We start from the raw sequence: 288,358 nt of genomic DNA on the forward strand, positions 1-288,358 counted from the left end.
TAATATTCCAGTGTAATTTAAATTAATAAAGCTTTTTTGCTTAATACAAAAAGTTCTGCAGTGATTCAGCATGTCAGATTAAGCGTTTTTTTGTCTGTGATATAAATAATGCACTATTATGCAGAATTGATGTTGATTATTTTACATTTCTTACTAGTTATATTTTGTGTTTATTTTTGCATTATAAACAAAAGCTCATTTATTATTTACATTATTATAGAAACTAAATATTTTAAATAATATTAGCTATTATTAAACATTAATAAGTGTTGTTGTTCAATTATATTTTAAAATAAGGCACTCTTCTTTCGTCAATACTAACAGTTCTGCAGTGATTCAGCATGTGAGAGGATGTTTTTCTGTGTGTTTGTGCTCAGTCATGCTGGAGCGGATGCAGTTCAGTGTTTGTGCGTCAGGCGTCAGTGATGAACATGAATCTCCTGCTGATGTTCAGAGGGTGTGAGAGTCAACAGCCAATCAGAATCTGCTATTCCGGCTCCTCCCTCTGCTAAAACCAGTTAAACTGCAGCATCCACCTATTAAACGCTCGCAGGAAGTGCTTTTATGGTCGTATGGTAAACAAAAGCCCCTCAGCGCTCACCTGCACCTCATGTCTGTTCCGCTTATTCGCTTACTTATCCAGAATATGGCTTTATCTTTAACCTCGTATCTCTTGAACTGCGTCCAAGTGTTGTGCCATAGATTAGCAACACAAACACTCAATCCTGTACATTTGACGCTTATGAATTAACTAATAAAATCAAAGTCTACTTGAAGAGTGCGCAGTTGACAGAGCGTGTGGAGCAATGAGTGTTGCATTAATGCACAGGGTCTAAAACACACAGAAATCAAGAGTGTGTGTTCAATTGATTGTGTGTTTACACGTGTTTCAGGACTTGATTATGTAATGGTGAGAATAGCCGAGTCTTCCTTCAGCTCAGGAGGTCAACAGCAGGTCAATATCCTACATCTGCTTTTAGTTTTCAACTTTCTCTCTTGTTTGCTTTCTTGATTTCTTAGTTTAACTTTTTTTTTTATGAAATTATGACAATTGATATTATAAATTATAGTGGTTATAATTTTTTTTTATTAACATTCAAATATTCTTATTTACTGCCTTAATCCTTTGAGGTATAGATTCAACAAGGTACTGGAAATATTCCTCTCTCCTGTTCCACCACATCCCAAAGGTGCTCTATTGGATTGAGATCCGGTAACTGTGGAGGCCATTTGAGTACAGTGAACTCATTCTCATGTTCAAGAAACCAGTCTGAGATGATTCACACTTTGACATGGTGCGCTATTCTGCTGGAAGTAGCCATCACAGGATGGGTACACTGGTCATAAAGGGATGGACATGGTCAGCAACAATACTCAGGTAGACTGTGGTGTTGACACGATGCTCAATTGGTACTAATAGACCCAAAGTGTGCCAAGAGAAATCTCCCGCACCATTACACCACCACCACCAGTCTAAACCGTTGATACAAGGCTGGATGGATCCAAGCTTTCATGTTGTTGCCTAATTCTGACCCGACCATCCAAATGTTGCAGCCGAAATCGAGACTGTCAGACCAGGCAACGTTTTTCCAATTGTCTATTGTCCAATTTTGGTGAGCCTGTGTGAATTGTAGCCTCAGTTTCCTGTTCTTAGCTGACAGGAGTGGCACCCGGTGTGGTCTTCTGTTGCTGTAGCCCATCTGCCTCAAGGTTGGACATGTTGTTTGTTCAGAGATGCTTTTCTGCAGACCTCGGTTGTAACGAGTGGTTAGTTGAGTTCCTGTTGTCTTTCTATCAGCTACGCCAGTCTGGCCATTCTCCTCTGACCTCTGGCATCAACAAGGCATTTGCGCACACAGAACTGCCGCTCACTGGAAATTTTCTCTTTTTCTGATCATTCTCTATAAACCCTAGAGATGGTTGTGCGTGGAAATCCCAGTAGATCAGCAGTTTCTGAAATACTTAGACCAGCCCGTCTGGCACCAACAACCACACCACGTTCAAAGTCACTTAAATCACCTTTCTTTCCCATTCTGATGCTCGGTTTGAACTGCAGCAGATCTTGATCATGTCTACATGCCTAAATGCACTGAGTTGCTGATGTGATTGGCTGATTAGAAATTTGTGTTAAAGAGGAGTTGGATAGGTGTACCTAATAAAGTGGCCGATAGATAGATAGATAGATAGATAGATAGATAGATAGATAGATAGATAGATAGATAGATAGATAGATAGATAGATAGATAGATAGATAGATAGATAGATGGATAGATGGATAGATAGATAGATAGATAGATAGATAGATAGATAGATAGATAGATGTTTTTACTATTACAGTATTCCTATTTTGAGTTTTATTGGTTGTAGTAAGAAATGTTATTAATTAATCAATAGTGTATTATATTATTATTATTAGTAATAATTTAATGGTGCGGTGAGATTGTTAAGGCTCATGAGTACTAAATGTGCTGAACTCTGGGTCAGATGATGATTCAGCAGATGAAGATCATGATCAGTTGTAGTTTTGGTTTATTACACAAGGTGTAAATCATCAGCATTTAGAGCTGATCTGAGTTCAGTCTGAGCGTCAGCAACGGTTCCTGTGTTTTCACTACTGTAAAAAGACAGTATAGCATGAATGAAGCAGCGGCTGCTCTGTGATCTTGTGTTTGGTCTTGTCAGAGCAGTAATTTCAGCCGCTCAGCTTCACTTCAGCACATGTGTTGTGTGTTTGTGTTCTGATTGTACACAGGGAAACCTTTCAAGCAATGTTACCAGGAAATATTGCAGAACAGTTGTGCTTGGCTGCTTTCCTATTGAGAAGGGTCAACAAACCTTTACCTGTATTACATCATTTCCCAAAGCTGCCCAGCAGAATTGCTCAAAGTTGCTCAGTGCATCATCAGCATTACTCTTGCTGCTGTGCAGTCAAATATCTGCTCATCTTAATCTGTAAGGAAAGGTCTGGAGCACTCAACCACTATACAAGGTGTGTGCACAAAATGCAAATATAATGAACTCCAGCAACACTTGTAATAAAAATCACAATCAAGCATTACGGTGGATTTTTAATTGTAAATTTGGATTAAATTTGAACTCTGCCTCTCTAATTGAGATCTTTGTTGTTTTGGTGTCATAATCATACTTATCTGTTTTTTGAAAATTATATAATATGGCTCATTATCTAACAGATATGGATGTCTGAAGCAGCTTTGCATGCTGTGATTTCAATGTTGCTCTGTATTTTTTTCTGCCGTCCTGACGCAGCAGCTTTAACTCAGCCAATGGTGTGGGTTTAGGGCTGAGGCAAACCTTTTTTTCTGACCAATAGTGGATGGAGGAGTGTTTCTGGAAAAAAAAAACATGTTTGAAAAAAAGACTCTACAGATCAGTTTAGAAATTAGTGCTGAAGAAATCACGCTGTAAAACAAAACAACATAGAGCATGATTGGTGACAGAGTGGTTTGATGAACATGAAAGTGAAGTTGAACATCCCCCATGGCCTGCACAGTCACCAGACACTAACATTATTGAGCACTTTGTTTTTTAGATGTGAGTCAGGAAATGTTTTCCTCCACCAGCATCACAAAGTGCCACTATAGCTACTATTCTGCATGAAGAATGGCTCTAAATCTCTCAGGCCACTATGCAGGACTTGTGTCTGTCATTCTTAAAACAAACTGATGCTGTATTGGTTGCAAAAGATGGACCTATACCATACTAATGAGTTATTGAACTCTAAAACCAGGAGTTTCAGATTCATTGCCCAAGCCCTGACAAAGTCTTGTCGCCTATCCAAGTTTTAGGAACAACAAATAATAACTTGACTTCTAGTTGATCATTTGGTATCAGAAGTGGTTTATATAAAAGGTAAAGGCCTCTAGATTACGCTTATTTTAGCGAAATAAAATATGATCATGCCTTGATTTTTAATTATTTCATTAGGACAGTAAGGTCTGACTTTGCTTAGACAAAAGTCTTGTCACTCAACAGAAATTGTTTCCTGTATAGAATATAAAGTCCTGCTGCAGTGGAAACAGAATGAATATTGTGTCTGACTCCATCATGAGCTTGGAGGACTGCATCCATACATCTCTGACATGACTCAAATCACTGATTAATAAACTCATCTGGAATGGCAGAGAAAGCGTACTTGCAGGACTTCCAGAGTTTACCAAGATTCTTTGGCTTCATCTTCAATGCCTCCTCCTCCATCTTACCCCAGACATGCTCAATAATGTTCATGTCTGGTGACTGGGCGGGCCAATCCTGGAGCACCTTGACCTTCTTTGCTTTCAGGAACTTTGATGTGGAGGCTGACGTGTGAGAAGGAGCGCTATCCTGCTGAAGAATTTGCCCTCTCCTGTGGTTTGTAATGTAATGGGCAGCACAAATGTCTTGATATCTCAGGCTGTTGATGTTGCCATCCAAACCATGATTTTTCCTTCACCAAACTTGACTGATTTCTGTGAGAATCTTGGGTCCATGCTGGTTCCAGTAGACTTTCTGCAGTATTTGTGATGATTGGGATGCTGTTCAACAGATGATTCATCAGAAAAATCCACCTTCTCCCACTTTTCCAAATGATCAACTAGAAGTCATTATTAGTTGCTCTTACAACTGGGACAGATGACAAGACTTTTGTCAGGTAGTGTGTATGCTGTAAATCAGTCTGTTTGTTGAAGGATGTACAGATGGTCTGGTTGTGATGAACTGAACTCCTGCATGTTTTCCTCCATCTGTTAAACATTCCTCCTGGTTTGTTATTTGTCTTGTGTTTTTCTCTTTTCCCACCCTGCTTTCAGCCAATCAGCTGACAGGCTGAGTACTGTCCTGTGCTCCCATTGGCTGAGAGCTTCACTGTAACGACTCATTCATTAGAATCTGCTGTAAAACTAACATCAGCAGGTTTTTTCAGTTACCAGATGCGCTGGTACATACATTGCTTAAAGGGACAGTTCAGCCATTAAATCAATATTTACAGCTGGTTTGCTAAACGTCAGGCCATCTAAGATGTACTGCACTAGTGCCAGCTCTGTTGTTTCAGAGCCTGTAATGTAGAACTGAATTTATTGAGACGGTATCTTTCACTCATTATTGTCATAATAAAACCGCAGGCAATAATCTGACCTTTTTACATTTGACATTTATAGACCACAGAAATTAGTTTTCCATTGCTTATGATTGAAAGAGCAGATACACTGAAAAAAGATTCATAGATGATTCCTTGGATTTAATTTTTTTAAGTTAAGTGGCTGTAAATTTGTTTAGGCTGAATTTAAACAAACAAATTAAGTAGAACATTATTTATTTGTTTAAATTCAACATCTATAAATTGTTTGCCGGCATTTTGCAGACATAATTTGTTAGTGTGAGACAAAATACCGATATTTGAAAATCTGCAATCCCAGGGTTCAAAATAAATTAAAATATCGAAAATTCACCTCTAAAATTGAACAAATTAGGTTCTTTGGAATTACTCATCAAAAATGTAGTTTTAATGTATTTAATGTAGGAAATTTACAAAATTCTTCATGAAACATGATCTTTACTTAATATTCCAATGATTTTAGCAAGTAATTAAAGTTTTGACCAATAAAATATATTTGTGGCTATTGAGAAAAATAAACTGACTGAATAAGACTCCAGTGTCACAGAGTTATGATTTGTATGTAGTTGTGATAAATTACAGTAACTTCCACAAGTTACAGCATCTGTGTTTTTATTTATTTATTTGTTTTATATATCTTATTATTAATCTTCAATAACCCCAGTTTCAACTAAAGATCTTGGTCACACGTTATTTTAATATAAAGTTATGCCATCAACAAATCATTAACTACACTGTGAAAATGTTTCTGTTTGCTGCCTTAAATATTTTAGTTAAATCAAAGGAATTTTTCATCATTTTCATGTCAGCTTAAATCGATCAAAGTAACTAAAACTGTTAAGTTGAACTTTGTATAACCTAAAAAACATAGTTAAAACCTGATTAATGTGATCAAATAAAGTAAAGTAACATACAAAAACATTTGTTTTTATGACTTTTTGTCATAGAACTTTATTCAGTGCAGGTAGTCGTTTAGTTTTGCAAGTGTGTGAGTGTCATTCATTCATTTTCTTGTCGGCTTAGTCCCTTTATTATTCTGGGGTCGCCACAGCGGAATGAACCGCCAACTTATCCAGCACATTTTTACTCAGCGGATGCCCTTCCAGCCACAATCCATCTCTGGGAAACAACCACACACACATTCACACACACACTTATACACTATGGCCAATTTAGCCTACCCAAATCACCTGTACCGCATGTCTTTGGACTGTGGGGGAAACCGGAGCACCCGGAGGAAACCCATGCAGGAAAATGTGTGTGTGTGTTTGTGTGTGTGTGTTTACCAAATATTAAATATTAGGAATCATATTTAATATGTATAATATAATAATATTTAAATATTAGGAATCACCATGAACCCAATTTCAACAAATAACATGTGGTTGAACCTTATTTTACAGTACAATTCACACAATTAGCAAACCATTAACTAAGACTTTCAGCTCAATCAACTGCAAATGAGCTGCTTATTAATAGTCAGAAAGGTAGTAGTTGGCTTTAGGTATGTAAAATAAAGGATGATACTTTATGTGCTAATAAACAGTTCACATCTTATAGTAATAAATCCAGTAATAAATCCGATGCATTGTTACCTAACCTAAAGTGCTACCAGAAATCTTCTTTAGTGACCTGCAGCTTTGAAAACACTCCTCTGCCTGAGTGAATGAGTTTTAATTTATTCCTGTAGTGTGTTGACGAGCGCAGCATCTCGATCAGCTGTGTGTTTTTGTCTTCAGTGTATTATCTAAGCGCTTGTTTATCAGGCTGTTTTGGAGCTGGACTCTGTGCTGAGGGTGGACTTTGTGTGGACCAGTGGTGTGTCCCGCAGAGACGCCTCTTGAATGGAGTCCTGCTTGTGCTCGTATATAAAGAGGGACAGAGAGAGTCCTCGTCCCTCCAGAGCTCCAGGCTTCATCCCTGCCGGCCGGCCCGTCCCGTCCCGTCCCTCCAGCACACACAGATTACTGCCAGGTCAGAGGATTTTTATTCAGGATCGCACTGCGTTACTAATAATTGGACCGTGTTAGTGTGTGTTTAAGAAAAAAGAAACAATATGCAATATGGTTATTTTGATTGTTTAGTAAATGAGGGTTTTAAATGTGACATTTTAAATATTGTTTCACATTTTGCAAACTCATTTTTTAAATCTTTTTTAATTAAATGTTTAAGTTTTAACATTTAAATGTTTTAAGTTTTTAATTGTTAAATAGATTATGATTTTAAACTTTACATTTTGAAATTAGTTAAAAGAAATTAAAAATGCAAACTTTTGTTAAAAAATGAATTAATTATAAATTAATTATACATTTAAATAATTATATTTTTTTAGGATTTTAAACTGTGATATGTATATATATATATATACACACACACACACACACACACATATATATATATATATATATATATATATATATATATATTTATATATATATATATATATATATATATATATATATATATATATATATATATATATATATATATATATATATATGGATTTAATGGTTTAATACATTTTTTCACATTTTCTAAACTCATGTAAAATTGAATGTAGTACTGTATATTATTTTAATATTATGTTTTGCTTATATATTTATATATATATATATATATATATATATATATATATATATATATATATATATGTATATATATATATATATATATGCAAAACATAATATTATAGTCAGTTATATAATATATATATAGTCAGTGTTTTTTTTAATGATTTTTTTTTCATGTTTTTTTTTTTGCAGAAGAAAATTATTGTTCATTAGGTGGCATTTATTAAATCTAAAAAAATTTAAATTGTTAAATATTTATTAAAATAAAAAAACACTTTCTTACTGTATGTAGTTTCACATGAAAATTATTACTCCAGTCATTATTGCTTTTATTACTATTACATTAATAATAATAATTATCTATCTATCTATCTGTCTGTCTATCTATCTATCTATCTATCTATCTATCTATCTATCTATCTATCTATCTATCTATCTATCTATCTATCTATCTATCTATCTATCTATCTATCTATCTATCTATCTATCTATCTATCTATCTATCTGTCTGTCTACAGTATATGTGTAACATCTTAAAATGTGCAAATATATGTAAAAGATCTTAATCTTATAGATTTATACATTTTCCATTAAAATAAATGCTATGTAATATAATCTTCAATTGTATGCAAACTATATACAATATTTTAAATGAATGAAATCTATTATTTTCTCTTCATTTCTATCTACTTTTTAGTTACGATTAACATTCTCATGGGAAAAAAAATATTTATATACAGAATATTTACAGAACACTTTGAAGAATGTAAATGTAAAATAATTTTTCATTTTACTACATAAATTTGTAATATTTACATTGTGTAGAAACATTTTCTTTTTAAAGTGTCCACGATCAAGCTGACCATTAGCCAAAAGCTTCAGTAATCTTAATTTCATCATTTTGAAAGCATGTGTTTATTAAAATGTGTCGACTGTGTGTACTTATGCATTTCAATACAAACACAACTGTTCAATACATTTAATAACTGATAGGCAGTGTACTGTATGCATGTGCAACAAGTGTGCGGCATGAAATAATACTGATTTATTAAATGATAGAGTTTAATTAAAAAATGTAAACCATTTAGAATGCAACTTCTGCATGGAAAAAAAGTGTTTATTAACATATTTGTGTGGAAACATTGTAGACATTTATATGTAATTCAGTAGAGTATTAGAGACTATGGAGACTTTAATTAATAATAAGCCGGCTCAGTTGCTTCCTGTGAACTGTCGTTCCATTATAAACTCACCACATTTAAGATCTGATTTCTTTAAAAATGATCATCTTCACTGCCTGATTGAGATACGATTTAAAGGGGGTCTCAGACCAGACAAGAAGCACTGCATTACATTACAATGACCTCTTTAAAATATGGAAATGAATTTTACCAGTATTTACCATAGAGTTTCTGCTCTCGCCTGCTGCTCCTGACGTCTTTACCTTGTTTTACACTTGAACAACTAGACAATGCAAAAGTCTATTTAATGGACTATATTTTTATTAAATTACATTATTGATGCTCTAAAAGGAACCTCATGTAATTGAAAATAGTCAAACTAAAGGTTTTTGCACACTGAATCCAAAATGTTTGGCCTTAACTTTAACACCTTAAAATTAAATTTGACCTGTTGTCAAGTATATTGACACACCGCCTCCAAAACTTTCATTTATCTTTAAAAAATTAAAACTGGGTGAGAGTTTTTGCATCTGGGAAATCATTTGTGAGGTGTTTAGACTGTTCAGAGCCACCACACAAGCGAAAGCCAAAATACAAAATGCCATTACTTGACCAGCACAGATCACTGTATGACAAACACAGGGCAAACATTCATATAAAGACAGAATGTGGCAGGAGAAAAAAAATAAAAAACGCATAAGAAAATTCTGGACTTCATTGTGCAAAGACCTGTTCACCATCAGTTTCTGTTTATCAGAGACCGAAAACCCCTTGCCCTGCATACAGTATATAACCCAATACTCTTTAATGGGTGAAAAAGAGAGTATGCACATGCAACAAGTGTGCAGCATTTAACAAAACAACTCAGCCATTTACAAGCATCCCAGAATGCACCTCAGCACAAGTCAAACATGAGAGCAGTGAGCTTCATCTGTCATGTTGTATATGTTGTTAGTGTATACTGTAAGTGTAATGCAGTAGTGTGCTGTACTCACTGAAATTGTGTGTGTGTGTGTGTGTGTGTGTGTGTGTGTGTGTGTGTGTGTGTGTGTGTGTGTGTGTGTGTGTGTGTTTGTGTGTGTGTTAGTATGGTGGGTCTGAAGCCGTCAGATGTTCCTCCTCCTCTGACTGTGAAGGTGTTGAGTGCAGGAACGGCCGCCTGCATCGCTGACCTCGTCACCTTCCCGCTGGACACGGCCAAAGTCCGCCTGCAGGTACACAAGCAGTGATGTGGAGTAACTAATTACAGATACTCAAACTCCTGTAATTGAGTAGTTTATGTCAGGAGTTGTACTTTACCAAGTAGTTATAAAAATGTGTACTTTCACTTTCCCTTTTTGCCTACATTTCTAGTGCTGTATCGGTACTTTTACTCCATTTTTTTCCTTCAACCTGCAGTCACTACTTTATTTTCTCTTGTGTATGGAGATTAGAGTCCTTAGATTCCCATCCAATCAAATTGCACGTCGAAAGTAAATCGCATCACACTGAACACATCAAGACATGGCCGATTTATAGATGCAGCAAACCATTTGCAAGTGTCCAAGGAGATGATAAATAAATAAATATAAATTAATATAAGATACCCTAACATTTAATCAGTTAATTCACATTTAAAAACTGTAGTGTGTGTTATGTGTAATATTGTCATACATGATTCATTTCTATTAAATACAGTTTTTAGTTTAAAGTTATACAAATTTTGCCATTGTAGTAGTTTCCTTTAGATATATAATCCTGTGGCGAGGCAGTGGCGCAGTAGGTAGTGCTGTCGCCTCACAGCAAGAGGGTCGCTGGGTCCTGGTTCGAACCTCGGCTCAGTTGGCGTTTCTGTGTGGAGTTTGCATGTTCTCCCTGTCTTCGTGTGGGTTTCCTCCGGGTGCGCTGGGTTCCCCCACAGTCCAAAGACGTACAGTACAGGTGAATAAATTGTCCGTAGCATATGAGTGTGTGTGTGGATGTTTCCCAGAGATGGGTTGCGGCTGGAAGGGCATCCGCTGTGTAAAAACTTGCTGGATAGGTTGGTGGTTCATTCCGCTGTGGCAACCGCGGTTTAATAAAGGGACTAAGCCGACAAGAAAATGAATGAATGAATATAATCCTGCCCAAAGCAGTCTAACGGTGATCTTTATAAAGTAGTATTCACTAAGCTATCATTTCATGTATTGTTTGTGTGTGTGTTAGATCCAGGGGGAGAAAGCGGTGACAGGAGCCGCTAAAGGCATCCGCTACAAAGGTGTTTTCGGGACCATCAGCACCATGATGAGGACGGAGGGTCCGCGCTCGCTCTACAACGGCCTGGTCGCCGGCCTACAGAGACAGATGGCCTTCGCCTCCATCCGCATTGGCCTCTACGACAACGTCAAGAGCTTCTACACGCGTGGAAAAGACAGTCAGTCAAAAAGTCTCCTTCAGCAAACCGAAAGCCTTTTCTTAAAGCTATTTTGTTCATTTCAGAAGAACTTTTTCATTAGATTTAACATTAGGTAACATTCAAAGATTAATCACATGTGTGTGTGTGTGTGTGTGTGTGTGTGTCTGTTTGTGTGTGTGTGTGTTTGTGTGTGTGTGTGTGTGTGTGTGTGTGTGTGTGTGTGTGTGTGTGTGTGTGTGTGTGTTATATACAGAGGCTGGACAATGAATGTGAAACTCCTGGTTTTAGGGCTCAGTAATTTATCAGTATGGTGTAGGCAGGGCCTCCTTTTGCGACCAATACAGCATCAGTTCATCTCGGGAGTGACCGAGTGACAGATACAAGTCCTGCACAGTGGCCCGAGAGATTTTAAGCCTTTCTTATTGCAGAATAGTGGCCAGGTCACTACATGGTGCTACAAGTTTCCTGACTCACTCCTCCAAAACACCTCAAAGTGGCTTAGTAATATTTAGATCTGGTCTCTGTGCAGGCCGTGGGAGATGTTCAACTTCACTTTCATCTTTGTTAAAGCACTCTGTCAGCAGTCTTACTCTGTGTATTGGTGCACTATCATTCTGATACATGGCACTGCCTTCCGGATACAATGTTTGACCCATTGGGTGCACATGCTTCTCCAGAATGGTACAGTAGTCCTTGCCAGTAACCAACCATCTAGCACAAGTACTGGGTCTGAGGAATGACAACCATCATTGATCCCCCCATGCTTCACTCTGGGCATGCAACACATTTCTGGGGCTTCTCCACACCGTAACTCTCCCAGATGTGGTAAAGACAGTCAAGGTGGACTCATCAGAGAACAATAGATGTTTCACAATGAAGATTTCCGCTGCTTGCGCTATTGAAACCAATGTTTATCATTGGCACGAGTGACCAAAGGTTTGGCTATAGCAGCCCGGCCATGTATACTGACTCTTTGAAGTCATTGGAAATTTAGTCATGAAACCTCCATCCCTAAATTGGCCAGTGTTTCAGTTTCATCCTCCAACCCTTATACAGATTTTATCTAAAAGTATTTTCTCAATTATATACATGCATGTGTGTATTATATATCTAATAAATATACACAGTGCACACACATTATGTCAAAACACATTTTTTGGCCAGCCATAATTAATAGTGAAATAAACAATAAAATTTTCTTAATTATTTACTGCAATCTGTGACCCTGAATCACAAAATGCACATGTATGAATGTAAAAAAAAAAAGCTCATATCTGTCTTGTCCTGATGTTTCTCTGCAGACCCTAATGTGGCGGTGCGAATCCTGGCGGGCTGTACTACCGGAGCGATGGCCGTGTCCATGGCTCAGCCCACAGACGTGGTAAAGGTGCGTTTCCAGGCCCAAATGAACCTCCAGGGTGTGGGCAGACGATACAACGGCACCATGCAGGCCTACAGGCAGATCTTCCAGCTTGAGGGACTCCGTGGTCTCTGGAAAGGTACAGGCAGACGTACTGAATCTATGGGGTCATTTACTTGTACACTACATAGGGAGCGAGTGATCAGTGACTCAAAGAATATTCCAAAAGTTTGCAAGTAAAATGATGTACAGAAAAATCCACCAATCAGAGAGTCACATTCTGCAATGGATGCTGAAATATGCAAATTTAACAAAAATGTCAAATATGTTGATTCTGTAGTTGATTATGAAATTATTTTTGTATTATTATAGAATATTGTGTGTGTGTGTGTGTGTGTGTGTGTGTGTGTGTGTGTATATATATATAAAAAAAAAATACATATATATATATATATATATATATATATATATATATATATATATATATATATATATATATATATAGTTGAAGTCACAATTATTAGCCCCATTTATTTTTTCCCCAATTTCTGTTTGATGTTGAGCAGATTTCTTCAACACATTTCTAAACAATAGTTTTAATAACTCATCTCTAATAACTTATTTATTTTATATTTGTCATGATGACATTAAATAATATTTTACTAGATATTTTAAGACACTTCTATACAGCTTAACTAGGTTAATTAAGTTAAATAGGCAGGTTAGGGTAATTAGGCAAGTTATTGTATAACGATGGTTTGTTTTTAGACGATTGGGGGAAAAATATAGCCTAAAGGGAATTATAATATTGACCTTAAAATGGTGTTTAAAAATTTTTAAACTGCTTTTATTCTAGCTGACATAAAACAATTAAGATTTTCTCCAGAAGAAAAAAATATTATCAGACATACTATGAAAATTTCCTTGCTCTGTGAAACATCATTTGGGAAATATATATAAAAAAAAAAAAAAAAAAAAAATTCAAAGGGGGGCTAATAATTCTGACTTCAACTGTGTATATTTATATATATAATTGAATCAAAAATTGTGTTATTGTGTAATAAATATTACATAAATCTTAAATATATTATAATTATGACCAATGAAAACAATAACATTTTAATCATAATTACTTTTAAATAAATGTATTAATTTTAATCATTCCAATTAACATAATATTGAAATTATTTGTTTCTGTAAAAATTATTCAATACACATTTTTGGTTTTCAACATTGATGATTTCAAATGTTGACTGCTGTATGTATTTTGATGTAGCTGTATTCAGTGTACTGTAAAAATGATTTATATATGTATAATTATTAACGAAATGTTGATTTTGCATGATGTACTTTATGTAATATAGTTTAGCATTTGGAGGTTGATCAACTAAATATAAAATAAGTAATAAGTAAAAAATTATTATTATTATTAATAAAAATAGTAATAAAAGCAATAATGACTGGACTAATAATTTCATTTGAAAATACATACAATAACTATTAATAACTAAATATTTAATAAATAAGTATTTAACAATTCAATAATTTATTTTACATTAAATAAATGCCGCCTTGATGAGCAGAATAATTTTATTTAAAAAAAAATAGAGAAAAAAAAAACCTGACCCCAAACTTTAACTGGTAGTTTATAAATTTAGCTTCTGCTCAAGAAACAGCATCTAATGAATGTCTGCTTTGTTTTTTGCATCAGGAACTCTGCCGAACATCACGAGGAACGCTCTGGTCAACTGCACAGAACTGGTGTCTTACGATCTGATCAAAGAGGCTATCCTTAAACACAGACTCCTGTCAGGTAGACAGCGCACTCAAACACTCCTTCATGATCAGTTACTCTTTTAGATCATTGCTTATTATTAATAAAGAGCAGAGAAGGGGATGTAGGATTAAATAAACATATGCCTCTTCCTATTACTTTTCATACATAAAGTGCTCAGCATAAATAGGTACAGCCCTCACAGACCTCTCTTTTAACTAAATATTTTTATAGGAAGGGTATATTTATGTTCATAATTAAAAAAAAGAAAAGTGTGAGTGCGTGAATAAAGGGTTATTTACATGTGCTTCCTAAATAAAGTAAGGGTAACACTTTAGTTTAAGTAACAATTTACGCCATTTATTACTGGCTTATTACCTGCCTATTACTAAGATATGAGCTTCTTGCTAGCATTTACAAAGCATCATCTCATTTTACATCTCTAATCCTGAACCTAAAGCCAACGACTACATTACTAACTATTAATGAGCAGCTTATTAGTAATTTAATGAGCTAAAAAAGTCTGTTAATGATTCGTTAATATTATGAATTGTACATATAAATAAAGTGACCAAAATTATAAGTAAATTATTAATTAAAAAAGTGAGATAATAATAATAATAATAATAATAAATAATAATAATAATAGTAATAGTAATAATAATAATAATAGTAATAATGGTAATAATAATAATAGTAATAATAGTAATAATGGTAATAATAATAATAATAATATTAATAATAATGATAGTAATAATGGTAATAATAATAATAATAGTAATAATAGTAGTAATAATAATAATAATAATAATATAAATAATATTAATAGTAATAATGGTAATAATAATAATAATAATAATAATAATAATAATAATAATAATAATAATAATAATAGTAATAATTGTAATAATAATAATAATAATAATAATAATAATAGTAATAATAGTAATAATAATAATAATAATAATATAAAATAAAGTTTTTCTTTTATTATCTGAGCTAATAGGACTGCATTAAAAGCTCCATTAAAATAACTGGACAAGTGCATTAATACATCCCACCCTAACCTTTCCATAATGAAAAGGATTTCAATCAATAGTTTAGTCATAAAATACAGTCATTAAAAACATGAGCAGACAGTGTTTCTCAAACCTACACACACACACACACACACAACCACACACGCATGCCAGTGTGTGTTGGTAAATCAGGCAATAAGGAGATGCAGCTGAGGCCTCTGTGATTGGACACACACACACAAACACATTTCTGACGTCCTCCAGTGATCAGAGTGAAGAGTGTGTGAGATTGAAGCAGAGCACAGCGCTTTCTCCAGATAAGATAATGTTGTAATCAGGGTCAGGCTTCTGCATCAGCACTTCTCTGAGAAACCTTTAAAAGAGCAAGGGCAAAGTGTGATGATGATGACGATGATGCACACACACACACACTGTACAGAACAAACTGTCTCTGGCACAGCTAACACATCAGCTATATTATTAACTTTACGACTGTTCTCATTGGATGTTTATTGAGCAAGAATATTAGTTAATTATTAATATGGACGGCACGTGGCTCAGTTGTTAGCAGCAAGAAGGTCGCTGGTTCGAGTCTCAGCTGGGCCAGTTTGCATTTCTGTGTGGAGTTTGCATGTTCTCCCTGTGTTGGCGTGGGTTTCCTCCGGGTGCTCCGGTTTCCCCCACAAGTCCAAACACATGAGCTATAGGTGAACTGGATGAACTAAATTGGCTGTAATAGTGTATGAGTGTGTGTGTGAAAGTGAGAGTGTATGGGTGTTTCCCAGTGCTGGGTTGTGGCTGGAAGGGCACCCGCTGCGTAAAACATATACAAGAATAGCTGATAGTTCATTCCACTGTGAAGACCTCTGATAATCAGGGACTAAGCCAGGGGTGTTTAAACTTGGTCCTGGAGGGCCGGTGTCCTGAAGAGTTTAGCTCCTACTCTAATCAAACCTTGTGGAAACGTAGTCCCGCGGACGTTTCTGGAGACCACGGAATACGTCCCGGTGGGTACGTACGGCTGCAGTTTTTGTTTTCGTGAATCCGCGAGAGGCCGCTGTTGTGCGCTTTTTCGCGTCTCAGACGCCTCAGCGCCCACGCTGTTCTCGCGTGAACCCGCCTGAGGCCACTGTCCCACTGGCCGGATGATTGACTGCGCGACCGGCCAATCGGCCGACCCACCCTCCTCCTTCCACGAACCCAACCAATCTTACCGATCGACCCGCCCGCCCGCTCGCTTCCCTAAACCCAAGCGACAGTTTACAAAAAAAAATAAAAGCCCTGATTTTTTTTTTTTTTTCTACCGCGTTTCGGATTTCGCAGTCATGAAACTCGTTCACTTAATTTTTGGGATTCTGTTTTTGTCTTACCTGATTGCTGGAACCGCTCTTCCCCGCGGTGGACTCCTCTCCGCATCTCGAGCCTGCCGACGTACACGATGAGCTGAGTGGACAAACGGGTTGCAGCGGGGAAGCCCTCCACAAGGAAGTAAGCGGTCGGCCAGCAAGCGCAAAAGGGAACGGCGTCACACCGCCCCGCAGCGTTCACTTGAAAAAAAATAAACGCGGCCGTGTGTACCTCCCGGGACGTATTCCGCTGTCTCCAGAAACGTCCGCGGGACTACGTTTTCAGAATGAGCTTGGGTTGAATCAAACACACCTGAAGCAGCTAATCAAGCTCTTACTAGATGTACTAGAAACTTCCTGGCAGGTGTGTTGAAGCAAGTTGGAACTAAACTCAGCAGGACACCGGCCCTCCAGGACCAAGTTTGGACACCCCTGGACTAAGCCAAAGGAATATGAATGAATGTTAAGTTATTATAAATAAACATGAAGAACCTGCAGTTATATAGCCTATAGGTGATGTCTATGTGTCCATATTCAATGAAGAGTATTAAGTGTTTGTGTTGTCCTTTAAGTCTTCCATGGTTGGCAGAATTAGTTTTTCCTACTATGGAAGGAAATGGTTGCAGGTTTTGTTGTACAGAATAAAGAAACTCAGAGATTTATAACTTGAGGGAGAGCAATAAATAGCTGAACTATCCCTATAACCGATTGCAATAGTAATGTATTGTCCCGTTTCTGCATGCAGACAATCTCCCGTGTCACTTTGTGTCTGCGTTCGGCGCGGGCTTCATCACGACGGTGATCGCGTCTCCTGTGGATGTGGTAAAAACACGGTACATGAACTCTCCACCGGGACAGTACAGCAGCTCCACCAACTGCGCCTGGACCATGCTCACTAAAGAGGGACCCACAGCTTTCTACAAAGGGTGAGCGAGCATTTACACCAACTATAATTACTCGACTCATTTTCTTGTTGTGATTAATTGCTGAAGCTTTCATCGCGATATTGAGACAAGCTCCAGAGACTGTAGCCCCTTCTGTATATACAGTTGAACTCAGAATTATTAGCCCCCCTGTATTTTTCACCCCCCTGTATATTTTTTTCCTAATTTCTGTTTAACAGAGAGAAGATTTTTATCAACACGTTTCTAATCAATATAGTAATAACACAAAAAAATGTACTGTATTACTGTATAGTGTACAGTTAAAATCAAAATTATTAAACTATTAGTTCTGTTTTTATTTTTTTAATATTTCCCAAATTATATTTAACAGAGCAAGGAAATTTTCACAGTATGTCTGATAATATTTTTTCTTCTGGAGAAAGTCTTAGTGGTTTTGTTTCAGCTAGAATAAAAGCAGTTTTTAATTTTTTAAAAACAATTTTAAGGTCAATATTATTAGCCTCTTTAAGCTATATTTTTACCTGATTGTCTACAGATCAAACTTCTGTTATACAATGACTTGCCTAATTACCCTAGTTGAGCCTTTAAATGTAACTTTAAGCTGTATAGAAGTGTCTTGAAAAATATCTAGTCTAATATTATGTGCTGTCATCAGCAGTTTAATCTTTAGGTAATTGTCAAATGTAGAAAACTTTTAATGTCAACTGTTAGAATTGTATTGTATTGATATACACCTGATTAATGATAATAGTTGATGCACTTTATCTCTGTAGAGTGAGGTCGTAAATGGGAAGATTGTTTATTGACATTGCTGTGAAGATTATAAGTTATTGTGTGATTAATGGATAATGAAATGAAAGTGACAGTTTAACTAATTGCACATTGTGATTGACTATGGGATAAAAGGGTGGAGTTAAAGAATTGTGTCACACACTGAGGAAGGCTTTGTGCCGAAACGTCTGTCTGTCTGTTATCACCCGTAAAATGTAAGAAAAAGTAAAAATAAAAACAGTACGAAGCAACTGAGTGCGAATCATTACCTTCTTTTGAATAATAGTAATGATCAGATTAACGCACCAAACCAAAGATGTAACTAAAAAAAACCGCAAGCCCGCAGAACAAACTTCAGTAACTCTGTCATCAGCAGTGAAAACAGAAATCAGTTATTAGAAATTGGTTATGAGAACTATTATGTTTAGAAATGTGTTAATTTGTATTTCTATTAAACAGAAATGGGGGAAAATGTACAAGAATTAAAATTGAACAGGTGGCTACTAATTCTGACATCAACTTTCATTTGTTCAATGTGAATTTCAACTAAATGAAACGGCAAAAAGATGATCAAGTACAACAGGTCACACTTTACAGTAAAGTCTCATTAGTGAACACTGGTTAATGGATCAGCAGTGAGAAAAAGCCAGATCATGTTAAGTTAAAAAAACAACAACAACTGAATTTTGTGTTATTAAGTGAAATATTTTAACATTTAATGAAACAACTTCTGATTTGAACCCCCCTTTACATTTGCACCAGACACATTCTTAAAATCAGTCTCTATCTCAAAATAAAAAATAAATGTAATTTAAAAAAAAAACATTGTTTTATGTGCATTTATGTAGCTGTTTATGTAAATAAGTGAGCTTCAACACATTTCTAAACATGATAGTTTTAATAACTCATTTCTAGTAACTGATTTATTTTATGTTTGCCATGATGACAGTAAATAATATTTTACTAGATAGTTTTCAAGACACTTCTATACAGCTTAAAGTGACATTTAAAGGCTTAACTAGGTTAATTAGACAAGTAAGAGTAAATAGACATTGTATAATGATGGTTTGTTCTGTAGACTACCATAAAAAATATATAGCTTAAAGGGGCTAATAATTTTGACCTGAAAATGGTGTTTAAAAAATGTAAAAATGCTTAAAATAAAAATAAGACTTTCTCCAGAAGAAAAAATATTATAGGAAACACTGTGAAAAATCCTGTGCTTTTTCAAATAGTTGAAAAAGAATTGACATGAAGGTGAATCATGATGTCAACTGAACGTTTAATCTCCTCCTGAAGAGAAAACAGAACCAAACACCTTCTGTACTTTTTGAATGAGCAATTTACCAGGATGTTTCCATCTCTCAGGATGAACCACTTCTTGAACGATTCTAAATGCATTTCTGTTGTTTTCTCTCCTTCAGTTTTGTCCCGTCATTCCTGCGGCTGGGCTCCTGGAACGTGGTGATGTTCGTGTCGTTTGAGCAGCTCAAACGGGCCATGATGGTGTCCAGAAACAGAATCGAAGCCGCTGCGTAGATGTTAAATACCATGCTAAACACACAAACGGACTCAGACGAGCGGCTAATTCAACATCTGACAGAGCGACGAAGACCACAGCATGTGAATTATTTGTGGACAGGAAAACAGTATTGATGAGTTCAGCGTAGCATTTCATAGAAACAAACCTTTTCTCCTTCAGTTCTTCATCACTACAGTTGAAGGCAAATATTTTCTTTATGTTTTTGTAATATTTCCAAAGTGCTGTTTTTTTCCAACACATTTAATAACTCAAAACTGATTTCTTTGATCTTTGCCATAATGACAGTATGTCATATTTTACAAGATATTTTACAAGACACTAGTATCCACAGCCATCTTACTCTGCAGCCCAAGACTGGTTACTCACTCAAGCTAAGCAGGCCTGAACCTGGCCAGTACATGGATGGGAGACCACATGGGAAAACTAGGTTGCTGTTGGCAGTGGTATTAGAGAGGCCTAGTCCTAGAGTCCTAATGCCCCAGTATAGTGAAGGAGACATCATACTGTCAGTGAGCGCCGTCTTTCGGATGAGACGTTAAACTGAGGTCTTGACTCTATGCGGTTATTAAAAATCCCATGGGACTTCTCGTAAAGAGCGGAGATGTAACCCCGGTGTCTTGGCCAAATTCCCTCCACCGGCTGTTATCCCTAATCTGCCCCATGCACCGAATTGGCTCTATGACTGTCTCTCCAATCGATCTGCAGCTGGTGTGTGGTGTCCTGTGGCCGCCGTTGCATCATCAAAGTGGATGCTGCACACTGGTGGTGGTGTGGAGAGACCCCCCCTTCCCCCCTCCCCTCATGATTGTGAAGTGCTTTGGGTGTATGGCTATACATGACGAATGTGCTATATAAATACACACATTAGATTCAGCTTAAAGAGACATGTAAAAAGTTCAATAGTTTTGGTAATTAGGCAAGTCATTAAACAGCACTGGTTTGTGCTGTAGTTAATCAAAGAAAAAAAAAATTCTCAAGGGGGCTAATAATTTTGACCTTAACAAAAATGTAACTGTTTTATTTCAGTCAAACTAAAATAAACTTTCTCCAGAAGAAAAAGCTTGACAGAAAATACTGTGAGAAATGTCCTGGCCCTGCTAAACAGCACTTGTGAAATATTTTGAAGTGAATTAAAAGTGTTAAAGGAGTGTGAATACGTTTGTCTTCAACTGTAAACACTTCTGAAAACCGTGGTGAAGTACAGCGAGTGACCGTGTAAGTGCACAGATTGACGGATGTTCAGAAAGGCGCCCCTCCATATGTTAATGTACATAATGTTTATGTGATATTTATGTTTCCTCTTTTTATTTCTAAAAGCAGTTTGTGCAACTGTTTTATCTTATAAAGATCTATTTAACCATAAATGTTCTCCGACACGTAACCCTGGAATGATCTAGAAAGTGAGATCGCCTCATTGCTAGAAGCTCATAAACACCTGAAGATAAGCTTCAATAAAACACCTTTATGGAACATTCTGATGTCTTGTGTTGACTGTGGAGGACTGATAACCGTGTGCAGATTTATTAAAAAAAACCTTAATATGGGCACATTTTAAACATATTTATTGATGGTTACGTTGATGCGAATCTCAATTTGGAGTTCAATTGAGAACAAAAAAAATTGTTATTATGCATGAATCGATCAGATTGTGTCTTTATTCCTTTTTTTAATGCTAAGAAAATATTTTATTTTACCTTAAGGTTCAGGTTTTAATGTATATATAATTTGACTTAGTCCCTTACTTATCAAAGGTCACCAAAGCAGAATGAACCGCCAAATATTCCAGCATGTTTTACGCAGCGTATGCCCTTCCAGCTGCAACCCAGTACTGGGAAACACCCAATATAATTCATTCAATTCCCCTATAGCACGTGTTTGGACTGGGGGGAAACCCACACCAACGCAGGGAGAACATGCAAACTCCACACAGAAACACCAACTGACCCAGCCGAGGCTCAAACCAGCGACTTTCTTGCTGTAAGGCAACAGCACTTCCTACTGCACCAATGCGTCACTGCTGTCTGAAACTTCCATTGAAAATGAACATTTTTCCTTTACTATTTGCCATGAAAGTGATGTTACTTAACACTCAGAGGAGCCTGAAATATATGCTCATTTTAGAGGAATATTTAAGACAGTATTTAGAGGTTTTTGCATCTGACCTCTTCATATATATATATATATATATATATATATATATATATATATATATATATATGTGTGTGTGTGTGTGTGTGTGTGTGTGTGTGTGTGTGTGTGTGTGTGTATGTGTGTGTATATATACACACACACACACACAAACACACACATATATATATATATATATATATATATATATATATATATATATATATATATATATCACATGAGCAGCAGTGTGCTATGGCTGTATATCAGCACTGGTGGGAGGCGTGCGCGGCCTCGTGCCTTAGTGCCCCACCAGTGCTGATATACAGCCATAGCACACTGCTACGAGTGTGATATTGCATTTATACAACAGTTTGACGGCACAATCTTGTACATAAAAAAAGATCAAACACAGTCTAAAACCCTCTTGTATTAGGAACTACTTTCTTCCGCCATTCATTCACATCTGCAGCTGACCTCAGAACAGCAGAAGCCGATACTAATTCACCAACGTCACTTTAGAGCTGGTGTTTGAATGATTCTCTATAGCGTTATGTGAAGCGGTGCTTCTGGTGTGTGAACCCCTTAAGGTGATGACAAAACAGCAAATTTTGCTCACATTTTAAGATGATAAGGCTGAACATGACATGAAATGCCATCCGTCACAGAGATTTCTCACCAGACTGCTGTTGTGTTTGCGATAAGAAGGGACAAGGCTGAATCCAGCTTCTTATTCGCAGCTTCTTATTGACTATCCGCTCCACCTTAAAAACCACAAGGTTTCCGTTTTTTAGCTTTTTATTCGCGCAAGAGAACACACTGAGCAAGGGCTTATTATGCGGTTCTGGCGCCATCTTGTGGATAGACAACAGCAACTGTCTTTGGCCGCCGACGAGCTGTGTAGATATACAGATATATATATATATATACACACAAGTTTAGTTAATTTTGACTGACATAAGCAAATGATAATGTTATAAACAGCAGAGAGTTGTATGAAAGCGATTGAAGCATGTCCAAAAGTGTTTGAAATTTGTTGGAAGGTATGAGAAAATGCTACTAGGATGTGCATAAAATGACTAATTGTTTAGAGAAATGTATTAACTGTTGTGCAAATGTAAAGTGTTGTAAGAAATGCACCAAAGCCACTGAGAAAAACTGTAATAATAAGTGTAAATTCCAAATACAAAAATAATCAGCGTAAAAGAAGGAAGATGAGTTGAAATGATGTGGTAAAAATGAAAAATAATAGATTTATATTCTATTTTATATTCTAAATTCTTGCTTTTCCAAAGAGGATAACCTACAAACTGAAGCTAAGCAGGGCTGAGCCTGATCGGTACCTGGATGGGAGACCACATGGGAAAATTAGTTTGCTGTCGGAAATGGTATTAATAAGACCAGCAGGGGGCGCTCAACCTGCGGTCTGTGTGGGTCCTTATGCCCCAGTATATTGATGGGGACTCTTTACTGCACAGTGGGCGCTGTCTTTCAGCGGTCCTGACTCTGTGGTTGCTAAAAATCCCAGGATGTCCTTCGAAAAACAGTAGAGGTTTAACCCCGGCATTCTTGCCAAATTTGCCCACTGGCTTCCTAACCATCCCCACATGATAATTAGCTTCATCTCTCCACCAATCGGCTGGTGTGTGTGGTGTGCTGTCTGGCGCGATACGGCTGTCGTCGCATCAACTAGATGGATGCTGCACACTGGTAAAGGATGAGGAGATTCCACCCCAAAAAAGTGCTTTGGGTGTCTATATAAATGTAAGGAATTATTTTTATTAAGATAAAAGTCTTTCATTTATTCATGTCAATTTTTACCAATAAATAAATAAATTTTACTGAACACAATAACAAAAATAAATCATATAAACTCAATATTTTATGTAAACAATTCAAACCTCTAAAGAAAACTACCAGACGCGGCACATTAATATTCAGTCACTGATTTATTAATCTTCAACATTAGGAATGACCTCTATAAAATGAATCGGGTCGTCAGGAATAAAAAGTTACATCTTGAACACGGTTTATAAATAAGACGTCACACGTCAACATCAGCTTGTGCACACAAATGCTGTACTTTGGAATCGAGTTGAGGTCTGAAGAACAATATTCACACTTATAACACACACACAGTTATTAAATATCATTGGATATAGGCCACGGGAAGGATCTGTGCAGGGTTTAATACAACTTAAACACACTTTATCATGCAAAGAGGTCAAATCATCATCTGCATATTCAAGAAAACAACATCTTCCTAAAGGTCTTATGAACATGAACGTAAACGTCAGCTTCCTGAGATGAACAATGTGACCATGAGCAAACATTCAAGTGTGAAGGGAGTTTAGATTGATTTAAACATGTTTAAGGCCAGACACTGCAGGCAAAAATCGGTAATTTCTAATGCATTTTAGAAGTTTTTGGGCTTTTAAAGTGTTTGTCTAAAAAAATGCTCTTCATACATTTTTTGTTTGTAGACTTCAAGAAGTCTTTTTCCTGCACAAAATCAAAAATGTCCCTTAAAAAGTTTTCCCCACATTTCAGTTTATTGAAATATTTATTTGTGGCTGTTCACAGTATTATCTGAATGATGTAGTGATAAAAAGAGATTCTCGTAATCCCCTCTGAAAAAACTGACACTAATGTCTCAAAACTATAAGAGCCGCGAGAGATCATGCATCATATTTCTTTTTCTTGTTTTCTCGTCATGATCACAATAAAACCACTTTTGTCAAAATCGTATTAAAATTAAGTTGTGATCACAATAAAACAACTTTTGCCAAAATCGCATCAAAATGACGTTGTGATACCAATAAATCAACTTTTGTCGAAATCGCATTAAAATTAGTTTGTGATCACAATAAATAAAATTTTGTCGAAATCGCATTAATATTAGTTTGTGATCACAATAAATCAACTTTTGTCGAAATCGCATTAAAATTAGTTTCTGATCACAATAAAACAAATTTTGTCAATCGCATTAAAATTAGTTTGTGATCACAATCAACTTTTGTCGAAATCGCATTAAAATTAGTTTGTGATCACAATAAAACAACTTTTGTCGAAATCGCATCAAAATAAAGTTGTGATACCAATAAATCAACTTTTGTTGAAATCGCATCAAAATTAAGTTGTGATCACAATAAAACAACTTTTGTCGAAATCGCATTAAAATTAGTTTGTGATCACAATCAACTTTTGTCGAAATCGCATTAAAATTAGTTTGTGATCACAATAAAACAACTTTTGTCGAAATCGCATCAAAATAAAGTTGTGATACCAATAAATCAACTTTTGTTGAAATCGCATCAAAATTAAGTTGTGATCACAATAAAACAACTTTTGTCGAAATCGCATTAAAATTAGTTTGTGATCACAATAAATCAACTTTTGTCGAAATCGCATTAAAATTAGTTTGTGATCACAATCAACTTTTGTCGAAATCGCATTAAAATTAGTTTGTGATCACAATAAAACAACTTTTGTCGAAATCGCATCAAAATTAAGTTGTGATACCAATAAATCAACTTTTGTTGAAATTGCATTAAAATTAAGTTGTGATCACAATAAATCAATTTTTGTTGAAATCGCATTAAAAGTAGTTTGTGATCACAATAAATCAATTTTTGTCGAAATCGCATTAAAAGTAGTTTGTTAAGTTTGTTTAAAATTAAGTTGTAATTACAATAAAACCTTTTGTCAAAATACTGTGGATTTCTATGTGATTTTAACAAAAGTTGATTTTCTTGTGATCATGAATTAATTTTCATGTGATTTTGACAAAAGTTGTTTTTCTTGTGATAATGACTTATGATAACTTATACTGAAATCGCATGAAGATTGTCAAAACGTTAACTTAAACATTGACTCGACAAAAGTTTTATTTTGTGATCAAGACGTCACTTGATTGTAATCACAAAATACAAGTTCAGTCGAGATTGCATAAAAATTAAGTCATGACCACAATAAAACAACTTTTGTTGAAATCACGCGAAAATGAAGGTGCGACCACAATAAAACAACTTTGTATAGTGAAACAGTGTGAATTTCTGCATGATACTAGTGATCACAAATTAAAACAAATGATCACGTGACTTTGACAAAAGTTGTTTTCTTATGACCACAACTTAATTTTCATGCTATTTTGAAAAAGACTGTATTTTGTGATCGTAACTTTTCGAAAGATTTTGACAAAAGTTGTTTTTTTTGTGATTACGACTTAATATTTATGTGATATTAATACAAGTTATCTTAAGTTGTTTGTAATCATAAGAAAACTACTGTTGTTGAAATTTCATGAAAATTAAGTCATGATTATAATAAAACAACTTTTGCCGAAATACTGTGAATTTTCATGTGATTTCGAGAAAAGTTTTGTCTTGTGACTAAATTTTTTTGTGTTTTTGAAAAAGGTTTTCTAAAGACCATGACTTAATAAAACAACTTTTGTTGAAATTGCATAAAAAAAATAATTCGCGACCCTAAGAAAAAATTGTTTGTTGAAATCTTGTGAAAATGTAATTGTGATCACAAGAAAACTTTTGAGCTCTTTTCAAAATTGCATAAACATTAGGTTGTGGAAATTACATTTAAAATTCACACAATTTCAAGAAAAGTTGTATTCTTGTAGTTAAAACATAGTTTTTTATGCAATTTCGAAAACATATGTATTTTGCTATCATAACTTTTTGCATGAATTGGACAAAAGTTGTTTTCTTGTGATCACGACTTAATTTTCATACGATCTCAGCAAAAGCTGTATTTTGTGATCACGACTTTTAGCTTGATTGTGATCACACAAAACAACTTGTTGTTAACATAGTTAACAAAAATTGTCAAAATCATGCAAAAATTAATTTGTGGTCACAATAAAACAGTTTTTTTTAAAATAGTGTGAATTATTGTCTTTGACTCGACAAAATCTGTATTTTGTGATCTTGACTCTTCACTTGATTGTGATCACAATACAGCTTTTGCCGAGTCAATGTATAAGTTAAAGTTTCTACTAAATTTTAATGCAATTTCGACATAAATTGCTATGTTGTCATGATCACAATAAATCAGCATTTGTCAAAATAGTGTAAATTTTCACATGATTTGAACAAAAGTTGTTTTACATGTGATTTCGACAATATTTTCATGTGATCACCACTTAAGAAAACAACTTTTGTTTAAATTGCATGAAAACTAAGTGATCATAAGAAAATAACTTTTGTCGAACTCATGCGAAAAGTTATGATCACATTGAAAAGTCCCTTGAAAATTCAGTTGTGATCACATATGTCCAATTGATTTCAACAAAAGTTATTTTCTTGTGATCAGGGTTCAATTTTTTGCATGATTTCGAAAAAAGTTTTCTAGCAATTACGACTTAGGAAAACAACTTGTCGGAATCGCATGAAAAATAAGTCATGATCACAAGAAAATAGCGTTTGTCGAAAATTCACAATATTTTGCCAAAAGTTGTTTTCTTATGATCACAAATTAATTTTCATGCAATCCCAACAAAATCTGTATTTTGTGTTCACGACTTAATTTTTGTCGAAATCGTGTGAAAATTAAGTTTCAATCACAAGAAAACAATTTTGGTTGAAATTGTCTGTCTAGTGATGATGACCTAATTTTCATGTGATTTCATCAACAAAAATATTTTTCTTGTGATGTTGACAATGTTCTTGTAATCTCAACATAACATAGATATGTTTTTTTTTGTGATTTAGGCATAAGTTGTTTTCTTGAATCTATGACGTCTATATAAGATGATGTTCTAGATTAGGAACAGTTTTTATAGATATATAAAACATGTTGAGTTAAATTAAGTTGTGATAAGTAAAAAGAAAATTCTACTAATGCATGGCCTCAAACGACTTTCGAACAAAACAAATAAAACAATTTCTAACTCAATTTCATCCAGATTTCAGATGTTTCTGCTTGAAATGAGATCATATTTAATTAGATAAAGCCTCAATTGGACGTCTAAACATCATTTTTAAAACATTAATAATACAAAAAACATTTCGCAATTGCTTAATCAGTCAATTAACTGGAGACGTATGGTTGTAAATATTAGCTCATTTTTAGTTATTCAGTTTTTTCACCAGCAGTGTCTTGCTTTAATTTATTATGAGTAATACTTAACAGTGTGAGTCTGTTCCCTGACCAGGTAAACGCAGCTAAACCACCAGCTATGTACACTTGATGTACCGTTTACACCGCAGTTTAATTATTATTCAAATAAGGTTTCATGCACGTTGAACTAAACTAAAAGTCAGCCAAAACAAACAGAACGGCTGTGGTTTGTCTTGTCTCTGAATTGATCTGGAATGCATTGGGAATCAGTTTTCTGGATTTGGGGTCAAGGTGAGTGTGACCTCTGGCTCCTGAAGGTGACCTTTGACCTTGTCGTGGAACTTTTCTCTGTAGCGATTAAACTCCATGATGCTCTCCGGCTCCTCCTGCAACCAGAACTTATCGAACTCGTACGCCAGGTAACCTACAGACAGGGAAATAGAGGAGTCAAATGTATTATTCTTATTATCTTTAAGCTTGATTTATTATGATAATTATATTATACAGTTGACGTCTGAATTATTAGAGCCCCTGTAATTTTTTCCTGAGAGACTTTTTCAACACATTTCTAAACATAATAGTTTTAATAACTCATCTCTAATAACTGATTTATTTTATCTTTGCCATGACAGTAAATAATATTTTACTAGATATTTTTCAAGATCATAGATTTAAAAGCTTAACTAGGTTAATTAGGTTAACTAGGCAGGTCAGGGTAATTAGTCAAGTCATTGTATAATGATGGTTTGTTCTGTAGACTATCGAAAACAAATATTACGTAAGGGGGCTAATAATATTGACCTTAAAATGGTTTTAACATTTTTTAAACTGCTTTTATTCTTGCAGAAATAAAACAAATAAGACTTTCTCCAGAAGAACAAATATTATCAGACATACTGTGAAAAATTCATGAGGGCGAATCATTTTGAATCAACTGTATACACTCATATACAAATAAAAATTATATGTAAATATACATATAAAAATTGTGATTATGCACTTTTAAAGACATCAAGGAAATACAAAAAAATATATACTAAAGAATATTTTCAAATACATTAAATAATATGATATTTTTTCCAATATATTAGGCACATACTGTAAAGAATTAACTTATTTATATATTTTAATAATTTAATTAGTGCGCACAATAGTGTTCTATCACAATTATACATACCTTTCTTCCTGTTTTTCCTGGGATTCTCCTGTATTTTACAATTTTATCCCAATATCATCCAGTAGAGCTATTTTTCCATATTTGTAATCTTTCTATGAAGGGTGGCAATAAACATCAAAGAGCCGAACCACCAGGGGGCATCTCTTGCTTTAAAATGTTAATCTGTTTTGTGCTTTCTGTTCATTTAGGCATGAAAACACTTTGAAATAAATATAAAAGTGATGAGATTTCCTTCCTTTCCATTACAGGTGCTGTTGCCCCTTCTATGCAATCCTAAAAACAGTCAGTTGATGTAGCAGTAGGTGACTGTCAGATGCGCTCCACAATGATCAACAGACGCTGTTTCTCAAAAGCATTCTGTATACATGATTTAAAGCAAAGGGAAAATGCATGCTCTGGGTTTTGGGTGCGTGTTTGAACAGACATGTACACATAATAATAATACTACTAATATTATATAACATAAATAATATAATGATATAAATAATATAATAACTATTATTTTTAACACAACTAATTTTGTCTTAAAATGTGCATAACCGGTTAGCAATCAATCAAAGTCTTTCACTATGGATTTGCGCATTTTTAAAGTGACACTTCTGTTATTTAATGTAATCAAATGAAAAGTCTAAATGTGAGATCCATTCGTTGCTCTATAATCAGAATGTTTAAATTATACAGTGAAGAAAAGGTTCAAGAGATTAGATTTTTTTAATAATAGCTATTAACTTTAATAGGCTTAACTTTAATTTATTTGCATGTCTACTATTTATTCTATCCTTAGTATTAATAATATTAATAATCATAAAAATTATAATAATAAACATATTATACCGTTTTAACTGTTTACAATGAAATGGCTCCAGATGAACAGATTTAGTAATTTGGGGAATTTATTTATTTTTTTTGTGTGTTTTTGGGAGGGGATCCCTTCCTTTCAAATCCCAATGTTGACAGGTATGCAATTATACTGTCACAATAATTGCAATAATAAGTCATTAGAAAATAAAAAATGCATCTCTACTGATTTTAAAACGTATCTACACAAGCACTTTTTTCCACACCATTTCTGTTTTTTTAAATTAGTTGTCATAATAGTTTCACAGTTTCCTATTTCTTCTTTATTTGTATTTCTTCATTAGAAAATAAAACATAATTTAGATGTGTGCTCCATTTAGATGTATTTACAGTATTTTCTAAAGTAAAAAAGTGTTTTCTCTACAGTATTTTTATATACATTTTTTAAACTGAATATTTAGTGCTTCCCACAGGTCAGAAATGTACTTGCGGTGGTAGCCGGATTGAAACACACCATTAACCTACAGCACATAAAGAGTTAACTATATGCGACAAACTAAACATAATTTGATTTTTAACACTATTTTTTATTATTATCTGTTTAAAATTTCTTTCTTCTCTTAACTTTCTTTTAAATTGGGTTAAATTAAAAAAAAAAGACTGTTGAAATAAATTTCTCTTCTGCTATTCAGGAGCCATGAGCACCCACTGACAGGTCAAATCTGCCTCTCTCCATCTCTTATTCAAGTTCATGTTGCTTTATTGGCATGACACTTTGTTCAGTATTGCCAAAGCATTTTAGATGTATAAAACATGTAATATATTGACATTATCAAATTAATAAAATATACAGCAAATGAGAAAAAAATGACAGAACAAAAATTATATAACCAGACAATATCTCAGAAGTGGAGACGCAGTGGCACAGAAGGCAGTGCTGTCACCTCACAGCAAGAGGGTCGCTGGTTCGAGCCTTGGCTCGGTCAGCTGGCATTTCTATGTGGAGTTTGCAAGTTCTCCCCAAGTTTGCGTGGGTTTCCTCCATGTGCTCAGGTTTCCCCCACTTGTCCAAAGACATGCGCTACAGGTGAATTGGGTAAGCTAAATTGTTAGCAGTGTGTGTGTGAGTGTGAGAATGAGAGTGTATGGATGTTTCCCAGTGATGGATTGCAGCTGGAAGGGCATACGCTGCGTAAAATATGTTGAACAAGTTGGCGGTTCATTCCGCTGTGGCGACCCCAGATTAATAAAGGGACTAAGCCGACAAGAAAATGAATAAATGTCTAAAAATTATAATAATTATAAGATAGAAACGTGTAGATTATTTAAATGAGACCATTTTTAAAGGTGTACAAATATTCTGCAGCCAATTTAGATGTCATTTTGTCCTCTCCAGTGTTTGGTAAATTTTTTGTCGATTAGAGTAAATAATTAATTATTTAATGTCTCTCACTCTCGCGGCTGTGCACATTAAATTAACGTGCGTCTCTGTGGGTCTGCAGAGCACATGAGACTGTCTGTGGGAGTGTTGACAGTTCTCGTGCACACAGATGGAGCAGTACGAAATGGGTAAAGGAGAGAAGATTTTCCACTACTTAATCACTGGTGGATGTTTTGTTATAGTGGGCGGATACAAAAAAAAAAAAAAAGTGTGAGAGGATGATAATATTAGTAAAAAAACAACAACCTGTCACTAAATATAGTTGTGCGGCTGTTATTATGCCTGGACGGCCCACCCAAGTAAAGTCTATGTGTGGGAAGCACTGCTATTATTAGTCTATCACAATAATTCTATGCTGATTTTTTACTCCATTCCACATTTTTTTAAATAGAACATTTAAATTTTATTAACATTGAAACCCTTTTTTGCTCTTTAATTGATATGCATTTATAAATGAAAAAGTTTTTAATAATATTTTTGGTCACACTTTAAATTAAGGGTTCATTAGTTAATGCATTTACTAATGTGAACTAATCATCAACAACAGCACAGTATTTACTGTAATACATGTATTGTTCAGTGTTTGTTCATGTTAGTAAATGCATTAACTAATACAACCTTATTGTAAAGTGTTAACATTTGTTTAAAAAGGTTTTTATACTGCATTTCATTTGAATGATGATATTATTACACAGAAGTTTCTCACTCAATTTAAGCTTAGTTTAATTTTTCACTTAATTGACATTTTGTGAGGTTCACTCAAACAACATTGACTTTTTAATCGAGCCATTTTAAACACAAAGTGTTTCCACATTTGTATAAAAGAGAGGTCATCTAGAGCTCACTCACAGTAGAACTGATGGAAGTGCTGCATTTCTGCTTTTCCAGACACACTGTTATAGAAATGAAGCTTCAGAGCATCCGACTTCATTAAACTGTAGGCCATCTCTGTCAGATTGATGCCCACGATGGCATATGAATACCTGCACGCACACACGCACACACAAAAAAACACAAACAAATACACACACATGAGTTATGAATAATAAAAAGAGCAGATTGATAGTGCTGATATGATGTTTCTGATCGAGGACTGACCCGAGTGTGGGGTGATTTGCATGTGACAGAACCTGCCGGGCTGCGTCTGTGTGTTTCTCACTGAAAAAACTGTGGACAAAAACAATAAATGTTAACACTGGTGTGAAAGAATGACAGCTTTAAGTTGTTATTTATTCAATTCAGCTTTTTGTCATCAACTTTGTCATCAATTTTTCATCCAGAGACAGAATAACACCATTAAAACAAATGTTCAAAGAAGAAGGTGTAACAGATTATCGCTACCTAGACAGTCGAATGGGGAAAAGTAATAATATTTTTTGTTGTTGTTGTATTATTTTATTTATTATTTTTAGACATTTTTTCTGATCAACTTTTTTTCAGACATTGAACATTTGTTTGATCGATGTTTTGTTCAGAAGAAAGTGTAGCATATTATTGATACCTTGACAGTCAAATGGGGGGAAAATAAATAATAAAACATCTTTTTTATTGTTATTTTTTAGAATTTTTTTGTAATCAACTTTTCATTATATTTCAGACAAAATAACATTATTTTTCTTTTTGGACCATTTTTTAAATGATGTTATTTTGTCTGTCTGAAAAGGTGATTACACCTTAGTTAGTTATTAAGTTAGAATTCTGAGTTATAAAGTCGCAATTCTCTAGTTTAAGTCAGAATTGCAAGTTATTAAGTTAGAATTGTGACTATAACTCAGAAGTCTGACTATATAACTCCCAAAAGTGACTTTATTACTCAGAATTCTGATCTAATAACTCGCAATTCTGACTTAATAACTCAGAATTCGGACTTTATAACTTGCAATTCTGACTTAATAACTCCGAATTCTGACTCAAACTCAGATTTCTGACTTTTTAACTCAGAATTTAGATTTAATTACTCAGAATTCTGACTTTATAACTTAAAATTGCGACTTCATAATTTTTTTTCATTGTTTTTGATATTTTTTTATTCAGTGGCAGGAATGGGCTTCCGTAGTTTTCAGCACTTTGAGTCAAAAGAATCACATACAAGCAATACAAAAGGAAAACGTCTGGCTCCTGATGACACACTGAGGTCTTATGAAGTTAAATGATCAGTCCGTGCAAGATACTGAATCTGATTTATAACATCATCACTTATAACATTATAATCTGCTGCTATGCTGACACACAGGCATTTGTAGCTCCACCTTCTTCTGAAAAAAAGAGCACAATCTCATTAGAATTTAAAGCGACGATTACCAAAACAGCACAATTAGGATCAAAGTCTAAACGGGTCAGTTATAAAACAATAATTTGGGAATATTTTGATTTGAAACTTCATACACGCACTCAAGGGACATCGGAGAATTATTTTACATCTTATAAAAGGGGCATAAAAGATCTGCTTTAATGCCTTACTAAAGAAACAAGTCACCTACATCTTCGATGACCTTAGAATGAGCAAATCAGCAGTACATTTTCAATTTTGATGAACTCTCCTCAAGCAATGAGAACAAACATGACCTACAGCAGGTTTGTGAGTCCCAGCATCCCCATGCCTCTGAAATCCGTCTTGGGATCGTCGCCCTGAAAGCCGATGTTTCCCCACTGCTTGGTGATCCTGGATTCCAGCTTTACTGACGGCATCAGCAAATCCCAAAGCTGGAAAACGAACACACACTATTCCAATACTCAAATTAAATCCAGATAAAAAAAAAAACTGACTTTATAATCAACAAATCCATCACCTTCAGAAGCATGTTCTCATGTTGTTCATTTTCAGAGTCAAACACCTTCTTCCTCAGCTCTTCCACCTCCTCAAACAGCTCATTATATCCGTTTATTTGTAACAAGCACTGACGAAGATTGACCTTAAACCTGTAAGTGACGTGTAACCCAGGTTACTAGTGGGTAGTACACAGCGATTGAGCAAATAGAAATAACCTTATAAATATGAGAAAAAACATCGGCTAAACACTCGATTAAATAATATATTATAATTATTTAATTATATATATAATTTATAATAGAGTGTTATACAGCATCCAAGGAAGTAGTGCTTTGGAATGACATCATCGTACCTTCCACTATCCGCTTGTTAAGTGGTGTCGTATGTAATATTGTTTGCGGGTCCAAGCCGCCATTTATTTGAGTGGAGAAATCACTTGTTTATGGTCATGTTTTATTCCTATCACACATTAAAGTTAATTTTACATAAAGTCATAGTGTACACAACAATCTCTGGGCTTGCTGCATAACAAATACCAAATATTTTACAATTTATAAAACAATAAATCACTTTCTGGCCATCGGATATTAGGCATGGACATATCGGGCTATCGGGATTTTCGAAAGTATTAAATCGCTTTGTAAATGTTGATTATTACCATTTCATGAGTCTCCCCATTCAGTTTAATAGAGCGCTTGGACCCGGACGCCGCTTCGCGTGACATCACACTTAACAAGCAGATAGCAGCAGATCAGCTTTACAAACAATAACAAATCTCTCTTGTCTGTTAGCTTGTGTTTACCGTTGCTATGGTGATTCAGTGTTTGCAAAGAAATGCAGAGTTGTTATATTATTAACAGTAGAAAAGTATTAGATTTATATTTTTTAATGTTTTAAATGCGTATTTACTGTGAAATTTTACCGTTAATAAGATGTTGAAATGATTTACATTATATATTTTTAATTAAGGATTGAGAGAAAAACAAGATTTGTATCTTAAGAGTGAAATCTGCACACGAGTGCTTTTGATTTTGAATGATTTCCTTGGTGAGTTTGTGTGTTTTTACATTGTTTTCATTATAACTTGATTTAAACTAGTAGTAATTCTTGTGAAATACAATGTTTGTGTGTTACACAGTATTATACAAGTGATTGTGTAAAGTATATTTGTGTGTGTGTGTGTGGCTGTGAATTTAAGTAAAATGCTGTCATTTGCAAAAAAAAAAAAGCCAAATAAGAAAGAGAAATATAGAGACACCGAAATTCAGCATAGAGTAGCATATACATGATTATTTATTGTTGCTGTTTAATTATAAATGTGTTGAGCTGAGATAATACATACATTGTAAAGGCTAATGGTTTCTTTGGCTTTGTGTTTTCAAGGCCAGGTTTTTTTTTTCTTTGTTTTTTTTTGTTTGTAGATCTTCTTCTGGCTTTTCATATTATTATTTTTGCTTGTAAAACTGGTATTAAATCCTGATATAATTATTATATACATTTACTTGTAACAAACACAGACAAAGCAACAAATAAAAAAACTCTAATAGCGGATGACTGCTTCTCACTCAGGGCTAGTTATGCTAATCCGCTTGTTAAGTGTGACGTCACAGGGAGCGGCTTCCGGGTCCAAGTGCTCTATTCAACTGAATGGGGAGACTCATGATATGGTAATAATCAACGTTTACAAAGCAATTTAATACTTTCGAAAGTCAAGATTGCAATATATATGTCCATGCCTAATATCCGATGGCCAGAAAGTAATTCATTGTTTTATATATTGTTAAATTTTTGGTATTTTTTATGCAGCAAGCCCAGAGATTGTTGTGTACACTATGACTTTATGTAAAATTAACTATAATGTGTGATAGGAATAAAAAGTGATCATAAACGAATGATTTCTCCACTCAAATGAATGGCGGCTTGGACCCGGAAACAGTATTACATACGTCACAAACACGTCACCACTTAACAAGCCAATTAGGGAGAGATGGTCACTAGTGGGCGGGCCTTTCCCCCTCTTACGACACGTAAATGTCAAATCAAAAAGTTTTTAATCAAGTGTGATTATTTAGAAAATACAAGCGCTTGGATATTTTCACACTTTGCAGCCAGACAACTGTGTTTAAAACTCTTAAAAAAGTGATTTTTGCATAATAGGGGCCCTTACGTGGGGTCTTTCTGCTCCTTGATTCTCTTCTCCTGTATTATTTGAGCCAGGCGGTCCTCCAATTCATTCTGCTTCACAGATAAAGCTGTTTGCAAAACCTAAACAAACATAGTGTAAAGAGTTCATGCACAGATAATGAAGTGCTGAATTTAACAGTCTGACTGCAAAATCAATGCCACACATACCTTGCTTTTGGAGGATTTCAGAGAATACTCTACAAACAAATAAAACACACACACACACACACACACACACACACACACACACACACACACACACACACACACACACACACACACACGTTAATACAACACTGATACATTTAAACCAAAAATTATAAATATCACTTTAGATTGGTCACTATATGATCCGAACTTTCATTTTTAGGTAAACAATATTTGCTTCTCTTCTCCTATCCATCTTTTTTCTACACAACATCATAATGCTTTGTGTTAAACTGTAAATATTCAGCAAAAAAATAGTACAATAAGGTCATTATTCTCCTCACAGTTCATCCATCCAATATTAAACACGACTTAGAATAAACAAATGACTTTTAGCAGAACAATTCTTTCTGCAGCAATACTACAGATGTATATTGAACATGACCATGCTGTGGGGAATTCAAAGAGAAAATAATGCGGAGGAACAAAACACAGTGAGCTCAAAATAGCTCTGAACACAAATGTGCTTAAGAAACTAACGTCACGTTAAAGTATTAACAGGTAACGTTATTTTCATGATGATAAATCTAAAGCAAAAAGCCAAATGTAGCTCTCACTCACTTTTCACTATGGATATGAATTAATCTACACATTAAAAAACACTGCTGTGATTTAGAGCAAATACTAGTGTTTTGAACCATACTGTAGAATATTTTACTGCATTTCTAAAAGTATTTACAACACTTATTGAAAGCTATACTCTGTTATTAACTCTAGTAAACTGATAAACTGTAAAAAAATGTAATTATTTGCTACAGTAAGCTGTGGTGTTTTGTAGAATAATATACACTATAGTTGTGGAAAACCATAGTAGTGGGTCGTTTGTTTATATTATAGTTGATGTGTTACTATAGCAACTATAATATTATGACAACGTATTAAAGTACTTTACTATATTATGATTCAAAAGCACTATAGTATTTACAGGGAAAAATACAATATTATTTTATCATCTAAGTTGTAGCACAATCTTTTTAAAAATGACTTGTTTTAAAGTTAAGTTACATTCGTCAAACCGGAAGTGCGACCCATAATTTAAAACGCAGTTGTCGTAAGTTGCTGCTAGATCAAATACCGTTGCGGCTGCAAGTTAACAAGACTTATTAAAATTATTTATTGGTCACACTTTACAATAAGGTTCATTAGTTAATGTTAATTAATGCATTTACTAAGATGAACAAACAATGAACAATACATTTACTACTGTATTTGTTCATGTTGGTTAACGTTAGGTAATGAAAATACAGTAGTTCAATGTTAGTTCATGTTAACTCATGGTGCATTAACTAATGTTAACAAGCATGGACTTGGATGTTAATAATGCATTAGTGAATGTTTAATTATGATTAATAAATGCTGTACATGTGTTGTTCATGATTAGTTCATGTTAGTAAATGCAATAACTAATGAACCTTATTGTAAAGTGTTACCTATTTATTATATTTCTCATTTATTGTATTTTATTAACGTCTTCCCCTACCCCAAGCCAACCGTCACAATAATGTAAAAACAGTAGTTGTACCGAGTATTATGTTATTAAATTACCCAATAAATTGTATGTTTTAACATCTAACCCTACCATAAACCCCAAACACAACGTCACTATACTTAAATTTGTTTTAATTACTATTATATAGAGTGTTACAAAAATGCTGCTATATTGATGTGCGTATCCACAGCTGTATCCTATCTAGACTTTACCATCATTGTGGGCGGAAGAAAATGGTAAAGTCTAGATGGGATACAGCTGCGGATACTCGCATCAGTGTAGCACAACTTTTGTGACACTGTATAACAATAATTAATGTTTTTATGTTTTTGTGAGGGTTGGGTTTGTTAGGGCTGAGGTAGATGTTAATAACACAGAATTCACTGGGCGATTAAATAAATAATGTGAATAATACTCTGTATAATTACTGTTTTTACACTACTGAAAGGTTGGGATAGGGGTAGACATTAATAAAATACAGTGTAAATTGATAAATAAAACTCGTTAACTTCCGGCCGCAGCTGTACTCTTTCTCAGCCCCATAGCCAGGGTGGGTTCGGGTGGTTTAAAAGACCCACCCCCTTATGATAAAACCCAGAATTTGGCCCATATATAAGCTCATTTATCTCATTTTTGATAGTATGCCATCATAAATTGTGAAATAACCAAGAGAAGATGGCTTTAAGAAGAAAAACTAATAAAATAACCTTTAAAAGAAGGCTTTTATTATTTAAAATGGACAAATTCTGACTGAGGAAATGAGCTGGCAAGTTTGTTAATTGCATATAGGCTACAGTTTTTACAGATTGCCAATTTTTTTTTGTTTTTGTTAGTTTTTTTAAGATGGATGATAATAAATTAGCATTTAAAAAATAAATATTTTTTTCGTATTTCTATAATTCCAATCTCATTACATCGTATATAAAACTGTAATAGCTTAAAGTTTAACTGCACATTGGTAAATAAACATACATATTTGTAAAGAAACTTTTTTGTGCAGAAATGTAGGATGTATTTTTGTTGCATCAAAAAGTATGGCAATGATAACCATCTGACAAACTAATCTAGCACAAATTATTAGTGCTTAAAATGTCACTAAAATGTAGTATTTGAACATCATATTATTTGAACATCATAGTTTTAAAGATAAATCGATCATCATCATAATCACCTATCTGTGAAGTCCTCAGAGCTCCAGCTTTGCATCGGGCACAAATGCGCTGAAGTTCACATCTTCCCGTGACCAGCCGAAGGAACCACTTCAACCAGAAGCGCAGACAGGAGGAATAGAAACACTGCCAGATATATCCCAGCATCCTCTGAAACACAAGCACCCCCAGATAAGCGTCATTCAGCAAACGTACGTTCCTCCTAATGCATGCATCTGATCATTTAGACATGTATAACATACACAGGATGGACAGTTCGTATGGCGTTTCTCATAATAAACAGCACACAGCTCATGCAAGCGGTCCACGCTGTCTCTGGAGCTACACATCACTGATGTACACTTGATTCAGTGCGAATGATCCTTGTACTCTGTGAAGACATTCTGATATTTTTCTGAGAACTGCCATTAGTTGTATCTCTGACCAATAAGACGTGTGCATGACCCTTGTTTGCGCAATTCAGCATCAAATCGGACAAAGTGTCGGATAAAGCTTCGGAAAATAAGCTGGACAGCACAACAGGTTGCTCGTGCACGAGACAGACGTAAACAAAACAATTAACAAGCAGCGTGAATTCAACTGAAGACGCGGTTCACTTGACGCTTATATTGTTTGTATCGATTCAAGCCATGTTTTTCTGGCATTTAACGACAAATGGGAAAGATTTTATTGAGTCCGATAACTGTATGGATCACACTTACCAGCAGTGTCCTCTCCCGGAAATGATTCGTATTGGTGCGCATGCGCAGAACTGAACCGTTGACCATCTCAGAGGGCGCAAGTAGGGGTGTTCAGTTTCCAAATCCAAAATTAGGATTCGATAATCAGAGTCGACTCTAACTCAATCGAATTGACTCCAATCACATTCACTTAAAAATAGCGCAAGGATTAAACATATATTGCATTGTATACAGCGCTATTGAGTCATTTGCAGATTTACATTGTGCAGTTCTCATCTGGTCAGACAAAACCAAAAGTTTAAGCCGGCTGCAGTCCAAAATAAAATAGTCTACATTTTTTACAGCATGTTTTAATTGTCTTGTTAAACAATTGCAATGCAATCTGGGAGACAGAAAATTAAAACATCAATTAATTATCGATTTATTATCAAAACATTTAACGAAAAGAAGTTTAGTAAATCAACAAAGAAAATAACGCCGCAATTTAGGGATTAAAGTAGCTAAGCCTTCCATGTCTCTAATCTCTTATATTACAGTACATTCCAATGCACAATAAATAGGTTATGTTTAACAAAATACTTTGTGTAAAGACGTGATAGCGTAATCACAACTCAGAACTACATCCTTATATAGTATACAAAACAATTAATGTTTTCTCAGATTGCCATATCAGCAAAAACATTATTTGAAATATGCGCATTTAGATTTGTAGGAAAAATAGAGTTGACTATTTGTAAAAGTAATACAAACACTTTTTGATAAGATTTTTTTTCTTTTTAATTATCACACTGATAATGAACAGTTACGTTCTTTTAACCAAACACAGCTTGTATACTTATTCTTTTTAACTTGTGAAATTAACACATTCGCGAAAGTGACAACAATTAATAGCTCTATTGGAATTTATTGCTACCTAAATTACCAACAATTATACACACTAAAAATATCAGTAAATTACCAGTTTACTGCAATTTACTCTACTGAGTGAAGCCTGCAGCCACTGCCCTTTTGAGTCACTTCTTAAATATTGCTAAAAGTAGCCAAATGAATGTTAAAAACTGCTAAATTTGTTGCTGGGTGCTTTTTGAAAAATTGCTAGGGTAGTATAAACAGTTGCTAAATCTAGCAACAAAATAGCTAAGTTGGCAACACTGATTACCAAACTATTCTTGCTCAATGTGGAGGGCGTATGTTATGACGTCAGCGCGCTGGGGCGGGGCAGGCTGTGGATTCTGGTATAAAAATGCGCGTCCGCAATTAGCGCAGTTTGCCCGTTCGCTCTCTGTTGTTAACAACAGGTTAATAAACAATCAAACAAACAAACAAACGCCCATAAACACTCGACGGGTTTCACGCCATTTACCACCTAAATCACTTTTTGGCAGAATTCCGACACATTATCCACAAAATCTCACCCGGAGTTTGAGGCCCATTTGGAAAGCAGCTTGCAAAAGGTATGTTCGTTTGTGTTATTAGTCAACTTAGCAGTGATGCTAACCTGCAGCCCAGTTTAAATTGAGCAAAGTTCTGTTTGTAAAAACAATAGCTTCGTATTTGAATTTAATTGTGCCCAATATTTAGCCTAAATGAGAAACTGTTAACGTTATACTAGTTAGTTTAGACCGTTTAAAAAGTTTTTGTTGACATTCATTCAGTCGTTTTTAATCGTCATCCAGACAGTGATGGTGGAGTGAATGTTGAATTAAATATTTATTTATTTGTATATACGATAATGTGCCGCGTTTTGTATACATTAGATTCCGTGTTCGTTTGTTGATAAATTGGGATGGGTTTATTGAAAGCAGGGGCTTCTAAGTTGTGCAGGATGAGTGATGTTGTATTGAGGTAAAGTTGGTTGTATATTTTCGCATTCATTAAATTTTATACAGTAACGTTAACAACTGACAGTATATATGACTTTTGCCAAAGACGATAGAATATAAATGGGGTTTGCTATTTCTTACCACTATATTGAATATTTGGTCTGAAATAGCATATAAGTGTTGACTTGCATTAAAACAAGCACATCACTATTTGACTGTAAACCATGTGGTACCAAGATGGACATTAGCTATGTTTCCATCCAAAAATGCGAAATAACTTTATGCGCAAAACTGGATTATCGCATAGAAGACGTGCGAATAAAGCAGCATTTTCTCGCAACAGCGAACAAAATCGTCACTTCCTTATTAACTGGCACCAAATATAAACAGTAAAAATTAAATTTACAGCGGTAGGAGAAACTACCTCAATATTTTCTTCATTTAATAAATGACTTGCCTCACCAGAAGGCAATCCTGACACACAGTGAACGCGCGGGGGCGTTTGAAGGCGTGAGACGCGGAGCACCGACGCTCTTGATTCAGGGGGGCCATTAATAATATAATACACAATACTGAAACGGTACAACATTTCAGATGGTTTACAGTTTGCTCAGGCTAATTGGTTTGTCCATTCAAACGCATTTTTATCATCACACTATCTCTTATAACAAAATCACAGGACCTTTTTTAATGTGCATACTGGAATTTGTACGGTGAAAGTGTTTCTATCGTAGTTTATGTGCATTTTTCTTATTGAATAAAAAGTTTATCCTACTAAGTTATGCACATAAGCTTTCTTTGCGTTTCCATAAACCGTTTTTTATGCTCAAAATAGGTGGATGGAAACGTAGCTATTGCTGATGATGTAATTCCTATTTAGAGTTTGCAAACAATACTTTTCTGAAATTATATTATTTAGGGGAAAGTCTGAATGTGCAAAAATAAAACTAACTTTTCCCCAATTGACGTTGTGGTGATGTTGCAGGTCATCTTGATGGATTTTTCCAGATTCCTCCTGATTTTTCAAGGTTGCTGTTAGTAACTGTGGAGTCTGGATTGATAGCATGAAGGCTTGTGGCCTAAAGGCTTATTGTGTAGTAGACTACACAGACTTAAACCTTTGTGTGCTAACGTTTCCATCCACTCTGTGGTGATTTGTACAATTGATTTGGCCACAACTTTCTCTGTTTTAGCAAATGCAATGATTTTAGTGACAAATCTTATTTTGACTCATATTTTAGAAAAATACTTTTGAATTTTTCAAACTCAACAGTGTAGTCTGGCAAATTGACTAACATTTAGTTATGTTGGTGGCTTTTTCATTTTTTTATTTTTTTATTTTAATTTGTCGTCAGTTACAGTGCAAAAAAGCTTACTTTCTGGCTTTTATATGGAGCATGTCTGTGTGTATTTATACAGTTGATCTAAACAGGGGGGCTAATAACTGTACAATATAATTATCATAATAAATCATATTTAAAGGTAATATTAATACATTTTACTCTTATATTTCCCTGTCTGTAGGTTACCTGGCTTATTATGATGTAGAATATACATAGACTTAAACCTTGTGTGCTGATGTTTTATCCAGTCTGGGGTGATTTTTAGGGTTTATTTGACCACAAATTTGTGTTTTAACAAATGCAATGATGCTAGTAACAAATCTTATACTGACACATATTTTATGAAAATGCTTTGGAATTATTAAAAAACTCAACAACATAGTCTGGGCAAATTGACTACCATTTTCTTTTGTTGGTGGCTTTTTATGTTGGTGTTTTTTTTGCCCCATTGACTTCCATTATAAAAACATTTTTTGATTGTAAAGCCATGCCACCATATAATCATTATTTTTTGGTGGTGGTTTTCCCTGCTGAGAACAGGTAAAATTTGTCATCAGTTACAGTGCATAAAAGATTTTTATGGAGTGTGTATTTATGCAATAGATATAAACATGGGGACTAATAACTGTATAATATAATTATCTTATTAAATCATACTTAGATAATATTAATACATTTTTCTCTTATATTTCCCTGTCTGTAGGTTACCTGGCGTACGAGTTCGATAAGTTCTGGTTGCAGGAGGAGCTGGAAAGCATCATGGAGTTTAATCGCTACAGAGAAAAGTTCCATGACAAGGTCAAGGGTCACCCATTGCATTATTTTTTGATAGTGGTTTTCCCTGCTGAGAACAGGTGAAATTTGTCATCAGTTACAGTGCAAAAAATCCTGGTTTCTGGCTTTTATATGGAGTTTGTGTGTGTGCATTTATACAGTTGATCTAAAATGATTTGCCCTCTTATGAATTTTTCACAGTATGCCTGATAATATTTTTTCTTCTGGAGAAAGAAAGTCTTATTTGTTTTATTTCAGCTAGAATAAAAGCATTTTTTTTTATTTTTTAAAACACAGTTTTTAGGTCAATATTATTAGCCCCTTTAAGTAATAGTTTTCAATAGTCTACAGAACAAACCATCATTACACAATAACTTGCCTAATTAACCTAACCTGCGTAGTTAACCTAATTAACCTAGTTAAGCCTTTAAATGTCACATTAAGCTGTATAGAAGTGTCTTGAAAAATATCTAGAAAAATATTATTTAATGTCATCATGGCAAAGATCAATTAAATCAGTTATTAGCGATAGTTATTAAAGCTATTATGTTTAGAAACGGGTTGAAAAAAATCTGCTTTTTGTTAAACAGAAATTGGGGGGAAAAAATAAACAGGGGGGCGAATAACTGTATAATATAGTTATCATAATAAATCATTCTTAAAGCTAATAATAATACATTTGACTCCTCTATTTCCTTGTCTGTAGGTTACCTGGCGTACGAGTTCGATAAGTTCTGGTTGCAGGAGGAGCCGGAGAGCATCATGGAGTTTAATCGCTACAAAGAAAAGTTCCATCACAAGGTCAAAGGTCACCTTCAGGAGCCAGAGGTCACACTCACCCTGACCCCAAATCCAGAAAACTGATTCCCAATGCATTCCAGATCAATTCAGAGACAAGACAAACCAATTAAACTGCGGTGTAAGCGGTACATCAAGTGTACATAACTGGTCGTTTAGCTGCATTTACCTGGTCAGGGAACAGACTCACACTATTACTCATAATAAATAAAACCAAGACACTGCTGGTGAATAAGCTAAATAACTAAAAATTAGCTAATATTTACAACCATACGTCTCCAGTTAATTAACTGATTATGCAATTGCTAAATGTTTTTTGTATTAATAATGTTTTTAATGTTTAGACGTGCAATTTAGTTGTAATATGGTTTATTATATTTTATGCAGATGCACTTCTCTACAGAATCATCACAATCAGTTTAAAATGATTAATTCTTTCAAAGTAGAGATATTTATTTCATCTGGTGAAATGTTTTGTGAATATTTATTGAAGAATAACAAAATATCGCATTGGTTGATTATTCCAATAGACTTTGTATGGCTGCAAAATATTGGAAAAAACTGACATTGCAACATTTTTTTCTGCGATACATATAGCGATATTGAGTATAGTTTTACAGATGCAATGAATAGCTTTATTTGGAAAAAAAATCATAAGGATAATTTCTGATGACAATAGGATGATTTTGTACTGGATAATATGTAATAAACCAAATCACATGATAAATACATTAAAGCAAAGTTACTAATGAAATAAATGCTTTGTTTTTCTGCGAGTAATCTAGTAAACAAATTAAATAATTAAATTTAAAATAAATAACACAAATTAATATTCTTTGTATGTATATATATATATATATGTATATATATATATATATATATATATATATATATATATATATATATATATATATATATATATATATATATATATATATACTGTTCTTAAGTACAATTAATCTTTCCTAAAGTTACTAAAACATACGTTTTTCTGTGCCTGAATGTTTTGAAATGGGTATAACCTCACAGTCCTTAAAACAAGTTATACTTTTTTGATAACTTTATAGTTACCCTTTGCAATAACTGCACAGGCATGTATGTTTTTAACTCCTCAACTATAATCCTGATTTGACATTGTAGATCCTGCCATGTGACTATTGCGGATGTGCACGTTGCATTATCGAAGGCTGAAACCGTTTATAGTGCAACCCTACTACACAGAACATTTGGATTATCATATATCATATCATATATAACATTTGGAATATATCATATACACACTGCAAATTTGAAATACACATTAGTGTTGCTGACGTGTCTAATGTTGGATTCACACCAAATGCCTAGCAGCATGTCACTATTTAGTTTACTCGCTAAATGTTTTACACCTAAATGCATTTTTCTGCTCAAGTTGAAAGACACAAAGTTTAACATTTGTTGCCTTGTATTTTACTGAATTATTTATGCAGTACAGGCTTGCGGTGTTATTTTACATTAGATTTTTCTAAAACCCTACCTGAATACTATTTGACTGCCGTGAAATCCATAAAACACTGTTTATCACACTTATCTATCACTTAGTTAACTTATCTTTGCTCTTTTCTATATCTGTGCTTGTAATTTGTTTTGCAATTTAACTATAATTAACTTCCCTACAGGATTATCCCAATCAATTTAATTTAATAAATTCCTTCCAAATAGTAATTTTCAAGTTTTGTAACAAACATATTGCAATATCTATCGAAATGAAAATACAGTCATCATTTACTCATCCTCATCCATTTTTTTTTAAAAAACTTATTAAGGTTTTATTATGTTAAAGTAGTTCAGTTCATATATGGTGAGCTCTGTAAGATGGCATGATGCTGATGGGCTTTTTTTTTTTTTTAACAGGTGTGTGTGTTTCAGTGATGTCCACCATGGCTTACCCTCATGACGAGGCTCTAGAGTGGATGATGCAGGATGATATCATGCTGACTACAACACTAAAGAGGTGACGCAGTGTTTGGAGACGCTGCGAGGGGAACACGCTCAACTCCTCAACAACATTCTGGACTGCAGTCAACCAAGCGGAGTGCAGGAGAAATCCAGACTGCTGCTGGAGGACCTGGAGGATATTGAGCTGGGCCTGGGAGAAGCACAGGGGAAACAGGAGGGTAGGAGAAATCCAGACTGCTGCTGGAGACCCTGGAGGACATTGAGCTCAGCCAGGGAGAAACACAGGTGAAATGCGCACACACACACACGCGCATACACTAGGGCTGCTCGATTATGGGGAAAAATAATAATTATGATTATTTTGTTCATAATTGTAATCACGATTGTTCAAAACGATTATCAGTTTAAGTCAAAATTATTCACCCTTTTCTGAATTTTTTTATATATACATATTTCACTAATTATGTTTAACAGAGGAATTTTTCACAGTATTTCCTATAATATTTTTTCTTCTGAAGAAAGGCTTATATTTTATTTCAGCTTGAATAAAAGCAGGTTGAAATATTTTGAAACCTATTTTAATAACTAAATATTAATAGCCCCTTAAGCAATATATATTTTTGATTGTCTGCTGAAGCCTTTAAATGTCACTTTAAGCTGACTAGTATCTTGAAAAATATCTAGTAAAACAATGTACTGTCATTATAGCAAAGATAAGGAGAAATAAGTTAATAAATCTGTTATGTTTGAACTGTGCTTTAAGCATTTTCACTGTAAGAAAAAAACTTTACCTACAAAAGTCCTTCACTCAAGAGCAGCGAGGGATTTTCTCTTTTTGTTGTTTGACACTTTAAGAATAGTGAGGCTCTGGTATGGTTTCTTTTTCGCGTGTCTTTTGAGTCTCAACTTGTTTGTTTATTACACAAATGAGGGTTAATATTAATAATCCCTAAACAGCGCACTCTGACAAAAATGTGCATGCATTTGACCATTAAAGCGTTTGCATAAAGATGGCGTTAGATGTGTGTGCTCTGCTCGTCTATTTATGGACCTAGCTGTATAGGTATGTATGTGTCGTATGTATGTACATTTAAAGTCAGAATTTTTAATCCTCCTGTATATTTTCCCCCCAGTTTCTATTTAAAGGAAATCATTTTTATTTTTAACACATTTCTTAACATAATTAATTTTAACAGCTCATTTCCAATAATTAATTTTCATTTATATTAGTCATCATGAAAGTACATAATATTTGACTAGATATTTTTGAAGATACTAGTATTCAGCTTAGTGACATTTAAAAGCTTAACTACATTAGTTAGGCGAGTTTGGGTAATTAGGCGAGTCAAAGTATAACAGTGGTTTGTTCTGTAGATAACCAAAAAATATTGCTTAAGTGGGCTATAAATATTGACCTTTTAAATGGTTTTAAAAAAAAATGTAAAACCGCTTTTATTCTAGTCTAAATTAAACAGAATTACTTTCTCCAGAAGAAAAAATATCATAGGAAACACTGATAAATTCCTTGTGCCATTAAATATCACTTGAGAAATGTTTGAAAAATAATAAATATTTCACTGAAGCCGAATAGTTTTCCCCTTAATTATATATGTATATGTGTGTATGTTAATTTATTAATTAGTTGATACATTATAGTAATTGGCCTTTTTTCATTTTTAGGTTTCTCAATAGCTGAAGTTGCCTTTTATAAATAAACATAAGGCACACAGAATAGGAATAATTCACCTCTTTACAATCCTGTTTGCCAAAATAAAAAAAATAAAAACATCTTCACGATGGTGTTGTGAAGATTTTCAGAAAAAAGAAAAAAATTGTGAGAGAGAACACCATCAAATTTGCACGACCTGCCCACTCTATTACAAAGCCTTACACAATCAGTAATTTGTTTTTTGTAACATAATGCAAACATAATAGAATGCATACGTTAATGCATACAAGTGTAAAACAATCAATTTTAGAAACTAAAGGATTTAGGATTCTGATGACCGTTTTATAACGTTCTTAATAATAATAATAATAATAGTAATAATAATAATACATTTTGTTTATAATTCACTTCTCTAAAACCCAAACCGCTACAAAAACAGAGAAATCAATCATATAAAAAGAATCCATTATACTGGAAATCTAGTTATTATCCATATATAATGTGAATTTTTGTGTGTTGTCAGGTGATCATCACTTTGTATGGTGAACCAGTTGCTGCGGTAAAAGCTGGACAACACCCAACACAAACTGCAGAAGAGCAAACAGAACATCGCTCGGCTTTAAAAGGAGAAGCACCTGGAGTTCATGAACCAGATTGCGCTGATTTATCGGGTAAATGACATCACGTCTAAAAATAGAAATGTCATGCATCGCGATGCTTAGCGCAAAAACCCCTTTTAACTCCGAAAAAAAGGTCGCTTTTACTGCGTTCCGCGGCGCCGTATCGTGCAAATTTACTGGTCAGTTGGACCCAAAGCAGGTGATGCAACTTAACCATGCGCCCTGCTGCGTTGTTGCCGAAATAGAAGCTGCGTCTAAAAATAGAAATGTCACGCATGGCGTCAAGACGATGCTTAGCGCGAAAACCCCTTTTAACTCCGAAAAAATATCGCTTTTATGGCGTGCCGCGGCGCCGTATCGTGCAAATTTACTGGTCAGTTGGACCCAAAGCAGGTGATGCAACCTAACCATGCGCCCTGCTGCGTTGTCGCCGAAAAAGTTAGGACGCAGTGCCAGGGTGCTCTGATCGGTCAGGTTGCCTTGTGTGCTCTGACTGGTCAGTTGGACCCTGGGTCCTCTGGCTGGTCAGGTGGCCGTACGTGCGCTGATTAATCTGATAGCTGATGTGCTCTTTATGGGCCGTACGTGCGCTTATTAATCTGAAAGCTGATGTGCTGTCCTGATCGGCTGGTTGGCCTGGGGTGCTCTGATTGGTCAGGAGGCAGCTGTGTGCACTGGCTGGTCAAGTGCCTCAAACCGTGCCCTTGCAACGCAGGTGACGCAACCTAACCATGCGCCCTGCTGCCTTGTTGCAGAAATAGAAACGATGTCTAAAATCGAAATGTCATGCATGGCGTCATCGCGATGCTTAGCGCAAAAACCCCTTTTAACTCCGAAAAAAAGGTCGCTTTTACTGCGTTCCGCGGCGCCGTATCGTGCAAATTTACTGGTCAGTTGGACCCAAAGCAGGTGATGCAACTTAACCATGCGCCCTGCTGCGTTGTTGCCGAAATAGAAGCTGCGTCTAAAAATAGAAATGTCACGCATGGCGTCAAGACGATGCTTAGCGCGAAAACCCCTTTTAACTCCGAAAAAATATCGCTTTTATGGCGTGCCGCGGCGCCGTATCGTGCAAATTTACTGGTCAGTTGGACCCAAAGCAGGTGATGCAACCTAACCATGCGCCCTGCTGCGTTGTCGCCGAAAAAGTTAGGACGCAGTGCCAGGGTGCTCTGATCGGTCAGGTTGCCTTGTGTGCTCTGACTGGTCAGTTGGACCCTGGGTCCTCTGGCTGGTCAGGTGGCCGTACGTGCGCTGATTAATCTGATAGCTGATGTGCTCTTTATGGGCCGTACGTGCGCTTATTAATCTGAAAGCTGATGTGCTGTCCTGATCGGCTGGTTGGCCTGGGGTGCTCTGATTGGTCAGGAGGCAGCTGTGTGCACTGGCTGGTCAAGTGCCTCAAACCGTGCCCTTGCAACGCAGGTGACGCAACCTAACCATGCGCCCTGCTGCCTTGTTGCAGAAATAGAAACGATGTCTAAAATCGAAATGTCATGCATGGCGTCATCGCGATGCTTAGCGCAAAAACCCCTTTTAACTCCGAAAAAAAGGTCGCTTTTACTGCGTTCCGCGGCGCCGTATCGTGCAAATTTACTGGTCAGTTGGACCCAAAGCAGGTGATGCAACCTAACCATGCGCCCTGCTGCGTTGTTGCCGAAATAGAATCTGCGTCTAAAAATAGAAATGTCACGCATGGCGTCAAGACGATGCTTAGCGCGAAAACCCCTTTTAACTCCGAAAAAATATCGCTTTTATGGCGTGCCGCGGCGCCGTATCGTGCAAATTTACTGGTCAGTTGGACCCAAAGCAGGTGATGCAACCTAACCATGCGCCCTGCTGCGTTGTCGCCGAAAAAGTTAGGACGCAGTGCCAGGGTGCTCTGATCGGTCAGGTTGCCTTGTGTGCTCTGACTGGTCAGTTGGACCCTGGGTCCTCTGGCTGGTCAGGTGGCCGTACGTGCGCTGATTAATCTGATAGCTGATGTGCTCTTTATGGGCCGTACGTGCGCTTATTAATCTGAAAGCTGATGTGCTGTCCTGATCGGCTGGTTGGCCTGGGGTGCTCTGATTGGTCAGGAGGCAGCTGTGTGCACTGGCTGGTCAAGTGCCTCAAACCGTGCCCTTGCAACGCAGGTGACGCAACCTAACCATGCGCCCTGCTGCCTTGTTGCAGAAATAGAAACGATGTCTAAAATCGAAATGTCATGCATGGCGTCATCGCGATGCTTAGCGCAAAAACCCCTTTTAACTCCGAAAAAAAGGTCGCTTTTACTGCGTTCCGCGGCGCCGTATCGTGCAAATTTACTGGTCAGTTGGACCCAAAGCAGGTGATGCAACCTAACCATGCGCCCTGCTGCGTTGTTGCCGAAATAGAAGCTGCGTCTAAAAATAGAAATGTCACGCATGGCGTCAAGACGATGCTTAGCGCGAAAACCCCTTTTAACTCCGAAAAAATATCGCTTTTATGGCGTGCCGCGGCGCCGTATCGTGCAAATTTACTGGTCAGTTGGACCCAAAGCAGGTGATGCAACCTAACCATGCGCCCTGCTGCGTTGTCGCCGAAAAAGTTAGGACGCAGTGCCAGGGTGCTCTGATCGGTCAGGTTGCCTTGTGTGCTCTGACTGGTCAGTTGGACCCTGGGTCCTCTGGCTGGTCAGGTGGCCGTACGTGCGCTGATTAATCTGATAGCTGATGTGCTCTTTATGGGCCGTACGTGCGCTTATTAATCTGAAAGCTGATGTGCTGTCCTGATCGGCTGGTTGGCCTGGGGTGCTCTGATTGGTCAGGAGGCAGCTGTGTGCACTGGCTGGTCAAGTGCCTCAAACCGTGCCCTTGCAACGCAGGTGACGCAACCTAACCATGCGCCCTGCTGCCTTGTTGCAGAAATAGAAACGATGTCTAAAATCGAAATGTCATGCATGGCGTCATCGCGATGCTTAGCGCAAAAACCCCTTTTAACTCCGAAAAAAAGGTCGCTTTTACTGCGTTCCGCGGCGCCGTATCGTGCAAATTTACTGGTCAGTTGGACCCAAAGCAGGTGATGCAACTTAACCATGCGCCCTGCTGCGTTGTTGCCGAAATAGAAGCTGCGTCTAAAAATAGAAATGTCACGCATGGCGTCAAGACGATGCTTAGCGCGAAAACCCCTTTTAACTCCGAAAAAATATCGCTTTTATGGCGTGCCGCGGCGCCGTATCGTGCAAATTTACTGGTCAGTTGGACCCAAAGCAGGTGATGCAACCTAACCATGCGCCCTGCTGCGTTGTCGCCGAAAAAGTTAGGACGCAGTGCCAGGGTGCTCTGATCGGTCAGGTTGCCTTGTGTGCTCTGACTGGTCAGTTGGACCCTGGGTCCTCTGGCTGGTCAGGTGGCCGTACGTGCGCTGATTAATCTGATAGCTGATGTGCTCTTTATGGGCCGTACGTGCGCTTATTAATCTGAAAGCTGATGTGCTGTCCTGATCGGCTGGTTGGCCTGGGGTGCTCTGATTGGTCAGGAGGCAGCTGTGTGCACTGGCTGGTCAAGTGCCTCAAACCGTGCCCTTGCAACGCAGGTGACGCAACCTAACCATGCGCCCTGCTGCCTTGTTGCAGAAATAGAAACGATGTCTAAAATCGAAATGTCATGCATGGCGTCATCGCGATGCTTAGCGCAAAAACCCCTTTTAACTCCGAAAAAAAGGTCGCTTTTACTGCGTTCCGCGGCGCCGTATCGTGCAAATTTACTGGTCAGTTGGACCCAAAGCAGGTGATGCAACCTAACCATGCGCCCTGCTGCGTTGTTGCCGAAATAGAAGCTGCGTCTAAAAATAGAAATGTCACGCATGGCGTCAAGACGATGCTTAGCGCGAAAACCCCTTTTAACTCCGAAAAAATATCGCTTTTATGGCGTGCCGCGGCGCCGTATCGTGCAAATTTACTGGTCAGTTGGACCCAAAGCAGGTGATGCAACCTAACCATGCGCCCTGCTGCGTTGTCGCCGAAAAAGTTAGGACGCAGTGCCAGGGTGCTCTGATCGGTCAGGTTGCCTTGTGTGCTCTGACTGGTCAGTTGGACCCTGGGTCCTCTGGCTGGTCAGGTGGCCGTACGTGCGCTGATTAATCTGATAGCTGATGTGCTCTTTATGGGCCGTACGTGCGCTTATTAATCTGAAAGCTGATGTGCTGTCCTGATCGGCTGGTTGGCCTGGGGTGCTCTGATTGGTCAGGAGGCAGCTGTGTGCACTGGCTGGTCAAGTGCCTCAAACCGTGCCCTTGCAACGCAGGTGACGCAACCTAACCATGCGCCCTGCTGCCTTGTTGCAGAAATAGAAACGATGTCTAAAATCGAAATGTCATGCATGGCGTCATCGCGATGCTTAGCGCAAAAACCCCTTTTAACTCCGAAAAAAAGGTCGCTTTTACTGCGTTCCGCGGCGCCGTATCGTGCAAATTTACTGGTCAGTTGGACCCAAAGCAGGTGATGCAACTTAACCATGCGCCCTGCTGCGTTGTTGCCGAAATAGAAGCTGCGTCTAAAAATAGAAATGTCACGCATGGCGTCAAGACGATGCTTAGCGCGAAAACCCCTTTTAACTCCGAAAAAATATCGCTTTTATGGCGTGCCGCGGCGCCGTATCGTGCAAATTTACTGGTCAGTTGGACCCAAAGCAGGTGATGCAACCTAACCATGCGCCCTGCTGCGTTGTCGCCGAAAAAAGTTAGGACGCAGTGCCAGGGTGCTCTGATCGGTCAGGTTGCCTTGTGTGCTCTGACTGGTCAGTTGGACCCTGGGTCCTCTGGCTGGTCAGGTGGCCGTGCGTGCGCTGATTAATCTGATAGCTGATGTGCTCTTTATGGGCCGTACGTGCGCTTATTAATCTGAAAGCTGATGTGCTGTCCTGATCGGCTGGTTGGCCTGGGGTGCTCTGATTGGTCAGGAGGCAGCTGTGTGCACTGGCTGGTCAAGTGCCTCAAACCGTGCCCTTGCAACGCAGGTGACGCAACCTAACCATGCGCCCTGCTGCCTTGTTGCAGAAATAGAAACGATGTCTAAAATCGAAATGTCATGCATGGCGTCATCGCGATGCTTAGCGCAAAAACCCCTTTTAACTCCGAAAAAAAGGTCGCTTTTACTGCGTTCCGCGGCGCCGTATCGTGCAAATTTACTGGTCAGTTGGACCCAAAGCAGGTGATGCAACTTAACCATGCGCCCTGCTGCGTTGTTGCCGAAATAGAAGCTGCGTCTAAAAATAGAAATGTCACGCATGGCGTCAAGACGATGCTTAGAGCGAAAACCCCTTTTAACTCCGAAAAAATATCGCTTTTATGGCGTGCCGCGGCGCCGTATCGTGCAAATTTACTGGTCAGTTGGACCCAAAGCAGGTGATGCAACCTAACCATGCGCCCTGCTGCGTTGTCGCCGAAAAAGTTAGGACGCAGTGCCAGGGTGCTCTGATCGGTCAGGTTGCCTTGTGTGCTCTGACTGGTCAGTTGGACCCTGGGTCCTCTGGCTGGTCAGGTGGCCGTACGTGCGCTGATTAATCTGATAGCTGATGTGCTCTTTATGGGCCGTACGTGCGCTTATTAATCTGAAAGCTGATGTGCTGTCCTGATCGGCTGGTTGGCCTGGGGTGCTCTGATTGGTCAGGAGGCAGCTGTGTGCACTGGCTGGTCAAGTGCCTCAAACCGTGCCCTTGCAACGCAGGTGACGCAACCTAACCATGCGCCCTGCTGCCTTGTTGCAGAAATAGAAACGATGTCTAAAATCGAAATGTCATGCATGGCGTCATCGCGATGCTTAGCGCAAAAACCCCTTTTAACTCCGAAAAAAAGGTCGCTTTTACTGCGTTCCGCGGCGCCGTATCGTGCAAATTTACTGGTCAGTTGGACCCAAAGCAGGTGATGCAACTTAACCATGCGCCCTGCTGCGTTGTTGCCGAAATAGAAGCTGCGTCTAAAAATAGAAATGTCACGCATGGCGTCAAGACGATGCTTAGCGCGAAAACCCCTTTTAACTCCGAAAAAATATCGCTTTTATGGCGTGCCGCGGCGCCGTATCGTGCAAATTTACTGGTCAGTTGGACCCAAAGCAGGTGATGCAACCTAACCATGCGCCCTGCTGCGTTGTCGCCGAAAAAGTTAGGACGCAGTGCCAGGGTGCTCTGATCGGTCAGGTTGCCTTGTGTGCTCTGACTGGTCAGTTGGACCCTGGGTCCTCTGGCTGGTCAGGTGGCCGTACGTGCGCTGATTAATCTGATAGCTGATGTGCTCTTTATGGGCCGTACGTGCGCTTATTAATCTGAAAGCTGATGTGCTGTCCTGATCGGCTGGTTGGCCTGGGGTGCTCTGATTGGTCAGGAGGCAGCTGTGTGCACTGGCTGGTCAAGTGCCTCAAACCGTGCCCTTGCAACGCAGGTGACGCAACCTAACCATGCGCCCTGCTGCCTTGTTGCAGAAATAGAAACGATGTCTAAAATCGAAATGTCATGCATGGCGTCATCGCGATGCTTAGCGCAAAAACCCCTTTTAACTCCGAAAAAAAGGTCGCTTTTACTGCGTTCCGCGGCGCCGTATCGTGCAAATTTACTGGTCAGTTGGACCCAAAGCAGGTGATGCAACTTAACCATGCGCCCTGCTGCGTTGTTGCCGAAATAGAAGCTGCGTCTAAAAATAGAAATGTCACGCATGGCGTCAAGACGATGCTTAGCGCGAAAACCCCTTTTAACTCCGAAAAAATATCGCTTTTATGGCGTGCCGCGGCGCCGTATCGTGCAAATTTACTGGTCAGTTGGACCCAAAGCAGGTGATGCAACCTAACCATGCGCCCTGCTGCGTTGTCGCCGAAAAAGTTAGGACGCAGTGCCAGGGTGCTCTGATCGGTCAGGTTGCCTTGTGTGCTCTGACTGGTCAGTTGGACCCTGGGTCCTCTGGCTGGTCAGGTGGCCGTACGTGCGCTGATTAATCTGATAGCTGATGTGCTCTTTATGGGCCGTACGTGCGCTTATTAATCTGAAAGCTGATGTGCTGTCCTGATCGGCTGGTTGGCCTGGGGTGCTCTGATTGGTCAGGAGGCAGCTGTGTGCACTGGCTGGTCAAGTGCCTCAAACCGTGCCCTTGCAACGCAGGTGACGCAACCTAACCATGCGCCCTGCTGCCTTGTTGCAGAAATAGAAACGATGTCTAAAATCGAAATGTCATGCATGGCGTCATCGCGATGCTTAGCGCAAAAACCCCTTTTAACTCCGAAAAAAAGGTCGCTTTTACTGCGTTCCGCGGCGCCGTATCGTGCAAATTTACTGGTCAGTTGGACCCAAAGCAGGTGATGCAACTTAACCATGCGCCCTGCTGCGTTGTTGCCGAAATAGAAGCTGCGTCTAAAAATAGAAATGTCACGCATGGCGTCAAGACGATGCTTAGCGCGAAAACCCCTTTTAACTCCGAAAAAATATCGCTTTTATGGCGTGCCGCGGCGCCGTATCGTGCAAATTTACTGGTCAGTTGGACCCAAAGCAGGTGATGCAACCTAACCATGCGCCCTGCTGCGTTGTCGCCGAAAAAAGTTAGGACGCAGTGCCAGGGTGCTCTGATCGGTCAGGTTGCCTTGTGTGCTCTGACTGGTCAGTTGGACCCTGGGTCCTCTGGCTGGTCAGGTGGCCGTGCGTGCGCTGATTAATCTGATAGCTGATGTGCTCTTTATGGGCCGTACGTGCGCTTATTAATCTGAAAGCTGATGTGCTGTCCTGATCGGCTGGTTGGCCTGGGGTGCTCTGATTGGTCAGGAGGCAGCTGTGTGCACTGGCTGGTCAAGTGCCTCAAACCGTGCCCTTGCAACGCAGGTGACGCAACCTAACCATGCGCCCTGCTGCCTTGTTGCAGAAATAGAAACGATGTCTAAAATCGAAATGTCATGCATGGCGTCATCGCGATGCTTAGCGCAAAAACCCCTTTTAACTCCGAAAAAAAGGTCGCTTTTACTGCGTTCCGCGGCGCCGTATCGTGCAAATTTACTGGTCAGTTGGACCCAAAGCAGGTGATGCAACTTAACCATGCGCCCTGCTGCGTTGTTGCCGAAATAGAAGCTGCGTCTAAAAATAGAAATGTCACGCATGGCGTCAAGACGATGCTTAGCGCGAAAACCCCTTTTAACTCCGAAAAAATATCGCTTTTATGGCGTGCCGCGGCGCCGTATCGTGCAAATTTACTGGTCAGTTGGACCCAAAGCAGGTGATGCAACCTAACCATGCGCCCTGCTGCGTTGTCGCCGAAAAAAGTTAGGACGCAGTGCCAGGGTGCTCTGATCGGTCAGGTTGCCTTGTGTGCTCTGACTGGTCAGTTGGACCCTGGGTCCTCTGGCTGGTCAGGTGGCCGTGCGTGCGCTGATTAATCTGATAGCTGATGTGCTCTTTATGGGCCGTACGTGCGCTTATTAATCTGAAAGCTGATGTGCTGTCCTGATCGGCTGGTTGGCCTGGGGTGCTCTGATTGGTCAGGAGGCAGCTGTGTGCACTGGCTGGTCAAGTGCCTCAAACCGTGCCCTTGCAACGCAGGTGACGCAACCTAACCATGCGCCCTGCTGCCTTGTTGCAGAAATAGAAACGATGTCTAAAATCGAAATGTCATGCATGGCGTCATCGCGATGCTTAGCGCAAAAACCCCTTTTAACTCCGAAAAAAAGGTCGCTTTTACTGCGTTCCGCGGCGCCGTATCGTGCAAATTTACTGGTCAGTTGGACCCAAAGCAGGTGATGCAACTTAACCATGCGCCCTGCTGCGTTGTTGCCGAAATAGAAGCTGCGTCTAAAAATAGAAATGTCACGCATGGCGTCAAGACGATGCTTAGCGCGAAAACCCCTTTTAACTCCGAAAAAATATCGCTTTTATGGCGTGCCGCGGCGCCGTATCGTGCAAATTTACTGGTCAGTTGGACCCAAAGCAGGTGATGCAACCTAACCATGCGCCCTGCTGCGTTGTCGCCGAAAAAGTTAGGACGCAGTGCCAGGGTGCTCTGATCGGTCAGGTTGCCTTGTGTGCTCTGACTGGTCAGTTGGACCCTGGGTCCTCTGGCTGGTCAGGTGGCCGTACGTGCGCTGATTAATCTGATAGCTGATGTGCTCTTTATGGGCCGTACGTGCGCTTATTAATCTGAAAGCTGATGTGCTGTCCTGATCGGCTGGTTGGCCTGGGGTGCTCTGATTGGTCAGGAGGCAGCTGTGTGCACTGGCTGGTCAAGTGCCTCAAACCGTGCCCTTGCAACGCAGGTGACGCAACCTAACCATGCGCCCTGCTGCCTTGTTGCAGAAATAGAAACGATGTCTAAAATCGAAATGTCATGCATGGCGTCATCGCGATGCTTAGCGCAAAAACCCCTTTTAACTCCGAAAAAAAGGTCGCTTTTACTGCGTTCCGCGGCGCCGTATCGTGCAAATTTACTGGTCAGTTGGACCCAAAGCAGGTGATGCAACTTAACCATGCGCCCTGCTGCGTTGTTGCCGAAATAGAAGCTGCGTCTAAAAATAGAAATGTCACGCATGGCGTCAAGACGATGCTTAGCGCGAAAACCCCTTTTAACGCCGAAAAAATATCGCTTTTATGGCGTGCCGCGGCGCCGTATCGTGCAAATTTACTGGTCAGTTGGACCCAAAGCAGGTGATGCAACCTAACCATGCGCCCTGCTGCGTTGTCGCCGAAAAAAGTTAGGACGCAGTGCCAGGGTGCTCTGATCGGTCAGGTTGCCTTGTGTGCTCTGACTGGTCAGTTGGACCCTGGGTCCTCTGGCTGGTCAGGTGGCCGTGCGTGCGCTGATTAATCTGATAGCTGATGTGCTCTTTATGGGCCGTACGTGCGCTTATTAATCTGAAAGCTGATGTGCTGTCCTGATCGGCTGGTTGGCCTGGGGTGCTCTGATTGGTCAGGAGGCAGCTGTGTGCACTGGCTGGTCAAGTGCCTCAAACCGTGCCCTTGCAACGCAGGTGACGCAACCTAACCATGCGCCCTGCTGCCTTGTTGCAGAAATAGAAACGATGTCTAAAATCGAAATGTCATGCATGGCGTCATCGCGATGCTTAGCGCAAAAACCCCTTTTAACTCCGAAAAAAAGGTCGCTTTTACTGCGTTCCGCGGCGCCGTATCGTGCAAATTTACTGGTCAGTTGGACCCAAAGCAGGTGATGCAACTTAACCATGCGCCCTGCTGCGTTGTTGCCGAAATAGAAGCTGCGTCTAAAAATAGAAATGTCACGCATGGCGTCAAGACGATGCTTAGCGCGAAAACCCCTTTTAACTCCGAAAAAATATCGCTTTTATGGCGTGCCGCGGCGCCGTATCGTGCAAATTTACTGGTCAGTTGGACCCAAAGCAGGTGATGCAACCTAACCATGCGCCCTGCTGCGTTGTCGCCGAAAAAGTTAGGACGCAGTGCCAGGGTGCTCTGATCGGTCAGGTTGCCTTGTGTGCTCTGACTGGTCAGTTGGACCCTGGGTCCTCTGGCTGGTCAGGTGGCCGTACGTGCGCTGATTAATCTGATAGCTGATGTGCTCTTTATGGGCCGTACGTGCGCTTATTAATCTGAAAGCTGATGTGCTGTCCTGATCGGCTGGTTGGCCTGGGGTGCTCTGATTGGTCAGGAGGCAGCTGTGTGCACTGGCTGGTCAAGTGCCTCAAACCGTGCCCTTGCAACGCAGGTGACGCAACCTAACCATGCGCCCTGCTGCCTTGTTGCAGAAATAGAAACGATGTCTAAAATTGAAATGTCATGCATGGCGTCATCGCGATGCTTAGCGCAAAAACCCCTTTTAACTCCGAAAAAAAGGTCGCTTTTACTGCGTTCCGCGGCGCCGTATCGTGCAAATTTACTGGTCAGTTGGACCCAAAGCAGGTGATGCAACTTAACCATGCGCCCTGCTGCGTTGTTGCCGAAATAGAAGCTGCGTCTAAAAATAGAAATGTCACGCATGGCGTCAAGACGATGCTTAGCGCGAAAACCCCTTTTAACTCCGAAAAAATATCGCTTTTATGGCGTGCCGCGGCGCCGTATCGTGCAAATTTACTGGTCAGTTGGACCCAAAGCAGGTGATGCAACCTAACCATGCGCCCTGCTGCGTTGTCGCCGAAAAAAGTTAGGACGCAGTGCCAGGGTGCTCTGATCGGTCAGGTTGCCTTGTGTGCTCTGACTGGTCAGTTGGACCCTGGGTCCTCTGGCTGGTCAGGTGGCCGTGCGTGCGCTGATTAATCTGATAGCTGATGTGCTCTTTATGGGCCGTACGTGCGCTTATTAATCTGAAAGCTGATGTGCTGTCCTGATCGGCTGGTTGGCCTGGGGTGCTCTGATTGGTCAGGAGGCAGCTGTGTGCACTGGCTGGTCAAGTGCCTCAAACCGTGCCCTTGCAACGCAGGTGACGCAACCTAACCATGCGCCCTGCTGCCTTGTTGCAGAAATAGAAACTATGTCTAAAATCGAAATGTCATGCATGGCGTCATCGCGATGCTTAGCGCAAAAACCCCTTTTAACTCCGAAAAAAAGGTCGCTTTTACTGCGTTCCGCGGCGCCGTATCGTGCAAATTTACTGGTCAGTTGGACCCAAAGCAGGTGATGCAACTTAACCATGCGCCCTGCTGCGTTGTTGCCGAAATAGAAGCTGCGTCTAAAAATAGAAATGTCACGCATGGCGTCAAGACGATGCTTAGCGCGAAAACCCCTTTTAACTCCGAAAAAAAATCGCTTTTATGGCGTGCCGCGGCGCCGTATCGTGCAAATTTACTGGTCAGTTGGACCCAAAGCAGGTGATGCAACCTAACCATGCGCCCTGCTGCGTTGTCGCCGAAAAAAGTTAGGACGCAGTGCCAGGGTGCTCTGATCGGTCAGGTTGCCTTGTGTGCTCTGACTGGTCAGTTGGACCCTGGGTCCTCTGGCTGGTCAGGTGGCCGTGCGTGCGCTGATTAATCTGATAGCTGATGTGCTCTTTATGGGCCGTACGTGCGCTTATTAATCTGAAAGCTGATGTGCTGTCCTGATCGGCTGGTTGGCCTGGGGTGCTCTGATTGGTCAGGAGGCAGCTGTGTGCACTGGCTGGTCAAGTGCCTCAAACCGTGCCCTTGCAACGCAGGTGACGCAACCTAACCATGCGCCCTGCTGCCTTGTTGCAGAAATAGAAACGATGTCTAAAATCGAAATGTCATGCATGGCGTCATCGCGATGCTTAGCGCAAAAACCCCTTTTAACTCCGAAAAAAAGGTCGCTTTTACTGCGTTCCGCGGCGCCGTATCGTGCAAATTTACTGGTCAGTTGGACCCAAAGCAGGTGATGCAACTTAACCATGCGCCCTGCTGCGTTGTTGCCGAAATAGAAGCTGCGTCTAAAAATAGAAATGTCACGCATGGCGTCAAGACGATGCTTAGCGCGAAAACCCCTTTTAACTCCGAAAAAATATCGCTTTTATGGCGTGCCGCGGCGCCGTATCGTGCAAATTTACTGGTCAGTTGGACCCAAAGCAGGTGATGCAACCTAACCATGCGCCCTGCTGCGTTGTCGCCGAAAAAGTTAGGACGCAGTGCCAGGGTGCTCTGATCGGTCAGGTTGCCTTGTGTGCTCTGACTGGTCAGTTGGACCCTGGGTCCTCTGGCTGGTCAGGTGGCCGTACGTGCGCTGATTAATCTGATAGCTGATGTGCTCTTTATGGGCCGTACGTGCGCTTATTAATCTGAAAGCTGATGTGCTGTCCTGATCGGCTGGTTGGCCTGGGGTGCTCTGATTGGTCAGGAGGCAGCTGTGTGCACTGGCTGGTCAAGTGCCTCAAACCGTGCCCTTGCAACGCAGGTGACGCAACCTAACCATGCGCCCTGCTGCCTTGTTGCAGAAATAGAAACGATGTCTAAAATCGAAATGTCATGCATGGCGTCATCGCGATGCTTAGCGCAAAAACCCCTTTTAACTCCGAAAAAAAGGTCGCTTTTACTGCGTTCCGCGGCGCCGTATCGTGCAAATTTACTGGTCAGTTGGACCCAAAGCAGGTGATGCAACTTAACCATGCGCCCTGCTGCGTTGTTGCCGAAATAGAAGCTGCGTCTAAAAATAGAAATGTCACGCATGGCGTCAAGACGATGCTTAGCGCGAAAACCCCTTTTAACTCCGAAAAAATATCGCTTTTATGGCGTGCCGCGGCGCCGTATCGTGCAAATTTACTGGTCAGTTGGACCCAAAGCAGGTGATGCAACCTAACCATGCGCCCTGCTGCGTTGTCGCCGAAAAAAGTTAGGACGCAGTGCCAGGGTGCTCTGATCGGTCAGGTTGCCTTGTGTGCTCTGACTGGTCAGTTGGACCCTGGGTCCTCTGGCTGGTCAGGTGGCCGTGCGTGCGCTGATTAATCTGATAGCTGATGTGCTCTTTATGGGCCGTACGTGCGCTTATTAATCTGAAAGCTGATGTGCTGTCCTGATCGGCTGGTTGGCCTGGGGTGCTCTGATTGGTCAGGAGGCAGCTGTGTGCACTGGCTGGTCAAGTGCCTCAAACCGTGCCCTTGCAACGCAGGTGACGCAACCTAACCATGCGCCCTGCTGCCTTGTTGCAGAAATAGAAACGATGTCTAAAATCGAAATGTCATGCATGGCGTCATCGCGATGCTTAGCGCAAAAACCCCTTTTAACTCCGAAAAAAAGGTCGCTTTTACTGCGTTCCGCGGCGCCGTATCGTGCAAATTTACTGGTCAGTTGGACCCAAAGCAGGTGATGCAACTTAACCATGCGCCCTGCTGCGTTGTTGCCGAAATAGAAGCTGCGTCTAAAAATAGAAATGTCACGCATGGCGTCAAGACGATGCTTAGCGCGAAAACCCCTTTTAACTCCGAAAAAATATCGCTTTTATGGCGTGCCGCGGCGCCGTATCGTGCAAATTTACTGGTCAGTTGGACCCAAAGCAGGTGATGCAACCTAACCATGCGCCCTGCTGCGTTGTCGCCGAAAAAGTTAGGACGCAGTGCCAGGGTGCTCTGATCGGTCAGGTTGCCTTGTGTGCTCTGACTGGTCAGTTGGACCCTGGGTCCTCTGGCTGGTCAGGTGGCCGTACGTGCGCTGATTAATCTGATAGCTGATGTGCTCTTTATGGGCCGTACGTGCGCTTATTAATCTGAAAGCTGATGTGCTGTCCTGATCGGCTGGTTGGCCTGGGGTGCTCTGATTGGTCAGGAGGCAGCTGTGTGCACTGGCTGGTCAAGTGCCTCAAACCGTGCCCTTGCAACGCAGGTGACGCAACCTAACCATGCGCCCTGCTGCCTTGTTGCAGAAATAGAAACGATGTCTAAAATCGAAATGTCATGCATGGCGTCATCGCGATGCTTAGCGCAAAAACCCCTTTTAACTCCGAAAAAAAGGTCGCTTTTACTGCGTTCCGCGGCGCCGTATCGTGCAAATTTACTGGTCAGTTGGACCCAAAGCAGGTGATGCAACTTAACCATGCGCCCTGCTGCGTTGTTGCCGAAATAGAAGCTGCGTYTAAAAATAGAAATGGCACGCATGGCGTCAAGACGATGCTTAGCGCGAAAACCCCTTTTAACTCCTAAAAAATATCGCTTTTATGGCGTGCCGCGGCGCCGTATCGTGCAAATTTACTGGTCAGTTGGACCCAAAGCAGGTGATGCAACCTAACCATGCGCCCTGCTGCGTTGTCGCCGAAAAAGTTAGGACGCAGTGCCAGGGTGCTCTGATCGGTCAGGTTGCCTTGTGTGCTCTGACTGGTCAGTTGGACCCTGGGTCCTCTGGCTGGTCAGGTGGCCGTACGTGCGCTGATTAATCTGATAGCTGATGTGCTCTTTATGGGCCGTACGTGCGCTTATTAATCTGAAAGCTGATGTGCTGTCCTGATCGGCTGGTTGGCCTGGGGTGCTCTGATTGGTCAGGAGGCAGCTGTGTGCACTGGCTGGTCAAGTGCCTCAAACCGTGCCCTTGCAACGCAGGTGACGCAACCTAACCATGCGCCCTGCTGCCTTGTTGCAGAAATAGAAACGATGTCTAAAATCGAAATGTCATGCATGGCGTCATCGCGATGCTTAGCGCAAAAACCCCTTTTAACTCCGAAAAAAAGGTCGCTTTTACTGCGTTCCGCGGCGCTGTATCGTGCAAATTTACTGGTCAGTTGGACCCAAAGCAGGTGATGCAACTTAACCATGCGCCCTGCTGCGTTGTTGCCGAAATAGAAGCTGCGTCTAAAAATAGAAATGTCACGCATGGCGTCAAGACGATGCTTAGCGCGAAAACCCCTTTTAACTCCGATAAAAWATCGCTTTTATGGCGTGCCGCGGCGCCGTATCGTGCAAATTTACTGGTCAGTTGGACCCAAAGCAGGTGATGCAACCTAACCATGCGCCCTGCTGCGTTGTCGCCGAAAAAAGTTAGGACGCAGTGCCAGGGTGCTCTGATCGGTCAGGTTGCCTTGTGTGCTCTGACTGGTCAGTTGGACCCTGGGTCCTCTGGCTGGTCAGGTGGCCGTACGTGCGCTGATTAATCTGATAGCTGATGTGCTCTTTATGGGCCGTACGTGCGCTTATTAATCTGAAAGCTGATGTGCTGTCCTGATCGGCTGGTTGGCCTGGGGTGCTCTGATTGGTCAGGAGGCAGCTGTGTGCACTGGCTGGTCAAGTGCCTCAAACCGTGCCCTTGCAACGCAGGTGACGCAACCTAACCATGCGCCCTGCTGCCTTGTTGCAGAAATAGAAACGATGTCTAAAATCGAAATGTCATGCATGGCGTCATCGCGATGCTTAGCGCAAAAACCCCTTTTAACTCCGAAAAAAAGGTCGCTTTTACTGCGTTCCGCGGCGCCGTATCGTGCAAATTTACTGGTCAGTTGGACCCAAAGCAGGTGATGCAACTTAACCATGCGCCCTGCTGCGTTGTTGCCGAAATAGAAGCTGCGTCTAAAAATAGAAATGTCACGCATGGCGTCAAGACGATGCTTAGCGCGAAAACCCCTTTTAACTCAGAAAAAATATCGCTTTTATGGCGTGCCGCGGCGCCGTATCGTGCAAATTTACTGGTCAGTTGGACCCAAAGCAGGTGATGCAACCTAACCATGCGCCCTGCTGCGTTGTCGCCGAAAAAGTTAGGACGCAGTGCCAGGGTGCTCTGATCGGTCAGGTTGCCTTGTGTGCTCTGACTGGTCAGTTGGACCCTGGGTCCTCTGGCTGGTCAGGTGGCCGTACGTGCGCTGATTAATCTGATAGCTGATGTGCTCTTTATGGGCCGTACGTGCGCTTATTAATCTGAAAGCTGATGTGCTGTCCTGATCGGCTGGTTGGCCTGGGGTGCTCTGATTGGTCAGGAGGCAGCTGTGTGCACTGGCTGGTCAAGTGCCTCAAACCGTGCCCTTGCAACGCAGGTGACGCAACCTAACCATGCGCCCTGCTGCCTTGTTGCAGAAATAGAAACGATGTCTAAAATCGAAATGTCATGCATGGCGTCATCGCGATGCTTAGCGCAAAAACCCCTTTTAACTCCGAAAAAAAGGTCGCTTTTACTGCGTTCCGCGGCGCCGTATCGTGCAAATTTACTGGTCAGTTGGACCCAAAGCAGGTGATGCAACTTAACCATGCGCCCTGCTGCGTTGTTGCCGAAATAGAAGCTGCGTCTAAAAATAGAAATGTCACGCATGGCGTCAAGACGATGCTTAGCGCGAAAACCCCTTTTAACTCCGAAAAAATATCGCTTTTATGGCGTGCCGCGGCGCCGTATCGTGCAAATTTACTGGTCAGTTGGACCCAAAGCAGGTGATGCAACCTAACCATGCGCCCTGCTGCGTTGTCGCCGAAAAAAGTTAGGACGCAGTGCCAGGGTGCTCTGATCGGTCAGGTTGCCTTGTGTGCTCTGACTGGTCAGTTGGACCCTGGGTCCTCTGGCTGGTCAGGTGGCCGTACGTGCGCTGATTAATCTGATAGCTGATGTGCTCTTTATGGGCCGTACGTGCGCTTATTAATCTGAAAGCTGATGTGCTGTCCTGATCGGCTGGTTGGCCTGGGGTGCTCTGATTGGTCAGGAGGCAGCTGTGTGCACTGGCTGGTCAAGTGCCTCAAACCGTGCCCTTGCAACGCAGGTGACGCAACCTAACCATGCGCCCTGCTGCCTTGTTGCAGAAATAGAAACGATGTCTAAAATCGAAATGTCATGCATGGCGTCATCGCGATGCTTAGCGCAAAAACCCCTTTTAACTCCGAAAAAAAGGTCGCTTTTACTGCGTTCCGCGGCGCCGTATCGTGCAAATTTACTGGTCAGTTGGACCCAAAGCAGGTGATGCAACTTAACCATGCGCCCTGCTGCGTTGTTGCCGAAATAGAAGCTGCGTCTAAAAATAGAAATGTCACGCATGGCGTCAAGACGATGCTTAGCGCGAAAACCCCTTTTAACTCCGAAAAAATATCGCTTTTATGGCGTGCCGCGGCGCCGTATCGTGCAAATTTACTGGTCAGTTGGACCCAAAGCAGGTGATGCAACCTAACCATGCGCCCTGCTGCGTTGTCGCCGAAAAAAGTTAGGACGCAGTGCCAGGGTGCTCTGATCGGTCAGGTTGCCTTGTGTGCTCTGACTGGTCAGTTGGACCCTGGGTCCTCTGGCTGGTCAGGTGGCCGTACGTGCGCTGATTAATCTGATAGCTGATGTGCTCTTTATGGGCCGTACGTGCGCTTATTAATCTGAAAGCTGATGTGCTGTCCTGATCGGCTGGTTGGCCTGGGGTGCTCTGATTGGTCAGGAGGCAGCTGTGTGCACTGGCTGGTCAAGTGCCTCAAACCGTGCCCTTGCAACGCAGGTGACGCAACCTAACCATGCGCCCTGCTGCCTTGTTGCAGAAATAGAAACGATGTCTAAAATCGAAATGTCATGCATGGCGTCATCGCGATGCTTAGCGCAAAAACCCCTTTTAACTCCGAAAAAAAGGTCGCTTTTACTGCGTTCCGCGGCGCCGTATCGTGCAAATTTACTGGTCAGTTGGACCCAAAGCAGGTGATGCAACTTAACCATGCGCCCTGCTGCGTTGTTGCCGAAATAGAAGCTGCGTCTAAAAATAGAAATGTCACGCATGGCGTCAAGACGATGCTTAGCGCGAAAACCCCTTTTAACTCCGAAAAAATATCGCTTTTATGGCGTGCCGCGGCGCCGTATCGTGCAAATTTACTGGTCAGTTGGACCCAAAGCAGGTGATGCAACCTAACCATGCGCCCTGCTGCGTTGTCGCCGAAAAAAGTTAGGACGCAGTGCCAGGGTGCTCTGATCGGTCAGGTTGCCTTGTGTGCTCTGACTGGTCAGTTGGACCCTGGGTCCTCTAGCTGGTCAGGTGGCCGTACGTGCGCTGATTAATCTGATAGCTGATGTGCTCTTTATGGGCCGTACGTGCGCTTATTAATCTGAAAGCTGATGTGCTGTCCTGATCGGCTGGTTGGCCTGGGGTGCTCTGATTGGTCAGGAGGCAGCTGTGTGCACTGGCTGGTCAAGTGCCTCAAACCGTGCCCTTGCAACGCAGGTGACGCAACCTAACCATGCGCCCTGCTGCCTTGTTGCAGAAATAGAAACGATGTCTAAAATCGAAATGTCATGCATGGCGTCATCGCGATGCTTAGCGCAAAAACCCCTTTTAACTCCGAAAAAAAGGTCGCTTTTACTGCGTTCCGCGGCGCCGTATCGTGCAAATTTACTGGTCAGTTGGACCCAAAGCAGGTGATGCAACTTAACCATGCGCCCTGCTGCGTTGTTGCCGAAATAGAAGCTGCGTCTAAAAATAGAAATGTCACGCATGGCGTCAAGACGATGCTTAGCGCGAAAACYCCTTTTAACTCCGAAAAAATATCGCTTTTATGGCGTGCCGCGGCGCCGTATCGTGCAAATTTACTGGTCAGTTGGACCCAAAGCAGGTGATGCAACCTAACCATGCGCCCTGCTGCGTTGTCGCCGAAAAAGTTAGGACGCAGTGCCAGGGTGCTCTGATCGGTCAGGTTGCCTTGTGTGCTCTGACTGGTCAGTTGGACCCTGGGTCCTCTGGCTGGTCAGGTGGCCGTACGTGCGCTGATTAATCTGATAGCTGATGTGCTCTTTATGGGCCGTACGTGCGCTTATTAATCTGAAAGCTGATGTGCTGTCCTGATCGGCTGGTTGGCCTGGGGTGCTCTGATTGGTCAGGAGGCAGCTGTGTGCACTGGCTGGTCAAGTGCCTCAAACCGTGCCCTTGCAACGCAGGTGACGCAACCTAACCATGCGCCCTGCTGCCTTGTTGCAGAAATAGAAACGATGTCTAAAATCGAAATGTCATGCATGGCGTCATCGCGATGCTTAGCGCAAAAACCCCTTTTAACTCCGAAAAAAAGGTCGCTTTTACTGCGTTCCGCGGCGCCGTATCGTGCAAATTTACTGGTCAGTTGGACCCAAAGCAGGTGATGCAACTTAACCATGCGCCCTGCTGCGTTGTTGCCGAAATAGAAGCTGCGTCTAAAAATAGAAATGTCACGCATGGCGTCAAGACGATGCTTAGCGCGAAAACCCCTTTTAACTCCGAAAAAATATCGCTTTTATGGCGTGCCGCGGCGCCGTATCGTGCAAATTTACTGGTCAGTTGGACCCAAAGCAGGTGATGCAACCTAACCATGCGCCCTGCTGCGTTGTCGCCGAAAAAAGTTAGGACGCAGTGCCAGGGTGCTCTGATCGGTCAGGTTGCCTTGTGTGCTCTGACTGGTCAGTTGGACCCTGGGTCCTCTRGCTGGTCAGGTGGCCGTACGTGCGCTGATTAATCTGATAGCTGATGTGCTCTTTATGGGCCGTACGTGCGCTTATTAATCTGAAAGCTGATGTGCTGTCCTGATCGGCTGGTTGGCCTGGGGTGCTCTGATTGGTCAGGAGGCAGCTGTGTGCACTGGCTGGTCAAGTGCCTCAAACCGTGCCCTTGCAACGCAGGTGACGCAACCTAACCATGCGCCCTGCTGCCTTGTTGCAGAAATAGAAACGATGTCTAAAATCGAAATGTCATGCATGGCGTCATCGCGATGCTTAGCGCAAAAACCCCTTTTAACTCCGAAAAAAAGGTCGCTTTTACTGCGTTCCGCGGCGCCGTATCGTGCAAATTTACTGGTCAGTTGGACCCAAAGCAGGTGATGCAACTTAACCATGCGCCCTGCTGCGTTGTTGCCGAAATAGAAGCTGCGTCTAAAAATAGAAATGTCACGCATGGCGTCAAGACGATGCTTAGCGCGAAAACCCCTTTTAACTCCGAAAAAATATCGCTTTTATGGCGTGCCGCGGCGCCGTATCGTGCAAATTTACTGGTCAGTTGGACCCAAAGCAGGTGATGCAACCTAACCATGCGCCCTGCTGCGTTGTCGCCGAAAAAAGTTAGGACGCAGTGCCAGGGTGCTCTGATCGGTCAGGTTGCCTTGTGTGCTCTGACTGGTCAGTTGGACCCTGGGTCCTCTGGCTGGTCAGGTGGCCGTACGTGCGCTGATTAATCTGATAGCTGATGTGCTCTTTATGGGCCGTACGTGCGCTTATTAATCTGAAAGCTGATGTGCTGTCCTGATCGGCTGGTTGGCCTGGGGTGCTCTGATTGGTCAGGAGGCAGCTGTGTGCACTGGCTGGTCAAGTGCCTCAAACCGTGCCCTTGCAACGCAGGTGACGCAACCTAACCATGCGCCCTGCTGCCTTGTTGCAGAAATAGAAACGATGTCTAAAATCGAAATGTCATGCATGGCGTCATCGCGATGCTTAGCGCAAAAACCCCTTTTAACTCCGAAAAAAAAGGTCGCTTTTACTGCGTTCCGCGGCGCCGTATCGTGCAAATTTACTGGTCAGTTGGACCCAAAGCAGGTGATGCAACTTAACCATGCGCCCTGCTGCGTTGTTGCCGAAATAGAAGCTGCGTCTAAAAATAGAAATGTCACGCATGGCGTCAAGACGATGCTTAGCGCGAAAACCCCTTTTAACTCCGAAAAAATATCGCTTTTATGGCGTGCCGCGGCGCCGTATCGTGCAAATTTACTGGTCAGTTGGACCCAAAGCAGGTGATGCAACCTAACCATGCGCCCTGCTGCGTTGTCGCCGAAAAAGTTAGGACGCAGTGCCAGGGTGCTCTGATCGGTCAGGTTGCCTTGTGTGCTCTGACTGGTCAGTTGGACCCTGGGTCCTCTGGCTGGTCAGGTGGCCGTACGTGCGCTGATTAATCTGATAGCTGATGTGCTCTTTATGGGCCGTACGTGCGCTTATTAATCTGAAAGCTGATGTGCTGTCCTGATCGGCTGGTTGGCCTGGGGTGCTCTGATTGGTCAGGAGGCAGCTGTGTGCACTGGCTGGTCAAGTGCCTCAAACCGTGCCCTTGCAACGCAGGTGACGCAACCTAACCATGCGCCCTGCTGCCTTGTTGCAGAAATAGAAACGATGTCTAAAATCGAAATGTCATGCATGGCGTCATCGCGATGCTTAGCGCAAAAACCCCTTTTAACTCCGAAAAAAAAGGTCGCTTTTACTGCGTTCCGCGGCGCCGTATCGTGCAAATTTACTGGTCAGTTGGACCCAAAGCAGGTGATGCAACTTAACCATGCGCCCTGCTGCGTTGTTGCCGAAATAGAAGCTGCGTCTAAAAATAGAAATGTCACGCATGGCGTCAAGACGATGCTTAGCGCGAAAACCCCTTTTAACTCCGAAAAAATATCGCTTTTATGGCGTGCCGCGGCGCCGTATCGTGCAAATTTACTGGTCAGTTGGACCCAAAGCAGGTGATGCAACCTAACCATGCGCCCTGCTGCGTTGTCGCCGAAAAAGTTAGGACGCAGTGCCAGGGTGCTCTGATCGGTCAGGTTGCCTTGTGTGCTCTGACTGGTCAGTTGGACCCTGGGTCCTCTGGCTGGTCAGGTGGCCGTACGTGCGCTGATTAATCTGATAGCTGATGTGCTCTTTATGGGCCGTACGTGCGCTTATTAATCTGAAAGCTGATGTGCTGTCCTGATCGGCTGGTTGGCCTGGGGTGCTCTGATTGGTCAGGAGGCAGCTGTGTGCACTGGCTGGTCAAGTGCCTCAAACCGTGCCCTTGCAACGCAGGTGACGCAACCTAACCATGCGCCCTGCTGCCTTGTTGCAGAAATAGAAACGATGTCTAAAATCGAAATGTCATGCATGGCGTCATCGCGATGCTTAGCGCAAAAACCCCTTTTAACTCCGAAAAAAAGGTCGCTTTTACTGCGTTCCGCGGCGCCGTATCGTGCAAATTTACTGGTCAGTTGGACCCAAAGCAGGTGATGCAACTTAACCATGCGCCCTGCTGCGTTGTTGCCGAAATAGAAGCTGCGTCTAAAAATAGAAATGTCACGCATGGCGTCAAGACGATGCTTAGCGCGAAAACCCCTTTTAACTCCGAAAAAATATCGCTTTTATGGCGTGCCGCGGCGCCGTATCGTGCAAATTTACTGGTCAGTTGGACCCAAAGCAGGTGATGCAACCTAACCATGCGCCCTGCTGCGTTGTCGCCGAAAAAGTTAGGACGCAGTGCCAGGGTGCTCTGATCGGTCAGGTTGCCTTGTGTGCTCTGACTGGTCAGTTGGACCCTGGGTCCTCTGGCTGGTCAGGTGGCYGTACGTGCGCTGATTAATCTGATAGCTGATGTGCTCTTTATGGGCCGTACGTGCGCTTATTAATCTGAAAGCTGATGTGCTGTCCTGATCGGCTGGTTGGCCTGGGGTGCTCTGATTGGTCAGGAGGCAGCTGTGTGCACTGGCTGGTCAAGTGCCTCAAACCGTGCCCTTGCAACGCAGGTGACGCAACCTAACCATGCGCCCTGCTGCCTTGTTGCAGAAATAGAAACGATGTCTAAAATCGAAATGTCATGCATGGCGTCATCGCGATGCTTAGCGCAAAAACCCCTTTTAACTCCGAAAAAAAGGTCGCTTTTACTGCGTTCCGCGGCGCCGTATCGTGCAAATTTACTGGTCAGTTGGACCCAAAGCAGGTGATGCAACTTAACCATGCGCCCTGCTGCGTTGTTGCCGAAATAGAAGCTGCGTCTAAAAATAGAAATGTCACGCATGGCGTCAAGACGATGCTTAGCGCGAAAACCCCTTTTAACTCCGAAAAAATATCGCTTTTATGGCGTGCCGCGGCGCCGTATCGTGCAAATTTACTGGTCAGTTGGACCCAAAGCAGGTGATGCAACCTAACCATGCGCCCTGCTGCGTTGTCGCCGAAAAAGTTAGGACGCAGTGCCAGGGTGCTCTGATCGGTCAGGTTGCCTTGTGTGCTCTGACTGGTCAGTTGGACCCTGGGTCCTCTGGCTGGTCAGGTGGCCGTACGTGCGCTGATTAATCTGATAGCTGATGTGCTCTTTATGGGCCGTACGTGCGCTTATTAATCTGAAAGCTGATGTGCTGTCCTGATCGGCTGGTTGGCCTGGGGTGCTCTGATTGGTCAGGAGGCAGCTGTGTGCACTGGCTGGTCAAGTGCCTCAAACCGTGCCCTTGCAACGCAGGTGACGCAACCTAACCATGCGCCCTGCTGCCTTGTTGCAGAAATAGAAACGATGTCTAAAATCGAAATGTCATGCATGGCGTCATCGCGATGCTTAGCGCAAAAACCCCTTTTAACTCCGAAAAAAAGGTCGCTTTTACTGCGTTCCGCGGCGCCGTATCGTGCAAATTTACTGGTCAGTTGGACCCAAAGCAGGTGATGCAACTTAACCATGCGCCCTGCTGCGTTGTTGCCGAAATAGAAGCTGCGTCTAAAAATAGAAATGTCACGCATGGCGTCAAGACGATGCTTAGCGCGAAAACCCCTTTTAACTCCGAAAAAATATCGCTTTTATGGCGTGCCGCGGCGCCGTATCGTGCAAATTTACTGGTCAGTTGGACCCAAAGCAGGTGATGCAACCTAACCATGCGCCCTGCTGCGTTGTCGCCGAAAAAGTTAGGACGCAGTGCCAGGGTGCTCTGATCGGTCAGGTTGCCTTGTGTGCTCTGACTGGTCAGTTGGACCCTGGGTCCTCTGGCTGGTCAGGTGGCCGTACGTGCGCTGATTAATCTGATAGCTGATGTGCTCTTTATGGGCCGTACGTGCGCTTATTAATCTGAAAGCTGATGTGCTGTCCTGATCGGCTGGTTGGCCTGGGGTGCTCTGATTGGTCAGGAGGCAGCTGTGTGCACTGGCTGGTCAAGTGCCTCAAACCGTGCCCTTGCAACGCAGGTGACGCAACCTAACCATGCGCCCTGCTGCCTTGTTGCAGAAATAGAAACGATGTCTAAAATCGAAATGTCATGCATGGCGTCATCGCGATGCTTAGYGCAAAAACCCCTTTTAACTCCGAAAAAAAGGTCGCTTTTACTGCGTTCCGCGGCGCCGTATCGTGCAAATTTACTGGTCAGTTGGACCCAAAGCAGGTGATGCAACTTAACCATGCGCCCTGCTGCGTTGTTGCCGAAATAGAAGCTGCGTCTAAAAATAGAAATGTCACGCATGGCGTCAAGACGATGCTTAGCGCGAAAACCCCTTTTAACTCCGAAAAAATATCGCTTTTATGGCGTGCCGCGGCGCCGTATCGTGCAAATTTACTGGTCAGTTGGACCCAAAGCAGGTGATGCAACCTAACCATGCGCCCTGCTGCGTTGTCGCCGAAAAAGTTAGGACGCAGTGCCAGGGTGCTCTGATCGGTCAGGTTGCCTTGTGTGCTCTGACTGGTCAGTTGGACCCTGGGTCCTCTGGCTGGTCAGGTGGCCGTACGTGCGCTGATTAATCTGATAGCTGATGTGCTCTTTATGGGCCGTACGTGCGCTTATTAATCTGAAAGCTGATGTGCTGTCCTGATCGGCTGGTTGGCCTGGGGTGCTCTGATTGGTCAGGAGGCAGCTGTGTGCACTGGCTGGTCAAGTGCCTCAAACCGTGCCCTTGCAACGCAGGTGACGCAACCTAACCATGCGCCCTGCTGCCTTGTTGCAGAAATAGAAACGATGTCTAAAATCGAAATGTCATGCATGGCGTCATCGCGATGCTTAGCGCAAAAACCCCTTTTAACTCCGAAAAAAAGGTCGCTTTTACTGCGTTCCGCGGCGCCGTATCGTGCAAATTTACTGGTCAGTTGGACCCAAAGCAGGTGATGCAACTTAACCATGCGCCCTGCTGCGTTGTTGCCGAAATAGAAGCTGCGTCTAAAAATAGAAATGTCACGCATGGCGTCAAGACGATGCTTAGCGCGAAAACCCCTTTTAACTCCGAAAAAATATCGCTTTTATGGCGTGCCGCGGCGCCGTATCGTGCAAATTTACTGGTCAGTTGGACCCAAAGCAGGTGATGCAACCTAACCATGCGCCCTGCTGCGTTGTCGCCGAAAAAGTTAGGACGCAGTGCCAGGGTGCTCTGATCGGTCAGGTTGCCTTGTGTGCTCTGACTGGTCAGTTGGACCCTGGGTCCTCTRGCTGGTCAGGTGGCCGTACGTGCGCTGATTAATCTGATAGCTGATGTGCTCTTTATGGGCCGTACGTGCGCTTATTAATCTGAAAGCTGATGTGCTGTCCTGATCGGCTGGTTGGCCTGGGGTGCTCTGATTGGTCAGGAGGCAGCTGTGTGCACTGGCTGGTCAAGTGCCTCAAACCGTGCCCTTGCAACGCAGGTGACGCAACCTAACCATGCGCCCTGCTGCCTTGTTGCAGAAATAGAAACGATGTCTAAAATCGAAATGTCATGCATGGCGTCATCGCGATGCTTAGCGCAAAAACCCCTTTTAACTCCGAAAAAAAGGTCGCTTTTACTGCGTTCCGCGGCGCCGTATCGTGCAAATTTACTGGTCAGTTGGACCCAAAGCAGGTGATGCAACTTAACCATGCGCCCTGCTGCGTTGTTGCCGAAATAGAAGCTGCGTCTAAAAATAGAAATGTCACGCATGGCGTCAAGACGATGCTTAGCGCGAAAACCCCTTTTAACTCCGAAAAAATATCGCTTTTATGGCGTGCCGCGGCGCCGTATCGTGCAAATTTACTGGTCAGTTGGACCCAAAGCAGGTGATGCAACCTAACCATGCGCCCTGCTGCGTTGTCGCCGAAAAAGTTAGGACGCAGTGCCAGGGTGCTCTGATCGGTCAGGTTGCCTTGTGTGCTCTGACTGGTCAGTTGGACCCTGGGTCCTCTGGCTGGTCAGGTGGCCGTACGTGCGCTGATTAATCTGATAGCTGATGTGCTCTTTATGGGCCGTACGTGCGCTTATTAATCTGAAAGCTGATGTGCTGTCCTGATCGGCTGGTTGGCCTGGGGTGCTCTGATTGGTCAGGAGGCAGCTGTGTGCACTGGCTGGTCAAGTGCCTCAAACCGTGCCCTTGCAACGCAGGTGACGCAACCTAACCATGCGCCCTGCTGCCTTGTTGCAGAAATAGAAACGATGTCTAAAATCGAAATGTCATGCATGGCGTCATCGCGATGCTTAGCGCAAAAACCCCTTTTAACTCCGAAAAAAAGGTCGCTTTTACTGCGTTCCGCGGCGCCGTATCGTGCAAATTTACTGGTCAGTTGGACCCAAAGCAGGTGATGCAACTTAACCATGCGCCCTGCTGCGTTGTTGCCGAAATAGAAGCTGCGTCTAAAAATAGAAATGTCACGCATGGCGTCAAGACGATGCTTAGCGCGAAAACCCCTTTTAACTCCGAAAAAATATCGCTTTTATGGCGTGCCGCGGCGCCGTATCGTGCAAATTTACTGGTCAGTTGGACCCAAAGCAGGTGATGCAACCTAACCATGCGCCCTGCTGCGTTGTCGCCGAAAAAAGTTAGGACGCAGTGCCAGGGTGCTCTGATCGGTCAGGTTGCCTTGTGTGCTCTGACTGGTCAGTTGGACCCTGGGTCCTCTGGCTGGTCAGGTGGCCGTACGTGCGCTGATTAATCTGATAGCTGATGTGCTCTTTATGGGCCRTACGTGCGCTTATTAATCTGAAAGCTGATGTGCTGTCCTGATCGGCTGGTTGGCCTGGGGTGCTCTGATTGGTCAGGAGGCAGCTGTGTGCACTGGCTGGTCAAGTGCCTCAAACCGTGCCCTTGCAACGCAGGTGACGCAACCTAACCATGCGCCCTGCTGCCTTGTTGCAGAAATAGAAACGATGTCTAAAATCGAAATGTCATGCATGGCGTCATCGCGATGCTTAGCGCAAAAACCCCTTTTAACTCCGAAAAAAAAGGTCGCTTTTACTGCGTTCCGCGGCGCCGTATCGTGCAAATTTACTGGTCAGTTGGACCCAAAGCAGGTGATGCAACTTAACCATGCGCCCTGCTGCGTTGTTGCCGAAATAGAAGCTGCGTCTAAAAATAGAAATGTCACGCATGGCGTCAAGACGATGCTTAGCGCGAAAACCCCTTTTAACTCCGAAAAAATATCGCTTTTATGGCGTGCCGCGGCGCCGTATCGTGCAAATTTACTGGTCAGTTGGACCCAAAGCAGGTGATGCAACCTAACCATGCGCCCTGCTGCGTTGTCGCCGAAAAAGTTAGGACGCAGTGCCAGGGTGCTCTGATCGGTCAGGTTGCCTTGTGTGCTCTGACTGGTCAGTTGGACCCTGGGTCCTCTGGCTGGTCAGGTGGCCGTACGTGCGCTGATTAATCTGATAGCTGATGTGCTCTTTATGGGCCGTACGTGCGCTTATTAATCTGAAAGCTGATGTGCTGTCCTGATCGGCTGGTTGGCCTGGGGTGCTCTGATTGGTCAGGAGGCAGCTGTGTGCACTGGCTGGTCAAGTGCCTCAAACCGTGCCCTTGCAACGCAGGTGACGCAACCTAACCATGCGCCCTGCTGCCTTGTTGCAGAAATAGAAACGATGTCTAAAATCGAAATGTCATGCATGGCGTCATCGCGATGCTTAGCGCAAAAACCCCTTTTAACTCCGAAAAAAAGGTCGCTTTTACTGCGTTCCGCGGCGCCGTATCGTGCAAATTTACTGGTCAGTTGGACCCAAAGCAGGTGATGCAACTTAACCATGCGCCCTGCTGCGTTGTTGCCGAAATAGAAGCTGCGTCTAAAAATAGAAATGTCACGCATGGCGTCAAGACGATGCTTAGCGCGAAAACCCCTTTTAACTCCGAAAAAATATCGCTTTTATGGCGTGCCGCGGCGCCGTATCGTGCAAATTTACTGGTCAGTTGGACCCAAAGCAGGTGATGCAACCTAACCATGCGCCCTGCTGCGTTGTCGCCGAAAAAGTTAGGACGCAGTGCCAGGGTGCTCTGATCGGTCAGGTTGCCTTGTGTGCTCTGACTGGTCAGTTGGACCCTGGGTCCTCTGGCTGGTCAGGTGGCCGTACGTGCGCTGATTAATCTGATAGCTGATGTGCTCTTTATGGGCCGTACGTGCGCTTATTAATCTGAAAGCTGATGTGCTGTCCTGATCGGCTGGTTGGCCTGGGGTGCTCTGATTGGTCAGGAGGCAGCTGTGTGCACTGGCTGGTCAAGTGCCTCAAACCGTGCCCTTGCAACGCAGGTGACGCAACCTAACCATGCGCCCTGCTGCCTTGTTGCAGAAATAGAAACGATGTCTAAAATCGAAATGTCATGCATGGCGTCATCGCGATGCTTAGCGCAAAAACCCCTTTTAACTCCGAAAAAAAGGTCGCTTTTACTGCGTTCCGCGGCGCCGTATCGTGCAAATTTACTGGTCAGTTGGACCCAAAGCAGGTGATGCAACTTAACCATGCGCCCTGCTGCGTTGTTGCCGAAATAGAAGCTGCGTCTAAAAATAGAAATGTCACGCATGGCGTCAAGACGATGCTTAGCGCGAAAACCCCTTTTAACTCCGAAAAAATATCGCTTTTATGGCGTGCCGCGGCGCCGTATCGTGCAAATTTACTGGTCAGTTGGACCCAAAGCAGGTGATGCAACCTAACCATGCGCCCTGCTGCGTTGTCGCCGAAAAAGTTAGGACGCAGTGCCAGGGTGCTCTGATCGGTCAGGTTGCCTTGTGTGCTCTGACTGGTCAGTTGGACCCTGGGTCCTCTGGCTGGTCAGGTGGCYGTACGTGCGCTGATTAATCTGATAGCTGATGTGCTCTTTATGGGCCGTACGTGCGCTTATTAATCTGAAAGCTGATGTGCTGTCCTGATCGGCTGGTTGGCCTGGGGTGCTCTGATTGGTCAGGAGGCAGCTGTGTGCACTGGCTGGTCAAGTGCCTCAAACCGTGCCCTTGCAACGCAGGTGACGCAACCTAACCATGCGCCCTGCTGCCTTGTTGCAGAAATAGAAACGATGTCTAAAATCGAAATGTCATGCATGGCGTCATCGCGATGCTTAGCGCAAAAACCCCTTTTAACTCCGAAAAAAAGGTCGCTTTTACTGCGTTCCGCGGCGCCGTATCGTGCAAATTTACTGGTCAGTTGGACCCAAAGCAGGTGATGCAACTTAACCATGCGCCCTGCTGCGTTGTTGCCGAAATAGAAGCTGCGTCTAAAAATAGAAATGTCACGCATGGCGTCAAGACGATGCTTAGCGCGAAAACCCCTTTTAACTCCGAAAAAATATCGCTTTTATGGCGTGCCGCGGYGCCGTATCGTGCAAATTTACTGGTCAGTTGGACCCAAAGCAGGTGATGCAACCTAACCATGCGCCCTGCTGCGTTGTCGCCGAAAAAGTTAGGACGCAGTGCCAGGGTGCTCTGATCGGTCAGGTTGCCTTGTGTGCTCTGACTGGTCAGTTGGACCCTGGGTCCTCTGGCTGGTCAGGTGGCCGTACGTGCGCTGATTAATCTGATAGCTGATGTGCTCTTTATGGGCCGTACGTGCGCTTATTAATCTGAAAGCTGATGTGCTGTCCTGATCGGCTGGTTGGCCTGGGGTGCTCTGATTGGTCAGGAGGCAGCTGTGTGCACTGGCTGGTCAAGTGCCTCAAACCGTGCCCTTGCAACGCAGGTGACGCAACCTAACCATGCGCCCTGCTGCCTTGTTGCAGAAATAGAAACGATGTCTAAAATCGAAATGTCATGCATGGCGTCATCGCGATGCTTAGCGCAAAAACCCCTTTTAACTCCGAAAAAAAGGTCGCTTTTACTGCGTTCCGCGGCGCCGTATCGTGCAAATTTACTGGTCAGTTGGACCCAAAGCAGGTGATGCAACTTAACCATGCGCCCTGCTGCGTTGTTGCCGAAATAGAAGCTGCGTCTAAAAATAGAAATGTCACGCATGGCGTCAAGACGATGCTTAGCGCGAAAACCCCTTTTAACTCCGAAAAAATATCGCTTTTATGGCGTGCCGCGGCGCCGTATCGTGCAAATTTACTGGTCAGTTGGACCCAAAGCAGGTGATGCAACCTAACCATGCGCCCTGCTGCGTTGTCGCCGAAAAAGTTAGGACGCAGTGCCAGGGTGCTCTGATCGGTCAGGTTGCCTTGTGTGCTCTGACTGGTCAGTTGGACCCTGGGTCCTCTGGCTGGTCAGGTGGCCGTACGTGCGCTGATTAATCTGATAGCTGATGTGCTCTTTATGGGCCGTACGTGCGCTTATTAATCTGAAAGCTGATGTGCTGTCCTGATCGGCTGGTTGGCCTGGGGTGCTCTGATTGGTCAGGAGGCAGCTGTGTGCACTGGCTGGTCAAGTGCCTCAAACCGTGCCCTTGCAACGCAGGTGACGCAACCTAACCATGCGCCCTGCTGCCTTGTTGCAGAAATAGAAACGATGTCTAAAATCGAAATGTCATGCATGGCGTCATCGCGATGCTTAGCGCAAAAACCCCTTTTAACTCCGAAAAAAAGGTCGCTTTTACTGCGTTCCGCGGCGCCGTATCGTGCAAATTTACTGGTCAGTTGGACCCAAAGCAGGTGATGCAACTTAACCATGCGCCCTGCTGCGTTGTTGCCGAAATAGAAGCTGCGTCTAAAAATAGAAATGTCACGCATGGCGTCAAGACGATGCTTAGCGCGAAAACCCCTTTTAACTCCGAAAAAATATCGCTTTTATGGCGTGCCGCGGCGCCGTATCGTGCAAATTTACTGGTCAGTTGGACCCAAAGCAGGTGATGCAACCTAACCATGCGCCCTGCTGCGTTGTCGCCGAAAAAAGTTAGGACGCAGTGCCAGGGTGCTCTGATCGGTCAGGTTGCCTTGTGTGCTCTGACTGGTCAGTTGGACCCTGGGTCCTCTGGCTGGTCAGGTGGCCGTACGTGCGCTGATTAATCTGATAGCTGATGTGCTCTTTATGGGCCGTACGTGCGCTTATTAATCTGAAAGCTGATGTGCTGTCCTGATCGGCTGGTTGGCCTGGGGTGCTCTGATTGGTCAGGAGGCAGCTGTGTGCACTGGCTGGTCAAGTGCCTCAAACCGTGCCCTTGCAACGCAGGTGACGCAACCTAACCATGCGCCCTGCTGCCTTGTTGCAGAAATAGAAACGATGTCTAAAATCGAAATGTCATGCATGGCGTCATCGCGATGCTTAGCGCAAAAACCCCTTTTAACTCCGAAAAAAAAGGTCGCTTTTACTGCGTTCCGCGGCGCCGTATCGTGCAAATTTACTGGTCAGTTGGACCCAAAGCAGGTGATGCAACTTAACCATGCGCCCTGCTGCGTTGTTGCCGAAATAGAAGCTGCGTCTAAAAATAGAAATGTCACGCATGGCGTCAAGACGATGCTTAGCGCGAAAACCCCTTTTAACTCCGAAAAAATATCGCTTTTATGGCGTGCCGCGGCGCCGTATCGTGCAAATTTACTGGTCAGTTGGACCCAAAGCAGGTGATGCAACCTAACCATGCGCCCTGCTGCGTTGTCGCCGAAAAAGTTAGGACGCAGTGCCAGGGTGCTCTGATCGGTCAGGTTGCCTTGTGTGCTCTGACTGGTCAGTTGGACCCTGGGTCCTCTGGCTGGTCAGGTGGCCGTACGTGCGCTGATTAATCTGATAGCTGATGTGCTCTTTATGGGCCGTACGTGCGCTTATTAATCTGAAAGCTGATGTGCTGTCCTGATCGGCTGGTTGGCCTGGGGTGCTCTGATTGGTCAGGAGGCAGCTGTGTGCACTGGCTGGTCAAGTGCCTCAAACCGTGCCCTTGCAACGCAGGTGACGCAACCTAACCATGCGCCCTGCTGCCTTGTTGCAGAAATAGAAACGATGTCTAAAATCGAAATGTCATGCATGGCGTCATCGCGATGCTTAGCGCAAAAACCCCTTTTAACTCCGAAAAAAAAGGTCGCTTTTACTGCGTTCCGCGGCGCCGTATCGTGCAAATTTACTGGTCAGTTGGACCCAAAGCAGGTGATGCAACTTAACCATGCGCCCTGCTGCGTTGTTGCCGAAATAGAAGCTGCGTCTAAAAATAGAAATGTCACGCATGGCGTCAAGACGATGCTTAGCGCGAAAACCCCTTTTAACTCCGAAAAAATATCGCTTTTATGGCGTGCCGCGGCGCCGTATCGTGCAAATTTACTGGTCAGTTGGACCCAAAGCAGGTGATGCAACCTAACCATGCGCCCTGCTGCGTTGTCGCCGAAAAAGTTAGGACGCAGTGCCAGGGTGCTCTGATCGGTCAGGTTGCCTTGTGTGCTCTGACTGGTCAGTTGGACCCTGGGTCCTCTGGCTGGTCAGGTGGCCGTACGTGCGCTGATTAATCTGATAGCTGATGTGCTCTTTATGGGCCGTACGTGCGCTTATTAATCTGAAAGCTGATGTGCTGTCCTGATCGGCTGGTTGGCCTGGGGTGCTCTGATTGGTCAGGAGGCAGCTGTGTGCACTGGCTGGTCAAGTGCCTCAAACCGTGCCCTTGCAACGCAGGTGACGCAACCTAACCATGCGCCCTGCTGCCTTGTTGCAGAAATAGAAACGATGTCTAAAATCGAAATGTCATGCATGGCGTCATCGCGATGCTTAGCGCAAAAACCCCTTTTAACTCCGAAAAAAAGGTCGCTTTTACTGCGTTCCGCGGCGCCGTATCGTGCAAATTTACTGGTCAGTTGGACCCAAAGCAGGTGATGCAACTTAACCATGCGCCCTGCTGCGTTGTTGCCGAAATAGAAGCTGCGTCTAAAAATAGAAATGTCACGCATGGCGTCAAGACGATGCTTAGCGCGAAAACCCCTTTTAACTCCGAAAAAATATCGCTTTTATGGCGTGCCGCGGCGCCGTATCGTGCAAATTTACTGGTCAGTTGGACCCAAAGCAGGTGATGCAACCTAACCATGCGCCCTGCTGCGTTGTCGCCGAAAAAGTTAGGACGCAGTGCCAGGGTGCTCTGATCGGTCAGGTTGCCTTGTGTGCTCTGACTGGTCAGTTGGACCCTGGGTCCTCTGGCTGGTCAGGTGGCCGTACGTGCGCTGATTAATCTGATAGCTGATGTGCTCTTTATGGGCCGTACGTGCGCTTATTAATCTGAAAGCTGATGTGCTGTCCTGATCGGCTGGTTGGCCTGGGGTGCTCTGATTGGTCAGGAGGCAGCTGTGTGCACTGGCTGGTCAAGTGCCTCAAACCGTGCCCTTGCAACGCAGGTGACGCAACCTAACCATGCGCCCTGCTGCCTTGTTGCAGAAATAGAAACGATGTCTAAAATCGAAATGTCATGCATGGCGTCATCGCGATGCTTAGCGCAAAAACCCCTTTTAACTCCGAAAAAAAGGTCGCTTTTACTGCGTTCCGCGGCGCCGTATCGTGCAAATTTACTGGTCAGTTGGACCCAAAGCAGGTGATGCAACTTAACCATGCGCCCTGCTGCGTTGTTGCCGAAATAGAAGCTGCGTCTAAAAATAGAAATGTCACGCATGGCGTCAAGACGATGCTTAGCGCGAAAACCCCTTTTAACTCCGAAAAAATATCGCTTTTATGGCGTGCCGCGGCGCCGTATCGTGCAAATTTACTGGTCAGTTGGACCCAAAGCAGGTGATGCAACCTAACCATGCGCCCTGCTGCGTTGTCGCCGAAAAAGTTAGGACGCAGTGCCAGGGTGCTCTGATCGGTCAGGTTGCCTTGTGTGCTCTGACTGGTCAGTTGGACCCTGGGTCCTCTGGCTGGTCAGGTGGCCGTACGTGCGCTGATTAATCTGATAGCTGATGTGCTCTTTATGGGCCGTACGTGCGCTTATTAATCTGAAAGCTGATGTGCTGTCCTGATCGGCTGGTTGGCCTGGGGTGCTCTGATTGGTCAGGAGGCAGCTGTGTGCACTGGCTGGTCAAGTGCCTCAAACCGTGCCCTTGCAACGCAGGTGACGCAACCTAACCATGCGCCCTGCTGCCTTGTTGCAGAAATAGAAACGATGTCTAAAATCGAAATGTCATGCATGGCGTCATCGCGATGCTTAGCGCAAAAACCCCTTTTAACTCCGAAAAAAAAGGTCGCTTTTACTGCGTTCCGCGGCGCCGTATCGTGCAAATTTACTGGTCAGTTGGACCCAAAGCAGGTGATGCAACTTAACCATGCGCCCTGCTGCGTTGTTGCCGAAATAGAAGCTGCGTCTAAAAATAGAAATGTCACGCATGGCRTCAAGACGATGCTTAGCGCGAAAACCCCTTTTAACTCCGAAAAAATATCGCTTTTATGGCGTGCCGCGGCGCCGTATCGTGCAAATTTACTGGTCAGTTGGACCCAAAGCAGGTGATGCAACCTAACCATGCGCCCTGCTGCGTTGTCGCCGAAAAAGTTAGGACGCAGTGCCAGGGTGCTCTGATCGGTCAGGTTGCCTTGTGTGCTCTGACTGGTCAGTTGGACCCTGGGTCCTCTGGCTGGTCAGGTGGCCGTACGTGCGCTGATTAATCTGATAGCTGATGTGCTCTTTATGGGCCGTACGTGCGCTTATTAATCTGAAAGCTGATGTGCTGTCCTGATCGGCTGGTTGGCCTGGGGTGCTCTGATTGGTCAGGAGGCAGCTGTGTGCACTGGCTGGTCAAGTGCCTCAAACCGTGCCCTTGCAACGCAGGTGACGCAACCTAACCATGCGCCCTGCTGCCTTGTTGCAGAAATAGAAACGATGTCTAAAATCGAAATGTCATGCATGGCGTCATCGCGATGCTTAGCGCAAAAACCCCTTTTAACTCCGAAAAAAAGGTCGCTTTTACTGCGTTCCGCGGCGCCGTATCGTGCAAATTTACTGGTCAGTTGGACCCAAAGCAGGTGATGCAACTTAACCATGCGCCCTGCTGCGTTGTTGCCGAAATAGAAGCTGCGTCTAAAAATAGAAATGTCACGCATGGCGTCAAGACGATGCTTAGCGCGAAAACCCCTTTTAACTCCGAAAAAATATCGCTTTTATGGCGTGCCGCGGCGCCGTATCGTGCAAATTTACTGGTCAGTTGGACCCAAAGCAGGTGATGCAACCTAACCATGCGCCCTGCTGCGTTGTCGCCGAAAAAGTTAGGACGCAGTGCCAGGGTGCTCTGATCGGTCAGGTTGCCTTGTGTGCTCTGACTGGTCAGTTGGACCCTGGGTCCTCTGGCTGGTCAGGTGGCTGTACGTGCGCTGATTAATCTGATAGCTGATGTGCTCTTTATGGGCCGTACGTGCGCTTATTAATCTGAAAGCTGATGTGCTGTCCTGATCGGCTGGTTGGCCTGGGGTGCTCTGATTGGTCAGGAGGCAGCTGTGTGCACTGGCTGGTCAAGTGCCTCAAACCGTGCCCTTGCAACGCAGGTGACGCAACCTAACCATGCGCCCTGCTGCCTTGTTGCAGAAATAGAAACGATGTCTAAAATCGAAATGTCATGCATGGCGTCATCGCGATGCTTAGCGCAAAAACCCCTTTTAACTCCGAAAAAAAGGTCGCTTTTACTGCGTTCCGCGGCGCCGTATCGTGCAAATTTACTGGTCAGTTGGACCCAAAGCAGGTGATGCAACTTAACCATGCGCCCTGCTGCGTTGTTGCCGAAATAGAAGCTGCGTCTAAAAATAGAAATGTCACGCATGGCGTCAAGACGATGCTTAGCGCGAAAACCCCTTTTAACTCCGAAAAAATATCGCTTTTATGGCGTGCCGCGGCGCCGTATCGTGCAAATTTACTGGTCAGTTGGACCCAAAGCAGGTGATGCAACCTAACCATGCGCCCTGCTGCGTTGTCGCCGAAAAAGTTAGGACGCAGTGCCAGGGTGCTCTGATCGGTCAGGTTGCCTTGTGTGCTCTGACTGGTCAGTTGGACCCTGGGTCCTCTGGCTGGTCAGGTGGCCGTACGTGCGCTGATTAATCTGATAGCTGATGTGCTCTTTATGGGCCGTACGTGCGCTTATTAATCTGAAAGCTGATGTGCTGTCCTGATCGGCTGGTTGGCCTGGGGTGCTCTGATTGGTCAGGAGGCAGCTGTGTGCACTGGCTGGTCAAGTGCCTCAAACCGTGCCCTTGCAACGCAGGTGACGCAACCTAACCATGCGCCCTGCTGCCTTGTTGCAGAAATAGAAACGATGTCTAAAATCGAAATGTCATGCATGGCGTCATCGCGATGCTTAGYGCAAAAACCCCTTTTAACTCCGAAAAAAAGGTCGCTTTTACTGCGTTCCGCGGCGCCGTATCGTGCAAATTTACTGGTCAGTTGGACCCAAAGCAGGTGATGCAACTTAACCATGCGCCCTGCTGCGTTGTTGCCGAAATAGAAGCTGCGTCTAAAAATAGAAATGTCACGCATGGCGTCAAGACGATGCTTAGCGCGAAAACCCCTTTTAACTCCGAAAAAATATCGCTTTTATGGCGTGCCGCGGCGCCGTATCGTGCAAATTTACTGGTCAGTTGGACCCAAAGCAGGTGATGCAACCTAACCATGCGCCCTGCTGCGTTGTCGCCGAAAAAGTTAGGACGCAGTGCCAGGGTGCTCTGATCGGTCAGGTTGCCTTGTGTGCTCTGACTGGTCAGTTGGACCCTGGGTCCTCTGGCTGGTCAGGTGGCTGTACGTGCGCTGATTAATCTGATAGCTGATGTGCTCTTTATGGGCCGTACGTGCGCTTATTAATCTGAAAGCTGATGTGCTGTCCTGATCGGCTGGTTGGCCTGGGGTGCTCTGATTGGTCAGGAGGCAGCTGTGTGCACTGGCTGGTCAAGTGCCTCAAACCGTGCCCTTGCAACGCAGGTGACGCAACCTAACCATGCGCCCTGCTGCCTTGTTGCAGAAATAGAAACGATGTCTAAAATCGAAATGTCATGCATGGCGTCATCGCGATGCTTAGCGCAAAAACCCCTTTTAACTCCGAAAAAAAGGTCGCTTTTACTGCGTTCCGCGGCGCCGTATCGTGCAAATTTACTGGTCAGTTGGACCCAAAGCAGGTGATGCAACTTAACCATGCGCCCTGCTGCGTTGTTGCCGAAATAGAAGCTGCGTCTAAAAATAGAAATGTCACGCATGGCGTCAAGACGATGCTTAGCGCGAAAACCCCTTTTAACTCCGAAAAAATATCGCTTTTATGGCGTGCCGCGGCGCCGTATCGTGCAAATTTACTGGTCAGTTGGACCCAAAGCAGGTGATGCAACCTAACCATGCGCCCTGCTGCGTTGTCGCCGAAAAAGTTAGGACGCAGTGCCAGGGTGCTCTGATCGGTCAGGTTGCCTTGTGTGCTCTGACTGGTCAGTTGGACCCTGGGTCCTCTGGCTGGTCAGGTGGCCGTACGTGCGCTGATTAATCTGATAGCTGATGTGCTCTTTATGGGCCGTACGTGCGCTTATTAATCTGAAAGCTGATGTGCTGTCCTGATCGGCTGGTTGGCCTGGGGTGCTCTGATTGGTCAGGAGGCAGCTGTGTGCACTGGCTGGTCAAGTGCCTCAAACCGTGCCCTTGCAACGCAGGTGACGCAACCTAACCATGCGCCCTGCTGCCTTGTTGCAGAAATAGAAACGATGTCTAAAATCGAAATGTCATGCATGGCGTCATCGCGATGCTTAGCGCAAAAACCCCTTTTAACTCCGAAAAAAAGGTCGCTTTTACTGCGTTCCGCGGCGCCGTATCGTGCAAATTTACTGGTCAGTTGGACCCAAAGCAGGTGATGCAACTTAACCATGCGCCCTGCTGCGTTGTTGCCGAAATAGAAGCTGCGTCTAAAAATAGAAATGTCACGCATGGCGTCAAGACGATGCTTAGCGCGAAAACCCCTTTTAACTCCGAAAAAATATCGCTTTTATGGCGTGCCGCGGCGCCGTATCGTGCAAATTTACTGGTCAGTTGGACCCAAAGCAGGTGATGCAACCTAACCATGCGCCTTGCTGCGTTGTCGCCGAAAAAAGTTAGGACGCAGTGCCAGGGTGCTCTGATCGGTCAGGTTGCCTTGTGTGCTCTGACTGGTCAGTTGGACCCTGGGTCCTCTGGCTGGTCAGGTGGCCGTACGTGCGCTGATTAATCTGATAGCTGATGTGCTCTTTATGGGCCGTACGTGCGCTTATTAATCTGAAAGCTGATGTGCTGTCCTGATCGGCTGGTTGGCCTGGGGTGCTCTGATTGGTCAGGAGGCAGCTGTGTGCACTGGCTGGTCAAGTGCCTCAAACCGTGCCCTTGCAACGCAGGTGACGCAACCTAACCATGCGCCCTGCTGCCTTGTTGCAGAAATAGAAACGATGTCTAAAATCGAAATGTCATGCATGGCGTCATCGCGATGCTTAGCGCAAAAACCCCTTTTAACTCCGAAAAAAAGGTCGCTTTTACTGCGTTCCGCGGCGCCGTATCGTGCAAATTTACTGGTCAGTTGGACCCAAAGCAGGTGATGCAACTTAACCATGCGCCCTGCTGCGTTGTTGCCGAAATAGAAGCTGCGTCTAAAAATAGAAATGTCACGCATGGCGTCAAGACGATGCTTAGCGCGAAAACCCCTTTTAACTCCGAAAAAATATCGCTTTTATGGCGTGCCGCGGCGCCGTATCGTGCAAATTTACTGGTCAGTTGGACCCAAAGCAGGTGATGCAACCTAACCATGCGCCCTGCTGCGTTGTCGCCGAAAAAGTTAGGACGCAGTGCCAGGGTGCTCTGATCGGTCAGGTTGCCTTGTGTGCTCTGACTGGTCAGTTGGACCCTGGGTCCTCTGGCTGGTCAGGTGGCCGTACGTGCGCTGATTAATCTGATAGCTGATGTGCTCTTTATGGGCCGTACGTGCGCTTATTAATCTGAAAGCTGATGTGCTGTCCTGATCGGCTGGTTGGCCTGGGGTGCTCTGATTGGTCAGGAGGCAGCTGTGTGCACTGGCTGGTCAAGTGCCTCAAACCGTGCCCTTGCAACGCAGGTGACGCAACCTAACCATGCGCCCTGCTGCCTTGTTGCAGAAATAGAAACGATGTCTAAAATCGAAATGTCATGCATGGCGTCATCGCGATGCTTAGCGCAAAAACCCCTTTTAACTCCGAAAAAAAGGTCGCTTTTACTGCGTTCCGCGGCGCCGTATCGTGCAAATTTACTGGTCAGTTGGACCCAAAGCAGGTGATGCTACTTAACCATGCGCCCTGCTGCGTTGTTGCCGAAATAGAAGCTGCGTCTAAAAATAGAAATGTCACGCATGGCGTCAAGACGATGCTTAGCGCGAAAACCCCTTTTAACTCCGAAAAAATATCGCTTTTATGGCGTGCCGCGGCGCCGTATCGTGCAAATTTACTGGTCAGTTGGACCCAAAGCAGGTGATGCAACCTAACCATGCGCCCTGCTGCGTTGTCGCCAAAAAAGTTAGGACGCAGTGCCAGGGTGCTCTGATCGGTCAGGTTGCCTTGTGTGCTCTGACTGGTCAGTTGGACCCTGGGTCCTCTGGCTGGTCAGGTGGCCGTACGTGCGCTGATTAATCTGATAGCTGATGTGCTCTTTATGGGCCGTACGTGCGCTTATTAATCTGAAAGCTGATGTGCTGTCCTGATCGGCTGGTTGGCCTGGGGTGCTCTGATTGGTCAGGAGGCAGCTGTGTGCACTGGCTGGTCAAGTGCCTCAAACCGTGCCCTTGCAACGCAGGTGACGCAACCTAACCATGCGCCCTGCTGCCTTGTTGCAGAAATAGAAACGATGTCTAAAATCGAAATGTCATGCATGGCGTCATCGCGATGCTTAGCGCAAAAACCCCTTTTAACTCCGAAAAAAAGGTCGCTTTTACTGCGTTCCGCGGCGCCGTATCGTGCAAATTTACTGGTCAGTTGGACCCAAAGCAGGTGATGCAACTTAACCATGCGCCCTGCTGCGTTGTTGCCGAAATAGAAGCTGCGTCTAAAAATAGAAATGTCACGCATGGCGTCAAGACGATGCTTAGCGCGAAAACCCCTTTTAACTCCGAAAAAATATCGCTTTTATGGCGTGCCGCGGCGCCGTATCGTGCAAATTTACTGGTCAGTTGGACCCAAAGCAGGTGATGCAACCTAACCATGCGCCCTGCTGCGTTGTCGCCGAAAAAGTTAGGACGCAGTGCCAGGGTGCTCTGATCGGTCAGGTTGCCTTGTGTGCTCTGACTGGTCAGTTGGACCCTGGGTCCTCTGGCTGGTCAGGTGGCCGTACGTGCGCTGATTAATCTGATAGCTGATGTGCTCTTTATGGGCCGTACGTGCGCTTATTAATCTGAAAGCTGATGTGCTGTCCTGATCGGCTGGTTGGCCTGGGGTGCTCTGATTGGTCAGGAGGCAGCTGTGTGCACTGGCTGGTCAAGTGCCTCAAACCGTGCCCTTGCAACGCAGGTGACGCAACCTAACCATGCGCCCTGCTGCCTTGTTGCAGAAATAGAAACGATGTCTAAAATCGAAATGTCATGCATGGCGTCATCGCGATGCTTAGCGCAAAAACCCCTTTTAACTCCGAAAAAAAGGTCGCTTTTACTGCGTTCCGCGGCGCCGTATCGTGCAAATTTACTGGTCAGTTGGACCCAAAGCAGGTGATGCAACTTAACCATGCGCCCTGCTGCGTTGTTGCCGAAATAGAAGCTGCGTCTAAAAATAGAAATGTCACGCATGGCGTCAAGACGATGCTTAGCGCGAAAACCCCTTTTAACTCCGAAAAAATATCGCTTTTATGGCGTGCCGCGGCGCCGTATCGTGCAAATTTACTGGTCAGTTGGACCTAAAGCAGGTGATGCAACCTAACCATGCGCCTTGCTGCGTTGTCGCCGAAAAAAGTTAGGACGCAGTGCCAGGGTGCTCTGATCGGTCAGGTTGCCTTGTGTGCTCTGACTGGTCAGTTGGACCCTGGGTCCTCTGGCTGGTCAGGTGGCCGTACGTGCGCTGATTAATCTGATAGCTGATGTGCTCTTTATGGGCCGTACGTGCGCTTATTAATCTGAAAGCTGATGTGCTGTCCTGATCGGCTGGTTGGCCTGGGGTGCTCTGATTGGTCAGGAGGCAGCTGTGTGCACTGGCTGGTCAAGTGCCTCAAACCGTGCCCTTGCAACGCAGGTGACGCAACCTAACCATGCGCCCTGCTGCCTTGTTGCAGAAATAGAAACGATGTCTAAAATCGAAATGTCATGCATGGCGTCATCGCGATGCTTAGCGCAAAAACCCCTTTTAACTCCGAAAAAATATCGCTTTTATGGCGTGCCGCGGCGCCGTATCGTGCAAATTTACTGGTCAGTTGGACCCAAAGCAGGTGATGCAACCTAACCATGCGCCCTGCTGCGTTGTCGCCGAAAAAGTTAGGACGCAGTGCCAGGGTGCTCTGATCGGTCAGGTTGCCTTGTGTGCTCTGACTGGTCAGTTGGACCCTGGGTCCTCTGGCTGGTCAGGTGGCCGTACGTGCGCTGATTAATCTGATAGCTGATGTGCTCTTTATGGGCCGTACGTGCGCTTATTAATCTGAAAGCTGATGTGCTGTCCTGATCGGCTGGTTGGCCTGGGGTGCTCTGATTGGTCAGGAGGCAGCTGTGTGCACTGGCTGGTCAAGTGCCTCAAACCGTGCCCTTGCAACGCAGGTGACGCAACCTAACCATGCGCCCTGCTGCCTTGTTGCAGAAATAGAAACGATGTCTAAAATCGAAATGTCATGCATGGCGTCATCGCGATGCTTAGCGCAAAAACCCCTTTTAACTCCGAAAAAAAGGTCGCTTTTACTGCGTTCCGCGGCGCCGTATCGTGCAAATTTACTGGTCAGTTGGACCCAAAGCAGGTGATGCAACTTAACCATGCGCCCTGCTGCGTTGTTGCCGAAATAGAAGCTGCGTCTAAAAATAGAAATGTCACGCATGGCGTCAAGACGATGCTTAGCGCGAAAACCCCTTTTAACTCCGAAAAAATATCGCTTTTATGGCGTGCCGCGGCGCCGTATCGTGCAAATTTACTGGTCAGTTGGACCCAAAGCAGGTGATGCAACCTAACCATGCGCCCTGCTGCGTTGTCGCCGAAAAAGTTAGGACGCAGTGCCAGGGTGCTCTGATCGGTCAGGTTGCCTTGTGTGCTCTGACTGGTCAGTTGGACCCTGGGTCCTCTGGCTGGTCAGGTGGCCGTACGTGCGCTGATTAATCTGATAGCTGATGTGCTCTTTATGGGCCGTACGTGCGCTTATTAATCTGAAAGCTGATGTGCTGTCCTGATCGGCTGGTTGGCCTGGGGTGCTCTGATTGGTCAGGAGGCAGCTGTGTGCACTGGCTGGTCAAGTGCCTCAAACCGTGCCCTTGCAACGCAGGTGACGCAACCTAACCATGCGCCCTGCTGCCTTGTTGCAGAAATAGAAACGATGTCTAAAATCGAAATGTCATGCATGGCGTCATCGCGATGCTTAGCGCAAAAACCCCTTTTAACTCCGAAAAAAAGGTCGCTTTTACTGCGTTCCGCGGCGCCGTATCGTGCAAATTTACCAGGTCAGTTGGACCCAAAGCAGGTGATGCAACTTAACCATGCGCCCTGCTGCGTTGTTGCCGAAATAGAAGCTGCGTCTAAAAATAGAAATGTCACGCATGGCGTCAAGACGATGCTTAGCGCGAAAACCCCTTTTAACTCCGAAAAAATATCGCTTTTATGGCGTGCCGCGGCGCCGTATCGTGCAAAGTTACTGGTCAGTTGGACCCAAAGCAGGTGATGCAACCTAACCATGCGCCCTGCTGCGTTGTCGCCGAAAAAGTTAGGACGCAGTGCCAGGGTGCTCTGATCGGTCAGGTTGCCTTGTGTGCTCTGACTGGTCAGTTGGACCCTGGGTCCTCTGGCTGGTCAGGTGGCCGTACGTGCGCTGATTAATCTGATAGCTGATGTGCTCTTTATGGGCCGTACGTGCGCTTATTAATCTGAAAGCTGATGTGCTGTCCTGATCGGCTGGTTGGCCTGGGGTGCTCTGATTGGTCAGGAGGCAGCTGTGTGCACTGGCTGGTCAAGTGCCTCAAACCGTGCCCTTGCAACGCAGGTGACGCAACCTAACCATGCGCCCTGCTGCCTTGTTGCAGAAATAGAAACGATGTCTAAAATCGAAGTGTCATGCATTGCGTCATCGCAATGCTTAGCGCAAAAACCCCTTTTAACTCCGAAAAAAAGGTCGCTTTTACTGCGTTCCGCGGCGCCGTATCGTGCAAATTTACTGGTCAGTTGGACCCAAAGCAGGTGATGCAACTTAACCATACGCCCTGCTGCGTTGTTGCCGAAATAGAAGCTGCGTCTAAAAATAGAAGTGTCACGCATGGCGTCAAGACGATGCTTAGCGCGAAAACCCCTTTTAACTCCGAAAAAATATCGCTTTTATGGCGTGCCGCGGCGCCGTATCGTGCAAATTTACTGGTCAGTTGGACCCAAAGCAGGTGATGCAACCTAACCATGCGCCCTGCTGCGTTGTCGCCGAAAAAGTTAGGACGCAGTGCCAGGGTGCTCTGATCGGTCAGGTTGCCTTGTGTGCTCTGACTGGTCAGTTGGACCCTGGGTCCTCTGGCTGGTCAGGTGGCCGTACGTGCGCTGATTAATCTGATAGCTGATGTGCTCTTTATGGGCCGTACGTGCGCTTATTAATCTGAAAGCTGATGTGCTGTCCTGATCGGCTGGTTGGCCTGGGGTGCTCTGATTGGTCAGGAGGCAGCTGTGTGCACTGGCTGGTCAAGTGCCTCAAACCGTGCCCTTGCAACGCAGGTGACGCAACCTAACCATGCGCCCTGCTGCCTTGTTGCAGAAATAGAAACGATGTCTAAAATCGAAATGTCATGCATGGCGTCATCGCGATGCTTAGCGCAAAAACCCCTTTTAACTCCGAAAAAAAGGTCGCTTTTACTGCGTTCCGCGGCGCCGTATCGTGCAAATTTACTGGTCAGTTGGACCCAAAGCAGGTGATGCAACTTAACCATGCGCCCTGCTGCGTTGTTGCCGAAATAGAAGCTGCGTCTAAAAATAGAAATGTCACGCATGGCGTCAAGACGATGCTTAGCGCGAAAACCCCTTTTAACTCCGAAAAAATATCGCTTTTATGGCGTGCCGCGGCGCCGTATCGTGCAAATTTACTGGTCAGTTGGACCCAAAGCAGGTGATGCAACCTAACCATGCGCCCTGCTGCGTTGTCGCCGAAAAAGTTAGGACGCAGTGCCAGGGTGCTCTGATCGGTCAGGTTGCCTTGTGTGCTCTGACTGGTCAGTTGGACCCTGGGTCCTCTGGCTGGTCAGGTGGCCGTACGTGCGCTGATTAATCTGATAGCTGATGTGCTCTTTATGGGCCGTACGTGCGCTTATTAATTTGAAAGCTGATGTGCTGTCCTGATCGGCTGGTTGGCCTGGGGTGCTCTGATTGGTCAGGAGGCAGCTGTGTGCACTGGCTGGTCAAGTGCCTCAAACCGTGCCCTTGCAACGCAGGTGACGCAACCTAACCATGCGCCCTGCTGCCTTGTTGCAGAAATAGAAACGATGTCTAAAATCGAAATGTCATGCATGGCGTCATCGCGATGCTTAGCGCAAAAACCCCTTTTAACTCCGAAAAAAAGGTCGCTTTTACTGCGTTCCGCGGTGCCGTATCGTGCAAATTTACTGGTCAGTTGGACCCAAAGCAGGTGATGCAACTTAACCATGCGCCCTGCTGCGTTGTTGCCGAAATAGAAGCTGCGTCTAAAAATAGAAATGTCACGCATGGCGTCAAGACGATGCTTAGCGCGAAAACCCCTTTTAACTCCGAAAAAATATCGCTTTTATGGCGTGCCGCGGCGCCGTATCGTGCAAATTTACTGGTCAGTTGGACCCAAAGCAGGTGATGCAACCTAACCATGCGCCCTGCTGCGTTGTCGCCGAAAAAGTTAGGACGCAGTGCCAGGGTGCTCTGATCGGTCAGGTTGCCTTGTGTGCTCTGACTGGTCAGTTGGACCCTGGGTCCTCTGGCTGGTCAGGTGGCCGTACGTGCGCTGATTAATCTGATAGCTGATGTGCTCTTTATGGGCCGTACGTGCGCTTATTAATCTGAAAGCTGATGTGCTGTCCTGATCGGCTGGTTGGCCTGGGGTGCTCTGATTGGTCAGGAGGCAGCTGTGTGCACTGGCTGGTCAAGTGCCTCAAACCGTGCCCTTGCAACGCAGGTGACGCAACCTAACCATGCGCCCTGCTGCCTTGTTGCAGAAATAGAAACGATGTCTAAAATCGAAATGTCATGCATGGCGTCATCGCGATGCTTAGCGCAAAAACCCCTTTTAACTCCGAAAAAAAGGTCGCTTTTACTGCGTTCCGCGGCGCCGTATCGTGCAAATTTACTGGTCAGTTGGACCCAAAGCAGGTGATGCAACTTAACCATGCGCCCTGCTGCGTTGTTGCCGAAATAGAAGCTGCGTCTAAAAATAGAAATGTCACGCATGGCGTCAAGACGATGCTTAGCGCGAAAACCCCTTTTAACTCCGAAAAAATATCGCTTTTATGGCGTGCCGCGGCGTCGTATCGTGCAAATTTACTGGTCAGTTGGACCCAAAGCAGGTGATGCAACCTAACCATGCGCCCTGCTGCGTTGTCGCCGAAAAAGTTAGGACGCAGTGCCAGGGTGCTCTGATCGGTCAGGTTGCCTTGTGTGCTCTGACTGGTCAGTTGGACCCTGGGTCCTCTGGCTGGTCAGGTGGCCGTACGTGCGCTGATTAATCTGATAGCTGATGTGCTCTTTATGGGCCGTACGTGCGCTTATTAATCTGAAAGCTGATGTGCTGTCCTGATCGGCTGGTTGGCCTGGGGTGCTCTGATTGGTCAGGAGGCAGCTGTGTGCACTGGCTGGTCAAGTGCCTCAAACCGTGCCCTTGCAACGCAGGTGACGCAACCTAACCATGCGCCCTGCTGCCTTGTTGCAGAAATAGAAACGATGTCTAAAATCGAAATGTCATGCATGGCGTCATCGCGATGCTTAGCGCAAAAACCCCTTTTAACTCCGAAAAAAAGGTCGCTTTTACTGCGTTCCGCGGCGCCGTATCGTGCAAATTTACTGGTCAGTTGGACCCAAAGCAGGTGATGCAACTTAACCATGCGCCCTGCTGCGTTGTTGCCGAAATAGAAGCTGCGTCTAAAAATAGAAATGTCACGCATGGCGTCAAGACGATGCTTAGCGCGAAAACCCCTTTTAACTCCGAAAAAATATCGCTTTTATGGCGTGCCGCGGCGCCGTATCGTGCAAATTTACTGGTCAGTTGGACCCAAAGCAGGTGATGCAACCTAACCATGCGCCCTGCTGCGTTGTCGCCGAAAAAGTTAGGACGCAGTGCCAGGGTGCTCTGATCGGTCAGGTTGCCTTGTGTGCTCTGACTGGTCAGTTGGACCCTGGGTCCTCTGGCTGGTCAGGTGGCCGTACGTGCGCTGATTAATCTGATAGCTGATGTGCTCTTTATGGGCCGTACGTGCGCTTATTAATCTGAAAGCTGATGTGCTGTCCTGATCGGCTGGTTGGCCTGGGGTGCTCTGATTGGTCAGGAGGCAGCTGTGTGCACTGGCTGGTCAAGTGCCTCAAACCGTGCCCTTGCAACGCAGGTGACGCAACCTAACCATGCGCCCTGCTGCCTTGTTGCAGAAATAGAAACGATGTCTAAAATCGAAATGTCATGCATGGCGTCATCGCGATGCTTAGCGCAAAAACCCCTTTTAACTCCGAAAAAAAAGGTCGCTTTTACTGCGTTCCGCGGCGCCGTATCGTGCAAATTTACTGGTCAGTTGGACCCAAAGCAGGTGATGCAACTTAACCATGCGCCCTGCTGCGTTGTTGCCGAAATAGAAGCTGCGTCTAAAAATAGAAATGTCACGCATGGCGTCAAGACGATGCTTAGCGCGAAAACCCCTTTTAACTCCGAAAAAATATCGCTTTTATGGCGTGCCGCGGCGCCGTATCGTGCAAATTTACTGGTCAGTTGGACCCAAAGCAGGTGATGCAACCTAACCATGCGCCCTGCTGCGTTGTCGCCGAAAAAGTTAGGACGCAGTGCCAGGGTGCTCTGATCGGTCAGGTTGCCTTGTGTGCTCTGACTGGTCAGTTGGACCCTGGGTCCTCTGGCTGGTCAGGTGGCCGTACGTGCGCTGATTAATCTGATAGCTGATGTGCTCTTTATGGGCCGTACGTGCGCTTATTAATCTGAAAGCTGATGTGCTGTCCTGATCGGCTGGTTGGCCTGGGGTGCTCTGATTGGTCAGGAGGCAGCTGTGTGCACTGGCTGGTCAAGTGCCTCAAACCGTGCCCTTGCAACGCAGGTGACGCAACCTAACCATGCGCCCTGCTGCCTTGTTGCAGAAATAGAAACGATGTCTAAAATCGAAAAGTCATGCATGGCGTCATCGCGATGCTTAGCGCAAAAACCCCTTTTAACTCCGAAAAAAAGGTCGCTTTTACTGCGTTCCGCGGCGCCGTATCGTGCAAATTTACTGGACAGTTGGACCCAAAGCAGGTGATGCAACTTAACCATGCGCCCTGCTGCGTTGTTGCCGAAATAGAAGCTGCGTCAAAAAATAGAAATGTCACGCATGGCGTCAAGACGATGCTTAGCGCGAAAACCCCTTTTAACTCCGAAAAAATATCGCTTTTATGGCGTGCCGCGGCGCCGTATCGTGCAAATTTACTGGTCAGTTGGACCCAAAGCAGGTGATGCAACCTAACCATGCGCCCTGCTGCGTTGTCGCCGAAAAAGTTAGGACGCAGTGCCAGGGTGCTCTGATCGGTCAGGTTGCCTTGTGTGCTCTGACTGGTCAGTTGGACCCTGGGTCCTCTGGCTGGTCAGGTGGCCGTACGTGCGCTGATTAATCTGATAGCTGATGTGCTCTTTATGGGCCGTACGTGCGCTTATTAATCTGAAAGCTGATGTGCTGTCCTGATCGGCTGGTTGGCCTGGGGTGCTCTGATTGGTCAGGAGGCAGCTGTGTGCACTGGCTGGTCAAGTGCCTCAAACCGTGCCCTTGCAACGCAGGTGACGCAACCTAACCATGCGCCCTGCTGCCTTGTTGCAGAAATAGAAACGATGTCTAAAATCGAAATGTCATGCATGGCGTCATCGCGATGCTTAGCGCAAAAACCCCTTTTAACTCCGAAAAAAAAGGTCGCTTTTACTGCGTTCCGCGGCGCCGTATCGTGCAAATTTACTGGTCAGTTGGACCCAAAGCAGGTGATGCAACTTAACCATGCGCCCTGCTGCGTTGTTGCCGAAATAGAAGCTGCGTCTAAAAATAGAAATGTCACGCATGGCGTCAAGACGATGCTTAGCGCGAAAACCCCTTTTAACTCCGAAAAAATATCGCTTTTATGGCGTGCCGCGGCGCCGTATCGTGCAAATTTACTGGTCAGTTGGACCCAAAGCAGGTGATGCAACCTAACCATGCGCCCTGCTGCGTTGTCGCCGAAAAAAGTTAGGACGCAGTGCCAGGGTGCTCTGATCGGTCAGGTTGCCTTGTGTGCTCTGACTGGTCAGTTGGACCCTGGGTCCTCTAGCTGGTCAGGTGGCCGTACGTGCGCTGATTAATCTGATAGCTGATGTGCTCTTTATGGGCCGTACGTGCGCTTATTAATCTGAAAGCTGATGTGCTGTCCTGATCGGCTGGTTGGCCTGGGGTGCTCTGATTGGTCAGGAGGCAGCTGTGTGCACTGGCTGGTCAAGTGCCTCAAACCGTGCCCTTGCAACGCAGGTGACGCAACCTAACCATGCGCCCTGCTGCCTTGTTGCAGAAATAGAAACGATGTCTAAAATCGAAATGTCATGCATGGCGTCATCGCGATGCTTAGCGCAAAAACCCCTTTTAACTCCGAAAAAAAGGTCGCTTTTACTGCGTTCCGCGGCGCCGTATCGTGCAAATTTACTGGTCAGTTGGACCCAAAGCAGGTGATGCAACTTAACCATGCGCCCTGCTGCGTTGTTGCCGAAATAGAAGCTGCGTCTAAAAATAGAAATGTCACGCATGGCGTCAAGACGATGCTTAGCGCGAAAACCCCTTTTAACTCCGAAAAAATATCGCTTTTATGGCGTGCCGCGGCGCCGTATCGTGCAAATTTACTGGTCAGTTGGACCCAAAGCAGGTGATGCAACCTAACCATGCGCCCTGCTGCGTTGTCGCCGAAAAAAGTTAGGACGCAGTGCCAGGGTGCTCTGATCGGTCAGGTTGCCTTGTGTGCTCTGACTGGTCAGTTGGACCCTGGGTCCTCTGGCTGGTCAGGTGGCCGTACGTGCGCTGATTAATCTGATAGCTGATGTGCTCTTTATGGGCCGTACGTGCGCTTATTAATCTGAAAGCTGATGTGCTGTCCTGATCGGCTGGTTGGCCTGGGGTGCTCTGATTGGTCAGGAGGCAGCTGTGTGCACTGGCTGGTCAAGTGCCTCAAACCGTGCCCTTGCAACGCAGGTGACGCAACCTAACCATGCGCCCTGCTGCCTTGTTGCAGAAATAGAAACAATGTCTAAAATCGAAATGTCATGCATGGCGTCATCGCGATGCTTAGCGCAAAAACCCCTTTTAACTCCGAAAAAAAGGTCGCTTTTACTGCGTTCCGCGGCGCCGTATCGTGCAAATTTACTGGTCAGTTGGACCCAAAGCAGGTGATGCAACTTAACCATGCGCCCTGCTGCGTTGTTGCCGAAATAGAAGCTGCGTCTAAAAATAGAAATGTCACGCATGGCGTCAAGACGATGCTTAGCGCGAAAACCCCTTTTAACTCCGAAAAAATATCGCTTTTATGGCGTGCCGCGGCGCCGTATCGTGCAAATTTACTGGTCAGTTGGACCCAAAGCAGGTGATGCAACCTAACCATGCGCCCTGCTGCGTTGTCGCCGAAAAAGTTAGGACGCAGTGCCAGGGTGCTCTGATCGGTCAGGTTGCCTTGTGTGCTCTGACTGGTCAGTTGGACCCTGGGTCCTCTGGCTGGTCAGGTGGCCGTACGTGCGCTGATTAATCTGATAGCTGATGTGCTCTTTATGGGCCGTACGTGCGCTTATTAATCTGAAAGCTGATGTGCTGTCCTGATCGGCTGGTTGGCCTGGGGTGCTCTGATTGGTCAGGAGGCAGCTGTGTGCACTGGCTGGTCAAGTGCCTCAAACCGTGCCCTTGCAACGCAGGTGACGCAACCTAACCATGCGCCCTGCTGCCTTGTTGCAGAAATAGAAACGATGTCTAAAATCGAAATGTCATGCATGGCGTCATCGCGATGCTTAGCGCAAAAACCCCTTTTAACTCCGAAAAAAAGGTCGCTTTTACTGCGTTCCGCGGCGCCGTATCGTGCAAATTTACTGGTCAGTTGGACCCAAAGCAGGTGATGCAACTTAACCATGCGCCCTGCTGCGTTGTTGCCGAAATAGAAGCTGCGTCTAAAAATAGAAATGTCACGCATGGCGTCAAGACGATGCTTAGCGCGAAAACCCCTTTTAACTCCGAAAAAATATCGCTTTTATGGCGTGCCGCGGCGCCGTATCGTGCAAATTTACTGGTCAGTTGGACCCAAAGCAGGTGATGCAACCTAACCATGCGCCCTGCTGCGTTGTCGCCGAAAAAGTTAGGACGCAGTGCCAGGGTGCTCTGATCGGTCAGGTTGCCTTGTGTGCTCTGACTGGTCAGTTGGACCCTGGGTCCTCTGGCTGGTCAGGTGGCCGTACGTGCGCTGATTAATCTGATAGCTGATGTGCTCTTTATGGGCCGTACGTGCGCTTATTAATCTGAAAGCTGATGTGCTGTCCTGATCGGCTGGTTGGCCTGGGGTGCTCTGATTGGTCAGGAGGCAGCTGTGTGCACTGGCTGGTCAAGTGCCTCAAACCGTGCCCTTGCAACGCAGGTGACGCAACCTAACCATGCGCCCTGCTGCCTTGTTGCAGAAATAGAAACGATGTCTAAAATCGAAATGTCATGCATGGCGTCATCGCGATGCTTAGCGCAAAAACCCCTTTTAACTCCGAAAAAAAGGTCGCTTTTACTGCGTTCCGCGGCGCCGTATCGTGCAAATTTACTGGTCAGTTGGACCCAAAGCAGGTGATGCAACTTAACCATGCGCCCTGCTGCGTTGTTGCCGAAATAGAAGCTGCGTCTAAAAATAGAAATGTCACGCATGGCGTCAAGACGATGCTTAGCGCGAAAACCCCTTTTAACTCCGAAAAAATATCGCTTTTATGGCGTGCCGCGGCGCCGTATCGTGCAAATTTACTGGTCAGTTGGACCCAAAGCAGGTGATGCAACCTAACCATGCGCCCTGCTGCGTTGTCGCCGAAAAAGTTAGGACGCAGTGCCAGGGTGCTCTGATCGGTCAGGTTGCCTTGTGTGCTCTGACTGGTCAGTTGGACCCTGGGTCCTCTGGCTGGTCAGGTGGCCGTACGTGCGCTGATTAATCTGATAGCTGATGTGCTCTTTATGGGCCGTACGTGCGCTTATTAATCTGAAAGCTGATGTGCTGTCCTGATCGGCTGGTTGGCCTGGGGTGCTCTGATTGGTCAGGAGGCAGCTGTGTGCACTGGCTGGTCAAGTGCCTCAAACCGTGCCCTTGCAACGCAGGTGACGCAACCTAACCATGCGCCCTGCTGCCTTGTTGCAGAAATAGAAACGATGTCTAAAATCGAAATGTCATGCATGGCGTCATCGCGATGCTTAGCGCAAAAACCCCTTTTAACTCCGAAAAAAAAGGTCGCTTTTACTGCGTTCCGCGGCGCCGTATCGTGCAAATTTACTGGTCAGTTGGACCCAAAGCAGGTGATGCAACTTAACCATGCGCCCTGCTGCGTTGTTGCCGAAATAGAAGCTGCGTCTAAAAATAGAAATGTCACGCATGGCGTCAAGACGATGCTTAGCGCGAAAACCCCTTTTAACTCCGAAAAAATATCGCTTTTATGGCGTGCCGCGGCGCCGTATCGTGCAAATTTACTGGTCAGTTGGACCCAAAGCAGGTGATGCAACCTAACCATGCGCCCTGCTGCGTTGTCGCCGAAAAAGTTAGGACGCAGTGCCAGGGTGCTCTGATCGGTCAGGTTGCCTTGTGTGCTCTGACTGGTCAGTTGGACCCTGGGTCCTCTGGCTGGTCAGGTGGCCGTACGTGCGCTGATTAATCTGATAGCTGATGTGCTCTTTATGGGCCGTACGTGCGCTTATTAATCTGAAAGCTGATGTGCTGTCCTGATCGGCTGGTTGGCCTGGGGTGCTCTGATTGGTCAGGAGGCAGCTGTGTGCACTGGCTGGTCAAGTGCCTCAAACCGTGCCCTTGCAACGCAGGTGACGCAACCTAACCATGCGCCCTGCTGCCTTGTTGCAGAAATAGAAACGATGTCTAAAATCGAAATGTCATGCATGGCGTCATCGCGATGCTTAGCGCAAAAACCCCTTTTAACTCCGAAAAAAAGGTCGCTTTTACTGCGTTCCGCGGCGCCGTATCGTGCAAATTTACTGGTCAGTTGGACCCAAAGCAGGTGATGCAACTTAACCATGCGCCCTGCTGCGTTGTTGCCGAAATAGAAGCTGCGTCTAAAAATAGAAATGTCACGCATGGCGTCAAGACGATGCTTAGCGCGAAAACCCCTTTTAACTCCGAAAAAATATCGCTTTTATGGCGTGCCGCGGCGCCGTATCGTGCAAATTTACTGGTCAGTTGGACCCAAAGCAGGTGATGCAACCTAACCATGCGCCCTGCTGCGTTGTCGCCGAAAAAATTAGGACGCAGTGCCAGGGTGCTCTGATCGGTCAGGTTGCCTTGTGTGCTCTGACTGGTCAGTTGGACCCTGGGTCCTCTGGCTGGTCAGGTGGCCGTACGTGCGCTGATTAATCTGATAGCTGATGTGCTCTTTATGGGCCGTACGTGCGCTTATTAATCTGAAAGCTGATGTGCTGTCCTGATCGGCTGGTTGGCCTGGGGTGCTCTGATTGGTCAGGAGGCAGCTGTGTGCACTGGCTGGTCAAGTGCCTCAAACCGTGCCCTTGCAACGCAGGTGACGCAACCTAACCATGCGCCCTGCTGCCTTGTTGCAGAAATAGAAACGATGTCTAAAATCGAAATGTCATGCATGGCGTCATCGCGATGCTTAGCGCAAAAACCCCTTTTAACTCCGAAAAAAAGGTCGCTTTTACTGCGTTCCGCGGCGCCGTATCGTGCAAATTTACTGGTCAGTTGGACCCAAAGCAGGTGATGCAACTTAACCATGCGCCCTGCTGCGTTGTTGCCGAAATAGAAGCTGCGTCTAAAAATAGAAATGTCACGCATGGCGTCAAGACGATGCTTAGCGCGAAAACCCCTTTTAACTCCGAAAAAATATCGCTTTTATGGCGTGCCGCGGCGCCGTATCGTGCAAATTTACTGGTCAGTTGGACCCAAAGCAGGTGATGCAACCTAACCATGCGCCCTGCTGCGTTGTCGCCGAAAAAGTTAGGACGCAGTGCCAGGGTGCTCTGATCGGTCAGGTTGCCTTGTGTGCTCTGACTGGTCAGTTGGACCCTGGGTCCTCTGGCTGGTCAGGTGGCCGTACGTGCGCTGATTAATCTGATAGCTGATGTGCTCTTTATGGGCCGTACGTGCGCTTATTAATCTGAAAGCTGATGTGCTGTCCTGATCGGCTGGTTGGCCTGGGGTGCTCTGATTGGTCAGGAGGCAGCTGTGTGCACTGGCTGGTCAAGTGCCTCAAACCGTGCCCTTGCAACGCAGGTGACGCAACCTAACCATGCGCCCTGCTGCCTTGTTGCAGAAATAGAAACGATGTCTAAAATCGAAATGTCATGCATGGCGTCATCGCGATGCTTGGCGCAAAAACCCCTTTTAACTCCGAAAAAAAGGTCGCTTTTACTGCGTTCCGCGGCGCCGTATCGTGCAAATTTACTGGTCAGTTGGACCCAAAGCAGGTGATGCAACTTAACCATGCGCCCTGCTGCGTTGTTGCCGAAATAGAAGCTGCGTCTAAAAATAGAAATGTCACGCATGGCGTCAAGACGATGCTTAGCGCGAAAACCCCTTTTAACTCCGAAAAAATATCGCTTTTATGGCGTGCCGCGGCGCCGTATCGTGCAAATTTACTGGTCAGTTGGACCCAAAGCAGGTGATGCAACCTAACCATGCGCCCTGCTGCGTTGTCGCCGAAAAAGTTAGGACGCAGTGCCAGGGTGCTCTGATCGGTCAGGTTGCCTTGTGTGCTCTGACTGGTCAGTTGGACCCTGGGTCCTCTGGCTGGTCAGGTGGCCGTACGTGCGCTGATTAATCTGATAGCTGATGTGCTCTTTATGGGCCGTACGTGCGCTTATTAATCTGAAAGCTGATGTGCTGTCCTGATCGGCTGGTTGGCCTGGGGTGCTCTGATTGGTCAGGAGGCAGCTGTGTGCACTGGCTGGTCAAGTGCCTCAAACCGTGCCCTTGCAACGCAGGTGACGCAACCTAACCATGCGCCCTGCTGCCTTGTTGCAGAAATAGAAACGATGTCTAAAATCGAAATGTCATGCATGGCGTCATCGCGATGCTTAGCGCAAAAACCCCTTTTAACTCCGAAAAAAAGGTCGCTTTTACTGCGTTCTGCGGCGCCGTATCGTGCAAATTTACTGGTCAGTTGGACCCAAAGCAGGTGATGCAACTTAACCATGCGCCCTGCTGCGTTGTTGCCGAAATAGAAGCTGCGTCTAAAAATAGAAATGTCACGCATGGCGTCAAGACGATGCTTAGCGCGAAAACCCCTTTTAACTCCGAAAAAATATCGCTTTTATGGCGTGCCGCGGCGCCGTATCGTGCAAATTTACTGGTCAGTTGGACCCAAAGCAGGTGATGCAACCTAACCATGCGCCCTGCTGCGTTGTCGCCGAAAAAGTTAGGACGCAGTGCCAGGGTGCTCTGATCGGTCAGGTTGCCTTGTGTGCTCTGACTGGTCAGTTGGACCCTGGGTCCTCTGGCTGGTCAGGTGGCCGTACGTGCGCTGATTAATCTGATAGCTGATGTGCTCTTTATGGGCCGTACGTGCGCTTATTAATCTGAAAGCTGATGTGCTGTCCTGATCGGCTGGTTGGCCTGGGGTGCTCTGATTGGTCAGGAGGCAGCTGTGTGCACTGGCTGGTCAAGTGCCTCAAACCGTGCCCTTGCAACGCAGGTGACGCAACCTAACCATGCGCCCTGCTGCCTTGTTGCAGAAATAGAAACGATGTCTAAAATCGAAATGTCATGCATGGCGTCATCGCGATGCTTAGCGCAAAAACCCCTTTTAACGCCGAAAAAAAGGTCGCTTTTACTGCGTTCCGCGGCGCCGTATCGTGCAAATTTACTGGTCAGTTGGACCCAAAGCAGGTGATGCAACTTAACCATGCGCCCTGCTGCGTTGTTGCCGAAATAGAAGCTGCGTCTAAAAATAGAAATGTCACGCATGGCGTCAAGACGATGCTTAGCGCGAAAACCCCTTTTAACTCCGAAAAAATATCGCTTTTATGGCGTGCCGCGGCGCCGTATCGTGCAAATTTACTGGTCAGTTGGACCCAAAGCAGGTGATGCAACCTAACCATGCGCCCTGCTGCGTTGTCGCCGAAAAAGTTAGGACGCAGTGCCAGGGTGCTCTGATCGGTCAGGTTGCCTTGTGTGCTCTGACTGGTCAGTTGGACCCTGGGTCCTCTGGCTGGTCAGGTGGCCGTACGTGCGCTGATTAATCTGATAGCTGATGTGCTCTTTATGGGCCGTACGTGCGCTTATTAATCTGAAAGCTGATGTGCTGTCCTGATCGGCTGGTTGGCCTGGGGTGCTCTGATTGGTCAGGAGGCAGCTGTGTGCACTGGCTGGTCAAGTGCCTCAAACCGTGCCCTTGCAACGCAGGTGACGCAACCTAACCATGCGCCCTGCTGCCTTGTTGCAGAAATAGAAACGATGTCTAAAATCGAAATGTCATGCATGGCGTCATCGCGATGCTTAGCGCAAAAACCCCTTTTAACTCCGAAAAAAAGGTCGCTTTTACTGCGTTCCGCGGCGCCGTATCGTGCAAATTTACTGGTCAGTTGGACCCAAAGCAGGTGATGCAACTTAACCATGCGCCCTGCTGCGTTGTTGCCGAAATAGAAGCTGCGTCTAAAAATAGAAATGTCACGCATGGCGTCAAGACGATGCTTAGCGCGAAAACCCCTTTTAACTCCGAAAAAATATCGCTTTTATGGCGTGCCGCGGCGCCGTATCGTGCAAATTTACTGGTCAGTTGGACCCAAAGCAGGTGATGCAACCTAACCATGCGCCCTGCTGCGTTGTCGCCGAAAAAGTTAGGACGCAGTGCCAGGGTGCTCTGATCGGTCAGGTTGCCTTGTGTGCTCTGACTGGTCAGTTGGACCCTGGGTCCTCTGGCTGGTCAGGTGGCCGTACGTGCGCTGATTAATCTGATAGCTGATGTGCTCTTTATGGGCCGTACGTGCGCTTATTAATCTGAAAGCTGATGTGCTGTCCTGATCGGCTGGTTGGCCTGGGGTGCTCTGATTGGTCAGGAGGCAGCTGTGTGCACTGGCTGGTCAAGTGCCTCAAACCGTGCCCTTGCAACGCAGGTGACGCAACCTAACCATGCGCCCTGCTGCCTTGTTGCAGAAATAGAAACGATGTCTAAAATCGAAATGTCATGCATGGCGTCATCGCGATGCTTAGCGCAAAAACCCCTTTTAACGCCGAAAAAAAGGTCGCTTTTACTGCGTTCCGCGGCGCCGTATCGTGCAAATTTACTGGTCAGTTGGACCCAAAGCAGGTGATGCAACTTAACCATGCGCCCTGCTGCGTTGTTGCCGAAATAGAAGCTGCGTCTAAAAATAGAAATGTCACGCATGGCGTCAAGACGATGCTTAGCGCGAAAACCCCTTTTAACTCCGAAAAAATATCGCTTTTATGGCGTGCCGCGGCGCCGTATCGTGCAAATTTACTGGTCAGTTGGACCCAAAGCAGGTGATGCAACCTAACCATGCGCCCTGCTGCGTTGTCGCCGAAAAAGTTAGGACGCAGTGCCAGGGTGCTCTGATCGGTCAGGTTGCCTTGTGTGCTCTGACTGGTCAGTTGGACCCTGGGTCCTCTGGCTGGTCAGGTGGCCGTACGTGCGCTGATTAATCTGATAGCTGATGTGCTCTTTATGGGCCGTACGTGCGCTTATTAATCTGAAAGCTGATGTGCTGTCCTGATCGGCTGGTTGGCCTGGGGTGCTCTGATTGGTCAGGAGGCAGCTGTGTGCACTGGCTGGTCAAGTGCCTCAAACCGTGCCCTTGCAACGCAGGTGACGCAACCTAACCATGCGCCCTGCTGCCTTGTTGCAGAAATAGAAACGATGTCTAAAATCGAAATGTCATGCATGGCGTCATCGCGATGCTTAGCGCAAAAACCCCTTTTAACTCCGAAAAAAAGGTCGCTTTTACTGCGTTCCGCGGCGCCGTATCGTGCAAATTTACTGGTCAGTTGGACCCAAAGCAGGTGATGCAACTTAACCATGCGCCCTGCTGCGTTGTTGCCGAAATAGAAGCTGCGTCTAAAAATAGAAATGTCACGCATGGCGTCAAGACGATGCTTAGCGCGAAAACCCCTTTTAACTCCGAAAAAATATCGCTTTTATGGCGTGCCGCGGCGCCGTATCGTGCAAATTTACTGGTCAGTTGGACCCAAAGCAGGTGATGCAACTTAACCATGCGCCCTGCTGCGTTGTTGCCGAAATAGAAGCTGCGTCTAAAAATAGAAATGTCACGCATGGCGTCAAGACGATGCTTAGCGCGAAAACCCCTTTTAACTCCGAAAAAATATCGCTTTTATGGCGTGCCGCGGCGCCGTATCGTGCAAATTTACTGGTCAGTTGGACCCAAAGCAGGTGATGCAACCTAACCATGCGCCCTGCTGCGTTGTCGCCGAAAAAGTTAGGACGCAGTGCCAGGGTGCTCTGATCGGTCAGGTTGCCTTGTGTGCTCTGACTGGTCAGTTGGACCCTGGGTCCTCTGGCTGGTCAGGTGGCCGTACGTGCGCTGATTAATCTGATAGCTGATGTGCTCTTTATGGGCCGTACGTGCGCTTATTAATCTGAAAGCTGATGTGCTGTCCTGATCGGCTGGTTGGCCTGGGGTGCTCTGATTGGTCAGGAGGCAGCTGTGTGCACTGGCTGGTCAAGTGCCTCAAACCGTGCCCTTGCAACGCAGGTGACGCAACCTAACCATGCGCCCTGCTGCCTTGTTGCAGAAATAGAAACGATGTCTAAAATCGAAATGTCATGCATGGCGTCATCGCGATGCTTAGCGCAAAAACCCCTTTTAACTCCGAAAAAAAGGTCGCTTTTACTGCGTTCCGCGGCGCCGTATCGTGCAAATTTACTGGTCAGTTGGACCCAAAGCAGGTGATGCAACTTAACCATGCGCCCTGCTGCGTTGTTGCCGAAATAGAAGCTGCGTCTAAAAATAGAAATGTCACGCATGGCGTCAAGACGATGCTTAGCGCGAAAACCCCTTTTAACTCCGAAAAAATATCGCTTTTATGGCGTGCCGCGGCGCCGTATCGTGCAAATTTACTGGTCAGTTGGACCCAAAGCAGGTGATGCAACCTAACCATGCGCCCTGCTGCGTTGTCGCCGAAAAAGTTAGGACGCAGTGCCAGGGTGCTCTGATCGGTCAGGTTGCCTTGTGTGCTCTGACTGGTCAGTTGGACCCTGGGTCCTCTGGCTGGTCAGGTGGCCGTACGTGCGCTGATTAATCTGATAGCTGATGTGCTCTTTATGGGCCGTACGTGCGCTTATTAATCTGAAAGCTGATGTGCTGTCCTGATCGGCTGGTTGGCCTGGGGTGCTCTGATTGGTCAGGAGGCAGCTGTGTGCACTGGCTGGTCAAGTGCCTCAAACCGTGCCCTTGCAACGCAGGTGACGCAACCTAACCATGCGCCCTGCTGCCTTGTTGCAGAAATAGAAACGATGTCTAAAATCGAAATGTCATGCATGGCGTCATTGCGATGCTTAGCGCAAAAACCCCTTTTAACTCCGAAAAAAAGGTCGCTTTTACTGCGTTCCGCGGCGCCGTATCGTGCAAATTTACTGGTCAGTTGGACCCAAAGCAGGTGATGCAACTTAACCATGCGCCCTGCTGCGTTGTTGCCGAAATAGAAGCTGCGTCTAAAAATAGAAATGTCACGCATGGCGTCAAGACGATGCTTAGCGCGAAAACCCCTTTTAACTCCGAAAAAATATCGCTTTTATGGCGTGCCGCGGCGCCGTATCGTGCAAATTTACTGGTCAGTTGGACCCAAAGCAGGTGATGCAACCTAACCATGCGCCCTGCTGCGTTGTCGCCGAAAAAGTTAGGACGCAGTGCCAGGGTGCTCTGATCGGTCAGGTTGCCTTGTGTGCTCTGACTGGTCAGTTGGACCCTGGGTCCTCTGGCTGGTCAGGTGGCCGTACGTGCGCTGATTAATCTGATAGCTGATGTGCTCTTTATGGGCCGTACGTGCGCTTATTAATCTGAAAGCTGATGTGCTGTCCTGATCGGCTGGTTGGCCTGGGGTGCTCTGATTGGTCAGGAGGCAGCTGTGTGCACTGGCTGGTCAAGTGCCTCAAACCGTGCCCTTGCAACGCAGGTGACGCAACCTAACCATGCGCCCTGCTGCCTTGTTGCAGAAATAGAAACGATGTCTAAAATCGAAATGTCATGCATGGCGTCATCGCGATGCTTAGCGCAAAAACCCCTTTTAACTCCGAAAAAAAGGTCGCTTTTACTGCGTTCCGCGGCGCCGTATCGTGCAAATTTACTGGTCAGTTGGACCCAAAGCAGGTGATGCAACTTAACCATGCGCCCTGCTGCGTTGTTGCCGAAATAGAAGCTGCGTCTAAAAATAGAAATGTCACGCATGGCGTCAAGACGATGCTTAGCGCGAAAACCCCTTTTAACTCCGAAAAAATATCGCTTTTATGGCGTGCCGCGGCGCCGTATCGTGCAAATTTACTGGTCAGTTGGACCCAAAGCAGGTGATGCAACCTAACCATGCGCCCTGCTGCGTTGTCGCCGAAAAAGTTAGGACGCAGTGCCAGGGTGCTCTGATCGGTCAGGTTGCCTTGTGTGCTCTGACTGGTCAGTTGGACCCTGGGTCCTCTGGCTGGTCAGGTGGCCGTACGTGCGCTGATTAATCTGATAGCTGATGTGCTCTTTATGGGCCGTACGTGCGCTTATTAATCTGAAAGCTGATGTGCTGTCCTGATCGGCTGGTTGGCCTGGGGTGCTCTGATTGGTCAGGAGGCAGCTGTGTGCACTGGCTGGTCAAGTGCCTCAAACCGTGCCCTTGCAACGCAGGTGACGCAACCTAACCATGCGCCCTGCTGCCTTGTTGCAGAAATAGAAACGATGTCTAAAATCGAAATGTCATGCATGGCGTCATCGCGATGCTTAGCGCAAAAACCCCTTTTAACTCCGAAAAAAAGGTCGCTTTTACTGCGTTCCGCGGCGCCGTATCGTGCAAATTTACTGGTCAGTTGGACCCAAAGCAGGTGATGCAACTTAACCATGCGCCCTGCTGCGTTGTTGCCGAAATAGAAGCTGCGTCTAAAAATAGAAATGTCACGCATGGCGTCAAGACGATGCTTAGCGCGAAAACCCCTTTTAACTCCGAAAAAATATCGCTTTTATGGCGTGCCGCGGCGCCGTATCGTGCAAATTTACTGGTCAGTTGGACCCAAAGCAGGTGATGCAACCTAACCATGCGCCCTGCTGCGTTGTCGCCGAAAAAGTTAGGACGCAGTGCCAGGGTGCTCTGATCGGTCAGGTTGCCTTGTGTGCTCTGACTGGTCAGTTGGACCCTGGGTCCTCTGGCTGGTCAGGTGGCCGTACGTGCGCTGATTAATCTGATAGCTGATGTGCTCTTTATGGGCCGTACGTGCGCTTATTAATCTGAAAGCTGATGTGCTGTCCTGATCGGCTGGTTGGCCTGGGGTGCTCTGATTGGTCAGGAGGCAGCTGTGTGCACTGGCTGGTCAAGTGCCTCAAACCGTGCCCTTGCAACGCAGGTGACGCAACCTAACCATGCGCCCTGCTGCCTTGTTGCAGAAATAGAAACGATGTCTAAAATCGAAATGTCATGCATGGCGTCATCGCGATGCTTAGCGCAAAAACCCCTTTTAACTCCGAAAAAAAAGGTCGCTTTTACTGCGTTCCGCGGCGCCGTATCGTGCAAATTTACTGGTCAGTTGGACCCAAAGCAGGTGATGCAACTTAACCATGCGCCCTGCTGCGTTGTTGCCGAAATAGAAGCTGCGTCTAAAAATAGAAATGTCACGCATGGCGTCAAGACGATGCTTAGCGCGAAAACCCCTTTTAACTCCAAAAAAATATCGCTTTTATGGCGTGCCGCGGCGCCGTATCGTGCAAATTTACTGGTCAGTTGGACCCAAAGCAGGTGATGCAACCTAACCATGCGCCCTGCTGCGTTGTCGCCGAAAAAGTTAGGACGCAGTGCCAGGGTGCTCTGATCGGTCAGGTTGCCTTGTGTGCTCTGACTGGTCAGTTGGACCCTGGGTCCTCTGGCTGGTCAGGTGGCCGTACGTGCGCTGATTAATCTGATAGCTGATGTGCTCTTTATGGGCCGTACGTGCGCTTATTAATCTGAAAGCTGATGTGCTGTCCTGATCGGCTGGTTGGCCTGGGGTGCTCTGATTGGTCAGGAGGCAGCTGTGTGCACTGGCTGGTCAAGTGCCTCAAACCGTGCCCTTGCAACGCAGGTGACGCAACCTAACCATGCGCCCTGCTGCCTTGTTGCAGAAATAGAAACGATGTCTAAAATCGAAATGTCATGCATGGCGTCATCGCGATGCTTAGCGCAAAAACCCCTTTTAACTCCGAAAAAAAGGTCGCTTTTACTGCGTTCTGCGGCGCCGTATCGTGCAAATTTACTGGTCAGTTGGACCCAAAGCAGGTGATGCAACTTAACCATGCGCCCTGCTGCGTTGTTGCCGAAATAGAAGCTGCGTCTAAAAATAGAAATGTCACGCATGGCGTCAAGACGATGCTTAGCGCGAAAACCCCTTTTAACTCCGAAAAAATATCGCTTTTATGGCGTGCCGCGGCGCCGTATCGTGCAAATTTACTGGTCAGTTGGACCCAAAGCAGGTGATGCAACCTAACCATGCGCCCTGCTGCGTTGTCGCCGAAAAAGTTAGGACGCAGTGCCAGGGTGCTCTGATCGGTCAGGTTGCCTTGTGTGCTCTGACTGGTCAGTTGGACCCTGGGTCCTCTGGCTGGTCAGGTGGCCGTACGTGCGCTGATTAATCTGATAGCTGATGTGCTCTTTATGGGCCGTACGTGCGCTTATTAATCTGAAAGCTGATGTGCTGTCCTGATCGGCTGGTTGGCCTGGGGTGCTCTGATTGGTCAGGAGGCAGCTGTGTGCACTGGCTGGTCAAGTGCCTCAAACCGTGCCCTTGCAACGCAGGTGACGCAACCTAACCATGCGCCCTGCTGCCTTGTTGCAGAAATAGAAACGATGTCTAAAATCGAAATGTCATGCATGGCGTCATCGCGATGCTTAGCGCAAAAACCCCTTTTAACTCCGAAAAAAAGGTCGCTTTTACTGCGTTCTGCGGCGCCGTATCGTGCAAATTTACTGGTCAGTTGGACCCAAAGCAGGTGATGCAACTTAACCATGCGCCCTGCTGCGTTGTTGCCGAAATAGAAGCTGCGTCTAAAAATAGAAATGTCACGCATGGCGTCAAGACGATGCTTAGCGCGAAAACCCCTTTTAACTCCGAAAAAATATCGCTTTTATGGCGTGCCGCGGCGCCGTATCGTGCAAATTTACTGGTCAGTTGGACCCAAAGCAGGTGATGCAACCTAACCATGCGCCCTGCTGCGTTGTCGCCGAAAAAGTTAGGACGCAGTGCCAGGGTGCTCTGATCGGTCAGGTTGCCTTGTGTGCTCTGACTGGTCAGTTGGACCCTGGGTCCTCTGGCTGGTCAGGTGGCCGTACGTGCGCTGATTAATCTGATAGCTGATGTGCTCTTTATGGGCCGTACGTGCGCTTATTAATCTGAAAGCTGATGTGCTGTCCTGATCGGCTGGTTGGCCTGGGGTGCTCTGATTGGTCAGGAGGCAGCTGTGTGCACTGGCTGGTCAAGTGCCTCAAACCGTGCCCTTGCAACGCAGGTGACGCAACCTAACCATGCGCCCTGCTGCCTTGTTGCAGAAATAGAAACGATGTCTAAAATCGAAATGTCATGCATGGCGTCATCGCGATGCTTAGCGCAAAAACCCCTTTTAACGCCGAAAAAAAGGTCGCTTTTACTGCGTTCCGCGGCGCCGTATCGTGCAAATTTACTGGTCAGTTGGACCCAAAGCAGGTGATGCAACTTAACCATGCGCCCTGCTGCGTTGTTGCCGAAATAGAAGCTGCGTCTAAAAATAGAAATGTCACGCATGGCGTCAAGACGATGCTTAGCGCGAAAACCCCTTTTAACTCCGAAAAAATATCGCTTTTATGGCGTGCCGCGGCGCCGTATCGTGCAAATTTACTGGTCAGTTGGACCCAAAGCAGGTGATGCAACCTAACCATGCGCCCTGCTGCGTTGTCGCCGAAAAAGTTAGGACGCAGTGCCAGGGTGCTCTGATCGGTCAGGTTGCCTTGTGTGCTCTGACTGGTCAGTTGGACCCTGGGTCCTCTGGCTGGTCAGGTGGCCGTACGTGCGCTGATTAATCTGATAGCTGATGTGCTCTTTATGGGCCGTACGTGCGCTTATTAATCTGAAAGCTGATGTGCTGTCCTGATCGGCTGGTTGGCCTGGGGTGCTCTGATTGGTCAGGAGGCAGCTGTGTGCACTGGCTGGTCAAGTGCCTCAAACCGTGCCCTTGCAACGCAGGTGACGCAACCTAACCATGCGCCCTGCTGCCTTGTTGCAGAAATAGAAACGATGTCTAAAATCGAAATGTCATGCATGGCGTCATCGCGATGCTTAGCGCAAAAACCCCTTTTAACTCCGAAAAAAAGGTCGCTTTTACTGCGTTCCGCGGCGCCGTATCGTGCAAATTTACTGGTCAGTTGGACCCAAAGCAGGTGATGCAACTTAACCATGCGCCCTGCTGCGTTGTTGCCGAAATAGAAGCTGCGTCTAAAAATAGAAATGTCACGCATGGCGTCAAGACGATGCTTAGCGCGAAAACCCCTTTTAACTCCGAAAAAATATCGCTTTTATGGCGTGCCGCGGCGCCGTATCGTGCAAATTTACTGGTCAGTTGGACCCAAAGCAGGTGATGCAACCTAACCATGCGCCCTGCTGCGTTGTCGCCGAAAAAGTTAGGACGCAGTGCCAGGGTGCTCTGATCGGTCAGGTTGCCTTGTGTGCTCTGACTGGTCAGTTGGACCCTGGGTCCTCTGGCTGGTCAGGTGGCCGTACGTGCGCTGATTAATCTGATAGCTGATGTGCTCTTTATGGGCCGTACGTGCGCTTATTAATCTGAAAGCTGATGTGCTGTCCTGATCGGCTGGTTGGCCTGGGGTGCTCTGATTGGTCAGGAGGCAGCTGTGTGCACTGGCTGGTCAAGTGCCTCAAACCGTGCCCTTGCAACGCAGGTGACGCAACCTAACCATGCGCCCTGCTGCCTTGTTGCAGAAATAGAAACGATGTCTAAAATCGAAATGTCATGCATGGCGTCATCGCGATGCTTAGCGCAAAAACCCCTTTTAACTCCGAAAAAAAGGTCGCTTTTACTGCGTTCCGCGGCGCCGTATCGTGCAAATTTACTGGTCAGTTGGACCCAAAGCAGGTGATGCAACTTAACCATGCGCCCTGCTGCGTTGTTGCCGAAATAGAAGCTGCGTCTAAAAATAGAAATGTCACGCATGGCGTCAAGACGATGCTTAGCGCGAAAACCCCTTTTAACTCCGAAAAAATATCGCTTTTATGGCGTGCCGCGGCGCCGTATCGTGCAAATTTACTGGTCAGTTGGACCCAAAGCAGGTGATGCAACCTAACCATGCGCCCTGCTGCGTTGTCGCCGAAAAAGTTAGGACGCAGTGCCAGGGTGCTCTGATCGGTCAGGTTGCCTTGTGTGCTCTGACTGGTCAGTTGGACCCTGGGTCCTCTGGCTGGTCAGGTGGCCGTACGTGCGCTGATTAATCTGATAGCTGATGTGCTCTTTATGGGCCGTACGTGCGCTTATTAATCTGAAAGCTGATGTGCTGTCCTGATCGGCTGGTTGGCCTGGGGTGCTCTGATTGGTCAGGAGGCAGCTGTGTGCACTGGCTGGTCAAGTGCCTCAAACCGTGCCCTTGCAACGCAGGTGACGCAACCTAACCATGCGCCCTGCTGCCTTGTTGCAGAAATAGAAACGATGTCTAAAATCGAAATGTCATGCATGGCGTCATCGCGATGCTTAGCGCAAAAACCCCTTTTAACTCCGAAAAAAAGGTCGCTTTTACTGCGTTCCGCGGCGCCGTATCGTGCAAATTTACTGGTCAGTTGGACCCAAAGCAGGTGATGCAACTTAACCATGCGCCCTGCTGCGTTGTTGCCGAAATAGAAGCTGCGTCTAAAAATAGAAATGTCACGCATGGCGTCAAGACGATGCTTAGCGCGAAAACCCCTTTTAACTCCGAAAAAATATCGCTTTTATGGCGTGCCGCGGCGCCGTATCGTGCAAATTTACTGGTCAGTTGGACCCAAAGCAGGTGATGCAACCTAACCATGCGCCCTGCTGCGTTGTCGCCGAAAAAGTTAGGACGCAGTGCCAGGGTGCTCTGATCGGTCAGGTTGCCTTGTGTGCTCTGACTGGTCAGTTGGACCCTGGGTCCTCTGGCTGGTCAGGTGGCCGTACGTGCGCTGATTAATCTGATAGCTGATGTGCTCTTTATGGGCCGTACGTGCGCTTATTAATCTGAAAGCTGATGTGCTGTCCTGATCGGCTGGTTGGCCTGGGGTGCTCTGATTGGTCAGGAGGCAGCTGTGTGCACTGGCTGGTCAAGTGCCTCAAACCGTGCCCTTGCAACGCAGGTGACGCAACCTAACCATGCGCCCTGCTGCCTTGTTGCAGAAATAGAAACGATGTCTAAAATCGAAATGTCATGCATGGCGTCATCGCGATGCTTAGCGCAAAAACCCCTTTTAACTCCGAAAAAAAAGGTCGCTTTTACTGCGTTCCGCGGCGCCGTATCGTGCAAATTTACTGGTCAGTTGGACCCAAAGCAGGTGATGCAACTTAACCATGCGCCCTGCTGCGTTGTTGCCGAAATAGAAGCTGCGTCTAAAAATAGAAATGTCACGCATGGCGTCAAGACGATGCTTAGCGCGAAAACCCCTTTTAACTCCAAAAAAATATCGCTTTTATGGCGTGCCGCGGCGCCGTATCGTGCAAATTTACTGGTCAGTTGGACCCAAAGCAGGTGATGCAACCTAACCATGCGCCCTGCTGCGTTGTCGCCGAAAAAGTTAGGATGCAGTGCCAGGGTGCTCTGATCGGTCAGGTTGCCTTGTGTGCTCTGACTGGTCAGTTGGACCCTGGGTCCTCTGGCTGGTCAGGTGGCCGTACGTGCGCTGATTAATCTGATAGCTGATGTGCTCTTTATGGGCCGTACGTGCGCTTATTAATCTGAAAGCTGATGTGCTGTCCTGATCGGCTGGTTGGCCTGGGGTGCTCTGATTGGTCAGGAGGCAGCTGTGTGCACTGGCTGGTCAAGTGCCTCAAACCGTGCCCTTGCAACGCAGGTGACGCAACCTAACCATGCGCCCTGCTGCCTTGTTGCAGAAATAGAAACGATGTCTAAAATCGAAATGTCATGCATGGCGTCATCGCGATGCTTAGCGCAAAAACCCCTTTTAACTCCGAAAAAAAAGGTCGCTTTTACTGCGTTCCGCGGCGCCGTATCGTGCAAATTTACTGGTCAGTTGGACCCAAAGCAGGTGATGCAACTTAACCATGCGCCCTGCTGCGTTGTTGCCGAAATAGAAGCTGCGTCTAAAAATAGAAATGTCACGCATGGCGTCAAGACGATGCTTAGCGCGAAAACCCCTTTTAACTCCGAAAAAATATCGCTTTTATGGCGTGCCGCGGCGCCGTATCGTGCAAATTTACTGGTCAGTTGGACCCAAAGCAGGTGATGCAACCTAACCATGCGCCCTGCTGCGTTGTCGCCGAAAAAGTTAGGACGCAGTGCCAGGGTGCTCTGATCGGTCAGGTTGCCTTGTGTGCTCTGACTGGTCAGTTGGACCCTGGGTCCTCTGGCTGGTCAGGTGGCCGTACGTGCGCTGATTAATCTGATAGCTGATGTGCTCTTTATGGGCCGTACGTGCGCTTATTAATCTGAAAGCTGATGTGCTGTCCTGATCGGCTGGTTGGCCTGGGGTGCTCTGATTGGTCAGGAGGCAGCTGTGTGCACTGGCTGGTCAAGTGCCTCAAACCGTGCCCTTGCAACGCAGGTGACGCAACCTAACCATGCGCCCTGCTGCCTTGTTGCAGAAATAGAAACGATGTCTAAAATCGAAATGTCATGCATGGCGTCATCGCGATGCTTAGCGCAAAAACCCCTTTTAACTCCGAAAAAAAAGGTCGCTTTTACTGCGTTCCGCGGCGCCGTATCGTGCAAATTTACTGGTCAGTTGGACCCAAAGCAGGTGATGCAACTTAACCATGCGCCCTGCTGCGTTGTTGCCGAAATAGAAGCTGCGTCTAAAAATAGAAATGTCACGCATGGCGTCAAGACGATGCTTAGCGCGAAAACCCCTTTTAACTCCGAAAAAATATCGCTTTTATGGCGTGCCGCGGCGCCGTATCGTGCAAATTTACTGGTCAGTTGGACCCAAAGCAGGTGATGCAACCTAACCATGCGCCCTGCTGCGTTGTCGCCGAAAAAGTTAGGACGCAGTGCCAGGGTGCTCTGATCGGTCAGGTTGCCTTGTGTGCTCTGACTGGTCAGTTGGACCCTGGGTCCTCTGGCTGGTCAGGTGGCCGTACGTGCGCTGATTAATCTGATAGCTGATGTGCTCTTTATGGGCCGTACGTGCGCTTATTAATCTGAAAGCTGATGTGCTGTCCTGATCGGCTGGTTGGCCTGGGGTGCTCTGATTGGTCAGGAGGCAGCTGTGTGCACTGGCTGGTCAAGTGCCTCAAACCGTGCCCTTGCAACGCAGGTGACGCAACCTAACCATGCGCCCTGCTGCCTTGTTGCAGAAATAGAAACGATGTCTAAAATCGAAATGTCATGCATGGCGTCATCGCGATGCTTAGCGCAAAAACCCCTTTTAACTCCGAAAAAAAGGTCGCTTTTACTGCGTTCTGCGGCGCCGTATCGTGCAAATTTACTGGTCAGTTGGACCCAAAGCAGGTGATGCAACTTAACCATGCGCCCTGCTGCGTTGTTGCCGAAATAGAAGCTGCGTCTAAAAATAGAAATGTCACGCATGGCGTCAAGACGATGCTTAGCGCGAAAACCCCTTTTAACTCCGAAAAAATATCGCTTTTATGGCGTGCCGCGGCGCCGTATCGTGCAAATTTACTGGTCAGTTGGACCCAAAGCAGGTGATGCAACCTAACCATGCGCCCTGCTGCGTTGTCGCCGAAAAAGTTAGGACGCAGTGCCAGGGTGCTCTGATCGGTCAGGTTGCCTTGTGTGCTCTGACTGGTCAGTTGGACCCTGGGTCCTCTGGCTGGTCAGGTGGCCGTACGTGCGCTGATTAATCTGATAGCTGATGTGCTCTTTATGGGCCGTACGTGCGCTTATTAATCTGAAAGCTGATGTGCTGTCCTGATCGGCTGGTTGGCCTGGGGTGCTCTGATTGGTCAGGAGGCAGCTGTGTGCACTGGCTGGTCAAGTGCCTCAAACCGTGCCCTTGCAACGCAGGTGACGCAACCTAACCATGCGCCCTGCTGCCTTGTTGCAGAAATAGAAACGATGTCTAAAATCGAAATGTCATGCATGGCGTCATCGCGATGCTTAGCGCAAAAACCCCTTTTAACGCCGAAAAAAAGGTCGCTTTTACTGCGTTCCGCGGCGCCGTATCGTGCAAATTTACTGGTCAGTTGGACCCAAAGCAGGTGATGCAACTTAACCATGCGCCCTGCTGCGTTGTTGCCGAAATAGAAGCTGCGTCTAAAAATAGAAATGTCACGCATGGCGTCAAGACGATGCTTAGCGCGAAAACCCCTTTTAACTCCGAAAAAATATCGCTTTTATGGCGTGCCGCGGCGCCGTATCGTGCAAATTTACTGGTCAGTTGGACCCAAAGCAGGTGATGCAACCTAACCATGCGCCCTGCTGCGTTGTCGCCGAAAAAGTTAGGACGCAGTGCCAGGGTGCTCTGATCGGTCAGGTTGCCTTGTGTGCTCTGACTGGTCAGTTGGACCCTGGGTCCTCTGGCTGGTCAGGTGGCCGTACGTGCGCTGATTAATCTGATAGCTGATGTGCTCTTTATGGGCCGTACGTGCGCTTATTAATCTGAAAGCTGATGTGCTGTCCTGATCGGCTGGTTGGCCTGGGGTGCTCTGATTGGTCAGGAGGCAGCTGTGTGCACTGGCTGGTCAAGTGCCTCAAACCGTGCCCTTGCAACGCAGGTGACGCAACCTAACCATGCGCCCTGCTGCCTTGTTGCAGAAATAGAAACGATGTCTAAAATCGAAATGTCATGCATGGCGTCATCGCGATGCTTAGCGCAAAAACCCCTTTTAACTCCGAAAAAAAGGTCGCTTTTACTGCGTTCCGCGGCGCCGTATCGTGCAAATTTACTGGTCAGTTGGACCCAAAGCAGGTGATGCAACTTAACCATGCGCCCTGCTGCGTTGTTGCCGAAATAGAAGCTGCGTCTAAAAATAGAAATGTCACGCATGGCGTCAAGACGATGCTTAGCGCGAAAACCCCTTTTAACTCCGAAAAAATATCGCTTTTATGGCGTGCCGCGGCGCCGTATCGTGCAAATTTACTGGTCAGTTGGACCCAAAGCAGGTGATGCAACTTAACCATGCGCCCTGCTGCGTTGTTGCCGAAATAGAAGCTGCGTCTAAAAATAGAAATGTCACGCATGGCGTCAAGACGATGCTTAGCGCGAAAACCCCTTTTAACTCCGAAAAAATATCGCTTTTATGGCGTGCCGCGGCGCCGTATCGTGCAAATTTACTGGTCAGTTGGACCCAAAGCAGGTGATGCAACCTAACCATGCGCCCTGCTGCGTTGTCGCCGAAAAAGTTAGGACGCAGTGCCAGGGTGCTCTGATCGGTCAGGTTGCCTTGTGTGCTCTGACTGGTCAGTTGGACCCTGGGTCCTCTGGCTGGTCAGGTGGCCGTACGTGCGCTGATTAATCTGATAGCTGATGTGCTCTTTATGGGCCGTACGTGCGCTTATTAATCTGAAAGCTGATGTGCTGTCCTGATCGGCTGGTTGGCCTGGGGTGCTCTGATTGGTCAGGAGGCAGCTGTGTGCACTGGCTGGTCAAGTGCCTCAAACCGTGCCCTTGCAACGCAGGTGACGCAACCTAACCATGCGCCCTGCTGCCTTGTTGCAGAAATAGAAACGATGTCTAAAATCGAAATGTCATGCATGGCGTCATCGCGATGCTTAGCGCAAAAACCCCTTTTAACTCCGAAAAAAAGGTCGCTTTTACTGCGTTCCGCGGCGCCGTATCGTGCAAATTTACTGGTCAGTTGGACCCAAAGCAGGTGATGCAACTTAACCATGCGCCCTGCTGCGTTGTTGCCGAAATAGAAGCTGCGTCTAAAAATAGAAATGTCACGCATGGCGTCAAGACGATGCTTAGCGCGAAAACCCCTTTTAACTCCGAAAAAATATCGCTTTTATGGCGTGCCGCGGCGCCGTATCGTGCAAATTTACTGGTCAGTTGGACCCAAAGCAGGTGATGCAACCTAACCATGCGCCCTGCTGCGTTGTCGCCGAAAAAGTTAGGACGCAGTGCCAGGGTGCTCTGATCGGTCAGGTTGCCTTGTGTGCTCTGACTGGTCAGTTGGACCCTGGGTCCTCTGGCTGGTCAGGTGGCCGTACGTGCGCTGATTAATCTGATAGCTGATGTGCTCTTTATGGGCCGTACGTGCGCTTATTAATCTGAAAGCTGATGTGCTGTCCTGATCGGCTGGTTGGCCTGGGGTGCTCTGATTGGTCAGGAGGCAGCTGTGTGCACTGGCTGGTCAAGTGCCTCAAACCGTGCCCTTGCAACGCAGGTGACGCAACCTAACCATGCGCCCTGCTGCCTTGTTGCAGAAATAGAAACGATGTCTAAAATCGAAATGTCATGCATGGCGTCATCGCGATGCTTAGCGCAAAAACCCCTTTTAACTCCGAAAAAAAAGGTCGCTTTTACTGCGTTCCGCGGCGCCGTATCGTGCAAATTTACTGGTCAGTTGGACCCAAAGCAGGTGATGCAACTTAACCATGCGCCCTGCTGCGTTGTTGCCGAAATAGAAGCTGCGTCTAAAAATAGAAATGTCACGCATGGCGTCAAGACGATGCTTAGCGCGAAAACCCCTTTTAACTCCGAAAAAATATCGCTTTTATGGCGTGCCGCGGCGCCGTATCGTGCAAATTTACTGGTCAGTTGGACCCAAAGCAGGTGATGCAACCTAACCATGCGCCCTGCTGCGTTGTCGCCGAAAAAGTTAGGACGCAGTGCCAGGGTGCTCTGATCGGTCAGGTTGCCTTGTGTGCTCTGACTGGTCAGTTGGACCCTGGGTCCTCTGGCTGGTCAGGTGGCCGTACGTGCGCTGATTAATCTGATAGCTGATGTGCTCTTTATGGGCCGTACGTGCGCTTATTAATCTGAAAGCTGATGTGCTGTCCTGATCGGCTGGTTGGCCTGGGGTGCTCTGATTGGTCAGGAGGCAGCTGTGTGCACTGGCTGGTCAAGTGCCTCAAACCGTGCCCTTGCAACGCAGGTGACGCAACCTAACCATGCGCCCTGCTGCCTTGTTGCAGAAATAGAAACGATGTCTAAAATCGAAATGTCATGCATGGCGTCATCGCGATGCTTAGCGCAAAAACCCCTTTTAACTCCGAAAAAAAAGGTCGCTTTTACTGCGTTCCGCGGCGCCGTATCGTGCAAATTTACTGGTCAGTTGGACCCAAAGCAGGTGATGCAACTTAACCATGCGCCCTGCTGCGTTGTTGCCGAAATAGAAGCTGCGTCTAAAAATAGAAATGTCACGCATGGCGTCAAGACGATGCTTAGCGCGAAAACCCCTTTTAACTCCGAAAAAATATCGCTTTTATGGCGTGCCGCGGCGCCGTATCGTGCAAATTTACTGGTCAGTTGGACCCAAAGCAGGTGATGCAACCTAACCGTGCGCCCTGCTGCGTTGTCGCCGAAAAAGTTAGGACGCAGTGCCAGGGTGCTCTGATCGGTCAGGTTGCCTTGTGTGCTCTGACTGGTCAGTTGGACCCTGGGTCCTCTGGCTGGTCAGGTGGCCGTACGTGCGCTGATTAATCTGATAGCTGATGTGCTCTTTATGGGCCGTACGTGCGCTTATTAATCTGAAAGCTGATGTGCTGTCCTGATCGGCTGGTTGGCCTGGGGTGCTCTGATTGGTCAGGAGGCAGCTGTGTGCACTGGCTGGTCAAGTGCCTCAAACCGTGCCCTTGCAACGCAGGTGACGCAACCTAACCATGCGCCCTGCTGCCTTGTTGCAGAAATAGAAACGATGTCTAAAATCGAAATGTCATGCATGGCGTCATCGCGATGCTTAGCGCAAAAACCCCTTTTAACTCCGAAAAAAAGGTCGCTTTTACTGCGTTCCGCGGCGCCGTATCGTGCAAATTTACTGGTCAGTTGGACCCAAAGCAGGTGATGCAACTTAACCATGCGCCCTGCTGCGTTGTTGCCGAAATAGAAGCTGCGTCTAAAAATAGAAATGTCACGCATGGCGTCAAGACGATGCTTAGCGCGAAAACCCCTTTTAACTCCGAAAAAATATCGCTTTTATGGCGTGCCGCGGCGCCGTATCGTGCAAAGTTACTGGTCAGTTGGACCCAAAGCAGGTGATGCAACCTAACCATGCGCCCTGCTGCGTTGTCGCCGAAAAAGTTAGGACGCAGTGCCAGGGTGCTCTGATCGGTCAGGTTGCCTTGTGTGCTCTGACTGGTCAGTTGGACCCTGGGTCCTCTGGCTGGTCAGGTGGCCGTACGTGCGCTGATTAATCTGATAGCTGATGTGCTCTTTATGGGCCGTACGTGCGCTTATTAATCTGAAAGCTGATGTGCTGTCCTGATCGGCTGGTTGGCCTGGGGTGCTCTGATTGGTCAGGAGGCAGCTGTGTGCACTGGCTGGTCAAGTGCCTCAAACCGTGCCCTTGCAACGCAGGTGACGCAACCTAACCATGCGCCCTGCTGCCTTGTTGCAGAAATAGAAACGATGTCTAAAATCGAAGTGTCATGCATGGCGTCATCGCGATGCTTAGCGCAAAAACCCCTTTTAACTCCGAAAAAAAGGTCGCTTTTACTGCGTTCCGCGGCGCCGTATCGTGCAAATTTACTGGTCAGTTGGACCCAAAGCAGGTGATGCAACTTAACCATGCGCCCTGCTGCGTTGTTGCCGAAATAGAAGCTGCGTCTAAAAATAGAAGTGTCACGCATGGCGTCAAGACGATGCTTAGCGCGAAAACCCCTTTTAACTCCGAAAAAATATCGCTTTTATGGCGTGCCGCGGCGCCGTATCGTGCAAATTTACTGGTCAGTTGGACCCAAAGCAGGTGATGCAACCTAACCATGCGCCCTGCTGCGTTGTCGCCGAAAAAGTTAGGACGCAGTGCCAGGGTGCTCTGATCGGTCAGGTTGCCTTGTGTGCTCTGACTGGTCAGTTGGACCCTGGGTCCTCTGGCTGGTCAGGTGGCCGTACGTGCGCTGATTAATCTGATAGCTGATGTGCTCTTTATGGGCCGTACGTGCGCTTATTAATCTGAAAGCTGATGTGCTGTCCTGATCGGCTGGTTGGCCTGGGGTGCTCTGATTGGTCAGGAGGCAGCTGTGTGCACTGGCTGGTCAAGTGCCTCAAACCGTGCCCTTGCAACGCAGGTGACGCAACCTAACCATGCGCCCTGCTGCCTTGTTGCAGAAATAGAAACGATGTCTAAAATCGAAATGTCATGCATGGCGTCATCGCGATGCTTAGCGCAAAAACCCCTTTTAACTCCGAAAAAAAGGTCGCTTTTACTGCGTTCCGCGGCGCCGTATCGTGCAAATTTACTGGTCAGTTGGACCCAAAGCAGGTGATGCAACTTAACCATGCGCCCTGCTGCGTTGTTGCCGAAATAGAAGCTGCGTCTAAAAATAGAAATGTCACGCATGGCGTCAAGACGATGCTTAGCGCGAAAACCCCTTTTAACTCCGAAAAAATATCGCTTTTATGGCGTGCCGCGGCGCCGTATCGTGCAAATTTACTGGTCAGTTGGACCCAAAGCAGGTGATGCAACCTAACCATGCGCCCTGCTGCGTTGTCGCCGAAAAAGTTAGGACGCAGTGCCAGGGTGCTCTGATCGGTCAGGTTGCCTTGTGTTCTCTGACTGGTCAGTTGGACCCTGGGTCCTCTGGCTGGTCAGGTGGCCGTACGTGCGCTGATTAATCTGATAGCTGATGTGCTCTTTATGGGCCGTACGTGCGCTTATTAATCTGAAAGCTGATGTGCTGTCCTGATCGGCTGGTTGGCCTGGGGTGCTCTGATTGGTCAGGAGGCAGCTGTGTGCACTGGCTGGTCAAGTGCCTCAAACCGTGCCCTTGCAACGCAGGTGACGCAACCTAACCATGCGCCCTGCTGCCTTGTTGCAGAAATAGAAACGATGTCTAAAATCGAAATGTCATGCATGGCGTCATCGCGATGCTTAGCGCAAAAACCCCTTTTAACTCCGAAAAAATATCGCTTTAATGGCGTGCCGCGGCGCCGTATCGTGCAAATTTACTGGTCAGTTGGACCCAAAGCAGGTGATGCAACCTAACCATGCGCCCTGCTGCGTTGTCGCCGAAAAAGTTAGGACGCAGTGCCAGGGTGCTCTGATCGGTCAGGTTGCCTTGTGTGCTCTGACTGGTCAGTTGGACCCTGGGTCCTCTGGCTGGTCAGGTGGCCGTACGTGCGCTGATTAATCTGATAGCTGATGTGCTCTTTATGGGCCGTATGTGCGCTTATTAATCTGAAAGCTGATGTGCTGTCCTGATCGGCTGGTTGGCCTGGGGTGCTCTGATTGGTCAGGAGGCAGCTGTGTGCACTGGCTGGTCAAGTGCCTCAAACCGTGCCCTTGCAACGCAGGTGACGCAACCTAACCATGCGCCCTGCTGCCTTGTTGCAGAAATAGAAACGATGTCTAAAATCGAAATGTCATGCATGGCGTCATCGCGATGCTTAGCGCAAAAACCCCTTTTAACTCCGAAAAAAAAGGTCGCTTTTACTGCGTTCCGCGGCGCCGTATCGTGCAAATTTACTGGTCAGTTGGACCCAAAGCAGGTGATGCAACTTAACCATGCGCCCTGCTGCGTTGTTGCCGAAATAGAAGCTGCGTCTAAAAATAGAAATGTCACGCATGGCGTCAAGACGATGCTTAGCGCGAAAACCCCTTTTAACTCCGAAAAAATATCGCTTTTATGGCGTGCCGCGGCGCCGTATCGTGCAAATTTACTGGTCAGTTGGACCCAAAGCAGGTGATGCAACCTAACCATGCGCCCTGCTGCGTTGTCGCCGAAAAAGTTAGGACGCAGTGCCAGGGTGCTCTGATCGGTCAGGTTGCCTTGTGTGCTCTGACTGGTCAGTTGGACCCTGGGTCCTCTGGCTGGTCAGGTGGCCGTACGTGCGCTGATTAATCTGATAGCTGATGTGCTCTTTATGGGCCGTACGTGCGCTTATTAATCTGAAAGCTGATGTGCTGTCCTGATCGGCTGGTTGGCCTGGGGTGCTCTGATTGGTCAGGAGGCAGCTGTGTGCACTGGCTGGTCAAGTGCCTCAAACCGTGCCCTTGCAACGCAGGTGACGCAACCTAACCATGCGCCCTGCTGCCTTGTTGCAGAAATAGAAACGATGTCTAAAATCGAAATGTCATGCATGGCGTCATCGCGATGCTTAGCGCAAAAACCCCTTTTAACTCCGAAAAAAAAGGTCGCTTTTACTGCGTTCCGCGGCGCCGTATCGTGCAAATTTACTGGTCAGTTGGACCCAAAGCAGGTGATGCAACTTAACCATGCGCCCTGCTGCGTTGTTGCCGAAATAGAAGCTGCGTCTAAAAATAGAAATGTCACGCATGGCGTCAAGACGATGCTTAGCGCGAAAACCCCTTTTAACTCCGAAAAAATATCGCTTTTATGGCGTGCCGCGGCGCCGTATCGTGCAAATTTACTGGTCAGTTGGACCCAAAGCAGGTGATGCAACCTAACCGTGCGCCCTGCTGCGTTGTCGCCGAAAAAGTTAGGACGCAGTGCCAGGGTGCTCTGATCGGTCAGGTTGCCTTGTGTGCTCTGACTGGTCAGTTGGACCCTGGGTCCTCTGGCTGGTCAGGTGGCCGTACGTGCGCTGATTAATCTGATAGCTGATGTGCTCTTTATGGGCCGTACGTGCGCTTATTAATCTGAAAGCTGATGTGCTGTCCTGATCGGCTGGTTGGCCTGGGGTGCTCTGATTGGTCAGGAGGCAGCTGTGTGCACTGGCTGGTCAAGTGCCTCAAACCGTGCCCTTGCAACGCAGGTGACGCAACCTAACCATGCGCCCTGCTGCCTTGTTGCAGAAATAGAAACGATGTCTAAAATCGAAATGTCATGCATGGCGTCATCGCGATGCTTAGCGCAAAAACCCCTTTTAACTCCGAAAAAAAGGTCGCTTTTACTGCGTTCCGCGGCGCCGTATCGTGCAAATTTACTGGTCAGTTGGACCCAAAGCAGGTGATGCAACTTAACCATGCGCCCTGCTGCGTTGTTGCCGAAATAGAAGCTGCGTCTAAAAATAGAAATGTCACGCATGGTGTCAAGACGATGCTTAGCGCGAAAACCCCTTTTAACTCCGAAAAAATATCGCTTTTATGGCGTGCCGCGGCGCCGTATCGTGCAAATTTACTGGTCAGTTGGACCCAAAGCAGGTGATGCAACCTAACCATGCGCCCTGCTGCGTTGTCGCCGAAAAAGTTAGGACGCAGTGCCAGGGTGCTCTGATCGGTCAGGTTGCCTTGTGTGCTCTGACTGGTCAGTTGGACCCTGGGTCCTCTGGCTGGTCAGGTGGCCGTACGTGCGCTGATTAATCTGATAGCTGATGTGCTCTTTATGGGCCGTACGTGCGCTTATTAATCTGAAAGCTGATGTGCTGTCCTGATCGGCTGGTTGGCCTGGGGTGCTCTGATTGGTCAGGAGGCAGCTGTGTGCACTGGCTGGTCAAGTGCCTCAAACCGTGCCCTTGCAACGCAGGTGACGCAACCTAACCATGCGCCCTGCTGCCTTGTTGCAGAAATAGAAACGATGTCTAAAATCGAAATGTCATGCATGGCGTCATCGCGATGCTTAGCGCAAAAACCCCTTTTAACGCCGAAAAAAAGGTCGCTTTTACTGCGTTCCGCGGCGCCGTATCGTGCAAATTTACTGGTCAGTTGGACCCAAAGCAGGTGATGCAACTTAACCATGCGCCCTGCTGCGTTGTTGCCGAAATAGAAGCTGCGTCTAAAAATAGAAATGTCACGCATGGCGTCAAGACGATGCTTAGCGCGAAAACCCCTTTTAACTCCGAAAAAATATCGCTTTTATGGCGTGCCGCGGCGCCGTATCGTGCAAATTTACTGGTCAGTTGGACCCAAAGCAGGTGATGCAACCTAACCATGCGCCCTGCTGCGTTGTCGCCGAAAAAGTTAGGACGCAGTGCCAGGGTGCTCTGATCGGTCAGGTTGCCTTGTGTGCTCTGACTGGTCAGTTGGACCCTGGGTCCTCTGGCTGGTCAGGTGGCCGTACGTGCGCTGATTAATCTGATAGCTGATGTGCTCTTTATGGGCCGTACGTGCGCTTATTAATCTGAAAGCTGATGTGCTGTCCTGATCGGCTGGTTGGCCTGGGGTGCTCTGATTGGTCAGGAGGCAGCTGTGTGCACTGGCTGGTCAAGTGCCTCAAACCGTGCCCTTGCAACGCAGGTGACGCAACCTAACCATGCGCCCTGCTGCCTTGTTGCAGAAATAGAAACGATGTCTAAAATCGAAATGTCATGCATGGCGTCATCGCGATGCTTAGCGCAAAAACCCCTTTTAACTCCGAAAAAAAGGTCGCTTTTACTGCGTTCCGCGGCGCCGTATCGTGCAAATTTACTGGTCAGTTGGACCCAAAGCAGGTGATGCAACTTAACCATGCGCCCTGCTGCGTTGTTGCCGAAATAGAAGCTGCGTCTAAAAATAGAAATGTCACGCATGGCGTCAAGACGATGCTTAGCGCGAAAACCCCTTTTAACTCCGAAAAAATATCGCTTTTATGGCGTGCCGCGGCGCCGTATCGTGCAAATTTACTGGTCAGTTGGACCCAAAGCAGGTGATGCAACTTAACCATGCGCCCTGCTGCGTTGTTGCCGAAATAGAAGCTGCGTCTAAAAATAGAAATGTCACGCATGGCGTCAAGACGATGCTTAGCGCGAAAACCCCTTTTAACTCCGAAAAAATATCGCTTTTATGGCGTGCCGCGGCGCCGTATCGTGCAAATTTACTGGTCAGTTGGACCCAAAGCAGGTGATGCAACCTAACCATGCGCCCTGCTGCGTTGTCGCCGAAAAAGTTAGGACGCAGTGCCAGGGTGCTCTGATCGGTCAGGTTGCCTTGTGTGCTCTGACTGGTCAGTTGGACCCTGGGTCCTCTGGCTGGTCAGGTGGCCGTACGTGCGCTGATTAATCTGATAGCTGATGTGCTCTTTATGGGCCGTACGTGCGCTTATTAATCTGAAAGCTGATGTGCTGTCCTGATCGGCTGGTTGGCCTGGGGTGCTCTGATTGGTCAGGAGGCAGCTGTGTGCACTGGCTGGTCAAGTGCCTCAAACCGTGCCCTTGCAACGCAGGTGACGCAACCTAACCATGCGCCCTGCTGCCTTGTTGCAGAAATAGAAACGATGTCTAAAATCGAAATGTCATGCATGGCGTCATCGCGATGCTTAGCGCAAAAACCCCTTTTAACTCTGAAAAAAAGGTCGCTTTTACTGCGTTCCGCGGCGCCGTATCGTGCAAATTTACTGGTCAGTTGGACCCAAAGCAGGTGATGCAACTTAACCATGCGCCCTGCTGCGTTGTTGCCGAAATAGAAGCTGCGTCTAAAAATAGAAATGTCACGCATGGCGTCAAGACGATGCTTAGCGCGAAAACCCCTTTTAACTCCGAAAAAATATCGCTTTTATGGCGTGCCGCGGCGCCGTATCGTGCAAATTTACTGGTCAGTTGGACCCAAAGCAGGTGATGCAACCTAACCATGCGCCCTGCTGCGTTGTCGCCGAAAAAGTTAGGACGCAGTGCCAGGGTGCTCTGATCGGTCAGGTTGCCTTGTGTGCTCTGACTGGTCAGTTGGACCCTGGGTCCTCTGGCTGGTCAGGTGGCCGTACGTGCGCTGATTAATCTGATAGCTGATGTGCTCTTTATGGGCCGTACGTGCGCTTATTAATCTGAAAGCTGATGTGCTGTCCTGATCGGCTGGTTGGCCTGGGGTGCTCTGATTGGTCAGGAGGCAGCTGTGTGCACTGGCTGGTCAAGTGCCTCAAACCGTGCCCTTGCAACGCAGGTGACGCAACCTAACCATGCGCCCTGCTGCCTTGTTGCAGAAATAGAAACGATGTCTAAAATCGAAATGTCATGCATGGCGTCATCGCGATGCTTAGCGCAAAAACCCCTTTTAACTCCGAAAAAAAGGTCGCTTTTACTGCGTTCCGCGGCGCCGTATCGTGCAAATTTACTGGTCAGTTGGACCCAAAGCAGGTGATGCAACTTAACCATGCGCCCTGCTGCGTTGTTGCCGAAATAGAAGCTGCGTCTAAAAATAGAAATGTCACGCATGGCGTCAAGACGATGCTTAGCGCGAAAACCCCTTTTAACTCCGAAAAAATATCGCTTTTATGGCGTGCCGCGGCGCCGTATCGTGCAAAGTTACTGGTCAGTTGGACCCAAAGCAGGTGATGCAACCTAACCATGCGCCCTGCTGCGTTGTCGCCGAAAAAGTTAGGACGCAGTGCCAGGGTGCTCTGATCGGTCAGGTTGCCTTGTGTGCTCTGACTGGTCAGTTGGACCCTGGGTCCTCTGGCTGGTCAGGTGGCCGTACGTGCGCTGATTAATCTGATAGCTGATGTGCTCTTTATGGGCCGTACGTGCGCTTATTAATCTGAAAGCTGATGTGCTGTCCTGATCGGCTGGTTGGCCTGGGGTGCTCTGATTGGTCAGGAGGCAGCTGTGTGCACTGGCTGGTCAAGTGCCTCAAACCGTGCCCTTGCAACGCAGGTGACGCAACCTAACCATGCGCCCTGCTGCCTTGTTGCAGAAATAGAAACGATGTCTAAAATCGAAGTGTCATGCATGGCGTCATCGCGATGCTTAGCGCAAAAACCCCTTTTAACTCCGAAAAAAAGGTCGCTTTTACTGCGTTCCGCGGCGCCGTATCGTGCAAATTTACTGGTCAGTTGGACCCAAAGCAGGTGATGCAACTTAACCATGCGCCCTGCTGCGTTGTTGCCGAAATAGAAGCTGCGTCTAAAAATAGAAATGTCACGCATGGCGTCAAGACGATGCTTAGCGCGAAAACCCCTTTTAACTCCGAAAAAATATCGCTTTTATGGCGTGCCGCGGCGCCGTATCGTGCAAATTTACTGGTCAGTTGGACCCAAAGCAGGTGATGCAACCTAACCATGCGCCCTGCTGCGTTGTCGCCGAAAAAGTTAGGACGCAGTGCCAGGGTGCTCTGATCGGTCAGGTTGCCTTGTGTGCTCTGACTGGTCAGTTGGACCCTGGGTCCTCTGGCTGGTCAGGTGGCCGTACGTGCGCTGATTAATCTGATAGCTGATGTGCTCTTTATGGGCCGTACGTGCGCTTATTAATCTGAAAGCTGATGTGCTGTCCTGATCGGCTGGTTGGCCTGGGGTGCTCTGATTGGTCAGGAGGCAGCTGTGTGCACTGGCTGGTCAAGTGCCTCAAACCGTGCCCTTGCAACGCAGGTGACGCAACCTAACCATGCGCCCTGCTGCCTTGTTGCAGAAATAGAAACGATGTCTAAAATTGAAATGTCATGCATGGCGTCATCGCGATGCTTAGCGCAAAAACCCCTTTTAACTCCGAAAAAAAGGTCGCTTTTACTGCGTTCCGCGGCGCCGTATCGTGCAAATTTACTGGTCAGTTGGACCCAAAGCAGGTGATGCAACTTAACCATGCGCCCTGCTGCGTTGTTGCCGAAATAGAAGCTGCGTCTAAAAATAGAAATGTCACGCATGGCGTCAAGACGATGCTTAGCGCGAAAACCCCTTTTAACTCCGAAAAAATATCGCTTTTATGGCGTGCCGCGGCGCCGTATCGTGCAAATTTACTGGTCAGTTGGACCCAAAGCAGGTGATGCAACCTAACCATGCGCCCTGCTGCGTTGTCGCCGAAAAAGTTAGGACGCAGTGCCAGGGTGCTCTGATCGGTCAGGTTGCCTTGTGTTCTCTGACTGGTCAGTTGGACCCTGGGTCCTCTGGCTGGTCAGGTGGCCGTACGTGCGCTGATTAATCTGATAGCTGATGTGCTCTTTATGGGCCGTACGTGCGCTTATTAATCTGAAAGCTGATGTGCTGTCCTGATCGGCTGGTTGGCCTGGGGTGCTCTGATTGGTCAGGAGGCAGCTGTGTGCACTGGCTGGTCAAGTGCCTCAAACCGTGCCCTTGCAACGCAGGTGACGCAACCTAACCATGCGCCCTGCTGCCTTGTTGCAGAAATAGAAACGATGTCTAAAATCGAAATGTCATGCATGGCGTCATCGCGATGCTTAGCGCAAAAACCCCTTTTAACTCCGAAAAAAAGGTCGCTTTTACTGCGTTCCGCGGCGCCGTATCGTGCAAATTTACTGGTCAGTTGGACCCAAAGCAGGTGATGCAACTTAACCATGCGCCCTGCTGCGTTGTTGCCGAAATAGAAGCTGCGTCTAAAAATAGAAATGTCACGCATGGCGTCAAGACGATGCTTAGCGCGAAAACCCCTTTTAACTCCGAAAAAATATCGCTTTAATGGCGTGCCGCGGCGCCGTATCGTGCAAATTTACTGGTCAGTTGGACCCAAAGCAGGTGATGCAACCTAACCATGCGCCCTGCTGCGTTGTCGCCGAAAAAGTTAGGACGCAGTGCCAGGGTGCTCTGATCGGTCAGGTTGCCTTGTGTGCTCTGACTGGTCAGTTGGACCCTGGGTCCTCTGGCTGGTCAGGTGGCCGTACGTGCGCTGATTAATCTGATAGCTGATGTGCTCTTTATGGGCCGTACGTGCGCTTATTAATCTGAAAGCTGATGTGCTGTCCTGATCGGCTGGTTGGCCTGGGGTGCTCTGATTGGTCAGGAGGCAGCTGTGTGCACTGGCTGGTCAAGTGCCTCAAACCGTGCCCTTGCAACGCAGGTGACGCAACCTAACCATGCGCCCTGCTGCCTTGTTGCAGAAATAGAAACGATGTCTAAAATCGAAATGTCATGCATGGCGTCATCGCGATGCTTAGCGCAAAAACCCCTTTTAACTCCGAAAAAAAGGTCGCTTTTACTGCGTTCCGCGGCGCCGTATCGTGCAAATTTACTGGTCAGTTGGACCCAAAGCAGGTGATGCAACTTAACCATGCGCCCTGCTGCGTTGTTGCCGAAATAGAAGCTGCGTCTAAAAATAGAAATGTCACGCATGGCGTCAAGACGATGCTTAGCGCGAAAACCCCTTTTAACTCCGAAAAAATATCGCTTTTATGGCGTGCCGCGGCGCCGTATCGTGCAAATTTACTGGTCAGTTGGACCCAAAGCAGGTGATGCAACCTAACCATGCGCCCTGCTGCGTTGTCGCCGAAAAAGTTAGGACGCAGTGCCAGGGTGCTCTGATCGGTCAGGTTGCCTTGTGTGCTCTGACTGGTCAGTTGGACCCTGGGTCCTCTGGCTGGTCAGGTGGCCGTACGTGCGCTGATTAATCTGATAGCTGATGTGCTCTTTATGGGCCGTACGTGCGCTTATTAATCTGAAAGCTGATGTGCTGTCCTGATCGGCTGGTTGGCCTGGGGTGCTCTGATTGGTCAGGAGGCAGCTGTGTGCACTGGCTGGTCAAGTGCCTCAAACCGTGCCCTTGCAACGCAGGTGACGCAACCTAACCATGCGCCCTGCTGCCTTGTTGCAGAAATAGAAACGATGTCTAAAATCGAAATGTCATGCATGGCGTCATCGCGATGCTTAGCGCAAAAACCCCTTTTAACTCCGAAAAAAAGGTCGCTTTTACTGCGTTCCGCGGCGCCGTATCGTGCAAATTTACTGGTCAGTTGGACCCAAAGCAGGTGATGCAACTTAACCATGCGCCCTGCTGCGTTGTTGCCGAAATAGAAGCTGCGTCTAAAAATAGAAATGTCACGCATGGCGTCAAGACGATGCTTAGCGCGAAAACCCCTTTTAACTCCGAAAAAATATCGCTTTTATGGCGTGCCGCGGCGCCGTATCGTGCAAAGTTACTGGTCAGTTGGACCCAAAGCAGGTGATGCAACCTAACCATGCGCCCTGCTGCGTTGTCGCCGAAAAAGTTAGGACGCAGTGCCAGGGTGCTCTGATCGGTCAGGTTGCCTTGTGTGCTCTGACTGGTCAGTTGGACCCTGGGTCCTCTGGCTGGTCAGGTGGCCGTACGTGCGCTGATTAATCTGATAGCTGATGTGCTCTTTATGGGCCGTACGTGCGCTTATTAATCTGAAAGCTGATGTGCTGTCCTGATCGGCTGGTTGGCCTGGGGTGCTCTGATTGGTCAGGAGGCAGCTGTGTGCACTGGCTGGTCAAGTGCCTCAAACCGTGCCCTTGCAACGCAGGTGACGCAACCTAACCATGCGCCCTGCTGCCTTGTTGCAGAAATAGAAACGATGTCTAAAATCGAAGTGTCATGCATGGCGTCATCGCGATGCTTAGCGCAAAAACCCCTTTTAACTCCGAAAAAAAGGTCGCTTTTACTGCGTTCCGCGGCGCCGTATCGTGCAAATTTACTGGTCAGTTGGACCCAAAGCAGGTGATGCAACTTAACCATGCGCCCTGCTGCGTTGTTGCCGAAATAGAAGCTGCGTCTAAAAATAGAAGTGTCACGCATGGCGTCAAGACGATGCTTAGCGCGAAAACCCCTTTTAACTCCGAAAAAATATCGCTTTTATGGCGTGCCGCGGCGCCGTATCGTGCAAATTTACTGGTCAGTTGGACCCAAAGCAGGTGATGCAACCTAACCATGCGCCCTGCTGCGTTGTCGCCGAAAAAGTTAGGACGCAGTGCCAGGGTGCTCTGATCGGTCAGGTTGCCTTGTGTGCTCTGACTGGTCAGTTGGACCCTGGGTCCTCTGGCTGGTCAGGTGGCCGTACGTGCGCTGATTAATCTGATAGCTGATGTGCTCTTTATGGGCCGTACGTGCGCTTATTAATCTGAAAGCTGATGTGCTGTCCTGATCGGCTGGTTGGCCTGGGGTGCTCTGATTGGTCAGGAGGCAGCTGTGTGCACTGGCTGGTCAAGTGCCTCAAACCGTGCCCTTGCAACGCAGGTGACGCAACCTAACCATGCGCCCTGCTGCCTTGTTGCAGAAATAGAAACGATGTCTAAAATCGAAATGTCATGCATGGCGTCATCGCGATGCTTAGCGCAAAAACCCCTTTTAACTCCGAAAAAAAGGTCGCTTTTACTGCGTTCCGCGGCGCCGTATCGTGCAAATTTACTGGTCAGTTGGACCCAAAGCAGGTGATGCAACTTAACCATGCGCCCTGCTGCGTTGTTGCCGAAATAGAAGCTGCGTCTAAAAATAGAAATGTCACGCATGGCGTCAAGACGATGCTTAGCGCGAAAACCCCTTTTAACTCCGAAAAAATATCGCTTTTATGGCGTGCCGCGGCGCCGTACCGTGCAAATTTACTGGTCAGTTGGACCCAAAGCAGGTGATGCAACCTAACCATGCGCCCTGCTGCGTTGTCGCCGAAAAAGTTAGGACGCAGTGCCAGGGTGCTCTGATCGGTCAGGTTGCCTTGTGTGCTCTGACTGGTCAGTTGGACCCTGGGTCCTCTGGCTGGTCAGGTGGCCGTACGTGCGCTGATTAATCTGATAGCTGATGTGCTCTTTATGGGCCGTACGTGCGCTTATTAATCTGAAAGCTGATGTGCTGTCCTGATCGGCTGGTTGGCCTGGGGTGCTCTGATTGGTCAGGAGGCAGCTGTGTGCACTGGCTGGTCAAGTGCCTCAAACCGTGCCCTTGCAACGCAGGTGACGCAACCTAACCATGCGCCCTGCTGCCTTGTTGCAGAAATAGAAACGATGTCTAAAATCGAAATGTCATGCATGGCGTCATCGCGATGCTTAGCGCAAAAACCCCTTTTAACTCCGAAAAAAAGGTCGCTTTTACTGCGTTCCGCGGCGCCGTATCGTGCAAATTTACTGGTCAGTTGGACCCAAAGCAGGTGATGCAACTTAACCATGCGCCCTGCTGCGTTGTTGCCGAAATAGAAGCTGCGTCTAAAAATAGAAATGTCACGCATGGCGTCAAGACGATGCTTAGCGCGAAAACCCCTTTTAACTCCGAAAAAATATCGCTTTTATGGCGTGCCGTGGCGCCGTATCGTGCAAATTTACTGGTCAGTTGGACCCAAAGCAGGTGATGCAACTTAACCATGCGCCCTGCTGCGTTGTTGCCGAAATAGAAACGATGTCTAAAATCGAAATGTCATGCATGGCGTCATCGCGATGCTTAGCGCAAAAACCCCTTTTAACTCAGAAAAAAAGGTCGCTTTTACTGCGTTCCGCGGCGCCGTATCGTGCAAATTTACTGGTCAGTTGGACCCAAAGCAGGTGATGCAACTTAACCATGCGCCCTGCTGCGTTGTTGCCGAAATAGAAGCTGCGTCTAAAAATAGAAATGTCACGCATGGCGTCAAGACGATGCTTAGCGCGAAAACCCCTTTTAACTCCGAAAAAATATCGCTTTTATGGCGTGCCGCGGCGCCGTATCGTGCAAATTTACTGGTCAGTTGGACCCAAAGCAGGTGATGCAACCTAACCATGCGCCCTGCTGCGTTGTCGCCGAAAAAGTTAGGACGCAGTGCCAGGGTGCTCTGATCGGTCAGGTTGCCTTGTGTGCTCTGACTGGTCAGTTGGACCCTGGGTCCTCTGGCTGGTCAGGTGGCCGTACGTGCGCTGATTAATCTGATAGCTGATGTGCTCTTTATGGGCCGTACGTGCGCTTATTAATCTGAAAGCTGATGTGCTGTCCTGATCGGCTGGTTGGCCTGGGGTGCTCTGATTGGTCAGGAGGCAGCTGTGTGCACTGGCTGGTCAAGTGCCTCAAACCGTGCCCTTGCAACGCAGGTGACGCAACCTAACCATGCGCCCTGCTGCCTTGTTGCAGAAATAGAAACGATGTCTAAAATCGAAATGTCATGCATGGCGTCATCGCGATGCTTAGCGCAAAAACCCCTTTTAACTCCGAAAAAAAGGTCGCTTTTACTGCGTTCCGCGGCGCCGTATCGTGCAAATTTACTGGTCAGTTGGACCCAAAGCAGGTGATGCAACTTAACCATGCGCCCTGCTGCGTTGTTGCCGAAATAGAAGCTGCGTCTAAAAATAGAAGTGTCACGCATGGCGTCAAGACGATGCTTAGCGCGAAAACCCCTTTTAACTCCGAAAAAATATCGCTTTTATGGCGTGCCGCGGCGCCGTATCGTGCAAATTTACTGGTCAGTTGGACCCAAAGCAGGTGATGCAACCTAACCATGCGCCCTGCTGCGTTGTCGCCGAAAAAGTTAGGACGCAGTGCCAGGGTGCTCTGATCGGTCAGGTTGCCTTGTGTGCTCTGACTGGTCAGTTGGACCCTGGGTCCTCTGGCTGGTCAGGTGGCCGTACGTGCGCTGATTAATCTGATAGCTGATGTGCTCTTTATGGGCCGTACGTGCGCTTATTAATCTGAAAGCTGATGTGCTGTCCTGATCGGCTGGTTGGCCTGGGGTGCTCTGATTGGTCAGGAGGCAGCTGTGTGCACTGGCTGGTCAAGTGCCTCAAACCGTGCCCTTGCAACGCAGGTGACGCAACCTAACCATGCGCCCTGCTGCCTTGTTGCAGAAATAGAAACGATGTCTAAAATCGAAATGTCATGCATGGCGTCATCGCGATGCTTAGCGCAAAAACCCCTTTTAACTCCGAAAAAAAGGTCGCTTTTACTGCGTTCCGCGGCGCCGTATCGTGCAAATTTACTGGTCAGTTGGACCCAAAGCAGGTGATGCAACTTAACCTTGCGCCCTGCTGCGTTGTTGCCGAAATAGAAGCTGCGTCTAAAAATAGAAATGTCACGCATGGCGTCAAGACGATGCTTAGCGCGAAAACCCCTTTTAACTCCGAAAAAATATCGCTTTTATGGCGTGCCGCGGCGCCGTATCGTGCAAATTTACTGGTCAGTTGGACCCAAAGCAGGTGATGCAACCTAACCATGCGCCCTGCTGCGTTGTCGCCGAAAAAGTTAGGACGCAGTGCCAGGGTGCTCTGATCGGTCAGGTTGCCTTGTGTTCTCTGACTGGTCAGTTGGACCCTGGGTCCTCTGGCTGGTCAGGTGGCCGTACGTGCGCTGATTAATCTGATAGCTGATGTGCTCTTTATGGGCCGTACGTGCGCTTATTAATCTGAAAGCTGATGTGCTGTCCTGATCGGCTGGTTGGCCTGGGGTGCTCTGATTGGTCAGGAGGCAGCTGTGTGCACTGGCTGGTCAAGTGCCTCAAACCGTGCCCTTGCAACGCAGGTGACGCAACCTAACCATGCGCCCTGCTGCCTTGTTGCAGAAATAGAAACGATGTCTAAAATCGAAATGTCATGCATGGCGTCATCGCGATGCTTAGCGCAAAAACCCCTTTTAACTCCGAAAAAAAGGTCGCTTTTACTGCGTTCCGCGGCGCCGTATCGTGCAAATTTACTGGTCAGTTGGACCCAAAGCAGGTGATGCAACTTAACCATGCGCCCTGCTGCGTTGTTGCCGAAATAGAAGCTGCGTCTAAAAATAGAAATGTCACGCATGGCGTCAAGACGATGCTTAGCGCGAAAACCCCTTTTAACTCCGAAAAAATATCGCTTTTATGGCGTGCCGCGGCGCCGTATCGTGCAAAGTTACTGGTCAGTTGGACCCAAAGCAGGTGATGCAACCTAACCATGCGCCCTGCTGCGTTGTCGCCGAAAAAGTTAGGACGCAGTGCCAGGGTGCTCTGATCGGTCAGGTTGCCTTGTGTGCTCTGACTGGTCAGTTGGACCCTGGGTCCTCTGGCTGGTCAGGTGGCCGTACGTGCGCTGATTAATCTGATAGCTGATGTGCTCTTTATGGGCCGTACGTGCGCTTATTAATCTGAAAGCTGATGTGCTGTCCTGATCGGCTGGTTGGCCTGGGGTGCTCTGATTGGTCAGGAGGCAGCTGTGTGCACTGGCTGGTCAAGTGCCTCAAACCGTGCCCTTGCAACGCAGGTGACGCAACCTAACCATGCGCCCTGCTGCCTTGTTGCAGAAATAGAAACGATGTCTAAAATCGAAGTGTCATGCATGGCGTCATCGCGATGCTTAGCGCAAAAACCCCTTTTAACTCCGAAAAAAAGGTCGCTTTTACTGCGTTCCGCGGCGCCGTATCGTGCAAATTTACTGGTCAGTTGGACCCAAAGCAGGTGATGCAACTTAACCATGCGCCCTGCTGCGTTGTTGCCGAAATAGAAGCTGCGTCTAAAAATAGAAGTGTCACGCATGGCGTCAAGACGATGCTTAGCGCGAAAACCCCTTTTAACTCCGAAAAAATATCGCTTTTATGGCGTGCCGCGGCGCCGTATCGTGCAAATTTACTGGTCAGTTGGACCCAAAGCAGGTGATGCAACCTAACCATGCGCCCTGCTGCGTTGTCGCCGAAAAAGTTAGGACGCAGTGCCAGGGTGCTCTGATCGGTCAGGTTGCCTTGTGTGCTCTGACTGGTCAGTTGGACCCTGGGTCCTCTGGCTGGTCAGGTGGCCGTACGTGCGCTGATTAATCTGATAGCTGATGTGCTCTTTATGGGCCGTACGTGCGCTTATTAATCTGAAAGCTGATGTGCTGTCCTGATCGGCTGGTTGGCCTGGGGTGCTCTGATTGGTCAGGAGGCAGCTGTGTGCACTGGCTGGTCAAGTGCCTCAAACCGTGCCCTTGCAACGCAGGTGACGCAACCTAACCATGCGCCCTGCTGCCTTGTTGCAGAAATAGAAACGATGTCTAAAATCGAAATGTCATGCATGGCGTCATCGCGATGCTTAGCGCAAAAACCCCTTTTAACTCCGAAAAAAAGGTCGCTTTTACTGCGTTCCGCGGCGCCGTATCGTGCAAATTTACTGGTCAGTTGGACCCAAAGCAGGTGATGCAACTTAACCATGCGCCCTGCTGCGTTGTTGCCGAAATAGAAGCTGCGTCTAAAAATAGAAATGTCACGCATGGCGTCAAGACGATGCTTAGCACGAAAACCCCTTTTAACTCCGAAAAAATATCGCTTTTATGGCGTGCCGCGGCGCCGTATCGTGCAAATTTACTGGTCAGTTGGACCCAAAGCAGGTGATGCAACCTAACCATGCGCCCTGCTGCGTTGTCGCCGAAAAAGTTAGGACGCAGTGCCAGGGTGCTCTGATCGGTCAGGTTGCCTTGTGTGCTCTGACTGGTCAGTTGGACCCTGGGTCCTCTGGCTGGTCAGGTGGCCGTACGTGCGCTGATTAATCTGATAGCTGATGTGCTCTTTATGGGCCGTACGTGCGCTTATTAATCTGAAAGCTGATGTGCTGTCCTGATCGGCTGGTTGGCCTGGGGTGCTCTGATTGGTCAGGAGGCAGCTGTGTGCACTGGCTGGTCAAGTGCCTCAAACCGTGCCCTTGCAACGCAGGTGACGCAACCTAACCATGCGCCCTGCTGCCTTGTTGCAGAAATAGAAACGATGTCTAAAATCGAAATGTCATGCATGGCGTCATCGCGATGCTTAGCGCAAAAACCCCTTTTAACTCCGAAAAAAAGGTCGCTTTTACTGCGTTCCGCGGCGCCGTATCGTGCAAATTTACTGGTCAGTTGGACCCAAAGCAGGTGATGCAACTTAACCATGCGCCCTGCTGCGTTGTTGCCGAAATAGAAGCTGCGTCTAAAAATAGAAATGTCACGCATGGCGTCAAGACGATGCTTAGCGCGAAAACCCCTTTTAACTCCGAAAAAATATCGCTTTTATGGCGTGCCGCGGCGCCGTATCGTGCAAATTTACTGGTCAGTTGGACCCAAAGCAGGTGATGCAACCTAACCATGCGCCCTGCTGCGTTGTCGCCGAAAAAGTTAGGACGCAGTGCCAGGGTGCTCTGATCGGTCAGGTTGCCTTGTGTTCTCTGACTGGTCAGTTGGACCCTGGGTCCTCTGGCTGGTCAGGTGGCCGTACGTGCGCTGATTAATCTGATAGCTGATGTGCTCTTTATGGGCCGTACGTGCGCTTATTAATCTGAAAGCTGATGTGCTGTCCTGATCGGCTGGTTGGCCTGGGGTGCTCTGATTGGTCAGGAGGCAGCTGTGTGCACTGGCTGGTCAAGTGCCTCAAACCGTGCCCTTGCAACGCAGGTGACGCAACCTAACCATGCGCCCTGCTGCCTTGTTGCAGAAATAGAAACGATGTCTAAAATCGAAATGTCATGCATGGCGTCATCGCGATGCTTAGCGCAAAAACCCCTTTTAACTCCGAAAAAAAGGTCGCTTTTACTGCGTTCCGCGGCGCCGTATCGTGCAAATTTACTGGTCAGTTGGACCCAAAGCAGGTGATGCAACTTAACCATGCGCCCTGCTGCGTTGTTGCCGAAATAGAAGCTGCGTCTAAAAATAGAAATGTCACGCATGGCGTCAAGACGATGCTTAGCGCGAAAACCCCTTTTAACTCCGAAAAAATATCGCTTTTATGGCGTGCCGTGGCGCCGTATCGTGCAAATTTACTGGTCAGTTGGACCCAAAGCAGGTGATGCAACTTAACCATGCGCCCTGCTGCGTTGTTGCCGAAATAGAAACGATGTCTAAAATCGAAATGTCATGCATGGCGTCATCGCGATGCTTAGCGCAAAAACCCCTTTTAACTCAGAAAAAAAGGTCGCTTTTACTGCGTTCCGCGGCGCCGTATCGTGCAAATTTACTGGTCAGTTGGACCCAAAGCAGGTGATGCAACTTAACCATGCGCCCTGCTGCGTTGTTGCCGAAATAGAAGCTGCGTCTAAAAATAGAAATGTCACGCATGGCGTCAAGACGATGCTTAGCGCGAAAACCCCTTTTAACTCCGAAAAAATATCGCTTTTATGGCGTGCCGCGGCGCCGTATCGTGCAAATTTACTGGTCAGTTGGACCCAAAGCAGGTGATGCAACCTAACCATGCGCCCTGCTGCGTTGTCGCCGAAAAAGTTAGGACGCAGTGCCAGGGTGCTCTGATCGGTCAGGTTGCCTTGTGTGCTCTGACTGGTCAGTTGGACCCTGGGTCCTCTGGCTGGTCAGGTGGCCGTACGTGCGCTGATTAATCTGATAGCTGATGTGCTCTTTATGGGCCGTACGTGCGCTTATTAATCTGAAAGCTGATGTGCTGTCCTGATCGGCTGGTTGGCCTGGGGTGCTCTGATTGGTCAGGAGGCAGCTGTGTGCACTGGCTGGTCAAGTGCCTCAAACCGTGCCCTTGCAACGCAGGTGACGCAACCTAACCATGCGCCCTGCTGCCTTGTTGCAGAAATAGAAACGATGTCTAAAATCGAAATGTCATGCATGGCGTCATCGCGATGCTTAGCGCAAAAACCCCTTTTAACTCCGAAAAAAAGGTCGCTTTTACTGCGTTCCGCGGCGCCGTATCGTGCAAATTTACTGGTCAGTTGGACCCAAAGCAGGTGATGCAACTTAACCATGCGCCCTGCTGCGTTGTTGCCGAAATAGAAGCTGCGTCTAAAAATAGAAGTGTCACGCATGGCGTCAAGACGATGCTTAGCGCGAAAACCCCTTTTAACTCCGAAAAAATATCGCTTTTATGGCGTGCCGCGGCGCCGTATCGTGCAAATTTACTGGTCAGTTGGACCCAAAGCAGGTGATGCAACCTAACCATGCGCCCTGCTGCGTTGTCGCCGAAAAAGTTAGGACGCAGTGCCAGGGTGCTCTGATCGGTCAGGTTGCCTTGTGTGCTCTGACTGGTCAGTTGGACCCTGGGTCCTCTGGCTGGTCAGGTGGCCGTACGTGCGCTGATTAATCTGATAGCTGATGTGCTCTTTATGGGCCGTACGTGCGCTTATTAATCTGAAAGCTGATGTGCTGTCCTGATCGGCTGGTTGGCCTGGGGTGCTCTGATTGGTCAGGAGGCAGCTGTGTGCACTGGCTGGTCAAGTGCCTCAAACCGTGCCCTTGCAACGCAGGTGACGCAACCTAACCATGCGCCCTGCTGCCTTGTTGCAGAAATAGAAACGATGTCTAAAATCGAAATGTCATGCATGGCGTCATCGCGATGCTTAGCGCAAAAACCCCTTTTAACTCCGAAAAAAAGGTCGCTTTTACTGCGTTCCGCGGCGCCGTATCGTGCAAATTTACTGGTCAGTTGGACCCAAAGCAGGTGATGCAACTTAACCTTGCGCCCTGCTGCGTTGTTGCCGAAATAGAAGCTGCGTCTAAAAATAGAAATGTCACGCATGGCGTCAAGACGATGCTTAGCGCGAAAACCCCTTTTAACTCCGAAAAAATATCGCTTTTATGGCGTGCCGCGGCGCCGTATCGTGCAAATTTACTGGTCAGTTGGACCCAAAGCAGGTGATGCAACCTAACCATGCGCCCTGCTGCGTTGTCGCCGAAAAAGTTAGGACGCAGTGCCAGGGTGCTCTGATCGGTCAGGTTGCCTTGTGTTCTCTGACTGGTCAGTTGGACCCTGGGTCCTCTGGCTGGTCAGGTGGCCGTACGTGCGCTGATTAATCTGATAGCTGATGTGCTCTTTATGGGCCGTACGTGCGCTTATTAATCTGAAAGCTGATGTGCTGTCCTGATCGGCTGGTTGGCCTGGGGTGCTCTGATTGGTCAGGAGGCAGCTGTGTGCACTGGCTGGTCAAGTGCCTCAAACCGTGCCCTTGCAACGCAGGTGACGCAACCTAACCATGCGCCCTGCTGCCTTGTTGCAGAAATAGAAACGATGTCTAAAATCGAAATGTCATGCATGGCGTCATCGCGATGCTTAGCGCAAAAACCCCTTTTAACTCCGAAAAAAAGGTCGCTTTTACTGCGTTCCGCGGCGCCGTATCGTGCAAATTTACTGGTCAGTTGGACCCAAAGCAGGTGATGCAACTTAACCATGCGCCCTGCTGCGTTGTTGCCGAAATAGAAGCTGCGTCTAAAAATAGAAATGTCACGCATGGCGTCAAGACGATGCTTAGCGCGAAAACCCCTTTTAACTCCGAAAAAATATCGCTTTTATGGCGTGCCGCGGCGCCGTATCGTGCAAAGTTACTGGTCAGTTGGACCCAAAGCAGGTGATGCAACCTAACCATGCGCCCTGCTGCGTTGTCGCCGAAAAAGTTAGGACGCAGTGCCAGGGTGCTCTGATCGGTCAGGTTGCCTTGTGTGCTCTGACTGGTCAGTTGGACCCTGGGTCCTCTGGCTGGTCAGGTGGCCGTACGTGCGCTGATTAATCTGATAGCTGATGTGCTCTTTATGGGCCGTACGTGCGCTTATTAATCTGAAAGCTGATGTGCTGTCCTGATCGGCTGGTTGGCCTGGGGTGCTCTGATTGGTCAGGAGGCAGCTGTGTGCACTGGCTGGTCAAGTGCCTCAAACCGTGCCCTTGCAACGCAGGTGACGCAACCTAACCATGCGCCCTGCTGCCTTGTTGCAGAAATAGAAACGATGTCTAAAATCGAAGTGTCATGCATGGCGTCATCGCGATGCTTAGCGCAAAAACCCCTTTTAACTCCGAAAAAAAGGTCGCTTTTACTGCGTTCCGCGGCGCCGTATCGTGCAAATTTACTGGTCAGTTGGACCCAAAGCAGGTGATGCAACTTAACCATGCGCCCTGCTGCGTTGTTGCCGAAATAGAAGCTGCGTCTAAAAATAGAAATGTCACGCATGGTGTCAAGACGATGCTTAGCGCGAAAACCCCTTTTAACTCCGAAAAAATATCGCTTTTATGGCGTGCCGCGGCGCCGTATCGTGCAAATTTACTGGTCAGTTGGACCCAAAGCAGGTGATGCAACCTAACCATGCGCCCTGCTGCGTTGTCGCCGAAAAAGTTAGGACGCAGTGCCAGGGTGCTCTGATCGGTCAGGTTGCCTTGTGTGCTCTGACTGGTCAGTTGGACCCTGGGTCCTCTGGCTGGTCAGGTGGCCGTACGTGCGCTGAATAATCTGATAGCTGATGTGCTCTTTATGGGCCGTACGTGCGCTTATTAATCTGAAAGCTGATGTGCTGTCCTGATCGGCTGGTTGGCCTGGGGTGCTCTGATTGGTCAGGAGGCAGCTGTGTGCACTGGCTGGTCAAGTGCCTCAAACCGTGCCCTTGCAACGCAGGTGACGCAACCTAACCATGCGCCCTGCTGCCTTGTTGCAGAAATAGAAACGATGTCTAAAATCGAAATGTCATGCATGGCGTCATCGCGATGCTTAGCGCAAAAACCCCTTTTAACGCCGAAAAAAAGGTCGCTTTTACTGCGTTCCGCGGCGCCGTATCGTGCAAATTTACTGGTCAGTTGGACCCAAAGCAGGTGATGCAACTTAACCATGCGCCCTGCTGCGTTGTTGCCGACATAGAAGCTGCGTCTAAAAATAGAAATGTCACGCATGGCGTCAAGACGATGCTTAGCGCGAAAACCCCTTTTAACTCCGAAAAAATATCGCTTTTATGGCGTGCCGCGGCGCCGTATCGTGCAAATTTACTGGTCAGTTGGACCCAAAGCAGGTGATGCAACCTAACCATGCGCCCTGCTGCGTTGTCGCCGAAAAAGTTAGGACGCAGTGCCAGGGTGCTCTGATCGGTCAGGTTGCCTTGTGTGCTCTGACTGGTCAGTTGGACCCTGGGTCCTCTGGCTGGTCAGGTGGCCGTACGTGCGCTGATTAATCTGATAGCTGATGTGCTCTTTATGGGCCGTACGTGCGCTTATTAATCTGAAAGCTGATGTGCTGTCCTGATCGGCTGGTTGGCCTGGGGTGCTCTGATTGGTCAGGAGGCAGCTGTGTGCACTGGCTGGTCAAGTGCCTCAAACCGTGCCCTTGCAACGCAGGTGACGCAACCTAACCATGCGCCCTGCTGCCTTGTTGCAGAAATAGAAACGATGTCTAAAATCGAAATGTCATGCATGGCGTCATCGCGATGCTTAGCGCAAAAACCCCTTTTAACTCCGAAAAAAAGGTCGCTTTTACTGCGTTCCGCGGCGCCGTATCGTGCAAATTTACTGGTCAGTTGGACCCAAAGCAGGTGATGCAACTTAACCATGCGCCCTGCTGCGTTGTTGCCGAAATAGAAGCTGCGTCTAAAAATAGAAATGTCACGCATGGCGTCAAGACGATGCTTAGCGCGAAAACCCCTTTTAACTCCGAAAAAATATCGCTTTTATGGCGTGCCACGGCGCCGTATCGTGCAAATTTACTGGTCAGTTGGACCCAAAGCAGGTGATGCAACTTATCCATGCGCCCTGCTGCGTTGTTGCCGAAATAGAAGCTGCGTCTAAAAATAGAAATGTCACGCATGGCGTCAAGACGATGCTTAGCGCGAAAACCCCTTTTAACTCCGAAAAAATATCGCTTTTATGGCGTGCCGCGGCGCCGTATCGTGCAAATTTACTGGTCAGTTGGACCCAAAGCAGGTGATGCAACCTAACCATGCGCCCTGCTGCGTTGTCGCCGAAAAAGTTAGGACGCAGTGCCAGGGTGCTCTGATCGGTCAGGTTGCCTTGTGTGCTCTGACTGGTCAGTTGGACCCTGGGTCCTCTGGCTGGTCAGGTGGCCGTACGTGCGCTGATTAATCTGATAGCTGATGTGCTCTTTATGGGCCGTACGTGCGCTTATTAATCTGAAAGCTGATGTGCTGTCCTGATCGGCTGGTTGGCCTGGGGTGCTCTGATTGGTCAGGAGGCAGCTGTGTGCACTGGCTGGTCAAGTGCCTCAAACCGTGCCCTTGCAACGCAGGTGACGCAACCTAACCATGCGCCCTGCTGCCTTGTTGCAGAAATAGAAACGATGTCTAAAATCGAAATGTCATGCATGGCGTCATCGCGATGCTTAGCGCAAAAACCCCTTTTAACGCCGAAAAAAAGGTCGCTTTTACTGCGTTCCGCGGCGCCGTATCGTGCAAATTTACTGGTCAGTTGGACCCAAAGCAGGTGATGCAACTTAACCATGCGCCCTGCTGCGTTGTTGCCGAAATAGAAGCTGCGTCTAAAAATAGAAATGTCACGCATGGCGTCAAGACGATGCTTAGCGCGAAAACCCCTTTTAACTCCGAAAAAATATCGCTTTTATGGCGTGCTGCGGCGCCGTATCGTGCAAATTTACTGGTCAGTTGGACCCAAAGCAGGTGATGCAACCTAACCATGCGCCCTGCTGCGTTGTCGCCGAAAAAGTTAGGACGCAGTGCCAGGGTGCTCTGATCGGTCAGGTTGCCTTGTGTGCTCTGACTGGTCAGTTGGACCCTGGGTCCTCTGGCTGGTCAGGTGGCCGTACGTGCGCTGATTAATCTGATAGCTGATGTGCTCTTTATGGGCCGTACGTGCGCTTATTAATCTGAAAGCTGATGTGCTGTCCTGATCGGCTGGTTGGCCTGGGGTGCTCTGATTGGTCAGGAGGCAGCTGTGTGCACTGGCTGGTCAAGTGCCTCAAACCGTGCCCTTGCAACGCAGGTGACGCAACCTAACCATGCGCCCTGCTGCCTTGTTGCAGAAATAGAAACGATGTCTAAAATCGAAATGTCATGCATGGCGTCATCGCGATGCTTAGCGCAAAAACCCCTTTTAACTCCGAAAAAAAGGTCGCTTTTACTGCGTTCCGCGGCGCCGTATCGTGCAAATTTACTGGTCAGTTGGACCCAAAGCAGGTGATGCAACTTAACCATGCGCCCTGCTGCGTTGTTGCCGAAATAGAAGCTGCGTCTAAAAATAGAAATGTCACGCATGGCGTCAAGACGATGCTTAGCGCGAAAACCCCTTTTAACTCCGAAAAAATATCGCTTTTATGGCGTGCCGCGGCGCCGTATCGTGCAAATTTACTGGTCAGTTGGACCCAAAGCAGGTGATGCAACCTAACCATGCGCCCTGCTGCGTTGTCGCCGAAAAAGTTAGGACGCAGTGCCAGGGTGCTCTGATCGGTCAGGTTGCCTTGTGTGCTCTGACTGGTCAGTTGGACCCTGGGTCCTCTGGCTGGTCAGGTGGCCGTACGTGCGCTGATTAATCTGATAGCTGATGTGCTCTTTATGGGCCGTACGTGCGCTTATTAATCTGAAAGCTGATGTGCTGTCCTGATCGGCTGGTTGGCCTGGGGTGCTCTGATTGGTCAGGAGGCAGCTGTGTGCACTGGCTGGTCAAGTGCCTCAAACCGTGCCCTTGCAACGCAGGTGACGCAACCTAACCATGCGCCCTGCTGCCTTGTTGCAGAAATAGAAACGATGTCTAAAATCGAAATGTCATGCATGGCGTCATCGCGATGCTTAGCGCAAAAACCCCTTTTAACTCTGAAAAAAAGGTCGCTTTTACTGCGTTCCGCGGCGCCGTATCGTGCAAATTTACTGGTCAGTTGGACCCAAAGCAGGTGATGCAACTTAACCATGCGCCCTGCTGCGTTGTTGCCGAAATAGAAGCTGCGTCTAAAAATAGAAATGTCACGCATGGCGTCAAGACGATGCTTAGCGCGAAAACCCCTTTTAACTCCGAAAAAATATCGCTTTTATGGCGTGCCGCGGCGCCGTATCGTGCAAATTTACTGGTCAGTTGGACCCAAAGCAGGTGATGCAACCTAACCATGCGCCCTGCTGCGTTGTCGCCGAAAAAGTTAGGACGCAGTGCCAGGGTGCTCTGATCGGTCAGGTTGCCTTGTGTGCTCTGACTGGTCAGTTGGACCCTGGGTCCTCTGGCTGGTCAGGTGGCCGTACGTGCGCTGATTAATCTGATAGCTGATGTGCTCTTTATGGGCCGTACGTGCGCTTATTAATCTGAAAGCTGATGTGCTGTCCTGATCGGCTGGTTGGCCTGGGGTGCTCTGATTGGTCAGGAGGCAGCTGTGTGCACTGGCTGGTCAAGTGCCTCAAACCGTGCCCTTGCAACGCAGGTGACGCAACCTAACCATGCGCCCTGCTGCCTTGTTGCAGAAATAGAAACGATGTCTAAAATCGAAATGTCATGCATGGCGTCATCGCGATGCTTAGCGCAAAAACCCCTTTTAACTCCGAAAAAAAGGTCGCTTTTACTGCGTTCCGCGGCGCCGTATCGTGCAAATTTACTGGTCAGTTGGACCCAAAGCAGGTGATGCAACTTAACCATGCGCCCTGCTGCGTTGTTGCCGAAATAGAAGCTGCGTCTAAAAATAGAAATGTCACGCATGGCGTCAAGACGATGCTTAGCGCGAAAACCCCTTTTAACTCCGAAAAAATATCGCTTTTATGGCGTGCCGCGGCGCCGTATCGTGCAAAGTTACTGGTCAGTTGGACCCAAAGCAGGTGATGCAACCTAACCATGCGCCCTGCTGCGTTGTCGCCGAAAAAGTTAGGACGCAGTGCCAGGGTGCTCTGATCGGTCAGGTTGCCTTGTGTGCTCTGACTGGTCAGTTGGACCCTGGGTCCTCTGGCTGGTCAGGTGGCCGTACGTGCGCTGATTAATCTGATAGCTGATGTGCTCTTTATGGGCCGTACGTGCGCTTATTAATCTGAAAGCTGATGTGCTGTCCTGATCGGCTGGTTGGCCTGGGGTGCTCTGATTGGTCAGGAGGCAGCTGTGTGCACTGGCTGGTCAAGTGCCTCAAACCGTGCCCTTGCAACGCAGGTGACGCAACCTAACCATGCGCCCTGCTGCCTTGTTGCAGAAATAGAAACGATGTCTAAAATCGAAGTGTCATGCATGGCGTCATCGCGATGCTTAGCGCAAAAACCCCTTTTAACTCCGAAAAAAAGGTCGCTTTTACTGCGTTCCGCGGCGCCGTATCGTGCAAATTTACTGGTCAGTTGGACCCAAAGCAGGTGATGCAACTTAACCATGCGCCCTGCTGCGTTGTTGCCGAAATAGAAGCTGCGTCTAAAAATAGAAGTGTCACGCATGGCGTCAAGACGATGCTTAGCGCGAAAACCCCTTTTAACTCCGAAAAAATATCGCTTTTATGGCGTGCCGCGGCGCCGTATCGTGCAAATTTACTGGTCAGTTGGACCCAAAGCAGGTGATGCAACCTAACCATGCGCCCTGCTGCGTTGTCGCCGAAAAAGTTAGGACGCAGTGCCAGGGTGCTCTGATCGGTCAGGTTGCCTTGTGTGCTCTGACTGGTCAGTTGGACCCTGGGTCCTCTGGCTGGTCAGGTGGCCGTACGTGCGCTGATTAATCTGATAGCTGATGTGCTCTTTATGGGCCGTACGTGCGCTTATTAATCTGAAAGCTGATGTGCTGTCCTGATCGGCTGGTTGGCCTGGGGTGCTCTGATTGGTCAGGAGGCAGCTGTGTGCACTGGCTGGTCAAGTGCCTCAAACCGTGCCCTTGCAACGCAGGTGACGCAACCTAACCATGCGCCCTGCTGCCTTGTTGCAGAAATAGAAACGATGTCTAAAATTGAAATGTCATGCATGGCGTCATCGCGATGCTTAGCGCAAAAACCCCTTTTAACTCCGAAAAAAAGGTCGCTTTTACTGCCTTCCGCGGCGCCGTATCGTGCAAATTTACTGGTCAGTCGGACCCAAAGCAGGTGATGCAACTTAACCATGCGCCCTGCTGCGTTGTTGCCGAAATAGAAGCTGCGTCTAAAAATAGAAATGTCACGCATGGCGTCAAGACGATGCTTAGCGCGAAAACCCCTTTTAACTCCGAAAAAATATCGCTTTTATGGCGTGCCGCGGCGCCGTATCGTGCAAATTTACTGGTCAGTTGGACCCAAAGCAGGTGATGCAACCTAACCATGCGCCCTGCTGCGTTGTCGCCGAAAAAGTTAGGACGCAGTGCCAGGGTGCTCTGATCGGTCAGGTTGCCTTGTGTTCTCTGACTGGTCAGTTGGACCCTGGGTCCTCTGGCTGGTCAGGTGGCCGTACGTGCGCTGATTAATCTGATAGCTGATGTGCTCTTTATGGGCCGTACGTGCGCTTATTAATCTGAAAGCTGATGTGCTGTCCTGATCGGCTGGTTGGCCTGGGGTGCTCTGATTGGTCAGGAGGCAGCTGTGTGCACTGGCTGGTCAAGTGCCTCAAACCGTGCCCTTGCAACGCAGGTGACGCAACCTAACCATGCGCCCTGCTGCCTTGTTGCAGAAATAGAAACGATGTCTAAAATCGAAATGTCATGCATGGCGTCATCGCGATGCTTAGCGCAAAAACCCCTTTTAACTCCGAAAAAAAGGTCGCTTTTACTGCGTTCCGCGGCGCCGTATCGTGCAAATTTACTGGTCAGTTGGACCCAAAGCAGGTGATGCAACTTAACCATGCGCCCTGCTGCGTTGTTGCCGAAATAGAAGCTGCGTCTAAAAATAGAAATGTCACGCATGGCGTCAAGACGATGCTTAGCGCGAAAACCCCTTTTAACTCCGAAAAAATATCGCTTTAATGGCGTGCCGCGGCGCCGTATCGTGCAAATTTACTGGTCAGTTGGACCCAAAGCAGGTGATGCAACCTAACCATGCGCCCTGCTGCGTTGTCGCCGAAAAAGTTAGGACGCAGTGCCAGGGTGCTCTGATCGGTCAGGTTGCCTTGTGTGCTCTGACTGGTCAGTTGGACCCTGGGTCCTCTGGCTGGTCAGGTGGCCGTACGTGCGCTGATTAATCTGATAGCTGATGTGCTCTTTATGGGCCGTACGTGCGCTTATTAATCTGAAAGCTGATGTGCTGTCCTGATCGGCTGGTTGGCCTGGGGTGCTCTGATTGGTCAGGAGGCAGCTGTGTGCACTGGCTGGTCAAGTGCCTCAAACCGTGCCCTTGCAACGCAGGTGACGCAACCTAACCATGCGCCCTGCTGCCTTGTTGCAGAAATAGAAACGATGTCTAAAATCGAAATGTCATGCATGGCGTCATCGCGATGCTTAGCGCAAAAACCCCTTTTAACTCCGAAAAAAAGGTCGCTTTTACTGCGTTCCGCGGCGCCGTATCGTGCAAATTTACTGGTCAGTTGGACCCAAAGCAGGTGATGCAACTTAACCATGCGCCCTGCTGCGTTGTTGCCGAAATAGAAGCTGCGTCTAAAAATAGAAATGTCACGCATGGCGTCAAGACGATGCTTAGCGCGAAAACCCCTTTTAACTCCGAAAAAATATCGCTTTTATGGCGTGCCGCGGCGCCGTATCGTGCAAATTTACTGGTCAGTTGGACCCAAAGCAGGTGATGCAACCTAACCATGCGCCCTGCTGCGTTGTCGCCGAAAAAGTTAGGACGCAGTGCCAGGGTGCTCTGATCGGTCAGGTTGCCTTGTGTGCTCTGACTGGTCAGTTGGACCCTGGGTCCTCTGGCTGGTCAGGTGGCCGTACGTGCGCTGATTAATCTGATAGCTGATGTGCTCTTTATGGGCCGTACGTGCGCTTATTAATCTGAAAGCTGATGTGCTGTCCTGATCGGCTGGTTGGCCTGGGGTGCTCTGATTGGTCAGGAGGCAGCTGTGTGCACTGGCTGGTCAAGTGCCTCAAACCGTGCCCTTGCAACGCAGGTGACGCAACCTAACCATGCGCCCTGCTGCCTTGTTGCAGAAATAGAAACGATGTCTAAAATCGAAATGTCATGCATGGCGTCATCGCGATGCTTAGCGCAAAAACCCCTTTTAACTCCGAAAAAAAGGTCGCTTTTACTGCGTTCCGCGGCGCCGTATCGTGCAAATTTACTGGTCAGTTGGACCCAAAGCAGGTGATGCAACTTAACCATGCGCCCTGCTGCGTTGTTGCCGAAATAGAAGCTGCGTCTAAAAATAGAAATGTCACGCATGGTGTCAAGACGATGCTTAGCGCGAAAACCCCTTTTAACTCCGAAAAAATATCGCTTTTATGGCGTGCCGCGGCGCCGTATCGTGCAAATTTACTGGTCAGTTGGACCCAAAGCAGGTGATGCAACCTAACCATGCGCCCTGCTGCGTTGTCGCCGAAAAAGTTAGGACGCAGTGCCAGGGTGCTCTGATCGGTCAGGTTGCCTTGTGTGCTCTGACTGGTCAGTTGGACCCTGGGTCCTCTGGCTGGTCAGGTGGCCGTACGTGCGCTGAATAATCTGATAGCTGATGTGCTCTTTATGGGCCGTACGTGCGCTTATTAATCTGAAAGCTGATGTGCTGTCCTGATCGGCTGGTTGGCCTGGGGTGCTCTGATTGGTCAGGAGGCAGCTGTGTGCACTGGCTGGTCAAGTGCCTCAAACCGTGCCCTTGCAACGCAGGTGACGCAACCTAACCATGCGCCCTGCTGCCTTGTTGCAGAAATAGAAACGATGTCTAAAATCGAAATGTCATGCATGGCGTCATCGCGATGCTTAGCGCAAAAACCCCTTTTAACGCCGAAAAAAAGGTCGCTTTTACTGCGTTCCGCGGCGCCGTATCGTGCAAATTTACTGGTCAGTTGGACCCAAAGCAGGTGATGCAACTTAACCATGCGCCCTGCTGCGTTGTTGCCGACATAGAAGCTGCGTCTAAAAATAGAAATGTCACGCATGGCGTCAAGACGATGCTTAGCGCGAAAACCCCTTTTAACTCCGAAAAAATATCGCTTTTATGGCGTGCCGCGGCGCCGTATCGTGCAAATTTACTGGTCAGTTGGACCCAAAGCAGGTGATGCAACCTAACCATGCGCCCTGCTGCGTTGTCGCCGAAAAAGTTAGGACGCAGTGCCAGGGTGCTCTGATCGGTCAGGTTGCCTTGTGTGCTCTGACTGGTCAGTTGGACCCTGGGTCCTCTGGCTGGTCAGGTGGCCGTACGTGCGCTGATTAATCTGATAGCTGATGTGCTCTTTATGGGCCGTACGTGCGCTTATTAATCTGAAAGCTGATGTGCTGTCCTGATCGGCTGGTTGGCCTGGGGTGCTCTGATTGGTCAGGAGGCAGCTGTGTGCACTGGCTGGTCAAGTGCCTCAAACCGTGCCCTTGCAACGCAGGTGACGCAACCTAACCATGCGCCCTGCTGCCTTGTTGCAGAAATAGAAACGATGTCTAAAATCGAAATGTCATGCATGGCGTCATCGCGATGCTTAGCGCAAAAACCCCTTTTAACTCCGAAAAAAAGGTCGCTTTTACTGCGTTCCGCGGCGCCGTATCGTGCAAATTTACTGGTCAGTTGGACCCAAAGCAGGTGATGCAACTTAACCATGCGCCCTGCTGCGTTGTTGCCGAAATAGAAGCTGCGTCTAAAAATAGAAATGTCACGCATGGCGTCAAGACGATGCTTAGCGCGAAAACCCCTTTTAACTCCGAAAAAATATCGCTTTTATGGCGTGCCGCGGCGCCGTATCGTGCAAATTTACTGGTCAGTTGGACCCAAAGCAGGTGATGCAACCTAACCATGCGCCCTGCTGCGTTGTCGCCGAAAAAGTTAGGACGCAGTGCCAGGGTGCTCTGATCGGTCAGGTTGCCTTGTGTGCTCTGACTGGTCAGTTGGACCCTGGGTCCTCTGGCTGGTCAGGTGGCCGTACGTGCGCTGATTAATCTGATAGCTGATGTGCTCTTTATGGGCCGTACGTGCGCTTATTAATCTGAAAGCTGATGTGCTGTCCTGATCGGCTGGTTGGCCTGGGGTGCTCTGATTGGTCAGGAGGCAGCTGTGTGCACTGGCTGGTCAAGTGCCTCAAACCGTGCCCTTGCAACGCAGGTGACGCAACCTAACCATGCGCCCTGCTGCCTTGTTGCAGAAATAGAAACGATGTCTAAAATCGAAATGTCATGCATGGCGTCATCGCGATGCTTAGCGCAAAAACCCCTTTTAACTCCGAAAAAAAGGTCGCTTTTACTGCGTTCCGCGGCGCCGTATCGTGCAAATTTACTGGTCAGTTGGACCCAAAGCAGGTGATGCAACTTAACCATGCGCCCTGCTGCGTTGTTGCCGAAATAGAAGCTGCGTCTAAAAATAGAAATGTCACGCATGGCGTCAAGACGATGCTTAGCGCGAAAACCCCTTTTAACTCCGAAAAAATATCGCTTTTATGGCGTGCCGCGGCGCCGTATCGTGCAAAGTTACTGGTCAGTTGGACCCAAAGCAGGTGATGCAACCTAACCATGCGCCCTGCTGCGTTGTCGCCGAAAAAGTTAGGACGCAGTGCCAGGGTGCTCTGATCGGTCAGGTTGCCTTGTGTGCTCTGACTGGTCAGTTGGACCCTGGGTCCTCTGGCTGGTCAGGTGGCCGTACGTGCGCTGATTAATCTGATAGCTGATGTGCTCTTTATGGGCCGTACGTGCGCTTATTAATCTGAAAGCTGATGTGCTGTCCTGATCGGCTGGTTGGCCTGGGGTGCTCTGATTGGTCAGGAGGCAGCTGTGTGCACTGGCTGGTCAAGTGCCTCAAACCGTGCCCTTGCAACGCAGGTGACGCAACCTAACCATGCGCCCTGCTGCCTTGTTGCAGAAATAGAAACGATGTCTAAAATCGAAATGTCATGCATGGCGTCATCGCGATGCTTAGCGCAAAAACCCCTTTTAACTCCGAAAAAAAGGTCGCTTTTACTGCGTTCCGCGGCGCCGTATCGTGCAAATTTACTGGTCAGTTGGACCCAAAGCAGGTGATGCAACTTAACCATGCGCCCTGCTGCGTTGTTGCCGAAATAGAAGCTGCGTCTAAAAATAGAAATGTCACGCATGGCGTCAAGACGATGCTTAGCACGAAAACCCCTTTTAACTCCGAAAAAATATCGCTTTTATGGCGTGCCGCGGCGCCGTATCGTGCAAATTTACTGGTCAGTTGGACCCAAAGCAGGTGATGCAACCTAACCATGCGCCCTGCTGCGTTGTCGCCGAAAAAGTTAGGACGCAGTGCCAGGGTGCTCTGATCGGTCAGGTTGCCTTGTGTGCTCTGACTGGTCAGTTGGACCCTGGGTCCTCTGGCTGGTCAGGTGGCCGTACGTGCGCTGATTAATCTGATAGCTGATGTGCTCTTTATGGGCCGTACGTGCGCTTATTAATCTGAAAGCTGATGTGCTGTCCTGATCGGCTGGTTGGCCTGGGGTGCTCTGATTGGTCAGGAGGCAGCTGTGTGCACTGGCTGGTCAAGTGCCTCAAACCGTGCCCTTGCAACGCAGGTGACGCAACCTAACCATGCGCCCTGCTGCCTTGTTGCAGAAATAGAAACGATGTCTAAAATCGAAATGTCATGCATGGCGTCATCGCGATGCTTAGCGCAAAAACCCCTTTTAACTCCGAAAAAAAGGTCGCTTTTACTGCGTTCCGCGGCGCCGTATCGTGCAAATTTACTGGTCAGTTGGACCCAAAGCAGGTGATGCAACTTAACCATGCGCCCTGCTGCGTTGTTGCCGAAATAGAAGCTGCGTCTAAAAATAGAAATGTCACGCATGGCGTCAAGATGATGCTTAGCGCGAAAACCCCTTTTAACTCCGAAAAAATATCGCTTTTATGGCGTGCCGCGGCGCCGTATCGTGCAAATTTACTGGTCAGTTGGACCCAAAGCAGGTGATGCAACCTAACCATGCGCCCTGCTGCGTTGTCGCCGAAAAAGTTAGGACGCAGTGCCAGGGTGCTCTGATCGGTCAGGTTGCCTTGTGTGCTCTGACTGGTCAGTTGGACCCTGGGTCCTCTAGCTGGTCAGGTGGCCGTACGTGCGCTGATTAATCTGATAGCTGATGTGCTCTTTATGGGCCGTACGTGCGCTTATTAATCTGAAAGCTGATGTGCTGTCCTGATCGGCTGGTTGGCCTGGGGTGCTCTGATTGGTCAGGAGGCAGCTGTGTGCACTGGCTGGTCAAGTGCCTCAAACCGTGCCCTTGCAACGCAGGTGACGCAACCTAACCATGCGCCCTGCTGCCTTGTTGCAGAAATAGAAACGATGTCTAAAATCGAAATGTCATGCATGGCGTCATCGCGATGCTTAGCGCAAAAACCCCTTTTAACTCCGAAAAAAAGGTCGCTTTTACTGCGTTCCGCGGCGCCGTATCGTGCAAATTTACTGGTCAGTTGGACCCAAAGCAGGTGATGCAACTTAACCATGCGCCCTGCTGCGTTGTTGCCGAAATAGAAGCTGCGTCTAAAAATAGAAATGTCACGCATGGCGTCAAGACGATGCTTAGCGCGAAAACCCCTTTTAACTCCGAAAAAATATCGCTTTTATTGCGTGCCGCGGCGCCATTTCGTGCAAAGTTAGGACGCAGTGCCAGGGTGCTCTGATCGGTCAGGTTCCCCTGTGTGCTCTGACTGGTCAGTTGGACCCTGGGTCCTCTTGTTGGTCAGGTGGCCGTACATGTGCTGATTTTTTTAGGTAGCTGATGTGCTCTTAATGGGTTGAATGTGTGCTGATTTAGAAAGGAGTTTAGTGAAATGGTCAAGACTTTTAAACTAAATAGTAACTAAATAATAAAAGACCATTGTTAAGGTTAACAAGCTTTAATAAATACCATCACTTACTTTCTTTTTTCTATTTTTTTTTCTCTAGGCTGAACATCAGTTTCTAATTCATCTGGACAAAACCTTCATCTCCTCCCTGTGTGTCAGTCTTGGCTGACATTGTTGATTCAGATCAGTGGGTTTAGCTAGCGCTGTCAGGCTGTAGAGATGGAGGCTCAGAGTTTAAGATCAGCACTCCAGTGGGTCAATTCCAGTGCAGAAGGACCAGACTGCGAGTAGTCCAATGGAGATGTCTCTCTCCACTACTATGCAGTAGATGGACATTTCCTCAATGCAGAACTGGAGAGGCCATCAAGCTCCTCAGCTAGACAGATGATGGAATAACTTTAAAACCTGTAGAGCTCAGCCATTAACATGCCTCTATCTGCACTGTCACGTCAAATGACATTCAAGCTCACATTATTAGCATTTAACAGTGAATAAATCACTTGAGGTGATTATTGTCATAGTTTACCCTGTTGTTAGGCTGTGAGAATTAGAATCTGTTTCTAAAATAGAAATATCAGGTTGGTCTGGACAAAAACTTGCGCCGTTTTGATGTGTCAATGTTGTGTGGAGTCATCAGAGGACTGGCTGAGTATAAAAGTGTTTTGAACTAGGAGTGTAATACCTAGTTAAACCACTGGGTGTTAAACCTACCATGTAACAGTGCTGGTCATTTAACTAGTGAAATCCCTTGATGAAGATATTCTAATTCCATTCAAGACGTAAGACTTGTGTATCTGTGGCACTGCTCAGGTGTTAAGAGCCCATATGGCATACTGCTCCTCGTATAAACATTTAGCAGTGTTTAGTTTCAACTAAAGAGACGCATTATAAATAAGACGGTTCTCATTTTTATGAGAACATTATAGAGTTTACGTCAGAGACTTTTGAAGATCTTTGGTGCAGGTTACATTTCAAACAATCTGGCAAAATCATATCACTGTCACATATAAGTAAACAAAGTAGTAAACTTAGTCATCTTGCGATTTGTGAAGTTTTTTCTACAACTCAACCAGTTGAGCTCATGTGCATTAAAAAGAAAAGTGTCTTAAAGCGGGTGGGACATGTCAGATGCTAGAGAGAGTATATGATTGGTCAAGATTTGATGAGAAACCAGTATGAGTTGCCAGATATTGCTGGATGTGACAAACCTTTAGCTTTACATGTTTCTATCAGCCTATACCTTATGAACGTGAATATTGTCACTGTTTTGGAGCACACTGGCTCAGGGGTCCCCAAACCTTTCAGCCTACGACCCCTAAAATAACTACGACTAGGGCCAGACAGAATCTGTGGACATTTTTTTGCTGTTTCTGCACAGAATTTTGTTAAAAATCTGCGGATTTATGCGGAATGATTTTACAGAATATCATAACTAAAACCTTAATATATAAAATAAATAGTAATACCATTTTAACTGTTATTGAATGTTTACTATGCTAATTTTATTAGATCTGCTTTATTCGCAAGTCACTCATATATCTACTAAAAGATAGAAAATATGACTTTACAAACTGTATTGTAAATAAATCATTTTTCATTTTAGTCAATAATATTACTGTAATTATTTAAAAACAATAAATTTAAATTGACACATTTACGCAAGTAAATAAACAATCAATGGTGGGCTAAACATCTACAGAATTCAGCGCACAGATTCTGTGTGGGCCTACTCATGACCCCCACTGTTTTTCAGAGCTTGTTAGAAACTAATGTTGACACACACACACCCCAATGTGCCTATATAAACATGATCATTTTCACAACACAAATAAGTGCAATAACTATATCATTTTTGTAGTGATTTATTCAATTTAATATGACCCTCACCTTATGAGACGGGTCAGCACAACGTTTACAGCACAAGTCTATTGTTGGTTTAATTTTGGAGACCGCCTCTTTGAGATCATCCTCCATGTTCTGTCTGCATTTATGTTTAATGTATCTTAGGACCATAAAAGTGTTAAAGTTTAGTCTTGTGCCATGAAATCAATCTGTTGCAAATGATGCTAATGCTGTGGGGAGAATCTAACGTAAAACCCCATGGCTAAAAACTGATGGCTTTTTAGAAGATAGTTATTTCCAAAAATTAAATACATTTTAATAAACACATAAGTGACCTACTCTCATCGTCTCCACTTTGAATTTTCATCGGAACTTTAATGTTTTAAAGATTAAATGTTTGCATTGTGCAGGTTTTTTTAAACGTCCTTTGTTTGTATATTGTATGTTTTATTATCAATTGTGGTGTGAATGTTTGTTTTTACAAACCCAATTTGTAAGTTTCTTTGTTTTTTAGACATTCAAACAATCTATACATGAGTATAGTAATAATAGACTATTACAATAAAAAAATACAAAAATAAAATAATGAAATAAATAAATTAAAAAAAAATTTTTTTGATTTATTTTTGCCCCTTTTTGTCTTTATTAAGTGGATAGGACAGTATTACAGACAGAAAGCGAATTGGGAGAGAGAGGGGGGGTAGGGACGGGAAATGTCCTCGAGATGGAATTAAAAGTTGAGATGCCCTGAAGTGCTGCTGCACCATATGTCAGCGTGCTAACCACAAGGCTATTGCGCCGACTTAATTTGTTTTAATCTAATCCTCTTCAATTTAACTATTTCTTGCTGAATTTATGTTTTTAAAAAATCCAGATTTGATAGAAATTTTTTATTTTTATATTTTTAATAGGGAGAATCTGATTTTCTCCACTTTCAAATGTTTCATTACATCTCTCAATAGATGTATATATGTAGGAGCAGTTTTCTGTTTCCAGTTTCATAATGTTAACCTTCGTGCTTGTAGACAGCTAAAAACAGACAGTTGGGCTTATATTTTGTTCTGTACTATCTCCAAATCAATGATGGCAAGAACTGCTATACAGGATCTGGATCTATCAGTTTTTGATCATCTTACTGGGAAAATATTTTTCTAACATTCTCAGTTTAGGCAGCTCCAAAACAAGCCAGTGATGGCGGTTCTAGACCACACCGATTACATGCACAGGCCACTTCTGGAAATATCTTACTAAATTTTTGTTTGGACCAATGTAAAAAATGTACTGATTTAAATTGTATGAGGCCCTGCGCATATCGATAATCTGTGTAAAGCTCCCTTTGCTCATCTGTGATTTCAACACCTAAATCTTCCTCCAGGAGAATTTTTAGGTATTCTAATGATAGTCTGATAATATTTTTTCTTCATGAGAAAGTCTTATTTGTGTTATTTCAGCTAGAATAAAAGCAGTTATTAATTTTTAAAAACCCATTTTAGGGTCAATATTATTAGCCCCTTTAAGCTATATTTTTGTTCGATAGTCTACAGAACAAACTATCGTTATATAATAACTTGCCTAATTACCCTAACCTGCCTACTAGTTAACCTAATTAACCTAGTTAAGCCTTTAAATGTCACTTTAAGCTGTATAGAAGTGTTTTAAAGAATATCTAGTCAAATATTATTTACTGTCATCATGACACAGATAAAATAAATCAGTTATTAGAGATGAGTTATTAAAACTGTTATTATTAAAAATGTGTTGAAAAACCTCCGTTAAACAGAAATAAGGAAAAAATAAACATATGTATATGAGAAATACCTCCCTTTTTATTAGGGTCACACACATAGAAGGTAAAACTTTCCTTATAAATCACCCATGTCTTGAGGTAGTTCATTATAAGTGTCTAAGAAGATGCCCAAAATCTTTACAAGTATTGAACCAGAGACAAGATGCATGTCACTGATGAAAAAATGACGGATGTTTACTGTATGATGACCGAAATGGCCTTAAACACCCAGCAGTACAAGATGTCAACATGATGTCAGATTGACGGTTTACCCCAATGTCGTGGATGTTGCATTTTGTTTGGAAATGTTGTTTGGGTCGACATCAGAATCCAACGTCAATGTCCAACCTAAAATCAACCAAATATCAATGTTCAACCTAAAATCAACCAAATATCAATGTTCAACCTAAAATCAACCAAATATCAATGTCTAATGATGTTACAGCTTGACATTGTGTGGATGTGGCCACTATGACATCAGATGTTGGATTTTGGTTGCCATACTTGACGAATAAACGTCAGTATATGATGTTGGTTTAGTATGTTGGCTTGTCAAATAATGACATCAAAATACATTGATTTTAGTTTGCATCATCTAAATAACGTTGTCCTTAGCAACTGTCTAGTCATTGAGTTTTGGTCACCTGACATCACAACCTAAATCTAACTTAATATTAACATTGGCGTTGCGTGCCTGCTGGGCAATAACTAAATGCACTACAGAATGTTTGTTCACACACATCCACAAATTACATGCAACTGCATCAGCTTTTCACAGCGTAATACTCACTACTTTTGAAAGGTCTACCTTTTACTCATACTTTGTAGTGCAAGTATCTGTTGTAAATATCACTCATTTTAGGCAAATAGTGGAACTTTTACTTGAGTCTGATTTTCCAGTATTCTGAACAGTGGTGGAAAGGAGTAATGCAGCAGTTATTTATCATTTTGAGCGCTTGTATCAGTTGATAGTTACATTGTGGTGATTAAATGTAACCATGGTTATTTCAAATGTAATGTGTGAGCTGCATTTTAAAATGGGATCGGAAAAGGGAATTTATTCTTGTTACTTTTGTGTCTTTATTTTTAATAGAAAAATGTTTAGACTTACACCAGATTAATCAATCTTTTTCTTTTGTATGATACCATATATTGAACAGGCACACTGCTACTTTTTTTACTGTCCTGTATACTTTTAGAAGGAACTGCTGACAAGAGGGAGGTAGTAGAATAAGAATAAATGGTAACACTTTACAATAAGGTTCATTAGTTAATGCATTTACTAATATGAACTAATCATAAACAACACATGTACAGCATTTATTAATCATAATTAAACATTTACTTATGGTGCATTAACTAATGTTAACAAGCATGGACTTGGATGTTAATAATGCATTAGTTAATGAAAATACTGTAGTTCATTGTTAGTTCATGTTAACTCAAGTTAACTAACATGAACAAATACAGTAGTAAATGTATTGTTCATTGTTTGTTCATGTTAGTAAATGCATTAATTAACATTAACTAATGAACCTTATTGTAAAGTGTGACCGAATAAATATAGTGTGGGGGCTCTTGACTGCTCTAGACTGCTGTTTAATACAAAGTCTAGACATGTCACATGGAGCATGATGCTTGTAGAAGTTGTGAAAAATATTAAAGATGCACGTAATTGTTCAGTTCTGGTATCCAGAGAAGGGTTGCAGAAAGAGGAAGTATGTCAGGGGTACAATTAAGAGCCAAAGGACTGCAGAACCACTGATAAGTGACGTTAAACCAATACTCCACCTGTTATATCAGTTGTGTACAGGGCTTTACATTAACACCCACCAAGTGCGGGTAGATTTCAGCTCTGGCGGGTTAGACAGACAGAGTTCGACAATAAGCATGGCCCAAAATTCGAGCAAATGTGATGTTAGAATCGAGAAACAGCATGACTGACAAAAATAACTGTTCGCACAAGCAAAACAGCAAAAAAAAAGTAGGTAAATACCGAACGAGAGGATAATCACTCGCGCGCGCACAGCTGATGTGATGCGTGCGACTGATAAAAAGCGTGCACGCTCCCGTTTACTTCTGCGAATCCCATGCCTAGAGGAAGTGCAACTGGTGCGACCTGTTCCCTTTAAAATAGACTGGACGCGATGAACGAGGGATGATCTTGCACTCACAGGCCTGCTGCTTTCCAGAGCTCAAGATTTAGAAAAAAAAAAAAAAAAAAAACTTTTGTAAGCAGAAGCAATCACTGCTTTCATTTTAATTATTCTCTGAACAGATTAACAGGCCTATATTAACCGTGTGCATGTGATCATCCTTTCATCATCACACGGTGTGTTTCACCTGCATTCTTTTGCTTACTGTTATTTTTGTTAATATGGTTTAATCATATTTTTTACAAAATCATTGCTTTAATGGGAGATTACTCCCCGTTTAAGTGCAGTTAACTGCTGATCTGGGACTTTTAGCCAGGACAGATAACTCTGCATAATTTAGATACATGACAATACTTCCTTTGTAAATTGAATTTTTTTTAATAGAAAAGTTTTGTTGAATTAAAAGTGCACCTATAAAGCTATATTTTCTTTGTTTTGACACATTAAAAATGTGTGGCTAAGAAATACTCATTTGGTGCAGTCAGAGATAAATTTGGTAAATCCTTAATTTTGAGCCCTAAAAAGTCATGTGAAATAAAAACTGATTACAATGTGACAACCCATTTGCTCGTGCACACCGAGCAAGCTAATACACAATACACACAAGGTAAATGAATGAGTAGGCATGTTGTAGACATAACACAACATCTAAATCAAGTCATTTTAGCAATTCAAAGTCAAATTTATGCATATAAAATATATTTTCCCCAAAAAAAAAAAAAAAGTGTGGCTAGTGAAAATGGCGAGTGGCTAGTAATGTTGGAAATCTACTCGCCACAGTGGCTGGTGATCAAAAAAGTTTGTGTCAAGCCCTGGTTGTGTATATATATATATATATGCTGGAGTCAGGAAATGTAAGTTAGTTGCGAACCTCTTGATTGTAATTCTTGTGGGTGCATTGGCGTAATGTAACTTAGAGCTCTGTCATCGAATTATTCATTATTATCAAATAAATCACTAATAAATCACTAATCTGCTCTCACTTCTGCACATTTATGTGCCCTCCAGAAACTTGCGTTCTGTCAATGAACGTCGCCTCGTGGTTCCATCCCAAAGAGGGAAGAAATCACTTTCGCTCACGCTCACGCTCAATCTGCCCAGTTGGTGGAATGAACTCCCTAACTGCATTAGAACAGCAGTCACTCGCTATTTTCAAGAAATGACTAAAAACTCAACTATTTAGTCTCCACTTCACCTTCTAATCTGCAATTGCCTCTAATTGCCTCTGTGTAAGTTGCTTCCTTGTCCTCATTTGTAGGTCGATTTGGATAAAAGCGTCTGCTAAATGACTAAATGTAAATGTAATATTTTTGGCATTGAAGGAAACCCTCTCCAGACCTTTTCCTATTGAACATGCATAGATTTGGCTTGATATTCCAACAATATGTATTCTATTGAAAAGATGGGTTTAGTTCAGTGAACAGTATTTTTGCCCAGTGTGTTGCAAAAAATAAATAAAAAGAGAGTTCAGAGTTTTGCAAAAACGTGCAAATTTGGTAATGGTGGTTGTAAATTTTGTGTCTGGAGTTTTGAAAATTGACATCAGGGTTCTGAAATGTGTGGCAAAACGAGTAAAAAAAAAAAGTAATGTAAAATCATAATGGTGCAGTTTTTGTCCCAGGAAATGTGCTGTCATCAGAAATGTTAAAGCAGGGGTCACCAACATGGAGGATCACATGTGTTGCCCACAGGCCTGTTCTAAAAATAGCTCACCATAGCACCACTTACCAGTAAGCTTCATCTAATATAGAAGTAATCATTTAAAAATGTAAATATTTGCAGAGATATATAAAAATAAAGTGTTGCACATTGATACATTAAAAACATGGTATTTCCTACCCTGTTAAATCATTGTTGATAACTTTGAGAATCATTAACATGTTCAGTATCTTCACATGGATGAACATCATTAATTATTACCAAAAACAAAGTATAATTAAAAGTAAATTGAGCAAATTTGTTATTTGAGAAGTGTTTATCAAACTGGTAGCCCTCCACATTAATCGGTACCCAAGAAGTAGCTCTCAGTTTCATAAAGGTTGGTGACCCCTGTGTTAAAGCAACACTGAACACCATCACACATTTCTGACATTAAAACCAAAGTAAAAGTACCAAGAGCACGTTTGGAGTTGCGTTCAGTTCTATTTTTAAGAGTCAAAGTCTTCTGTCAACCAAAATACAAGAGCAAACCATAAACAAGTCAATTATTCACCCCAAAATACACCACAATCACACACAGATCAATCAAGATCTCCTCAGCACACGTACATCAGTGCAGTGGAGAGACTCAGAGCTGAGATTTCTCACTGTGTATTTTACTCCTGAAGCCATCAGAGGGCACCAGAGAGCTGAAGCGCAGTAAGGGAAGGTCCATTGAGCGCGGCCCGTCTCTGGGCATCCTCATGGGTGGGGGTGGAGGAGGTGGAGGAGGGAATATGGACGGGTCATCATTTCCAGTGTTATTGTTGTTGGTGTTTTCCACAACACTGCGAGCGCTGGCTTTATGGCAGTGCAGCATGAATTTCCCTCGATGATACCGCCGGTACAGATATAAGAGGACCAGCAGAGACAGCAGGATGAGCAACAGGAGCAGCCCGCAGACGGCATAAACGCCCCGGAGGATTGTGGGAGATGCTGCTGCCGATGATGGAGATGATGTCATCCCACTACAGTCTAGAAAGAGTATGAAATGCAATGAGACGCATCCTTTACACTCAGGAAACGAACAGACGTTCTCCTCTACCATAGACTGAAACACATTTAACATTTAATATGGAAGTTGAGTAGTAAATATGAATATATCAGATCTTCACAAACAGTAAAATGATTATTTAATATTATAAAAAAGATCTGTATTATTACTATTTATTACTGAAGACTAATATTACTAGAAAATGTGGTAACACTTTACAATAAGGTTCATTAGTTAATGCATTTACTAACATGAACTAATCATGAACAACACTTGTACAGCATTTATTCATCATAATTGAATATTTACTAATGCATTATTGACATCCAAGTCCATGCTTGTTAACATTTGTTAATGCACCATGAGTTAACATGAACTAACAATGAACTACTGTATTTTCATTAACTAACATTTACTAACATGAACAAATACAGTAGTAAATGTATTGTTCATTGTTTGTTCATGTTAGTAAATGCATTAATTAACATTAACTAATGAACCTTATTGTAAAGTGTGACCGAAAATGTTTTTAATAAGATTTAGTTAATAAGGAATTTGATGTATAATAGTGGCATGTAAAAGCTCATTGTGTAGAATTTTAAAAATTGCTTTAATATGAAATTAGATTCCCAAGTATATATCTGACCTCCTCAAACTGTTAAACTTAATATTCATAATATAAAATAATAGTGTTTTTGCTTTTACAATTATACAGCTTTTCTCAGTCGCTTTGGTTCATTTCTCAGATCAGAACTGAAATTTGCAAAACAGTAAGTGCATTTATCAAAACGCATGCAAATAGCAAAACAGCATGGATGATCTGCAAACTCCAGTCTCTTGCTCAAAACCCTTAGTTCATCTCTCAAAACTACATTTCAGTGTCAATGAATGCGTCAGTGTATGTTCTTGTGTATGCATAAAGCAGTCAAATTACTTAGCCATGTTGTCAATACAACAGTGGACTCTGGAGAGCTGTTCTGATATCAACTATGGGTAGTTTACTTATTTATGTTTTTGCTCTTTGTACTGTAATTTCTTGGCTTAGTCATTGTGAGACTGAAAGGAAAAGACAGCACTGCAAAACAAAGAAAAACAACAAAAGTAGAAATATGAATATGCTGTATGAATCTCTTTTCAGATGCACCTTCATTAGAAAAAGTCAAGCTTCACCTGGGAGAAACTGACCAACTGTAGATGGATTTAGAACAAAAACTCTAAAGGAAATATAAAGAAAAATCCTTATGACAAAATATTATGACCACGTGTTCAGCCATTGTGCATGTGAAGACTAGTAGACCATTTGCATGGATGTACAAAAGTATTTGCAACTTGTTCAAAGGAATAAGAAACTGCTTTTCTGATGTGCACAAGTGACACCGTGATGTGAAGATTGAACAGGGAGTTGAAAATTTCAATTCTGATCTGAGAAATGCACCGAAGTGACTGACAAAAACTGTAATATAGAACTTGATTTCTCTGACCTCTCCGAACCAATGAAATTATTATCATTATTATTTAAAGATTGTTATATAGTTATGTTAAACAAAAAATGTATAACATTATTTAAAATGTAAATTGATTACCAAGTATATATCAGATCTCCCCAAACTGTTAAAATTAATAAAATAAATCTTATTTTGTTTTTATCATGTAAAAAAAAATACCATTATTGATTTAATATGGAACTTGATTACCAAGTATATATCTGACTTCTCCGAACCATTTCAATTATTATTAATATTATGAAAAAATAGATATAATTATACTAAAACAAAAACATTTAACATTTTTAGTTAATACGGAATTTGATTACAAATAGTATTATATGACAAAATTGTAATCAAATTTCATATTAAATAAAAGAAAAATACATAATGAAAACGGAGTATATATCCGACTTCCCCAAACTGTCAAACTTATTATTGACATTATAAAATAAATGTTATTTGGTTATCATCACATATTTGGCATTATTTATTATTGAATTTGATTACTAAGTATATATTTGACCTCTCTGAACTATTAAAATCATTAATAATATTATTTTAAAAATGATGTAGTTATTATGTTAAACAAAATAAAGTAACATTATTTATTTAATATAGAAATTGATTTAATATATAGTTTGAGATTACATTTGCATTATTAGTATTAATAACAGTATTATATAAAACATTTTTCATCATGTACATTTTTCAAAATTGATTTAATATAGAATTTGATTTCTAAGTATATATATATATATATATATATATATATATATATATATATATATATATATATATATATATATATATATATATATATATATCTGACCTCTCCGAACCGTTACAATTATTATTGTAAAATAAATTATTATGGAAACTATAAATATACATACATACGTGTTATTTTTATGTTAAACAAATACATGTAACATTATTTAATTTGTTTACTAAGTATACAAAATGTATTATTATTATTAATAATATTATTATTGTAAAAAAGATTGATTGCAGATAAAACTGTAACTTTTCGTCTGAAATACTGTACTCTTGTCATCTCACTACATCAAAATAAAAACTGTCCACAAAGAAAGGCAATCAGAGAATCAATGGGGGAGCGAAAATCTATTTAAAGGGACAGTTCACCCCCCAAAAACTGCTTACTCTCCCCCAAGTGGTTATAAACCTTTGAGTTTATTTCTTCTGTTGAACACAAAAGAAGATATTATGAAGAATGATGAAGCCACCAACCACTGACTTCCAGATGTTTTTCCTACAATGGAAGTCAATAGTCCTTGAACAGTCAAGTTTTCATCTTTCCTCAAAATATCTTCTTTTGTGTTCAGCTCGAACTGCTTTGAAACAGGTAAATGCTGACAGAATATTCAGGTTTGTGTAAGCCAGTGGTCACCAAACTTGTTCCTGGAGGGCCGGTGTCCTGCAGATTTTAGCTCCAACCCTAATCAAACACACCTGAACAAGCTAATCAAGGTCTTACTAGGTATACTTGAAACACCCAGGCAGGTGTGTTGAGGCAAGATGGAGCTAAACCCTGCAGGGACACCGGCCCTCCAGGACCAGGATTGGTGACCGGTGGTGTAAGCCTTCCCTTTAAATCAGCTGAAAGAATGGATTAAAAAGTCTTACCAGGTGCAGCAGGTTTTACACAAATGCTCTCTCCATTCCCATGAGCCTCTCTGTAACCATGCAGACAGCGACAGGAGTAGGATCCAAACTGATTCACACACTCGGCGTCAGCGTCGCACACCACCATATGAGTCTCACACTCATTGATGTCTGTTCAAAACACACACGCACACAGAAGGGTATTTCTCACCACAGCTCTATTTACTTGATTCTGTTTAATAGTAAAGATTTGTTAATTAGGTATGTTGTCCCTCAGATTATCAGTTGCTGCTCGCATCAAATTCAAAGCTCTGATGTTTACCTACAAAGCGACTTCTGTCTTTGCTCCTTCTTATCTGCTCTCACTTCTGCACATTTATGTGCCCTCCAGAAACTTGCATTCAGTGAATGAACATCGTCTTGTGGTTCCATCCCATAGAGGGAAGAAATCACTTTCCCGAACTCTCGCATTCAATCTGCCCAGTTGGTGGAATGAACTCCCTAACTGCATCAGAACAGCAGAGTCACTCGCTGTCTTCAAGAAACGACTAAAAACTCAACTATTTAGTCTCCACTTCACTTCCTAATCTGCAATTGCCTCTCTGGATATACCACTAACTGTACTCAAATAAATAAATTAATTAATTCTTACATTACTAATGCTTTCCTTCTTGGACTTTACATACCTGAAACTTGCCTACAGCACTTATTCATTGTTGCTCTTATAGTTGTGTAAATTGCTTCCCTTTCACTCTGGATAAAAGCGTCTGCTAAAGGACTAAATGTAAATGTAAATCATAGAAACTGTTGTTTTGTTTTTAAAGTGCACAGGCACTGGATCAGACCTTGTGTACATGGGACATCATTAATGGAATTATTTGCCTTAATGTGAATAAGAGAGCTCATCCCCAATACCACGACAAGCCCAGAGCATTTTTTTGAGCACAAGGAAAAAGAATTGACACACAATCAAAACGAGATGAGGGACGTCACAGCCACAGACAAGAAACCTTTAAAAAATTGGCAACTAATCAGAATCAGTTTTATTGCCAAGTGTGCTTCACACACACAAGGAATTTGTTTTGGCTACAGAAGCTTCTAGTGTACTTAATGTCAGAACAAAATAAATATGGAAAACAAATGAGATAAACATTAAACAGATGCAGTTAGTCAAGAAATCTGGATGTTGAGTTGTATGTACAGATTTGTCAAATATACAGGTAATACGGTACTGTGAGCAAATGTGACTGGAGAAAGTATTGCATTATATATTGATATAAGGTGCTGTGTACAAGTGCATATGAGAAAGTATTGCACATATTTATTGCACAGCTGGGGAATGTTTAACTGTTCATGAGCTAGATGGCCTGAGGAAAGAAACTTTTCCTGTGTCTGGCTGTTTTTGTGCTTGGTGCTCTGAAGCGCCGACCAGACAGTAATAGTTCGAACAGGAATTGTGCTGGGTGCGAGGCGTCCAGAATGATTTTGCGAGCCCATTTACTCACTCTGGAAGAGTACAGTTCTTGAAGTGTAGTGCCAGTTCAGCAGTCCAGATTATTCACTTTAGTAGTCTACAGAGGTTGGTTTTGGCAGCTGAGCCGAACCAGACGGTGATTGAAGTGCAATATAGGGCCAATGTAAAGGCTTAGGTTTTTCAGTGACAAATGGCCTACTGATGTTTTGCTTTTACAGTATATTTTACATCAGGCAATTATTTGTGCATAAACATATCTAGATATAGTAATAAACATGTTTGTTTGAAAACAACATCAAAAGATTGGGAACCATGGGACTATGTGACCGTGTGAAGGCTGCGCCAGAGCATGCATGTACTCAGCCTCAAGTATAAACCAGCCTTAAGCCTGGTTTGAGTGTGCGCCACATGATTTTGGCTGGCGGAGCGCATGATTTTTTTGAGATACGAGCAAACAGTCCACGCGCCACAACTGATGTGAGTGAAGTACGCAACACTTTGAAGAGATTTTGTCTGAAACAGTATGACTGTACACACATCTTTATGATCCGTGATCATAGAGATAACCTGATGATCAATAATTCTTGGCTAGAAATTGCAATAACAATGGGGAAAGAGGAAAGTTTTTGTTAAAAGTGCTGTAAAAACCTGAAGGATACGTTTAGTAAAGCCAAAAGAGGCCATGCAAAAGAGGAGACCCAAGTACACAATTACAGAAATGTTATTCCACCAGTCATAGGTTTTTAATTTATAAAAATAATAAACATAATTGGCTTAAAAATGTTGAATGATATTAATATGACGACGTAGTTCCGGAAACTTCCTACTTTTCTGTTCATCTGTCTGATTTTACGGTTTCTTTAGACTGCCCTCTGTTGTTTTATAGAATATCACACGGCGAATATAAAAGCCTCGTCGGTTTCGCGAGGTACGTGCACAGTCAACGGAGGTGTGCGATGCGGTGCCAGGCGAAAATATAAATCCAGCTTTAAGAGTGTGTGTAAGTGAATGTGTGTGTGTGTGTATGTGTACCTTCAGTGGAAATGGACACAATGAGCCCCTGAGTGTCGCTGGTTTGTGATTTGACAGTTTTGTGGTGAAGCTGAAGAAGCTCCTGCAGGGCTGACTGAAGATCCTCCACCGATGTCTTCTCCAACCACAGCCACACGATGAACAACACACCAGAACTCAACCTGAAAACACACACAGTCAGAACGTCTGCAGATCAACAAGATCAGCTCACTACACACTCACTTCTTCAGTCTTTTAAAGTCCAACATCTTCAGAGGGGGAGAGACAAATGCGTCTCGTATCTGCAAACAAACAAAAGAGGAGGCCAAAAGTTGCTGGATGACAGTAACAGTCTGAATATCTACAAGACAGATTCTGAAAAGGTTATTTTGTGTATTTTGCAAAAGGGATAGTTCACCCAAAAATAAAAAAAAGAAGATATTTTGAATAATGTTTGAAACCGGTAACCATTGACTTCCATTGTAGGAATAATGTCAATGGTTACAGGTTTCCAGCATTCTTCAGAATATCTTATATGGGGTTCAGCATGATTAAAAACAAGCATAGGGCGAGTACCGTTTTTTTTTTTTTTTTTAAGTAGCCCTTTTAATAGCAGGAAGTAAAATAAAATAAATAAAAAATAATAATAAGTCATCATTTACTTTCCCCTTTGCTTGTTTTCAGTTAAGAAATAAGAGGAGGAGCTAAAGAATAAACCCCACCCCAAGCTTAATATTTCATTTCAGTTGAAGATACGTCCCACTATAAAAAAAATAAAAGTCTGCAGCAACTTCTTGCTCACTCAGACTTTAAAGGGCAGCGGACGTGACACTGTTAAACACTTATTATTTAGAGTGTTGCAGTTATCGAAATGTCAATTAAAATGTGCTCATATTTACAGGATACAATGTAAATAGTCAGAGAAGATAAAGGAAATCTTTTGTTTGTACTTTTCTCAATTAAATCAAGGTTAACTAACAAGTTAATTATTCTTCATTGTGCTGCATACGTCAACATTTTTCAGGAACTTAAATTGTTAAACAAGCTCTAGAATATACGATAACTAGAAGAACCTCCAGAGCAGGAGTATCCAAACTTGATTCTGGAGAGCCAGTGTCCTCCAACTTGCTTCAACACACCTGCTAAGAAATTTAGGTGTGTTTGAATAAGGCTGGAGCTAAACTCTCCAGGACTTCCCGTTTAGACACCCCTGACTTGAATATGAGAACTGTGAATATGTGACTGTGTTTTGTTATGCTCACCATGATGTCCAGAGCAGATGTGAGTGAAGGCGCATCTTCAAGATATGAAGATTTCAGACTAACCTCCACACCCACCTCCAACAGCAGCTCTGATTGGACAGAACAGATTACAGCATAACAGTGGGTAATTGACATACTATAACCTCACGCTTGCGTTCTTTTAAATAGAAAATGTTTTAGTGTGTTGCCGTGTGAAAGCATATGAAAGTGTGTGTTACCTCCAGGTAAATGTCTGCTGCTGGTGTTGTTTCGTGTAGTTTGATGGTAACTGGCATCTTCTGCACAAGGAAAATAATTGTTAATGCAAAAAAAAAAAAAAAAACTGAAGCAAGTGAAACATTTCTGGGTCATTAAATGCAGTTGTTTGTCATAGTACTTTATTTATTTACAGTGTTGCTTATTTTTTAAATAAAAAACATATTTATAAAGCATTATGTTTGTTAATTAGAATATATTAAATTATACAATAATTTAAGTAATCCTAATTATTATTACTGCCAATGTTGTAGGATACTTAATTCATACAACGTTAATATTACTCCACTGATTGTAATATTACATGAATAAAAATAATAATAATAATAATAATAATAATAATGTTTTATAATAATAATAATAAAACATTATAAAACATTAATATTACTCCATTGATTGTAATATGTAATATCCCATTAATATTAATAATAATAATAATAATAATAATAATAATAATAATAATAAATCATTATTGTGGCAGGATATTAAGTTTAATAAATATATTATTGATTCCACTTGTATTATGTTAATTTCACATGCAAATGATTATTTTGTAATTATAATTAGTCTTGTCATTATTAAGATGACATGAGGTAAAACATAAATAGCAAAATTATTATTATTAACAACAACAAAAAACATTGTTGTGGCAGGATAATCAATTTGATCATAAAATATTTTTAAATTTTCTTGTATAATTAATCTACCGTGTATGATGACATTTTATCATTAGTATCAGTATTATAATCAATATCTTACAATGCACAGAAACTACAATCAGGCTTTTCAACATGCAAAATATAATGCTTTGTGTATGAGGGTGTATCTTCATATTGTATTTTAAAAAATAAATTCTAACGAATGACTAGACACACTTAAATGTTAATAAAAAGACAGACCATAAAACAAACATGCCAAATTGACAGCATATTATGTTTTATTATTATTATTAATTTATGTTTAATATCATGTCTTAAACAATATTACATGCAAAATATTATGTAATTTTTTTTTTTTATTGGGCAAGTTATTATTTGCTAAACTCACCTGTGGACATGAAGTGTAGTTTGGGCTGAATGTCTGAAAGCACCGGCATTGAGACGCTTCTCTCAGCCTCCATAAACACGTCACCATTTTCATGTTCATTATCATCATCATCTCTCCATCCATCCTCTCGTCCTCCATCAGACACTGCTGGCGCCGTCTCTGCATTCCTGCGCTGGGCGGACGGAGAGCGAGAGTCCGGCATGTGTGTGTATGTGCTGATCCCGAACGCCGCCTCAAACCCGGAGCCAATCAAAGTGGGCTGCAGCTTCTGGGATGCTGAGAAAAAGTTATCATCATCATTTTTCTGATGACTGCGAGGAGCTAAATGTGGCTTAGTGTTTTCCCAGGATTCCCTGCTGGGCTTTGGAAGCTGATTGGACGGTGTGGTGCGGTCTGGGATTTGTGTGGATGCGGATGGAGATGATGGAGATGCAGAGGATTCGTCTCCTTCACTGAAAGCAGCTTCTATCACCTCCAGAGGAATATCTGCAGAGATTCATGCAAATATATTGTTGTAAATATGGTGTAGTACCGGAGGTGGCAATATCAGTTTATATATATATATATATATTTATATATATATATATATATATATATATATATATATATATATATATTTATTTATATATACACATTTATTTATTTATATATACATTTATTTATTTATATATATACATATACATTTATATATATATATATATATATATATATATATATATATATATATATATATATATATATATATATATATATAAAAATGGGAATATAAACTGCAAACACTATATGCATAAAAAAAAATTTTATTATACTAATACATTTATGATAATAATAATAATAATAATAATAATAATAATAATAATAATAATAATGGGCGTCACAGTGGCACAGTAGGTAGCACGATCGCCTCACAGCAAGGTCACCGGTTCGAGCCTCTGCTGGGTCAGTTGGCATTTCTTTGTGGAGTTTGCATGTTCTCCCTGTGTTGGCGTGGGTTTCCTCCGGGTGCTCCGGTTTCCACCACAAGTCCAAACACATGCGCTGAACTGGGTAAGCTAAAATTGTCTGTAGTGTATGTGTGTGAATGAGTGTGTATGGATTTCACAGTGATGGGCTGCAGTTGGAAGGGCATCCACTGCATAAAACATATGCTGGATAATTCCACTGAGGCTACCACAGATTAATAAAGGGACTAAGCCGAAAAGAAAATAAATAATAGTAGTAATAATAATAATAATACAAAGAGTAATAATAATAATAGCAAATATTTCAGTACATTTATCACCCGAAATATTTTCACAATTTAAAAATGAAAACAACACTGTTGATAAAATGATAAAGCAATTATTCTGGATTTATTTACATTACAGGAATTTAAACGAGATTAACAATAAAAAAATAATAATATAAATAGATAAATAAAAAGAACTTGAGTATTTTAGCACAGTTATCTGCAGATATATTTTAAATTAATAAATGAAATATATATTTATTTTTATTTTTATTATATTTAATATGAAGAAAACAATTTTAATGTATTAAAATGACTATATACACACACAAAAGTGGGTAATAAGACCAATACCATTTACCATAAAATAAAAATCCCAGAAATAAAACTTGCATGTAAAATATAATAATATTAATAATAATAACATTATTCTAGCTGAAAATGTATGTAGATAATTTAATTAATAAAATGACTATACACAAGTGTGTACTTATTTTTTTCCCAAAATAAGTGGCCTATATAAAACAAATTGTTAAACTAAATAAATTCTGCATGTAAAATAGCAGCAATAAAATAATTATAACCATTCTTATTATTCATAATAAAAATGAAAAAGAAAAGAATTGCAGTTAATAAAATGACTATGAACTGTATTAAAAAATAAACATTAAAATACAAAGTTTTTCAAAATAATGAAAAAGACAGTTCATTTAATTCTGAATGTAAAACATAAAATTTATTTTTATTATTATTATTATTATATACAGGGTTCATACACATTTTTACTACTAAAATTCCATGACTTTTCCATGATTTTGAGACTTAAGTAAATTTTCATGACCTAATGTTTCATGCAATGTCTACATATGCGTGGTTAAAGAAAACCATGCATGATCAAATTTATTACAGCATATCGTAAAACACGCAGCAATCTATTTAGTTTAAATTTATATCCATGTAAAATTGATTAGGATGCTGATAACCTACATTCAAGTATACTGATATCTGTTTTACAAGACTTTTCCAAAACTTAGTGGTTTTTTTCTGTTTTTCTAAAACTGTTCCAGGCCTGGAAAATGCCATGTCAAAATTCCATGAGTTTTCCAGGTTTTCCATGACCTTTTGAACCCTGTAGATTTGTATTACCATAATAATAATAACAATTATAACATAACAAATACCAATATTAACATCATTATTACTATCATAATTATAATATAAAACCAGACTCACCCCCCTCCTCTTCCTGCTCTGCTGTGTCCTGCGAGCTGAACGCTCTGTAGCGTGCATAGAAGCCCCGGTATGGCACGCGCATGTGCCTGTTGTGCACGAGCAGCACCACCTGCAGTGTGTTGGAGATGGACACATACCGGGCGGTCCTCCAGCAGCCCTGCAGCACTCGCTGTCCTCCGGCCGCTCTCGGAGACTCCTCAAGGTGGATTTGGTCGCTCTTCAGGTGACAGGCATCCGGCGGCGTCAGATCCTCCAGGTACAGATCCACATGCTTGCCCGGGGGCAGCTGCACGGTCCAGTTGCACCACACGTGCGGGTTCGAGCACAGGAAATCCGGCGAGAAAAACTCACCACTGTCGCCGCGCAGGAGCTGATGGCAGCTGCGCAGAGCAAAGAAAGCCATGCGCTCCCGACCGGCGCCTGACGGGATATTCACACAACACAAACACAACATTCACAGAACATTAGTGCAACATTCACACAACACAAATACAACATTTACAAAACATTAGCGCAACATTCGTGAAGCACAAATATGACATTAACCGAACATTAGCGCAACATTCACACATCACAAATACAACATTTACACAACATTAATGCAACATTCACACAACACAAATACAACATTCACAGAACATTAGCGCAACATTTACACAACACAAATACAACATTCACAGAAAATTAGCAAAACATTCACGCAACAAAGAAAAAATTCACAGAAAATTCAAGCAACATTCGTGCAACACTAATACAACATTCACAGAACATTAGCGCAACATTCACACAACACAAATAAAACATTCACAGAACATTAGCAAAACATTCATGCAACAAAGAAAAAATTCACAGAAAATTCAAGCAACATCCCTGCAACACTAATACAACATTCACAGAACATTCAAGCAACATTCGCGCAACAAATACAAAACTCACAGATCATTCATGCAACATTCACTGAACATTAGCTTAACATTCATGCAACAAATTCTAAATTAATAGAACGTTCACAACAAATACATTTTTACAACATTCACAGAACATTCATGCAACATTCCCGCAACAAATACAACATTTATTGTAAGTTCACTTAGTAATTTTCCAATTGGTAATTTAGAAAATAACATGAAAGATAGTGGTATGGGCTAGTAATTGTAAATAATAAATAGCCTTATTATTATTTTTTTGTAAAGTTGTGCATTTGTTCAAAATATATTGATATTTAAAGACCAGTTATGAGCCACTAGAGAAATATATATATTTCTGTCTTATCTTTTTAAAAATGGGTTTTTATCACAAATAATAGGCCTACACTGATATTTACATACAGGAAATGTTTTTTCTTTTTTTTTGCTCGCTGTGTGTGTCTACTAGACTTTCCCCCTCTAAAAAAAGCTATACACAAATGCTTTTCTTAAATTTGCTTATAAAGTAAACTTCTCTAAAAACATCAACATCACATTACGTATATAAAAGCAGATTAAGCATTTTATATAGCCTACTTCATAATAGCTCACTATCTTTTTCACACTTGATACACTGGGTCTTTCTTTGGACATGAAAATAGATGGTTTTGTATTTTATTAAGAGGTGCTTGGCACAAACCCTTGAACAAGCAGCATAAAATATACAAAATCTATAACATGAGAACAAACAGGGCACAAAAGTCAGATGTTTACCTGCTGATGCTGGTCCAACATTTCGGTTTCTCTGCCAAAAACAGTGAGTTTGGGTGAGATGTGAAAAGTTCAGATCAACATAGACCAAAAATAAAATGTTAACGAAGCTAAAAACTCGAAAGAAACCTAAAACAACATAAATTTAGTTGATTTCTTTGAGTTAGCAATTTATTATTACTATTTTTTATGTAAATAATATAATAATATTCGGTGACCAAACACTTATTTTAATAAATATAAACACATATTAATGTAATATCTGTAACATATTTATATATGAATAAAACATTTTAAACACTAAAATGTGTTGAGAGTTGGGCCTATTTACTTATATAGAGTTTTGATTACATGTGAAGAGTTCGCGCTATAATCAACATCGACGAGTTACTCACCTCCAAACTGCTTATCCAACCTATCAAATAGATTAATATCAGAAGACTGTAACTACTCATTTTTGGTTTATGATCACGCATTTTCTACGTTGTTGTTGTCAGTTGTTTGTTTTAAGACATAAACGAAGAAGTTCCCCGCATCACCTGTGCTATATCTGCAGTTAATGAGCTGATCTTACCATGCGACGCTCTCTTCGTCCGACAGAGGGCGCTACCACAATGCTTAAATTTAAGGGGGATTCTACAGGTGGTTGCTAAAAGGGATGAAGTTGCGGGCGGCAGTTAACGAAAATAATTTATTAAATTACCCATTAAATAGTATTTTATTAACGTCTACCCCTACCCCAACCATCAACGTTATGTAAAAACAGTAAATATGCCGAGTATTATTCATATTATTTAAAAAAATACTCATTAAATAGCATTTTATTAACGTCTACTCTTAATCCAATCATCACAGTAATGTAAAATCAGTAATTATACAGAGTATTATTTATATCATTCATTAATTTACCTATTGAATTGAGTTTTATTACCGTATACCCCTTATCCAATCATCACAGTAATGTAAAAACAGTAAATATACCGAGTATTATTCATATTATTTATTAATTTGCCCATTAAATTTAATTTTATTTTATTAACGTCTACCCCTTTACCATCACAGTAATGTAAAAACAGCAGTTAGACCAGGTATTAGTAACATTATTTATTAAATTATTTATTAAATTGCATTTTATTAACATCTAACCCTACCTCAACACTAAACCCAACCCTTACAATAATGTAAAAACATAAATTATTGTTCTGTAGCGTCACAAAAATCATGTATATTTACACTGATATGAGTATCCGCATCTGTATCCCTTCTAGACTTGACCATATTTTTACATTTATAATTACTGAAAAACAAATGCTTTAATAAAACCATTTTGAATGTGTTTTGGGATTGCGACAAAATCTAAATGTACTGGAAAGAGATTCAGAAAATGATTTTAAAAAAATAATTGGAAAGACTTTATAATTGGAAAGACTTTTGCTTTGTCCTCAAAGGTATACCTTCTTAATTGTAGGTCGGAACTGTGTCTTGATCATGATAAAAAATGTGGATTGAATTTTTGTATATACTTACAATATGTGGCCAAGTCAGGCAATCAGACTCCTGCCACTGGGAAAATTAACCTATGATTTACATCAAAGATCTGAGGTGTTCTGTGCATTTGGTCCTCCTGGATTTTTCCTGAGAGTACTCAGTGACTGTCTTTAAATCTCTTTTATTATCTCCTATAATTTTTGTCTTTGCTTTGAAGCATTTGTCTAAAAAACTGTTGTAGCCTACTCGATGTTGTGAGATACCAGTACCACTGTTGTTCTGTTGAAAAAAAAAAAAAAAAAACGTGATTCAGATTTTTACTTGCCCTGCCACAATTTTCACTGGCCCCACCAACAATAAAATAAAATAAAATAAAATAAAATAAAATAAAATAAAATAAAATAAAATAAAATAAAAAGTATTTCTTAGCCACATATTTTAAATAATGTGTCAAAAATAATGTCTGTGATAACGTTAGCGTTAAAATATAGCAGTATGGAAAATGTGCAGGTGTTTTATTGCAAAACTAAAGGTGGCTGACTTAAAAGTGCACGGCAAATATACAAAACATCACTTGATTTTTTTCATGGTGTTGTACACATGTAAATGTCTGTTTGCACAATGTTAGAAACAGATGTTTTCTTTTAGCCTCATCATTTGATGTTGTCGTCTCTTCACTGATTGGTTGTGGAAAAAATATCGTGCTTACAACACCCAATCAGATCAGAGGAACCAAAGGCAATATGGTGTTTACGACTTCACAGAAAAGGAAGCATTCAAAGACTTAAAAACACAAATTGTTTCTTGATTCTAAGACTGTATTTGCATGCAGTTGACAAAAAGTAACAGGCAAAATAAAATTTTGTGACAAGGCAGCACTGGCCTGATCGGGCCAGTAACGATTCTCTCTACTGTCCTTAACATCTTTCACGCTGGCCCCGGCCCATCCTTATTGTTGAACCCTGTTAATATCTATATATTTGGCTGCTTTGGAAATTCTCTAAATGCCAGTATATTCCTTTAAACGAGCAAGAAACTTTATATTTTTGGTAATTTAAAGAATAAAACACACTTAAAAACTCGAACACAAATATGAATCATTAATCTAGAGCCTTTTAAAGTGATCTCTTGCTTTTTTCACATTCATTTCTCCTCTGGCATTCAAACATTAGTATTGTGGTGTCTATATGAATGTAAATATATACAGTTGAGGTCAGAATTATTAGCCCTCCTTTGAATATTTTTTTTTATCATACAGTATGTCTAATAATTTTTTTCTTCTAGAGAAAGTATTTTTTGTTTTATTTCGGCTAGAACAAAAGCAGTTTTAAATTAAAAAAAAAAAACATTTTAAGGACAAATTGGCAAAAAATCAACATATTCTACTCTACTAACAAAGCACACACAATAAAAACTCAAACACAAGTATGGATCATATTTTTTCCATAGCTCTATGATGTTTTATGTTGAATATGGCTGTTAATATTTATGTTGGCGACGCAGTGGCGCAATGGTTAGCACGTTCGCCTCACAGCAATAAGGTCGCTGGTTTGATCCTCGGCTCAGTTGGCGTTTCTGTGTGGAGTTTGCATGTTCTCCCTGCATTCGCGTGGGTTTCCTCTGGGTACTCCGGCTTCCCCCACAGTCCATAGACAAGCGGTACAGGTGAATTGGGTAGGCTAAATTGTCCATAGTGTGTGTGTGTGTATGTTTCCCAGAGATGGGTTGCGGCTAGAAGGGCATCCGCTGCGTAAAAACTTGCTGGATAAGTTGGCGGTTCATTCCGCCGTGGCGACGCCAGATTAATAAAGGGACTAAGCCGACAAGAAAATAAATGAATATTTAAGTTGCTAATTCAAACTTGTTTATCTGTTTTTTTGTATTTAAACTCAAATAAAAACTCATATCAGCTCATTTCCGAAAAGTAAAATGTGATGATAAACAGCCTTAAATAAATAAACACTTGCAAACATCCTCATAAACAAAACATACCTTTATTAATTTGAATACAAAACTAAATACAAGTGAAATTATAAGAGAGTTTTACTGAAAAAAAAGGGTTCAGATTGTTTCAGAATAAATTATGGACATTTTAATTTGATCAATGATTTCAAATGTGATCCAGAAATCCTATCACTGTGCAGATGCTTCATATAGAGTTAACAGAAGTTTATACAGTGATGGGACTTAGCCAGACTTTGAACTTCAGAGGCTAATAATTCAGTTCTCAGTGTGTTGTTAATTGTCCTATGTGCAAAGGTCACGTCACAATTGTACACGCAGCACGTAATGAAAGTAATAAAGCTTGCCTTGCACATTTTGTTTTTGTTTTTAATAGCTGTCCTAAAGAACAATCGACCTGAGAATGTAGGAAAAGAGGAGTCAACCAGCACAGCTTTGCTTTTCCACACACACAAATGCAAAGACATAAATAAAAACACAGAATAAAGCCTGTCAGCCTCTTTAGCTCTTAACAAAATGCTCTCTGATTTCTTGCATATTTCACTCATTTTGAATAAATTAAGGCAAAAAAGTACACAAAGACGTTTAATGCACATGATGTCAAATTCTGAATATTCATGACATAACTTGCTCCGCCCCCAAACAACTTTCCCTTTCAGGTGACATCATTAGGCCTCTTTTTGAAGGCGTCATATTATGCTTTTTCAAAAGAGGTTTTTACATCATGGATTATTTATTACTGTAAAAATATCCCGAAATGAGCACTTTTCCCTATTTTGCGATTCAGGTTTTTATTTTTCCCCGTTTATTTATACTTTTGAATCACACTATGAGATTTTGATCTTTCTTCTAACAACTTTTAACCTTGAAAAGTTTAAAAAGGGTGACTTTTATTAGCATTCCTAATAGTTTAAAGTGATATATTGTCTGGGTTAGTGCTGTATATTACGCTAGACAAACATTGTAATGAACTGGCAGCACATTTTCTGTTATTTTACTAATTCCTCTATTATTTCTTATAAATTATAACATTTCAAACAACTAAATGTCAATATAAGTCACTTTGTTAAACTGTAGAGTTGAATTTTCAACATCAAAAGTCGACAGAGCAGAGATCAACATCCCATAATGCAATTCTCAACCATGGATAAACGGAAAACACTGTGAACCATTGTCAAGTAACATACTTTTTTTGTAGTGTACCATGCTTTAAATGCCCATTTTTTCATGCGCGTCTCTAAATGCAAACGAGCTGCTGCTTCTCCTCACCCCCTTCCCAGAAGAGGGCGGAGCCTTTACAGCTCGTCTCAGATAATCTAAACAACAATCAAAACTTCAGCATGTGATTTAACACCCTGATCACTTGATATATACAGTTTTCTGAATAAAAAAAGAGATATGTAGAACACGAATACAGAAATCCATCTGTTATAAATACCATACAAACTTCTCTTTAATGGCAGACATACGCTCAGTACTTTATTAGTTCCTTTTGTTTTTGTGCTTTGAAATTTGTCAGATCGTTTTCTTAGTCAAACAGCAATAATTCACATTAAAGAAAGTATAAAAGCATAATAGGAACCATTTAAAGCCTTACATTTTAGTTATAACTGTTATAACAGTTTCCATATTTTGGGTTTTGGGTTTATTTACGGTTGTGAATTGCATTATGGGATGTTGATCTCTGCTCTGTTCACTTTTGATGTTAAAAATTCAACTCTGCAGTTTAACAAAATGACTTTTATTGACATTTTAGTACTTTGAAATGATATAATGAATAAGAACTAATATATAGAGAAAAATACATCTGTGAACGAACAGACAAATGTACCATCTTTCAGATGAGACCTTAAACCAACGTCCTGACTCTCTGTGGTCATTAAAAATCTCATTGCACTTCTTGTAAAGAATATCCTGGCCAAATAACCTCCATCCGCCCTTACGATCATGGCCTCCCAATCATCCTCATCCACAGAATTGGCTGTATCACTGTCTCTTCATTGCCCCAATAGCTGGTGTGTGGTGGGTGCACTGGCGCCGTTGTCCTGTGTCTGCTGTCGCATCATCCAAGTGGATGCTGCACACTGGTGGTGGTGTGAAGAGACCCCCTCATGATTGTGAAGCGCTTTGGGTGTATGGTCATAGACAATAATATATACACACATATATATAAATACACATTACTTACATTACTAAATGTACTGGTAGTTTATTACCAGACTTTTGTAGAGTAATACCAACACCAACCCAGACAATTTAGCACTTTGAACTATTAGAAATGTTCATAAAAGTCCCTTTTTTAACTTTTCAAACCTTACGATTATTGAAAGAAAGATTAATTTCCCACAATCCCACAAATAATCAGGGACAAATAAAAAATATAAACATGATTCACAAAAAACTGCTAATTTCTGGATATTTTTACAGAGTAGATAGACACATCACGCTACAAAAACTGTTGAGCTCATTAAACTCGCACAAACATGTGGCGTACATCAGCAATAAAATTGGTTATCAGTTGTCAGGGCATACTGCCTGGTGTACATGTAGCGCCAATGTGCTTCAGGTGTCCTGAGTTCGAGTCCCAGCTCGCAAAACTCTCCTGAATTCTTCTCCCCCATCCCTGACTAAATACTGATGTCAAAATGCCAAAACAAACTTTTAAAAATATCGTTTATCAGTTTACTATCTGTAATGGCTCTCCAAATGACATGCTATACACTAGTGCAGGGGTGGCCAACCCTGTTTCTGAAGAGCCACCTTCCTGCAGATTTCAGTTGGAACCAATATAAAACACACCTGCCTGTAATTATCACATTGTGTTCAGGTCCTAATTAATTGGTTCAGGTGTGTTTGATATGGGTAGCAACTGAAATCTGCAGGAAGGTGGCTCTCCAGGAACAGGGTTGGCCACACCTGCACTAGTGTATGAGTGTAGTGTCATCCCAAATGAAGGATTAACATTTCTATACTAACTGGAAATTTAGACTGTTTTCCAGTTAACATTGAGTACTTTTAGCAGGGGTGTCCAAACTTTTTGGGCCGAGGGCCAGATGCAAAAAAAAAAAAAGTTGTCCCGGGCCATATATTACATACATTACACAGACACGCACATTTATATATATGTATGTATTTATATATATATATATATATATATATATATATATATATATATATATATATATATATATATATATATATATATATATATACACACACACACACATGTGTGTGTGTGTGTGTGTGTATGTATATGTGTATATATGTATGTGTGTGTGTGTGTGTTATGGAATTATTTTAATTTGTTATTTTAATTCATCGTCCAACTGTGTTTCTAGAAAGACTTTCGTTTTTAAAATCTTGAATCTTCTCTGGGCAAATTACACTTGCAACACTCATCCTTTATAAATTCTCCTTCAGTAAAGGGTTTCCTGTGCTGTGCGATTAGCTGGGCTACATCATAACTAGCCAGTGTAGAATTTTCTTGCACTTTATTAGCACGAAAAAAAAAACTGCTGTTGTTGAGCTGATAGGGCAGCTGCTATTTGTTTTACTTTTTGATCTCGTTCGGCACCAGTGTAAGAGCTGAAGGCCTGATGTTTTATTTTATAATGTCTTTTAATATTATATTCCTTCATTACTGCAACTGATTCCTGGCAAATTAAACAGACACATATTCCACTGACCTCTGTGAAGAAATATTCTGTGCCCCTTCCTGACTGAAATTTCCAGCACTCACTGTTGATTTTCCTTTCTCTTGCTTGTGCCATGGCCTGCCAAAACATGATTATGAATTATGTTTCTTTCAGATTGTTTAGTTCGTTTTACTTCATAACAGGAACTGCTGCCTAATTGAAGGCATGTAATAGTGACACCCGGTGGTTAATTATTGAATTACGTTCATTTTTGTATAGCGGGCCAGATTCTATTAATATTCATAAAAAGCCTCTCGGGCCGCCACAAAACTGATCGCGGGCTGCAGATGGCCCGCAGGCCGTAGTTTGGACACCCCTGACTTTCACCCTCATCGGGCAGCGTAATCATCTCCATAATAAAACTGTGGACATCAAATCGTAATGCACATCATCCAGCAAATTGAAGTGCATTTACTCTATTTGAGATTTCTGAGTGTGAATGCACTACTTGGACTACGTTACAAATTGACGTAGAACAGTGCATAAGTATGTGACTTGGAAAGAACCAGGTGTCTTGGAGTGCCGCATCCAGCATAGTAATTTCACTCATTATAATGGGGTGTATTTTGTTTTTTTAGTCTTGGGTGTTGATGTGATGTGACAGATTGCGTTAGGGTCATTTATCCAAGACCAAATCTTTATCATGTCCTGTGGACTCCTGGGATGGACCAGAATCAAACCTTTGTAAGCACAAGGATTTTCTCGGTGCTTCTCCTCAATGTCAAATGTCTTAAAGCCAGAGTGCTTCTCCGGAACCAGTCCCAACCTCTGCAGACACATCCCCGTGTACACGTCATCAATTGGGTACAATGTGACCAGACGGGAGATCTTTCTCAGTCTCAATCCAACACTACCCGAATACAAATATCCTCCGCCACCCGCATACGGAGGGTAACCTCCAGTAAACACACTCTCTGGGATGTAATACTTCAGTTGTCTGGACCGGTGAGGTCCGGCATTAGTAATCACATCGCCGATAAATAGATCCTGTGTGCTGGATATCGAAAAGTTGGCAAGGTAAGCCAACATATGGCGTGTGTTGACAAAAACATCATCATCGCCTTTGAAGACATACTGCGCAGATGCACAATGTGAACCAAACCACTCCAGAAATAGGACTTCTTTTAACGTGAGGTTGAAGAACGTGTCGCGGTAATCCCATTGCAGGACGTCGCCGTATAACTCCGCTTCATGTTTGACCATGTTGGATAAGTCTGGGAAGTGATCTGTCGAAGCCGTGTTACCAAGTAAGAAAACTGTAGCAATGCGCTGACCATCGAGGATTCCAGCTCGTCCCCACGATTCCCGAATGGCTTGCCGGCGGTCGAAATGTGGCGCAAGGGACTTTATCGCAAGCAAAAGGTATGGTGGTTTAGAACACACCTTTGGTGCGCGTGTTATCAAGGGGTACGATCTACATCCCATGTACAACAGGAAGTCTTGGAATCGCTGCGGAAGAGAATTGAAATCCTCAATCTGTGCCGTCACATTAACATCATGCTTGCATGAATGATTCAGCCAACGTGGGATTCCCCGAAAATGAGGAGGCAGCTCACTGGCATTCACAAGAGGGAGATAGTAGATGTCATCAAGACGCTCCTGCTCTCGGTTCCAGAATGCCGTACTGACTTTCGTTTTTTTCCAGAACTCCTTAGGTATCATTTTATTTTTCTTGAAGGCATTTCGGTCATGGTTGTGGCTTCGGGACACTTCCACCGCGATGTAGATGAGGAAGTTAGCTAACATCAGCACCCCAAGCAGCTTGGTGGAGTTCCAGTTGTTACTCATCTTGAAGAAGCCCTTACCACCTACAGACACAGAAGGAGATTTGTTACCTTGTGGGTTACTGATTAGGAACAGCGGTGAGGAAAGATTGTGGAGAAATTGGAAATGGCAAGCCTCAATGACCTGGAAAGTAGTGGATTGTGCTAGTTAAACTACATTAGTTAAAGGCAGTTAGTATGAATTTTGTTACAAATTCCTTAAAGCTGTAAGTGTTTGAGATAACACAGGCTCATTTTAAATACATGCCTCAGGCTACATGTTTGTGAAACCACATAAAAACACTATGTTTGACTCCAATTGCTAGTTAAAATGAAAACTAGGGGGCAGCATGACACTAACAACTTTTGTTCCTTTTCACGGTATTGATATTTAAGGGTACATATTATCAGCAAATATAGGACTATTTTCATGCAGTTTTAGCACAACACCTAATAAATGAACACTTTAATGACGTCCATAATTTGTAATGGAATACATCTGCCTCACCTATCTATCTCCACATAGTCAATTTTTCAACATTGTATGGTGTTGTACTTGTGCTACAGAGATAAGAGATAAAAGTAAAGAGATAAAAGTAACATAAAATTATGGTAAAACTTGAAAAAAAAAAACATGGTCACAGTGGACTTTAATCTTACATTTCCTTTTGAAAACACTATTAGTTGGGTTTTAGGAAGTGTTTAAGTCATAGGTCTCAAATTCAACTTCAAGAGGGGCTCCAACCCTGATCAAACACAGCTGATCAAAATAATCAAGATGTTAATGTCCCTTTTAAGCACCTCGATTATTTGGATGAGTTGTGTTTGATAGGGTTGGAGCAAAACTGTGCAGAGCTGCAGGCCTCTTGGAATTTAGTTTGAGACCTATGCTTTAGGACAACTGTTCACTAGCTGATCTGTGCGACAACCTCCACCATCTCCTGGACGTTTACAAGAAGAAAATGTGTCAGAAATGTACAATCTAAGTAACAAATTCAAGGCTAGCAAAAAAAAAAAAAAAAAACACTGCGCCCTCTAGTGGATTTGAAATTTAAAACCTGCAAAAAAATGTACCCAGAGCAACTAATTTCAGATCTCGCAAAAATGAAGCCTGAGCCATGTATTTTCAATGAACCTGGGATTGTTTCATTCATCAACATCAACAGAATGCATTAAAATCGCTGTTTTTTTAAAACTCTGAATTATTATTAAAACACAGATCTGTTTAGTTCATGAAAATATAAAACTCCTACATTTAAATTATAATCTGGGCCACATTCACCTTTGAAAAAACCTGTATTCATTTTTGATATTGCTTTGCCATTTTATTTTAAAAAAACAAAAAACAAATAGGTTTCTATTTAATACAGTGTTCCTCGAACACATTCCTGGAGGACCACCAACACTGCATGTTTTGGATGTCTCCTTTGTCTGTCACACCCATCACAGGTCTTTTAGGCTGCGTCCGAAACTGCATATTTCTATAATATGTAGTATGCTAAAATCAGTATGCAAGCCAATAAGTATGTCCGAATTCATAGAATTCGAAAATCAGTATGCAAGTGACCTACAAATTCTGGCGAGATTCTGAAGTGCGCATCATATGTATGCTGTGATATCCCATGATGCCCCACAAGATAATTCATAAATGGGAGTGAAGTGATGCAACTCACGATGATAAGTCACGTGATCATGACAAAATGGCAGATATAGTATGACCGAATTCTAATCACACTGCTCACATTCATACTGTACAGGACTTACTTTCCTAACCGCTGAGTAGTACATTTAAATTTAAATGTAGTACCAACAGAGTAGTAAGCGGTTTCAGACGCAGCCTCAGTCTCTGTTAATGAGTTGATGATCTGAATAAGGTGTGTTTGCTTAAGGAAACATGGAAAATGTGCAGAGCTGGTGCTCCTCCAGGAACGTGGTTGAGATCTGATACATGATTTATTATTATTATTATTATTATTATTATTATTACTATTATTATTGTTATTATTATAGTTGAAAGTTGCCCAGATCAGGATTGAAAGTGCAATAACTGTTTTAATGTAGCTGTTGTTCTCATTTATGCACTATTTAATTTAGTTATTTGATAATTAAACCCACTTAGTCTAATTATCAAAGATATTATTAAATAAAAAAACAAAATGAAGTCAATCATTTTGTGGGCCACTGATATACATGTGCCACATTTAAAAGACTTAGTTAACAACTGTACAAACAAATGAAAATCTAGAAAATAAATCAAACTTAAACCAGAGCAATAAATCCTTAAGATGCTAATGTAACACAATAATAAACCCCATCCAAAAACAGGCCGGCTCATGCAAATCCAGAAACAAACAGATAAATAATCCCTCAAAAGTAAGGTGCAATGAAAACCTGTTAGAGTGAATGGATAAGTAAAAACATAAAGGAATAATTCATCTAAAAATGACACTTCTGTCAATATTTGCTCACCCATGCCATTTCACAAGAACATTTATTTATTTATTTATTTATTTATTTATTTATTTATTGTTAAAACCATTTTATGGCTTTTCCACACATACAGTACATTATCCAAAATGTGCACCATACTTTGTCTTTTAAGGTTAGATCATAGCTTTGATCATGACATGGGGGTGAGTCAAAAAATCCAGAACTTCATTTCTAGATTTGTAGTACCCAAATATAAGCCGGAACCACTCGTTTAAGAAAGTGCTGCTAAAAATGTAAAGCGGTTAGCATAATGCTCATTCCTTTACTCACAGCGAGGACATCTGCAGGGTATGTCTAGCGTAAGATCCATGACTGAATCCGGTGTGAATCGTCCAGGTTTCGGCCTCCTGTGGCTGTACCTGAACAGTAAAGGATGAACCTGCTGCATGTCAGCCAATGTTTCATACCCAACCCGAACACCGTCCAGTTATTCAACCTGTCTGTGTCCTTTCTAGCTCAGTTTCCCACTTTACCATTCATTCCCACACATGATCATGTGCTCCTCATGACACCAATTACAGATATGCAGTGTCAGACTCCACCACTGGCTACAATGCAGGTTAGTTTGACCAGAAGCCACCCATATACTGCTTCTGACTGACATGAGTGTCAACCAATCACAGTTTGTTTTGTTTAAATCGATTAGCCTTTGTTAAGACTGTTTTCTGCCTTTTTATATAGAGTTTAAGACAAAATTATTAGCTATCCTGCCAAATTTAAGTTCTTTTTCAAATGTTTCCCACCTGATGTTTAACAGAGCCACATGTGTTTTTTATAGTATTTCCTATTATATTGTTCTCTCCTCATGTCTTTTAGTTTGACATAAATCAACTTTTTATGTAAAAAAAAGCTAATATCAATATTACAGTTTTTCTCAGTCGCTTTGGTGCGTTTCTCACAGCACCAGTGCATTTCTGCACAACAGTTAATGCATTTCTCAAAACAATTAGTATAAACTGCAAAACCTAGCTGTTAAACTGCAAAAGCACGTCACTTGCTCAAAATGGATAGTTCATTCCTCAAAAGCAAATATTGATGTCAATCAAAGTGTCAGTATCATCAAAATGAAAAGTCCCGACACCATTGTTTATGAACAAGATATTCAGATGGCTTTGTCATGTTTTCATTATGAGTTTACTCTGGACATTTTTTCAATGCAAAAAAGTCTGATTTTGGTGACACTTCCTGAAAATGCTCAAGACATCACCATATACTATTTGCACAGCCATTTGAAAACTACAGTAAAGTTAGACATCACTTACTGTAATTTAGTGAGGTATCTGAGTACAAGACACTGAATATGTATGTTTTTACATTTTTACTCTGAATTTGCTCTTTACAATCCTAATTTATTCACAGCATTGTGCAAAAGAATAAACACAGGCTTATTTACAACAAACATAAACTCCCTTTGGGTTAAACTGTGCACAACTGTAAACATTCTTGCAGTACATATTGGACCTGAACCTACACAGGTCTGTAAATCATTCATCAAACTGTTCAATTTTAAAGGACATTTTCAGGAAAATAAAGATTTTTTTTTTTTATAAAGTTTGCTTGACCGATTTTGACATCAAGTTCAACATTTTTGTATGTAATGACTTAAGTAATGAAATGAGGACTGTTAGTTTTATATAGATTGACTATTCAGCATTTACAAGTTTACTTCATTTTGACTGACATGACATAAGTAAAAGATAATGTTATAAATAGCAGAGAGTTGAATGAAAGCAATTGATGCATGTCCGAAAGCATTCGCAATTTGTTGAAAGGAATGAGAAACTGCTACTAGGATGTGCACAAATGACTAATTGTTTTGAGAAATGCATTAACTGTTGTGCAAATGTAAATAATGTTGTGAGAAATGCACCAAAGCGACTGAGAAAAACTGTAATAGCCTCATTAAAAATTCTATTTTTCAACTGGCTACAGAACAAACCACTATAGTCCAATGACTTGCCTAGTTAACCTACAGTAGCTGCGTTTCCATCCACCTTTTTTTACGCAGATTTTGGAATATCACGTAAAAAAAAACCCTGGATGGAAACGCCAATATCCACATAAACTTTAAAAATGCACTTTAAAATATTATGCGCACAAATGAGTAGGATAAATTTTATCCGATAAGAAAGAATGTGCATAAACTTCTATGAAAACACATTTAACAAATAAATTTCAGCATGTGCATCATAAAGTAATGTCATTTTGCTTTAACAGATCATGTGATGTCAAAAATGGTGAAAAGTGATATGGTATGTTTGGGTGGATGATTTTAAATGTTATTTATGAGAAAAAGAGTGATGGAAAAACGTCAGCGGAACACGCAAATCTTTCAAGAAGAGGATTGACTTGACTGTGCACATTGCGTTTCATATACGTGTTCTAAGATGCAAGTGATTATTATATATGAAAAAGGCCTTCTCCTGATGCAACAACTTCCATTCTTCTTTTGATATTTGGCACCAGTTTATCAGGAGGTGATGATTTTGTTCTCTCAGACTTGCTGGATGGAAACGCTGTTTTATTCACAAATTTTTTTTTAAATATTCCAGTTTTGCGCAGAAATTTAATTCCCCTCTTTGGATGAAAACATGGCTAGTGAAAAAAAATTATTGCTGCCTTATGTTTTTGTTGTTGAATCAAACTATCTTTTCTAGTCATCAACTTACATCAATCAAACTGACTAAAAATATTAATTAAACTTTGTATAACAAACAATTTAGTTAAAACATGATTATCTTATTAAAATATGTTAATGCAACATAAAAATATTGTTGTCTTCACTTTTTGTCATTAAATATATTTTACAGTGTACAATTAACCTTGTTAAGCATTAAAGTGCACTTAAAGCTGAATACTAGTATCTTGCTAAATAAGTAAAATGCTGTATTATGTACTGTCATTAGGCATGGGACGGTAAAAGATTCTAACGGTATGATAACCTTGTATAAAAATGTCATGGTTTCACGGTACCTCAGTATTGTGATACTACTGTAAAATATGTTTTAAATGTCTGGGTAAAAAACTTTTTTTCCCCTTTGAACACAATATATGTTTTATTTTGAGAAACATTTAAAATGTTTTGGAGCAGTAAACATGCCAGGCTAAATAATTCAAATAAATCTTTGACTTCTGCTGTCTTCATTTGTTCCAAAAACAAAGATTTCTTGACAATTTAAGCGGCATCTTTGGATATCTTTTCTGCTGGAAATACAGTTGTCCTAAAAAACTAAAAATAAATAAATAAAAAAAATAAATGTAAATAAAAAAATATTGCACATACCAAACGGTATTACAGAAAATTTTATTTTCAATTAGAAATGTTATTTTTTATTAGAAATTACTTTTAAAAACTATTATGTTCAAATATGTGCTAGAAACAAATCTTCTCTTTGTTAAATAGCAAAGCAAAATAATTACTTTACAAGAGGGCTAACAATTCTTGGTTTAGCAATGGACTGGTTTCTGTCATTTTTATACATCACAATTGCAGAGCAAAGATTTTATGCCAGCTTGCCATATTCTGCGTGCAATAAGCGATGCACTGTTGAACAACAGGTTGACTTTATGACTACCATTTATATCTTTTCCCAGAATGACCTTACAGCCACTCCCTAAAGGAGAACATTTAAAGTTATGCATCATTAAACTATAAGGTATTGAACTGATTTTCCTGCAACAGCCAGTTATGAGCACTCTAGTTTTACTATGCTTAAAATGTTAACTGTTAATCTCTGTCTGAGGTTTTGTTCTGGATCTGAAGGTTTCCGTGGTAATTTTACAGCACACAGCGAGTGTATTAGCGTTGTTTGTTGACTGCTTTTGCATTTGAGCAAATGACGCAAAGCTAGCTTTAATCATTTTCATAATTGTACAACTGCTCATCAGCACAGCCTGTCTCTGCTGATTCAGCTTCTCATGCTCAGCATTAAGAGTGACTAAGACATTAATGACTGAGTAAACTACTAAACTGATAGTCAACACAGAAATGCAACAAAAGAAATAAATGTACAGTTGAAGTCAGAATTATTAGCCCCCCTGTTTATTTTTTATCCCAATTTCTGTTTGACGGAGAGAAGAATTTTTTTTCCAGCACATTTCTAAACATATTAGTTTTAATAACTCATCTCTAATAACTGATTTATTTTATCTTTGTGGTGATGACCGTAAATAATATTTGACTAGATATTTTAAGAGACTTCTATACAGCTTAAAGTGACTTTTAAAGGCTTAACTAGGGCAATTAGGTTAGGGTAATTAGTCAAATTATTGTAAAACGATTATTTGTTCTGTAAACTATTGAAAAAATATATAGCTTAAAAGGGCTCATAATTTTGTCCTTAAAATGGTTATAAAAAAGGCTTTTATTCTAGCCGAAATAAAACAAATAGGGCTTTTTCCAGAAGAAAAAGTGTTATCAGAAATACTGTGAAAATTTCCTTGCTCTGTTAAACATCATTCGGGAAAAATGTTAAAAAGAATTTAAAGGGGGGACGAATAATTCTGACTTCAACTGTATATTTGCACCATGTTTAATACTCTTGCTTTAAAACTATGAATTGAATTGGTGAAGTCAACATCCCGTGGGCATACTGCTTCTGTAAACACTGTACAGCAAACAGAGTGAGTGCTCTGTTTGCATTCATTTTTATCTGAACATACCTGTTGATACTCCTTACATTATGAACACTTTCCATGGATGTAATGGGTTATTTGCTTAAGCTTTTAACTGTCGAAATGGTAATTCTTAAAGCAATAGATCTGCTCAAAATTCTCACCCACATATTGTTATTGTAAATCCATATCTGACACTTTTTTTCAAGTGCACACACACACTCACACACACGCGCACACACACACACAAATGTTATTTTAGAACATAGTCCATATTTAAAATCATATATATACATTTTTAACACCGTTAAATATTTTATTTATGAGGAACACGTTAAAATTTAAGTGTATATTAGCTGTTTGATTAACTCTAACGTACATTAGAGTACATTTGACTCACAACAACCTGTATGATACAAAAAGAAGATGAAATATGCTTATTTTAATTCAGGAGGTCTCACAAAGTCATGTGTCAGAAAAATGTACATTAAAAATGTAAATGCACATTTTAAACAGAACTTTTCTCAAAAACAAATTTTAAAAACTAGTATATAGTTTGGTTGAAGGTTTTTCAGATGGATTATTGGTGATTGGGGACAATGACAGATGAAAATTAAGACTTGTATAAAAAGAATTAAGACCTACAAGACAATATTTCTGTGAATTTAAGACTTTTTAAGGCCTATAGTTTAGTTTTTGAAATGTAAGACATTTAAAGAACCTGCAGAAACCCTGTAATTAGTTAAATTAACGCAGAGAATTTGCTGTAATGACATTTTTCTGATATTTAAACAGATATTTTTTCACAATATTTATGTAATAACTTTATTCTGAGCAAGTGTTTAAATTGTCATTCTAAAGTTGTTTCTGTTTATCTCATACAGCTGTTATATGAATGCACAATATGGTGTGTGTGTGTGTGTGTGTGTGTGTGTGTGTGTGTGTGTGTGTGTGTGTGTGTGTGTGTGTGTATTCGATATTTCTGCCTTTTTGGAGACTGACATCCAGTGGTCACTGCAGTTATGGAAAATATACGTGTAAATTGTTTTTAATTCAGCGTTTTTCTTTTTGTTATAATTCAAGAAATGTATGATGATTATGTAAAATTAAAGATTTATAAAATTAAAACTAATTAATTATTTCGGAGTGTGGGGGTAGCCTACTGCATACGGAAAGTCATTATTGAAATAGCAATATAACACAACAATAACTTAACGTTTTACAAGCGAATAACAAGGACACCCAACAATGATAACATTAAAGTCATGTAGTTTACTAAGATATTTGTGATAATGTTATACTAATATTCAACAATTTCGACAGATTTTGTTTTGATATTCAATAAATCCTACAATCTGTACCTGTTGGTGCAGGTGTGCGACAGTCCTCACCTTTATAACAGCGGTCCACAACTGTTGTTTCCTCACAAACTGAACATTTTCCTCTATCTTTCACTCATAGTCCACCGATCAGGACTGTAGTAGTTGTTTGTTTCTTTGGTAAATCGGTAAATTCCCGTTTAAAGTCAGTTTTCCATACTCGTTGCGGTCCCGCGTGTAGAGGAGTCTGGTCCAGAGTCTCCTCGCCGAGCGAGCGCGCACACGACAGAGAGAGCGCGCCTCCCTAACAACGGAAGCTCGCGCAGGGATGCCCAAACTTTTTCCTATAAAGGGTTAAAAAATAAACTTAATTGAGAGTGATGGACTGAATTAAAATAAACCAAACTGTATTACATTAAAGTTCCCACGGTAATTTCCTAATGCATTAATGTTTAAAAAATAGATTCATCCTAATCGTATTAATAATAAGTATACATTTTGTTTACAATGCATACACAGTCCCATCTGTAACACAATGACGTTCAATGCTAAAACTAAATCAAAATCGAAACAAACATGAAAAACACGATGATGTTTAAGACGCTCCTCCCTGACAACGGACGCGCGCTCGGGCACGTGGATCTACAATTAAGTGAAGCATTTGATGACTGATGTTGAGTTTTTTCCTCACTAACACAGTAAAAAAAAAACACGGGGTGATGATTGCTCTTCATCTGCCATGCGCAGAAACCGGGTGTTGTCTATTTACAGCAGTCATCTGCTTTAGCAGTGTGGTGAGGGTTGGGCTTCAGTAATTATCATCTCCTCCTTATCATTTATTTTGGTGTCACCAAAACGTGTGTGAAATGCCCCGATTATCCTCTGCATTTAACTGACTTGGGAAACGAGCCCATTTCCACAGCCTGCAAGCAAATGATGCATTTATAAAGACAGAAATGGTCAAAGAGGGAAAGAACGACGATGCAATATCTTGGCTACTCACAGTATAAGGCCCTAGACGACCATTTGCTGTAGGAAGGCTGCAGACTGAAAAGCTTTTTATATTGATTTTCATCTATTAAAATATGCTTTGTAATATGTAATCATCTAGAGGGAATAACCTTGGAACTCAAATATGGATGTTACCTCAAAGCTGTAGAAAATGTATGCAGCCAAATAAAGAATATTATTAAAGTAGTTATCATGTTTTTATTTATCTGTTAGTTTGTTTATATTCCATAGGCCTATATGTGTTTATTAAAACACACAACACATAAAACACACACACACATCCTGTTTTTAATTAACATTAGTATTTTGACAGCACTGGCATTTAATTTCACCACATATATTTTGACACTATCATTTCCTCATTTTCTTAGATCCTTTTTTCATTTTCATATGCAATCTGTCAGAAATTACTACTCATATTCTCATTACTCCCCTATCACAACCTCTATTCTATTCTATTCTATTCTATTCTATTTCCATTTGAACCTATCAAATTCCAGTCTAATTTCATTCAATTATATTCCATTCCTTTCTAAAAAAATCTATTCCATTTCATTTTATTCTATTCTAATCAAGTCTATTCAATTCTTTTACATTCCATTCTAATTCCATTTCCTTCGATTGTGCTGCTGTCGCCACTGGCTTGCATAGTTCAGGACTTGTAGACCTGCGCATCTATGGATTTGCTCTTCAGTGTTTGGAGTGAACTAACCTAAACTGAACAGAAATTAAACTCTGAAAATTAAAATGACACTGTTTCAATTTACAATAATCTTCTATGAGAAGCTGTTTTGACATAATCTGCATTGTAAAAGTGCTGAAGAAATAAAGATGAAGTGAATCGAAAAATTTAATTCCATTCTGTTTTATACAATTCTAATCTATTCCATTCTTTCCCATTCCATTCAAATGCATTGCATTCTTTTCCATTGTAAAAAACATTGTTCCATTTTATTTAATTCCATTCTGTTTTATACAATTCTAATCTATTCCATTCCATTCTAATTCCATTCAAATGCATTGCATTCTTTTTCATTGTAAAAAAAACATTATATTCCATTTTAAGTCTATTCGAATCTATTCAATTACATTGTATTTTAATTTCATTCCATTCTAAAAAAACACTCTATTCCATAAAAAAAACATTCCATTCCATTTTATTCAATTCTCACCTCCCATTCATTTCCTTTCTAATCTATTCTAATCCATTCAAATATATTCCATTGCAATATATTTCATTCCAGTCTAAAACATTCTATTACATTCAAATCTATTCAATTCCATTACATTTCATTAAATATCGTATAAATTCGAGCATTTTATTGTCTACCTACAAAGCCCTGAACTGCTTAGCTCGCCAGTATTTGAGGGATCTCCTGGTGTATTATAGCCCCTCTCATATATTATGCTTAAATAATTCTGGACAATTAATTATTCCCAGAATATCAAAATCAACTGTAGGTGGTAGATCTTTCTCATATCTTTAAAACTAGATTTAAGACACATCACTTTGCACTAGCATACACATAAAACACACATGCTTTAGAAATCCAAATCCTCTAAAGGATTGCTAGTCTGCCTTAATTAAGGAGCCAGGAACACTTCCCAAAAGGTGCTATTATTTAAATGGCATCTGCGCATCTTTCTGTATTTCCCTTATTCTGAGGTCTCCATAATCCTGGACCAGGCCGTATCCTAAGCAGATGCTGTTGTGGACATGGAGGAAGGAAGAGCATGAGACTGATTCCTGAAAGACCCCAGTGACAGACGAGTCTCTGCATTGATCCTGTGGGCCAGTCTGTACACCAGCCAGTGACCTACTCACATGCAGCTTCTCTACGATGGACGTCCAGTGTTCTCCAGCCTACAGCACCTACACTGCAGCTCTGCACAAGAAGTTTGGCCAGAGGAGAAATGGTTGTGCCAAACAGAGCCTGTTTTGTCTCCGGGTTTTTTCCCCTTCACTTTTATCATTGGTAATGTTTGTTATTACATTGTAAAATAGAAATAAAGATGAGTTTAATTCTAACCTATCCCATTTGAATCTATTCAATTGCATTCGAACTCTATTCCATTGCACTTTTTCCATTCTATTGTATTGTATTTAGCATTAACAGTGTAGCTCTGTCAGTATCAGGGTGTAAAGAGAACAAGCGTGTCATTATGTGAATGTGATCACCATCTAGCAGCATTAGTCAGCTTTTGCCTCAGCGTTTCTGTATGCAGCCTGTTCTTCTATGATAACCTCATATTCTGCTTTCTAAAGGCTGCAGTTACTCTCATTGTCTCCTCATCTGAATTATTAATTTACACAGGATGGGTGACATCATGATCCCTTAGTAAATACTGCGTCTCCAAACACAGACGATGGACACAAGTAAAATTAAAGAAAAAGGGCTACCATGGTCATTAGAGTTGCACTAAAACCAGAAAACTAATTTTGTTTTGGTCATTTAGTTAATTGAAGTAAAAGAAGCAAAACCTAAAAAATAAAATTAAATGAATATAAACCTCATTAAAAGACACATCATGTATTTATCAGCGTTTGTTTATGCATTACATACAGTATGTTTCTCGCACTGATGAATACAATTTCTCATATAAAACTTGACATACTAAATAAAATAACTAACAACTAATAAAATTACTTTCAAAAAACTAGTCAAAAAACTAAATGTAAGGGCATGCTTTTATATGGTTTAACTTTATACTACAGTTATAATATATTTATAAAAACTATACTTATAAGTATTGTTTCTTGAAATAAAATTACCCAGCTAATAATAAAAAAAATGTAGCACGGTAGCTCAGTGGTTAGCACAGTCAGCTCAGAGCAAGAAGGTCGCTGATTCGAGTCCCGGCTGGGTCAGTTGGCTTTTCTGTGTCGAGTTTGCATGTTTTCCTTATGTTGATGAGTTTCTCCCCGAGTTTACTCCGGGTGCTCCGGTTTCACCCACAGTCCAAACACATGCGCTATATGTGCACTGAATAAACTAAATTTTCTGTAGTTTATGAATGAGTGAGTATGGGTGTTTTCCATTATTGGGTTGCAGTGGAAGGGCATCCGCAGTGCAAAACATATGCTGGATAAGTTGGTGGTTCATTCCACTGTGGTGCCTCCTGATAAATAAAGGGACTAAGCCGAAGGAAAATTAAAGAATGAAAAAATATACATACATATAAAACAATAGTCATTTTGTTTTTTGACGTTCACAGAGCATATTTCTTCCACTTCTGCATTGGTATATGCATTTCAATTCATGCACCGATATATACACAATTAATACTGTACTTACACACACATGACTTAAAATAAAAAAAATTGTACACATTAAAAAAAATAAAACTATTGTTTCTTGAAAAAAGAAAGTTTTTTTAAGTGTTTAACTTTATGTGCTAAAGTAATTTAAATACAATTATATAAAGAAAACTGTACTTAAAATTGTTTGCAAAATATTTTTGGCAGATATAATTTATTATTATTATTTTTATTTACATTTTTTTTATATTTACAGAACATTATAGACATTATATAATATATAATAATATAATAAATAGTTATTTTATTTCAGATATTTCCAGATTATAGTTCTCATTTCAATGCAGTTTCACTTGTGTGTACAAACATAACTCGAACAATGACTCACTTCTACAAAAAAACAATAAAAACGAAAAAAAATGACAAAAACACGACAAAATGACCAATAAAATAAAAGGAAAAACTAATAAAACTGACAATAGTATTACAGTGGTTGAGAAGTCAGTGAATGTAATTCAAGCCTTTCCTTCAGCTTAGTCCCTTAATTCATCAGAGGTTTCCACAGCAGATTGAACCGCTAACTTAACCAGCATATGCTTTACACAATGGATGGCCATCCAGCTGCAACCCAATACTGGAAAACACCCATACAAACTTATTTACACACACACACACACACACACACACACACACACACTATGGCCAATTTAGTTTATTCAATTGCCTTATAGCGCATTAGTTTGGACTTGTGGGGGAAACCGGAGCACCCGGTGGAAACCCACGCCAACACGGGGAGAACATGCAAACTCCACACAGAAATGCCAACTGACCCAGCCGGGACTCTTGACCTTCTTGCTGTGAGGCAACCATGCTAACCACTGAGCCACCGTGACGCCGCGACTAAATACATAAACACTAAAAACACAAACTTTTCACGTTGCTTAATAATAAATGACTCAAGATGATGTCTGCGTTATAATTACCATTTATAGCTTGTAGCATACAGGAACAGTCTTATCTAATGTATCTTTGACTTGACTTTCAGAGCGATGACCTTTGCTCAAAAGCAACAGCGCTGATAAGACAGATTAAGATATTATAGTGGATCTCTGCACTTCCTTGAACACTAAATCAGTCGGTGGAGATGATAATCATTAACTCAAATTAAAGAGACAGTTGACCATTATTTACTCACACTTTACTGGCTCCAAACCAGTTTGAGTTGATTAATTTTGCTGTTCAATACAAAAGAAGATACTTTGAAGAATGTTTGAGTGTTCTTAAATGTGCTGCCGAATCAAGATGGGATTTACTCATTATCACATATAAAGCTTTGCTGGGATCAAAACTCATGACAAAGACTTTGTACAGGTTCATTCAAGCACATCATCTACAGAGCTGCTGTGTGTGATGTGTCAAGCATTGATAGCAGACACACGCCAAAATAACACACAACCTGAAATACTGTGATCATTTCTTGAAAAATAATGATTTAAAAAACTAAACCGATATCAAAGACTGAGATTTCACCATGATTTTTTACTTGAATAACGTACAGCATCAAACACACACACACATACACACACACACACACACACACACACACACACACACACACACACACACACACACACACACACACACACACAAACACACACAAACACACACAAACACACACAAACACACACAAACACACACACACACACACACACACACACACACACACGCGCATGTGCTTATACACAAACTCTCTCACACACACAGGTAAACATACAAACAAACCCAAACACACTTCTACACGCACACACACACACAGGCAGACCATAACACACACACAAAACTCACACACACACATATATGCTGTGCTTACACCCAAACTCTCTCACACACACACAGGCATGCACACAGGTAAACATACAAACAAACCCAAACACACTTCTACACGCACACACACAGGCACACCATCACACACACACACACACACACACACACACACACACACACACACACACACACACACACACACACACACACACACATGCTGTGCTTACACACAAACTCTCTCACACACACAGGCATGCACAAAGGTAAACATACAAACAAACCCAAACACACTTCTACACGCACACACACACACACAGGCACACCATCACACACACAAACTCACACATACACATACATGTGCATAGACACAAACTCTCTCACAGATACACACATACAAAGAAACTCAAACACACACACAACCTTACACGCTCGTACAAAATTACGCACACACACACCCACAAACTCACACAGACATACACAGGTGCTCACATGCATGTTCACACACTTATGCATACACACAAACTCATACACGCGTATATACACAAAGAACACTAATGGACACCGGCACGCGCGCGCACGCACACGCACACACACACACACACACACACACACACACAAACACTCAAATGCTTACAGTATATAATGTCTGTACTCACAAGCTCACTCTCAAAAACACACATATGAATGTACAAACACACACACACAAACACACACAAACACAAATGCATGCACACACATACATACAAGCACTTAAACAAACATGAGCATGTGCGTCCACACAAAAACAAACTTGTGCACACACAGACTCAAAAGCACACACATGAATTTACAAACACACACAAAAAAACAAACACACACACACACACACACACAAACACACACACACAAGCATTCACACACTCACTCACTCACTCACTTAAAAGCACACACACAAAAGCACTCCTACACATACACACACACACGCACAGGTGGATGAGCTCTAGCTGCGGTGTACGATGCTGTCGATGCTCTCCTGAAGCTCTGCCATCTTCTTCAGCACCAGATTCACCTTCTGCTCATCAAACTCCACACACACAAACTCTGAGCTCTGAAGGAGACGGAGAGAGAAACAACAGAGCCGATTATACATGAAGGAGAAATTATTGACCTTACAAACAAAACATTTATGCTCTGTTTAATATTAATAATAAAAGTAGTTCCTTGTAGTGCTGCACAATATATCTTACTGGAATAACTTGACTTCTAGTTGATCATTTGGTATCAGAAGTGGCTTATATGAAAGGCAAAGGCCTCTAGATTATGCCTATTTTGCCTAAATTAAATATGATAATTTCTTGATATTTATTTATTTCATTAGGACAAAAGTCTTGTCATTTAACAGAAATAAAGTCCAGTATAGAATATAAAGTCCTGCTGCAGTGGAAACAGAATGAATATTGTGTCTGACTCCATCATGAGCTTGGAGGACTGCGTCCTTACTTTTCTGCACTGACTCAAATCACTGATTAATAAACTCATCTGGAATGGTGAAGAAAGCGTTCCTGCAGGACTCCCAGAGCTCATCAAGCTTCTTTGTGTTTATCTTCAATGTCTCCTCCACCATCTTACTCCAGACATGCTTAATAATGTTCACTCTGGTGACTGGGCGGGCCAATCCTGGAGCACCTTGACCTTCTTCACTTTCAGGAGCTTTGATTTGGAGGCTGAAGTATGAGAAGGAGCGCTATCCTGCTGAAGAATTTGCCCTCTCCTGTGGTTTGTAATGTAAAGGGCAGCACAAATGTCTTGATACCTTAGGCTGTTGATGTTGCCATCCACTCTGCAGATCTCTTGCACACACCCATACTGAATGTAACCCCAAACCATGATTTTTCCTTCACCAAACTTGACTGATTTCTGTAAGAATCTTGGGTCCATGCTGGTTCCAGTAGGTCTTCTGCAGTATTTGTGATGATTGGGATGCAGTTCAGCAGATGATTCATCAGAGAAATCGACCTTCAGACACTTTTCCAAATGATCAACTAGTAGTCATGTTATTATTTGTTGCTTTTACAACTGGGATTGACGGCAAGACTTTTGCCAGGTGTAAAGATTTTTTTCCACTTGAGAATTGCAACTTTTTATTTCACAATTTTGAGTCTTGACTTTCGAATGTGCAGGTCTAAGGGAATAAAAAGTCAAATTGTGAGAAAGTCAATGAGCTGGCAATTGTGAGAACATGCAGAATTGCATGAATCAAAACCTCACAATTGCAAAACATAAACGTCAACAAAAAGCAGGGTTTTTTGCTGCAATTCCGCGTTATAACTACAAGCTTGCAATTCTGAGGGAAAAAAGTGAATAACAGAGTCAGAATTATGAGAAAGCTTATATTTTTATTGAAATTATGAATACATATTGAATATACCTTAAACAATAACATTATATATTTTGTGTTTTTCTGTAGCGACATAAAACTTGTGGGTTTGATTTAGAGGGGAAGCAAAAACTAATAAAATGTCTACCTTAAACTCAATTTAAGTCAGTTTAGATAAAAATGTCTGCCATATCTGTAAATGTAAAGCAAATATATTAAAGGTGACATATTATACCCTTTTTTACAAGATGTAAAATAAGTCTCTGATGTCTCTAGACTGTGTATGTTTCAGCTCAAAATACCACATAAATAATTTTTTAGATCTCTTTTTATAATGTTTTTGTAATGTTTTGGTGACTGTCGCTGTAAATTCAAATGAGATTGTGGTGATTTCAAAAAAGGGCGGAGCTACAGATGCCTGTGTGTCAGCATAGTGGCAGATTCAAAAACAGGACTAATGTCCTATGCTAATGAGGAAGAGATGGTCACTAGTGGGCGGGGCTCTCCCCCTCTGATGACACCTAAAGGACAATGTCAATTAAAGTGTTTCTGCAGACTGCTCTTATCAAGTGCGATTATAAAAAGCACAATGGCTAAATCTTCACCATTAGAGGAGGACGGTTATATTTATTATTATTATTGTTATTATCATTATTATTATTATTATTATTGTTGTTTAAACACCTAATAAAAGTGATTTTTGCATAATAGGTGCCCTTTAACAGAATGTAAATAATGTAAATAATTTTTTATTGGTTATTCATGTTTGTTCATAATATACTGACTTTATTTTTATAATTGGCCACAATAATAAAACACATTTTTTGACCAAATAACAAACTACATCAAACGATTTGCCGCTACATACTAGTACAACTGTATTTAAGTACCAGCATGACTCTTCAAATGCCCTGTTTACCTCCAGCCCGAGTGAAAAACTGATGTCAAGGCCTTTTTGTATCCTCACAATGGCCATATCAATTACATCACCTGTAACCATAGCGACGGCAACTAAAGTAAACATAATCACATCAGAACGCACATCAGACACAATGATACGAGTTCATAAACGAGCACAATTAGTGAGCAGATTTGTCTGTGAAATCTAATTAACTGACCGTGACTGATGTAGATCTGCAAGGTAAACTGATGGAAAACAGAAGGACGATCTATTCTCTGTAAAGCCTGTATGTTGTGCATAAAACACTGGATGCATGCTATTTTATAATAATGTACTAGAGATATTATATGTTGGGGTGGTAGGATTTGGTCTTCTTTCTTTCTACACAAATTGTATTCATTATAATTATATATAGGTTGTTATATTACACCTTATTATTAGCCCTGGCATAATTTTTGGCTTCTGATATTGTTATTATCTTCTGTAATAATAATGTATATGTAAAAAGAAAGTTAAATAAGTAAAAAAATAACCTTACCTAATTCATCTAATTAACAGCTAAGCTTTTAAATTGCACTTTAATACTAGTACTTTGAAATATATGTAGTAAATATTATGTAACATTCTGACAAAGACAAAAGATATTAGACTATTAGTCTTACTATGTAATTAGTAATTAATATTATGCTTACAAATGTGTTAAAGCCCTCAAAATGTATTTAGTTAATAATTCTATATTACCACTGGAATAATGTTCTGTTGTCTTTTTTGTTTGCTTGTTTTATTATTTTCCAGGTTTTGTGCATTTTGTTTATATATATCTACTGTAAAATTAATTTTAAAGTTGTGAATATATTTAAAAAATACTAAAAGAAAAATAATACAATAAAAGAAAACAATAAAAGAAAATACATCTAAAATAAACAAAAATTTTCAATAATAAAAGTATAAAGTATAAAAGTAAACTAAATTAAAACAAAATAATGAAAGAAAAAATATATTATTAATATAAATTTAAAAATAAAAAAAAATAAAAAAGAGAATAATTTAAAATAAAATTAAATTAAATTAAATAAAAAAATAAAAGAAAAAGAAAAAAGAAAAAAAGAATATAAAACTAAACTAATAAAATAAAAGAAAAAACTAAAAGAAAAAATACATAATATAATATCATATACAACTAAAGGAAAATAAAAGAGAATAATACAATAAAATAAAAAGAATATAAAACTAAAATAAAAATATTAAAACAAAAAATAAATCTAAACTAAAATAATAAAATAAAAAAGAGAAAAATAAACATAAATATGTATATACACAAAGGAAAAAAAAGAAAAGAATATATATATTCTACTTAATAAAATCAAATCAAAATTAAATCACATAATAATCTGAAATCTCACTGGACAACAGGTCTGCAAAATTATCAAGTCCTTTGTGTGTGTCTGTGTTTGTTTTCCTTGCTGAACCTGATGCCGTGACCCAGTATAAAGAAAGAATTTTCTCGTTTTGGCATCAGTTGGCTTTTCTGAGAACTCAACACCCAATACTCGTCTTTTCTGAGAGCATGAATCACACACACAGTGTGTAATGTATCTGTCTGCACACGGCACGCATAAAACCGAACAATTAGAGCACTCAGATAGACAAACACACAGGCTGAAAGTCACGTACAGTATAGTGGAGGATCCTCTTACAGCACTCAATCTCTGAGAATAAAGACATGCTAATAAATCCATAAAAGAGGTTGTTATTCTCATCTTGTTCACTAAGGTTCAACCATATTATGAATATGCATCTTATATTTACAAGCATAATAACATAGAGATGTGCGTTTAAATGGACATTTTGTAACCTAGTGCAGGGGTTCCCAAACTTTTCGACCTGCGACCCCTAAAATAACAATGCCAGGCAGAGACCCGCGACCCCCCAATGTCCTCTGAGGTGGTTGTAAATATAGAAACCTTGCATGCAATGGCGCAGACACACCAATAGATCCAAGTCTATTCTTTGTTTAATTTGTTTTATGTATGTCAGAGCTGTAAATGGGCCAGAAAGTTTAACCTGGTATTATAAATCAATCTGCTGCATCTGACTCTATTACAGGGGTCTTTAATATGATGTAATTACCTCAGGGATTACAATCCAATAGAACTAGTAACTATAAGCTACTATAGAAACTATAGTATATAGTAACTATAAATGACTATTTGTCTTTTCAGTAGGTTATGAATAAAATATGGCAATTGTTAAGGTTTATTAAAAATAAAAAACAAAAAAAAACAAGCTCATAAAAGTTTTGAAACATGTAAAAGGAGAGTAAATGATGACTAAACATTCCTTTTTGGGTGAACTGTCCCTTTACATGGTTAAAACAATGCTGTATTTGTTCAGGACGGTAGAATATGTGTGTAGTTTACACCACTATTAATAATCCTAAAATGATCTCCTCGGGAAATGACAGAGGGAAAGTCTTAATGGTAAAGTAATGAAGGCTAATTTCACTAATGGGTCTCTGTTTCCTGACCTCAGACCTCTTGATTTCACTGGAAATGAAGCTCCATCAAAACCTCATGCATTTCAGACTTTATGTCAAGTTTAGCTGATACACGATGGGTTTTCATAGATATTAACAATTTATGATATGATGGCCAAAGTGGTTTATATCACACAGATATGTCAAAGATAAAGTGTAAGGAAATATACTCTCAGTCCTGGATTTTTTTGAGATCTGATACATGTTGCTTTGAGTAGGTTCCGTTGCACTTTTCAGATGACAAATCCACTAGAGGGCGCTGTGTACATTTTGCGAATTTGAAATGCATTACTTAGGGTACATTTTATTATACATTTCAGTTAAATATGCTTTTAGTACACGTTCAGAAGAAGAAAGAGCTTGTCGTTAGGGCTACACAATAAAGGGTTTTAGCATCGATATTGCAATGTGATCATTTGCAATATTCACATCGCAGGATATGCAATGTTGAGTCTGAGATTATAGTTTATGATCTGCATGGGTTTCTGAGGCCTGTCGAAACTGCCCCATTTGTAACTGTATTAATGATTATTCATTGATTCATTTTCATTTCAGCTTAGTCCCTTTATTAATCCGAGGTCGCCACAGCGGAATGAACCGCCAACTTATCCAGCATGTTTTTACGCAGCGGATGCCCTTCCAGCCGCAACCCATCTCTGGAAAACATCCATACACACTCATTCACACTCATACACTACGGACAATTTAGCCTACCCAATTATATTTTATGCACATGCATTCCCTTACCGAATCATCCCAGTCGATCTAAGTCATCTGTTGAAAATGTATTCAAGTCGCAATATATACAACCACAAAATATCGTGACGCTAGATTTTTCCAATATCGTAAATCAACGCAACTCGTAAATCCAAATATTTGATCAAAAATCATGGAAATCCTTGTTTTGTGGTATATATTTGGCGTTTTGTAAAGAACTACACAAAAATAATCCCTAATTCATTGATAATATGTGCCTATAAATATCATTAGTGTGAAAAGGAACAAAAGCTGTAGTCTTCATACTGCCCCCTAGTGTTTATTTTACATAGGAAAGGCAGTCATGCGTATGTTTAAGTTCATTTTTTGTGGTTCGACGCATTTCAAATGAGCCTGTGTTCAAAAATACAGCACTTTCATTAATTAATTTTTATTAATTAATTAGTCTCCATTTTAGAGGTCGCCACAGCGCAATGAACCACCTAGATCAACTTTATTAATGACAAATATAAAAAATACATCTATTTATGTAATACATCTATTTATAAAATCTATTAATTTCAATTAATGATTCTAAAGTCCCAAGTTGGAAAGAAAATGTTACATTTTTTAGGTCACAATTTATTTTAATGATCCGTTTGATGAATCTACATGCCAACTAATTTTCATTAGAGTATAAGTAGAATGTTAGGGTTGGGTTTAAAAAGTTTCTTATAGTCAGTTAAATGTCTGTTGAAGGAGCTAATACTCAGGAACTAATTAGGAACTAATGGAGGAACCAATACTCAAATAGATACTCAAAATAAAGTGTTATCAAATTTGATTATTCATTTATGCTTTAAATATGTATTCAATGTGGTTCAGAAAAAACTATATAGCCAAACGCTCTCGATGTTCAGCTACAGAACATTAAACAACATATCTGAACATCTGTAAATCAACACTTGTTAAGCATTTAACTGTCCCGTGTTCAAATTTAAGTAGAAAAAATGAGAATAAATATATTTTTTGTTTCAGATAAGAAGTCTGTTTGTCAGTAAGTTTGGTCATTTCACCAGTAATTCGTATTTCCGTACCAATAAAACAGCTCGGCTTGCATTATATTGAACATCTAATTCTTAAGAAACACTTGTTTGACAGGTTGTCTAACATGCAACAACACGCCATACAGTCAGAGTGAAGACTGTAAAAACGATGTAAGCTGTGAGGTTACAGGTTATTCACAACATCTGCATAATCATTTAACCTCATCAAGTAATTTCATTCATTCATTTTCTTGTCAGCTTAGTTCTTTTATTAATCCGGGGTCGCCACAGCGGAATGAACCGCCAACTTATCCAGCAAGTTTTTACGCAGCGGATGCCCTTCCAGCCGCAACCCATCTCTGGGAAACATCCACACACACATTCTCACACACACACCTATACACTACGGACAATTTAGCCTACCTAATTCACCTGTCTGATGTCTTTGGACTGTGGGGGAAACCGGAGCACCCGGAGGAAACCCACGCAAAGGCAGGGAGAACATGCAAACTCCACACAGAAACGATAACTGAGCCGAGGTTCGAACCAGCAACCGACCTTCTCGCTGTGAGGCGACAGCACTACCTACTACGCCACTGCCTCGCCTCAAGTAATTTCACTTTAGGATTTAATTAAAACACAGCTGGTAATAAATGCATGCAAGAGTTGCACAGGGCTTGATATTGCGACTGTTTTGGTCAAATATATTTATCTATGTAACCTCAAAATTTATTTGGGAGTAAAAGTAACACTGCAAATACCCTCGCAAAAGGGCCTGCATTCCCCAAGATTAAGCTAATATTGCAGCTCATGGAAAGACCAGTATTTCTATTAAGATAACGTATGCAAATAATAAGTTATATGTCAACAGCATCTGTGTAATATCAAACACCACCAGTGAGAACACAGCAAAGTTATTATCATTAACTCGATAAGATATAATAATAATAATAATTTGAATAATAATTAACTTGATAGGATTCGTGTCCAGCAGTGCGTGCAGGGCTGGTGTGTTTTTGTTTGTTTGTTAGTTATGATTAGTGTAGATTTGAAATGCAGTAAATCTGTTAATATGAAACTTGTAGTAATGGTGCTCTTAATTGGTGGGTGTGACTACATTTTGGTTGGTGCTTCTAAATTTTAAAGTTAGGAGCGTCAGTGCTGCCAAGTGAAAGGGTTAATTTCGAGCCCTGCTGTATGATAATACTTAACTGCGGGCGACGCAGTGGCGCAGTGGGTAGCACGTTCGCCTCACAGCAAGAAGGTCGCTGGTTCGATCCACGGCTCAGTTGGCGTTTCTGTGTGGAGTTTGCATGTTCTCCCTGCGTTCGCGTGGGTTCCCTTCGGGTACTCCGGTTTCCCCCACAGTCCAAAGACATGCGGTACAGGTGAATTGGGTGGGCTAAATTGTCCGTAGTGTATGAGTGTGTGGGTTGCGGCTGGAAGGGCATCCGCTGCATAAAAACTTGCTGGATAAGTTGGTGGTTCATTCCGCTGTGGCGACCCCGGATTAATAAAGGGACTAAGCCGACAAGAAAATGAATAAAAGAATGAATATTTAATTGCTTATGGATATAATACACCATAATTTCTGCCCATTTACTATTGCAAAATTATTTCATCATTAGGCCATTTGTTAAAAATGTTGTCTTAAAGTTCAGTGTTTCTTCTCTGCTTCGACTTAGTTCGCTTTTAGTGATTTTAAAAGGCACCAGCAATTAAAAACAATGCATACTTTCTCTATATACATCTTTGAAAAGGCACCCAACATGTCACAACACCTGCCAATGTGAACTCAAACCACAGAGTGGCATAACCTCATTTTTCGGGACATGTCGGCACATATTCATAGGTGTGTGCTTTTACCAATGATCAGACACTAGCCAAGATCAAAACTCATAGATGTACTCACTTGATTTAGCATGCAAAAATAGGCAGGAAACAATGCAGCAGGACTGAGCTGGGGAAATACATCTATTTATCCATCTTTATTCTTCACCATGATGCTCTGTGAATTATTTTAGTAACTTCTGTTAAACTGTAAATAATCAGTGAAGTGTTTTAAGCTGTGTACAATGATGTTTCTGCTGTTCAAAACTAGCCAAGAGTGCCATCTGTTATTCAAAACTAGCCTATAGCAACTAGCCTAGAGCGCCATCTGTTGTTCAAAACTAGCCTAGAACGATGTCTGTTGTTCAAAACTAGCCTAGAGCTTTATTTGTTGTTCAAAACTAGCCTGCAGCGCCATCTATTGTACAAAACTACCCTATAGCAACTAGCCTAGAGTGCCATCTGTTGCTCAAAAAAGCCTATAGCAACAAGCCTAGAGCGCCATCTGTTGTTTAAAACTAGCCTAGAATGATGTCCGTTGTTCAAAACTAGCCTAGAACGATGTCTGTTGTTCAAAACTAGCCTAGAGCTTTATTTGTTGTTTAAAACTAGCCTGAAGCGCCATCTGTTGTTCAAAACTAGCCTAGAGCAACTAGCCTAGAGCGCCATCTGTTGTTCAAAAAAAGCCTAGAGCAACTAGCCTAGAACACCATCTGTTGTTCTAAACTAGCATAGAGCAACTAGCCTAAAGCTTCATCTGCTGTTCAAAACTAGCCTGAAGCACCGTCTGCTGTACAAAGCTAGCCTAGAGCACCGTCTACTGTCCTTCAGCCTAGAGCAGCGTCTGCTGTTCATTAGCCTAGAGTGCTGTCTGCTGTTTAAAACTAACCCAGAGCACCGTGTGTTGTTCATTAGCCAAGAGCGCCATCTGTTATTTAAAACTATCCTAGAGCATCATCTATTGTCCATTAGCTAGAGCGTCATCTGCTGTTCAAAACAAGCGTAGCGCACCGTCTGCTAACCATTAGCCTAAAGGGCCGTCTGCTGTTCAAAACTAGCCTAGAGCATTGTCTGCTGATCAGAACTAGCTATCTGCTGTTCATTAGCCTAGAGTGTGTCTGCTATTCATTAGCCTAGAGCACCGTTTGCTATTCATTTAGAGTTCAAAACTAACCTAGAGCACCGTGTGCTGTTCATTAGCCTAGAGCACCATCTGTTGTTCAAAACTAGTCCAGAGCGTCATCTGCTGCTCAAAACCAGCCTAGAGCCCCATCTGTCTAAAACTAGCCTAGAGCGCGGTCTGCTGTTCAAAATGAAGCTCAGAATCGATTCAAGAGGAAAGAGCAAAACATTTTGAAAATTGTCAACTTCTCAAACTGTTTTTCACTTCAGCTCTATTTAAAATGCATTGGTCACATGTATACACAGGAGGATGACTCAGATTTCTGTACAAACCGAGTTTTTATTTTTCTCACCTCTCCGGTGCGTCCGAGCTCCAACTCCACCAGAGCCACAGGGCTGCTGGACACCTGCCCCCTGCTGGCCGATGTGTGCAGGTCCACCCTCCACTTCAGGCCCCTGAGGGCTGGCTCCCAGCGGCTCTGAGCCAGCAGACTCTCTCGTACCCGTGACCGGTGGGTCTTCCAGAAGCGTGCCAGAGCGGCCGCCTGCTCCGGACTCACAGCACCGCCTCCCTGCTTCCGAGTCTGCGCCGTCAAGAAAGCCTCCAGCTGTGCCTGGTCCATGTCTGCTGATGCAATAGACTGAAGGAAAGACACAAAGATGAGGTTATAGGCAGGCCCACACCGAATCTGCGTGTGCAGAAATCCACAGATTTCTAGCCCATAATTAATTCTGCATTTTTACTTGTGTAAATGTGTATAAATGTATATTTATTCAGTTTTTAAATTAATTTCAGTAATAATATTGACTGATATGAAAATGTTCATTTAATTTATTTACAATACAGTTTGTAAAAGAATATTTTCAGTCTTTTAGTACATCTATTATATGAGAGACTGGCTTTTTTACCAAATAAGTGGATCTACTTGAAATTGCATTATAAACATTAAATAAATGACTAAAATGTATTATTCCTTTATTTATTTATTATTGTTTTATTTATTTATTTTTATTATATATATTTTTTTTTTACAAAATTCTGTGCAGAAATAGCAAAAAATGTCAGAAGATTCAGTCTGTCCCTAGTCAAAGGTTATATATATCCATGGTTGACATTTGACCTTTTTATTATAAGCATTGGCAGATTTTCTGTTTGACTGACAACTGACTTTTTAAAAAAATTTCATTTATATATTTTTCACACCAAAATTCTCTGCCGTTTTAAAGCTGTTTACTGTATTTATCATTGTCTGTTTACAGTTTGTGAGGGAAAATGTTTAATAATCAGCATACCTGCTAAAGAATATGAATAAGGTATTATAGTGTTTTTATTTCTATTCGGGCCCAAAAAACTAAAATTTAATTTTTTCCCCAGATTGTTTTCTGGATTCTTTTATTTAAATATTTCCTCAATTTAATTAGTTCAAATTAGTTTTAACAACCATTAAACATGTCCACACAATTTAAATCATGAGATTTCTTCAATTTAACAAATTTGTTTTACAAAATACTCTAAAAAAACGTTTTATTTTAGAGTTTTATTTTTATTTTATTCATATAAAAATGAAAAACACGAAAGAACAATCGTGTATTTATTCCTTAGAAATACAGTTTTAATTTGTAATATTATGAATTTGAAAATATACTGCAGAAATCATAGTTCCGTACTATTTTTAAGAGTAACACTAACTATTTTATATGTTTCTGTAATTGAAAAAATGTACATGAGAGGTACAAGAGGTTTATAAAATGGTGACGCGGTGTCACCATTGAAGTAGTCAGGTAGTGCTGTTGCCTCACAGCAAGAAGGTCGCTGGTTTGAGCCTCGGCTGGGTCAGTTGGCGTTTCTGTGTGGAGTTTGCATGTTCTCTCTGTGTTCATGTGGGTTTCCTCTGGGTGCTCCGGTTTTCCCCACAGTCCAAAAACATGCAGTACAGGTGAATTGGGTAGGCTAAATTGTCCATAGTGTATGAGTGTGTGTGGATGTATCTAAAGTATAAATCTGTTTCCTTTTTCTTTTTTTTTTTTTTACAGTTTATGTATGATTTATGATTTAATTAGAGTGATATCAAAAATCAACATCACTAAGCTTCAACCTTAAATAACTCTTACACAATATTAAACCCTAAATACCTCTTTTGCACAATATTCACCTTTAATACCTCTCTTGCACAATATCCTGCACAACATTGTTCAGTCTCATGTAAATGTACCTGTATGCACTGTCTTATGTGTATAGTTAAGTATCTTAATATATTAGTAATGGTTTTAGTTATAGTATGTTTTTTTTCAAAAAGCTCTAAGTCCGGTGTTGTGTTTGTATTTATGATTAATTTATGTATCACCATGGTCCTACAAGACACAACATTTCATTCCTCTGTATGTCCACACCCTGGTCCACACATGTAGCGGAGTTACAACAAAGCTTGACTTGACTTGACTTGAGTATACTGTAATATAAAGTGAATAGACCATTTCAATGTGGTGCTGTCATTGGCCGATGAACATTTCCTGCTTGTCATCAAACTATTTAGACCTGTAAAAAGAGGCAATTCAACCATTACTTAATGTTAAAATAGCTATATAACCTTATTTATGTAGCTCTTTTAGGATTCTCGGAAGCAATTGAAATAAAAAATGTAAGTCAGGTAATACAATGGGACGTTTGTTTTTGTTTACATCCCTCAAAATTCTCTATATAGGCCTATTGTCTACAGATATAATACAGTACTAATAGAAATGGAAACGTTCAATGGCGACACAAGTAATCTACTGCTCTCTAGCGGTTGACAGATCACAGCGCAGTCCACATCTGCACCTTAGTTGATTAAAGTTGATTATTTAATATTTCCGCCTGTATTTAACTGAACAAATACTGCAGAAACAGCACTAAACCTCTCTGCTCTCATATTAAATGAACATAAGAGCAGCGGTAGAGGAGAAAGTACCTTCAGAAGCGACCTCATCTTGTCGTGAAGCGCACGGAACTCGTCCTCCGTCATCTCGGCGTAAAGCTCATTCTTCAGAAACTCCTCCGTTATTTCGGTATTTCCGTAATAAAGTCTCTGCGTTATTCCGTTTAATAAAGCGCTCACACATCTCTGGCTGTCCGCGTCCGCCATGCTGGATGTTGACAGCAGTCATGTGATTTGCGTCACGCGCGTTCATTTCCGGTCGTTTTCAAACATGTAGTCGATTATGTTTGGTGTACTTTAGACATAATTTGAAAAGTTTTTTATTATTATGTATAACTATAATATAAAATTGTAATTTTTTTTCTTTCATCTGCGAATGAAACATGTGAAAATGTCAATGAAATGTCAATGTTTACTTTCATGTTAGCTTTCTGAATGAGAAAATATCCTAACCTTTACACACATAAAACTGTACATTTGTTCAGACTTTACATATTCAGCATTGATACTATCAATATTTAAACAGTTCATTAATTGTGTTAATTGTATTTATTGCAGCACAGTGGGTAGCACAATTGCCTCGAAGCAAGAAAGTCGCTGGTTCGAGTCTTGGCTGGGTCAGTTGGCATTTCTGGGAAACATCCACACACACTCATACACTACGGACAATTTAGCTTACCCAATTCACCTGTACCGCATGTCTTTGGACTGTGGGGGAAACTGGAGCTCCCGGGGGAAACCCACATGAACGCAGGAATAACATGCAAACTCCACACAGAAACACTAACTGACCCGAGGCTCGAACCAGCGACCTTCTTGCTGTGAGGCAACAGCACTGATTATTTGTATTATTAAGTGTTTATTTTATATTATTAATTACTTTAATCATGTTGTAAAAGTGCAAAACAGAATTAATGCTGTTTGATGCATGCGCTCTAGGGATGTATGTCCCCAACAATATCAAGAGCGAATCTACGCCTTAGTTTGAACTAAAATATTAAGCATTAATTTAATACTACGTATTAAGTAACAAGTCGATATAATAACAGAAAATGTGCTGGCAGTTTATTACAAGCTTTTTGTAGCGTAATATACAACACCAACCCAGGCAATATTAAACATGTTCAGAAACGTCACTTGTGACTAGCTATGTAGATAGCACAGATAGCATGATAGAGTATAATAGAGTGTGATTTTTATTTATACCATCATATGTTTACAGATGTGAACCGCCAACTTATCCAGCATATGTTTTACACAGCAGAGCTCTTCCAGCTGCAACCTAGTACTGGGAAACACCCGCACACACTCATTGACAATTTAGCTTACCCAATTCCCCTATAGCACATGTCTTTGGATTTGTGGGGGAAATCGGAGCCCCCGGAGAAAACCCACACCAACACTGGGAGAACATGCAAACTCCACAGAGAAACACCCACTGACCCAGCCGAGGCTCGAACCTGCGACCTTCTTGCTGTAAGGCAATCGCGCTACCCGCTGCGCCACTGTGCTGCCCATGCTTGTAGATTGTTTATTATAATTTATGCAGATGCATTAACATGCAGAATCATCCCAATCAATCTAAGCCATCTGCTGAAAATGTATTCATGTCACAAAATATGAAAACACAAAACATCGCAATGCTAGATTTTTCCAAAATGCAAGCGACCAGGTTATTTGAATCAATCATGGTCATGTAATGCAATTATGGCCAATACATATTTTGAAAAAAAGTAGAAGATAATACATCAGAAGATTAAAACATGATCATGTCTGAGGGAAAAATAAAAATAAGTATACCTAAAAATATATGAAAAAATAAAAAACAAACGGTTTAATATGGGCGCTTTAGCGCATCATAATTCAAGTTTTTTTCCTTTCACATTCTTCAATTGGTGATGTTTGTTCCTCGTCGCTGACGCAGCTGGCTTGCTTGGTTTTGGACTTGTGGAGCTGCACATCAATGGATTTTCTCTTCAGTGTTTGAACTTTCAGCAGTGAAAATTAAATCACACTGAACTGAACTGAACTTCAACTCTGAAAACTGGACTTTAGAACTATGTTAAGCTGCTTCGACACAATCTACATTGTAAAAGCGCTATAGAAATACACATTCATTCATTCATTCATTTTCTTTTCAGCTTAGTCACTTTATTAATCCGGGGTCGCCACAGCGGAATGAACCGCCAACTTATCCAGCACGTTTTTTTGCAACGGATGCCCTTCCAGCTGCAACCCGTCATTGGGAAACAGAACCAACATTTTCACTATGAAGCATTCTTCATTATTCTTACTATTAAAATCTGGATTAAACTTAGAAGACAGATAAGTGGAAATGTAGCTTGTGTCAAGCAGATCTTGTTGCAGATCACTACCCTCATGAAAAAAGTAAACTTTAAGTTATTTTTTTTAAGTATACCCAAACAATATAAGTATATTTTAAGTATACTTGATGTATTAACATCCATGTACTGATAAGTATACCTTTGAAATAGCTGTTGGAACTCTTTTAGTACAAAAATATCCTTTAAGTGTACTATACAGTAAGTGGAATAGTAGTACTCTTGTGTTTACAGTCTTTTATCTCGTTTTATACAGTACTTTAACAACTAAATGAATGCTTCAGTCTATTTAACTGATTGTATTTTAATTAACTTACAACATCCATGCTGTAAAAGGAACTTTTATGAAATAATGAAAACAGTCTCATTAACATTTCAATAGAAGTTTACTGGTGGCTGAAAAATACCAGCTCTGCACATATAGCCCATTCAAACATATAAAAATAACCGAAGCCACATCAAACTTCATGTGTTAGTTTTACATTATATTTTCATCACAGCACAGCCTTTAATTATTAAACAATCAAGATAAGATATCTATTTAGCCTTTAATTCGTTGCTGGTGCAATATAAAGCTGATAATAGATCAGTTTAAATCCTGTTTGATTGTGTTGGAAATAATACCATGATATACAGTTGAGGACAGAATAATTAGCCCTTGTGAATTATTAGCCCCGCTGTTTATTTTTTCCCCCAATTTCTGTTTAACAGAGAGATTTTTTTCAGCACATTTCTAAACATAATAGTTTTAAGAACTCATTTCTAAAACCTGATTTATTTTATCTTTGCCATGATGACAGCAGATCATATTTGACTAGATATTTTTCAAGATACTTCTATACAGCTCAAAGTGACATTTAAAAGCTTAACTTAATTAGGTTACCAGGTCAGGGTAATTAGGCAAGTCATTGTATAACGGTGGTCTGTTCTGTAGACTATCGGAAAAAAATATAGATTAAAAGGGCTAATAATACTGACCTTAAAATGGTGTTTAAAAAATTTAAAACTGCTTTTATTCTGGCCGAAATAAAATAAATAAAGCTTTCTCTAGACTACAAAATGTTATCAGACATACTGTGAAAATTCCCTTGCTCTGTTAAACATCATTTGGGAAATATTTAAAAAAGAAAAAAATTCAAAGGGGGGCTAATAATTCAAAGTGGTGCTCACTGCAGAGCCACTTGGGCAGAGCTGAGCTCCAGCAAGGGGAAGCTTGAGCTCACGCTCCACCGTCCTTGCACTTCTTCTACGAGTGATGTCAGTGGGGGTGGGGTTAGGGGTGGGGTGGGTGTACGCATTAAAACAGCTTATAGGAGGGGAGCTCAAGCTCAAGCTCCCCCTCACTGGATCTCAAGTGGCTCTGCAGCGAGCAGTGTCTCAATAATTCTGTCTTCAACTGTAATGTAATAGAGCAACCTATGTAAAATCTAAATCCTTACAGTAGTGCAAGGTGTGAATGTTTTCTGTTAACACAGCACCCATGCTTTGAGTCTATATGAGGTCTTTTTTTCTGGGGGAAAAAGGAATAAATAAGCATAATAAGCATTGCAATACAAGTTTACACTAAAGTTATGTTACACAAAAAATTAGGATTACCTTTTTAAGTACCTTTACTTTCTATTTTAGGTTGTCCAGTGAACTAAAAAAAAAACAACAAAAAAAAAAACAAGACCATAGACAAGATGCAGTTCAAGTGACTTCAAATGTCCCAGAAAATTCTTTCGACATCAGTTCTGGATTTTAGAACTCTTTGAAGCGAGTAACCTTTGATACAATAGTTTTTATAGCATTCAATAAGGAACAGCTCAGACAACTATTCAACAAACATCCTTCTCATCCTTCACAATTTACGCAAGATGCATTGACGACAATGAATTTTTGGAAAAGATTCTGGGAAACTAATTCTCTGTGTTTTTTTATTTTTATTTTAGCCAGTCTGCATGTCCACGGTGCCGGTAAGTCAAATTTATTCATCGCCACTTAAAGCGCCAATCCCACACTGAAAATATAGTAAATACTTAATAAAAAAAGTCTAATATGTATTATATTGTGTATGTTATAGTATTTACAACAGGTTGATAATGAATGCTACATACTTACTATTAACTAGAGAGCTGATAAACTGTAATAAATACTGCAGTATAATTTAGTTTTTCTTGCAGTAAACTGTTGTGTATTGTAATACAATACAGTACTAGTACTACTTCAGTACTGAGTCTTTTGTTTATATTACTAGTTGTTGTATCGAATTGCTATAACAGATTAATTCAAGTACATAGCATTCAAAAATACTGTAGTATATACAATAAATTACAAATTTAAACATGAGTATTTTTTTTCTTTTGGGATATCTGCATGGGAGTCAGAACAGTCTATTAACCTGTGACAATACGTTGGCAGTTCTGGCAGTCTGTAAATGTTTTTTTAGGGTTTAGCCAGATCTGATCCCACTTTATATTAGGTGGCCTTAAGTACAGCAATATGTACTTAATTATTTGTTACAATGTACATATTGTGCACATACAGTTGAGGTGAGAATTATTAGCCCCTTTTGATTTATTTATTTTTTATGTTTCCCAAGTGATGTTGAACATAGCAAGGAATTTTTCACAGTATGTCTGATAATATTTTTTCTTCTGGAGAAAGTCTTAGTTGTTTTATTTTGACTAGAATAAAAGCAGTTTTGCATTTTTTTAAACACCATTTTAAGGTCAGTATTATTATCCCCTTTTAGCTATATTTTTCTCGATAGTCTACAGAACAGACCATCGTAATACAATAACTTGCCTAATTACCCTAACCTGCCTAGTTCACCTAATTAACCTAGATAAGCCTTTAAAAGTCACTTTAAGCTGTATAGAAGTGTCTTGAAAAATATCTAGCAAAATATAATTTACTGGCATCATGGCAAAGATAAAATAAATCAGTTATTAAAATGAGTTATTAAAACTATATTGATAAGAAATGTGTTAAGAAAATCTTCTCTCCATTAAACAGAAATTGGGGAAAAAAAATAAACAGGGGGCTAAAAATTCAGGAGGACTAATAATTCTGACTTTAACTGCACATGTTTTACCCTAAACCTTCCCATACCACCAAACTTATCCCTCTGCTGATGTTTAAAATCCTGTTTAAAATCCTGTAGTGTGAACTAGCCTTTACCTGTATCCCACCTCAAGAGCACCAGAAGTGTACTGCAATACATTATGAACATAGTCAGCACATTGTATTTATTTATTTTTATATGCAAGTGCATAGTAAGGCCAGCTAATGTAAAGTGCGACCAGATTTAGTGTTGATGTGTTTGCTCTGGCTTTTGGTGCATACGGTGTTCAGTAACATAAATTGTGGCTCAGTGAATGACAGCTGATGAAGTGAGAAGGGTGATTGTGTTATTTAACTAGCATTTTAGAAAAATGACCATGTTGTAAACTGTTTTATTCTGAAAATCTTCTTGTTTAAGGTTACTCGAAGTTAGACTGTGAAACTGGAACTAAGGCCAATGTAGGGAAAGTCCAGGAGGGATATGAAGGTGAGAAAAGACACAAGACACAATATATATTCACATTTCACACAACAACAAATCATATGCATTCAATTAATTGATTAATAATTAGATTTTCAATTAATAAAAAATTATTATATCAATTGATAATTAATACCACCATTAATGAAAAACCAGGAGAATTAATGAACCTTTGAATACTTCTTTGAATACTTCTGCATAGTTTCAAATTCAGTTTTAAATAGTAATAATTGTTTTTGGTAACTAATTTAACACAAATAATGCAAGATCAATACCAGCAGCATCGTTTTTTTCATTGCGTTTTACCATTTACAGTATACATCTGTGTGCAATCTGGCTTGCAGGAGACCTGGAGATTATTGATAATGTCCGACCTATTGATCATTTGGTGCTGCAGCCATATTTTATTCCAGTTGGCGTGACATTTCTGGAGCTGGTTCATTCTACGGGAGACTCATCCGCCACTGTACGAACCACCAAACCGCTAGATGCTGAACAGCTAAAGCAGGTTTGGTCCACTATTGTATTTGTTAGACACACACTGGCCACTTTATTAGAAACACCTTGCTATATTACTCACACCTAATGGCAAGATCTGAATGAAGAGATAAATGCAATAATGGGATTGAATCTGGAATGTACTTTTAAAACTATATACCTGGGAATTTATTAATCAAAAATACCAAGACAGGATTCATATCTCCATAATACACCACAAACAACAAGTTAAAAAGGCCATTGCAAAGAACTGGCTCAAGAAAATCTTCCATCGGTTGGTGAATGGCATGATATTGTAAAAGATGTGACATAGAAGTACTAACTCCTTCTTTAGAACAGCAATCTTATAAAATACTGGGGAAGTTGGTTGAGAAGAAATAATGTTTTAATTTCAACACAGGCTTATTGTGGATATGTAACCTTGTCTACATTTCTGAAGAGTGCAAATTATGTAGCCAGAGGTATGTCTGTCTGCATTTCACCTTTAAACAGGGTTCATAAACATTTTTGCTTTAGAAATTCATGACTTTTCCAGGACTTGAGTCAATTTTCATGACCTAATGTTTCATGTAATGTCTACGTAAACTTGGTAAATCATAAGAAAAACAATGAACGTTTAAATTTATTACAGCATATCATAAAATATGCAACAATCTTTTTAGTTTTAATTTTTTTTTTTATATAAAATAGATGATGCTTACACAGCACTAATGATGTCAGACCATGTTTTTGGCCCAGAAAAGAAGTAAACACAACTAACCTCCATTCCAGTATACAGATATTTGTCAAACTAATTTTAGATTATGTTAATAGTTGGTTAAACTAGTGATAGTAGGTAAAACTACTTCTATTGTAAAGCCGCGGTCACACTGCACTTTTCGCTCCATAGACTTCCATTAGACATGCGAATGCAGCAGACCAGAAACACAAGCACGTGCGTCAACTTTCAGATTTTCACTGCATTCGAAAGTTCAAGCTTGGTGAATTCTTACCTGCGAAATCACATCACGTGATTGCATTAGACCAATAAAATAAGAAATTTAAAATATAGAGCAATCGCTCACTTCTATTAATGTCTGATCATATTGTTTAATACCACCCATTTTTCAGTGCTGTACAACAGAATTTCGCAAGCACAAGCTCTAGTGTGGCCGCAGGTTAAGTCGCTTTGGACAAAAACGTCTGCTAAATGGAGAGGGGTCTGGATGCAGACCTGGTGCAGTGCAATCTGAGCTGCATCCCATGTTTTTTAATGCGCTCACCTAACCCCACCCCTTAACCCTACCCTTCACAGTGACGTCACTCACTCCATTAAGTGCATTGTGTCTGACATTGCATCGCTGATTGATGCAATCTCAGCTTGAATCATAAAGGCTGCATCCAGATACTATTGGCCAAATGACTAATGTAAATATAATTTCCATGACTTTTACAAAACCTTGTGGGTTTTTCTGTTTTACCAAAACTGTTCCAGGCCTGGAAAATGCCATGTAAAAATTCCATGACTTTTCCAGGTTTTCCATGACCGTATGAACCCTGTTTAAAACAAACGCTACGGCTTCTGTTGCTTTTCACACTACTGCTGACCTCTTTCCTCTGTGTGAATGGCTTTTCTAGTGTCACTAGCTTGTCCAGGAGCTCACCATGTACGTTGACAGACTTGGGATTCAGAGTGGAGTTGACTCTGATGACAGAATCTGGCAAAAAACGGTTAACAAAAGCAAAAAAAAAATGAATAATTAATTAAACAACAAGCTGAAAATGACTTGGTGAAACCACGCGGCTGAGCTGCATTTCTCTTTCAAGATCACTTTTGAAAACACTAACGCCCTATTCACACAGGGCTTCAGCGTCAACGCTTGACTGAAAGCGTGTCTGAAGTTGGAGCTAACGCGGTCGTCATAGTAGCGTCAGCCAATAAAATTCAGTCAGCAATAGGCCACTGTCTAGCTGGTGTTTTGCATACAGCGATCTGATTGGCTGATGCTTCCGTCGGCACTTGAAAAGTTGAGCTAGTCCCAACTTCTGCAGCGAGCAACGTCTCTGAAGTGGCGCCGACGGATCCACAATGCAGTTCGGCAACGCCTGATGTCACGCATTCAAAGTGAATGGGAAGCGTTGACGCTGAAGCCCTGTGTGAATGGGACGTAAGGGTTGAGTTTAGGGAAAGGGGTGGGTGGGTTGGTCGGTCTGGTCAGCTGAAGTCTATATTGCACCCTCTAGTGGATTTACAGGACACGAGAGAAATTTGAGATCAAAAAGCATACACACAGCAGCCTTTGGTGGATTTATATGTTCCATATATATGTGAAGCTGCTTTGACACAATCTACATTGTAAAAGTGCTATAGAAATAAAGGTGAATTGAATTGAATTTGTAAAAACTAAAACTGCGAGCAGACGTACCTCCAGTTACGTATTTCGCCGTCCCAAGAAATGTAGACTTGGGTACGTATCCACAATGAGCCTGGGTTGTTTAATTTAATTGTGTTGCTTTTAATTAGATGTATCTGGAGATTTTCAATCCCTAATTGGTAAGATATTTAAAGGGTGTCTTGGAGGGGAGAGGTGTCCAACCTACAGCATCTAAACACTGGGGTACCTCAAGGCTCTGTTCTTGGGCCACTTCTCTTCTCCATCTACACGTCATCTCTAGGACCAGTCATCCAGAGACATGGATTCTCCTACCACTGCTATGCTGATGATACCCAGCTATACCTCTCTTTTCAAACTGATGATCCCTCGGTTCCAGCTCTCATCTCAGCCTGCCTGTTGGACATTTCACACTGGATGAAAGATCATCATCTTCAGCTGAACCTCGCGAAAACGGAAATGCTTGTAGTTTCTGCCAACTCGACTCTACACCATAACTTTTTAATCCAGATGGATGGGGCAACCATTACTGCATCCAAAATGGTGAAAAGCCTTGGAGTAACGATTGATGACCAACTAAACTTCTCTGACCACATTTCTAGAACTGCTCGATCGTGCAGATTCACACTCTATAACATCAGAATGATCCGACCCTTCTTATCTGAACATGCAGCTCAACTCCTTGTTCAAGCTCTTGTTCTCTCCAAACTGGATTACTGCAACTCTCTACTAGCGGGGCTTCCAGCTAACTCTATTAAGCCTCTTCAGCTGCTCCAGAATGCAGCAGCACGAGTGGTCTTCAATGAACCTAAACGAGCACATGTCACTCCGCTGCTAGTCCATTTGCACTGGCTGCCAGTTGCTGCTCGCATCAAATTCAAAGCTCTGATGTTTGCCTACAAGGCGACTTCTGGCCTTGCTCCTTCTTATCTGCTCTCACTTCTGCAGATCTATGTGCCCTCCAGAAACTTGCATTCTGTGAATGAACGTCGCCTCGTGGTTCCATCCCAAAGAGGAAGGAAATCACTTTCGCGAACGCTCACGCTCAATCTACCCAGTTGGTGGAATGAACTCCCTAACTGCATCAGAACAGCAGAGTCACTCGCTATTTTCAAAAAAACGACTAAAAACTCAACTATTTAGTCTCCACTACACTTCCTAATCTGCAATTGCCTCTCTGAATATACCACTAACTGTACTCAAAAAAAAAAAAAAAAGTACTAATACTTTCCTTCATAGACTTTACAGACCTGAAACTTGCCTACAGCACGTATCCATTGTTGCTCTTATAGTTGTGTAAGTTGCTTCCTTGTCCTCCTTTGTAAGTCGTTTTGGATAAAAGTGTCTGCTAAATGACTAAATGTAAATGTAAATGTAACCCTTAACAGACCTTTGTATGGCAGGATCATATCAAATTAAAATACTTATGAATGTAAATAAGATCTGGTATCTATATTGGATGTCCTTTTGTTTTATGATGTCATTTGAAAGTGTTTTTTTGTTCTGTTTTGTTTGAAAAATCCATGTACTGCACATCCATGACGTAAATCTCCCATTCCAGTACATCACAAAGCTGGACTGAGACCTGATGAATGTGGTGCACATTTGAGTTTAGTGATCATACTGTCATTTTCAGATGATTTAGCTTTGTGGCACATATTCTCATAACTATAATCACTACATTTGTACATATTAATAGTACATCATTATTAATTGAATCTACTGTTATTGTAAAGTGTTACCAGCATAAGTACCTAATAAAGTGGCCGGTGAGTATATTTAAGATAGCAATGCATTTATTTTTGTTCTCATGTCCTTACAGTCAGGAGGGAACTTGTATTATTCAGTCATCTGTTTAAACACAGGGGTATGTATATTTATACTACAACATTATTCAATCATTCAGTATGACTTAAATCATTTTAGAAATAATGTATTAAGCATTCGTTATGGAATACATTGTGCAATTCAGAAAGAAAACACCAGAATAAAAGAAGTTGAGGACATCAATGACAACTCTCCGATCTTCGAGAGCAAAACATACAGCGCAACAGTGTCTGAGGTGTGTAATGTCTCATCATTGTGCGTTTGATCAATGAGAAACCAGATATTTCTAAGTAATCCTTAGGTTTGTCTTCCAGAAACTGGCTGTGGGTTCAGATGTGCTCAGGGTAAAAGCTGAAGATATAGATATTTCTCTAGAAAACAGCAGAATTACATATTCTATATTGGTGCGTGTACACTAAATCTCTTGTATTTGATCTGTTACTAGTACAACAGGCTTCCACACAACTGTATAGTTCAATTTTAACTTCGCTGTTCTTATTTGCACATTTCCTGACAGCCTCCAGCACCAGAGGACTTTGAAGTGAGAAGTGATGGAAATATCAGGTTGTTGAATCGCCTGAACTACAACAACTTTCACCAGTACATCTTCACAGTGGAAGCTCAAGTAAAGACACATTCTCAGACATCCTGCTAAAAAAGTGTTGCATGCTGAACTATTGCAAACAAATTTATTTATGTTTAACTTATTTTAAATTCAGCCCAAATAAATTGTTTACAACCACTTAACGTAAAAAAAATTAAGTAAATCCAAGGAATCATCTTTGAATGTTTTTTTTTCATTGTGCGCCTAAGAAAAAAACTTAAATCTGCAAGTTTTACTCAACCTTAAGTTTTTCCTTTCTTAATTTAATTTGCAGAATGATCGAGCTAGGGTACTGAAAAAACTGACATTGCAATATATATATATATATATATATTTTTTGATACACAGTAGTGTAAAGTAACTAATTACAATTAGTCAGACTACTGTAATTGAGTAGTTTTTCTCAGGAATTGTAGTTTTAAAAACGTGTACTTTTACATTCCCTTCAGTACATTTTTAGTGCTTTATCGGTACTTTTACTTAACTACTTTCCTTCAACCTGCAGTTATTTTTTTCCTGTCTATGGGAATAAAATCAGTCCTGTGATTCCTGTCCAATCAAGTCGCACATAGAAGGAAAATCGCACCACAATAAACTACCTCAGGACATGGGTGATTTATAATTGCAGCAAACTGTTTGGATGCATTAGAAAGTGTCTAAGAAGATGTCCAAAATCTTTACATACATTGACCCAGAGACTGTTTAGATGCAGGTCACTAATGAAAAAATGACAGATGTTTACTGTATGATGACTGAAATGGCCTTAATCACCCAGCAGGCAGAAGACATCATTATGACGTCAGATTGACGTTGTACCCTAACGTCATGCACGTTGTATTTTGTTTGGAAATGAAAATCGGGTTGACGTCAGAACTCAACATCAGGCCAACGTTAATCTCCAACCTAAAATCAACCAAATATCAACATCTAATTATGTTATAGCTTGACGTTGTGGACGTTGCCACTATGACGTCTATCAGATGTTATATTTGGTTGCCATACCTGATGAATAAATGTCAGTATTTGACGTCAATACGACGCTGGTTTAAGTTGTTGGCTACACGTTGATTCTAGTCACTTTTTAACAAACTAAAATCAACCAAATATCAACTTCAATTGACTTGGTATTGGACATCTAAACAATGTTGTCCTTAGACGCTGGCTAGACATTGATTTTTGGTCACCTGACATCACGACCTGAATCTTATACCTAATATTAACAACTTATGACTTTGTGTGCCTGCAGGGCAATAACTAAACGCAGTACAGAATGTTACGTTTAAACACACACACACATGTACAAATTACATGTTAATGCATCAGATTTTTACAGTGTAATACTCACTCACTACTCTTGAGTACTTTAGAAAGCTCTACTTTTTAATCATACTCTGAGTGACATTTGCAACAGATACTTTTACTCTACTTGAACTATTTTTTTAGGCAAGTAATGGTACTTTTACTGGAGTCTCTTTACCACTGGTGATACATATTAAGATATTGTATATCATTTCAGCAGGTTAAATTAATAGCTCAAATTGGAAAGAATTTACATTATTTTACATTGATGATTAGAGAGATTTTCTAGATTGCATCTGCATTAAATATAATAAACTAATCAAAAGTACTGATAAAATTAGCAGAGCAAAGTTATAAATAAAGAAAACAACAACAACAGTTCTTTTTTGCAGTCTAGCAGCATTCAGGTAATTAAGTAATCAAATAACAGTGTAGTTTTCATTGTGTGTATATATACTACCATTAATATTTGTAAAAGTTAAAACATTATAATTTCTTGTGCATTAATGCTTTAAATGCTTACACAATCAGAGGTCTTAAAAACACAAACACAATCAGCTGTGGTTCCTGGTCAACTGTAATCCTGCCTCAACATTGCAGATCCTGTGATGGGACTTGCAGTTGCTCACATTGCCATACTGATGTTGTAACTATATATAGAGCAGGCCTAGTTTAAGCAACTATAAATGTAATGGGGTAGATTTGAACACAACACTGTTTGTTTTTCAGGATCCAGGAGGACTCAGTGACACCACAACCGTTACAATAACCATTGTTGACAATGACAATCTAAACCCTTATTTTGATCACATCCTCTACAAGGCAACCATTAAGGAAAATGAGGTAGCAGAGAACAAGATCAATGCTTTAAAAACACATGTGTTAAAAAAATAAAACCCTCCATGTCGTTTCTGCTCATGCACAGATCGGACATTTCTCAGACGTCACTCCTGAGGCTATAAAAGCGCAAGATGGCGACACGGGCATCAACGAGCCTGTAGTTTACAGCCTAACAACAGGTACTGTTAAGCCCAAATTTACAATCCACAGAAAACAAAGGTTCTGGACAACACCAAATCATTTCCAAAGTTCTTCCGTAGTTTCATAAAATTTGAGATCAATCAACACTATTGATTTTATTAATGTCAAAGAAAAAAACAATCAACCACACAACACAGTCTCAAAACTCTTAGAGAAAGGAGGGAGTATTTTCTGCATCTGTAGAGCGTCTTTCTACTAACAATGAACTGTATATTTACTTGAAAAAACACCTTGTTGCTTGGAAATATAATGCTGCAGTACTGAAGTGGAGCAACATCGATATCAAGTTTCTGTACTTTGACCTTAACTTGTTTATATGAGTGCTGCACGATCTTTGATCTGAGTAAGAGTTAATACTAACCTAATTTACATTCCAGCCAATCAGAATCAAGGTTTCCTTCAATATGCATTATAGGTGCACATATTCCTAAAATAATATAGCATGTATTGATTCTGTATAAGTTTATTAACTAGTATTACTCCAGCACATGCGTGTGCAGTATAATAATACAATGCACTGATATTTTGATTTGATTCTGATAATGAAAATGCTGTTTATCAACATGGGTGATATGGAGGCTCAGTAGTCAGCACAATCGCCTCACAGCAAGATGGTTGCTGGTTTGAGTCCCGACTGGGTCATTTGGCATTTCTGTGTGGAGTTTGCATGTTCTTCCCGTGTTCATGTGGGTTTCCTCAGGGTGCTCTGGTTTCCTTCACAGTCCAAACACATGCACTATAGGGGAATTGGATGAACTAAAGTGGCCATAGTGTATGTGTGTGAATGAGTGCGTATGGATGTTTCCCAGTACTGGGTTGCAGCTGGAAGAGCATATGCTGGACAAGTTGGCGGGTCATTCAACAGTGGCAACCCCTGATGAATAAAGGGAGTATTTCAACTACTGTCGAAGGAAAATGAATGAATGTTTATCAACATATCTGTTCCAGTTCTTCCAAATGAATATCAGAGCATCTTTGATATCAACCGAGACAGTGGAGTCATTTCTGTGTCAACAGCCCTGGACAGAGAGGAGATTGACCAGATAACCCTGTACATACAGGTATCAGAGCTTTCTTAAAACATTCATGAAAACCATTAGGTTGATGCTCTGATTTCAGCAATCATATTCTTCTTTTAAAAACAGGCAGCTCAGCAGAATGATTCCAGTAAGACGGCCAACGCGGTGGTATCTGTTATTATTGAGGATGTAGATGACAACTCACCCAAATTTGACCAGGAAGAGTACATCATATCTATTCCAGAAAATTCTCCAAAGGATCAGTTTATGCTTCAGACAATAGTCACTGACCTAGACCTGGTATGGTTCCTAAAATCCTCATGATCTATTCATAAAAATAGAAATAGAGAAAGAACCTAAGTTACATCATCCCTAGGGAGGTTTTGTGGGAACATTACGATTCATTCCAGACTCTGTCCCATTTTCCATCAATCCTGATGGAAGTATTCTGGTGAAACATCCTGAAGATCTAGACAGAGAGACTACAGCCAGCTTCAGCTTTCAAGTAACAATGCGACAATATTATTTGATCACAGGGCTCGCAAAATCTAGTAGCCCAAAGTCCCTGGACTTTAGTTTTTTTCAGTCAAGCTACCAAAATCAAGCTATACCGTGTCCAGCAGGGTATCTAGATACCCCACTAGGCATGCTGTTGATAGATCTTGGTAACCTGACTGAAAAAACAATAGCCCCGGGACTACGAGCTACCAGATGTTGTGAGGCCTGCTGGTTCTTTAAACACCACTGCATACATGCATGCTAATTCTGCCTCTAAAATCAAAAGGTTGAAGCACAAGAAAACCCTCCTTCCACCAACAAAGAAACAGCAGATGTGACCATTATCTTGCTGGACCAGAACGACAACAGTCCACAGTTTACAGATTCAGAATATGAGGGCAAAGTTTACGCTGACCAGACTGTTGGAATGGAGGTTGTCAAGGTGATGAATCGTTGCTTTGGCATTAAAAGCCATTTAATTGTTTTCCAGCAATACTTCTGTGTATTTCCATAGATTATGCAACCAATATGTCATTATAAGATGACTACTTAACCACAAACACTTGAAATATTTTGTGAAGTATCTGTAACTAAACACAGATTCATCTTTATGTAAGGTTGAAGCAACAGACCTGGATGAAGGTCCAAATGCAGAAATCAGTTATTTCATTGAGTTCGGAAATGAAAAAGGCTTTTTTGGCCTCAATGAGAAAGATGGGGCGATTACTCAAGTACAAGTAATCCCATTGGTGGAAAATGAAATCCTCGAGTTTGCACTCTACATCACTGCAAGAGACGGTAAGTTTTCACATGTGTTTGTTTTAAAGAAATTTGATGGAGTTAAAATTCATGTAGATGCATTACTGGTGGCTTTATATGCTGAAATTCTTCTCACACCTATAGGAGGCGCTAGAAGCTGGTCAACCCCTGCAATGGTGCATATCCAGGCACTCGGAGAGTCTAATCCTCAATTCCTTCACAAAACCTACCAGGGACAAGTAGAGGAGAATCAAGAAGATGCAGAGATTGTGAAGGTCTGTACAACACAAGTTTCTTTATAAGACTCATACTGTAGGTCTCAAACTCGATTCCTGGAGGGCCGCAGCTCTGCACAGTTTTGCTCCAACTTTAAAGGTGCAGTGGGTGATCTTCCACAATGCTAACAGCTTAGCATAAATCTCTGAATCACAGTCCCTCCCCTGCCGCCTAGAGCCACACCTCCTGAAACACGAGCACTGCAAAAGAACCCTCCCTCATGTGTTAAAAGCGACTAGGGCTTGTCCGGCGGCGTGCAAGCCAAACTGACATGCCATTTCAGAACAAATATTTAGAGTTGCATGGTAAACAATATACGTAGGGAGAGACTAGGCGAAATAGTGGTATTTACTTCTGTTTTGTTGTTTAACCAATTAAAACCTACATCAATACTTGTCACTACTTAATATAGTCTTTTCAATCTTTCATCGAAAGATTTTAGTGGCTGAACAACACTTCTGCAAAGAAATAACCCATTTACAACAACAACATCTAACGTTACATCAGCTTTGCGTGAAGCTAAAACAGTTTTAAAACAGAACATTCCCTGTCTAAGAGAAATCCTTTAGACATGTTGTCATCCTTTCTCCAGCGTGCAATGGTAACTCCAATATTGATTCGGTCAGACTCTATTTAATTGAATTAACATTTTTATGCCTTGTTTTATGCCTTACCCAAAATATAAAAATATATATAAACACATTTAGATCATTTACTGTAATCATCACTATTAGACTGTGGAGAGACTTTCAACCAGCACAACAACAAATGCTTCTGAAGACAATCACCTACTGCACCTTTAATCAAGCACAGCTGATGTAAATAATCAAGATATTCAAAAGAGTCTTGAACACCTCGATTAGTTGAATAAGCTGTGTTTGATTAGGGTTGGAGCAAAACTGTGTAGAGCCGCGGCCCTCCAGGAATCGAGTTTGAGACCTATTTCTTTTATCCTTCACCATAGTTGTTATATGAATCATATATGGGCTTGGAAGGACTTTACAACACATTCAAGCACATGTAAAACTCTGATTAGCTGGTTAATGTGTGTTTAAAGTCTACATGGACCGGAAGTTGCTAAGACTGAAACTGAAACTTTTTTATTTCAATATGTTGATGTACTTCCAACTGAAACGGAATATTAAGTAGGAGGCGGGGCTTTCTTTTTGTGCATCATTCCCTTGTAGCAATCGAAGAGTAAATGGGGTGTGGTTAAGTAAATTGTGTATGAATGTGTCAAGCTGACATCATAGCAGAAGGACCGCCACTCCAAACGCAGAAGTAAATGCTTAGACTTTGATTGAAGATTACCAAAACAAACATTTTGTCTGTTCATTAACTTGAACTGATTAATTGTTTATCTAAACAACAATGTGCCCAAGCAAAATAAACAGTACATTTGTATTTCCTACTTTAAGTTGGGAGGGAGCTAAACCATGCAGGCTAGTGTCTGGGAGTATACCTAGTATACTCCTGCAGTAAACTAATCTAATCAGGAAACGTTGTGTGCTCTCTCATTCACAGGTTAACTTCCTATCTATTGATCCTATTGTTCCGGTAAACTTAACAGTTGAGACTGAAGGTGACAAATTTGCCATAAACAAAGATACAAGAGTTTTATATACCAAAGTCAAGCTAGACTATGAGGAGAAGAGCAGCCACACTGTGTTGCTGTCGATATCGGATGGGACCAACCGGGATGAGGCATCAGTCCTGGTTGAAGTGCTGGACGTCAATGACAACAGTCCAGAGTTTGAAGATCACCCTCCTACTGTCTCCATTTCAGAGAATCACATTGTTGGGGAAGATGTAGCATCAGTAAAAGCCACGGATGCAGATGCAGGATTTAATGCTGAAGTCGTGTACACTCTCCTGGGAGGTGCTGGGAGGTTTAATATTGATCAAGAAACAGGAGTGATAACTCTAGCAGCTTCACTGGACAGGGAAGCCCAAGACGAGTATCATTTAGTGATCACTGTCCAAGATCAGGGTCGTCCGTCACTTTCCACCACCACTGATCTGGGCATCACCGTGACTGACATCAACGACAATTCTCCCATATTTTCCAAACAGCAGTATGAGACCACAATGTTCGAGGATGCTGATGTAGGAGCAGACGTGGTAGTCGTCATGGCAACAGATAAAGATGATGGTGTAAATGCTGTTGTGAGCTTTCACATTGTCAATCAGCAGCCATCTTCAGACACGCCTGTATTCAACATTGATTCTGATTCTGGTTCTGTAACCCTTGCTGGAAAGTTGGATTATAGTAAAGCCAAACGGTATACTCTAGATGTAGAGGGACGAGATGGAGGAAGCCCTTCTCTTACAGGCAGTGCAGTTGTTATAGTGTGGGTAGAGGATGTGAATGATAAACCTCCTGTGTTCAGTAAGGATGAGTATGCTATGTCCGTCTATGAAAACCTTGCGGGTGGAACTGCTTTGGTATCCCTGGAGGTTACAGATGAGGACAAGGTGAGAGATCTCCCAACTACATCTCTTGTGGCAGTCGAGCAAAATCCACTAAAGTAAAGTAATTTAAGAAATCTTTTTCCCATCAATCAGCAGTATAATTCATTCAGGTCTAATTTAGTCCCAAATTTCAATAAAAAATCATTCCCCAATAACACCTCTCCAGGACTAATATCTGCCACTACAAAATCAGTTACTACAGCTAATGCGTCAAATTGACAGATCGTTGTCCATCTGCCCATTACTTCCATTTTATGGAAGTAATTGGTCACTAACATACTACCATTATACTGCATTGAATCAGTTCCTCCACCTGTCACTTCCACCCAGAGCTGTTTGGGTACAACTGATACTTGTGCTCCTGTATCAATTAAAAGGCATGTATGCATTCCCCCAACCTTGCCAACCAAATAGTCCCCTGTCGTTCCCACCTGTGGCTTCTTTACCTCTCCCATCATAGACGCAGTATGAAGAGGGGCGGGCACTTGGTCTACCGCACTCACCCCCTCCCGTTTCCCGACACATATGGGTAATCTTTCTTGAAGTGACGAGTACAGCCACACTCCCAGCAAGCCTCACTCTTCTGCTGGTCCTCTCGGGCACTATCAGTTTTAAAGGTTCTCATATCACGCCGATTATACAAGCTGTCATTCTGTGAAACTGGCCTAGAGGACTCATTCAGTGTCAGATCTTGTATTTTAACCGTGCATTGCAGATTTGACTTCTTGATGCAGCCCTTCTAACATAGTTACTAACGCTTGCAATTGCCCATCACTTACAGTTCCCATACTTTCATTTGTAACGCCACAAACTTTCGCGTTCAGGGGGCTGAGTTCCTTTCAAGGTCTCTAATTAACTCCAATTTGGACGCCAGGTTAATCGCGCCCTCTAAAGTGGCTTAACACCTAACTGCGCAAATTAATTTGTTTATCAGCATTACCTACATTGGCAATAAAATAATCTCAAGTGTATAAATCTGTCGTAGTGCTTTCTACAGAGGGATATGCTTTCATAATTAGATGTCTTCGAAAGTTACCAAACTCCTGTTCCGTTTCAGTCGGCTGCCTCTTACGAGAAGAAAAGCTTACTTGATTCCAGTTAGCACTTTCACACGTCTCTAAGCATTTACCCATTGCTGACTTTAATTGTGAAAAATTTTGACGACCTTCATCAGACAACCCACAAAAAAGATCTCGCGCATGAGCGGAGAGCAACAGGGACATAAACTTTCATTTAAGCTCATCATCCAACTCATTTATCCCCCAGCCATCTCAAACTGACCTGCCCAATCTGACCATTCACATCCTGTGCCTGTAAACGTCTCAGGGATAAAAACAGGATGGGGCGCAGCATTCATCTGCACGAGAACATTAACATTTAATACAGGCATGGTGTTACTGCCGCTCTCACCCTCCGACTGTGGTTCTGATATCCTAAACAAAATGTTGATAAGTTTTCAAATAATCAATTTGATGCTTAACCCCACCACCACTGCCACCAGTGTAATGAACCTTATTGACATTTATGTCTGTCAGAAAAACACCACGCACAATGTTACGTACGAAAGAGACAACGCTTTATTTACTTTAAGAACTAGGGGCAAATTAAATGCGGTAACCAGGGTGAGAGATATAGTTGCCACAGTGAGTTTAACACATTACTACAACAGTGTTTCGGATAGCACCCAACACCTCAATCTACACTGCACACAAAATTAAGGTGCATTCCCTATAATCATATATCCCCCTCACTTGCCTCCAGCTCTAATCACCTTTCACACACATAGCAGTCGCACTCAACATACAACAGGCATAAACACAAATAAAGGTTTTAAAAAGACGTACCTCCACACAGCCATTAAGACCCAGCCAAGGAGAAAGGCACCAGCGTCATCACACAGAGTAGGGAAGAGCCCACTTCCACAATCACAAAGGCCCGCTATAGGATTCATCTGTCTGTAGTCTAAAGGCAGGGCCAGGATACTCAGTTCATTCATAAAATGTGTAGAGAAGGCGGGGCTGGACTCCACAACTCACCCAACACATGACTTGGTAAGGAGAGAGGCTTAGGCAGAGGTAGTGGTCAACTAAACATTTATTATCCACCCCATAACTCGACTATTTCACATACGAAGCCCTGTCTGACTAACTATCTTCATCTCCGGAGGGCATATTGCCCCTGAGAGACAGCCCAACAGAACCCACAACTCATCACCTGGGAGCTTACGTCTCTTTCCTGCACGCCTCATTTTAAGAATCTCATCATAAGCGGTCCACAGGTGAATCCACTGAGGAAAACCACATGGTCCTGAGATCACAACATTCCACAGAATGTGTTTAACAGCTGCCTAGCAATACCTCTTGCCAATACCCAGAACAATCCCAGAGCAATCGTCTGGAAAAAAAAAACTAATCTACAACTAATGTACACAATTGCAAAGGTGCTTCATGTGCAGGTACCCAGCACATCTCGTCTTGCAACTGCATGCTAACTCATAATAACATCTTAGAGCACTCTAACAACAATTTAAGTCTAAGGTTGAGTTCACACTGCACAATTTTAGCTTTAGGTTTTGTAAAATCATTGACAAATAGTCATGCTGTGTGAAAACAACTGTAATTCGACAACTTTGGAAAACTTAGCTTTTTTTTGATACACTTACCTACCTCCTTTCTTTTTATTTAGGATGGGTTCTCTAAGGGTCACTTTATTATGGATAGCGATATCTTTGTTATCAACAGTCAAGGACTTATATCACTCGGGAGAGATGCCACCTTGGATAGAGAAACTAATGACCATTACACGCTAGAGGTGCAAATCTATCATAACTGTTTACAAAATGCTTAGGATGTTCAAATACTCATATTAAATATAATGCTTGCATTTTCAGGTAGTTGCCGTAGACCAGCCTGTTGATGGTTTAAGGTCCACAGCTCAGGTCATCATCACTGTCCTGGACATCAACAACAACAACCCACAATTCCTTCCTCTGCCAGAGCCCATTGAGATTCAGGAAGGCGAATATACGCAGTCATCACCTGGAGAGGTGTGCAAAATTTCAGCAACAGATGCTGATATTGGAGATAATGGACTTTTCAGCTTCTCTACTTCTTCTTACAGCAAATACTTCATTTGCAGTGATGTGAGTACCTAACAATAAAGCATGTGTTGTTTGAAGTTCAGATCGTACTTACTCTTCTTACATTAAAAATTCTCCCCGTTAGGATGGGACTCTACAAGCTATCAGTGAGTTGGATCGAGAGATGCATGATGTCTATGATGTGGTCATCACTGCTGTGGATCATGGGATACCACAGTTAAATGTAATTCACTTTCTTTGTGTGTTCGATTTGCATGACTTGACTGGATACTTCCACAAACATAGCACATTCTAGAAAACACAGACAACAGGATTAACAAACTATGGTTTGAGTTTGTTATAAATTGGATAGCCATCCATGCTTCTGTACATATGCCTACTAGAGTTTAGCTCTAACACTGAACCAGACTTACAGGGTGTTCAGAATTGCTTAAAAACTACAAGTGTGTTGGAGCATTGATGGATCTGAACTGTACTGAAAAGTTGCTCCCCTAATCAGGATTGACAGCTTACTCTAAAGCAGAGGTATCCAGTCCTGCTGTGGTAGAGCTAATATCATGCACTTTTAAGCTCCCTTTATTAATAAACACATCTGGACCAATAACTCAAGGTCTTGGTAAGCATATCAGGAACTTCCAAGAGTGTCAAGACAAACTGGATTAAAAATCTGGATCCCGAGGACAACGTTTTTGCTCTAAAGTGCAAGTAGGCAACCCTGCTCATGTAAAGAAACCTTCAAGAAGAGTTTAACTCAAAACTTAATCTGAAATCCTTCAACAAGGTGTTCAATGATTACCAGAAAGTTACAGAATGTTTGATCAATGTTGGAGCTAAACTCTGCAGGCATGTAGATCTCAAGGGCCAAGAGTAACCTAGCTGCAGCAATGGTTTTTTTTTTTTGGATGTCTTCCTCACACTTGACTGACAAGTTTCGGGTATTGGAGTCTATATTAACAAGCTAACATGTTGAATAAAGTCTACTTGATTAGGATGAGATTCAAGATGGTTCCTTGTGTGCCAATCAAAGAACAGGGTTGTAAAACACTGCTGTATCCAACTGCCTATCTGCAATTCAACTTTTCAACAATTCAGCAAAGATAAAATGTTTTCTTTGGTTGATTTCCCCTCAGAATATGACCACAGTGAGGGTCAGTATCACAGATGTCAATGACAATGCTCCAGTCTTCAGCTCGGAGACTTACAGCAGAAGTATTCTGGTTAGAGACGCAAAGGTTGGAGAGTTGCTGCTGACAGTCTCTGCCACAGATAAAGATGCTGGAGACAATGCACTTATTACCTACAGGTAAACACAAGCTTTATTTTCACAATCAAGACATCAGATAAGATTCCTATTAAAGGTATAAATATTTTTCAGAAACAATAAAGGAAACCTGATGCATTAATATCATCTTTCTGTAGTTTCTCTGAGGTTTCCTCTATTGTTGCACTGGATGCTGAAACAGGCGACATCACTTTGACCTCTGACCTTAGTGAGGTCACAGAAGACACACTGCTAACCCTTAGTGTTATAGCAACAGATCATGGAGCAACACCTTTATCTGATGAAGGTTTGGATTTAGTTTGCTCAAATTCTTTAGGGAATCTGGTATTAAATCAACATATGAAGTAAACAACACTTATTACAAAGAGTTAGTTCAAACTGAGAACATTCCATGCGCAATATTTAAATCATACCTGAAGAACGTCTAAGCTAACATCTTTGTTCTCTCTGTAGCCGAAATCTTGATCCACTTCAAAATTGCTGAGAGTGTGTATTTTGAGAGTTCCTCCTACAACTTCATGATCAAGGAGAATGAACCCGAGGAGACAATAGTAGGCACGGTCAAGGCATTAACAGGGAGTCCACTGGTTACAGTCAACTATAACATGAAGTCACACGAGGACGTCTTCTCTGTGGATGCTGAGGGAACCATAAAAGCTCTAAAACTACTTGACAAGGAGGACGTGGAGTGGTACATCCTCACTGTAGAGGCTATAGACTCCAGAACTCCTCCGAACACTGCAGAGACAACGGTATCATTCTCAGTACAAACTCACGCCATGAACAAACTCTATAGAAGCATGCAAGTGCAACAATCATTTTGGCATCAACATGCCTTCTTTTAGTTATTAAAGTGCACTGCAAAAATACCTTTCTTACTTAGAGTTTAGGTCTTGTTTTTAGTCCAAATATCAACAAATTCTAAGATCAAGACAAAAAACATTGTCGTGTTTTCAGAAATAAAGGCCCAAAATCTGGCATTAGTGTAAAAATAATAATCTTGTTTATCCTTTAAACATAAAGTTATTTTGCTTACCCCAATTGCAGATTATTGTGCTTGTTTTAAGAAAACACTCACTTTTTTGACATATATTTTTTTTTAAAACAAGACACTATTTTTTGCTTGTCTATAAAATGCTTCTTGATTTAAGAATTCTTTGATATTTCGACTAGAAACACAACAAAAACTTGGAGCTTTTTTACAGTCAGTGTATCTATGGCAAGTTCGCCTCTATTGAAGTTTTATACCATCAATTTGTTGTCAAAGCCATGCAAATGTGTAATTTCTTTTCAGCTGACAGAGGGTGTCAGAGGGTGTTTGTTGTCTCGTCTGTCATCAGATTAATTATTCTGTTCTATGTGTGTGAGGCTAATGTGTTTTGTTTGTATAAACATGGACAAACGATCTCAATTAAGGAGATTTGACTCCTGGGTCTTTGAAGACTAAGGTGTTATCTATGTGCCTGGGTTTACCTGTGGCTATGTGTCCGTGTAATGCTCCGAACAATGGTAATCAACTTTTATAATTGTGTTGCAAAATTTTAGTCCTGTCTTAGCAGGGAGCCAGCATAAGAATGTGAACATGAGGTGTGTTCCGGCTCAAATTGATTCCATATAATATCTTTTACGGAGCATGTTAAGGTGCAATGTTCAAAGCTGGATCCTGTAAAAAATGCATTTTCATGGTTAATTTAATTATCACACTCTATACTCCTGTTTGTAGTTCAAACTGCAGCTATACAGGGGATAGCAGAGTTTTCTACTTTTGGAGATCAAAGAAACAAATATCATGAATTTCAACATAGTTAATTCCATTTTCATACAGGACATGTGGTTTAACATGTGTATAGTATAAAAACAAATTTAAAAATGCCACCAGGATTCTTAACAATAGAGTCTTTTGCTATTGTTCTTGCAAGGATAATGCATTGAAGTTTATTTTTGCCTCTAGGTAACCAGGCTTTTAGTCCCATTGCTATTAAACAATTTGGGAAGATTTTAACTATGAGATCTTTTTGTGTCTCTGTTTCATTTAACATGTAAATTTACATCTTTGTTGAAGAAAGATGTTTTGTGAAATCACATAGCCTCCTAGAATGCTGAATCCATTGATAAGATCAGCTGTGGATAATTGTTATTCTGATGACTGATCAAAGACTTTTTTCAGAGGACTCACTGCAGGTGAGGTGTTAGCACCACAGGGGTTCTTGCTTTGAGATGCAAGATGGGAGACTTTTGGCCTCAGGTTATGGCCTAACCTTTTGTTGCCCTCATTTGTATTTGTTTGATGTGGACCGGATCTGGAGTGTTCTTTGTTATTGGTCCGCCTAAGATGAGAACAAAAGCAGAGAGAACCATTTTTAGAATTTTCATCAGTTTCAAATTCAATCATGTGGAATTAATGTTAATGCATCATCTTGCAATATTAATTCTGGAAGCCACATGATGTTGCTGGTCAGATGTGAATTGCTGTTGTTGATTTCAGCATATTGTGAGTGTGTAACACCTGTTTACACAGTCTGCTGTATTCTGAGCATTATCTCCCAGTTCCGCTGGGGACATTTTTCTGAATCAATCAATGATTTTTCATTAATTTCAGTTCACAATCTAATGGGCCGATACCCATAGTTCATTTTTTGCTCTCATTAACAGTCAGATCTGTTGGCAGAAATCATTTCACCCTTTTGGTGTTCTCTGCTTAACGGTTGTCATTTTATGGTGTGACTCACAGGTTAGATCTTTTGACCCATAAAAACTTTGGTAACTCTGAATGTTATCATATCCATCCCCCTTTCATTATTTTTCTGGTGAGTTTAATTCTCTGATCAAATTTTAATTGTAGGTGGTGTTTTTCAGCGAGGATTTTATTGGTTTACAATCAGTTATGCTATAGTAGTTCTGTCAGTGTTTTCATTAAGCATAAAGAAAGCAAACCTCCTCAAGGTGAATGTTTCACCCTTGGTCTTTAGTGCCATGATTGGCGATTATAATATAATGTTCATTATTGTTTATTCCTAATGTAATTATATTATATTAAAATAGTAAATATTAAAATTTAATTATATCTGGTCTCTGGAGAGTGTTTTTAGAACAACAGTGCATTTTAGCTTAATGCTTTTATCTTGTGATCAGGGTTGTGTTTGCTTGTAAGTTGCATGGAGAACAAAAGGGTCAGCAAAGGCTTGTGGCCAAATGGAATAATGTTATTGTTTTATGCAAATACAGCAAACACATTCCGAGCATCTTATTATCACTGAGGTGAGATTTCTCTGCTCTCTGTCAGGACATTTGAATATGAAAAGGTTTGAGCCATCAGGAGGTCTAAGGGCTGATTTAAAGTTAAAATCTTAGAATTTCTTTTATATTTAGTCTGTTTTGAGATTAAATTAAAGTATAGTGGATATTTTACACTGTAAACCCTAATGCTGTAACTAATTAATTGAATTGAGCTCTATTAACTTAAATCCTTAAAATTCGTTTATCTTAATTAACCTTAATGAGTAAAAAATGCTATCAGCTGGGTGATTTAAGTATTTAAAGTTGAAAGAAATTAAAGCAATTAAGTTAATTGGTATTAAAATGTATGAGCTAGGTGACTAAGTATTTAAAGTTTGGAAAAATTAAAATAATTAAGTTAATTGCAATTAAAATGTATAAGTTGAGTAACTTGGGTATTTTAAGTTAGTTGAATGTTTCTGTTCACTTAAAATAGATAATTTCATAACTTAAAAAATTTGACATAACTGATAGCCTCAAAATTTTTTGAGTTTTGTCAACTTATTCGGGATTACAGTGTAGTTGATCAGCATCATATTTAAATTTATCACCATTAAATTTAAATGGCAAATTTCTGATTTGTAAAGGCAGAGTTTTCATTAGAGCTTATTTGTCTTTTTGCAATCAAATCATTCTGTTCTGCTCACCTTTATTTTTCACATGCAAATGCCTTAAACAGACTGTTGTTATTAATCCAATTTAAAAGTTTACAATTGTTTTTAAATCTTAAACCATTTTTTTCCTGTTTTCCTTTTTTCCATTTTTCTCTTTTTTATAAAACAGTAGATTTAAAACAATGGATAGTTTTTGATTTAAACTTTTAGGATCTAATTTATGACTCTCCACTGAGTCCCAGAATATAATTTGGATGATGTTATTCCAATTTTAAGCTTCAACTCTTGCTGCCTAGCAGACAAAGAGATTTCAGAGCAAGGGATGGCATTTATCTATACTGCTGCTATCATGTCCCTGATAATCAAAGTGGTTTTGTCTAATTCTCAACCCCACCGGATAACGCATTCCGGTCTAACATTTTTGAGCATTTCCGACTCATTCTATCAATGTGTTTATATAGGGTGCGTCCAGCTTTCCCTCAACATTTCTAATAGGCAAAGAAGAATTGACTTACCACAGCAGCTGAAGATAGAATAGAAGATCCAAACCTCTGAAGATAGAATAGAAGATCCAAACCTCTTGGTTGATATAAATCCATTTTGTGCTGGAAAGACGTAACTCGCCTGAGTTGGGAGATCACGGAGATGGGTCACCATTTTGTAGGGTCCAGCCAGTTGGTCCAATGACGGTATCCAATGGTGGATGAAGGTTCACTGCATGTTCGGTCTTTCCAGTGCACAATGTTGATTTATATTAAACTTAACTCATATCTGACTCCAATTTTAGTATGAGATGGTTTAGAATATTAATATGTTTATCCTCGTTTTATCTGACTCCAATTATAAAACATTGATAAGATTATTTTGTTTCCTTTCACATTAATTTAGATTATGATTGAATATTCTCTTCGGTTCATCATTTTATGTTATTCTCGTTCATTGGGATCTCTATAACATCCTGAATCTTGTACCGGCCGAGTATACAATTTCTTAAGCACAAGCATGTCAGTCTTGGTCACTAAACAGGGGCGATTGACCGCTATCCTAAAAAGGCAGAACCCTACTTACTCAGATTAGGATATTTTTTATGCGGTCCCCATAGGTCTGCTACCTCCTAAATCAGACAGAGCTATTTAGTCATATAACGATCATTACTATAGAATTAAGCAGACCAGTCGTACTTAAACTAGTAGTAACTTTGAATAATCACTATACTATCTAAATAGTATTAAAAGTTTATCGGGTGAAGGACTATCCCCTTAGATATCCTTTTATACATGAATAAATGCCAATTTGTTAGTCGGAGCTCTAGAGACATCGTGTAACGTGCCGCAATGCTCCGTCTACCGTGTTCTAGTCCGCTACTAACCTGAACAGGGGCTTGTGGTGCTATGAAATTACCACAATCTACTAAAGATAATAACACGAACTCTGTTTGAATCATTCAAAACATAACAATTTATTAGTCAGGTAAATGTATTATGCCAATTCAATCAGTCAATTCATAAATGATCAATACAAAACATCAAATTATCAAAGATAAATCCAAGATGAAAAAGATGCATACCTGACTTTGAAATATACATAACATGGGGCAGACCCCATGTTATGGGCTGATCTGGTTAGGCAGAATCGCGCTGAGTCCTTCTTAGGCCTTACCTTAAATAATCCAAGAATTCCCTCAAGGAAGGGGGTGTGAACAAAAGGCATTCACACTTAGTGGTACACCCCTCTCAGTGGTTCAAAAGATGCCTGAAGTTATATATTTATTGTTCTGATTATGTCTAATTCTGAGAGAATGAGACCATTGTACCAATCGCACTGAGACATTTCAAATGATATCAAACATGATAGTTAAAGTCAGTTTGGTTAATTCTAGAACATTCAAACATTGAAATGACCATATGTGTGAGTTGGGGGGATGAAGCAGACTCAGATGCAAATGCAGCAGGAACTGGTTTTTCCCGCATTCCTCTCTGGTGGGTTGTGAAGTCACCAGTCTCTGTTTTCAGCTCATGTTTTGAATTGTCAAAGATATCAGAATATTTGCAATATTTCAATTCTTACAGTGCATGAGGCTGTCAATTTGTCTAAGACAGTAATTGACCCACAGCAATTGTATTTAATGGGGCAGTATGCGCCATAAAAGCAGCTCATGAGATTTATCAAGTAATTTGTTTTTGTTCACATACTTGTATAGAATGTGTTTCGGAATGTGTCTAAGTCTTTCTCTTCCAGCATCTCAAAGTCAAAGTTTCTTTTCTTAAAACAAAGCTGACCTTTAACATTTTGACTTCTTTCAGGTCAGTGTTGAGGTTGAGAATGTGAATGAGGCTCCTGTATTCGACGCTGAAAAATATACAGCGAGCATTTTCAATATTGCTCCATACAAATTCCCTATAGTAAAAGTCCAGGTAAGTGTATAAGTGTATGGGTGCTTTTCAAAACTGGACAGTTATATTATGCATAGTGGCATTTACTAAGGCATCTCTGCTTACTCATACTTACTACAGTGTGAATTCATAGAACATTCCTAGAACATGGTAGAACCTTCCTAGAACACCATAGAACATTCCTAGAACACCTCAGAACATTTTCAGAACCAAGAACATTTCTACACCTCAGAACGAAGAGCATTCATAGAACACCATAGAACCTTCCTAAAACACCTCAGAACATTCCCAGAACCAAGAAAATTCCTAGAACACCTCAGAACATTTTCAGAACAACCAAGAACATTTCTACACCTCAGAATATTCCTAGAACCAAGAACATTCATAGAACACCATGGACCATTCCTAGAACACCTCAGAACATTCTTAGAACAACCAAGAACATTCATAGAACACCTTTTAACATTCCTAAAACACCCTAGAAGATTCCTAGAACACATTAGGAACTGCATAGCAACCTTTTATCAACAGTAATGCAGTTTATGCTATATATGCATTGTTCGCTACATGTACCTCAGTGGTTGGATGCTATGTATCCCTTAGGCATCAGACCCTGATGTGGATGAGAGCTTGGAACTGCAGTATTCACTGGTGAAGCCCACTACTGTACTGGATATTGAGGCAAGCACTGGTCAGCTCTACGTTCTGGATGTGTCCAGTATTGTAGACTTTCTGGTCACCTATGAGGTTAAAGCCACTGATAAAAATGGACTTTTCACGATGACGACAGTAGAGGTAAGCAGAAACAGGAAGAGAAAGAGAATGCTTTGACTGTATCAGTACTGCTTAAAACAGCATAAAAAGAGCATGACATGCCATTTAATTAGGTAAGGAGGAAAAATACAGGTCAATTATTCCAAGGATTGAGTCCATATGCTTGTCACCTACAGGTACACATGAAAGAAAGCCGGTATGGTAACAGCGTCACTGTCATCTCTATAAATCAGCCTGTGTACAAAGTGGAAAAGATGATACCAGAGATAGAAGAGTGAGTCATTTCTGTTCATTACTGAAATATTGTTTTAGTGAGGCATTCAATTCAATTCAATTCAGCTTTATTTGTATAGCGCTTTTAGAATGTACTGTAGATTGTGTCAAAGCAGCTTCACATAAATAGTCATAGTAACTGGATCAGGGTTCAGTTTTTAGTGTTTAAGTTCAGTTCAGTTTAGCTCAGTTCAGTGTGGTTTAAAGTCATTACTGAGAGTCCAAACACTGAAGAGCAAATTCATCAATGCGTAGCTCTACCGATCCTGAATCATGCAAGCCAGTGGCGACAGCGGAGAGGGAAAAAAAGATTCACCGATAGGAGAGTGAAGAAAAAAAAATCTTGAGACAAACCAGACTCAGTTCGGCACGACCATTTTAATTTCTCCACTGGCCAAAAGTCACAAGTCTTGTGCAGAGCTGCAGTCTCAGCAGTGGAGGCATGACAAGAGCATTGCTGAAGCTAATTGTACTGTGTATTCAAAGAGAGAAAGTGGATTTTTGAAGAAAGATAAATACAAAAATAAATGTACGCATTGTTTTACTCACCCTCGATGGTATTCCAAACGTGTGTGCTGCCATTTTCCTACATTACTTGCATGCAATATTTCCAAATTTCTTAAGTCACATAATCATTTTGTCTGTTAAACAAACTGACATTTAGACCAAACATTTCTAAAATGTTTATTTTAAGAGCTGTTTACTGATTTACAAATTAGACAGAATTTTGCTTTGGTATTTTTATACCAAACATACTCGAATAGTGTGTTTCTTTCCTCAGTTCCATGAAGACAGCTTTTGGCTGGACTGTGAAAATCCTCAGTGTGACAGCAGATGGTGGGAATAAAATACGGATTAATTCTCGAAAATCTACAGACAAGACCTACATTAGCTTTATCGCAATGGACTCCAGTGGCAGCATCATTGAAGCAGATGAAGTAAAAGAGTGAGTCGAACTAATATCCATCATTTGTAACAAACAAATCAAAGCATATAAGGATGCTAAACATGTGGAAAAGTTTTAGTAACAAACTAGTTGAAAACAAAAACTCTTATAATGGTTAAAGTCAATAGTTTGATGAGCAGAGCTGACTTGATGCTCTTTAAAATTAAAGGTCCTCACGGGCATTGATATATTCCTGAATAACGTGGTTAAAACTGATTTTATTTCCTTTATTTAAAAATAAAATATCTCTAACTGCTGTCAAGTCTATTGATTTAGCATCATGATTGTACAAAGATACAGGTACAGGTTCTGATATTTGCAAAGCATACAGTGAAGAATTAATTACATTTAAATTAAGCCTTTTTATAAACATTTAAATTGTTTTTTTGTTTTTTTACAAAAGTGGTTCATTTTTGTGATGCAAAGCAGAACATTTGCATCAATACTCGTATTAGGTTTCATTTCAGAAATCATTTTAATGATTAAGGAAAATGTGTTATTATAACTATCAGTTTTAATAAAAGTTAATAAAATAAAGGTTCATAAATGTGCTGTTGTGACCATATTTGATCAATCAAAAGTACCATTAATAATACCTGAATTCATCAAAGATGAATTAAATTGATCAAGATCAGTAAATAAATGTATAATGCTGCAACTGATGCCATTTTAAATGGCATATATACACCTGTTCTATACACGGTTTTAGGTTGACAATGTTACAGGACAGTATTCAAACTATTTTCACTTCCACAGGAAAATCTACACTGAGCATCATGTTTTAGCATCTGAACTGGAGAAGATTTTTGGTACCGAAGTGAAAATCCAAGTGGAGGACAGTTCTGGAAACTTTGAAGGTTTCAGTGAAGAAGTCGTCATTACTCTAGCTGTTCTCCTGTCTTTGACCATTTTGGCAGCTGGGGTGCAGCTGACTGTCTGTATTATCAAGTAAGTTATAAAATTGCTCGTAAAAATTAAAGAAACACTTAAACAACTCAATCTAACTCTAACTCTGGATGACAAACATGCGGTCTAGTGTTTTTTATTTAAATTTTTTATGTAAATATTTGCATGATTCTTTGTTTTGCTTCTTTAATTGATTGAATGTTACAGTATATACTCAGGCTGAGCCTTATATTCTGCATGCACAACCAGTAGCTAAACAATTTTGAATATTGTAATTCAGATAACATTTAGAATATTTTAGATAACCATAATTAATACAGCTTCCCCCATCTCATGTTTTAGGAAAAACTTTTATAACAAACAAAAGAAAATGGAAAGAGAAAAATCGGACAAACTCAGTATTGAGATGCCTGTAAATTTTTGGTAAGTGCTTACAAATGTTAAAGATTAGCAGACCGTGTCTAGTTTAGACATATCGGTCTTACGTTTAAAATTCAAATTAGACTAATGATTTTTTTGAGATGATTTTAAAATGTTAAGGCCAATCTTAAAGAAAATATTAGATGACTACCTTGTAAAACTTGTTAAAGCAGTTTACAAACAACAATAAAATGTGCAGTTGGTTTGTTTTGACATGTTTGCCTAAACACGGCTTTCCTCTGTTCAACAGAAAACCAGGATTGAGAGAGGTAAAACACCTGCTATAATGACAAATCACAATATTAGTCTTTTTTTTATCAATATTTGTCATTTTTTTTATTTTTGCTCCATGTCATGTGTGTTTTACAGGTTTGACAGAATGGATGAATGACACTGATTTCAGTAAAAGCAGCATCTCTGAGCTCTGATCCAGAGCATCTCAAAGTGCGATAAGACTTCATAGGTTTATGTCTTGATTATGATGCACATTTATGGAATATGGTACATGAAGCCGCATCACTGCCACTTTATAATGAACTGAAATGATATTTTTATATAAATATAATTTTTATATTGAAAAATAAAGCTGTTAAGATTGAGTTACTGTAACCCCTACAGAAAAACATGGTACAGTGGTAAGATCATGTTGCTGATTCTCAAGGAATACAAAAAAAAAACCCTGCCAAATGTATATATATATATATATATATATATATATATATATATATATATATATATATATATATATATATATATATATATATATATATATATATATGTAAAAGTTGTTAGTAGAATTGTATTTTTTTTAATATAGTCTGTGTTTTTTTATTATTTAAATTTGCCTTTAATTTGCTGAAACTGTCTGTAATGAACACATGTAGCTTTATTAGATAAAGCACAGTCAAAAATACACGCAGGATCAAACACCAGTGAAGGAAAATGTCCAAGAGTTCAAAAACATTGGAAAAAATAATAAACCAGGATAATCATAAAATGTGAGGAAAACTGAAAGTTGCTACCTAGGATTATTGGAAATAAAATATAAGAGTCGACCTCTGGTGGTGAGTGTGATGAATGACAAAGACTGTATTCATAACATCAAACAGTACAAATGAGGAGTATGACGATATTTAAATTACATCAATTATGAAGGAATTTAGGTGCTTGTCTTGGTTATATTAATGATGATGGTTTGGTTTGAAAATTCCTAAAAAACACACACATATATAAAATGATATATAATTGCTACTGCAGCTAATGCATTTTATTTATTGTATTCTGAGTAAAATGGTGAAGGTTTTCTGTATTTTTAATAAAGAAATGTTACACAGTCCCTATAATCTCATTTCATAAATTGCGTTGTCTGTCTATCAAAGGTACATAAAATACATTAATGATCTCTCGGCTTCCTTACACTTGAGGCTAGTGTTGCTGTTTGTGTGTGAAAAAGATCAGCTAATTCATAAAGCACTAAATCACTCGAGCGGGAGTTATTATAAATATAGTTAGCACTTTTTTCTGAACTCACACAAACACCTTCATTATATATACAGATGTTCTTTCAGGAATGAAGACATTGCAATGTCTCATTGAGTTGTGTTAATCCACAACAGTGACTTCCCAAACGATCATTAAGCTTGAGAGCTAATATATAAGGATGCTAAATGCTCATTTGAATTTGCATCCCTATTGGTATTTAATAATAAAATGGGATTGGGGGATTTTTCCCATCAATCAAAAGGGATCAAGGTTTTATTTCACAATCAATCAATCAATCAATCAATCAATCAATCAATCAATCAATCAATCAATCAATCAATCAATCAATCAATCAATCAACCAACCCCAACCAATTAGCCAATTAACCACAACAAACCAACCACAACCAACTAACAGAGTAAAAAGGTTTAATGAAATGATCACATTGGTGTATAATTATTGTTTTCGTAAATTTTTAAATCTGTGATGTAAAATGATTGACGTAAGATCCGTTTTCAATTTTATATAAATTGCCTTTAAAGTGAATGACCTTTGATTTGTTCTGTGATGTCACTTAAATGTTGGCGTTATATATCTATTGGTTCTGATAAAAGGCTCTAAACTAGTGAATGATAAGATAATCATTGATTAATTGTTGGCAGCAGCAACACCGAATAAGCGATATCGAGTTGACCAGCACTGCAGGGTGTGAATTACCCATTGTTGTCATGTATCTTTACAGCCTGTTCAGTTGCAGGTCAAAGTCCAGCATAAAGCTTTACAGATTTATTACAACCGATGAGTGGCTGCTATTAAAGCAGGAGTAAAGTTACAGCCAAACCCTGACTGGATGCTCACATCACAGCATCTTCCACATCCTAAAGAGCTTTAGTTTAATACACTGTGAAAAATATGTTGGGTTGTTGTAGTCCAGCATTGGGTCAAATATAATAAAAAAAAAACCCTGCTTACCCTGTAAAAAAAATTACTTTTTTTTTTTTTTTAGTTAATTTCAACTTCCATCAATCAAACTGACTAAAAATATCAAGTTAATCCTTGTAATACTTGAAAAATGTAGTTAAAACTGAATTAACATATTGAAATAAGTTAAAGCAACATAAACATATTTGTTGTCTAGACTTTTTGTCATTAGATTTTCTACAGAGAAGGATTAATCTTTTGAATTAAATTTAAATTACATGGTTTAACCCAGTGGTTGAATTTGTCCATATTTGAATGAAAATTAGGTTTCAACAACCCAAAATTTTTTAAACTCTAGACTATGGGTGTGTTGCTTCAACACACCTGCCAGGAAGTTTATAGTACATCTAATAAGAGCTTGATTAGCTGGTTCAGGTGTGTTTGATTAGGGTTGGAGCTAAACTATCTTAGACATCGGCCCTCCAGGACCGAGTTTGGACACCCCTGCTCCTGAGTATTGTTGCTGACCATGTCCATCCCTTTATGACCACAGTGTACTCATCTTCTGATTGTTACTTCCAGCAGAATAGTGACTCATGTCATAAAGTGTGAATCATCTCAGACTGGTTTCTTGAACATGACAATGAGTTCACTGTACTCAAATGGCCTCCACATTCACCAGATCTCAATCCAATAGAGCACCTTTGAGATGTGGTGGAACGGGAGATTCACATCATGGATGTGCAGCCAACAAATCTGCAGCAAATGTGTGATGCTACCATGTCAATATGGAGCAAAATCTCTGAGGAATATTTCCACTTACTTGTTGAATCCATGACACAAAGGATTAAGGCAGTTCTGAAGGCAAAAGGGGGTCCAACCCGGTACTTAGCAAGGTGTACCTAATAAAATGGCCAGTGAGTGTATATGAAACACAGCATATGTAATCAGCTGCCATTGACAACAACGAAATCCTTTGGTGGTCATTTAACATGAGAAAACGCAGCGATTCATTAACCAATCAGAGTCAAGTATTCTCTAAGATCGTATAATAATAAACAAACCCAGGTGACTGAAACCACTGCATGAGTATGAGCGAGAGACCAAGATAAAAGTCAATAACAAAGCTCCAGAATGTTAGATATCCTCACATAAACTCAGATTCTTCCAGTTAAGCCCCTCCCACATGCTGCCAATCCTCCATTATTGTCCTCTTATGAAGCACCTTTGATACCTGCTCATACCTGAGGCCATAACTGTTTATGGCATACAATAAAGAAGAGCTCAGAGAGAGATTACACAAGAAATAAGCTCTCTCTTCACCGCCAGCCAGCAGAACACAGGCAGCGTTTACTGCGAATTACGGAAAAGATGGCCTTATATCATATTTTATTTATCTTAGTCTGTCTACATGTCTACGGCGCAAGAAGCAGTTCTGGTAAGTCCGATTTATTTAATCCATTTTTTTGTCTCAGTGTAGTAGGAAGAGATATGTAACATTATTAGATGATTAGTAATATCTATCATTAAAAATACTGTAATAGTACTTACTAGTGTTTATGAATCATACTATATAAAAGTGTATTATACTGTAGAGCTAATGTGAACTGACAAACTGTAATAAATATTGTAGTATACTTTATTTTTACTACTGTAAACTGTGATGCATTGTAATATTACAGTACATACCCTATAGAATAAAACTACAGTATTGGCTTGTTTGTTTATGTTACTATAATTGTTGTGTTTCCATAGAAACTGTAGAATCACCACAACAGATTATTTTGAGTACTTTACTATAGTATAGTTCTAAAGCACTACAGTATTTACTATTAACTACAACAGTATTTTTAGCTCTTGTGAACTAATAGTGTAATAAATACTGTTGTATACTTAAATTTTTACTATAGTAAACTGTGGTGTGTTGTAATATTACATACACCCATGGAAAACTACAGTATTGTGTTATATGTTATTGTAACTATAGTTGTGTTAGCATGGCAACTGTAGATTCACCACAACAGGTTGAATACTTTACTATAGCAAAGTTCTAAAGCATTACAGTATTTTTAACTCTTCTAAACTAATAAAGCGTAATAAATACTGTTGTATACTTTAGTGTATACTACACTCTAAAAAACATTTATTTAACCCAATGGTTAAGTAAAAAATATTTGATACTTTGTTGGGTTATTTTTTACCTTTATTGGGTTATTATTAATAATTCAACCAGTTAAATTAAATATTTGGTGCTTTGTTGGGTTATTTTTAACCTTTATTGGGTTATTTATTTAATAACTCAACCAGTTGAGTTAAAAATGTAGAATTTCTACAGTCAACTGATTTAACGGACGCAGAACAGCTGTATTAATATGCGTACGTAATGTTGTTTTTGCGTTATAATGTTTATTTAAGCTCTAACATAATAATATTGCAAGTTTTTTTTTCATCAAATATCTCTCCGTGTCGTGTTTTTCTATCCGTTTCTCCAGCACTCTTAAATATTGATGATACAAACGTGCCCTTGGTAGCCAATATGGATAAAACGCTGTGTCTGGTGGAAATAAAGCATTTTTTTATATTTTTGTAACCTGTATGTTATTTATTTACAGAGCCGTATTTATAAAATTAATAGATGTTGTAGTAATAGTAGCAATAGTAATACCAGAATGAAAAAATAACATTTATTAAAATAACCCATAGTTGGGAAGGTGCTTTAGTAACCTATATTTGGGTTATATGTTGGGGTATTTTTAACCCAACTATTTTAACTGAGTATAGTAAACTGTAGTGTGTTGTAATACAACATACCCTATGGAATAAAACTACAGTATTGCGTGATTTGTTAATGTTACTATAGTTGTTGTGTTTCCATAGCAACTGAAGAATCACCACAACAGATTGAGTACTTTATTACATGGTTCTAGAGCACTATTTACTATTAATTACTCCTGTATTTTTTTTTAGCTTTTGTGAACTAATATAGTGCAATAAATTCTGTTGTATACTTTATTTTTTACTACACTCAAAAAAACGTTGAGTAATTTATTTAACCCAATGGTTAAGTAAAAAATATTTGGTGCTTTTTTGGGTTATTTTGAACCTTTATTGGGCTATGTACTTAATAAATCTGTTGAAATTTAGATTAATTTAACTGACAGAACAGCTGTATTAATATATGTGCGTAATGTTGTAGCTTTAACACAATAATATAGATTTTTTTTAATCACATACCTCTCCATGTTGTGTTTTTCTATCAGCTCTTTAATATTGATAATACAATTGTGCGCTTCGTAGCCGATATGGATAAAACGCTGTGTCTGGTGGAAATAAAGCAATTTCAATATTTTTAAAAACTTAAAAAAATATATTTTACTTTTTAAAAAATATTTTACAAAAACTACAGTATCGGGTGATTTGTGTTACTATAGTTGTTGTGTTTCCATAGCAACTGTAGAATCACCACAACAGATTAATTTGAGTACTTTACTATTGTATATATTAGTATAGCACTACAGTATTTACTATTCATTACTATTTTAACTCTTCTGAACAGATAAAGTGTAATAAATACTGTAGTGTACTTTAGTTTTTACTACAGTAATCTGTGTTGTATTGTAATATTATATACACCCATAGAAAACGACAGTATTGGGTGATTTATGTTACTATAGTTGTTGTGTTTCTATAGCAACTGTAGAATCACCACAACAGATTAATTTGAGTCTTTTACTACAGTATAGTTCTAAAGCACTACAGTGTTTACTATTAACTACTACAGTATTTTTCATGTTCATCAACTAATATTACGTAATTACACAATCTGAAGCTAATGAATGAGCAGAAATATTAATTTTAAATAGTGAATTTTAAAACTGTTTAAATGTACAGCGGGGGAAATAAGTATTGAACATGTCATGTTTTTTTCTGGGAATAATGTTTCAGAAGGAGCTGTTGACATGAAATTGAAGTGGATTTTGGTGAAAAGTCAAACAATACAAACAAAAATGAAACAAAAATAAAAATCTGAAGAATGAGTTGTGTGTAATAACTATGGAATGACAGGAGGAGAACGCCCTAAACTACTGAACTTTATTTAATACTTTATATAAAAGGCTTTTTTGGTGACGGCAGATTAAAGACGGCATGGAGAATGAAGTCACATGAATTGCTCAGGTGTGAGTTTCTTACAGACTTTAACAGAGTGTAAAAATCTTGATGGTTCTGTGGGTCTCGTCTATCAAATCTGATCTTTATTTTGTATTCTCTATTGGATTCGGTTCAGGTGATTGGCTGGGCCATTCTACAGCTTTATTTTCTTTCTCTAAACGCATTTGAGAGTTTCCTTGGCTGTGTTTTGGATCATTGTCTTGCTGAACTGTCCACTCTGGTTTCATCTCCATCCTCCTGCTACTGTAGATGTTGGACAAAAGCAGCTAATATTACTTTAGACTGATGAAGGACAGAGGGTTGAAGAGTGGAGGAACTACTGAGAGATTTCAGCTGCTGTCTGGGCTCTCACTGCCTTTTTCATCTCTCTTTATTCATGTGTTCTATACTTTTTCCCTGCATCTTTTCATTTAATTATGCATTATTTAATTTCTAAACAAATTAGATTTGTTTTCTTTGCATAAATGGATTTCTTTGGTTGTTACCAACATCCAGGAAAAATTTCAAGTCAGCGACACCTTTATAAATATGTTGACTAAAAAAAAGGTGACATGTTCAATACTGTATATTACCATTGATCAATATATTATGAGATTTAATGTGGTTTTAACCAGTTTATTTAAGCTTTTAGTAGATTATTATGTCTTTAAATCAAATTTCTATTTCAGTTTCTACACAGATAGACTGTGTAAGTGGATCTGGAGGTGATTTCAATATGGGCACTATTTTGGAGGGATATGAAGGTGAGACTTAATCTAGTTCACAGTATTACGAGTCTTTTCTGATTAAAGAGCAACAACTTAAGCAACAACTTTTTTTAACAAAAAAATATATATATTTCTAAAACTATTATTATTTCTACAGGGGATATAGAGGTCATTTCTAATATCAGGCCTGAAGATCGCCTAAAACTGGAGTCACATCGATTTCCAGTGGCTTTGGATTTTCTAGAGCTGGTTTACACTGATGGAGACTTGAACGCTACTGTACGGACAATTAAACCACTGGATGCTGATGAAATAAAGCAGGTTTGTTCAACCCCCAGTTCACTACAATATTAAAGTGTCTGAACTAGACATGTAGTATGATAGATGATCTCATGTCGCTTATTTGAAAAATATTTAATCAACTTTAAATATCTAATATAAAGGTTTTACACTGTTAATGTAAAAATTCAAGAGATTACAGTATAATTAAAATAGCATTAAAGATACATTACTGTAAAAAGCAGTTGTGACTGTTGTGTGCGCAAACTAAAGAGCAGGGGGAAGGAGGGTTTTGGGATGGTGGTGGCGGTTACACAAACTGAAGAGCAGGGCGGGGAGGTGGGGTGGGGGGTGGTTGGTGGGGGGGGGTGGGGGGGGCATACTGAGCGTAGGGCAGGTGCGCGAACAGATGACTGAGGAGTGAAGGGGATGTGGTGGCTGAATTCCTGTACTTTTCCGGGAGACAGAACAAAACGGGAGATGGGTCTGAAATACGGGAGTGTTGGCAGGTATGGTAAATTACTGTAAAAAATAATAATATAAAAAATAGATATCTTACCATAAAAAGAGGTTTCAGTAGAGATATATTACTGTAAAAAAGCTTCAGTATAGATAAATTACTGTAAAAATAAGTTTTGGTGGAGATATATTACCCTAAAATGAAGTTTCAGTAGAGATATTTTTCCATTAAAAAAGACATTTCAGTAGAGCTTTATTACTGTAAAAAGCTTCAATATAGATATTTTACAGTCAAAATGTTCTGATAGAGATATTGTACTATAAAAAAGTTTTGGTGGAGATATTTTACCATAAAAGACAATTCAGTAGAGATATAGAACCGTCGAAAGATGTTTAATTAGAGATATTTTACCGTAACAAAAGTTTCAGTAGAGACATACCACAGTAAAAAAAGTTTTAATATTTTACGGTAGAAAAAAAGTTTGATTAGAGATATATTACAGCAAAAAAATTTTGCTGGGAGATATTTTACTGTAAAAATAAACTGTGGTAAAGCTATTTTACTGCAAAATGAAATTGTAGTAAGGACACATTACTGTAAAACACAAGTGATGCCAATAAATTACCGCAAAAATACAACAAATTGTCAGATATCAATATCGTGTGTCAAACCTGTAAGCTAAGCTTGTTTTTTTTTAAATGCATTTTTTTTTTTGATGTGAAGTTTATTTGCATACATAACGACTTTTTTTTTATTTGAGTTATCAGTTATCTGATATATATAAAAACTCTTTGTATATGAAATATTTTCATCTGAAATTGTGACATTTGTCCTTTTCTTATGATTCGTCTCTTCTAGTTTGGAGGGAATTTGTATTATTCAGTCACCTGCGTAAACACACTGGTATGTTTGTTTAAATAACACTATAACAAATTCATTGAGTAAGACATAGAGCATAATAGAAATGAAGCATCGTAAAGTCTCAACATCAGATTCTACGTTTCAGAAGAGAAACAACAGAGTACTTTTAGTTGAGGACATCAATGACAACCCTCCGATCTTCGAGAACAAAACATACAGTGCCACAATTTCAGAAGTACGTACGGTCACTACTGTAACCATTTGTAGTGTGTTTAGACCTGATATATGTTAGTAAACACTGTTTTTTTGCAGACGACGCCTGTGGATACAGATGTGATCAGAGTGAAAGCTAATGATGCAGATGCTTCTCCAGAAAACAACAGAATTTCATACTCTATAGTGGCAAGTCTGAACTCTTTTTAGCATATTTCTAACTGCTTTGTGAAAGGTACATCCTGTATCCATATCTTCTTCAAGTGATGGAATTTATTAATTTTAGCTGGAAATATTCAATATAAAAGGTTTTGCAAGTGTAAAATTTCAACAAATTACAGTAAAAGTTCTATAATAATGTTATACTGTGTAATTAAATTGCGGCAAATATATTTCACTGTAAAAGAAGTTTAGGAAGAGATATGTTACTGTAAAATGAAGCTTCAGTATAGATATATTACAATAAAAGAAGTTTCAGTACAGATATTTTATTATGAAAAGATGTTTCAGTAGCGATATGTTACTGTAAAAAAAACTTTGATATGAATTTTACAGTAAAAGCAGTTTCAGTAACTTTAGAGATTTATTGCCGTAAAATGAAGTTTTAGCAGAGATAAATTACAGTAGAAAAGGTTTAGTACAGGTAGTTTACCATTTAAAACACACCAGTATAGAAATATTACTGTAAAATAAGCTTCAGTATGGATAAATTACAGTAAAAACACATTTTGGAAGAGAAATACAGTAAAAAGAAGCTTCAGTTTAGCTATACTACAGTAAAAAGTTTCAGCAGAGATATATTACAGTAAAAACAGTTTCAGTACAAATATTTTACCATAAAAAGATGTTACAGTAAAGATGTACTACTGTAAAAAAAAAGGTTTGGTATGACTATATTACAGTAAAAACTTTTGGTAGATATATATTACCGTAAAATGAAATTTCAGCAGAGATTTACAGTTGAAGTCAGAATTATTAGCCCCCTTAAATTATTAGCCCCGTTTATTTTTTCCCCAATTTCTGTACACATTTCTGCACATAATCGTTTCAATAACTCATCTCTAATAACTGATTTATTTTATCCTTGCATGATGACAGTAAATATATTTGACTAGATATTTTTCAAGACACTTTTATAGAGCTTAAAGTGACATTTAAAGGCTTAACTAGGTTAAAAAGGTTATCTAGGCAGGTTAGGGTAATTAGGCAAGTTATTATATAACGATGGTTTGTTCTGTAGACTATCGGGGGGGAAAATTAGCTTAAAGGGACTAATCATTTTGTCCCTAAATTGGATTTTAAAAAAATTTAAAAAATGTTTTTATTCTAGCCAAAATAAAACAACTAAGACTTTCTCCAGAAGAAAAAATATTATCAGACATACTGTGAACAAGAACATCGTGTAAAAGATTTGTGTTTTTACTGTTTTCATATCCTCATTTTACTTCATCACTTCCTGTCAATTAACAGCCTCCAGCTCCAGAAGACTTTGATGTGAGAAGTGACGGAAACATCAGGTTATTGAAGCACCTGAACTACAACAACATTCAGCAGTACACCTTCACCGTGAAAGCTCAAGTAAAGACCAACTCTCTGACATCCCAGAATGGTGTTTTGCTTGCAGTTTGAGTACATGCATTTTCCTTCATAGACCTCCATAACATGCAAACTGTCACAATCGTTAACAAATTCACACCTCTTACATCTTCCATATGTGCAAACAGGTAGTACACAAACTAATCTGGTCACGTGACACTGATATATTTTAAAGGAACAAACCACTGTTTTGAAAAATAGACTCATTTTTCAAATTCCCTAAAGGTAAACCTAATAATAAAGTAATTTGTTCTTCACTGTGCATGGTAATATGACAGCAAAGTTCCTTGATTATTATGCTGGAATGAGAGATTAGTTCCCACCTTATCACCTAGAAAATAGAAACTTGTCATTTTCGGTCAGTCTTAGTACACGATCTAACTACAAAAGAGTCAAGCTTTAAATGGGATAATTATTGAAAATGCTAACGGTCTAATCCGAATAAATGATCTATGCTAAGCTAAGCTAAAAGGGCTCCCATCAGACCTGTACATCGGCTGAATGGTTTTAAACATGGTAATACTCAACTCTTTAACTCTAGAGGACTTTGATAATTAGCATTTATTCCTACAGTCATACCAGGCTATTGTTTAATTGAAGTTTTTTTGCATCAACCTTTAGAACTTCTAGAACTTAATGAAGCAAAGACACATTAAATTAATTAAGTGATCTATACCTCAAAGCAATAGATTACAGAAAAAAATTCATGTAATCACTTAAGAAATACAAAAGGAGATGTTTAGTAGAATGTTCAAGCTGCTTTTTTCCTCATATTAAAGTGAATCTTGACTATGTGTTCAGTTTTGGATGCACTTTAAAAGGTAGAAATTATAGAAACAAACGCTGTTTGTTTTTCAGGATACAGGAGGACTCAGTGACACCACCGCTGTTACAATAACCATTGTTGACTATGACAATCTAAACCCTTATTTTGATCACAGCCTCTACAAGGCAACCATTGAGGAAAATGAGGTAACAGGGGACAAGATCAATGCTTTAAAATCATGTGTGTTAAAAAAAATTAAACCCTCCATGTCGTTTCTGCTCATGCACAGATCGGACATTTCTCAGACGTCACTCCTGAGGCTATAAAAGCGCAAGATGGCGACACGGGCATCAACGAGCCTGTAGTTTACAGCCTAACAACAGGTACTGTTAACAGAAGATTTACAGTTCTCTAGTATGACATGTGTCCTAATCTAAACAACCTCCTCCACCCATTCTAAAGTGTCATATTGTGATAGATGTGAGCGAGATCTTGTAAGTATATGACAGTACGGAGCTTATGTCATAATTACCCCAAACATTAAGCAAGGATATGACTAATGAATTGTAAGAAAAGCACTTTACACCACTGATAATGTATTTCCATTTGAATAATAAACTATACTTTAGTAGAAGCTGTGGGAGAATTAAATTGTTGCTAATTTGGTGCCGTGACCCGGATGATAGCATGATAACAGTAATGGAAGCCTGATGGAGAAGCTCAGTTATGGACAAAATAATATTTATTTTGCTCAATATTGATGATTGTTTTAAATTATTAAGAGTTATATTGTGGTTGCTATTACACTTATACATGTACTTTCAGCATGCACTGGGGCAGTTTGGTGCCTAGTGTGACACGGTTGGGATGAGAATCAGCACCTTCAAGTCCTAGGCTATGGTGCTACACCGGAAAAAAGGGGGTTTGCCAACTCCAAGTTGGAGGAAGGTCTTTACCCCAGGTGGAGGAGTTTAAGTATCTTGGGGTTTTGTTCACAAGTGAGGGAAGGATGGAGCGTGAGATTGACAGGAGGATCGGTGCAGCGGCAGCAGTAATGTGGTCTATGTACCGGTCCGTTGTGGTAAAGAAGGAGCTAAGCCAAAAGGCAAAGCTCTCAATTTACAGGTCAATCTACGCTCCTACTCTCACCTATGGTCATGAGATTTGGGTCATGACTGAAAGGACAAGATCTCTGATACAAGCGGCTGAAATGAGTTTCCTTCGCAGGGTGGCAGGGTGCACCCTTATAGACAGGGTGACGAGCTCTGTCACCCGGGAGGAGCTCGGAGTAGAGCTGCTGCTCCTCCAAATCGAGAGAAGTCAGTTGAGGTGGCTCGGGCATTCGTTCTGAATACCTCCAGGACGCCTACCTAGGAAAGTGTTCCAGGCATAGCCACCGGGAGGAGGCCTCAGGGAAGACCCAGGACACGCTGGAGGGACCTCGGCTGGCCTCGGGATCACCCCGGAGGAGCTGGAGGAAGTGTCCGGGGAAAGGGGAAGTCTGGAGTTCTCTCCTAAGACAGCTGCCCCTGCGACCCGGCCCTGGAAAAACGGATGAAAATGACATGACATGACATAAAAAAGCCCCGGCTGGGTCAGTTAGGGTTTCTGTGTGTGGTGTTTGCATGTTCTCTGCATGGGTTTCCTCCGGGTGCTCTAGTTTCCCCCACAAGTCCAAAGACATGTGGGTATAGGGGAATTGGGTAAGCTAAATTGTCTGTAGTGTATGTGTAAATGAAGAGCATCCGTTGCGTAAAACATTTGCTGGATAAGTTGGTGGTTCATTCTGCAGTGGCGACCCCAGGTTAATAAAGGCACTAAGCCGAAAAGAAAATGAATCAATAATGAAGTCTCTACCAACATATCTGTTCCAGTTCTTCCAAATGAATATCAGAGCAACTTTGAGATCAACCCAAACAGTGGAGTCATTTCTGTGACCACAGCACTGGACAGAGAGGAGATTGACCAGATAACCCTATACATACAGGTATCAGAGCTTTCTTAAAACATTCATGAAAACCATTAGGTTGATGCTCTGATTTCAACAATCATATTCTTCTTTTAAAAACAGGCAGCTCAGCAGAATGATCCCAGTAAGACGGCCAACGCGGTGGTATCTGTTATTATTGAGGATGTAGATGACAACTCACCCAAATTTGACCAGGAAGAGTACATCATATCTATTCCAGAAAATTCTCCAAAAGACCAGTTTGTGCTTCAGACAATAGTCACTGACCTAGACCTGGTATGGTTCCTAAAATCCTCATGATCTATTCATAAAAATAGAAATAGAGAAAGAACTTAAGTGACTTCATCCCTAGGGAGGATTTGTGGGAACATTACGAATCATTCCAGACTCTGTCCCATTTTCCATCAATCCTGATGGAAGAATTCTGGTGAAACGTCCTGAAGATCTTGACAGAGAGACTACAGCCATCTTCAGCTTTCAAGTAACAATGCGACAATATTATTTGATCACAGGGCTCGCAAAATCTAGTAGCCCAAAGTCCCTGGACTTTTGTTTTTACAGTCAAGCTACCAAAATCAATCTATACCGTGTCAGCAGGGTATCTAGATGCCAACCAGGCATGCTGTTGATAGATCTTGGTAGCCTGACTGAAAAAAACAATAGCCCCGGGACTACGAGCTACCAGATGTTGTGAGGCCTGCTGTTTCTTTAAACACCACTGCATACATGCATGCTAATTCTGCCTCTAAAATCAAAAGGTTGAAGCACAAGAAAACCCTCCTTCCACCAACAAAGAAACAGCAGATGTGACCATTATCTTGCTGGACGAGAACGACAACAGTCCACAGTTTACAGATTCAGAATATGAGGGCAAAGTTTACGCTGACCAGACTGTTGGAATGGAGGTTGTCAAGGTGATGAATCATTGTTTGTTGAGTCATTTAATTGTTTTTAAGCAATAATTCTGCGTATTTCCATAGATTATGCAATCAATATGTCATTATAAGATGACTACTAAACCACAAACACTTGAAGTATTTTGTGAAGTATCTGTAACTAAACACAGATTCATCTTTATGTAAGGTTGAAGCAACAGACCTGGATGAAGGTCCAAATGCAGAAATCAGTTATTTCATTGAGTTTGGAAATGAAAAAGGCTTTTTTGGCCTCAATGAGAAAGATGGGGCGATTACTCTAGTACAACTAATCCCATTGGTGGAAAATGAAATCCTCGAGTTTGCACTCTACATCACTGCAAGAGACGGTAAGTTTTCACATCTGTTTGTTTTGGAAGACATTTGATGGAGGTAAAATTCATGTAGATGCATTACTGGTGGCTTAAAAATACTGAAATTCTACTCACACCTATAGGAGGCGCTATAAGCAGGTCAACCCCTGCATTGGTGCATATCCAGGCACCCGGAGATTCTCATCCTCAATTCCTTCAGAAGACCTACCAGGGACAAGTAGAGGAGAATCAAGAAGATGCAGAGATTGTCAAGGTCTGTACAACACAAGTTTCTTGATAAGTTCTTATATCTTTTGCCAGACTTGGTACACAAATCATGGGCTCAGGAGGATTCTACAAATGTAAAATTCTGATTAGCTGATTGATGTGTGTTTGAAGTCTGTGTGAACTGGAAGTTTACAGATATTTCAGTAAATTAATGTACTTCCGACTGTAATATTGAGTAGGGGGTGGGGATTTTTTTTTTCATCATTCTCTTATGGCAAATTAACTGTAAGAGAGGTATGTTAAGATCATTGTGGCTGAAGCCATCAAACTGGCATGCTCAGAATAGGACCGCCACTTCAAATGGGGATACAAATGATCAGACTTTGATTTAAAATGACCAAAACAAAACAAAAATTTAGTGGATTAGCTGACACTGATTAATTGTTCAGCTAAAGAATAATGTGCCCAAGCAAAATAAACCGTATATTTGTATTTCCTACTTTAAGTAGGGTGAAAGATAAACTATGACGGCCCGTGTACAGGAGTAAAACTGGTCACTCATGCAGTAAACTAATCTAAACTAATGTGTACTCTCTCATTCACAGGTTAACTTCCTATCTATTGATCCTTTTGTACCAGTTACCTTAACAGTTGAGACTGAAGGTGACAAATTTGCCATAAACAAAGATACAAGAGTTTTATATACCAAAGTCAAGCTAGACTATGAGGAAAAGAGCAGCTACACTGTGTTGCTGTCGATATCGGATGGGACCAACCGGGATGAGGCATCAGTCCTGGTTGAAGTGCTGGACGTCAATGACAACAGTCCAGAGTTTGAAGATCACCCTCCTACTGTCTCCATTTCAGAGAATCACATTGTTGGGGAAGATGTAGCATCAGTAAAAGCCACGGATGCAGATGCAGGATTTAATGCTGAAGTTCAGTACACTCTCCTGGGAGGTGCTGGGAGGTTTAATATTGACCAAGAAACAGGAGTGATAACTCTAGCAGCTCCATTGGACAGGGAAGCCCAAGACGAGTATCATTTAGTGATCACTGTCCAAGATCAGGGTCGTCCGTCACTTTCCACCACCACTGATCTGGGCATCACCGTGACTGACATCAACGACAATTCTCCCATATTTTCCAAACAGCAGTATGAGACCACAATGTTCGAGGATGCTGATGTAGGAGCAGACGTGGTAGTCGTCATGGCAACAGATAAAGATGATGGTGTAAATGCTGTTGTGAGCTTTCACATTGTCAATCAGCAGCCATCTTCAGACACGCCTGTATTCAACATTGATTCTGATTCTGGTTCTGTAACCCTTGCTGGAAAGTTGGATTATAGTAAAGCCAAACGGTATACTCTAGATGTAGAGGGACGAGATGGAGGAAGCCCTTCTCTTACAGGCAGTGCAGTTGTTATAGTGTGGGTGGAGGATGTGAATGATAAACCTCCTGTGTTCAGTAAGGACGAGTATGATGTGTCCATCTATGAAAACCTTGCGGGTGGAACTGCTTTGGTATCCCTGGAGGTTACAGATGAGGACAAGGTGAGAGATCTCCCAACTACATCTCTTGTGGCAGTCGAGCAAAATCCACTTAAGTATGTCTGTTGAACAGCTGCCTAGCAATACCTCTTGAAAATCTTTCTGAAAAAACCTAGCAAAACAATTACAACACGCTTCTATTCTACAACTAATCTACACAAGTGCAAAGCTGCGTTATGTGCAGTTAGCATGCACATTCCTCTTTCAACTGCATGGCAACTCATAATAACATCTCAGAACACTCTAACAACAATTTAAGACTTACACTGCACGATTTTAGCTTAAGGTTTTGTGAAATTGCTAACAGATAGTCATGAAGTGCAAGACAAGTGTATTCTGTCAACTTTGAAAATCATGCAGTGTGAACTCTGCATTAGTAGCACCTTTGCTACCCTACCAGAAAAAAAAGAAGTCTGGCTGAGACTGCATGCATGCTTTTAATGTCTACACCAGGGCTTAATTTGTGCACCTCTGAAATCTGATCCGGCACCCCATTTTACCAATGCCCCTCCTCACACGCACCCCCACCCTGCCTTGCTCTTCCACTCTTCACTTCCACGACTCCCCAACTTTCCTCACTTTCTTATGTGTCTCCCCAACTCTCTTCACTTTCTTCCGTGACTCCCCAACTCTCCTCATTTTCTTCCGCTACTCCTCAACTCTCTTCACTTTCTTTCGAGACTCCCCAACTGTCCTCACTTTCTTCCGCGACTCCCCAACTCTCTTCACTTTCTTCCGTGACTCCCCAACTGTCCTCACTTTCTTCCGCGACTCCCCAACTCTCTTCACTTTCTTCCGTGACTCCACAACTCTCCTCACTTTCTTTCGCGACTCCCCAACTCTCCTCACTTTCTTCCATGACTTCCCAACTCTCTTCACTTTTTTCTGTGACTCCCCAACTCTCCTCACATTTTTTCGCGACTCCCCAACTCTCCTCACTTTTTTTTCGCCACTCTCCAACTGTCCTCACTTTCTTCCATGACTCCCCAACTCTCTTCACTTTTTTCTGTGACTCCCAAACTCTCTTCACTTTCTTTTGTGACTCCCCAACTCTCTTCACTTTCTTCCCTGACTCCCCAACTCTCTTCACTTTCTTCCGCAACTCCCCAACTCTCTTCACTTTCTTCTGTGACTCCCCAACTCTCTTCACTTTCTTCCGCAACTCCCCAACTCTCTTCACTTTCTTCCGCGACTCCCCAACTCTCTTCACTTTCTTCTGTGACTCCCCAACTCTCTTCACTTTCTTTTGTGACTCCCCAACTCTCTTCACTTTCTTCCCTGACTCCCCAACTCTTTTCACTTTCTTCCGCAACTCCCCAACTCTCTTCACTTTCTTCTGTGACTCCCCAACTCTCTTCACTTTCTTCCGCGACTGCCCAACTCTCTTCACTTTCTTCTGTGACTCCCCAACTCTCTTCACTTTCTTCTGTGACTCCCCAACTCTCTTTACTTTCTTCCGCGACTCCCCAACTCTCATCACTTTCTATCGTGACTCCCCAACTCTCTTCACTTGCTTCTGTGACTCTCCAACTCTCTTCACTTTCTTTCGCGACTCCCCAACTCTCTTCACCTTCTTTCGCGACTCCCCAACTCTCTTCACTTTCTTCCGTGACTCCCCAACTCTCTTCACTTTCTTCTGCGACTCCCCAACTCTCTTCACTTTCTTCCGCGACTGCCCAACTCTCTTCACTTTCTTCTGTAACTCCCCAACTCTCCTCACTTTCTATCGTGACTGCCCAACTCTCTTCACTTGCTTCTGTGACTCCCCAACTCTCTTCACTTTCTTCTCCGACTCCCCAACTCTCTTCACTTTCTTCCGTGACTCCCCAACTCTCTTCACTTTCATCCCCGACAAACCTCCCACTCCCACTCTTTACTTTTGTCCGCGACACCTCTCCCTCCTCTGGTAACATGCCTGATCCGTTACCCCGATCTGTTCCGGGACCTCGCAATTTACAAATTAAGCACTGGTCTACACCTAACTCTAGCCCTCACAATGACATCACTAGCTCTATTGAATGCATGTGTCTCACACTGTATTTGCAAGTCTTTAGCTAGATTCTACTGGAAATACCCTACATTTTTAAATTCTCTACCAACCACTTTGTAAAGTTTATACTTAACATACCCATCTGCCCCTTTTAAGTATAACATGCTCAATACCTAATGCCAACATTTCAAGTTCATTTTGATGTAGTTACCTATCTCCTTTCTTTCTATTTAGGATGGGTTCTCTAAGGGTCACTTTATTATGGATAGCGATACCTTTGTTATCAACAGTCAAGGAGTTATATCACTCGGGAGAGATGCCACCTTGGATAGAGAAACTAATGACCATTACACGCTAGAGGTGCAAATCTATTATAACTGTTTACAAAATGTTTAAGATGTTCGAGTACTCATACTAAATATGATACTAAGGTATGATTTTAAATATGATGTGTGCATTTTCAGGTTGTTGCCGTAGACCAGCCTGTCGATGGTTTAAGGTCCACAGCTCAGGTCATCATCACTGTCCTGGACATCAATGACAACAACCCACAATTCCTTCCTCTGCCAGAGCTCATTGAGATTCAGGAAGGCAAATACACACAGTCATCACCTGGGGAGGTGTGCAAAATTTCAGCCACAGATGCTGATATTGGAGATAATGGACTTGTCACTTTTTCTACTTCTTCTTACAGCAAATTCTTCAGTTGCAGCGATGTGAGTACCTGATCTTGAAACATGACAATGTATTGTTGGAAGTTCAAATTTTACTTAAGTTTCTTATACGAAATGCTTATTTCATTCTCCCCGTTAGGATGGGACTCTACAAGCTATCAGTGAGTTGGATCGGGAGATGCAAGATGTCTATGATGTGGTCATCACTGCTGTGGATCATGGGATACCACAGTTAAATGTAATTTATTTTCTTTGTGTGTTCGATTTGCATGATTTTGAAAATTCCACTAACATAACACATTTTAGACAACACAGACAACAGGATTAACAAACTAGACTAGTGTTTGATTTTAGACTAGAGTTAGTGTTTGAGTTTGATGTAAAAGGGGCGAAGCCGTTCTTGCTCCTGTAGATACTGTAGGTCTACCAGGGTTGAGCTCAAACACTAAATATCTTAAACTACAGGATCGACAGGTTACTAAGCAAAGGTGTCCAATCCTGCCCTGGGAGAGCTAATATCCTTCACGTTTTAGCTCCATTTATTATTAAACACATCACGACCAATAAATCAATATCTTTGTAAAGTATATTAGGGATTTCCAAGAGTGTCAGGGCAAACTGGATTAAAAATCTGGATCTCGAGGACAACGTTTTTGCTCTAAAGTAGAAGTAGGCAACCCTGCTCATGTAAAGAAACCTTCAAGAAGAGTTTAACTCAAAACTTAATCTGATATACCTGAACAGCTATACAGATTACCAGAAAGTTACAGATTGTTTGATCAATGTTAGAGCTAAACTCTGCAGGAATGTAGATCTCAAGGGCCAAGAGTAACTAGGGTGCATCAACATTAAATCTTTTGGATGTCTTCCTCATACTTGACTAATAAGTTTTGGGTATTGGAGTCTATATCAACAAGCTAACATGTTGAATGAGGTCTGCTTGATTAGGAAGAGATTCAAGATGGTTCCTAGTGTGCCAATCAAAGAACAGGGTTGTAAAACACTGTTGTATCCAACTGCCTATCTGCAATTCAACTTTTCAACAATTCTGCAAAGATAAAATGGTTTATTTGGTTGATTTCCCCTCAGAATATGACCACAGTGAGGGTCAGCATCACAGATGTCAATGACAATGCTCCAGTCTTCAGCTCGGAGACTTACAGCAGAAGTATTCTGGTTAGAGACGCAAAGGTTGGAGAGTTGCTGCTGACAGTCTCTGCCACAGATAGAGATGCTGGAGACAATGCACTTATTACCTACAGGTAACACAGGCTTTATTTTCACAATCTAGATAAGATTCATATTAAAAAAGGACAAACATTCAATATTTTTTAGAATCAATAAAGAAAACATGATGCATTATTGTCATATTTCTGTAGTTTCTCTGAGGTCTCCTCCATGGTTGCACTGGATGCTGAAACAGGCGACATCACTTTGACCTCTGACCTTAGTGAAGTCACAGAAGACACACTGCTAACCCTTAGTGCTATAGCGACAGATCATGGAACACCAGCACTATCTGATGAAGGTTTGGGTTTAGTTTACATAAATTCTTTAGGGAATCCGCTTTATGTATGAAGTAATTTATAAGTCTTACAGAGTTAGTTCACACCTAAAACATTTCATGAGTAGTATTTAAATCTTACCTGATGAACGTCAAATCTAACATCTTTGTTCTCTCTGTAGCTGAAGTCTTGATCCACTTCAAAATTGCTTCTCTCTCTGAGAGTGTGTCTTTTGAGAGTTCCTCCTACAACTTCATGATCAAGGAGAATGAACCCGAGGAGACAATAGTAGGCACGGTCAAGGCATTAACAGGGAGTCCACTGGTTACTGTCAATTATAACATGAAGTCACACGAGGACGTCTTCTCTGTGGATGCTGAGGGAACCATACAAGCTCTAAAATCACTTGACAAGGAGGACGTGGAGTGGTACATCCTCACTGTAGAGGCTATAGACTCCAGAACTCCTCCGAACACTGCAGAGACAACGGTATCATTCTCAGTACAAACTCACGCCATGAACAAACTCTGAAGTCAAATCTCTAACATTTGACTTCATCTCTCTCCTTCAATTTTCAGGTCAGTGTTCAGGTTGAGAATGTGAATGAGGCTCCTGAGTTTGATGCTGAAAAATATACAGCTGAAATTTTCAATATTGCACCATACAAATTCCCTATAGTGAAAGTCCAGGTAAGTGTTGTCCAAGTTTTGTTTCTTAAAAGACAAATGTAACAAATGTAGACACATTCATAATGTGAATTCATAACACATTCGTTGGGTGCATTCATTCCTAGAACACCATAGAACATTTCTAGAACAGGGGTGTCCAAACTCGGTCCTGGAGCCCCGGTGTCCTACAGAGTTTAGATCCAATACCAAAAAGACACACCTAAACCAGCTAAGTCAGAGGTGTCCAACTCAGTTCCTGGAGGGTTGCAGCTCTGGTAGTTTAGTTTCAACTCTATTTAAACACACCTGATTGTATTAATTGAGTCTGTTAGGCTTGTTTGAAACCTACAGGAAAAGTGTGTTAAAGCAAGGTTGGAACTAAACTGTGTAGGGTGCGGCCCTGCAGGAGTTTGACACTTCTGTTCTAGGTACACTAGAAACTTCCAGGCAGGTGTGTTGAAGGAAGTTAGAGCTACACTATGCCCTAGAACATTCCTAGAACACCCTAGAAAATTCCTAGAATGCCCTAGAACAGGGGTGTCCACACTCAGTCCTGGAGGGCTGGTGTCCTGGATAGTTTAGCTCCAACCCTAATCAAACACACCTGAATCAAGCTCTTACTAGGTGTACTAGAAACTTCCAGGCAGGTGTGTTGAAGCAAGTTGGGGCCTAAATCAGCAAGACACCGGCCCTCCAGGACCGACTTTGGACACCCCTGCCTTATGCTGCGTTCACATCAGATGCGTCAAGCGCGAGTGATTTACATGTTAAGTCAATGCAAACACGCGTATAGACATCCTGCGCGAATAGCGCGGCACGAATGACGAGAATTGCGCGGTGCGCATGGCGTGGCGCGAATTGAGCGTTTTGCGCGTTTTACGCGCTTACTGCACGTTTCACGCAAATCACTCGCGTTAACCAATCAGGAGCTTGCTCTTGTGGGGGCGTGATTGTGACGTATCGCCTGTTGTCGGTGTCCCAGGGGAAATCCCCCAGCAGACACAGACAAGAAATTCATCAAACTGGGCTGGGCTCAGTCAGAAGCACCGCTGAAAACCTCCATCGGCCAGGTTCAGTTTCTGGAGGAGTCTATGAGCTTAAAGAGCTGGATGCACCTCTGAAAGGATGTAGTGGACTCAAACACGGCTCTAAACGTATCAACGCTGTTTTTCATCCTTTATAAAGCACATAAACACTGTTATTTTCTTCATAAAACCCATGTTTGCCCTTTAGCTATGAAGCTAGAGTCACGGGGCAGACAAGCCCTGCCCATCACGCGAATCCGCGTCTGTTCTGAAGTGAAAATGACACGCGAATGAAGCTGGGTTTGACGCGCGAATGAAGCGAGTAAACTCAAATGTTCACGTGGCTATTTACACGCGAATAGCGCGATTTATCCGCGCGTTCCGCTTCTGGTGTGAACAAAGCATTAGAACATTCCTAGAACACCCTAGATTATAACTTGAAGATTCCTAGAACATTTCCATAACACCATAGTATTCCTAGAACACCTCAGAACAACCAACAACATTTCTAAAACCCTTAAGAACATTCCTAGAACACCTCAGAATATTCCCAGAACACACTATAACACATTAGGAACTGTAAAGCAACTCTTTATCAACAGTAATGCAGTTTATGCTATATATGCATTGCTTACTTTATTTACTTCATTGGTTGGATGCTATGTACCCCTCAGGCAACAGACCCTGATGTGGACGAGAGCTCAAAACTGCAGTATTCACTGGTGAAGCCCACTACTGTACTGGATGTTGAGGCAAGCACTGGTCAGCTCTACGTTCTGGATGCGTCCAGCATTGTAGACCCTCTGGTCACCTATGAGGTTAAAGCCACTGATAAACATGGACTTTTTACAACAACAGCAGTAGAGGTATGCAGAAACCAAGAGCAAATAGGAGACTTTTGGATGACTTTTTCAAATTGCCAAATGAAAACAGAGCAGCGAAACAAAGCTGTCAATGACAGGAAACTAAACAAGCTCTCATGTTTGTCCCTTATACAGATCACAGTGAAACAAAGTGCAAGTGACAACATTGTGGTCATCTCCTTAAACCAGCCTGTGTTCACTGTGGAGAAGATGATAGCAGAGATTGAAGAGTGAGTGAAAGAATGGTCATTTCCAAGCCAACCTTACATGAGTGTAGAAGGGTAATTTAGTAAATATAGAGCGAACTGACAGTGTATTTTGAGAAAATGGAGAGGAAACATGACAAACATCTACAGTTTGTCATTTGCTCACGTTTTAGTTGATCCATACTCTATGAAATGTTCAAAAAAGGACCAAAACACGCCATAAAATTCTTGAAATCCTTTCAAAGATTTGAGTGAGAAAAAGACTTATTATTTATTCATAATGTCAAGATTTTGTTGTTGCTTCAAATCAAAAGTGTTTGACTGTTAAATAACACCTATAGGGGAAAAAAAACCTCCAGCACTACTGAACCCGTGGGCTATTGAGCTGACCTCTAGAACCAAAATCTAATTGTAATAAATGATTTAAGTTAGTTTTTAGTGAAACTCTATATCCCCTATCCAGCTTTTATATTGTGCGTTTCTTTCCTCAGTTCCATGAAGACAACTTTAGGCTGGACTGTAAAAATCCTCAGTGTGGCAGCTGAGAGTGAGAATGAGATGCGCACCATTTCTCGAGAATCTACAGCCAAATCTCACATCAGATTTATTGCAATGGACTCCAGTGGCGGCATCATCGAGGCAGAGAAGATCAAAGAGTAAGACAGAAATGTATCCATTTATTTAGAAATTAGGTCATTTATCTATCTCTAAGTGATGGTGCATTTCAAATGGGATTTATCGATCCACAAAGGGCACTTAGCAGTGACAACAATCATGTCCACCATATTGAAGTGTCGTTGCAAACTGAAGTGCTCAAATCTGGTCACTTTAAAGGGACCTTTGGAATTAAATGATTTTAAGGATACCACTGATGGACACTTCAGGCCATGAGCAGGAAAGTTTAGCGTCACACACTGAGTTTAGATCGGAAGGAATCATTGCAATAATTTATTCAGAGGGACCCTCCAAAGGGATTAGGACATAGGGAATATGCCCAAACAAACACATTGTTAGTGTAGTGGCTATTTTCTCTAAGGAGGCTCTCTCAGTGGTCAAGAAACAAAGTCTTACCCGGGATGTCTTTTACAAGTTTTATTCTTTATAAAGAAGATCACAGTCATACAGCAACAACAGTTTCTGCAGAGTGAGATACTGAAGTCAAGTGTGTTCACCTTTTTATCTAGTTTGTACTGCTTACGAGGTCAACTCCCAATAAGGCCTCATCTACAATTACGTCAGGCGTCTTCTGCTGTTCGTGCGATATGCTCATAACAACCACACATCCTTCTTAGGATAATGAAAAAGCTTTCACCTAAAGAAATATAGTTATCTATAAACATGTACACATAGGTTTTATGATGAACATATGGAGAACACAGATACACACACATGTAATAATGAGTCTTAGACAAGTTTCTAACATATAAAGCTCATCTAAAAATGAATTTCCATTACATTAGTCTGACAGCACATTCCAATGGCAAGAGCTTATTCCTATGCCCAAACCCAGAGTGACAGCTTTGAAGGAATTAGCGCATTGGGATGACTCCTTTTAAATCAAACACTGTTTGACACTAAACTTCCCTGCGCAAAGGATCATGGGGGTCCAAAGTGCCCATCGGTTGTACCCTTCGAAATCCTTCATTCTGAATAATCTCTCCTAAGTGGACAGTTTTGAGCACTTCCATTTGGAATGAGACTTCAGTATGGTGGGCATGATTGTGTTAACTCTGAAATGCCCTTTGTAGGCGATATATCCCACTGTGCCCCTTTACGGAATACTGAATTACTGAATGTGTCGACTCCCACAGGAAACTGAAGAGCAGTCTAGACCAATTGACTGTGGAGTTGGAGAAAGTGTTTGGATCTGATGTGCAAATCACAGTGGAGGAAGGTTCTGGAGGCTCTGGAGTTCCCGGAGTCTCAAACGATGTGGCCGTCATCACTCTCGGTGTCCTGCTGGGGCTGAGCTTTGTGGCATTTATCACAATGATGTCCGTCTATATCGTTAGGTATGGTTTTAGTGGGTGTTTTTGGTGGAGTTATCCTACGTAAAAGATTTTTAGCTAAAACCGTGATTCTTGGCGATCCACATGACTAAAAGGACAACCAGCACTTTGAGAGTAAAACATCAAGACAAAAAATAAAAATACTGAAAAAAATGAATACTTAGGGCTCCTGAAGATACACTGAGGTAATGAAACAATCCATCTGTACGAGAAATGGTACATTATTTACTACATTATATGTAGGTGATAAATAATCAGTGTTTCATCAGGAGCCACAGGTATTCATTTTGTTTTGCCTATGCGGGTTTTTTTTTCTTTTTTTTGACTCTCAAAGTGTAAATCGCTGACTCACATTATATAAATTGACTTGAACAAGTTGACCTGCATTAAATAAAATCACCAAGCCCATGATTTTAGTCACCAGCATTTCGGATGACCTGAAAGTGTGCAAACTAAAGGGGCAGTTCACCAATTGCTCATCATTTACTTACACTCATGCGGTTCTGAACTTACACATTCAAATCTGTTGAACACAAAACAAGTTTTTTCTGAAGGATGTTGGAAAAAAGCAGCCATTGACATCCAGTGGGAACTAAAAATACTATGGGAGTTGATGGCTGTTTTGATCCAGGCTTCTTCAGCACATCATCATTTGGTGCGAGTGCAGATTCCTTTCATTTGACTGAACTTTTGCTTCTAAGGTGTAAAGCATTGCTCAGTAAAATATATTATTTTGCTGCCTTAGGGTAAAGAAAATGAAGAAAGACACAGATTCTGACCGCGAGAGCTTCAATATTGGAAAACACCATAAGTCTAGTCTTGACAACGGTTTTAACTTTTCAGAGTAAGTAAAACTTACACTTGTTGAAAGTTTGTTCATAAATAAACCTGCATCATGGCTTTGTTCTGAGATGTCTGACTAAGCATTTTTGTTTCTCCTCATAGGAAAAACGAAGCAGGCAAAGAGGTAAAGCACTCAATTCTGATCAACTCCACACAAGAATTAAAGTCGGCATGAAATAAAACGGTCTCTTCCTAATTTATGCATATACAGTATAGCAGCATGTGTCTCTACACTTCATTATTTTGTACAAATTCATTTGCCCTCAAAAACTTTAATCAAATACCAGAACCCCCCCCCTCGAAACAACTTTTCTTCACTTCCTGGTCACATGGATTTTCTTTAGGGCGGAGCTATCAGTCCTTTAGGGAGGGGCTATCAGTTATTTAAGGAGGAGCTATCAGCAATTTAGGAAGGGGCTAACAGTCATTTAGGGCGGAGCTATCAGTCATTTAGGGAGGGGCTCAGTCATTTAAGGAGGAGCTATCAGTCATTTAGGGCAGGAGTATCAGTCATTTAGGGTGGAACTATCACTCATTTAGGGTGGGGCTATCGTTCCTTTAGGGCAGTGGTCCTCAACCATCGGGCCGTGGACTTGGGCTATCATTCCTTTAGGGAGGGACTATCAGTGCTTTAGGGAGGAGCTATCAGTCATTTAAGGAGTAGCTATCGGTCATTTAAGGAGGAGCTATCAGTCATTTAAGGAGGAGCTATCAGTCATTTAAGGAGGAGCTATCAGTCATTTAAGGAGGAGCTATCAGTCATTTAAGGAGGAGCTATTGGTCATTTAAGGAGAACCTATCAGTCATTTAAGGAGGAGCTATCAGTCATTTAAGGAGGAGCTATCAGTCATTTAAGGAGGAGCTATCGGTCATTTAAGGAGGAGCTATTGGTCATTTAAGGAGAACCTATCAGTCATTTAAGGAGGAGCTATCAGTCATTTAAGGAGGAGCTATCAGTCATTTAAGGAGGAGCTATCGGTCATTTAAGGAGGAGCTATCGGTCATTTAAGGAGGAGCTATCAGTCATTTAAGGAGGAGCTATCAGTCATTTAAGGAGGAGCTATCGGTCATTTAAGGAGGAGCTATCGGTCATTTAAGGAGGAGCTAAGGAGGAGCTCCTTTAGGGCAGTGGTCCTCAACTACCGGGCTACAGACCGATCAACTAGTACTGGGCTGCAAAAAAATTATTAATTATTTGCGTTGTGTTTATTATCTGAGTCTGAACAACCTTTTATTTTGAAAAATGACCGTATTCTCTCACGTACGTCTCGGTCACTTGAGTGGCCAAATTTAACCCACAAGCAGCAACATGAGTAAGAAACAGACGTCTTTGGAAAGTTTCTTTGGGGAAAAGGCCCAGTGAAAAACCAACGAACCTACGAACTGCCAAAAAACCCAACCTGTTTGTCAATAATTGAGGTGAATCCAGCATGTCTGTGCAAAAAGTTCAACAGCTGGAGATCGCAAATAATGGCATCCTTTTAAGGGGCGGTTCTCATATAGTGTCTTTTCTAACACTGACGGAAGTTTGTTATTTTCAATGGAGGTGCACGGTCTGTGCATTCAAGCTGTCTTGCTCGCACTTCCCAGATGCAAGCAGTCAAATGAACGCCACAAGCGCACCACGAGTCGCGTAACAAGAACTGACCGATCAGCTTTAGCTACACATTTCGGTAGACTATTGACTACTGATCGGCTATCAGTCCTTTAGTGCAAGGCTATTAGTCAATTAGGGCAAGACTATCAGCGTTTTAGGGAGGGGCTATCAAGCAATTTAAGGCGGGGCTGTCAATTATTTATTTAGGGAGGAGATAACAGTCCTTTAGGGGGTGGGGCTATCAGTCCGTTAAGGAAGGCTATTAGTCATTTAGGTCACGGTTTTCAGTCATTTAGGGCTGGGCTATCTGTCCTTTAGGGCGGAGCTAAAAAGGTTTGATTTGTTTCTGCTCTTAATTCATTCATTTCTCAATCTTTTATCATTTTGTTAGCAATGCCCATTTTTCAACAATCCCACTGGAACCCAAAGAACAAAATTAAGCACCGCCCTAAATTTTTCCTCACTTCAACACCTTTTCAAATGAATGTACATCATGATAGTGCAAATAGTTTCATAGCGACTTTAAGCAGAATTCTGACAACATTTGTTGTGTGAATGAAGCACTAATTCGACTTTGTGTTTTCAGGTCAAGTTTAGCAACACTGAAAATGACACAGATACGAAAGACAGAAGCAGCGTCTCTGCTTTCTGAAAGAAAAGAAAACCCTGATGAATTAAAGCTCCTCAAGAGTTTTCAGATGAACTGTGACGAGAAAATGACGCCTCATTTCTTCATCCTCCACTTGGTTCAACCCTCTGAGATTCTTTTTTCTGTTGAACACAAACAAAATACTTAAAGTTGTAAATAAGTTTACTAAACGTCTATTGTATTTTTTGTTCCTACTATAGATGTCAATGGCTGCTTTTACCCAACATTCTTCAGAATATCTTCTCTTGTTATCCAATAATGCATTACAATAAGATGTACTCCGATTACCCAGTTCTTGTAAAATATTTCCACAAACATATTTATATTTTGAGTGATGCAGCGTTAGTAAATCAAGTGTGTTTGGAGTTTCATATAATGTTTTTGGATCTTCTTTGTACTGATGTTTTCCATATGCTTTGTCCACTCAGCTGCCTTGCATTGTAATTATTAACATCTATTGTCTATTACAGACGTCCCAGAACCTGCTTACAGATAACAGTAGGCTTTTGCACTTTAAACTTCTCAGATATGATTGTGTATCAAAACCGCATCTGATTTGTATCTTTGATGATGTAAATATCCATCAGAGCGATTAAACTTTTTAAAAACGTTTCTTAATTGGCGTTCGTGTGTGTGTTTATTTTGATTTTCAATCTTCACAACTCCTGAAACTTTGGTCTATTTTGTGCCGTTTACAATTTTGTAGATCTGATCTGAAAACAAATGTCCAATTTCTGTCATTCACAAATTAAGTAAATGCACAAACGTAATTTTAAAAACAGAAATATTAAACGCAGGTCAAAAGTCTACTGTATCAATTAACTTGTAAAAAATAAAATGTCAAAATATGGGTGACACAATCTCATACAGTCGTTGAGCATATATTTATGCAAAAACTTAACAACATACAACATTTAACATTATATATAAAATACATTCACAATATTTTATATAAGTAAAAAAGTATAAAGATGTAGTCTTATATGTCAGCAAATGATTCTTGTTTTTATTCATATAACATTCAATGGCCACTTTATTAGGTACACCTGTCCCACTGCTCTTTAACACAAATTTCTAATCAGCCAATCACATGGCGGCAGTTCAATACATTTAGGCATGTAGAGATGGTCAAGACGATCTGCTGCAGTTTCAACCGAGCATCAGAATGGGGAAGAAAGGTGATTTATGTGACTTGGCATGGTTGTTGGTGCCAAACAGGCTGGTCTGAGTATTTTCGAAACTGCTGATCTACTTTCTTGGCACACTTTGGGCTCATTAGTACCAAATGAGCATCGTGTCAATGCCACAGCCTACCCGAGTATTGTTGCTGACCAGGTCCATCCCTTTATGAACACAGTGGACCCATCTACTGATGGCTACTTCCAGCAGGATAACACACCATGTCATAAAGTGTGAATCATCTCAGACTGGTTTCTTGAACATGACGAGTTCACTGTACTCAAATGGCCTCCACAGATACCAGATCTCAATCCAATAGAGCACCTTTGGGATGTGTTAAAACGGGAGATTCGCATCATGGATGTGCATCATGACAATATGGACCAACATGTCTGAGGAATATTTCCAGTACCTTGTTGAATCTATGCCATGAAGGATTAAGGCAGATCTGAAGGCAAAAGAGAGTCCAACGCGGCACTAGTAAGCTGTACCTGATAAAGTGGCTGGTGAGTGTTTTCATGAATTTTTATAAACTATTGGTGTAATGAATTAAATTTAAGTCTTCTGTAAATTATCATTAAAAATTGCATCAAAGATATTATTTTAAAATAAATAAACAATCAGGACACAAATAAACATTTTGTAAAAAAAACTGAAAGCTGTATTACCCTTTTTTGATGCCTGAAGACCCCTCTTTTCACTAAAAAAACACTAGCATGTTTGCAGTGTGCACTACATAGCATACTATACATTAGTTCTCTCTTCTGAACCCAAATCACACTCACAATTGAAAGAAAAAAAAAAAAAAAACTCCCACAACTCGTCTGTTTTTTTGGACTCGGTTCATAATTAAATCATATTAAAATTTTATTAAGTTATATCCTATATTAAAATAAATCAAAACAGAAAGACTGAGAGAGAAATCAAATACAGAGAACGCAAGAATGACATCCAATAGATTATGGAATGTATTTCGGTAAATAAAATAGAGCTCCAACTGTTCCATCAAATGTGCAAGAATCCGGCCGCAAATGTTCAGAGCCTGAAAGAGCACCTTAAGTTTCTATATACACAACGTAGGTATATATATATACACAGGAGATTTATATATACAGTATACTGCGCTTGAATGGATATATACTGTATACATACATCTTAAAGAAATATATATATATATATTTTATATATATATATATTTTTTAACCATCTCATTTACAAAGCCAGGCAACATCTAGAAGATTCTTTACAGAATCAAGGTTCTTGTGGTTCGTTCTTTCTTTTCAATATACAAAGTAAACATAGTTGTTGATATCCACCACAGAGAAAAAAAAGATAAACAAAAATAAACAAAACTAAAAAAAAAAAAAAAACACGGCAAGGCCATTTCAGCCTCGCGTCTGCAAGTACAAAACTGGCACAGAGGACAATCGTAATAATAACAACAACAATAATAATAATACACGTGAATAAAAACGCAAATTAAATTATGCACTGATGGGACTAAAACGTTGTAAACCTTTTCCCTGTTTCACTGCAGCCTCCAAAAAACAAACCACTTCAAAACTTATTATAATCAACGACAAAAAAAAAACGATTAAAAAAAAAAAAAAAAAAAGTAAAAAAACGAAATCTGCCCTCGGACAGGAATTCGCAATCGCTCGCTTCAGTGAATGTATCGAGAGCCACGGCGGCACAGATGAAGAGCGCAGCCAAAAGGCGGAAAGAGAAAAGAAAAGAACGAAAAAGCTGACGAATCGGACTTCAATTATTCTTAAAAAACAGAACCGCATGGCGGACGCAAGACGTTGAAATGCACGAGTTTAACGTCACAAAGCCGAGGGTCGACTTCCTCCTTTGCCGTTTGAAAGTTTGGCAACCACTGCGATGGTGGCTTCGACTGTGCGTGACAGCATTTCTAGAGTGTCCTGTGTGGGGGCGTGGCCACAGACACCTGACTCCGCCTCCTGGAGCGTGCAGCTGCGCCCCTCAGCGCTATCCGGCAGATTGGAGAGTAAAAGCACCGAGTCGGCCGAGGAGGAGGAAGAGGAAGTAGAGGGCATTTCCTCTCGTTCTGGCTCTGCCTCCTGATCTGGAACCTCCTTCCGCTGCTCTTCCTCTTCCTCCTCCTCCTCTCTTGCGCTTACCTGCGGCGGCGGTGGCTCGTCCACTCGGCTAAAGGCGTCTGGCAGGGATGAAGATGATGATGAAGATGAGGATGACGATGATGAAGACGCCTCCATCTTCTTCTCCTCCAGAGATGCGCTGTCTGGAGAGGGCGGGTCGTTCTCTGTTCCCGGGTCGATAAGGGAGGAGTCTCTGGTTTCAGTGTCTGAGGTGCTGGTGGGCGTTAACGCCTCTCCAGGCTCCGCCTTTTGCACAGAGCATGGAGCCAATGAAGATGAGGTGGAGGCAGGGCAAAGACTGCCCTCTACTGGCCGATCTTCAGCACTGCTGCTCACTCGCCGCCGCTTCACTGGAGTCACGCCCTCCTCCTCCACTGCAGACCAGAAAACAACCCGTGATGTTATGAACTATTATTACACGACTGGCTACTCAAATATACTTCCCTGAACATGTACACACACACATATACAGATAGAGAGATAGAGAGATAGAGAGAGAGAGAGACAGACAGACAGACAGACAGACAGATAGACAGATAGATAGATAGATAGATATACAGACAGACAGACAGACAGACAGACAGACAGATAGACAGACAGACAGACAGACAGACAGACAGACAGACAGACAGACAGACAGACAGACAGACAGACAGACAGATAGATAGATAGATAGATAGATAGATAGATAGATAGATAGATATACAGACAGACAGACAGACAGACAGACAGACAGATAGACAGACAGACAGACAGACAGACAGACAGACAGACAGACAGACAGACAGACAGACAGACAGACAGACAGACAGACAGACAGACAGATAGATAGATAGATAGATAGATAGATAGATAGATAGATAGATAGATAGATAGATAGATAGATAGATAGATATACAGATAGATAGATAGACAGACAGACAGACAGACAGACAGACAGACAGACAGACAGACAGACAGACAGACAGACAGATAGATAGATAGATAGATAGATAGATAGATAGATAGATAGATATACAGATAGATATACAGATAGATATACAGATAGATCGACAGATAGATCGACAGACAGACAGACAGATAGATAGACAGATAGATCGACAGATAGATCGACAGACAGACAGACAGATAGATAGACAGATAGATAGATAGACAGACAGGCAGACAGACAGACAGACAGACAGACAGACAGACAGACAGACAGACAGACAGACAGACAGACAGACAGACAGACAGACAGACAGACAGATAGATAGATAGATAGATAGATAGATAGATAGATAGATAGATAGATAGATAGATAGATAGGCGGTACATTCCGCTGTGGCGACATACATCAGGGACTAAGCCAAAGGAAATGAATAAATGAATGCATGAATAAGAGCATTTTAGAAGGCATGTATAAGAGTGATGTTTGTGCATGAGTGAACACCTTTGGCTTTGCGCTCCTTGGCCTCCATCTCCAGTGTGCTGCGCTGCTGGAGACACAGCCTGCATTTGACCAGCAGCTCCTGCAGAGCCGGAGCCAGAGCCGCATCCATTTGCTGAGGAGAATACACTGACAGAACCAGCAGCAGCGCACGCAGATCCTACAACACACACACAGAGACAGAGGGATGAACACAGGGCTCGAGCTTCATAGACACTTCCGCTGAGTGTGTTATAAACCAGCAGCCAAAAAAATTCAAAGCTCCAAAACAGTGACAAAATTCAAGTTTAGAAAGTGTAAACCTGATGTAAACATCCAAAGTTTGCAGTTTGTCAATTCTGCCTGAATGGATCAATGATTTTTTTTTTGATACCTCATCATACTTCAGTTTCTCATCAAATCTTGACCAATTAAATGCTCTCTAGTGTCTGATAAGCCCCGCCCCCTTCAAGCCGCTTCACATTTGATGAGCCATAGCTCAACCACTCTCACTGGCAGAGCTGCAAACAAAACACTATTGGCTATTTATTAAAAGGGGAGGAGCTACTCTATGCCCCGCTCTCTCTTTAGGTTTCAGTTGAGATTGCGTCAAACATCATATTAAAAATATGCATTGCAAAGCACTTCATGAGACCTTTAAGACCAACAACAACCAAATAATTCAGTGAATTTAATTTGAAATTTAAAATTGTTAAAAAATGTTAAGACCCTCCGAACACCTTGATCGGCCACATGTTTACACAGAAAAACAATGACAAAGAAGTAAGCTGGAAAGGAAAAGCGTGTTTTGTGTGAACAGCCCCTAACTGAGGATGTGTTTGGACACTCACTGCGTTCAGGAGGCTGCTGGTCTTGCTCAGCTCTGCTCTCTGATTGGTCAGCTCAGGCTGCAGACTGTGGTACTCGTTCAGCAGATTCGTCACCAGCACGTTCACCAGATTGGAGCAGCTCTGACCCGATAAAACCTGCACCTGCACCTGAACACACACGACAATTCACATAAGTTGAACATTCAACTATTTTAATTCTTTTTCTAATATTTCCCAAGTGATGTATAACAGAGCGAGGACATTTTCACACTGTTTCCTATTATGTTTTGCTTCTGGATAAAGTCTGATTTCTTTTAGTTTGGCTGGAATAAAATAAGCATTTGTTTTAAAATATGTAAAGGTCTGCATTATATATATATATTTTTTCAACTGGCTGACAAAACAAACCGCTGTTGCCTAATTAAACTTCACAAATAACTTAGTTAAGCCTTTAAATGTCACTTTAAGCTGAATACTAGCATCTTAGAAAACAAGTCAAACATTATGCTCTGTCATCATGGGAGAAATAAAATAAATGAGTTATTTTAGTGAATAGTGGGTTTTATTTTGAGTAATTAGTGTGTGAGACTGTGCAAGTGTGTGTGTGTGTGTGTGTGTGTGTGTGTGTTTACTTTATGAAGGAAGCAGGTGAGGAAGGAATAGGCGATGGTGTTGTTGAGGAAGTTTCTCTCGTCCATCAGGATGCACTTCATATATTCTCCAAACGCAGGATCCTCACACAGCAGCTTCACACACGACTGAGCCATCGCACACTGACACACACACACACACACACGCACACACACGCACGCACGCACGCACACGCACAGACAAGAGATGCCTCATTAACTCTGACATTAAACATCTGACTGCATTAACGCACATTATTTCTAAAAATTATACTTTTATAAGATGTTTTTAAATAGCATTACATTTTATTCCTTGTTAAAATTCTACTTGAAATTTAAAAACATCATAACATTTATATGACTTCTATTTGGATAATTATTATAAAATGTACATTTATAGATTAGATTAGATTCAACTTTGTTGTTACACATGTACAAGTACAAGGCAACGAAATGCAGTTTAGGTCTAACCAGGAGTGCAACAGCAAAAAGTGCAGGATACAGGTTATAACGTGCAAATATAGAAATTGTTGTTATTATTATTATTATTGTTGTTTAAGATGTGCTTTGGTTATTTGTAATTATGTACTTTCACTTTTCCAGTTGTAATAATTTATATAATTTATTTAAAATAAATCAATAATAGCAATAACAACAACAACAACAACGACTATTCTCATTTATTAAATACTTTTACTAATAAAATGTGCTTTTAGTTATCCATAGGTAATGTATTCTCACTGTTGAATAAAATAATTACATTTAAAATAAAATAAATAACATATTAAAAATGTAAAAAATTATAAATAAAATTAATAAACAATAAAACAAACAATAAAATAAAAACAAATGAGTGTACTATTATTATTATTATTAAAATGTGCTTTTAGTTACTCATAGGAAATAACAAATAAAGAACTTAAAGAAATTTAAACATAATAAAAAAAATAAAAGCAAGTGTGAGTATAATAATAATAATAATAATAATAATAATAATAATAAAATGTATTATTATTATTATTATTATTATTATCATCATCACTATTAAAATGTGCTTTTAGTTACTCAGGGCAAGTGTATACTACCTGTTGAATAAAATAACAAATTAATTAAAGAAATTTATATTATTAGAAATTTCAAAAAGAATTTATAAATAATAAAAACTAAAAATAAATTTAAATCAAAATAAAATAAAATAAATAAAAATAAGTGTGTGTGTGTGTGTGTGAATGAGGAAGACATCTGGGCCTGCTTACCTGAGATTGTGCAAGTTCAGTCCATAGTTTTGGAAAGAGAGCAAGGTGTAGAGGAAGTCCTTCATAAGCGATCAGCACACCTGCACACAGAGAAATAAACACTATTAGCATGCGCGCACACACACACACAGATACAGACACAAAAACACACACAAAAGCAAGATTGAGAGAAAGGCCTTACTCAGCTTCACCAGAGTCTCAGTGAACTTCTCACAGTTGATGGCGACTCTGCAGAGCAGGTGAATGAACTGATGGTACGACAGGAAGTAGTCCAACAACATCCTGTCATACACCTCATCTTTACCCTGCAGGAAACACACACAGTATGAGTAAAGCTCAGCGTGCAAAATGAGTAGACCCATTTCAGTTACCCTTCAAACTGAACAAGCTCAAATTGCAAATAATACACTTGACATTAATGCCCATATGTGGCAACAAAGCTACGCTAGCATGAAGTGTTTTTACACAATGAAAAAACCTGCAAATTTCACAAAACTGCAATGAGATTTTTTCACTTGTTCAAGTTATATGGCATACAAAGTCACATGATCATTTAAAAAAAAAAGAAATGACCATGAGTTTGTAGAAACTCAATTTGTACAGCAACTACTGCCCTGCAAACTTCTCTAAACAACAGATGCTCATTCAACAACTCTGAATCCTGCTTCAACAGCGCAGTTCACAATAGTTCCTCATCAACATGTGTAAAACATCACTTTTGCTGTTCTCCTACGCACCTTACTGGTCTCCACCATGGAGGGTAACAGGCACATGTTGAGCTCGGGTCTGGGAGGACGAATGTTGTTTTTTCCTCCCATCAGCTTGATGTTCTCTCGACAGGGCAGATACGGCCCGAAAGACACTGAGAACACACACACATGTACTGTATCAGGGGTGTATAACACTGGAGTCACTGCACTTGAACACTTCACTTCAGATTATTTTAGGCCATGTGTGCTTTACACTCTGACTGCTTGTACTTTCACTTTTTCCATTAATTTACTAGGGTAAAACTATTAAAACTCGATGTTTGATTAGTAATGTGCATTGCTAAGCACATCGTTTAAACAACTTTAAAGTTCTCTCAATATGTAGACCTTATGAACCCTCAGATGACAGATTTACAAACAGTTGTGTCTCATCGAAATATACAGAATCTCAAATACCAGAATCTTTAAAAAAAATTTATCAAACTAACCTCCCCTCCCCCCCTCAAAATGACTTTTATACACTTGTGGCCACATGGAAAGCCTTTAGGGCGGAGCTATCAGTCATTTAGGGTGGAGCTATCAGTCCTTTAGGGACGGGCTATTAGTCACTTAGGGGGCAGAGCAATCAGTCCTTTAGGGCAGAGCTACCAGTTATTTAGGGTGGAGCTATCAGTCCTTTAGGGTAGAGTGATTAGGCCTTTAGGGTGTGGCTAACAGTACTTTAGGGAGGGGCTATCATTTCTTATAGGGAGGAGCTAACAAGCAATTTAGGGTGGAGCTATCAGTCCTTTAGGGAGAGGCAATTAGTTGTTTAGGGGCGGGGCTATCAGTGCTTTAGGGCGGAGCTATTAGTCATTTAATGAGGGGCTATCAGTGCTTTAGGCCGGAGCTATCAGTCTTTTAGGGTGGAGCTTTAAGACATTTAGGGCGGAGCTAGCAGTCCTTTGGGGAGGGCCTATCTGTTCTTTAGGGATGAACTACAAGTCATTTAGGGTGTGTAGGGTGTGTCTATCAGTACTTTAGGGAGGGGCTCAGTCATTTAGGCCAGAGCTATTAGGCTTTTAGGGTTGCTATCAGTACTTTAGAGCACAGGTGTCAAACTCATTTCCAAAAGGGCCGCAGCTCTGCACAGTTTAGTTCCAACCCTAATTAAACACACCTAATCAAACTAATTGAGTCCTTCAGGCTTGTTTGAAATCTACAGGTAAGTATGTTGGAGCAGGGTTGGAACTAAACTGTGCAGGGCTTCGGCCCTCCAGGAATTGAGTTTGACACCCTTGCTTTAGAGAGAGGCTATCAGTCATTTAGGACGGAGCTATCAGTCATTTGGGTAGGACCTATCAGTCCTTTAGGGGTGGAGCTAAAAGCAGGGCTATTTGTCATTCAGGGCGGAACTATCAATTAAATAGGAAGGGGCTAGCACTCAAGGGCAGGGCTATTATTCATTTAGGGAGGAGCAATCATTATTTAGGGAGGAACTATCAATCCCTCAGGGCAGAGTTATCAGTCCTTTAGGGCGTGGATATCAGAACTTTAGGGAGGGTCTACCAGTCTTTTAGGGTGGGGCTATTAGTCATTTAGAATAGGGCTATCAGTAATTTGGAAGTGGCTATCAGTCAATAAGGGGGGGGTATCAGTCATTTGGGGTGGAGCTATCAGTGCTTTAGGCTGAGGCTCTCAGTGCTGGTCTAGTTGCAGCTCTGCCTTTATCCATTCATCAATCTTTCTTCATTTGTTAGAAATGCCCATCTTCCAACCATCCAATTAGTTCCCAAAGACCAACATCATGCAATCCCCTAAAATTAGTTCTCATTTCAGGACAGTTTCAAGTGGATGTACATCATGTCAGAGGTAAAAAGACAACTTCTGCTTCATTGCGACTTTAAGATTTCATCATTGATGAAGTGGATGCTGCTGACTGCTGTGTGTATGAAGCGGTGGACTCACTGGGGATGTTGCTGTGATGGTAGGTGCAGTGGTTGTGCTGCAGGAAGGGCACGAGTGTGTGCAGGAAGTCATGAGGACTCAAGAGCACCAGCTCCTTCAGCACATCTGAGGACACACAAACACACACATGTTCAGTTCACATTCATCTGCTACTGTCCTGGACGTGTGGATGCGGAGACTCACCCAGACAGGCGTTACGCAGCTCTGGAGGACTGTAGGAGTTCAGCAGCGTCAGCAGTTTATGAGCAAAGTCAATCCTCTCCTGCCACTGGATCAAAGCCTGCTTCACATCTACACACGCACAGAAAACAGCGCTTACTTGTTGCATTATTGGTAATCGAGTACCTCTGTAATACATTATGGGGAAGTACTTTAGACTGGAATATTCAAGTGCAGTATGGGAAATCGAGTACTTTAGGATTACATTATGAAAGATTCCATTAAAATTGATTTTGCTAGTGCATTATGGGTAATTGAGTACTTTAAAATGGATTATTCAAGTGCATTATGGGTAATCGAGCACTGAGTTTGGAGTCGACTAACTCTAGCTGTGGTGTATTGTGGGTAATGCAGTACCTTTGCGCTGTAAGTAGGGTCGTGTTGCCTTTAAAACAGACAGGAAAATAGAGAGCAGCTCCACAAGATCACCGGTCACATGACATGCGGTGGCCTCATGGTACATCATGTGCAGGGTGTTGAAGGACTGCACACACACAAACACAAACACAGAGTCAGTCAAGTAATTATTTACATCATTTTAAGTCAGACATTATGATTAAGAGATGAAAGAACATGAGAATGTTAATGTTATGTTCCTGTTTTAAATGTTGTAGTGCATCTGTTTCCATCTTAACAGACATTTCTTGAAACAATACCTGTACGGACGAAAAATTATTGGAATCTGCAAATTAATAAACATGATCATTGACGTCTGGACGTGGCCTGATGTTGAAATACCCCACGTCATAATCTGATTTGTGTTCTCTTCGAGCATGACATCGTCCAGATTTAGGTAGTCAAAAATCTCTTAATTTTAAATCAGAGTATTGTCTTCATAGTGTCAAAGTCAGTATGTACTAGTGCAATCCTCTGACTTTTGATAACTGGATGTGGGATGCAACATGCTTTATACATTTGGGAAATATTAGGTTTACAATAAAAGGCAATTCTAGTACTTTAACTGAGACATGAAACCCGTATAGATTTTTTTTTGCCTCCGAGTATGCGAGTATTTCTACAGACTGTAAATCTACATTTTTAATAGCAGATTGAATTGAACTTAAGTGTACTTTAAGTATATTGTAGAAGTATCTGTCGATTGTACATTTAAAAATGTTTGTTTGTTTGTTGAGGAACACATGTACAAGGGGTAAATTTTAACATTGCAACGTGTATTTTATATACAATTGACACTGTAATTGTGCTTTTTATTTATTTTATTTAACTATATATATATATATATATTTTTTTTTTAATTATTTGTTTATTTTTTTTGTAAAATGCAGTTTTATTTGGTTTACAAGGGAGGAGTTGGGAATAATATTTGTTTCTATTTTCCTGTTGATGTACGTGTACATTGTACAAGGGTTATTTCTAAATTGTCCTGATCCAACAAGTATTTTATACATAATTGACTCTGTAACTTCGCTTGTGAAGTCACAGAGAGAGAGTCACAGAGAAGTGACTGTAACTTCGCTTTTTAATTTAATTTACTTCTAATTAAACTTCATCTAAACTTACTTCTAATTTACTTCATCTAATCTAATTTAATTGAATCTAGTCTAATCTAATTTAATTTAATTTCGTGTACTTACAGTTTCATTTTGGTTATGGGGAGTTGTTTTAGAAAAAATATTTGTTTTGTTTTCCTGTTGATGTACGTGTATGTTGTACAAGGGTTATTTGCAAATTTTACTGATCCAACATGTAATTTTTTTAGATAACTGACACTGTAACTTTGCTTTTTAATTTAATTTAAATGTAATTGACTTTATCTAAACTAATTTAATTAGATTTAATTTAATCTGGTATAATCTAATCTAATTACATTTAATTTAGTGTAATAACAATTTAATCTTATTTATGGGGAATTTTTTATTTTCCTGTACATTGCTCCCACAATTTTTTGTAAATGTTTGATAAACAGGTTAAAAAAGAACAAAAAAGGACAAATATTGTTGTCTATGTAAATGTCCTGAGTGACAGTATGAATACCTCGGTCATGAGGATGAGTCCTCTGTTGAACACCACCAGCAGTCTGTCCTCATCGTTCTCCAGCAGAATCCGGAAGGCACTGAGAGTACACAGAGAGACGTTCAGGATCAACAAACGCTGTTAATACTTTCTGAGACAGTAAAGAGTGGGTGTACCAAATGTCCCCACAAGTATAGCAATACCAGTAAATTTTGACCTCATGGGGACATTTGAGAAAAACTGCTCAAATATCACACAGAATGAAGTTTTTTGAAAATATTAAATGTAGATGGTTTCCTGAAAAGGTTGCTTTAGGTGTAAATAATAATGAGGAGGGAGGGAATATACAGTCTTTATAGTATAAAAATCATTTTGTGTATGGGAAGTTCCCATAAGGATAGCAGTAAACAGGCTAGTCATGATAAGGAACTTTGTTGTGTGCTATACTGTCACAGAAACTGTTGTGATAAGCGAGTTTATTGCTATTTTGAGATTACTTTATGCCACTGATTACATAATGATTATATAACAGCATATTAATACACTTTAAAATACGTATTATTCTTAAGGTTATTGAGATTCTATAATGTAATGTTAAAAGCTAAATGTCCTATGATATATACTTTTAAATGTCCTATTAGGTAAATATCCATTTCTAAATATTAACAACGGTGAGGCAGAACGTAAATGTCACTATAAAATGGATTTAACATTATTTGTGAATTCATAAACATATATAGCAATGGCAAAAAATGATTAACGTCATATCCAAGCGTTGCACGATAAGTCGATATATTGATTGGTGACAGGCCCAGCTGTACAAGCGTGTGTACCTGATGAGTGTGGTCCAGCAGGAGCGTCCGTCCAGACAGCGCAGGTAACAGCTGATGGTGGTCTTCTTGAACTGCTTGACATCTTCCAGCTCTTCCTCCCTCATATCAGGCCTCTGTGCCACAAACAGCTGCATCAGGTTGAAGAGCTCCTCCACCGCCTGCAGAGCCAGCAACACAAGCAGATTAGAAAGATCTCTGAATAACCATGTGACACTGAAGATTCAACTAATAATGCTAATAAATGTATTAATATATTAAAACTGATTTATTTAGCTTATAGGTTCAACTAATAGAGAGGTGAGGATGAAGAGAGTAAATCCCTCATGTGATTGGTCATATTTGGATAAACTTATACATGCAGCACACAAATGCCTTGGCAAATAATAATCATTTATGTACTGCACTTCCCCATGGATATTGGATATGCTATTACTGCGATAACACTAATTTGTGTATATATTGTGCCTCTCTCCTCTGGATCTGTTAAAGTGAGTGCAGTGGTGGTGGTTTTGCTCACCCCGGGGTACTGGCTGGCGTGTGGCGTGAGGTTCTTGAAGGCCCACTGTATGTTCTGGTGTGAGGCCAGCTGGCGGGTGAAGGCGGGCGACTGCTCGCAACACATGCGCAGGATGGCGTAATACGCAGGCAGCATCCCGCGGTTGAACAGCACCACCTCCTGGTCATCGTGGTCCGCCAGAATGTAGTTGAACGCAATGTTTTTAGTCACCACTGGGTTCTGGATGATGAGGCGCACGTTCTCGCTGCAGTCCACGCAGACGTTATACCAGAACGACAGCAG

The 288,358-nt window shown here is 42.1% G+C and overlaps 8 protein-coding genes and 3 long non-coding RNA genes across 19 annotated transcripts in view; 6 read left to right on the plus strand and 5 right to left on the minus strand.

Annotated features, from left to right (window-relative positions):
* Positions 1-7,005: 7,005 nt before the first annotated feature.
* On the plus strand, positions 7,006-21,423 carry ucp1 (uncoupling protein 1). Of its 2 annotated transcripts, none has more exons than XR_012404235.1 (7): positions 7,006-7,084; positions 9,949-10,075; positions 11,046-11,253; positions 12,537-12,734; positions 14,307-14,559; positions 17,133-17,660; positions 19,835-21,423. XR_012404235.1 is itself a non-coding variant. In NM_199523.2 (7 exons), exons 2-7 carry the CDS (start codon positions 9,950-9,952, stop codon positions 19,947-19,949), a joined length of 930 nt encoding a protein of 309 aa, NP_955817.1. In that variant the 5' UTR covers positions 7,016-7,084; position 9,949; the 3' UTR covers positions 19,950-21,423. The 2 variants fall into 2 exon arrangements, 1 of the variants encoding a protein (NP_955817.1); NM_199523.2 differs by having other exon boundaries at positions 7,016-7,084; positions 14,307-14,408; positions 17,480-17,660.
* Positions 21,424-24,010: 2,587 nt separating this feature from the next.
* Positions 24,011-40,129, minus strand: elmod2 (ELMO/CED-12 domain containing 2). 2 transcript variants are annotated; one of them, NM_001204132.1, is made up of 9 exons: positions 40,092-40,129; positions 39,393-39,540; positions 36,694-36,722; positions 36,509-36,606; positions 34,361-34,490; positions 34,141-34,274; positions 32,670-32,738; positions 32,421-32,554; positions 24,011-28,579 (listed from the first exon to the last, which is right to left on the minus strand). In NM_001204132.1, exons 2-9 carry the CDS (start codon positions 39,535-39,537, stop codon positions 28,422-28,424), a joined length of 897 nt encoding a protein of 298 aa, NP_001191061.1. In that variant the 5' UTR covers positions 39,538-39,540; positions 40,092-40,129; the 3' UTR covers positions 24,011-28,421. The 2 variants fall into 2 exon arrangements, with proteins under 2 accessions (NP_001191061.1, XP_009292906.1); XM_009294631.4 differs by having other exon boundaries at positions 39,633-40,124.
* On the plus strand, positions 35,136-159,228 carry LOC108190370 (uncharacterized). Of its 3 annotated transcripts, none has more exons than XR_012382288.1 (7): positions 35,136-35,388; positions 39,405-39,581; positions 43,940-44,034; positions 44,717-44,936; positions 46,702-47,031; positions 48,939-49,086; positions 155,974-156,345. It is a non-coding gene; the product is annotated as an uncharacterized lncRNA (long non-coding RNA). The 3 variants fall into 3 exon arrangements; XR_012382287.1 differs by having other exon boundaries at positions 44,717-44,929; XR_002459124.3 differs by lacking the exons at positions 35,136-35,388; positions 39,405-39,581 and adding an exon at positions 41,340-41,524 and having other exon boundaries at positions 44,717-44,929; positions 155,974-159,228.
* Positions 106,025-110,115, plus strand: LOC141375093 (uncharacterized). The gene is made up of 2 exons (XR_012382290.1): positions 106,025-106,578; positions 106,773-110,115. It is a non-coding gene; the product is annotated as an uncharacterized lncRNA (long non-coding RNA).
* A 4,558-nt stretch (positions 159,229-163,786) lies between the features above and the next one.
* On the minus strand, positions 163,787-177,311 carry zgc:66455. The gene is made up of 10 exons (NM_200530.2): positions 177,041-177,311; positions 176,649-176,679; positions 174,970-175,389; positions 172,509-172,994; positions 171,425-171,484; positions 171,207-171,295; positions 170,188-170,246; positions 169,966-170,126; positions 167,481-167,630; positions 163,787-164,330 (listed from the first exon to the last, which is right to left on the minus strand). The coding sequence occupies exons 1-10, from the start codon at positions 177,098-177,100 to the stop codon at positions 163,945-163,947; spliced, it is 1,902 nt and encodes a 633-aa protein (NP_956824.2). The 5' UTR covers positions 177,101-177,311; the 3' UTR covers positions 163,787-163,944.
* Positions 177,312-184,171: 6,860 nt separating this feature from the next.
* b3gnt2a (UDP-GlcNAc:betaGal beta-1,3-N-acetylglucosaminyltransferase 2a) lies at positions 184,172-194,739 on the minus strand. Of its 4 annotated transcripts, none has more exons than XM_005160145.6 (3): positions 194,049-194,739; positions 188,314-188,422; positions 184,261-185,598 (listed from the first exon to the last, which is right to left on the minus strand). In XM_005160145.6, exons 2-3 carry the CDS (start codon positions 188,351-188,353, stop codon positions 184,340-184,342), a joined length of 1,299 nt encoding a protein of 432 aa, XP_005160202.1. In that variant the 5' UTR covers positions 188,354-188,422; positions 194,049-194,739; the 3' UTR covers positions 184,261-184,339.
* Positions 194,740-199,427: 4,688 nt separating this feature from the next.
* commd1 (copper metabolism (Murr1) domain containing 1) lies at positions 199,428-213,710 on the minus strand. Of its 2 annotated transcripts, NM_001045265.1 has the most exon segments (5): positions 199,766-199,822; positions 200,271-200,932; positions 201,033-201,157; positions 210,911-211,198; positions 213,506-213,701. In NM_001045265.1, coding segments are annotated over 3 exon segments (570 nt in total). In that variant the 5' UTR covers positions 213,680-213,701; the 3' UTR covers positions 199,766-199,822; positions 200,271-200,932; positions 201,033-201,049.
* Positions 213,711-217,676: 3,966 nt separating this feature from the next.
* On the plus strand, positions 217,677-224,441 carry LOC137495827 (uncharacterized). Its single transcript, XR_011015825.2, has 5 exons — positions 217,677-219,346; positions 219,685-219,848; positions 224,033-224,077; positions 224,183-224,272; positions 224,352-224,441. It is a non-coding gene; the product is annotated as an uncharacterized lncRNA (long non-coding RNA).
* A 2,174-nt stretch (positions 224,442-226,615) lies between these two features.
* LOC110439714 (protocadherin Fat 4-like) lies at positions 226,616-246,380 on the plus strand. The gene is made up of 22 exons (XM_073909090.1): positions 226,616-226,783; positions 226,866-226,959; positions 227,930-228,042; positions 228,127-228,300; positions 228,377-228,505; positions 228,785-228,940; positions 229,116-229,296; positions 229,402-229,532; positions 231,058-232,008; positions 234,691-234,816; positions 234,896-235,147; positions 235,230-235,328; positions 236,236-236,408; positions 236,525-236,673; positions 236,841-237,139; positions 242,581-242,691; positions 243,274-243,351; positions 243,621-243,718; positions 244,499-244,663; positions 245,420-245,611; positions 245,912-245,992; positions 246,359-246,380. The coding sequence occupies exons 4-22, from the start codon at positions 228,268-228,270 to the stop codon at positions 246,378-246,380; spliced, it is 3,426 nt and encodes a 1,141-aa protein (XP_073765191.1). The 5' UTR covers positions 226,616-226,783; positions 226,866-226,959; positions 227,930-228,042; positions 228,127-228,267.
* Positions 246,381-249,521: 3,141 nt separating this feature from the next.
* On the plus strand, positions 249,522-275,067 carry LOC103908636 (protocadherin Fat 1). Its single transcript, XM_021477369.3, has 30 exons — positions 249,522-249,830; positions 253,231-253,305; positions 253,427-253,590; positions 254,867-254,911; positions 255,015-255,104; positions 255,182-255,271; positions 256,553-256,660; positions 257,537-257,650; positions 257,734-257,827; positions 259,319-259,431; positions 259,516-259,689; positions 259,766-259,894; positions 260,172-260,327; positions 260,497-260,677; positions 260,785-260,915; positions 261,475-262,425; positions 264,647-264,772; positions 264,877-265,128; positions 265,226-265,324; positions 266,176-266,348; positions 266,466-266,614; positions 266,773-267,080; positions 267,170-267,280; positions 268,959-269,150; positions 269,283-269,377; positions 269,845-270,009; positions 271,165-271,365; positions 272,108-272,206; positions 272,308-272,329; positions 274,389-275,067. The coding sequence occupies exons 1-30, from the start codon at positions 249,764-249,766 to the stop codon at positions 274,452-274,454; spliced, it is 4,740 nt and encodes a 1,579-aa protein (XP_021333044.1). The 5' UTR covers positions 249,522-249,763; the 3' UTR covers positions 274,455-275,067.
* Positions 275,068-276,472: 1,405 nt separating this feature from the next.
* usp34 (ubiquitin specific peptidase 34) overlaps positions 276,473-288,358 on the minus strand; it is a 93,166-nt gene continuing 81,280 nt past the window's right edge. Inside the window, exons 66-78 of the mRNA XM_009294698.5 lie at positions 288,077-288,358; positions 287,560-287,717; positions 286,748-286,826; positions 285,110-285,236; positions 284,717-284,824; positions 284,534-284,638; positions 282,614-282,738; positions 282,058-282,181; positions 281,877-281,956; positions 280,624-280,764; positions 280,013-280,159; positions 279,186-279,342; positions 276,473-278,127 (exon numbers count right to left, since the gene is read on the minus strand). The exon at positions 288,077-288,358 is cut by the window's right edge and continues 48 nt beyond it. Of these exons, the coding sequence (XP_009292973.3) occupies positions 277,457-278,127; positions 279,186-279,342; positions 280,013-280,159; positions 280,624-280,764; positions 281,877-281,956; positions 282,058-282,181; positions 282,614-282,738; positions 284,534-284,638; positions 284,717-284,824; positions 285,110-285,236; positions 286,748-286,826; positions 287,560-287,717; positions 288,077-288,358 (2,304 nt within the window). The 3' untranslated portion in view covers positions 276,473-277,456. The remainder of the gene's footprint in view (positions 278,128-279,185; positions 279,343-280,012; positions 280,160-280,623; positions 280,765-281,876; positions 281,957-282,057; positions 282,182-282,613; positions 282,739-284,533; positions 284,639-284,716; positions 284,825-285,109; positions 285,237-286,747; positions 286,827-287,559; positions 287,718-288,076) is intronic.

The sequence above is a fragment of the Danio rerio genome, chromosome 1 (genome assembly GCF_049306965.1).
Source record: "Danio rerio strain Tuebingen ecotype United States chromosome 1, GRCz12tu, whole genome shotgun sequence".
NCBI lineage: Eukaryota > Metazoa > Chordata > Actinopteri > Cypriniformes > Danionidae > Danio > Danio rerio.

Excerpts from the sequence above, each read along its gene's own strand:
- ucp1 (NM_199523.2), top strand. The coding sequence starts at position 9,950 with ATGGTGGGTCTGAAGCCGTCAGATGTTCCTCCTCCTCTGACTGTGAAG. Across the intron at positions 12,735-14,306 it reads ACTCCGTGGTCTCTGGAAAG|GAACTCTGCCGAACATCACG; the intron begins GTACAGGCAGAC and ends TTTTTGCATCAG. Across the intron at positions 17,661-19,834 it reads CCCACAGCTTTCTACAAAGG|TTTTGTCCCGTCATTCCTGC; the intron begins GTGAGCGAGCAT and ends TCTCTCCTTCAG.
- elmod2 (XM_009294631.4), bottom strand. The coding sequence starts at position 39,719 with ATGTGTAGCTCCAGAGACAGCGTGGACCGCTTGCATGAGCTGTGTGCT. Across the intron at positions 34,491-36,508 it reads AAGGAGCAGAAAGACCCCAC|GTTTAAGGTCAATCTTCGTC; the intron begins GTAAGGGCCCCT and ends CGTCACTTACAG. Across the intron at positions 34,275-34,360 it reads ATGAGAACATGCTTCTGAAG|CTTTGGGATTTGCTGATGCC; the intron begins GTGATGGATTTG and ends TTCGTTTTCCAG.
- zgc:66455 (NM_200530.2), bottom strand. The coding sequence starts at position 177,100 with ATGAGTAGTTACAGTCTTCTGATATTAATCTATTTGATAGGTTGGATA. Across the intron at positions 170,127-170,187 it reads GACTTTAAAAGACTGAAGAA|GTTGAGTTCTGGTGTGTTGT; the intron begins GTGAGTGTGTAG and ends GTGTGTTTTCAG. Across the intron at positions 167,631-169,965 it reads TGTGTCCATTTCCACTGAAG|ACATCAATGAGTGTGAGACT; the intron begins GTACACATACAC and ends TGTTTTGAACAG.
- b3gnt2a (XM_005160145.6), bottom strand. The coding sequence starts at position 188,353 with ATGGATCTTACGCTAGACATACCCTGCAGATGTCCTCGCT. Across the intron at positions 185,599-188,313 it reads ACCCTGCAGATGTCCTCGCT|GTGGTAAGGGCTTCTTCAAG; the intron begins GTGAGTAAAGGA and ends CTGTGTCTGTAG.
- commd1 (XM_005160149.6), bottom strand. The coding sequence starts at position 213,679 with ATGGCGGACGCGGACAGCCAGAGATGTGTGAGCGCTTTATTAAACGGA. Across the intron at positions 211,199-213,505 it reads AGATGAGGTCGCTTCTGAAG|TCTATTGCATCAGCAGACAT; the intron begins GTACTTTCTCCT and ends TCTTTCCTTCAG. Across the intron at positions 201,158-210,910 it reads AGCTCGGACGCACCGGAGAG|AGCTCAGAGTTTGTGTGTGT; the intron begins GTGAGAAAAATA and ends CGTCTCCTTCAG.
- LOC110439714 (XM_073909090.1), top strand. The coding sequence starts at position 228,268 with ATGCTTCAGACAATAGTCACTGACCTAGACCTG. Across the intron at positions 236,409-236,524 it reads AATGCACTTATTACCTACAG|TTTCTCTGAGGTTTCCTCTA; the intron begins GTAAACACAAGC and ends ATCTTTCTGTAG. Across the intron at positions 237,140-242,580 it reads CGAACACTGCAGAGACAACG|GTCAGTGTTGAGGTTGAGAA; the intron begins GTATCATTCTCA and ends GACTTCTTTCAG.
- LOC103908636 (XM_021477369.3), top strand. The coding sequence starts at position 249,764 with ATGGCCTTATATCATATTTTATTTATCTTAGTCTGTCTACATGTCTAC. Across the intron at positions 254,912-255,014 it reads TCACCTGCGTAAACACACTG|AAGAGAAACAACAGAGTACT; the intron begins GTATGTTTGTTT and ends TCTACGTTTCAG. Across the intron at positions 259,895-260,171 it reads CAGCCATCTTCAGCTTTCAA|GTTGAAGCACAAGAAAACCC; the intron begins GTAACAATGCGA and ends TAAAATCAAAAG.